The sequence below is a fragment of the Prionailurus viverrinus genome, chromosome X (assembly GCF_022837055.1).
Source record: "Prionailurus viverrinus isolate Anna chromosome X, UM_Priviv_1.0, whole genome shotgun sequence".
NCBI classification, from domain to species: Eukaryota; Metazoa; Chordata; class Mammalia; order Carnivora; family Felidae; genus Prionailurus; species Prionailurus viverrinus.
This window is the reverse complement of record NC_062579.1, coordinates 43,211,364-43,456,471: the sequence shown is the minus strand read 5'-3', so window position 1 is coordinate 43,456,471 and position 245,108 is coordinate 43,211,364. Positions and strand designations below refer to the sequence as shown.

At 39.9% G+C, this 245,108-nt stretch overlaps 1 protein-coding gene and 1 pseudogene across 16 annotated transcripts; one reads left to right on the top strand and one right to left on the bottom strand.

The window, feature by feature from the left end:
• Nucleotides 1-5,234: 5,234 nt before the first annotated feature.
• On the bottom strand, nucleotides 5,235-6,113 carry LOC125156967 (40S ribosomal protein S2-like; annotated as a pseudogene).
• Nucleotides 6,114-16,835: 10,722 nt separating this feature from the next.
• On the top strand, nucleotides 16,836-183,330 carry HUWE1 (HECT, UBA and WWE domain containing E3 ubiquitin protein ligase 1). 16 transcript variants are annotated; one of them, XM_047843222.1, is made up of 85 exons: nucleotides 16,836-16,957; nucleotides 17,160-17,258; nucleotides 22,950-23,089; nucleotides 48,829-48,897; nucleotides 54,923-55,021; nucleotides 55,732-55,938; nucleotides 57,295-57,447; nucleotides 78,378-78,440; nucleotides 80,963-81,040; nucleotides 82,092-82,139; nucleotides 82,222-82,290; nucleotides 82,896-82,995; nucleotides 84,281-84,402; nucleotides 84,697-84,847; nucleotides 84,983-85,110; nucleotides 85,704-85,844; nucleotides 86,055-86,160; nucleotides 87,928-88,062; nucleotides 88,567-88,668; nucleotides 89,157-89,237; nucleotides 98,294-98,400; nucleotides 98,574-98,751; nucleotides 106,594-106,685; nucleotides 107,290-107,501; nucleotides 110,467-110,524; nucleotides 111,566-111,742; nucleotides 114,786-115,031; nucleotides 116,050-116,183; nucleotides 117,029-117,123; nucleotides 126,940-127,131; nucleotides 129,265-129,481; nucleotides 129,890-130,012; nucleotides 131,205-131,442; nucleotides 131,827-132,057; nucleotides 133,340-133,462; nucleotides 133,960-134,055; nucleotides 134,644-134,913; nucleotides 136,809-136,961; nucleotides 138,511-138,638; nucleotides 138,865-138,946; nucleotides 139,602-139,778; nucleotides 140,239-140,398; nucleotides 140,675-141,033; nucleotides 144,147-144,342; nucleotides 145,565-145,732; nucleotides 146,814-146,959; nucleotides 147,372-147,438; nucleotides 148,406-148,620; nucleotides 152,141-152,352; nucleotides 152,802-152,984; nucleotides 155,547-155,719; nucleotides 156,075-156,223; nucleotides 156,982-157,057; nucleotides 157,891-157,989; nucleotides 158,578-158,711; nucleotides 158,899-159,067; nucleotides 160,421-160,649; nucleotides 161,280-161,458; nucleotides 161,743-161,832; nucleotides 161,995-162,149; nucleotides 163,284-163,329; nucleotides 165,276-165,560; nucleotides 166,358-166,649; nucleotides 166,850-166,980; nucleotides 167,508-167,722; nucleotides 167,798-168,086; nucleotides 168,225-168,327; nucleotides 169,077-169,623; nucleotides 170,310-170,913; nucleotides 171,607-171,728; nucleotides 171,841-171,997; nucleotides 173,238-173,370; nucleotides 173,643-173,845; nucleotides 174,448-174,575; nucleotides 175,863-175,959; nucleotides 176,513-176,668; nucleotides 177,321-177,566; nucleotides 177,881-177,998; nucleotides 178,807-178,947; nucleotides 179,889-180,176; nucleotides 180,292-180,397; nucleotides 181,043-181,160; nucleotides 181,461-181,642; nucleotides 181,930-182,120; nucleotides 182,708-183,330. In XM_047843222.1, exons 4-85 carry the CDS (start codon nucleotides 48,853-48,855, stop codon nucleotides 182,808-182,810), a joined length of 13,317 nt encoding a protein of 4,438 aa, XP_047699178.1. In that variant the 5' UTR covers nucleotides 16,836-16,957; nucleotides 17,160-17,258; nucleotides 22,950-23,089; nucleotides 48,829-48,852; the 3' UTR covers nucleotides 182,811-183,330. The 16 variants fall into 16 exon arrangements, with proteins under 16 accessions (XP_047699178.1, XP_047699177.1, XP_047699189.1 ...); XM_047843225.1 differs by lacking the exons at nucleotides 16,836-16,957; nucleotides 17,160-17,258 and adding exons at nucleotides 19,372-19,595; nucleotides 28,193-28,258; XM_047843221.1 differs by lacking the exon at nucleotides 17,160-17,258 and having other exon boundaries at nucleotides 16,843-16,957.
• The last annotated feature ends 61,778 nt before the right edge of the window (nucleotides 183,331-245,108 follow it).

Below are 245,108 nucleotides of genomic sequence, written 5' to 3'. Positions count from 1 at the left end.
GGGCAGAGAGAGAGAGAGAGAGAGACAGAATCTAAAGCAGGCCCCAGGTTCGAGCTGAGCTGTCAGCACAGAGCCCGACGAGGGGCTGGAACCCATGAACCACGAGATCATGACCTGAGTCGAAGTTAATGCTTAACCGACTGAGCCACCCAGGTGCCCCCGATCAGCATGTTTAAAAACAAAACAAATGAATACAATATTTTATAATTTTCTAAATTTTTTTTGCTTAAAAATACTTAAATTCTATTTGTTTGTTTATTTATAATTTACATCCAAGTTAGTTAGCATATAGTGTAATAATAATTTCAGGGGTACATTCCTTAATGCCCCTTACCTATTTAGCCCATCCTCCCTCCCACAACCCCTCCAGTAACCCTCTGTTCTCCATATAAAATGTTTATTTTTGAGAGAGAGAGAGAGAGAGAGAGAGCAAGTGGGGGAGGGGCAGAGAGCAAGGGGGACAGAGGATCTGAAGCAGGCTCTTGGCTGACAGCAGAGAGCCCGATGCGGGGCTCGAACTCAAGAATCGTGAGATCGTGATCTGAGCTGAAGTCCCACGCTTAACTGACTGAGCCACCCAGGCACCCCTAAATACAAAATTTAAACAACAGAGTGCATTACACACAGTAAATACTGTTTTGTGAAACAGTGGTTTCAGATGTCTCTGAGTGTACGTGTGCATGCATGTACTGAATTGTGATGTCAAATATGTTTCTTATTATGTAAATTGAGCACAAAGAAGTTTGAAAGCCTCTGTCACAGGCTACAGTCAGTCACCGTGGCCAGCTGATTGGATGTGCCTCATTTGGCATGTCTAGTGGAGCTTTTTGCTCTTTTGTTTTTGTTGTTGTGAGCAAGAATGGCAGATGTAGGCCAATTATAACCTTCTAAGGAGGACTCTCTGGTATCAGAAAAAATACAGGTTATGTTGGGCCAGCTGGGAAACAGGTTTTGAGGTGTGGCTTCTCAGAAGAAGTGCAACTCCACCTGACTGCTCGAGACTCTACCCACTAGGAGTGGGAGCACTGCAGGTGATTGTGCAGGTGAAACCAAAAGGAGAGCCTGCTCCACAGTAGTGGACCCAAATTATGCTTTTGTCGGGAATTTTCCAGGTTTTTTGCCTCAAATTTTTATTTAAATTCCAGTTAGTTAATATATAGTGTAATATTAGTTTCAGGTATAGAATTTAGTGATTCAATACTTCCATACAACACCCGGTGCTCATCACAAGTCCCCTCCTTAATGTCCATCACCTATTTCACCCATCCCCCACCCACCTCCCTTCTGGTAACCATCAGTTTATTCTCTATAGTTGAGAGTCTGTTTCTTGGTTTTCCTCTCTTCCCCCCACCATGTTCGTTTGTTTTGTTTCTTAAATTCCACATATGAGTGAAACCATATATTTGTCTTTCTCTGACTGATTTCACTTAGCATAATACTCTGTAGCTCCACCCACGTCATTGCAAATGGCAAGATTCCATTCTTTTTTATGGGTGAGTAATATTCCATTGTGTGTGTGTGTGCGTGTGGGTGTGGGTGTGGGTGTGTGTGTGTATTTATGTGTGTGTGTGTGTGTGTGTGTGTGTATATATACATACCACATCTTATTTATCCATTCATCAGTCAATGGACATTTGGGTTCTTTCCATAATTTGGCTACTATAGATAATGCTGTAAACATCAGGGTGCACGTATCCCTTCAAATTAGTATTTTTGCAGTTTTGGGGTAACTACCTAGTAGTGCTATTGCTGGATCACAGAGTAGTTCTATTGTTAACTTTTTGAGGAACCTCCATACTGTTTTCCAGAGTAGCTGTACCAGTTTGCATTCCCACTAACTGTGTAAAAGGGTTCCCCTTTCTCCATATCCTTGCCAACACCTGTTGTTTCCTGTGTTAATTTTAGCCATTCTGAGTGGTGTGAGGTGATATTTCATTGTAGTTTTCATTTGTGTTTCCTTGATGATGAGTGATGTTGAACATCTTTTCACGTGTCTGTTAGCCATCTATATGTCTTCTTTGGAAAAATGTCTATTTATGTCTTCTGCCCATTTTTTGAATGGATTATTTGTTTTTTGGGTGTTGAGTTGTGTAAGTTCTTTATATATTTTGTATTCTAACCCTTTATCAGGTATGTCATTTGCAAATATTTTCTCCCATTCTCTGGGTTGCCTTTTAGTTTTATTGATTGTTTCCTTTGCTGTGCAGAAGCTTTTTATCTTGATGAAGTCCAAATGATTTATTTTTGCTTTTGTTTCCCTTGCCTCCAGAGACAAGAAGTAAGAAGTTGCTAGAAGTAAGAAGTTGCTACAACTGACGTAAAAGAGGTTGCTATGTTCTCTAGAATTCTGATGGTTTCCAATCTCACATTAAGGATTTTCATCCATTTTGAATTTATTTTTCTGTATGGTGTAAGAAAGTGGTCCAGTTTCATTCTTTTGCATATTGCTGTCCAGTTTTCCCAACACCATTTGTTGAAGAGACTTTCTCCCATTGCATATTCTTTTCTACTTTGTTGAAGATTAATTGACCATATAGTTGTGGGTTCATTTCTGGGTTTTTTATTCTGTTCCACTGACCTATGTGTCTGTTTTTGTGCCAGTACCATATAGTCTTGATCACTACAACTTTGTAATATAACTTGAAGTCTGAAATCATGATGCCTCCAGCTTTTCTTTTCTTTTTCAAGATTGCTTCGACTATTCAGGGTCTTTTGTGGTTCCATACAAATGTTAGGACTGTTTGTTTTAGCTCTGTGAAAAATGCTGGTGATTAATAGGGATTACATTAAACGTGTAGATTGCTTTGGGTAATACAGACATTTTAACAATATTCTTTATTTCAATCCATAAGCACGGAATGTCTTTCCATTTCTTTTTGTCAACTTCAATTTCTTTCATCAGTGCTTTATAGTTTTCAGACTACAGGTCTTTCACTTCTTTGATTAGGTTTATTCCAACATATGCTTTGGTTTTTGGTGCAATTGTAAGTGGGACTGATTCCTTAATTTCTCTTTCTGCTAGTTCATTATTGGTGTATAGAAATGCAACAGATTTCTGTACCTTGATTTTGTATTCTGCAACTTTACTGAATTCGTGCATCAGTTTTAGCAATTTTTTGGTGCAGTCTTTGGGGTTTTCTATATAGAGTATCATGTCATCTGTAAGCAGTAAAAGTTTGACCTCTTCCTGTCTGATTTGGATGACTTTCATTTCTTTGTGTTTTCTGCTGTGGTGAGGACTTTCCAGAACCATGTTAAATAACAATGGTGACAGTGGACATCCCTGTCTTGTTCCTAACTTTAGAGGAAAAGCTCTGTTTTCCCCCCACTGAGGATGATATTAGCTGTGCATTTTTCATATATGGCCTTTATAAGGCCTTTCATATATGGCCTTTATTTCATATATGGCCATATATGGCATTATTTCATATATGGCCTTTATGCATATATGAAATATGCATATTTCATATATGGCCATATGGCCATATTATATACGTCCATTTTCATATATGGCCATTATTATTCATATATGGCCTCCCTCTATCACTACTTTGTTGAGGTTTTCTACCATGAGTGAACGTTGTAGTTTTTCAAGTGCTTTTTTGCATCTATTGAGAGGATCATATGGTTCTTATCCTTTCTTTTATTAAGGTGGTGTATCACATTGACTGATTTGTGAATATTGAACTACCCCTGCAGCCCACTTGATCGTGGTGAATGATTCTTTTAATGTACTGTTGGATTTGATTTGCTATTGTTTTGTTGAGAATTTTTGCATCTACGTTCTTCAGGGATATTGGCCTGTAGTTCTCATTTTTAGTGGGATCTTTGTCTGATTTTGGAATCAGGGTAATGCTGGCCTCATAGAATGAGTTTGGAATTTTTCCTTCCTTTTCCATTTTTTGCAATAGTTTGAGAATAGGTATTAACTCTTCTTTAAATGTTTGGTAGAATTTCCCTGTGAAGCCATCTGGCCTTGGACTTTTGTTTTTTGGGAGATTTTTGATTACCAATTCAATTTCTTTGCTGGTTATCAGTCTGTTCAAGTTTTCTATTTCTTCCTGTTTCAGTTTTGGTAGTTTGTATGTGTCTAGGAATTTGTCCATTTCTCACAGGCTGTCTGATTTGTTGGCATATAGAATTTCATAATATTATAACTGTTTGTATTTCTGTGGTGTTAGTTCTTATTTCTCCTCTTTCGTTTGTGATTTTATTTATTTGGGTCCCTTCTTTTTTGTTTTTGATAAGTCTGACTAGGGGTTTATCAATTTTATTAATTTTTTCAAAGACCAGCTCCTCGTTCCATTGATCTGTTCTAACTTTTTTTTAGTTTCGGTATCATTTATTTCTGCTCTTATCTTTATCATTTCCCTTCTTCTGCTGGCTTAGGCTTCATTTGTTGTTCTATTCCTAGCTCCTTTAGATGCAAGATTAGATTATTTATTTGAGATTGTTCTTTCTTCTTGAGGTAGGTCTGTATTGCAATATACTATGGAATTGTCCAGGGTTTTTAGGAGTCACATCATTCGCATCATTGATTTTTCATGTCCCACATTGTTGGTACCCTACCCAATGGCCATCCTTCAGTTTCTCCCTCCCTGATACACCCCCATTTCTGTTGATATTTAGGGAAATCCTAGACTTCACGGGAGCTGGGATCTCAAATGAAGACCCACAAAATGTCAGCCCCCAATTTTTATTACATTCAAAAGACATCACAATTACTTAGCTTGTTATAAAAGTTTCTACATGTGTAATCTCAATTTCTGCACTTAGTTTGTCTTGGACGAGTAACCAACAGTTTGTAGATTAGCACCAGCCCAGGGGCCAGACTATGAGTGGCACTGGTCTGAGCTAACTAATCATGGTAATTCTAATTCCCTCACCAAATGATTGGTTTGGGCATGGACAAAAAACAGGGACAAGAGGGTATGTTTACTGGGGATGCCTAGAAAAATTTCTCTTGGTCTTAATAAGGGACACATGATATTTATAATCTTTCTTCCAGCCTTTTGATGTTAGTGTATGACCATGTGATGCCTGAGTAGCTACAGCTATCCTGGCGTCATAAGGTGAAGGACCAACAGGCAGAGGATAGTGGAACAAGATGGCAAGGATGAAAAATGGTTGAACAAAGCTGCAATTGTGTACTGATTCACCAGACATACCAGGTGTCATTCTAAATCTAGCTTCATTTTTTTGTATTTTAATTTTTTTTCAAGCTTCCATTCACTTTATTTTTCTTGTGAGGTAACCACAGCCAGAGCCTGGGTCCTCTGCACAGAGACTCTGGGTTGGGTCTTTACAAGACCCAGTGAATTCCTGATAGGGAGACTTGGTGAACACAGTCTCTTTCCAAAGGTCAGGCATGAGATAGCTGTAGATCTTGGAAATGGCATCAAAAGTACCCTTGGTGAAGTTGCCCAGGGTGGCAGTGCACCCCCTGGCTGAGGTATAGTAGTCAATACCAGCCAGCAGCAGCAGCTTCTTGGGCACAGGGACTGAGACAATGCCAGTGCCTCGCGGGGGCAGGGATGAGGTGCACCAGCACAGAGCCACAGCAACCTGTCACTTTGCATGGGACAGTGTGGGGCTTGCAGATCTTGTTCCCCCAGTAGCCCCGCCACATGGGAACCATGGAAAGCTTGGACAGGATGATGGCCCCACGGATGGCAGTGGCTACCTCTTTGGAGCACTTAACACCCAGACCAACGTGTCCATTGTAATCTCTGATGGCAACAAATGCCTTGAACCTGGTTCGCTGGCCAGCGTGGGTCTGCTTTGGCAAAGGTATAATCTTTGAAACCTGGTCCTTGAGGGACAACCCCAGGAAAAAGTCAATGATCTCAGATTCCTTGATGGGCAGGGAGAAGATCTCCTCCAGGTATTTGATCTTCGTGTCCTTGACCAGGTGGCCCAGCTTGGTGATGGGGATCCACTCCTCGTTCTCAGCCTTGCCTCCATGAGCTCCGCTGCCCCGGCCCTGGCCTGGGATGCCGCTGCCTGCCGAAGCCTCCGCGGAAGCCGCCAAAGCCTCCCATTCCAGGGCCTCGGGGCCCTCCAGGGCCTCGGGGCCCTCCCGGCCCTCCAGCAGGACCGGCGTCATCTGCCATTTGGTGTTTTCCCAGAGAAGCAACTGTATTTTAATTTTAAATTAATATACAGTAAATTTGATTTTTTGTGTGTACAGTTCCATGAATTTTAATACATACAGAGATTCATGTAACCACCAACATAATCAGGATACCGAATAGTTCCATCATCCCATAAAACTCCATCATGCTATTGCTTTGAAGTCACACCCTCTCTCTACTCCTAACCACTGATCTGTTCTCCATCGCTATATTTTTGTCCTTTCAAAAATGTCATATAAATGGAAGCAAACAGTACATAATATTTTGAAGTCATCTTCTTTCACTCAGTACAATGCTTCTGAGATTCATTCAAGTTCTTGCATATTCATTCCTTTTTATTGATAAGTAGTATTCCATTGGATGGACATATCACAGTTTATCCATTCATCACTTAAAGGGTATTTGGGTTGTTTCCAACTTTTGGTGATTATGAATAGAATACTTCTAAAGATTTTATGTACAGGTTTTGTGTGAACACAGGTTTTTATTTCTCTAGGGCAAATAACTAGGCTTGGCATTGCTGGGTTATACAGTAAGTATATATTTAACTTTATAAGCTGCCTGTTTTCCAGGGTGTCTATAGCATTTTGCATCCTCACCAGCAATATAAGAAAGTTCCAGATGTTTCCCTATATTTTCCTTTAAAAATCTTATAGTTTTATGATTTACATTCAGATCTGTGATCCATTCTGAGGTAATTTTGGTATTAAGTATGAGGTTTTAGTCAAAGTTCATTTCTTATATATGGATGTCCAATTGTTCTAATATCATTTGTTGAAAAGACTGTCATTTCCCCCATTGAATTCTTTGTACCTTTGTCACAAATTAATTGACCATATTTGTGTGGGTCTATTTCTGAATTCCCTATTCTGTTGCATTGTTCTATATGTCTGTCCCTTCACCAACACCACACTGTCTTGATTGCTGTAGCTATTTGGTAAGTCTTAAATTCGGGTGGTGTGACTCCTCCAAGTTTATTAATTTTTTCAAAATCATTTTGGTTATTCTACTTCCTTTACCATTCTAAATGAATTTTAGACTCAACCCAACTCTATTTTACAAAAAATCTTGAGATTTTTATAGGAACTGCATTAAATCTATAGACCAACTTAGGGAGAACTGACATCTTTAATATTTTGAGTGTTCCAGTCCATAAAAATGGTATGTTTCTCCAGTTATTTAGGTCTTTGGAAATTTCTTTCATCAGAATTTTATAGGTTTAAGCATATAGATCCTGTATATGTTTTTTTCTTTTAAAAAATTTTTTTTATTTTTGAGAGAGAGAGACAGAGCACAAGCAGGGGAGGGGCAGAGAGAGAGAGAGGGAGACACGGAATATGAAGCAGGCTACAGGCTCTGAGCTATCAGCACAGAGCCCAATGTGGGGCTTGAACCCACGAGCCATGAGATCATGACCTGAGCCAAAGTCGGATACTTAACCGATTGAGCCACCTAGGCGCCCCAAGATCCTATACATGTTATATTTTTCCCTAAGTATTTCATTTTCTAGAGCTACTATAAATAGTACTGTTTATTGCTAGTATACAGAAATGTGATTGATATCTGTGTGTTGATCTTGTATTCTGCAACCTTGCTAAATTTACTTATTAGTTCTAGGTGTGTGTGTATGTGTGTGTTATTTTGGGTTGTCATCTGTAAATAGGGATGGTTTTATTCATCCCCTCTCCTTTCTTCTCCTCTCCATCCCTAACTGCCTACAGTTGAGCTGCCTAATTCAGATGAAATATAAGAGTGGAGGATAAATAGAGTTGTTATAGGTCATCTGCAAATTATTCAAGTTGCTTTGAAGTCATTCTACAGCAAGGTGACAAAAATATTACATGCAAATGATGTGATCATGTACTATGAAAAATGGTAAAGCAATAATAAAAATTTTACAATAATAAATATTACAAAAATACCAGTACTTATGTGCCAGGGACTGTTCCAATTATTGTACATAAACAAACTTTTGTAATCACAACCCTATGATGTGGGTACTATTATCCCCATCTTACAGATGTGTAAACTATGAATGGCAGAGGTGGGCACAAACCCAGGTAGTCTGGCTCCATTGCTTACACCCTTAATCATTACCCATTGGAACAGAAGTTTCTAGAAATGGACTCTACAATATCTGAGATATTAGTATGATTTCAAATGAGTAAAACATTGACTATTCAACAATTATATAGAAATAACTGGATAGCTATTGGGAAAAATTAAAGTTGGAAACCTACATTTATACTACACATCAAAATAAAACCCATATGGAACATGCATTTAAAGGTGAAAATTAAACCATAAAGGTGCTAAAAGAAAACATAGAGAAAGAATTTTAAAATCTTAAGGTGGGGAAAGGTTTTCAAAGTACAGCACATAAGCCATCTATTATACATGAAATAATCAGGGGTGCCTGGGTGACTCAGTCGGTTAAGTGAACAGCTCAGAGCCTGGAGCCTGCTTCAGATTCTGTGTCTCCCTCTCTCTCTGCCCCTTCCCCACTTGCGTTCTCTCTCTCTCTTAAAAAGAAATAAACATTAAAAAAAGAAATAATCAGTAATTTGATTATATAAAATATTTTAAATTTGTATATTCTAAGAAATTTACAAGTTAAAAGACAAACTGAGGAAAGTATCTGTGACAGGAAGCCAAAGTGTTATTATCCACAATATAAACAGAACTATTCCAAATCAACAAGAAAATACTAAATTCAATAAAAACCTGGGCAAGCAACACAAACAGGCTACATATTTGAAAAAAGAAGAATACAAATGGCTAAGAAACAAATTAAGAGGTGTTCAATTTCACCAAAACATCAAAAACATGAAAATGAAAGCAATGACATATCACCTTGTATCAGATTAGCAATGATAAAATAAGGGAAAATACACAGCTTTGGTAAGGGTATGGGGAAAAAAACATTCTCATACTCTGGTACTAGGAATATAAATGTGTATAATATCTTTGGGAGGGAGAACTGGCAATATCTATCCAGTTGCAAAATGTGCATACCCATTGCAGCAATTTCATTTCCAGGCATTTGTTTTACAGAAGTACATACATGTACAAAGCTATTTACAAGGATGTTCATTTTAGCACTCTATAATGATGAAAGCTCAGTAACAATCCAAAGAAGCATCTACCCTATGCAAATAATTAAAAACCAGTGTATACCTTTAAATATTGACATATTAAGAAACTCATAACTGAGTGTTATCTATTTATTTCTGAGGATTCTCAAGGGATTTCATATAGGGTGACTAAAATGGGCATAATCATAATGCTTGCATTACAGGGTTTTTTATTCATTAAATCTTTCAAAAAATATTTATTGAAAAGATACAATTGTCAGGCACTATGATAGGTGCTGGGGTACAAATATAAACAAAAATGACATGGACCCTGCTCTCAAGGAGATCACTGTTTAGTGTAGGGTGTATGTGGGGTGTGTGTGTGTGTGTGTGTGGGCAGGGAGAAGGAACAGACCTTAATCACACAACTGTACAGTTGTCTTGGGTGCCTAGGAAGGCAAATAGCAGAATATTATGAAAGTATTACAGGGTGCCCTGATCCAGTTTTGGGGGGTCAGGGAAGGCTTCTCTGAAGTGGTATTTGAATTAAAAAGAAAGATAGTGATAGGCCAAGCACTTGTATAAATGCCAGCTCCAGAGATTAGTTTAAAATAATACACACACACGCACACACACACACACACACACACACACTGACATAGAAAGAATGTCAAGAATACACCAAGTCATTCATCAGTCAATGGACATTTGGGCTCCTTCCATAATTTGGCTATTGCTGACAATGCTGCTGTAAACATTGGGGTGCATGTGTCCCTTGGAATTAGTATTTTTGTGATCTTTGGTAACTACCTGGTAGTACAATTGCTGGACCATAGGGTAGTTCTAATTTTAACTTTCTGAGGAAACTCCATACTGTTTTCTAGAGTGACTGCACCAGTTTTCATTCCCACCAACAATGTAACAGAGGGGAGGTAGGTGGGAGGATGGGTTAAATATATAATGGGAATTAAGGAGCGCACTTGTGATGAGCACCAGGTATTGTATGTTAAGTGTTGAATCTCTAAATGTACACCTGAAACTAACATTACACTTTATGTTAACTAACTGGAATTTAAATTAGAACTTAAAAAATACATTAAGTCAATAAAGCAGGTTGTAAAGCATATATGGCATGATTCTCCCCCTTTTTATGGTTTAAAAAGTCCTATATTATAATACACATATGTATCAATATATAGATAGAATACAATCTGGAAGAATATAAACCATACTAACAGTTGTTAACTCTATTTGAATAGTTTATGAGTTTGACATTCTGTAATCAGAAAAACCAATAAAGATATATATGAGGAGTGATAGCATCAACATTAGAAATATTAGTATTCAAGGCAAAATGTTTTAAAAAGGGTAAAGAGAGATACAGATAAAAGAAACTATCTACCAAGAATATCTTCTATCATAAACATACATACTGAACAATATTACATAAAAATATATGAAAACAGAAAATCAGATAAGTTATACCTTATAATGTGTATTTTTTAAACAATGCCTATACAACACTTGCAAAAATTGATCATATACTGAGTCACAAAAGAAAGCACAATACATTTCCAATAGTAGAAACGATAAAAGTCACATTATTGGACCACAGTGCAATACAACTAACTTATAACCACAAAAACAGAAAAAAAAAGTTGAGTCACTTAAAATATCAAATAACACTTCTAAATAACTCATGGTCAAAGAATAAATCAAAACCAAAATTATAGACTAGAAATTAATAAGAATTAAAGCACTACATATTAATGTCAAACACAGAAAAAGGTTATAACTTTAGATGCTTTTAGAAATAAATGACTGAAAATGAATAAACCACATGTTTCATGTAAGCCATTACAAAGAAAGCAGCAAAATACACTTGAGAGAACTAGAGGAATATATTAATAAGTATAAAAGCTGAAAATAATTATTTCTCGAGTAGAGAGTGGGGAAAATGGTAGAATAGGAAAATAAATCCAAGAAATGGTCCTTTGTAAATATCAACAAAGCAGAAAAACCTCTACGGTCTAGTTAAAAGAGAAAGAAAGAAATGCATCAAAAAATAAGACTGTTTAATTCATGGATAGATGATAGCTATGTGATAAAGCAAGTGTATTAAAACATTAATGGTAAAATGTATGTTTGTGGGTATGCAGGTATTTACTATAAGATTCTTTCAACTTTTCTATATGTTTGAAAACATTCATAATAAAATATATGAAAATCTATTATCATCCAGAACATAAGTTTTGGGAACATTGCATTAGAAGTTTCATTAAAACCAGGGAAGAGACAAAGATGCCCACTGTTACCTCTATATTTAACATTTTTCTAGAAATTCAATAAAATGTAATATGTCAAGTCATTGCACATAGGAATTATAACCATGAAACAGAGGGGAAATCATTATTTGCAGATGATATCATGATCTACCTCTAAAACTAAAGAGAGTGAATATAAAAACCATTAGAACTGACAAAGAAGGTAGGTAGGGTGACCAGTTACAAAAAGATGTCCCATTATGCACAAAAAATATAAAGGCTACTTCCAAATAGAAGTTGTAGCGCAAAGAGATGTGTGAAAGGTGTCTTTCATGTTTTGCTCCATGTTCAGTACTTCTGTGATATTTGAATCTTTTATAACCAGAATGATTCACGTAGTTGTTTGAAAAAGGGAAAATAAATCTATGGTAGTCAGAATCCTAAAATGCTCCCTTCCTCAGATTTTCAGACTGTGAATATGATAATACCTGTGATTATGTTATATTACCTGCCAAAAGGGATTTTGCAGATGTAATTAAAGTTCCCCTTAAAATGGGGAAATTATTCTGGATTATCCCAATGGCCTTAATCTAATTGCACAAGCCTTTTAAAAGCAGAAAGTTTTCTCAGGTTAGTGGCAGAAGAGAAAGGCAGAGAGATCCTAAACAAAAGAAGGATTCAGCATGCCACTGCTGGCTTGAAGATGGAAAGAGGTAAGTAAGGAGAAGAAAGTGTGGGTGACCTCTAGAAGGTGGGAGCATGGGGATCTCAGTCCTACAATGGCAAGGAACTAAATATTGACAACAGCTTGAATGGAGTTGGAAATGGATTCTTCCCCAGAGCCTCCAGATAAAACCCAAGTCTGGAGACACCTTGATTTTGGCAATTGTTTGATCCAAAACAAAGAACTCAGACAAGCTCACCAAGACTTCTCACATACAGAACTGTGAGACAATAAGGTATTATTTTAAACTGCTAAATACGTAGTGATTTGTTATGCAAAAATAGAAAACAAATACAAAATACTTTACATGTGCAAAACAATGAAATATGTAGCCTATCAAATTTTCAAAGGTTTAAAACCCTTTAATGACCCAGTCATGCAAGCAGGATGGGGAAATGACTCACCTACATGCCCCAAGGGAATGTAAATTGGTAAAATCTTTCCCAAAGTACACTGGGCCCATAAAATGTGGATATGTTTTACTTTGCTGAAATTTATTGTAGTTGAATAAACATAGTGGTGAGCAAAGATTTTTCTGAATATCCTTTACAGAACTACTTATAACAGTGGACAATTACAAACAACATGAGTGGGGCACCTGGGTGGCTCACTCGATTGAGTGTCTGACTCTTGGTTTTGGCTCAGGTTATAATTTCACGGTTTGTGGGTTCGAGCCCCATGTCAGGCTCTGTGCTGGTCATTCGGAGCCTGCTTGGGATTCCCTGTTCTCCCTCTCTCTCTGCCCCTCTCTCTCTGCCCCTCCCCTGCTCGCTCTCGCTCTCTCTCTCTCTCTCAAAATAAATGAATAAACATTAAAAAAAGAAAAAAAGAAACGGGCACCTGCGTGGGTGGCTCAGTTGGTTAAGTGTTCGACTTCAGCTCAGGTCATGATCTCAAAGGTTGTGGGTTCTAGCCCAGCATTGGGCTCTGTGTTGACAGCTCTGAGCCTGGAGCCTGCCTCAGATTCTGTGTCTCCCTCTCTCTCTGCTCCTCCCCCACTCACACTCTATCTCTCTCTTTCTCAAATATAAATAAACATTAAAAAAAAGAAAATATGATTATACAGCAATAGAAGACTGGTTTGTCAAATGTAATATCCTACAACCATTTGATGAAGTAAACTTATGCAAATAGAAGGCCGATAGGAATTCTTATAGAACTCTACAAGCTAATTTTAGAATTCATCTGGGAAAGAAAATGCACAAGAAAAGTCAAGAAATTCGTGGGAAAAAAAGAGAGGGGCTTGCCCTAGCAGATATGAAATAATAATTTAAAGCTCAAGTGCTTAAAAAATGTGTGGTATTGATGCTCATATGGATTTTAGGACTATTGAACTGATGATTTACATTAAAACCTATGTCTATACTTAGGAGTTTGGTTTTTGATAAGGGGAAAAGAATGATCTGTTCAATAAATGTTTAGGGCCTAATGAAAAATACTAATAAGTAATTAGTATTACAAGGGAATAATAGTTACGTATTAAGCATAATATTGTTAGAATGTTTAATGACTTAGAAAAATGTTTACCAGAAAAATTCCAGATAATTAAAGAGCTAAACATAAAAAAATCTAAAATATTACAAGGAAATACAGAACAATGTTTCTAATCTTGGAGTAGAAAGGCCTTCTTATGCAAGATTCAAAATGCAAAAGCCATAAAAGAAATGACTGATAAATCTGAATACACCAACTTTAAAAACATCTATGCCCAAAAAGACCCCACGAGCAAAGTTTAAAAATAAGCAGAGGTCTGCGAAACATTTCCCACACATGTAACAAAGATTTATATCCAGACTACATAATTCAATAACAAGAAGCCAAATAATGCAACTGGAAAACAGATAAAAGATATGAACAGGCAAGTCAAACCAACACAAGCAAGTAGCCCACCAACATAGGAAACTATCCCTTAACCTCACTAACAATCAGCAAAATGCAAATAATAAGACATTTTTCACCCATCACATTGGCAAAATATTCAAACAATTGGTTAATATTGAGTGTGGATAAAAATTTAGGGGAATGGTTATTCTTATTCACTGCTGGTGGAGGTATAAACTGAGTCATTCTGCATGGCAATTTGGCATTACATATTAAAATTTCAAAATGTGCTGTCTTTGAGCTATCTATTTCACTTTTCCATATTTGTCCTACAGAAATATTTTAGCATATGCACAAAAAATGTACAAGGATTTTCACTGCATCACTGTCAATAGTAAGAAAAAATAACACTCTAATAGTAAAAAATTGAAAACAATATATATTTATTAATGGGTGACTATATCAATAGTTAACTATAGTACACTCACTCAATGGAATACTATGCAGTACATAAAACAATTGAGGTAGATTTATATACACTGACATGGAAAGATCTTCAAGCCACAGAAAGTGAATACAGCAATGAACAGAACAATACATAAAATAGGATGTCATTTATATCTTCAAAAAGGAAAAAACACAAAACAAAGCTATGTATTTCTATATGTGTATATGAATCTAAGAGGAACTTTAAATTTATCTGTGTTAAGTGTTTTGCAATAATGTATTCATTCATGTGTAATTAGGAAAACCTTTGTAAAATGAAAAAAGGACAAAAAGCTAAAGAAAGGAATGTTTCATGTCATTAAAATGATATAAAATAAAATAAAATAAAATAAAATAAAATAAAATGTTATAGACAAATATTTAATTATATGGAAAATACTTACTAGGTTATTAAATAACAGCATGCCATACTTTTGTTTAAAACTATAGGGGCGCCTGGGTGGCTCAGTCGGTTAAACATCCAACTTCAGCCCAGGTCATGATCTCGCAGTCTGTGAGTTCGAGCCCCGCGTCGGGCTCTGTGCTGACAGCTCAGAGCCTGGAGCCTGCTTCTGATTCTGTGTCTCCCTCTCTTTCTGCCCCTCCCCTACTCATGCTCTGTCTCTCTCTGTCTCAGAAATAAATAAACATTTAAAAAAACTATAAATACATATATAATGCATAGTAAAAGGCAAGGAGGACAAAACTAAAGCATTAATAGTGGTCCTCTCTAGGTGGTGAGATTACAAGTTTTTTATCTTTTGGTATTTTCTTTATGCTTTCATATATTTTCTGAATATTCTACAATAAGAAAAATAGAAGTGTGTGTGTGTGTGTGTGTGTATGTGTGTGTGTGTGTAAGGGGATGCTGGTTGGAATTAAGACTATAAAAGGAGTGCAATTGCCAAGAGAACTAAAGGATGCTACAGATTGAAATGATAACGAGGATTGTGGAGGTAAGTGGGATTTTAGAATTAGGAGTTGGAAAACTAGACTTTATGGGGCCTAGGAATTAACAGTAGAAATGTAGGGGTTAGAATTAGGCATGGAGCCCATGGATTATTAGAATTAATGCAGTTGCTGTGAGAGATTGGAATTAGAGTCAAAAGCCTTACTAAATTAAAAGGTTTTTTGAAGACTATAAGCACTATTGATGAGGATATTGGAATATCCAACTAAATTGGAATTCTCACATATTTCTGGTGGGACCGTATATTGTTAAAATTGTTCTGAAAAGCCTGTCATGTGCTTTTGGGAGGAGTGACCTTTTGACCCTATCTATTCCACTTCTACAAATTTCTCCTCGAGAAAAATATTAGAAATATGCACATATTTAGTTATTTCAAAGTTCATGTCTGTATTTCTTTTAATTAAAAAAACCTAAAAATAGAATCCTGGTTAAATAATTAACATTACAATGGAATAACATTCACCCATTAAATATTTAATGGATCAATCTCTCTGAAAAGGGGCCTCCATAAAGCAGAGATCATACACAAAATTTTATGTATAAATATTTATTTGGCAGGCAGTGGATCCATTCATCAGATTCTCAATTCGAGGCATGAACCACTGTTCTGGAGGGCTAGAATTAGAACTGGAAGGTATAATTATAGTTTTTATTTCCTCTATGTCTCAAGAGTACTTTGGATAGTGCGTTTTGTCTTTATGCTTTAAAATACTAAGTTAATACATGCTTTAAAAAAACTCAAACCTTATCGAAGTATTTAAAGTTGCGATTCAAAATTCCCCTCTCTTTTCACCTTCTAATCTCATTCTGCAACCCAGATGAAGCGCGATTAATAGGGGTATCTCCTACCAGATCCTTTTTATTCCTATGCATTCACAGGTGCAGATCCTCTATAAATTCTGCCAATCGCACTACCACCCCAAATAATACCAAGGAGAACAATAAAGAGGATGTTTATTGAGAGCTTACTACGTGCCTGAAGTACGTGTTCTAAGGGTTTGCCGCGGGGGGGGGGGGGGGGGAATTAACTGTGGTCAGCGTCCCCGTCGTCTCCAGCCCTCCACACCGTGTCCCCGCTTGCCCTCTTGCCCCCCATTCTTCACAAGGCGGCCGGAGAGATTGTTAATTTTTAAACGTAAATCAAATCAAATCAAATCACGTCACCCTTCAGCGGCTCACATCGTGCCTCGAATCAGATCCCAATTCCTTAGCGACCCTACTATCCTCTACTGTTGGATATGCTGGACAGGGAATAAATAGCTCAGGCGCAGTCCGCTATAGGGGACTCTACTCTACCGCGGAGGGAGTGCCCTCTAGAGGGGCAGGGGCGGGGCTTCTCAAGCGGGGGGGTGGAGCCTCAGATCGGGTGTGAGGAGAGCCAGAGGGGTAGGTTTTCCGCGGAGGGCGAGCGAAGGGAGCAGGGCCGAAGCAGGGCCGCGGACCGGGCACGCTCTCGCGGGCCCCGCGGAGCTACTGCCACCGAGGTAAGCGTCTTTTCCCCGGGTCGGGGGGGGCGGCCTTTGCTCGCGAGGCCGTCCTCGGCTTCTCGCGGAGGGTTGTTCCCACGGGACCCTGCGCAGAGTCGCGGAGGTGGCGGCCTCGGGGAGCCAGCAGGGGAGGCTGGTGAAGGGGCCCGGCGGCCTGCCCCAGCCCTCCCTCAACCCCGCCTTCTCTCCCCTCCCCCAGGCCTTGGCAAGCGCCAGCCCAAAGCTAGCCGCATCTTCTGGGGCAGCGGGGCAGCGGCAGGCAGCGCAGCGGGAGAGCGGCTGACAGTGGGGATGCGAGGTACCGGCATTAGCTGTGGCCAAGTGGCCCTAGAGAGGGAGTAGAGGCCAGGCCTTCAGCGTTTATCTCACGGGTTCTCGGAAGGCGGCCTCAGAGGAGGGGGAAGGTGAGGGGCCGATAGGCAGGCTTCGCAGGTAACTACTAGGCGTTGTATATGTATGTTTTGGTATCTAAATGGTACTACACACACACACGCAAAAACATTCGGTTAATTGCTTTTTAAAAACTTAATATATCTTGTAGATCTTCATATATCAGGGACTCTAAATTTATCTCATTTATAAACAGCTGCATTGTATGATTGTACTACAGTTTATTTAACCATTTCCCGATTGGTGTACATTAGCTGGTTTTCCTTTGGCGGGGGGAAGGGGGCTATTACAAGCAATGCTATAATGAATGGGTTTGTATATATACGTTTCATGCACATGTATGAGTATTTCCGTAGGAGAAATTCTTAGAAGAGTAATCGCTACTCAGTGTATATGCATTTTGAATTTTGATAGATTTGTCCAAATTGCCTTACCAAAAGGCTATACTGATTTACACTCTTTCAATGTTGTGCAATATTGCCCATTTTTCCACAGTTGTGCCAACATGAATTATTATCAATTTTTGTAATTTGGGCCAATTTGAAGCGCAAAAAAATGGTATGTCATTGTTTTCATTTGCATTTCTCTGATTACCAGTGAAATTGAACATATTTTTTATTTGCCCGATTATAAAAGTAAGTAGGCAAATATAAAATATCTATAAGCAATAAGCATTTCGAAAATTTAATATTAAAAACCCCATTCGCAGTAGCAAGAAAAACGAAAAAAATACCTAGAAGTAAACTACAAAACTTTATTGAGGTATATAATAAAAGAACGTTTGCATACATGGAGAAGGGATACCATGCTTCTCGGTAGGAAGGCTCAATTTTGTAGTGATGGTAATTTTTCCTATGTTGAGTTATACAATTGATGGAATTTCAATAAATATGCCAAGTTTTTGGAACTTAATATGATTCTAAAGTTCATCCAGAAAAAAAGATGGCTAAGAAAAACCGAGAAAATATTTTAAAAGATAAGTAAAGATGGGGGTATTTGTACTACCAGCTATTAAAATGTACTCTAAAGGAACAGTATTTAAATTAGAATGGACAGAACAATGCATTAGAATAGAAAAGCCCACAAATCGAGCCAGATTGGATCCAAGATTTATTGGAGAAACATTGTTGGCTAGACGTGGAAAAACTGCCATATTAAAAACTGCAAGCACGCACCCCCCATCCCCCGCTTGAATTTTCCTTTGAGGGCAGACTCCTTTGTTTGGAGAAAACCACTTTATTGGATCTTTTGGTTATGCCAAGGTAAAGCGTCAGGAGTTAAAAATTAGTGGCTTTAGAGCTAGAACTAAAGATATGAGCCTTTCGTTACATTAAGATGGATTCAGGTTAGCCTGCAGTGCGGCGATGGAAGGAGTGTGGTTATTAGGTCTTAAAATTTTTTCCCCCGATCTAATGGGCAAAAAATGTTATGTCATTGTTTTCATTTGCATTTGTGAGCTTATTGTGAGACTGAACGTCTTTCATGTGTTAGTCCAGGATAATATGTGACTACTGGAGGCAGGTAACAATAGGGGACCCATTGCTCCTCTTCCAGGACGCAGTTTGGTTAATTGGTACAGCTCTGTCCGGGAGCGTGAGAATAAACAGGTTGACTTTTTAAATTTTCCTTAAGCACTAGGCTCTAGACACCTTAGATCGGGGGCGGAGGCAGTTTTCAGGACATGGCCGAGATTTGGCGCTGAGCTGTGTCATCGCGAGGTTTGGCAGCCAGCTCCGCAGTGGGTCGGAAACCTCGTGGTAGGCGAGATCCCTGCAGGACGGGAGGTTCCTCCCTTCCCCCCGAAAAACTCCCAGTCATTTTCGTGAAGCTCCGCCTCTCTCCTTTTTAGGAGCGTGCATTAGGTCTCGCGAGATCTCGTGTTTCCTAAAGGCGAGGCGCGGGCGGCATCCTGCAGTGAATTCGAAGGTCTCGCAGAAACTAACACGTAATATCGCGATAGTTCTCTCGGCGCATGCGGGAGCCGGTGGCAGCGGCAGATTGGCTCCGCCCTTCGGTGCTTAGTGAGGTTGTGCGTCATTTGCTCTTCGCTTCGCGTAGGGTGAGAGCGGAACCGTAAAGACTTCGGCTTTGGTGGGAGGAGGGGTCTGGGAAGGGCTGGGCTCAGGCTTTTCCCGTCCGGTAGGAGGTTCTCGCGGGATCGCGCGGAGGCGGCCGCGGTTAGCGTACGGACTGCAGCAGCCGCGGAGGCGGCGGTAGCGTCTTCGGCTCGTGCTGTTCTTATCCGGTGAGTTCTCGCGCGAGCGGGGTTACGTCCTCGTGGGATCCGTTGGCGGTGGCGGAGGTAGCTTGGGGGAGGGGGGCAGTGACTAGGGTCGGTCCGCTTGCTGTTAAGATGGCGGCGGGAGATGATGTCTGTCCGGCCAGGACCCGAGACTGAAGTGTTGGCTGTCCGCGTTTATGACGCTTCTCAGGCACCCGACGTTAAGGAGGTGAAGGTTGGGGAAACAGTGAGGTGCCGGTAAGCCAAACCTGAGGCGAAAACCACGCCGTCTCTGTTCGGTTGAGGCGACACCATTTCCCGGGCCTCAGTCGCGTGTGGGCCCGCCTTTGCCCCACCAATCGGTTGTCGCCACTGCAGTGGGCGGGTTGGGAAGGGTTGGGGGCGGGAGACCTGGAGTTAGTTAGGGACTGGGGTTGGGGGTTAGATTGGGCGGTGGGGGGAAGGGGACCAACCTACGACGGCTGGTTCCCTTTCCACTACCTTTTTTCGGGCCTGCCTCTGTTCTCCGCCCCTTCAGCGGCCCAGATGAATCCCCTGGTTTTTCTTGAGTTGAGGTGGGTTCTACTTCCCCAACTGCCTTGGTGTTTGAACTAAGATTTAGGGGTCTAGTTTTGGTGTCTCTGACGTACTTCTCCTCCTTTTCCCCTAATTCTGTCCTCATCCACATGGATATTTGAGGATTGTATTTAAGAGGAGCTTTTCCCTGTCACCCCCACCCCAGCCCTATTAAGGAAAAGCTTAGCCAAGTTCTCTAACCTGTCCTGTCTCCCTCTTCCATTGGTCCTCTTGACGCAAGCGTTGAGTAGAGCCTTTCCCCTTTCTTGCATTTACTCCATCTTTGTGGATGGAACTGTACAGTAGCCTTCCGTTTCCTCAGGTCTTCAGATTTGTATGACCCTGATTCGAGTACACGACACTGATTTCTGCAACTTTGCAGGCTGCTCGACCACTTTTAATTCTTAGATGGAACAATGAATGGATTGGTGGTTGGATGATTGCAGATCATCTGTTCTTGGGGCTGTTAGCCTTTCCTTCCTCATTACACTCCCCGACACCCCCGGCCTCCCGCCAGAACCCTAAAGGAAAAGCTGTGGAGGATAATCCTCCAATAAACCAACTTTTTGTCCTTCTCTATCCCCTGCAGTCTTTCTTTGCGAGCTTGGGAACTGCCCCTTTTCCCTGCCTTCCTCTGAGTTCCTGAGTCCTCTTGGTCTGTGCACCTCTATCTTTGCTTCTGATCACCTCCTAACATGCTTCTCAATTCTTTTATACCCCTCCCCGTGTTCTTTTTTCAGGACTTCCATCCCTTAGAGAGAAGATACCCTCCTGTCAGGCTCCACTACATTTTCCCCTCCTCCATGTGCTAGAAAATAAAATAGCTTTGATTATCCTCTGACCCTCAATCATTGCCCTGTTGTACTTTTTTCTTTGCCTTTCCCCCATTCCACCATTACTGTAGACAATTCCCTATCATTTGTTTTCTTTATAGATTACATATTCACCATTGTTTTCTCTTAGGCTCCCTTAGCCTTGCATAGATTGAGGAGACACCAACATTCTCCAGTCAAGGGAGGCACTGGTATGGTGGAAATAACTGTATGCTTTGGATTCACATGGGAGTTTGTGACCTTGGGCATATGACTTCAGATTCTCAGTTTTTTCATCCGTGTAATAGGGATAGTAGCGCTTTATAGGTGCTAGAATTAGTTTGTAAAGTGTCTGGCTTATGATAGACACACAATAAATTGTAGTTAGTTTTTATTGGTGTAAGAATAGATTGGAAGATGTATCTGTGTCATAGGGTAGTTTTATGACCTGAGAAAGAAGAGATTTTTATTCCTCTAAGTTTTTAGTATATTTCTAGGCTTGTCCTATCGTTTTTGTAGTTTTTTCCTCCTTTTGGATCACACTATTTTATCTCCTTTGGTTCATGATGTTTGATTGGAATTCCCACCTGTGTTAACCTACTAGTCTAGGAATTTTAGTGCAAAATCACTATCTTGAAATGACCACTGGCCATGAGAATCCTGTCAAGAACCACATCCAGGTGTTTGCCTTTTAGAAGGGATGCCTCATCCCTTGCCTACTCCCTTCCACTGCTTCAAAGAGAGTCTGTCCTGTTGTTCGCCCAAAGATGAAATTTGTTACCATGCTTTACACAGTAAGCAAGGGAACTTCTGCCAGTTAGTTTTCAAGTGTTCATACTGCTTTTCTCCCACCTCCTTTCTTTGGTTCCTCAGATTAGTGTGGGGATCTGCTATTTGGCTTTACCTGCACAAGGCAATTCCTATCTGAGAGAATTTAGGAAAGTTGTTTGGAATACCAAGATACTTTCCCGTAGTGAGTTACTGCTAGTTTTTTTAATATACTACTTCTTGTTGTATTTTACCGTGTTATATTTTCCAGCATTCTTATTAAATAGAAGTGAATGTATTCAATTTGAAGGTAGTTTTTCCTACTGTTAATATTTTGATTAGACCAATATTAAACTTAACACTTTTACCTATTACCTTGGCCGGGTGATGAGGTTTGAAATAGGAATATGACGATGTGAAAAGTTTACCTAGGAGTAAAGATACCATAGGTAACCATCTGGTAATTAACTACGTGGGCACTAGTTTTGAGCTTTCGGGCTTGCTTTGTTCAGTTTAAAGTGCTTTGGAGGTAATAGAGTTTTCCCCCTATTCATTGGAGGACAGGAGATCACTTTCTGTTTTGTGATATTGCCTTGGTGTTTTTTGTACAGTGGGTCAAGTAATGAATCAGAAATTAAACCTCAATTTGATTCTTGTTCAGAACTAGAATAAATCTGGGAATGATAATCTAGGTGTGACCTAAAAGGTTTAATTTATTCTAGGTAGATCTCAGAGAAGTGAGGAAGGAGTGGCAATACCAGTTAAAAGCTTTGTGTAAGGTTCAGTGGCACAGTTCAACCTGAGTTTCCCAGGTGTTTATCAGTTGTCTCCCAGTATGCCCAAAAAGATGTGTGAAGTTGTAAAGTAGTGTGTGGTTCTTTTCACAAAAAAAAAATAAATTTAACATTGCCTTAGTATCAGTTTACAGTGAGTATATAAAGTTTTCTATAAAGTAATTACTGTCCCCTATAATTTCGTTTGGGTTGAGGACTGAGTTGAATTTTCAGGGGGTGTTGTCTGAATGTCAGAATGGAAGAATTGGCTTGGCTTTTGGTTTTGAATTCTTATTACTGTCTAAAGCAGGTCCTTAAAAATGCAAATTGATATGTGAGGGCTATTAAATAATAATTGAGTATGTTTGAACATTTATATAATGGTTAACTCCCCCACACCCTAATAAATGTGTATCTCTCTCTCCCCACCCTTTTTTTTTTTTTTGTAGGTCCTCCAGTAGTCTGATCTGAGTGGGTTAGCACTCCAGAGGAACCAGCAGACCAAGACCAACTTGGTCAGGAAGGTTCAGGAGGCTGTAGAAGTGTTGGGATTTCCCACCAGGATGAGTATGATTGGCTGTGATTTTAGGTTAGTTTTTGTAGATCTTTGGGTAGTATTTGTATTTTACTTCCTGGAATGGAGGTGGTGGTGGGGAGTGTATGTATTTCCATTTTGTAATTGAGCTACTTTGGTTTTTTTCATTATTTGGATCTGATGTGGCATTGGTTGCATATCATGTTATTGTTTAAATGAATTCTGTGTGCACATGATTTTTAAATCACCCTAAGCACCATTCAGAAAATAAAATTAATTACAAATTTAGTTAATTGAAATAAAATTACAATAACTAATTATGTCTAATTAGTTATTTCTCAAAGAGTTATGAAAAATATCAAACATACAGAAACTGGATAGTGTAATAATCCCCCTGTGTACCCATAACCAGCTTAACAGTTGCCAACTTGTAGCGGTTCTTCTTCATCTGTACTTCTACCTACTATCCCCACCCATTATTTTGAAATAAACCCCTGCTGTCATATTTTTATTTGTAAAATATTTGTATCTCTAAAAGAAAAGGGCTCTTTAAACATAATCTCAAAACCATTATCACAACTCAAAACATTAACAATGATTTTTGAAGATATCAAATATGAAACTAATGTTCAAATTTTAGTTTGTATTAGGGTCCAAAGAAAGTCCATTTGTCACAAAGGTGGATTGATGTTTATTTCTTAAATCTGTTTTAATCTGCAGGTTCCCTCTCTCTTTTTCTGATTTATGTGTTGAAGAAATTGTTCTGCAGTTTCCCTCACATTTGGTGATTACATCCCAGCAGTGGTATCTAGCTCATTCTTACTAAGTTAAAGACCTTGGAGGACCCCCATTATAATGGGACAATGGCAGTAATCTCCTGTATCCCAGTTGGAGTTGATAGTGCTGGCCTAGGCACTATCCTGAAATAACTAGTCATGGATTCCCCTTACTGTGGTAGAGTCTGATTTAATTGATACCTGATCTCAGTTCCATGTCTTGGCCCTGCTTGCTGCTCCACATGAAAAGTAGGCCTCCTTATGGAAGAAGCTAATGTTTTCTAGATAATGACCTGACTGTGCCTTTGGGATTTTTCATGGTTTCAATTTCCTAGGTGGCTTAGTTATTTTCATACTATCTTAAAATGTTGCTTTTTATTCTTTTGATGTTGGTATCTCAGCTGCTCTGACTCATAACTTCTAAGCTATTAAGACTTAGTGGTGAGTTCTTCTGGCTAGAATAAAATTTTTGAAATGGCAATACTAAACAATTTTTGAGAACTTTCACTTTCCTCTTGATTTTCAGCTATTAATATACAACCATGGTTTTTCTGTTGTTATTTTTCATTTTATTTTTTTTGGAAATAATGTTCTACAGCATAAAGTCGTTTAAACTGTTCATTTCTCTCCTTGTGCAGAATTGGTTATCTTGGGATCTACTGTATGTCCCTTCCATGGTCAAACCTGGGAATGGAAGTTGGCACATAAAGGCTCCAGCCAGCCTTTGACTTAAGCACAAATGTGGGCAGAACAAGGCCACTTGTGCCTACTTTTGAAATGAGAGTCATTCCAAGTTGTAGAGGCAGAGAGGATAGAGGTCATGAATGAAAGTTTTTGAGGTACTTAGATGAAATATGATTTTGAATCACCAGTGCTACGGATCAGGAGTTCAGGCTTTTCAGTTCTTCGTTCATTAATGGAGAAATCAGATCACTAGTTGAAAAGTGACCATGTAAAGAGGTAATTTCTTGGGAATTACAGCGAAGTCCATTTATTTGGCAAAAAAATTTTGAGCATGTTGGATGTAGTGGTTAGGTATTTACTCCTGTCTTGAGTTTTCTGTAGTTACTAGGAAGTTTGAACAAGGTCACTTAAACCTTCTAATCCAGAGTTTTGAAACTGGGATAACTAGATTTTTGGAACAGAACTTTACACAGTAGGCATTGCAATGTTTGAATTGTTTCCAGAGTTCTTAACAGCTACAAGTCTTTAATGGAAGAGCTGTTGGTTTTTTCTCTTTCGTTGCGTGTTTTCAACCATGGGTTCAGAGTATTGAAATGCCAAACTTGGTTGCTTTGAAAATATTTGCCCTTCATGTTCCATGTTACCTTTCCTGCAGTTAGATTAAGTTGTTAAAATCTCATGTGTAGCTGTAACCATATTAAGCTGCTTTACAATGATCTCACCATCTATAAGGTTGATAGTCAAAGTACTTGGGCTCTGGGTGTTTGCTGTATTGTTCTCCAACTTGTTTCATCAATGACTGGTTACCAGATGTTTATATGTTAATGTCAGGGATAATTCAGCTCTGAAGATTCTTTGGAAGCCTTCTCATTTGATGTGTCATAGGGGTTGAGTTCCTAAAACTTGATGTACTTGTTGATCAGCTTGGTCTTCTGGTTATAGAAATGTTTTCAAGTAGTGAAAGAGTGGCTCTCTATGAGTAGAACAACTCTGGGTTTCATTTGGACTGTTAATACTGAGCATTTTCACATTTTAGTTCCCTTAAAAAGTTTTTAATTGTTTGGCTTTAAAAATTACAGTGGTGACATGGATTGATCCCAGAATGTGATTTTACAAAAGTTGGAATTTCTTTTAGCTTCTTATGAATATTGAATGGAAATTGGTATTATACATGGATTCAGTCTGGGTTACGCATTGGACTCGAGAAGTGTGAAAGTTCTTTTTCCAACCCTAGATTCTGATTGTATAGTGACTAAAAGGGACAAGGAGTAGGGAGGTTCAAATTACTCTGGAATGATCTTTTAGTATAATCATTTAGATTTTAAAGATTGGTAAATGTGAACATACTGCCATGAATTTATGTACCATCTTTAGCATAACCCAGATTTTAAGTCCTTATAATTAGATATCAGAGATAATTGCTTTGGAAATACTGGGATATATTAACATTTGGTGGCTGCTTATGTTCTGGAATGCTTTTGGAAGATTGCTTTTTTAATGATAACATTATTTGCCTGATGATTTTCTTATTCACCTGTCTTTATAGTGAAGTGTATTTCTCCTGGTCTTTGCATTTTTTTTATCTGCTAATTCTTTATTATTGCATTCTGCCAATTGAGTTCTTATAGGTGGAAAGATCTTTCAGCATAGTGATTAAAAACATGGACTTTGGAGCCAGACTCCCTGGGTTCAAGTTCTGGCTCCATTTTTTACTAGTTGTCATCTTGTGCAAATTATTTTTTTTTATTTTTTTTTAAGGTTTATTCATTTTTGAGACAGAGAGAGAGACAGAGCATGAATAGGGGAAGGTCAGAGAGAGAGGGAGACACAGAATCTGAAACAGGCTCCAGGCTCTGAGCTGTCAGCACAGAGCCCGACGTGGGGCTCGAACTCACGGACCGCGAGATCCTGACCTGAGCCGAAGTCGGACGCCCAACCGACTGAGCCACCCAGGCGCCCCTTGTGCAAATTATTTAACCTCTGTGCCACAGTTCTTAATCTGTAAAATGCTGATAATGTTACCTATTTCATAAGGTTTTGGAAAAGTTTAGCTGAGTTAATGCATTTAAAATGCTTAGAATAGTAGTTTTGAAACTTCAGGGAACATCAGATTCACCTAGAGGGCTTGCTGAAGTAGATGGCTGGGCTCCAACTCCAGAGGTTCTGATCCTGTAGGTCTGGGAGGGGCCTGAGACTTTGCATTTCCAGCAAGTTCCCAGGAGTTGCTGATGTTTATGGTCATGGAATCAAGGGAATAGAACAATGCTTGGCATAGTGCTTTTTTCTGGACTGATTTCTCAGTCCCTGAGTAAAACACTTTACTTTCCAGTGCTGTTTAGTACTGCTTTGAGCTGGAAGCATTTTTAAAATCCTCTGTTGCAGTGGTTCTCAAAATGTGGTCATTCAAAATGTGTGCAACAGCAGCAACATCTGGGAGCTTGTCAGAAATGGAAATTTTTGGGCTCTATCCCAGTCTTTAGTTTAAAAGTGTGTCTTGGCTTAACTGGGGTGTCTTAGACTTTTTTTTAAAACAGTTTTGTTGAGACATAATTCCCATACCATACAACTTGCCCATTTAAAGCGTACGGTGGTCTTCAGTGTTTTCATGGTTGTAGAGCCACTACACACCAATTTTAAAACATTTTAATCCCTAGAGGAAACCCAGTACCACCACTCATTATTTTATGTTTCTATAATTTGCCTAGTCTAGGCATATCATAGAAATAGAATCATATCATATGTAAGCAGCATTAATGTGATTAAAGTGTTTTTCTTTTATTGTAACTAATAATATACAAATAGGAAAAACCACCCCAAAACAAATTTATAGTGTAATAAATTATTTTAGGGCAAACACTTTTGTAACCATAACTCAAGAAATAGAACCTTGCCTGTTACCCTGTTAAGTCCATCCACCTGCCCATCCCAACCACAGAATCCAGAAAGTATCTCTCTGGAAAGTATCTACTGTTCTGAGTTTATAGTAATCACTTGCATTCTGTTCTGTCTTTATTATCCAAGTGTATATCCCTGGACAGTTAATTTGCTTTGTCCATTTATTTAAAACTTGATGTATTTTAAATACTTGTAACTTCCCTTTCTTTCTTTTCCTTATGCTATATCTGTTGAAGAACTCAGGCCATTTGACCTGTGGAGTTTCCCACAGACTGGATTTTGCTTATTGCCTACTCAGTACAGTTCTTACATATTCCTCTGTCCTCTGTATTTCATGCAAATTGACAGTGGATTCAGAGGATTTTATAAATTTAGGTTCATTCCCTTTGGCAAGAATATTGGTGGTGTGTTCACAGCATTCATTAAGTTGTAATGATGTCTTGTGTTTTTTTTTTTATATTAACAGCGATTTCTGAACATTAGTCATTGGGAATGTCAAAATGCTGATGTTCTAACTCTGTCATTTTGTTTTCATATATTAAGTGGAATAATTATAAGGTTACTCAGTGATACAGTTTGTAGGAGAAGGATAGGATTAATGATGAATTAAAAATTTTTTTCTGGCCACATATTAGTTTTGTCATGTTGGACACATTAACGTATCTGTTGCCTCATCTGGGGGAAATACATTATTTGTGGGGTTATTGGGCTTAAATGGGAAAATGTAAGTTGTTAGTACACTCTATGTGGTCAGTAGATGGTTATTTCTTTAACATACTATTTCACTTAACCCCTCCAACAGCTCAGAGATGGGCAGTCACGGTGGTGAAGTGATGGCCAGTTAGCAAAGCCTGTCTGGACCCTTCAGGTCTGTGTTGGGATCATCAGTGGTGGGGAGGAAAGGGTTGTTCTTTGGTCATTTTGGGGCTGACTCTGGCCAGTGATAACTGGGTGTTAACCAGAGTAGTTTTTTCACTTTGCCACGCATTAGGAATCACATTCATATCCTCTGAAGGGTCTTATCCAGTTCTGTGGTGATGTGTAATAATACATTGGTTGTCTTTATCTCCCTATATCTACACAGCCCCCTGTGGCTCAACTTTGTTCTGTTCATGATTCTGCTGTAACCTTAGTAACCCATAATGAGTCTTCGTAATGGTCATCAGTATCACCACTGTTAACATACTTCAGTAGCACCATACACAGATTAGAAAAGAGGTAAATATTATCCCTTTTAACATTTTATATATTCTCTGAAGTACAGCACATGGCATATAGTAAGTGTTCAGTAAATTGGAAGCCATTGTTTTTTAAATTAATGTATGTTTTTTCTTCATGTCTTAACCTCTTTTTAGTTCAGTAAGCATTTACTGAGTGTTTTTAAGTACAAGGATCTAGGGACATAAAATGAATGGTAGTTGTTCTCTTCACTGAAGAAACTCAGTTCATTTAAGGACTGGGATGATGTTTAAAGGTCCTTAGCCTTTTCCTTTATGTTAACATTTTTTCCCTGCTTTGTCCGTGTATGATATAACCTATTATATTTTAAAGCTCTCCTTAACTCTTTATCCCCAGCCTTTGAGACTGCTGATATGTGAGAAAGCCTGCAGTTGTCTTCTATGAATACTGGGTAATACCAAGAAAAACCTTTGGGTTTCAAAATGGCACATGTGATTAACACTGTGATACCAGTTTATAGTCTTCAGGTGGACCTTTAACTGGTTTACAGTCTCCATCCTATTGCTTTGACTGTCTTCTGCGCTCTCCCTCCTCTTACCTCCCCTCCCCCATCATTCCGCAAGATGTTTGCTGCATAAAGGTATCTATTTTTAGAGGTATTGGGTATTGGCTCCTATACCCAATTAGTGATCTATAAAGTATGTAAAGAGACCACTGTGCTTCATATAAACTAGAATTGGAGTGTGCCTCAGGTTTCATTCTCAATTATGAAATGGTAATCAAAAAGCCTGCTTCATAAGTTGCTATGAGCATTAAAGTGAGATGATGTATTATTTCAAATGTTTAAATTGTACAGTATACTACAAAGGTAAGGCCATAGTAATTTATGTAAAATAAATACTTAATAGCTATGTTACTTGGGGCAAATTACTTCATCACTGAAACAGTTTCCTCATCCTTTAAATGAGGGTGATGATATCTCAGTCACTCAACAAATATTTGAGGACATACCCAATAATGCTAGATACTGGGGATATAGAGGCAAGCAACTGGAGGAGGGAGGGCAGCATGGTGTACCAGGGGAGAGAGACTTGTAAATCACAGTCAAAATGATCATTACAATGAGGAGGAGTGAACAAAATGTGCTATAGCAGTTTATGGGAGGGCATCAGAAAATGTCACAAAAAAATTTATTCGAGTTAAACAAGATTTGTGAAAAGTACATCATGAACTCAAATGCTGTACAAAAATGAAGTTAGTTAAATGTATCCCAAATGAATCAGTAGCCACAACCATTATTTGATTTCTTCACAAGAGTTGTGCTTTAGTTGTGTTTATTTCCTTAAGCTGGATTTTATGAGCTCCTCTAGGGTGGTGTTGTGTGCTCCTATAATAGGTATCCTGAAAGTACTAAGTAAAACGTTGGTTTGTGAGCATAATTTGTTCCGGAAACATGCTTGTAATCCAAAGCACTCATATATCAAAGCGAATTTCAAGAACCATTGACTCAGTTGGGATCATGTGACATTTGGTGTCACTTACATTGCAAGACATTGCTTGTTATTAAGTTAAAATTTATTGGAAAGGTGTGCTCGTCTTGCGGAACACTCACAGAAAAAGTTACTCGAAATCCAAGGTTTTACTGTACTTGCATCTAAAAGGATCTTTTTCATTCACTTATATCATTTTCTACTTTCTGTTACTGAATTAATTTAGGAAAAACTAGAAAATGTGTTATTTTGGGGAAAGATTCCTACTCCCACAAAAATATTCAGTCATCATTAACATTTTGTTTGGTGTGTTCCCATCTTAATAAGAGTAACAGTTTAAAAGTAAGAGGAGCAGAAAATTAGGGACAGACTTTACCCAGAATAGGAACTAAAACTGTCTGGTAACAAGAAAAGATACTCAAATACCAGAATTGCAAACTAAAATGAGATACTTTTTAACCATTAGATTGGCAAAAAATAGTTAGATACTACCAGGTCATGGCAAAAATACAGGTGAGAGTATGGTCTTAGAATACTGCCACAAGTGGTATAAATTAATACAGCTATTTATACGGAGATAATTTTGGCAAGTTGCAAGATAGCATGTACTATATGGCGCTATTTATATATTTTTTAAAAACTAGGGTAAACTGATTATTTGGAAGGAGTAGCCAAGGCAAACTTTAGCTTTTTCTGTAATTATTCTGTAATTATTGCATTTCTTTTTCTGAGAAATTCAAAATATACTGAAGAATACAGAGAATAATATAACAAAAACCCTTTCCCTACCCCCCTCTTCTGAGCTGATGATCATCTTTAACATTTATTTTTACTTTAGATCTTTTAATGGGGAGGTTTGATATAAGGGGAAATATTTAAGAACTTTCTCCCAGCATTCCCCTCCCTACTGCTATCTTTACCACGAATTGCTTGAATTATTATATTGTGAGAATGGTATAAATTACTCATGTAAGTAGAAATTTAAAAACTATGTGATGTTCACACTATTACTTATGTAATATTGTTTGCATACTTGTTAAAAGTTTATAAAACCCTTTAATAAGAGTACTTTGGGAATGGGATGTTATTGAGTCATTTGTTCATTTTATTGTAATTCTTGTTTGAAAATGCTTTCCTGACTTTAATGTTCCCCATGATTATAGAAGTATACATGGCTTACTATTGAAATAATACAGATAAGCACAGAAATTTCTTGCCATTCAGATGAATACTATTAGTATGTTGGTACATAATATATTCTTCCAATGCTTTTCTTTATGTTTGAGTAGCACAAGCACACTTTTTTTCAAAAATTTATTCTTTGCAAAAATGTAATTCATAACCTTCGCTCCAACTTTTTATTGTGAAAATTTTCAAACATAAAAATGTTGAAAGACTAGCACAATGAGCATCTATATCACCAACAGTTGTTAAAATTTGCCATATTTGATTTATATGTACACATGGGCATTTAATTTTTCTGAAGCATATGAAGTTAGAGTGACATTTCATCCTTAAATCCTTTGGCAGGCATGTCTTAATCAGGACCTACAATGCCATTTATCACACCTAGGAAATTCGTTCTTTTTGTTAATATTATCTAGTATCCTGTCCATATTTACATTTCCTTGGTTGTCCCCAAATTGTCTTTTTTTTTTTTAGCTGTTCCCCAAACCAATATAGAAATGGTGTTTTGAAATTTGTTGTTCCCACTTAATATATTGATCTCTGTTCTGTCATAATATATACTTCTATAACATTTCTAATGGCTGGATTATATTGTGTACATGATTTATAGTTTATTAACCAACTCCCTATGTTCAAACCTTTTTAAGTCCTAGTCTTCCATGATCTTTAACAATGCTTCCTAGCACACAGTAGTCCATTTGGTAAATAAGTGCTGAGTAAAGGAAAGAAACTCAAGAGCATCCAAATGAGAAGTCTTTGTGACATTATGTTTATTTCCTTAAGAAATTTCTAGAACTGGAATGCAAAACTGTAAGACTTTTGATACTTCTCAAATTGCCCTTCAGAAATATTATCCTGCATTATTCACTGTGGTATGTTTAGCATATAATCCATGTTGACTTAGAGTATGACAGCGCCTCAGGGTAAGCCCTGATACATTAGTATTAGAGAAGAGCATAAATCCAGATAGATTCAGTATCCTTGCTATAGGTGGCTCTTTCCTTACATCTATACCTACTGCCATGTTTTGTGGGGGCTAGCTTGACTCCTCCAGCCTAGAGTACCTTGCAGTCCTTTGACCTAATCTGGGTATCCATTTCCAGGCTCCTCAAATTTCCTAACTGTCTTTGCAAGGCCATCCTTAAGAGGCAGTATAGTCTGGAGAGATGCAGGTATCACTTGACAGCCTTTCACATGGAGCATTTTGGTTTTTTATATTTTTATTTTTTAATTTTAGAGTGGGAGCGGGGATGAGGGGCAGAGAGAGAGAATCTCAAGCAGACTGTGCTCAGTGTGGAGCCTGATGTAGGACTCTGTCTCACAACCGTGAGATCATGACCTGAGCCAAAGTCGGGACGCTTAACCAACTGAGCCACCCAGGTGCCCCACCAGTGACTTTAAAATGGTAGTCTTCTGGGGTGCCTGGGTGGTTCAGTCGGTTAAGTGTCCAACTTCGGCTCGGGTCATGATCTCACAGTTTGTGAGTTTGAGCCCCGTGTCAGGCTCTGTGCTGACAGCTCAGAGCTTGGAGCCTGCTTCGGATTCTGTGTCTCCCTCTCTCTCTGCCCCTCCCCTGCTTATGCTCTGTCTCAAAAATAAATAAAACGTTAAAAAAAAATTAAAAATGGTAGTCTAACAGAAGAGCTGAGAAAGAACCTGTATTTGATATTATCCATATCAAACTCATTTTTTTAAAGTTTATTTAATATTGAGAGAGAGAGAGACAGCACAAGTGGGGGAGGGGCAGAGAGAGAGGGAAACAGAATCCCAAGCAGGCTCTCTCTGCATTGTCAGCACACAGCCTGATGCAGGGCTTGAACTCATGAAACCGTGAGATCATGATCTGAGCCAAAACCAAGAGTAGGATGCTTAACTGACTGGCGCCTCATCAGACTCCTTATTTTTTAGGCTCAGGTTAGGGGAAGTGATTTGTCCAAGATAACAAATGTTGCTGATTAGTGGTGGAGTTGGGTGTCAAACCCAGGTGAACCTATTTTCACTGTGCTCTATCTTTTCTTGAAACTGAACTGAACCAGTTTCTAAATATGCCAGCAGATATCCATAGAAGTGCAGAATAAGTGGCCCCTTCCTATAAGAAAGTTACCCCTCATAATCGGGAAATTTTAGGGAAGTAGAAAGGTAAATGAGAAAAAGCAAAGAAAGCTCAGTTTCTTTGTCCTTTTGACTGCGGTGGCTACTTTTCAACACGGGGATCAATTTTGAGCTCTTTCATGGGACAATTCAATTTGGCTATGTGTGTTACCATGCATATTTATGGATACCATAAGCCTGTAGATAGGACTGGATTTCCTATTTGTAAAATTTTCAAATTAATGTTTTCTAAGCTCATCTTTTTTCCCTTTTCAAACGTTTTAAATTATAAAAGTAACGTGTTTACTGTTAAAAGATTCAAACAAAATATTTTATTTAAAAATTAGTGTCCCTGTCCTTCCCCAAATGATAGTCTTGTTTTATTCATACCACATTTCAAAAATCTTCTGACAATTGGTGTATATTCTTTTATACCTTTTAGCATTTACATACTGTGCTTACCTATTTATGTGCTATGTGTATTTTTATGTCAAAACATACAACTCAACTCCATTCTTTTTAATGGTTGCGTTGAATTTCAAAGCATGGATCTAGTATAATTTAATCACTCCCTACTGTTGAGCCTTAGAAGTAGAATTCATTCTGGGTCAGAGTGGTACCATTTAAATTTTTGATCAGTACTGCCAAAATGACCTCCAGAAAGGCTATACTGAATTACCATTCTGAGCAGCAGTGTCTTTCAGTGCCCTTTTCTCCACATATATCTGCCAAAACAAGATACTGTTGATCTTTTTATTTTTAATTTTAACCAGTCTGATAAGTGAGAAATAGCACCTTCTTGCTTTGGTTAGAATTTTTGTAAGGATTAGGATGAGCAAATGTTACATCCTCTGTAAATTGCAAGTTTTTGCCCTTTTTATCTTATTTTAATGTTTTATGTATTTTGAGAGAGAGCAAGAGTACAAGTGGGGGGGGGGGGCAGAGAAGGGGAGAGAGAATCCCAAGCAGGCTCCACTCTGTCAGCAAAGAGCCTAATGCAGGGCTCCATCCCATGAACCATGAGATCATGACCTGAGCCAAAATCAAGAGTCAGATGCTTAACCATCTGAGCCACCCAGGTGCCCCAAGTTTGTGCCCTTTTACTTTCAGTCAGATTATCTTACTGTGTTTTGGGAGTTCTTTGTATATTAGAAATAAATTTTTTGCCAAGATTAAAAATATTTACATGCATTATCTTTAGCTTTTTGTGTTTAAGTAATAATGTGAAGTAGGTGTGTGCTTTTATTTTTGTCCAAATGGTTAACGGGTAGTTCCTATTTTATCTTGGGAAAGACTATTTGGTTTTTGAATATATGTTCAGCTTAAAACTGAATTATTTGGGAAAGTGTAGTTTGTTAAAACATAAAAGTTGGAACTTGTGCCAAATAGAAAACTGGCTTGGTTACTTTTTGGTCTTTAGTTTTTGAGAATAATTCAAATTGTTCATGTTTAATATTTAACATTTGTCTTGAACTGGAAATAATGCTTTAAGAGATTGTAATTACTTTATTTTCATTTTATATGTTTGAGGCCCAGATTATCCTAAGGTCACAAAGTTAGTTGGTGGCAGGGAATTAGAGTACCTTTGCATATTATTCATTCATTTTCAGCAAACATCTTTCGTGTTATAGACATAAATGTTTTAAAGCAGCAGATTGTTCACATTATTTGGCTTAATTAAAGGACATTGGAAATGAGTGTATGCCAGTCTGTGTGTCATGCCATTAAATTTACTCAGCCAGTTTTGTCTATATGCTGGGATATAATTTTTTTTTCTAAAAGCGTTGTTTTAAGTTTTCTTGTCAATGAACTAATTTCAGCCTCATAAAAATCCTATGAGGTTGGAGTTATTTTATACTGAGAGGAGTTTGCTGCCCTGTTGATAATTGCTCTAATTATTGTTCTTTTAAATCATATAAAAGAATCTTGGTCTCTCTTCCTTCTAAATTCATTTGAACCAGCTCAGAATAGTTGAGATACACTTAAAATCTCTGATTCTTAAGTTGTATGGCCCAGACAGTAGTTAGTAGACTGTTTAATCTTTGGAGAACTTATAACTAACTTGAGAACGAGATCCAGAGCTGCTCGGTCTCATCAAAGTTGAGTTTAATTTTTTGGTTCATGTCAGTACTTTAATATTCTAGAGATTGATATATGCTTAATATTCTCTTTCATATTCAGATAACATGTAGAAAGGTTGAAAAGACCAGCTCTTCCTTGCTTTTGATTCTTTCTGTTTGTAATATCTGTCATAAGATTGTTACCCTTAAGGGCGCCTGGGTGGCTTAGTTGGTTAAGTGCCTGGCTTTGGCTCAGGTCATTATCTCGCAGTTTGTGGGTTCAAGTCCTGCGTCAGGCTCTGTGCTGACAGCTCAGAGCCTGGAGCTTGTTTCAGATTTTGTGTCTCCCTCTCTCTGCCCCTCCCCCGCTTGATCTCTGTCGCTCGCTCTCTCAAAAATAAACATTAAAGAAAAGATTGTTGCCCTGAGATTAATCTGGAACTACAAGAACTAGAACAGGGGCGCCTGGGTGGCTCAGTTGGTTAAGCGTCTGACTCTTGGTTTCAGCTCAGGTCATGATCTCACAGTTTCATGAGTTTGAGCCCTGCATCAGGCACTGTGCTGACAGTGTGCAGCCTGCCTGGGATTCTCTCTCTCCTCTCTCTGCCCCTCCCCTGCTCTCTCTCTCAAAATTTAAAAAATTTTTAAATACAAATAAAAGAACTAGAGCAAAAAATAATATGGCTTATTCATTGCCAGATACAGTCCTTTGAGATGGACTATGTTGTTTATTTTACAGAGGTTACCCATTCATAGAGGTATAGGAACTTGTGGAAGGTCATACAGCTAGTAAATGGAATTTAAGCCCAGTCCCATTCAACTCCCAGGCCTTTGTACTGTGCTGTTGTCCTCTACTTCATTTTGACTTTTCTTCCAGTAGCATTTCTCAATTTCTACCTTTAAACTTAAATAATCCACAATGTACGGTAGCAAGTAAATATGTTACTGAGGTCTCTTCTCTCCCCATACAGATACATCTTTTGTTAGACTATTTTTAGGCATTAAACTTAGCTTTTATTTAGAAATATACTTAATCTAGCCTTTTATTTTTTTAATTTTTTATGTTTATTTATTTTTGAAAGATAGAGACACAGCACAAGCAGGGGTGGGGCAGAGAGAGAGGGGGACACAGAATCTGAAGCAGGCTCCAGGCTCTGAGCTGTCAGCACAGAGCTCGACGTGGGGCTCAAACTCATGAACTGCGATATCGTGACCTGAGCCAAAGTCGGATGCTCAACTGACTGAGCCACCTAATCTAATCTTTTAATCTAGCCTTTTAATAGGTTTGTGCCTCTTCTACCTTTCTTCAGGATATGGGACTAGAGGATTTTATCCAGGAATACAGAATTCCCTCTTACACAGAGGAGGTTTAATCTTGAGAGATGCTGTATATTTCTTTGTAAATCCAGGGATATGAGACAGTTGGAGCTGAATAATGCAAAAGGGTTGGAATTCTATTCTTTGGTTTCCTGTACTTTTTGTATTTGACAGTAGCCTATCGTGGCTTTAGAGGCAAAAAACATATGCCTGTGTTTCATTAAGTGAAAGTGAAAACAATGTAGTCATTAAGCAGGCTATGTCTTGGAGATCTTTTCTGTGGGGTGATGGTTCCTAATGTTTCAGGTCATAGATCTCTTTAAGAAGCCAGTGAAAGCTATAAACTGTGTTCTCAGAAAAATACCAACATATGCAGAAACTTTCCATAGAACGTCAGAATTATTGTGGGGATCCCTTGGTATAGGACAAGAGGAAATGTTTTGATTATGTCCAAATTGCTGTGTTGTTTGTTTTTATATTTTCGTGGTATATGTTGATCCAGATATAAAGCACTATGCCTGCAAAGTGATACTGGGCTAACTGTTTCACTTTTGCCGAAGCTGTACTCTGCTTTACGCAACGTGAATCTCTAAAAACCCAAATTTTTAAAAAATCAAAAGAATTGTGGTTGGTGTTATATAAGGATTTATTTTATGTATTCTGTTGCTCTCTTGTAATTGTGTTTCTGGCTTTGCTTTGGCCACCAGGAAGTTGTAATTTCATTGTGCATTTTCATGTACTTTTTGTTGCTTTTATGTGATCATTGCTTCTAGTTTTCCTTTTTCTCTGATTTACATTTCTGAACGCCTGGCTATCTCCTAGCACCTATTGCAATGCCCTGTGTGTAGTGCATTCATACCTATATGTTGAATAGAATATATGCAGAATAAATGAATTATAAATTGGTTTCCTCAGTTGAAAATTTCACCAAGAGTGTGACTTGGATTTTTAGCTTCCTTAAACATTTACTGGATAGTCCTTCATGTATTATTCTAATAAGTGACGGTTCCTATTCTGGTGACAGTAAAGATAAATAGACACAGTCCCACTCATGCAGAACCTACCCTAGTGGGGAGACTGACATGTAAATAAAGAGGTGTGTTGATTGAGGATATATGCAGTACACAGTGGGGGCACAAAGGAGGGAGTGATCAATTTTACTCTGGGGAAGAGGGTATCTGAAAAGGCTTCATAGAAGTATCATTTAAGCTGAGCTCTAGGGGATATGCAGAGAGCAGCCATTTTAGCAGAAAGCACAATCTGAATCAAGGTATTAAAAGTCTTGAATGTTAGGGGAACTATAAAAAGCCTCGCATGGTTAAAGCACTGGGGAGCCAAGGGCAGTAATATGTAATGTTGTGGCCCTGGTAAGAGAGGTGAGCAGGGACCAGGTCTTGGATGCTGGGTTAGGTAAGGAGTTAGCACTTGATGATGTAGGTAGATTTTGAGTTTGAGGAGATTGCTCTGGTAGTGATGTGGAAGATAGAATGGAGGGACCTGGCAGGATAAAGTCTTAATTTAAATTTAATTTATGAGATTTTCAAACATGTACAAAAGAGAATAACATAATGAACCTGGGTGTACCTGTTACCCAGCTTCAGCAGTTATCAACACATGGCTATTCTTGCTTTATTTATACCCCATTCTTTTAAAGAAAATTCCTAAGTGAGTTACAAATAGGCAAAGCACAATTAATACTATCTAACAAAGCAGCTCTTACATCTGGCTGTGCAACTAGATCACCTATGTAGCTTGAGAAAAAAGTTCCCACCTCCTATTTACTGAGTCAGATACTTGTGTGGCCTGACATTTTTAGTTCTTAAAATGAATCTCAGATGATTTTGTACAGCCAGGGTTGAGAACTCTGGATTTAATTTTTAAGTAAATTGTTTTTAAGATAATTTTTAAGCAGCTTGATTTCTGGCAGATGTTTTTTCTGAACTCAACTGAATGTTGCCTGTGGCCCTTCTGGGTGAAGTTCACCTATTAGAAAGTGGCACGCTTTTTTTACGGTTAAGTTCTTAATATTAGTTTGAATAGAGAGTATTAGTTTAAAGGCTGATGTCTTAATTTTCGGTAGATGTGGGCAAGACTGAAAGAAAACGCATTTGCATCTTTGAAATTGTATATGATGAAAAGGAAATAACTATTGTTACAATTGATCTCTTACACCAAATCCAGCCACAAGTAAGGAAGGGGATGTGAGACAGATCAGTCTTAGAGAGTGTACTAGGATTATTCCAGAGCAGTAGTTGAAAAGGCATAGATAGACAAGGAATCTCTTCCTGTCTTCCTTAATTTACATAATTTTCATGCTGGCATTACTCTTTGGTTTTTTTTGGTCATTGTTGGGAATGCTAAGAAGGGGCTGCTTGGCATGCTGCCATTTCCTTTCTTCTGGCGAAACTGATCTGTGACTTTGGTGAGCCCTGTTTTGTTGCCTGATTTTTCTGATGCCAGTTTGTCTCTATTAAGTAATTGGGAGTAATGACCAAAAGGATAACTCTTAGATCTGCAGCTTCCCAGGGCTGTAGGGTAGAGCAAATGTAGGGGATGCATTCTCAGACACCATTCTTTTCTTTTTAATTTTTTTAAATGTTTACTTATTTTTGAGAGAGACAGAGCATGAATGGGGGAAGGGGCAGAGAGAGAGGGAGACACAGAATCCAAAGCAGGCTCTAGGCTCTGAGCTATCAGCACAGAGCCCAATGCGAGGCTTGAACCCACGAACCATGAGATCATGACCTGAGCTGAAGTCGGACCCTTCACTGACTGAGCCAACCCAGGTGACCCTCTCACACACCATTCTTACCTCCAGAGTCGGTATTGGAGGTTTCAGATTCCTCATCCTTGGTATCCCTGCAAGAGATTTTTTTGAGTATACTGCAGAGCAAAGATATACACTTACTTGAGGTATATAGTGTTTACAGATTTTGAAGGAGAATCAACCAGGGTAATTTCCAGATTTGTCTTGAGTGAATAAAAGCTATTTTTTGGTTGCTTTATTACTACATTTTACTATCAGTGTCCAATAAAATCTAGGTTAGCAATCCTCAGGGTCATGTTTTATTTATATGGCCAACGATAGGGTTATTGGAGTCTATAGGAGGGGTTTGGCAGGATGGACTATGTATATAGACATTTTGTGTACTGTAGAGTTGTGGAGCAGATTTGGTTTTAATCCAGCTCTACCACTTACTGAGTATGTGGCTACTCTTGGCCTTAGTAAACTGGGAACAGTCTTCAAGTTGTTACAGCTTCATATAAGGATTAGAGATAATGCATAGTTAGGTGGTCAGTAAATATTAGCTGATGTTATTATGATGACACATGGGTTCTGTGATTATTTGTTGGATGGATATTAATATAAATAATCAGAAACTAGACTGGATGGAAATGTGCCCCCTTTAAGAAATCAGTTAATGTGCTTTCTGTGCCTTCCTAATCAAACAGTGTATAGCAGGCTGGATTTCAAGATTCACTTCACTGCTTCCTGAGATAATGGATGGTCCAGGCAGTTCTCACCTGAATTTTCTTTCAGAGACTTTTAGAGGCAAAGGCTTTTGCTTTGTGGTACATTGGAGGTTAGGGTTCTCTAAAGCATTTTTTGTTTACAAACGGCCATAATGCTTTTCCATGATTTCAAGGGGAATTTTAGGCTGACTCAGATTCAACCATACTCCCATACATGTTTGAACCATTTCTTAACCTACCAATACTAAATCAATAAATATTGAGTGCTTGCTGTGTGCTAAACTCCAGGATTAAACAGCAGAGTGTATAGGAAAGAAGCTCCAAGAGCAGGCAGCAGCCACTCCAGGGCATTTGTTTAGATGATATTGTTCTTAATTTGATTCATGCCATTTGGAATAGGGGCCACTCTTTTCAACCTTAAGAAAAATTGTACAGGGGCGCCTGGGTGGTGCAGTCGGTTAAGCGTCTGACTTCAGCCAGGTCACGATCTCGCGGTCCGTGAGTTCGAGCCCCGCGTCGGGCTCTGGGCTGATGGCTCAGAGCCTGGAGCCTGCTTCCGATTCTGTGTCTCCCTCTCTCTCTGCCCCTCCCCCGTTCATGCTCTGTCTCTCTCTGTCCCAAAAATAAATAAACGTTGAAAAAAAAAATTTAAAAAAAAAATTGTACAAAAGGAAAATTCTTACTATAAATGGATGCATGATTATAGAAAGGTTGGAAGGACCTGGAAAGCGTGAAGCATAAATAAATAAAAACCGTGTTATCATGCCACCTAGAGGCAACCACTGATAATGTATTTTTTTTTTTATCTTGCTCCCAGGTTTGTGGGGTTTTGTGTGTATGCTTGTTTTAAACTTCCTCACCCTTGTGGCAAACATTTTGTCATTAATAGGGACGTGATAAGTACAGGGTACAATGTAAGCACATACAGAGATAGTCAAGTATTAAGAGATTGGGGAGAGGATTGTCATAATTCTCGTTAGTACTTGTGCTTTCAAAATCCAGATAAGTGTTCATTATGTTAAGGTGAAATAGAGGTTTAAGGGTCCCCTACCCTCAACTTTCTTAGGGATTTTCTTTCTGTTACCTCCTCTTGCCCTCTACCTTTCAGTGACCCCATAATTCTCTGCTTGCATTTACAGTCACCTTTTCAGAAGAGTTTTCTACACGTTCCATCTATATTGCCTCGCTTTCCATTGGTTCCCTGACTCACTCCAGTCTGGCTTCCCTTCCCACCATCCCCCTGAAACTATTGTTGGTCAAGTTATCTCTACCCCCAATTTCAACATACATTTTTCAGGACATACCTCATTTCGACATTGGACACAATAGATCAGTCTGGCCATCTTTTGTCTTTCATGATAGCATAATGAACTAGTTTTGCTTCTACCTCACCAACCTCGCCTTTTCTGGTAGATTGGGGTGCCTGGGTAGCTCAGTCAGTTAAGCGTCTGACTCTTGATCTCGGCTCAGGTTATTATCTTGCCATTCGTGAGATCGAGCCTCGCGCCAGGCTCCACACTTAGAGTGTGGAGCCTGCTTGGGATTCTCTCTCCCTCTCTGCTTTTCCCCTTCCCTGCTTGTACATGAGCTCTCTCTCTCTCTCTCTCAAAATAAACATTAAAAAAAAAACAATGTTGTATCAAGTAGGAACTTAGTTCTGGGCCTCTTTCCTTCCTTCTTTTTAAGTCATCATCTCCAGACCCATGACTTCAAATACTGTCTATATGCTGACAGTCACAGATTTTTATTCTCAGTGTGTACTTCTTTCATGAACTTCATTCTGTAAATATTTGTCTACCTATCATGTGGAAGATGATGTGCTACATGCCAAGAGCTTAATACTGTAGAAAGTCAGACTAGTTATATTGATACTTGCTATGAGAGAAACAAGCAAGGTAGTGTAATTGAAAAATAACAGACCAGCTTTAGGTGGGTTGCCATGGGAAGCCACTTTGGGTCTTAAAGTCACTCCTTAAAGGGAACTAGCTGAGGGAAGAATAGGTGTGTTGGGGCAGAAGCATTCCAGTGGAATAGCAGTTGTAAAGGTCTAGAGGCCAGAAGGAACTTAAAGCATTCTAGAAACTAAATGGAAAGACTAAAGTGGTAGTGCAAAGAGGAGATTGGAGAGAGTTGCAGGAACTAAATCATGCCAGAGCCCTGAGATTCATGGTTAGAGTTGGGATATAATTTTAGGGAAACTGTTGAAAGGTTTTAAGCAAGGAAGTAACATGAGCTGACTTATGTTTTAAGATTATTTTTCCTGCTCTCTGGAGAATGGATTGGATGAAAGTGAGTATGGAAGTGAGATCAGTTATCCCTATTTCACAGTTGAGGAAACAGAAGTGCACAGAGGCTGATTGTCCATGTTCATACAGTGAGTAAGTGATACAGCAGGGATTCTAACCTGGGTTTCCTGATTTTGAGCCTGTTTTCTGATCTGGTGCTTCTCAAACTTTAAATATATTAATCACTTGAAGATCTCAGGGGCGCCTGGGTGGCACAGTCGGTTAAGCGTCCGACTTCAGCCAGGTCACGATCTCGCGGTCCGTGAGTTCGAGCCCCGCGTCGGGCTCTGGGCTGATGGCTCAGAGCCTGGAGCCTGTTTCCGATTCTGTGTCTCCCTCTCTCTCTCTGCCCCTCCCCCGTTCATGCTCTGTCTCTCTCTGTCCCAAAAATAAATAAACGTCAAAAAAAAAAAAAAGATCTCATTAAAATACAGGTTGATTCTTCAGCTCTGGGTGAGATTCTGCATTTTCAATAATTCTCAGATGATGTCAGTGCTGTTGATCCTTCAGCCATACTTTGAATTGTAAGGCTAACCTGCCACTATACTCAGCTGCTATTGAGCCAGCTTGGAAATTACTCCTCTCCCTTTAAGCTAATTCAGTATTGAAAGTCATTCTAAATTTTATCACCTGGAGGTGGTTACACAGAGTGAGTTGCCCTTTAAAGAGTGACTGCTCCTCAGTATATATTAAGTGAACACTCTTGCCTTGATGTAAACAAACCCTGTAAAACCAAGATTAGAAACCTCAAAGGTAAGTGAAGTTTGGGGGAAAGGAGGAAGGGAAAAAAGAAATGGTTAATTAAATAGAAGTGTTAAGTAATGTATAGCTGTGGATGGTGGTTCATAATTCATTAATTTCCTTAAAGTCAATCTTTAAACCTTATTTTAGGAAGAAATCTTTATTACCTGTAAAGATTGCTTGGTGCCCAGAGTTCTGGTCTGAACCAACAAAGGCAATAGGCCATTTCCAGAGATTTGTTTAGTACTAATTTCTTTTTGTTAGAGGCTTTTTTATGTAAAGGATTTTAACTTGTTTAACTTCTAAGCATTAGGTAGAACTCATTCCCTGGTCATTAGTATGATTTGACGGTATTTCAGTTTCTCACATTGTGCCCCAGCTTCCTGTCTTGCAGTAATTTTCTGAATAGGATCTAACAGTGTAGAAGAATCTGTCACAAATACATGTTTTCATCTGCAGGAATTTATTGTAATAAAACTAGTAAAATGGGGCACCTGGGCGGCTCAGTTGGTTAAGTATCCGACTTTGGTTCAGATCATGATCTCACTGTCTGTGAGTTCGAGCCCCGCATTGGGCTCTCCACTGAGCGCTCAGAGCCTGGAGTCTGCTTCGGATTCTGTTTCCTTCTCTCTGCCCCTCCCCTGCTCTCTCTCTTTTAAATAAATAAACATTAAAAAAATAAATCTAAAGCGAACAGCATGTTATTAAAGCATGGACTTGGGAGCCAAAAAGGCCTAGATTTAAATCTTGGTGCCAACTAGCTAGACAAGCCACTTAATTTCTCTGAGCCTTCGTTTTTCTATCTGTAAATGGGACAAAACTTGGTTTGAGTGGTGAGGATTGTATGAAAGACTATTATTATATGAAGACTCTAAGCAGCATGTCTCAAAGTTTGTTCTTTGGGATACTTACATTCATGGACTTCGAGTAGATAACACTTGAAAAAATTGTTCTGTGGCCTAATAAGTTTCCTTTACCCAAGGTTTCTTGGAGCCATTAGTAACGTAAGTCAGCCACCTAACTATTCTAAAGGAAAATTCCTTTTGTACTTCCATTTGTAACATTTCGCAAGTTACTGAAACCTTGTCTTCCTTCATGGAGCAAAATCATCTAAAATGCTTTAGGAAACACCAACCTGAGTATTGTCTGGCTTATAGTGAGTGCTCAAAAAATACTTTCCCTTCCCACTGTGAAACTAGCTTAGAATAACTAGGGGGAAAAAACTTTTGAAATTTTCATAATTGATGTCTCATGGACTGATACCTTTCTTTTTCAAACTATAGGTGTTTCTTGCAACAAAATTATATAAACAGGTTAACATTGCACTTGTTTGAGGGAACATGTGTGTTCATTCATTTGTTTTGGACTGGTTATTTAATTGGGTGCCTATCATCTGAATCTGTTTATGAAAAGTTTGGAGCCCAAACACTGGAAACTGAAAAAATACTTGCTCTCCCTGAACCTTGACAATTATGGCCTGGACTTACCCCTGTACTTTACCAATCAGATGCTCACACTTGGAACTTTTGGTGTCTAGAGCCATTGATGCAAATAACCTGAGACTGTTCAGAAATCATTCTGCCACCAGGGGTAGCTTCTAGGCATCCAGAGTCTGGTGTTGACAGTAGAGGCACCCCCAGCTAAGCTGTGCCTGTGGGAGGTCCCTTGGCTGTAGTCCTAGACTGCATAGCTTCCTTGGTTCCTCCCCATTTTCTGAATGTGGATCAGTAAGCCTTCCTGATGATTCCCTGAGCTGTCTGTTATCCTTCCATTAAATCAGTTTTCTGCTTTAGTTAGCCAGTCTATTCTCAACCCAGGCCCTTGACTGGTACAGAATCCTAAGTCAAAACAGCTGTAGTTAAAGTGAGATGTGTGTGAAGATTTGCCCATGACCTCATCTACATTTTCTTAAGCCATTAAAATACTTGGAGCTAAAAAAAAAAAATAGTTGCAGCTACAAGCTAATCCTGCTTTTGTTTTGGAGGGTTGTTTGGGTTTTTGTTGAATTTTGAGAGTTCTTTGTATATTCTAGATATTATATATAGTTTTGAAAATATTTTTTCCCAGTGAGTTCTATAGTTTAAGTCTGATCTGTTTTTTTACTTTGCAGTCTTAAATTGAGATAATCAACATACAACATTATAATGGTTTCAGGTGTACAACATAGTGATTTGATTGTATATGTATATATAGTGTAATGATCACAGTAAGTCTAGTTATAATTTTTTCTTGCATTGAAAAGTTTTAAGATCTTCTCTCATCAGTTTTCAAATATATAATACAGTATTAACTATAGTCACCATGCTATACATTACATCTTCATGACCTATTTGTTTTGTAACCAGTTGACCACTTTCACTCATTTCACTCACTCCTGCCTCTGGCATCTAACATGTGTTCTCTGTGAGTTTAGTGTTTTGGGAGTTTTTTGTTTTTGATACTCTGCATGTAAGTGAGACCATACCATATTTGTCTCCTCTGACTTATTTCACTTAGCATAATGCCTTCAAGGTCTAGCCATTTGTCACAAATGTCAAGATTTCCTTCTTTTTTATGGCTGAATAATATTCGTGTGTATCCACTCATCCATCAATGGACAGTTAGGTTGTTTCCATGTCTTGGCTGTTGTGAATAATGCAGTAAACATGGGGATGCATATGTCTTTTTAAGTTAGTGTTTTCATTTCCTTTGGCTAAATACTCAAGTGGATTGATGGATATTTTTAATGTTTTGAGGACCCTCCATACTGTTTTCCCATATTGGCTGCACCAGTTTACATTCCCACCAACAGTACACAAGGGTTTGCTTTTCTCCACAATCATCACATGTTTCATTTTGAGTTAATTTTTATGTAAAGTATGTGACTTAGGTCAAAGCTTATCTTTTTGCCTATAGATGGCTACTTGCTCTGGTACCATTTGGTGATGAAACTATCCTTTGATTGAATTGCGTCAAAAATCAGTTGGGCATATTTGTATGAGTCTATTTCTATTCTTACTGGTATATGTGTCTGTCCACCTCCAGTACTACATATATTGTCTTGATTATTACAGGGTGGTATACATATGAATGTCATAAAATCAGAGAGAGGGATTCCTACTTTTTCAAAATTATTTTAGCTATCGTAGTTCCTTTCAGCTATTGTAGTTCCTTTGTCTTTCCATATACATTTTATAATAATCTCAGTTTATTTAAAAAAAAAGAATCTTGCTGGGATTTAGATAGGATCTGTGTTAAACCTGCATGTCAATTTGAGGGGAATTGCCATCTTTAATATGTTGACCCATCTTAATCTATGAGGATGGTATATCTCTCCATATATATAGATCTTCTTTGATTTAAAAAAAATTTTTTTTAACGTTTACTTATTATCAAGAGACAGAGTGTGAGCATGGGAGGGGCAGAGAGAGAGGGAGACACAGAATCCGAAGCAGGCTCCAGGCTCTGAGCTGTCAGCACAGAGCCCGACGTGGGGCTCGAACCCACAAATGGCGAGATCATGGCCTGAGCTGAAGTCAGATGCTCAACCGACTGAGCCACCCAGGCGCCCCCTTCTTTGATTTTTTTTTTAAATCAACATTTTATGGTTTTCAACATACAAGTCCTGTACATGCTTCGTTAGATTTACACCTAAGTATTTCAAGTTTTGTTTTGAGCAATTGTGAGTGGTAGTGTACTTTTAGGTTTGGAGTGTATGTGTCTATTGCCAGTATATAGAAATAGATTGATTTGTGGATGTTTATCTTATATCCTGCAACTTTACTGAGATCATTTATTCTGGGAGAGGTGTTTTTGTAAGTTTGGGGGATTTTATACTTAAATAATCCTTTGTCATCTGCACATAGGGAGTTTTGTTTCCTCCTTTCTGATCTGTGTACCTCTAATTTCCTTTTCTTATTGCAGTGACTAGAACTTCCAACACTGTGTTGAATAAAAGTGGTGAGAATGGACATCTTTACTTTGTTCCTAATTTTGAAGGGAAAGGCATTCAGTGATTTGGGTTGTATGGTGTTGGGGCTGGCTGCTACTTCCTGCAGCAGAGTTAGTCTTATAGCCTCCCAGCAAATGACTGCAGCCACAATAATGTGATAGCCACTTGCTTTAGGTAATGAGTATGAGAAGTTTTGTGAGAAAAATCAAAACTGAGTATAAGTAGCTCACTTAACAGTTTTTACTACATGGATCGGATTGTTGCCAGAATCCTATTGGCCTCGTTTTAGATATTTTGGAAGTTGTTGGCAGCTGGCACTTGGTTCATTTTTTTTTAGATGCTGAGGTAATTTTTTAAAAAGTAATTTGGAATCCCATATCTTAAAATGTGAACCTTAGAGGGAAAACATTTTTTTTCTTCCAGGAATGCATTTTAGAATATACTCTGGATGTTTGATCAGTTCTTCCTGAATGCCCATTGGTTGAAGAGATACCGACCATGTAGGCAAATAACACTTTATTTCCACACTACTGAGTATGTTGGACTAAATCTAGGCCAGAAGCTGCCTGAATTTTATACCTGTGCTTGGTCAGCTTTATATTATGACAGCCTTCTTGGGGAAGGGACACTCACCTTCAGTTACTGCTATGTAGCAAATACATTATTATCAGGAGAATCTTTGGTATATAAAGAGCTTTCAGTTCACCTCTACCTCTGTCCATGTGTCCTGGCTGCTAAGGGGAGAATCCTTTATTTCTTCTTGTGCCTTGGTCAGAGCATCTTGAGGGACCTGTCTACCATGAAAGATCACGTAGGTTTATACTAGGGGTTACCCACTTTTGTGCCTTCCAAACTGAAAGATCTTAGTAAAATGATTGTGTTCTGTGCTCAGGAAATTTCTAGTGGGAGTCTTCTATCTCATTTTCTAATTAAAAATTAAAGTATTATGCTGCCTTTGTTCTTATAACACAACTAATATATTTTTATTGGTTAAAACAGTAAAAGATACAAAGATGCATCTACATAATCCTTTTGGTCAGCAGTGAGTTAACATTTTGATGCATACCCCTTCTAAGTGGTTTAGATAGGTTTATACTATTTGTTTTGTAATTTTTATTTCACCATGAACATCTTTCTGTTATATAATTGGGTGCAGTGTTTATAACAATTGTGAAATATTTCATTTTAAACCAATCCTTTTTGGGCGTGTGTTCTTTTCCAATTTTTCACTATTACATATGGTCATGGAGTATAGGTTTTTATGGTTAAATATTTTGTGCATCCTTATGATTTTCTTTGGCTAAATTCCCAGAAGTAGAATTGCTAAGTTTTCCAGAAAACTGCAAGGATATGGTGAATTTTTCCATCCTGAGGTGTGTTAAAAACATTGTGATCTTTTATTTTCAATTATGAGTTTGAGAGGTTTGTTTTTAAAAAGCGCTTTAATTTTGGCTTAAATTGATTAGTCTTATGCAACATATGGATGTGGGCCAGTTTTATCTGGAGATATTCCTTATCCTTCCCTACCTCATAGCTGTGCCTGTGAGTTTGCGTAGCATCATCATAACTCCAGAGTTTTTGCTTTAAGCATTTTGCATGCTCTTCATTCTATCTTATGTCGAGCATGTAGAGCTCAAGATTGCAACTTTAAATTCTCACTTTTTTGGGGAATTTCTTTTCAGATCATAAAACAGAAAATCGAAAACATGAAAGTAGACAGGACTAAACTGAAAAAGACACCTACTGAGGCTGTAAGTATCCAAAAGTATGGTCTTATTTTTTTCATTTTAGAAAAAGTTCTTGCAGACAGTTCACCATACTGACCTTCCAAATACATCATCACTTATATAAACAAAGTGCAATAAAACAGCAAGTTGTCTTGAAAAAGTCAAATTTGCTTTTGAACTTCCCTTGTTTAAAAAGGCAAATAAGCAAAAGAGAAGGAAATAAACCATTAAAAGACTCTTTATAGAGAATAAACTGAGGATTTATGGAGGGGAGGTGGGTGGGGGATGGGCTATAAATGTGTGATGGGCTTTAAGGAGGGCGATTGGCATGTTGAGCACTGGGTGTTATATGTAAGTAGTGAATCACTAAATTCTACTCCTGAAACCTATATTACACTATGATAACTAACTAGAATTTAAATAAAACTTTGGAAAAAAGTGAATAAGCTAGTCACCAGTGGAAAGTAAGCACTAAATTGTTGTAGCTGTATGTACCTGAAGTAGGCTCTCTGGCTGCTTTTCTTATGCACTGAAAGGCAGTATGGTATAATGGAAAGAGCAGGTGTGGATTCAAATTCTGTCTGTACTTGTGTGGTCTTTCTCAATTTTGTTTTCGAGAAAATTAAAGTAGTAACATGTTTCTTAACTAGATTTCTTGTGGGGCCAGTGGTGTAGCTTTTTTAAATCATGGATTCTTAATCATACAGTTTAGTTTAACCTGTATTAATCTGTGTGTTGGGTGACCATGTCCTAGCAGCAGAAATCCTAGCTTCAGTCCAGTATTCTATCAGCTGTCTTAAACTGCGTTTTGAGGTTAAGAAAGTATTGCCTTGTTACGACTCTCCTGTAGACCCCGTTGTTCAAGGAGCACAAGTTTTGGAATTAGACATGAGTTTGAATCTTACTAGTTTTTGTGGCTAAGCATTTATTTGCTCACCTGGTTTTCACAGTGGTAAAACAGGGTTGATAATTCTTCCCTCCTTGGTATGAGGCAGATGCTTAGCAAAGGATTTGGCACATAATCAGTTTATTTGCTAAATACAGGTCACTTGGTTTTTAAAAACTAACTACCTGGCAAGTATCACTATGGATATCGCTATTAACAGTTTGCTATATTTCTTCTAGTCTTTAAAAGATTATTGCATGGACATTCTCTGCCCTTTTTTGTTAAGTATTACACTGATGAGTGCGAGAAATGCTGTCTTCCCATACCCTCTCTAGCATTACAGATTATCTTTTAAATTTTTGTTAATAAGGGGGGGAAATATTACATGGTTAAAATCTGCATGCCTTAATTAAATATATTTTCAAGTTTATTGACCTTATATTGGTTATCTGTACATGCTATACATTTTTGTGTTTGCCGTTGAAATGTCAGGTTGTTTCTTCTTGAATGCCGTACATAATGAGTATATTCACTTTCATAGCTGTTGCAGATACATTTGATTTTGGTTTTGATGTGTTTTGGCATCTTGGATTTTTAAGTATATTTTTAATGTTTATTTTGAGTGAGAGTGCAAGGAGGAGAGGGACAAAGAGGGAGAAAGAATCCCAAGCAGGGTCCACACTGTCAGCAGAGAGCCCGATGTGGGACTCGAACCCATGAACCACAAGACCATGACCTGAGCCAAAATCAAGTGTTAGATGCTCAACTGACTGAGTCACTCAGGCCCCCCCACTTTTAAATATATATATATATTTTTTTTAATTTTTTTTTCAACGTTTATTTATTTTTTGGGGGACAGAGAGAGACAGAGCATGAACGGGGCAGAGAGAGAGGGAGACGCAGAATCGGAAACAGGCTCCAGGCTCTGAGCCATCAGCCCAGAGCCTGACGTGGGGCTAGAACTCACGGACCGCGAGATCGTGACCTGGCTGATGTCGGACGCTTAACCGACTGCGCCACCCAGGCGCCCCTTAAATATATTTTTTAATGGGCATCTTGAATTTTTGACATTTATGTACTCAAATTATTTTGGAAACTAAAGAGCAAATAGAAACCTTGTCTTAAGAAGTGACACAAATTAAAACAGTAACATCAGTGTAAGAAAATAACCTAGAAAAGGATCCTAGTATTCATGTGCATAAGAACGTAACATATGATAATTTAGGAATTATTGGTTGTTAGGGAAAGGCAATATCAGTCAAGAAATGGTTTCAGGACAATTGTTTTGACTTTTGAGGGGTGGGGACTATTATACTGAAATAAATTCTAGATAAAAGTCAAATATTTTTAAAAGAAATTCACATCTAGATTATAGGTGTAAAATATAGATGGATATTTACCTAGTCTTGGATGGAGATGTCCCTTCCAAGCATTAAAGCAAAGGAGAAAAAATAATGGAAGCATAAAGTAGTATATCCAAAGAAAAAGGCACATGACAAGCTGGGGGAAATATTTGTAACCCAGTATTCAGTTGACCCTTGAGGAACCCGGTTTTGAACTGCATAGGTCTACTGATATGTGGACTTTTTCCAATAAATTCAGTACTGTAAATGTATATTTCTTATGGTTTTCTTAAAAATTACAGCACTTTATTTTTTCTAGCTTTATTGTAGGAATATAGTATATAATATACACACCAAAAGAAATATGTGTTAATTGTGTATGTTATCAGTAAGGCTTCTAGTCAACAGTAGGCTATTGGTGGTTAAGGTTTTGGGGAGTCAAAAGTTACCCGTGGATTTTCTACTGCATGGGGGTTTGTCAGCACCCTTAACTCCCATGTTGTTCAGTGAACTGTAGTTAATATCTTTAGTAGCTACATCAGTAGGAGAGATGAATATTCCAATGACAAAATGGGCATAGATCATTTCAGAAAAGAACAGATTCAGTAAACTTCTAGAATAATTTAACGTAGATAATCAAAGAAATGCAAATTAAAAATTTTTTTTTCTTTTATTACCTAATGGATTGTTAGGGATTTGTTCTTGGGGTGACACCTATATACAAATTTCTGGCTCACAACATTTGATAGCTACTAATTAATTACTTAGGACGAACTCCTGGAATTGGAATGTTTAGATCATAGACCATACATTTTTAAGGCTTAAAGATGCCTAGTTTCCTTGAGCAACATACTCAATTCTCTGTACTGTGGTTAATACTAGATACTATTTTTAAGAAGGATATTTATTTATTTGTGCATGCATGCATGCCATTTGATCCCTTTACCCATTTTCCTCTCCTGGCCACCTCTGGCAACCACCAGTCTATTGAGCTTGGGTTTTTATTTTGTTTTTTTGTTTTTTGAATTCTGTGTATAAGTGAGATCATAGGGTATTTGTCTTTAACTTATTTCACTTAGCTTAATGCCCTCAGGGTCCATCCATGTTGTCACAAATGGCAAGATTCTGTTCTTTTTTATGGATGAATAGTATTCCACTGTATATGTATACTACATCTTCATCCATTCATTTAAGATGGACACTTAGATTGTTTCATATCTTGGCTATTGTAAATAATGTTGCAGTCAACCTGGGGCTGCATATATCCTTTCAAATTATTGTTTTATTTTCTTGAGATAAATACCCAGAAGTGGAACTGCTAGATCTTATGGTAGTTGTATTTTTAATTTTTTTGAGGAATCTTCACACTGTTTTCCATAGTGTCTGCACATGAAAGACATTTATTGATCACTTTGTATATTAGCAGCTGTGCAAAGGATTTTCCCCCTAGATTTGATATCTTTATTGGAGCAAATCAAAGTGAACCTTGGCAATTAGTACACAGCCATTGAATTGGCAAATGCTTTCTTTTGTATTGCCAGAAGGAAAATAATAATCAGTTTGTATTATTGCATTTATGCAGCAGGAACAAGATGGTAAAGATACACTTTTGTCCCTGGTGCATTCTGCAAACTATGGACCTTGATACAGCTGATAAAACAGAACATTGTGCTGACACATTACATTGATGCCATTAGGCTGGCTGAATCTTGTGAGCAGAAAACACAAGTACCTTAGATGCCTTAGGCATTTGTGTACCAGAGAGTGCCCTTTGAAGCTTGAGGGCCTCCCACATCAGGAAAGTTTCTAGGGGTCCAGAAGTCTGGGAAATGTCAAGATTTCCCTTCTAAAGTAGAGATAAATTGCTGCACCTTGTACCATGCACCATGAAGACAGAGGAACAACGTATGAGGTTCTCTTTGGATTTTGGAAACACCATGTATCAAATATGGGCTTGGTGTTTTGATTCATTTGCTGGATAACCACTAAAGTAATAGTGAGGTCTGGATCTAGAAAAGATTCTGCAAAAGGTTCAGGCTATGATGCAAGCTGCCCTACTATGCGGACATCTTGACCTAGTAGATCCAGATGTCTGATTTAGGTGTCAGCCAAAGATGCCTCTGGCAAGCCCTGATAGGGGAAGTGCAGCTAAGATTCCTAGAATTTGGCAATACTATTACCTGCCAACAAGTATTCTGACATTCAGAAAAGCAGTTTCAGGCTTGCTACTGGAACTTGATAAAAACTGAATGCCTGATTATGAGATACCAAGTGACTATAGTATTCAAATGTTCATCATGAATTGGGTGTGATCTAACCCACAAAATCATAAAATTGGTTCTGCATAGCTGCAGATTAGATTTGAAGTGGTATATTTGATACTAAACTTCAGTAGGTTCAGAAGGCACAAGTGAACTACATGAGTAGATGGTTTAGATTCCCATGTTATGTTTATCCTGCTTCATCACCTCTCCCTCAACCTATATGACTTCAAGGAGAGGAGAGAAAAGTGCAGGCCTGGTTTATGGAAGGATTTTATGCCAAGAATTTTACATGCCTTTAATCACCACAAAAATTTGAGGTAGCTCTTAATAACGCTTACTTCAGAGGGAGAAACCCCTGTTATTCCATGTTTGTTTTGGGTACTTAAGGTACCTCTAGTTTAAATCTCATGACGACATTGCTGGGTAAATAGGTGATGTTAGTTTATTTTGCAGAAGAGGATACGGAGATTCAGAGAGGTAGCTTACCAACTGTCTAATTCCAAAGCTCATACTCTTTGAAGTAGTATGCTGTGTCTCAATATTTAAACTCCTATTATGTGAAATAAGTGCTTTATGTATGTTGCAAACATTTGAGCTTCACATTACCAAGGTAGTTATTAAGTGTGTTTTCCTGGTAAGAAAACTGTGGCTGAGAGATTGGAGTAGCTCATGATCAAACAGCTTAGTAAACATCAAGCTAAGAACTGAACCCAGGTTTGTTTGGTTGCAAATCTAGGCCCATTTTCAGGATGCCATGCAAGTGTAGTCATTTCCAGCTGCCATCCATAATAGAAGACTTCTATGTCCCATTCCCTATCCTTCCTCCTCTGCTTTAAGAAACTTTACTATAAACTGTCAATCCACACCTTGTTACCTGACAAACAGGCCTTTCATCAGTTAAAGAGAGCAGGAATGTATGGCAATGGGAACCCCATAAGAATGAAGTCCCGGTGTTCAGAAGCTCTTGGCCCTCCTACAGTTAAGAGGATTTAATAGTTGTAGGAAAATATAGCCACCTTTAACTTCACCTTTAACTGTGAATTCACTAGGGCTTTTCAGTGTTCCTCTGATTTCAAGATTTCTTATCAGGTATTCTAGTTAACTTTCAGACTGTGGTACAGATTCCATTTTTTTTTATGTCTAGCTTGTTTCCTTTATTTCTATTGTACAAGTTTATCCAAGTTAAAAATGCACAGATGGGGACACCTAGGTGGCTCAGTCAGTTAAGCATCTGACTTCAGTTCAGGTCATGATCTCATGGTCTGTGAGTTTGAGCCCCGTGTCATGCTCTGTGCTGACAGCTCAGAGCCTGGAGCCTGCTTCAGATTCTGTCTTCCTTTCTCTCTGCCCCTCCCCCACTCATGCTCTGTATCTCTCTCTCAAAAAAAATAAACATTAAAAAAATGAAAATGAACAGATGGATGGTTTTATTATAAGATTTCCATTTAATCCCAAGTGATTGTCTGGCAAATTTCCAGTTTTCTAAATTGCTGAGTGTGTTGGCTTAAAGATTCCTTTACTCCAAAAAACCTTTTGTGAATACCTGTTTTTCTCAGCCTGCAGACTGCAGAGCCTTAATAGACAAACTCAAAGTTTGTAATGATGAGCAACTACTCTTGGAACTGCAGCAAATCAAAACATGGAACATTGGAAAGGTATGTGAACCCACACTCCCAAAAGGCAGGGCTCCCTGGACTAGTACATCATTTTGTATGTTCTGATATGGAAAGAGAAACCACAGTGAGGTAGCATCATTCATCAATTAGTATCTGATAAGCTGTATGTCTACAGTTATAAGCTGTATTATCTAAGCTGTATGTCTAGTATAGCTCTAGGTCAGTAGCTTTTAGCTTATGAATAGTTACCAAGGAAATTTTGAAAGAAAATGTGAAAGGAAAAGTTTGCTAGCTGAGGGTGAGGAACATTTACACGGGTGGTGATAAAGAATCTCAACCACAGAATTCCTTTAGTTTGACTGACAGTATGAGTTTGAAATAGTTAAAAGAATCTTCTTTAGATAACTCTAAAAGTGAACATTTTTGATAAAATGGATTCTGGCAGGGAGACTCATTGTTTTGTAGACCTCAGAAGGTAGCCAGAATTCTCCCTTTAAAGACCTAGTTAGGGTGTCTACTGGTGTTTGTACATAATGTACTTTGATGGATATAACAATGATCACAGGTTTATGTGGCTCAGAGTATGATCTTTGTCATATGGATTTCTGTACTGGTAGGGGGATTGAAGAGAAGCAAAGGTGGGAAGTGAACTTGTCTAGGTGTCCTGCTCAGCAATCCATTGTAGCAAAGTACCCACATAGTACTTCGACCTTATTCTTACATGTTCCTCTTTCTCTTTCTCTCTCCAGTGTGAGTTATATCACTGGGTGGATCTGTTGGACCGCTTTGATGGAATTCTGGCAGATGCTGGACAAACAGTGGAGAATATGTCATGGATGCTCGTGTGTGATAGGCCGGAGAGAGAACAACTAAAAATGCTTCTCTTGGCTGTGTTGAACTTCACTGCCTTGCTCATTGAGTACAGCTTTTCCCGGCATCTGTACAGTTCCATAGAGGTATGAGAGTTCAAGCCTATGTGATCTGTTCTTAACTAGAATCGCTCATATCTAGAAATAAATTGCTATTTCTCTCTGATAATTCTTTCCTTTTCATTTTGGAGCTCTGGGGTTTGTCAAAGACAATGATAAAATTGAGAATGTAATACATATATTGAAGTATTCCTGGGAATTTGTGGGAATTGATCTTTGTTCCGCATTCATTATTAGAGCAGCCCCAAACCACTTAAACTATTGGAAATAGTTTGATTTCCTTGACACATTACTCATTGCCTAAGTGCCCTGTTGTTAGTGTTAATTTTTCTAATTCTTTGGTAAACAGAATTGAAAGGAAATGGTTTGGGAAAAGAAGTGGAATAACTGAACTAAAGTATAGCACCCAGAGTTTTAAGTGAGGAACAGATAAGCAGTCTGTTAAAGATAAAATACATTAGTTGCAAAAGGAAGACCATGGCCTTCAGGATTATCAGCAACCAGAAATACCTAGGTTTATTGCCATCTAAATGACATACTGATTTTAACACTGACTAGATGCTTAAATATATTGATAGACTTCGATTTTATTAAAAAATCAAAGCAGTCACTCTTGGGTTAATGTTGCATACACTATACTGTAACAGTCATAAGTGCCACCAGCTGTTGTTTTTTTGTTTTTGTTTAATTTTTTTTAATGTTTACTTTTGACAGACAGAGACAGAGACAGAGACAGAGACAGAGCATGAGCGGGGGAGGGGCAGAGAGAGAGGGAGACACAGAATCCGAAGCAGGCTCCAGGCTCTGAGCTGTCAGCACAGAGCCCGATGCAGGTCTCAAACCCACGAACTGCAAGATCATGACCTGAGCTGAAGTCAGACACTCAACCGACTGAGCCACCCAGGTGCCCCATCACCAGCTGTTGTTGATATCTTTAGCTTCCATATGGAGAACCCTACATTTTAATTCATTCTATATCAAAGAATACAGGAGCATAAAATTATCTTTCTTTCACAGTTCTTTTAGTCTAGCTGGAGACTTAATGTTCTTGAGTTCCACTATGTATTAAAATATCACATTTGTCTCTTTTGTAATTTCTTTTTCTTGTGGGGACACCTGTGCAGTTTTGAGCTGCTGCTCATGTGTTTTTGTTTTTGTTTTTGTTTTACTTTTATTGGACTTTGTGGCTTGCTGCCAGATTATAAGTTGCTTGGGAACTAGGTTGCATGTTGTAGGTGCGCAAATATTTATAAATTTTTTTGTATTGTTAAACTTCTTAATAGCTTTGTATATATTGACAAATCTATTACTACATTGGTATTTTAAGTTTTCAAGGCCTAGTGTGCCTAATACCATGAACTTGCCCTTTTTTGTTCCCTGTAGCATTTGACAACTTTATTGGCTTCCTCCGATATGCAAGTGGTGCTGGCAGTCCTTAATCTTCTGTATGTATTTAGCAAAAGATCAAACTATATCACACGCCTTGGATCTGACAAGAGAACCCCACTGCTAACCCGGCTGCAACACTTGGCAGAGGTGAGTCATGGGTAAAGAGTGGAAGGGCACAAAATTGGACCATATAGTTCCTTTCCACAGGTGTTTTTTGCATTGTCAAAATGGATAGTAATCCCTAAGTTTACTGGCCTAATTAAATGGAATTATGGGGGCCCCATTAGCGAAGTTCCCCCTAAACCTAAGAAGTATTCTCAATTGTTATGAAGTAATCGTGAGAGATTTCATGAATCTCTACTCACAAAGTAGAATCTCCCTTTTTTCAAAAATGACAACTTCGTTCTGGAAAGTTTAGAATCAGATTCTACTCACGAGGGAGGTATAGTGCAATGAAAGATCTGGATTGGAGTCTTGTCTTGTCCCTGCTTATTAGCTCTGATACCAGTTTTTTCATTTGGGAATTTAGTATATCTACCTTCAGAGTAGTTTCAGAATAAAATACAAGGTATTTTGCGCTGTGCTCAGTAATTGGCTTGTGATGGTAGTAATTGTAATTGAAGGCAAAAAGAACTCTCATGTAAAAGTTCAACTCCACCAAACTATTGTCCAATGTTTCTAGACACAAGGATGATACGTACTTAGGTTTGAAAGAGGTAGCCATTGCTAGAACGTTTTGTTAGAAGAAATTGGTAAGTCTGACTTTTTAAAAGCCAATTGAATGGTTAACTCAAATAATGTAACTCAAGTTTCAGGCTATTTTTAGGTACGTGATTCCTTAAAAATCATTTTTGTAGGATAGTGAATGCAACATGTATTGTGAAAATTCTAGGACATACAGAAAAGTGTAAAGAGAATATTAATCACCTGTATATAACTTACCCAGATGCAGCTTCCTTCAAAATTTGAGCATATTTTCTTACATTTGCAAATATGCATATAGAGACATGCAACTTGTTTTCTTTAACATAAGTAATTTTCTGTTATTAAAAAAATGTAAAACAGTTCAACATTGGCTACCCAAATAACAGTAAAAGGGAAAAGAAGCCATATCTCAAGTAGATGATGCTTCAAAAGCATTTGATAAAATTCAGCACATTAATAAAAACTAATATAAACTCTTAGAAATAGGAAAACAAACTTTAAATTTATGAATCATCTACCAGAAGTCATAATGGGAAAGCTGAAGCATTTCCATTGAATTCTAAAGTCAGACAAGATGCTACCTACTACTTCTGCCACTGGAATTTGTAGTAGAGGTCCTAACAAATACAAGAGAAAAGAAAGAAATGAACTATACATACTAAAAGAGAAAACTTGTTACTATATGAAGGTGATAGGTTTGAGGCTTTTGGGTTTTTTGGGGAGATAGCATAAAATTACTAGAACTAACAAAAGTACAGTGAGACAACCAAGTCAACAGTCAGTGTATAGAAACAAATATCTCCTCTGTACAGTAGTAATAAACAACTAGATGATTAGAATAAAGACCTCATTCACAGGATCAACAAGTATAGTTAAACTGTATTGGGCAAAACCATACATTTAAGAGAAGATAATGTAGAAGGTTATATTGTGATATACTGGTAGGGAAGGAACTCTTAAAAACTTTAAAGCGTAAATCTTACTGTAAAAATTTGAATTTTATAATACAAAATTAAGACTTCCTTTTCAATGGAAAACATCATAATTCACTGCTATGCTAGCACTTAACTGGAGTGTAAATCAGCACACTGCTTCCTTGAATGAGAAAAACACTAGTTGACCTAAACAGTGCACCTACTGATGTGGCTAACAACATTCTGGTGCCAATTCATTTTGTCATGGACCAATCAATACCACATTCAAACAGTTGGTGGAATAACAGCTGGTCTGTGGACAATATTAAGCAGCACTGCCAAAGATAAAACTTAGTAGTGATAGATTGAGAAGTGTTTAGCCATGTTTTAAAACTGTCAAGGGACTGTCCCTGTAGTATATTTAAGGAACTCCTCCAAATTAACGTGGATAAACAAAAGTATGGATAGATAATTCACAGAAAACTCAGCACATTAATGATGCTCCAGACTCATTAGTAATTAGAGAAATACAACTAAAGCAAGATACAGCCTTTTAAACTGTCAGATCAGCAAAAATTAGAAAACTGTGTAATGGTAAGTGCTAATAGGCATGTGAGGCTATAGGAACCCTTGACTGGTACTCCTGGTATATATCCCAAAGATATCACATTATTCCGTCAGGTAACATGTGGGAGAATATTGCATCATTGTGGCAGTAGATTGGATAAGCAAAATGGAGTTTATGCATATTGTGGACTGTGTAGCAGTTAGAAGCAGGGGACCAAATAATGCACGTAGCAACATCAGTAGCTTTTGAAAATAATGCTGAGTGAGAGGGAGTTAAAAATGTTTATTGGTAGTACCGTTTCTGAAACTTAAAGATGTGCACCCAAAGCAACATACAGTTTTGAAAAAAACAGAAATTAAAGGATATAGGAAGTGGTGAAAAGTGTTGTCTTTGGCAAGGAGAAAGTAATGTGTATGGGCAGTAATTGGATGGACAGATGGTGTATATAAATAAGTAAAAGAAAATAAACCTAACCAGCAGTATTTAAGATCTGTTAGAACAAAACAACCCTTACTTACAGATTTAAAAAATGATCTAAATTTGTTAGCAAAGACAGATGATGCCATTTTTTGCATGAGAAGACTCAATATAGTAGAAGCCCTCTTAGATCAAATTAGGGTTAATAGTTGGTAGGTTAATTATTGTTAAAATGTTGTTAAAGCAGAACTTTTTTAAGTTTATTTATTTTGAGAGAAAACGTGCATGCACACGAGCAGGGGAGTGGCAGGAAAAGAGAGAATCCCAAGTGAGCTCTGCACCAGTAGCATGGTTTGTAAAGGAACTTGAATACAGAATTAGAAATTTCTATAATTTACCCCTGAATCTCTTTCCCCTAACTTGACACTATTTTTATATTTTTTTATTTTATTTTTTTTAATGTTTATTTATTTTTGAGAGACAGCACAAGCAGAGGGGGTGGGCAGAGAGAGAGGTAGACACAGTGCAAAGTAGGCTCCAGGCTCCGAGCTGTCAGCACAGAGCCCAATGCAGGGCATAAACCCACAAACTGCAAGATCATGACCTGAAGTCAGACACTCAACTGAGTCACCCAGGCGCCCTGACACTACTTTTAGCATCTTGCCTTTTAGTCTTTGCCAAGTATTCAGATTAGTTTTTATTTTAAGAAGATAGTTCCTTTTTCAGTTTAAATCATTGTTTTATATGGTATTTTATTTATATAAATATTTTTTGAGAGAGAGCATGCACATGTGCATGAGTGGGGGAGGGGCACAAAAAGAGAGAGAATCTTAAGCAGGCTCCATACTCAGTGCAAAGCCCAACATGGGGTTCTGTCTCATGACTGTGAGATCATGACCTGAGCCAAAATCAAGAGTCACATGCTTAACTGACTGAGCCACCCAGGTGGCCTTGTATTTTTTTTTTAAATGTTTATTTATTTTTGAGACAGAGCATGAACGGGAGAGGGTCAGAGAGAGAGGGAGACACAGAATTGGAAACAGGCTCCAGGCTCTGAGGTGTCAGCAGAGAGCCCGACGCGGGGCTCGAACTCACGGACTGTGAGATCATGACCTGAGCCGAAGTCGGACGCTTAACCAACTGAGCCACCCAGGCGCCCCTAGTATTTTCACATCCTTCTATATTCAGGTTCCTTTAGAAACTAAAATCTTGACACCATTAATTGCTCTACAGACAGCTGACATAAATGAGTTTGAAGACCAACACCTGGCTTGGTACACTTACCGATAACTGGTGGGAGCAAAAGAGTGATTGCAGCAAGATTGCATTAGTCAATATATTTTACAGAAGGCATGGAGAATACAGTTAATCTGTCAAATTGATTAAGTAGAGGCCCTGTTAATAGCATTTACTGGAAAGCAGAAGGCACAAAAATATCTAAGAAAATACTGATAAAGAATCAGGGTCAGTTGCTGTAACAGATAACAAAATATAAAGCCATAGTAGTTTTAATTTTTTTAATTGGCATAGAAATAGACATATCTGCAGAATAAAATAGCCTCATTTATAAAGAAAAGTACAGTTGGCTGTTTGAGGGAAAAATGTGTTGTAGGTCGTTTCTTCACCCTATTCACATAAATCCTAGAAACATATTTAGGAGTAAATATAGGCAACTCTTGAACATCTTTCATGAGGAAGGATTTCCTAAGTCAAGAAACCTATAAGCCCTTTTTTAAAGTTGACAGATTTTATGTGAAAATATTAAAACTTGTGTGTAAGAATTAAAAGGCAGATGACTTCTTAAGCTGGGAAAAAATATTTGTACTGCATACAACAAAGGAATAATGTTATAAAAATAGCATCTATAAATTATTAAAAATGTAGTAAGTAATCCAGTAGAAAAACATGCAAAAGTATATGAACAGACAGTTCACAGAGGAATATTAAATATTTTTAAAGAATTGGTCAAGAAAACATGAAAAGTTTACACTAGGAATAATGGGGAAATGCATATTATGTGAGGTCATTTTTAACCACTAGATTGGCAATAGTATATAGTATTGACTAGGTTGTAGGGAAACAGTACTTACAGGTACATATAAACTATTGGTGTCAAAATGTCCTTTTGTAGGGTTTGGCCACATCTTTCATTTAAAAATGTATACATTTTAGGGGTGCCTGGGTGTCCCAGTTAGTTGAGCGTCCGACTCTTGATTTCAGCTCAGGTCATGAGGCTAGGATTGTAGGATTGAGCTCTCTATTGGTCTCCACTCTGAGTGTGGAGCTTGCTTAAGATTCTCTGTCTCTCTCTCTAAGAAAATAAAAATGTATACATTTTATTTCATCCAATAGTTCTGTTTTAAAGAAATGTTAGAAACATATTCAGATGTGTGCAAAAGTTATATTGAAGTATTCTTATTGCACCATTGTTTGAGAAAAATTTTTGAAATGTCATAATTAACATGGCATCAACCGATGTATGACACTAAAAAAGCTCCTCAATGAAAGGATCTCTTAGCAAGAAAACTTAGTTGAAGATCCCGTCTATGGTTTTTTAGAAGTCCAAAAGTAAAACTGTATTAGTAAAGTCCAGAAAGTTACATATCTAATTGTAAGCTCTGAAAGGGAATTGGGGGGAACGATGGTGGGTGAGTTTCACTTTTTATATTCTCTACTTTGAATGTTTTATAGCCATTGTGTATTATGTATTATTTTTATAATTGAGAATTTGTAATGACTTTGTAGATATATTTTTAATGGCTATTATATTCCATTGTGCTATAGTTGTTAACCTGACTTAGTACCTATTATATGTAATCCTCTTAATACTCTGAAGCTAGGAATTATCCTCATTTTACAGATGAAGAGTATGAGGTGTTAAGCAAGGTGAAGTGATTGCTTATAATTCCCACAACCAGGCGTTTATGGAACTGGGGTTTGAAACCTGATCTATTTGCTTATATGTGCCATCCCCTTTCCAAGAGCTATACTATGTTGAATGGTTTTCAGATTTCAAAACAAGCTTTACATTTAAAGATGGAAGAACATTCTAGTTAATTTGGTATTTTGTGTAGAGCCATAACACACCTACCAGAGTTAATATCTTGCCAGATATTAATTTAGAAAGTAAAAATTAAGATGTATACTGTACTCTTACATGGCACACATATGCAAAGTGTGGAAGTGTAGGATTTTCTTTTTTTCTTTTCTTTTTTTTTTTTTTTTTTTTTTTTGCTGTTGTTTTTGGATAGTTCAGGATTATCAGGTTCATTTCTTCCCTTAGACCATTCTATTACCAGGAAGGATTGCTTAAATGATTGCTATTACAGTGTTCTCCCTGCCTCCTCACCTTATCCATGGGGGATATATTCCAAGACTCGCACTGGATGCCTGAAAATGCAGACAGTACTGACCCCATATATACTGTTTTTTTTCCTGTACATACCTGTGATAAAGCTTAGTTTATAAATTAGGCACAGTAAGAGATTAACAATAACTAATAATAAAATAGAATAATTATAAGAATATACTATAGGGGCGCCTGGGTGGCGCAGTCGGTTAAGCGTCCGACTTCAGCCAGGTCACGATCTCGTGGTCCGTGAGTTCGAGCCCCGCGTCAGGCTCTGGGCTGATGGCTCAGAGCCTGGAGCCTGTTTCCGATTCTGTGTCTCCCTCTCTCTCTGCCCCTCCCCCATTCATGCTCTGTCTCTCTCTGTCCCAAAAATAAATAAACGTTGAAAAAAAAATTAAAAAAAAAAAAGAATATACTATAATAAAAGTTACATGAATATGGTTTCTCTGAAAATAACTTACTGTACTGTATTCAGTCTTCATCTTGTCATGATATGAGATGATAAAATGCCTATGTGATGAGATGAAGTGAGGTGAATGACTAAGCAATGTGACATAGTCATCATAATGTAGCCTTAGGCTACTGTTGACTATCTGACAGTACCTCAGAAGAAGGATCATCTTTCAGATTGCTCTTGTCTGTGGGTACCAAAAACCATGGAGAATGAAACTGCAGATACTGGGGGACTGCTGTATGTTCTTTTGTGTTTTGGACTCCTTTTACCTTTGACAGGTATGCTTCCTTTTTCCTCTGAATTGGGATAACATAGAGACTGTAGATTGAAGGCTGATTTTTAAGTCCCAAACAATTCAGAATCTTGATGGGTGCAATACATTGCAGCTTTTGTTAATACATAGTGTGTGATGCTTTGTTATTACAAATAAGAGAATCTTGCAGGTTTTTGAGGGGTTAGACATAATATGCTAGGTGTTAAGTAATAATAACTATCATTACTTACACTCCCTATTAAAATTTTAAAACTTCATTTTTCTCAAATGTAAAATTCTTTAAAAATGTAACTTGTTGATATGGTTTGCTTTCTCCTACATCTTCCTTTTGAAATGTAACAGTTTTTATAACAGTGGTCTTCATAGACATTTTGGTTCATGTCTCTTCAGTTTTTAGACTGCTTTTTGAATCAATTCTTTTGTTATCCACGCCTGTGCAACAAATACATGTATTCACTTGCATGTGGTTAAGAACCTGGATTTAGAGGACCTAGAGCTCTTAACAGATCAAATTAATCTCAGTTTATGGATCTGTAAATTGGGGATTATGATCATCTACCTCCTAGATTTCAGGTATAAACTAACAGGTCATGAAACATTTAGGTTTAATGCTGATCATGTTGCAAGTACGTAATGGAAGCTATTTTTGAAGATGGTTGTCAGCACATAACTACATGATATTCCCTTTTATATTTGCTTTCTTTTAAGACCATATATACATTATTTTGCACAAACCTATACATACTGTCACACAGTTTTTTTGTGCATTCTTCTTTCTCTTGGGTCATCTTCCTACAGTCTTCCTACAATCCTATATGTATTTTATCTTCATATTATATTGACACATTGGGGGTATTTTTTTAATATGAAATTTATTATCAAATTGGTTTCTATACAACACCCAGTGCTCATCCCAAAAGGTGCCCTCCTCAATACCTATCACCCACCCTCCCCTCCTCCCACCCCCCATCAACCCTCAGTTCTCAGTTTTTAAGAGTCTCTTATGCTTTGGCTCTCTCCCTCTCTAACCTCATAGAGGGTATTTTTAAGGGTACTTTTGTCATTGAATTACAAAGGCAGGACACTTTTGCATCTAAATTTTCTTATTTAATATTTTGTTAAAATTCGCTAAATCGCTGTATAGCTATGTCATTCTTTTAAAGGTTACACAGTATTCCATAGTTTGTATGTTCTGTAATTTATACAACTATTTCCCTATTAATGCATACTCTTTTTTTTTCCTGTTAACAGTGATTGGTACATTAAGCAATCTTGTACTTTTACCCTTACTTACTGATAGTTTTGATTCTGTGAAAGAGTCCCAGTAATAATCCGTGTTACTTTAATTGGCCCTTACTTTATGAGTAGTGAATTTGAGCATCTTTTTTGGGCTATTAGGATTTGCTCTTGTGAATTGTCTGTTCGTTTGCCTATTTTTTTCTTAGTTTAGTGTTTTTCTGCTATAAAAGCTCGTTGGAGATAATAGCCCTTTGTCATCTGTTAATTTTTTTTCCAAATCTTCATGTTGTTTTGTTTATTGTGTTTATGTACATACTTGTTTTCAGAAATGGTTCAGAAAAAGTGTGGAATGGCTTTTAGGAAAAGTGTTGAATATCATGTTTTGGTCTTTATGAAAAATGACTGTGTATGTGGTATCTTTTCTCATGATAGGTTTTTAGTGACTCAGTTAATCCAATGATGTGGGCCAGTTGTAAATATGAACAGTGGCTAGTAAATTGCAAATGTAGGGGAAGTTCTCCAAGAAGGCTTATTGAATTGTTAAAAGCCAGTTGGTTTGGTGAAGGTCTAGTACACTGGTTTTCAAACTTGACCATGTAGCAGAGTCACTTTATTAAAACATAGATTGGTCTCCGTCCCCTGCTCACACTCCTTTACCTCTTTCCCCCTCCAGTTTTTGATTCAGTAGACCTAGGACAGGGCCCGGTAATGTGCATTGTTAACAAATTTCTAGGTGATACTAAGGCTGCTGATCCAGGGACCACACTTTGAAAACCACTGGTCTAGTCTGTCCTATTGTAAAGCTACAAAATCTTACTGAATTCTTACAGTTTCATCTCAAAGAACATCAAGCTTTTTCCTGATGTCTGAATACTTATTCTTTAGCAAATCCCATCTAGTGACGTGGTGTCAAATATGCCTTTATGGCATGGTTGATACAATAGTTATTTATTGGGTGTCTGCTTAATTGCTAGGATCATATGATAACACTATAGGATAGATGAGGATAATGACATTCAGAAGTTATATTATTTTCGGGAAAAGCCTATAGGCTCTTAGTCCCTGATAAAGTGTGAAATGCATTATTTGCTGTTACTGTCTTAGGTGTTTGGGGTTGTTATAGCATGGTTTTTATTCCAAACCTGGGTATCGGCCTGAGACCTGGCTCTTGAATCCACACCCAAACCTTCCAGTTGACACCATTCAAGAAGTATATAACCAGCCTGTGCTGGATAAAACATGTTCTGTTCTTTATAAAGGTCACGTAGTAGTTGAAAAACCAGGTATATGTGTATAATAAAAAGAACAAAGAACTAGTTGCTCTGAGTAGTACTAATAATAAGTACCCTAGAATTTCAAACATTCCATAGATTTACCTTGTTGGCTGCACAAGAAACTTCCTCATAATAAAATATATATGCTTGATATTTTTAAAAAATTCAGAAATCTACAGAAGATAATTTATCATGATCATGTATCCTTAGTATTTTGGTAGATTTTCTTGGACTTTATTTTATACATACTTCTTTACATAGCTGAACACATGGTATATATAATTTTATAACTTCATTTAATATACTAGCATTGGTGTTTTCCCTTGTTAATTTTGCATAATTTTGTAAGAAATGTTTCTTTGTGTTTAATATAATGGTAATATGAATGTTACATTATCACAGACTTTCATGAATCAGATTTGACTTGGCACATGGTCTTTTAAGGATTCCAGCTTATTAGGGCAAGTCATTGGTGCTTGATTTTTATTAATTACAAAACATGGGAAGAAAGATTCTGTGATGACATGAATAGTGGAAGTTAATACTAAAACAATTGTGACAACAGAAGAACAAAAGGAAAATAATTGTGAAGGTGTACAGCTTTTCAAGCTTATTCTGCCTTGCAGAATAATTCCTTCAAGCCAATAATTCCTTGGCTTGAATCTCAGTCTCTTCTATGTGGCATCAAATGAAGATGTATTAAAAAGTGGAGTGTTGAAAGTATGAAGGTAAAAGCATTCAGAGAAAGTATAACTCCATCTTCTTTTGTTGTTTGGGTGGGCAAGGTCTTTTTGGGGATGAAACTAATACCATCAGAGAAAAAATTGATATTAAGGTACGGTTTTATATCTTCTGTAAGTGAATACTTTAAATACTGTGAAGTTATGCCATCATACAATTCTCTGTTTACATAACATTGCTCTTATTTGTTTGGGTTATTTTCAATATTTTTCTATTGTAAATAATGCCACAGTGAATATCTTTAATGCATCAGTATGTGGTAACAGATGCTTTTATTAAGTTCTTAATGTTGGACCTTCTAATTTACACATTCTTGTCTCATTTAATCTTGAGAAAGATGCTACAAGCATCATTTTCTCAATTCTTTTTAACAGGAATGGTTCATTTTTTTACTGTATATTTTAATGTTTATTTTTGAGAGGGGGGAGGGGCAGAGAGAGAGGGAGACAGATGATCTGAAGTGGGCTCTGAGCTGACAGCAGAGAGGCTGATGCAGGACTCAAACTCAAACTGCAAGATCACAACCTCAGCCAAAGTCAGATGCTCAACCAACTGAACCACCCAGGCGTGCTGCATCATTTTCTCAATTTTATACATAGATTAAGGTAAAGATCAGAAAAATCTAGTAACTTGTTCTGACTGTCGAAGATGAACATCATAATAGCCAGCTGCCTTAAATCTTTCCCTTTTCACCGGTACCTGCTATCTATATGTACCTTTGAAAGAGAAAGCAAGAACTTCTATTTTCCGGGGGGTTGAGGGGGGAGGTCAGTCTAGCTAAAGGCATGTCTATTTTTGTTGATTTTTTTTTTCAAAGAACCAAATTTGGTTTACTTATATTTTCTGTTTCATTTATCTCTGCTCTAAGTTTTACTATTCTTTCTGTTTGCTGTGGGTCTCATTCACTCTTTTTTTCCCTAGTTCCTTAAGGTGAAAGGTTAGTAATTTTAGATATTTTTTTTTAATGTAGGCAATTATAGCTGTGAATTTCCTTGTAAGCACTGCTTTCAGTGTATCCTATAAGTTTTAGTATGTCATGTTTTTATTTTCATTCATTTTGGGGAATTTTCTAATTTCTTTCCATTCTGAAGAAGATACCTTTATATGATTTTATTCTTTCTAAATTTCTTGAAGCTTGTTTTGTGGTCTATCTGGGAGAATGTTTTACTTGTACATCAGAAGAAATGTGTGTTCTGTTGTGTGGATTATTATATCTGTTAGGTCTAGTTCGTCTTCTATTTTCTTGTTTATCTTTTGTCTAGTTATAAATGTTTGCTTTGTGGGTTAGACTAACATCTTGATTTTTGAGAAGTTAGTTTGAATTAATACCAACTTAGTTTTGGGGAGCCTGGGTGGTTCAGTCAGTTAAGCGTCTCTTGGTTTTGGCTCAGGTTATGATCTTACTGTCTGAGAGATCGAGCCCAGTGTTGACAGCTTGGAACCTGCTTGGGATCCTCTGTCTCCCGCTCTCTCTGCCCCTTCCCCACTTGCACTCTTTCCCTCAAAATAAACATTTTTTTAAATACTTAGTTTTAATAGCACACAAAAACTTTGCTCCTGTGTAGCTGTTTCCCCCACTTTGTATTGTTGTTGCCACAAATTACATCTATACGTTGTGTGCCTATCAACATAAATGTATAATTACTCTTTTATATAGTTGTCTTTTCAAGCACACGAAACAAGAGGAGTTATAAAACTAAAAATACATCAGTGCTTTTATAATTTGCCTATGTAGTTACCTTACTGGTGTCTTTTATTTCTTCATATGGAGTCAAGTTACTGTCTTACGCCCTTTCATTTCAACCTGAAGGACTCCAGTTAGCATTTCTTGAATCACGTGTGCCAGCAACAAGCTCCCTCAGCTTTTATCTGGGAATGTCTTAATTTCTCCTACATTTTTGAAGGATAATTGTGCCAGGTCCAGAATTCTTGACTGGCAGTTCTACTCTTCTAGGACTTTGACTGTGTCTTCCCACTGTACTCTGACATCCGTGGTTTCTGATGAAAAATTAGCTATTGATCTTATTGAGGATGCCTGGTACTTGACAAGTCCTTATTCTCTTGAATTGGGATTTATAGGTCAAGTCTTTGGTCAAATATGATATGATTTTGGCCATTATTTCTTTAATTTCTCTGCTCCTCTTACTCCTTTCATTCTGGGACTCTCATTATGCATATGTTGGTACACTCGATGGAGTCCCCACATAACTCTTAGACTTTACTTTTAATTTTCTTTGTTTCCACTCTTTCAACTGGGTAATGCAATTGACCTAGCTTCAGATTTATTGATTTTTTTTTCACCTTCCAGAATTTATTTTTCAAATCTATTTGTCTCAGAATGTTTACAAAAGTAATACATGTTTAGTGTTAAAAATTAAGAAAACACAGAAAATTGTAAAGAAGAAAATAACAATCCTCAGTCACCATCATGTAGAAAAAATAACTGATAACGTTGTGTTTCATATGCTGCTTTTCCCCCACATAACCCATGGTATTTTCCCACACGAATTAAATATTCTTTGAAAATGTAATTTTTAAAATAGAACTACCATATGATCCAGTAATCACACTATTGGGTATTTATCAAAAGAATATGAAAACACTTAATTTGAAAGGATATATATACACCTTTATGCTTATTGCAGCATTATTTACAACAGCCTAATGATGAAAGTAGCATGTGTCCATCAATAGATGAATAAATAAAGGGGTGTGTGTGTGTGTGTGTGTGTGTGTAATGGAATAATACTCAGCCGTAAAAAAATGAAATCTTGCCATTTGCAACAACATGGATGGAGCTACAGCGTATAATGCTAAGTGAAATAAATCAGAGAAAGACAAATACCATATGATTTCACTCATTTGGAATTTAAGAAACAAAACAGATGAGCAAAGGGAAAACCAAAGAACAGATGGTTGCTGGGGCGGGGGCGAAGGGATGGGTGGAATAGCTGAAGGAGATTACACTCCTTGATGAGCACAGAGTAATATATGGAATTATTGAATCTGTATTGTGTACTTGAAAGTAATTTAGCAATTATGTATGTCAACTATACTAGAAGTAAAATAAAAATGCATAAATAAAATATGTGTTGGCTTAAAGATTAAAAAAATAATAAAGTTAATTTCATTTCAGTATTTGACTGGACATTAGTCTTGGCTTCTAAACTGCCCTCCTTGTCCTCTTGAGTTTTCCATAACTCCCCTTCTATGTCTGCTTGGCCAGTACCTCCTCCTGTGCTCAGCCTCTGTCACCTGCTGTAGTTACCATTTTTTGTGGTGAGAACATTTAATATTTACTCTCAGCAACTGACAAGTATATTGTCAACTATATTGACAAGTATATTGTCGGTATTGTTAACTATAGTTACCATGCTGTACATTAGATCCCCAGATCTTCTTATCATATATAACTGGAAGTTTATACTCTTTGACCAACATCTTCCCATTTGCCCCAAGCCCCAGCCCCTGGCAACTACCATTCTGTTTCTAGGAGTTCAGCTTTTTTAGATTCCACATATAAGTGATAGGATACAGTAATTATCTTTCTCTGTCTTATTTCAATTACTAAAATACCCTCAAGGTCCATCCATGTTGTCACAAAAGGCAGGATTTCCTTCTTTCTCCTGGCTGAATATTAGTCCTGTGTTTGTCTGTGTGTGTGTGTGACATCTTTATCCATTCATCCATAGATGAACACTTAGTTTGTCACCATAGGTTGGCTGGTGTGAATGTTGCAGTTAATATGAGAGGGAAGATATCTCTTTGATGTCCTAATACCATCTCTTTTGGATATATGCCCAGAATTGGGATTGCTGGATCATATAGTAGTTCTATTTTTAATTTTTTGAGGATAGCATTTCACTAGGAACTGTACCAACAGTGCATGAGGGTCTCCTTTTCTCCAAATCTTAGCCAATACTTATTTCTTAACTGTATTTTGATTCTAACAGGCATGAAGCAGTATTTCATTATGGTTGTGATTTGCATTTCCCTGATGATTAGCAGTATTGAGCACCATTTCAAATACCTGTTGGCCATTTGTATGTCTTCTTTGGGAAAATGTCTATTTAACTCCTGTGCCCATTTTAAAATCTTTTTTGTGTGTGTTACTGAGTTGTATGAATTATTTTAGTGTTGTGTCACTTCATTTTGCTTTTGTTGCTTATGCTTTTTGGTATCCTATCCAAAAAAACTAATAATTATTACCAAGACCAGTGTCAAGGAGCTTTTCCTCTATGTTTTCTTTTTTTTTTCCTAATTTTTTTTTTACATTTTGTTTATTTTTGATATACAGAGAGAGAGAGACAGAGCACAAGTGGGGGAGGGGCAGAGAGAGAGGGAGACACAGAATCTGAACCAGGCTCCAGGCTCTGAGCTGTCCGCACAGAGCCCGATGTGGGGCTCAAACTCATAAACGGTGAGATCATGACCTGAGCCGACGTGAGATGCCTAACTGACTGAGCCACCCAGGCGCCCCTCCTGTATGTTTTCTTTTAGGAGTTTCATGGTTTCAGGTCTCATGTTGAAGTCTTTAATCCATTTCAAGTTCATTTTCTTGAGTGGTAAAAGAAAGGAATCTATTTTCTTTTTTCTGCGTTTTGTTACCCAGTTTTCCCAGCACCACTTATCAAAGAGTCTATTTTTTCCCCATTGATTATTCTTGGCTCCCTTTCAAATATTAGTTGACCATATATGTGAGGGTTTATTTCTGGGCTCTTGATTCTGTTTTGTTGGTGTGTTTGTCTGTGTTTATGTCAATATCATACTGGGTCTTCTTTATTGCTATAGCTTTGTAATAATGTTTGAAATCAGGAAGTATGATACCTCTAGCTTTACAGTTCTTTCTTCCGATTGCTTTAGCTATTTGGGGTCTTTTGTGGTTCCATATAAATTTGAGGATTTTTTTTTCTATTTCTCTGAAAAATGTCATTGGACTTTTGATAGCAATTACATTGAATCTACAGGTGACTTTGGATTGTATGGATGTTTTTTTTTTCAATTATTTTTTTAGTGTTTATTTTTGAGACACAGAGCAAGAGACAGAGTGCAATTGGGGGAGGGGCAGACAGAAGGAGACACAGACTCTGAAGCAAGCTCCAGGCTCTAAGCTATCAGCACAGAGCTTGACATGGGGCTCAAACTCAGGAACCGTGAGATCATGACCTGAGCTAAAAAGTCAAGACGCTTAACCAACTGAGCCACCCAGGCGCCCTGGATTGTATGGATGTTTTAACAGTGTTCTTGGGATTCATGAACACAGAATATCTTTTTATTTGTGTCTTTAATTTCTTTCGTTAGCATTTTAGTTTTCAGTGTACAGTCTTTCATCTTCCTTAAATTTATTTTTTTTAATGTTTATTTTTGAGAGAGAGAGTGAGCGGTGGAGGGGGAGGGGCAGAGAGAGGGGGGCAGAGACACAGAATCCGAAGCCATCTCCAGACTCCAAGCTAGCTGTCCCCACAGAGCCCAACATGGGGCTGGAACTCACTAACCACAAGATCATGACCTGAGCCGAAGTTGGACACCCAACCAACTGAGCCACTCAGACGCCCTCATTAAATCTATTTCTAAATATTTTACTGTTTCTGGTGCTGCCTGTTTTCTTTACTTCTTTTTCATATAGTTCATTAATGTTTAGAAATGTGACTGATTTCTATATGTTTATTTTATATTCTGCAGCTTTACTGAATTCTAACAGTTTTTTGGTGGGATTTTTTGGCTTTTTGTATACATAAGATCACATCATTTGCAAATGGAGACCGTTTTATTTCTTGCTTTCCAAATTGGTTGCCTTTTATTTCTTTAATTGCCTAATTGCTCTGCTAGGACTTTTAGTACTGTATTGAATAGGAGTGTTAAGAGTGGGGATCCTTATCGTGTTCAGGATCTTGGAGAGCTTTCATCCTTCTACCATTTGATTTTGATAGTAGCTATGGGCTTGTCACATATGGCCTTTATTATGTTGAGCTGTGTTCCTTTTATATCCCTTTTGTTTTAGTTTTTATCATGAAAGGGCATTGAATTTTTGTCAAATGTTTTTTTCAGCATCTGTTGACATAATCATATGATTTTTGTCTTTTATTCTGTTATTATGGTGTATCATATTTGTTGGCTTGTTTTTGTTGAACTACCCTTGCATCCCAAGGATAGATCCTACTTGAAAATGGTGTATGATCATTTTGATGTGCTGTGCAATTTGGTTTGCTAGTATTTTGATGACAGTTTTGTGTCTTTGTCCATCAGAGATGGTGGCCTGTAGTTTTCTTCTAGTGTCCTGTTAGGGTAATTCTGGCCTCTTAAAATGAGTTGGAAGTCTGGCCTCTGCAGATTTTTGGTAAGAATTTGAGAAGAATTGGTATTAATTTTTTTAAATGTTTGATGAATGTATTAGGGAAACCCATCTGATCCTAGGCTTTTCTGTGTTTTGATTACTGATTTAATATTCCTGCTCATTATTAGTCTGCTTAGATTTTTTATTTCTTCATTATTTACCCTTGGTAAGTTCTCTGTTTCTAGGAATTTACCCAGTTCTTAGAGGTTATCCAATTTGGCAATGTGTTCATAAGTAGTCTCTATTTTTATTATGTTTTTAAATATTCCAGTATAGTTAACATACAATGTTCTATTAGTTTAATGTGTACAGTATAGTGATTCAACAATTCTTTACGTTCTCCGTGCTCATTATCAGTGTACTCTTAACCCCGACCCCCTATTTCACCCGTCTCCCCACCCACCTCCCCTCTGGTAACATCTGTTCCCTGTAGTGAAGAGTCTGTTGGTTTTTCTCTCTCTTTGTATTTTTCCTTTTCTTCTTTGTTTTGTTTCTTAAATTCCATATATTAGAGAAATCATAGGTAGTCTCTTAATAATCCTTTCTATCTATGTGGTATCCACTGTAATGTGTCTTTCATTTCTGATTTTATTTAAATCTTCACTCTTATTTTCTTAGTCTAGCTAAAGTTTTGTCTATTTTGTTTATCTTCCCCCCACTCCAAAAAACACACCTCTTATTTTTATTGAGCTCATGTATTGTTGGCTCTTTTTTTTGTCTCTATTTCATTTGTATCTGCTGTGATCATTGTTATTTCCTTCCTTCTACTAACTTTGGGCTTAGTTTGTTCTTTTTCTAGTTATAAAGTTAGGTTGTATTTGAGATCTTTCTCGTTTCTTACTGTAGTCATTTATCCCTGTAAATTTCCTCTTATAGCTTTTTTTGGTTCATCCCATAAGTTTTGATAAGTTGTGTTTGCATTTTATTTTTTGTCTCAAGATATTTTTTAATTTCCCTTTTGATTTCTTTTTTTGACTCCTTGATTTTTCAGGAGTGTATTGTTTAATTTCCACATACTGTGAATTTTTCAGTTTTCCTCCTATTGATTTCTAGTTTCGTACCATTGTGGTTAGGAAAGATACTTGGTATAATTTCAGTCTTCTTAAATTTGCTAAGACTTGTTTCGTGACCTGTCATATAATCTATCTGGGAGAATGTTCTATGTGTGTTTGAGAAAAGTGTATATTCTGCTGCTGTTCAGTGAAATGTTCTGTATAGTCCTGGTAGGTCCATTGATCTAAAAAGTATAGTTCACTAACTCAAAGGGATACATGCACCCAATGTTCCCCAATGTTTATAGCAGCATTATTTACAATAGCCAGATTATTGGCAACAATCAAGTGTCCATCAACTGATGAATGAATAAAGATGTACGTGTGTGTGTACACACACACACACACACACACACACACACACACACACAGGAATATTACCCAGCCATATAAAAGAGGAAGTCTTGCCATTTGCAACAACATGGATAGAGCTAGAGAGTATTATGCTAAGCGAAATAAGTCAGAGAAAGACAAATACCATATGATTTCACTTATATGTAGAATTTAAGAAACAAACAAGCAAATGGGAAAAATAGGCAAACCAAGAAACAGACTCCTAACTATAGAGAAAAACTCCCAGAGGGGAGGTGAGTTCGGGGTGGGTTAAATAGGTGATATGGATTAAGGAGTGTACTTGTTGTGATGAGCCACCAGGTGTTGTATGGAAGTGTTGAATCACTATATCATACACCTGAAATTAATATCATACTGTATATTTACTTGAATTTAAATAAAAACTTAAAAAAATGTACAGTTCAAGTCTAACATTTCCTTATATTCTGTCAGGGCAATCTATCCCTCATTGAAAGTAGCGTGTACCATTGTTGAAAGTACCAGTCTACCATTATGTATTGTTATCTGTTTCTCCCTTTAGATGTTAGTATTTGCTTAATATATTTAGGTGTTCGAGTATTGTATGTATATAATTTACAATTGTTATATGCTCTTTGAATTGACCACTTTATAAATAATGACCTTCTTTGTCTCTTGTTACAGGTTTTGAGTAAAAGTCTATTTTGTCTGAAATAAGTATAGCTTACCCATTGTCTCTCCTTTGGTTTCTATTGCATAGAATATCTTTTTCCAGCCCTTCACTTTGAGTCTGCATGTACCCTTAAAGGTGAAGTGAGTCTTTTGGAAGCTGCTGGGTCTTGTTTTTTTTTTATCCATCTAAGTATTCCATCTGTGCCTTTTGATTGGAAAATCAGTACACCTACATTTAGAGTAATTATTAATGGGCAAAGGCAATGCCTTTGTTTTTATTGTTTTTATGTTTTTAATGTTTTCAGGATGTTTTGTATTTTCCTCATCCTTTCTTCCTCTCTTGCTAACTTCCTTTGTGAATTGGTTTTCCATAATAATATCCTTTGATTCTTTCTGTTGATCTTTTTTGTATCTAACTAGGTTTTTGTTTCTGGCTACAATGAGTCTTATGTAAACATCTTATAGATATAAAAGTGTATTTTAAGCTGATAACTTTGATTGTATACAAATATTCCACCCTTTTACTTCCTCCAAATTCATTTTATGTTTTTAATGTTCAGTTTACCTCTTTTTGTAGTGTATATTCTTTAAGAAATTATTTTAGCTTTTAATATTTTTAATACTTTTATCCTTTAACTTTTATCATCTGTGGATGATTCTTTAAGACCGTGTTCTTCTGGGGCTCCTTAGACTGGCTGCAGCTGGTTTACAGGCTACTGCAGGGTCTATAGCTGAGACCAAGGTCTGTAGGTCTATTACCCAACAGGTGGGTGAGACTCCGCCCCCATCCCTTGGCTTATGGGGCTAGGTTTCCCAACTCCAGCAGAGGCATTTATGTCCATGGATGGATGCCAAATTGTTGTTGCATGGTGGCAGTGAGGTCTTATTTGGCCTTATTTGGATGCTGACATCACTGCTCATGTTCATGTTGGTGTAACTTTTTTTTCCCGTTTATGTGTTGCACAGTGTCTCATTTCTTTGCACACCTCATAGTTTTTTTGTTGAATAATGGATATTATTTTTTAATATTTATAATTTTTTATATTTTTAATATATAATTTTTAAAATATTTTTAATATTATATTATTTTTTTAATGTTAATATTTTTAAATTATTTTAATATTTTAAAAATATTTTTAATATTATAATGTGGCTGCTCTGGAAATCAAATTCTCACTCTTTCCTAGGGCTTGTTATGGTTTGTTGTTTAGTTAGACTTTTCTGAAGTGATTTCATAACTGTTTTTGTGTGGTCATTGAAGTCTGTTCTCTTAGTTTAGTGGTCAGCTAGTGGTTTGCCTTAGACTCCTGGAACAAAAAAATACATATTTTTCCCAGTCTTTGTAGGTGGGTTCTGTGTGTACGTTGGTATCTTTAGTGGCAATACTCAATATCTTCAGTACTTAACCAGGATGTTTATAACTCTGCCTTAGCCTTTACTTCTGGCTTGCACAGAGCCTGATGCTCATCCAGAGGTGTGGAACTTAGGGCCTTCTCAGGTATTTTCTACGAGTGTGCTTAGTTGGCCTCAGGCACACACATGGCCTTCTAGATTCCCAGGAATCTGTGGAACTTTTCCAAGTCCTTATTCTCCAAAGCATCTCATTCCCCAGCCTTTTTCCCCAAGCTTTTCACTTTGTCTGTTGTTTTATCCAATTGTATTGTATGCCTTGTCCCAGGAAGTGAGGACTAATGCATTTGCCTTTGAAGGATTTCAATAAATGCTCATTCCACCCTTGATAGCATCCGAATCAGACTAAAATAAAAATGTTTGATATCAAACACATTGAAAATGCAAGCTAGTTTATTAAGCAAGATTATATGGTCAGAGGTTTGGATTTGAAAGCCAATAATGTACAATTTAGTCATTCTCCCCCAGTACCTTAGGGGCTAGTACTTGATGAGTTTTTAGACTTTGTGGAGGCAGAGTATATTTAGAGTAAGCAACATACAGTCTTCTGCTTTGCAACTTGGCAACCATGTCAAAAAGGAACTGTACAGGGGCTCCTGGGTGGCTCAGTAGATTGAGTGCTCGACTCTTGATTTCAGCTCAGGTCATGATCTCATGGTTTGCAAGATCGAGTCCCATCCTGGAGCCTCCTTGGGATTCTCTTTCTGTACCACCGCACCCCCGGCTCAAAATAAATAAACTTTAAAAAAAAAAAAAAAGGAGATATAGAGCATGTGATTCCTCAGTCTAGTGAGGGAGGTGAAAATGTATTTGGAAAGCAGAATACTGAAGGCCTGATGAGATAAGACTTACCTGTCAGCAAGTATGACTGCAAACATGCACAGTTCGATTATTTGCAATAGTTGCTTATGTTCTTCCCAGTCGCTATTTGATCTCATTGGAGAAATTACCTTTAGCCCAGATCATCTTGCCTTGAGTCTTTTTTTTTTAATGTTTGTTTATTTTTGAGAGAAAGAGCACAAGCAGGGGAGGGGCAGAGAGAGAAAGGAGAGACACAGAATCCGAAGCAGGCTCCAGGCTCTGAGCTGTCAGCACAGAGCCCGACGCAGGGCTCAAACTCAGAAACTGAGATTAAGACCTGAGCTAAGGTCAGTCAGACCTTAACCTGACTGAGCCACCCAGGCGCCCCTTGCCTTGAGTCTTTAGTCCTTGCTTCTATTTCTTCCTTCTCTTTGTTGGACTTTCACATTGGCTGTCTCCTTGACGCTGTGTTTCAAGCAGCCACATACTCTTTTTAAGTATTTTATATACAAGGCTACCTTAAACACTATTTTAACACTGTCTTTTTCCTTTGTTAAGAGCTGGGGTGGAAAGGAGAATGGCTTTGGACTTGCAGAATGTTGCAGAGACTTGCATATGATGGTAAGTAATTCTTGGATATGGGTATCTTGGCAGAGCTATTATTTTGAGCCTTACTTTACAATGAATATATGGAATATTAAGTTGCCACTTCAGATCAAGATCTTTGAGGAACCTGACATCAGTTAAGACAGAACACACCTTATCTAGGTGTTTGGGCCCTCATTGTGTTGGCATTTGGAAGAATTTCAGAAACACGGTGTATGTTCATACCCAGGTCTTAAGTAGAATGCTGCATTTGGTGAATCAGTTTGAAAGTCATGAGAAATCCTAGAAAGTGCATTTGCTTGCATTCTTTCACTGTAACTGTTGGAACTCTGGGCAGTGTGGTGCAGTTTTTAAGAATGGATGCTTGAGGGGCGCCTGGATGGCTCAGTCAGGTAAATATCTGACTTCAGCTCAGGTCATGATATCATGGTTTGGAGTCCGAGCCCCGCATCGGGCTGTTTTCAGCATAGAGCCTGCTTTGGATCCTCTGTCCCTCTTTCTCCGCCCCTCCCGTTTGCTTACTTGTGTGTGCTCACACGCTCTCTTGCTCTCTCACTCTCTCTCAAAATAAAATAAACTTTAAAAAATTTTAAACACACAGACAAAAAAAAGAATGGACACTGGGAACAGTTCTGCCATGAGAGTTATTGGGACCTTTACAATGTTACATGTGCTTTCCAAGTTTACCACTCATGCCCTGTCCTACCTTTTTATCTGTGCTTAGATTACAAGCTTAGGCCATCCTCCTTTCTGCTTTGCTATGTTGCTTTGGGATCCCAATTTGGGATCACAATTGGGTGTGTGAAAACCATTCTATGTCAGGAAGCAACTATATTTTTTAGCAGATGTTGCTGCCTTTGTCAGATTGTCGTGTATAGGACAAATAGCTGTGATGAAATGTAGTGATTTTATTTTAGCAAGCCTTTTTCCCCTGGAGGAATGGTTCTTTTTCTGATCAAAGAAAACTACAAATTAGAACAAATTACTTTCCCATCTTAGTTGGTATATTTTCTTTAGTGTGCATTATAGGAATGAATATTGGGTAGTATGGGAAATAAGTGTTACCTAATGAGCAAAGCTACATCTTAAAGAGTATTCAGTTTGGAATTCTAATTCTGAGAAAATAACATTTCATCTTTAAGTTGGTTAATTCTGAGCCTCCATTTGTGTATCAAGTTTGTTCTTTACCCCTTGGGCAAAACAGTATGATATACTCTACTAGGTTTGTATGATGCCTGTTTTGGGCCCAGCCTTTGTTGAGAAATCACACACATCCTTCTATTTATTGATATTTGGTGTATCAGTGAGACTTTGAAAAGTATGATGTATACTTTCAAAGGAATTAACATATATATACATGTTTTAAAAACTTCTAAGAATTATTGTATACAATAATTCTCCATTTCCAGAGACAACCACTGCGATTGTTTGTTTTTTTTAACATTTATTCATGTTTTAAGAGAGCACAAGCAGGGGAGGGGCAGAGAGAGAACAAGACACAGAATCCAAAGCAGGCTCCAGGCTCTGAGCTTTCAGCACAGAGCCTGATGCAGGGTTTGAATTCATGAACTGTAAGATCATGACCTGAGCTAAAGTCAGACGCTTAACCAACTGAGCCACCCAAGTGTCCCATACTGCTACTGGTTTCTTTTAAGGATTCATTCTAATGTACATTCTGTTGTGGTCTTAATTTTGTTTTTGCTTTTTTAGAGTTAAAGAGGATTTGTTGCCAGGGTCTGGTTCATAGTGACTTGGTATTTACCTGTGCAGAAAGCATTTTGATATCATAGGAAGTGGTGTAGAATGATATGAAAGGGACTATTTGAAGAATTAAGAAGGTACACCAGTGAGGCATAGTTTGAATAAAATATTTCCAGAGGTGATGATGTACACTAAAATTTCCAAGAGAATGTTCTTTTCCCTTCTTGAGCTGGTACCTAGACTCTTATATTTGTTCTCCATCCTTTCTTGGATTCTTATTTATTATTGGTTGGTGGACTTGCCTCTCTTTTCCCTCTTAAGAATAGCTGCAGCCAGAATTGATCTCTTGAAAGGGCAACTGATAACTTATAAGTAAGAAATATGAAGGCATTTGGAGCCTTGGGCTTCATCCTCCTGATTGTGTGTGTGTGTGTGTGTGTGTGTGTGTGTGTGTGTGTGTGTGTGTGTGTGTTTAATGTTTATTTATTTATTTTGAGAGAGAGTGTGCACGTGAGCTGTGGGGGGAAGGAAAGAGAGAATCCCAAGCAGTCTTCTTGCTATTAGCATAGAGCCCGATGTGTGGCTCGATCTCACAAACTGAGATCATGACTTGCGCCGAACTCAAGAGTCACTTAACCAGTTGATCCACCCAGGCGCCCCTGATTCTGTGTCTTATAAGACATCTGAATTCTGCTAAGAAAGGAGTAAAGGCAGTGTAGCTGCTGTGACTATACTGCTTATTCTGCTGCTACGATGATTTGGACAAGTGGTTAGGACTTGGAAGGAAGAGTGGGGGAGAAGATGGTATCTAATTCTTTCATGTGCTTTATACACAGAAATACCCACCCAGTGCAACTACACTACACTTTGAATTCTATGCAGACCCTGGGGCCGAGGTCAAAATCGAGAAAAGAGTAAGTCTCATGATAGACTTGTTCTGATAGAGTGTATCATGTACTGTAACTGGGGTTGACTTTTTCTAGGACTCCTCAGTTAAATGAGGGAATGGTTTTGAGCTACATTGCTGCCCTCCCAATTTATATACATCTACCAGTTTCTCAGGAATAAGTGTTATTGTATGCTCTGGTAGGTTTGGATCTTACTTATGTTGGAGCTGGTGAAGGATAGGACTCCTCTATGGTGTGTTGCCATGACGTGCATTTTTCTTCATTTCAGTTGGGAATTCCAACATGCAGTTTAAGTCTGGATAGTTATCACTCAACTTTCTCTACTTAAGCCAGTTTGCAAGAAGTCTATATATTGCTTACAGGGTACTGCTTCAATTATGTGATCATTCCATATTCTTTGAGGAAATACTAAAATTATTTTTGTTTAGAAGTAGCTTAGTGAATAAGATCTTCTTTTTGATCTATAGCATAATGAATAATCCTTATAGATTAATGACTCCTTGAAAACAGTTGTAATGCATATTTGGAGAGTGAAGCCATTTTCATGGATTTTGTCTTTGCTATGAATACATGATCTGTAGGATAAGGAAGAGAAAAAGACAAAAAAAATACAAATACAGAAAACACTGGTGGTTGCCAGAGTGGAGGTGGGTGGAAGGGTAGGTGAAGTAAATAAAGGAGATAAAGAGAACTGTGATCAGCACTAAGTAATGTGTAGAAATGCTAAATCCTTATACTGTACACTTGAAACACTGTATGTAAGTTATACTTCAATTTAAAAGTGACAAACTTTTTTTTAAGGAATGAGGAAGAATATGAAATGTGTCTGTGCATTATATTTTGATAGTATTATCTTCAAAGAAGCTTTCTTGAAAATATTCTGTATATAAAATGGATATTTTGGGGCATTCTAAAGTTGCTTTGACTTTAAGAGCATTCAGTTAGGCTTCAGCCTAGGGTGGCATCTTGGTTTTCAGACGACTCTCTTGCAGTCTTATGGCAGGGCAAGCTGAGGTATTACAGTGACTCCTAATAACTCTCCTATCTTAAATTTCAGACGACTAGTAACACACTACATTATATTCACATAGAACAACTTGACAAGGTAAGAGGAATTTTTTACTATTGGCTAGTTTCCTAACATTCAGTTTACTTTTTGTTCCTAACCATTTTTTTTTCTAATGTAGATTTCAGAAAGCCCTTCTGAAATCATGGAATCTCTTACCAAAATGTACAGCATTCCTAAGGATAAACAGGTATGGTAGGTCCTAATAATTATCTAAAGGGTGTGGTTGTTATCCATATAGATTAATGATGTGTGCTGGGCTGAGAGACAGTATATCAGAAAGGATCATGGGTAAATTAGTTAGCCTCAGTGAGCCTTAGTTTCCTCATCTTTTATGAGGCCGACACCTACTAACTTCCTAGGTCCTTATGAGAGTTTGGGTAAAACATAAGCTGCCTTACCCACCATGTGAATCTAATAAGTGTTAGTAGCTTAACACTTTGCATGCCAAAGAAGAAAACATTTAGTTGTGTTATTTTTTTCTGTTCATTGTTATAGTAATAAAATATTTGATTTGATTAATTACAATCTGAACTCTTGCCAAATGTCTTCAGTTTGTTTCCTGTCAGTATAGTGATAGTTCTTGGCTTATGTTAGGATATTAGGAGTCTCTGAGCCTGTGTTTTGTGGCACTCATTTTGTCAGCTAGCCTCAGAGTGGAATTGTTCTGTTTGACACCTTAACAAATAGCAACTATAAACCATTTAACAAATATCCCAAGAGGTAAGATTTAACCTTCAGAAAGTATAGTCCCCTTTTTCATTGATTGCTAATTTAGGTCTTGTATCTTTACAGATGCTGTTATTTACACACATACGGCTGGCCCATGGTTTTTCTAATCACAGGAAGCGATTACAGGCTGTTCAAGCCAGGTTGCATGCTATATCTATATTAGGTAAGAGAATAGCACTGTAATTAATAGGCCCTGATTTGGCAATTTAGAGATAAATTCCTTTGAGCTTCATCTGTCCTTGATGCTGTGAGGCTTATTGTAGTTACTTTAAGTGGCAAGTTAAATTGTAAAATTGCCAGCATTTCTAATGTTCACCATATTCATCATTCTTCAGCTCCTTAATGTTGTATTAGAAAAAGGATATAATACTTACAGACATAGCACATGGGTTTAGTCTTGATTTTTGTCCTTTTCTTGTTTTGATGGGTGTTCAGGTAGCCCTCGCCCCTGGCCCCTAGTCTTCCTCTTGCCATTTCATCTTCCTCTTCTGTCCCTTCAGTGGTATAATTTTAAGTCAGAAGGTATTTGTTAAGAAGTCAATACTATGCATTTTACTTTTACTGTAGAGTGGTAGAGTGGAAAGGATACTGGTTTTGGAATCAGTCCTGGGCTCTCATCCAGATTCTGCAAATGATTAGCTTATGGGTTATGCTTTTGGCCTCAGTTTCTTCATTTAATACTGGGACAACACTTCCCTTATAGGCTAATATAAGGATTAAATGAAAACCTATAAAGCACCTAGCATGCCAGACACATAGAAGGTATAAAATGATAGCTGCTGTTAATATTACCAGCCTTAGTATGTTATTGTCTGCTCTTTTAAACTATGAGTTCCTTGAAGTGAAATTCCTGCTTTTCACTTTGTATTCAACACCTAGCATAACTTCTGGCACATTGGTGGGTATGTTTTTGGTAAACTAAATGAATTATGTTCTAATCCCATTAGTTTGCACTTTAGGAGACTATGTCTACTGTTACTTCTGTGAGGGATTCTTTGAAAGTGGATTATAGATATTCTCAGCTTTTATTCCACAGTGACATACAAGTTTATGACTTAGTCTATAGTTGTCCAAAATTCTTTTCTTTACAGCCTGTAAAGTGTTGCCAGTGAAAAACAGAAGCACATGAAGAGACTAAAATGGAAGTCTATCTCCAGTGTACAATAGTTGTTATATCAAGTAGTGATGTGCTAAAAAACATTAACTCTTCACATTCTTTTCATACTTCCATTTTCCCAAAATCCTTGCTCATGACAACCGATGCTAATAATAGGAGGATCTTTCACTTTGGAGGGTATTTAGGGCTTATCACTATATTTGATCAGTCCTCTAGAATTCAGTGATTCTGTCCTCCAGTGCTGGTTGGAAGGGAATCTTTTCTTAGAACCAATAGGTGCCAAAAGGTTTGTCATTGGGCAGTGGCTTGACCACTGCCTTCTTGCCTAAAGTGTTTATTTCTCCTTTTGCAGTGTATTCCAATGCCTTGCAGGAGTCCGCAAACAGTATCTTGTATAATGGGTTGATAGAGGAGTTGGTAGATGTCCTTCAGATAACAGATAAGCAGCTTATGGTAAGTATTAATATTCTCCTGTGTGTGTCAGGCTTGTATGTATTTATTTTCCTTTTGGTTTTTCCCAGGGGTTGAGAATGAACCCCAAGAGGGAAGCTTGGCTCTTTTACTTCTTCTTCTTTGGATATTTACCTACAGAGTTAACAAGTGCTGGATATTCAGTGTTCTCAACAGACCTCCATCTCCCCTAAACAGTCAACAGTAGAATGAGTTAAATTTTGGAATATTGTGTATTAGCAACTTGGCTCACATCCAATGTTTAACACATCCCATGTTTGCCTTCTACTTTCTTAGGAGATTAAAGCCGCGTCTTTACGAACATTAACATCAATTGTCCATTTGGAGAGAACTCCCAAACTCAGCAGTATTATTGACTGTACTGGAACTGCCTCTTACCATGGATTTTTGCCTGTACTTGTGCGGAACTGCATCCAGGCCATGATTGGTAAGTTTTGATGATTGTTATTTTAGGCAGCAAGAACTTTACCCTTTTGCTCGTGAGTCTTTGTTTAACATCTTGCCAGCTTAATATCACATTCTCAGCTTGCTCTTTTTCTGTCTCTCCCAACTTCCCTTATAGATCCTTCCATGGATCCATACCCTCACCAGTTTGCCACTGCTCTCTTCTCTTTTTTATACCATCTGGCCAGCTATGATGCAGGTGGTGAAGCCTTGGTCTCCTGTGGAATGATGGAAGCCTTATTGAAGGTGCTCTACTTTTTTTAAAAAATAACATTTGTGGGGAAATGAACTAAGAGCAAGTGTAGACTTACAAGTTTGGAATGGTTCACAGTGAGAGCAAACAGCATAAGAAAGCTTACCCAGAAAACGTTATCCTTAATTTTTCTAGTTTGGCATTCTAGTTATCTGTCTCATTAATAACTTTTAAGAGCAGCCATCTCCATTATTAAGAATTGATCAAAGTCCAGCATGGTGTGATAGTCAGAAGACCCCAGGTACGAGTCAAGACTAGCTACATCTTCTGATGACCTTAGGCTGTCACCCTAAAGAAAATGTATGTAAAGGTACTTTGTAAATTGTGTTATTAAGGTAATAGGCTTTAGTGTGTGCTGGGCACTAGACACCAGCTTTTTTTCTCCCTGAGTATTTTATTTAATCCTGAAAGGTAATTTAGGTCCGCATTATCTCTGAAGGATGAGTCCCAGAAGTGATAGACTTGACGAACACCTGTTTTTTCTCCCACACCTCCCCGAGACCCTAGACTGCATGTTTCTAAAAGTATATTCACAGTTTTGTGTTTTTTTCAGTTGATTAGCTTTGCCTCCTTTTCTCTTCGATAGGTCATAAAGTTTCTTGGCGATGAACAGGATCAGATAACGTTTGTCACCAGAGCTGTCAGAGTGGTTGACCTCATCACCAACCTGGACATGGCAGCTTTTCAATCCCATAGTGGACTTTCTATCTTCATTTATAGACTTGAGGTATTATTATATAAGGAGCACTTAACATAGACCCTACCCAGTAAGATTTGAGCCTAGGAAGTATCCTAATAACCCCCAAAGAGCCATCTTAGCCCTTTTCTGTTTTTAGAAACCAATTTTGTAATCTGCCTTTGACATTCTTTCATTATAATTATTTTTAATCTCTGATATATATGTAGGATTTTCTTACTACTTTTCCCTTGATTGTAGCATGAAGTAGATTTGTGCCGAAAAGAATGTCCATTTGTGATCAAGCCAAAGATCCAGAGACCTAGTACTACACAAGAAGGAGAAGAAATGGAAACAGATATGGATGGTAATGAACACTTATTAAGTCAATATATTTGTGCTTGGCATTTTCCTATCATCCAACCCTAATTTTCATTCTTCCTTCTTATAAATTCTAAAGTGCACAACTGATTTGATTATGTATTTGTATAAATACAAAACAGTATTTTTCTTTTTTTTTCTTTTTTTTTTTTAATTTTTTTTTTTCAACGTTTATTTTTATTTTGGGGACAGAGAGAGACAGAGCATGAACGGGGGAAGGGCAGAGAGAGAGGGAGACACAGAATCGGAAACAGGCTCCCGGCTCTGAGCCATCAGCCCAGAGCCCGACGCGGGGCTCGAACTCACAGACCGCAAGATCGTGACCTGGATGAAGTCGGACGCTTAACCGACTGCGCCACCCAGGCGCCCCAGAACAGTATTTTTCTATATAAGTGATTTGTATGTTGTTTTTCATGAGGATAATTGTAAATGGGGGAGGCACAAGTTGTTGGGAATAGAGATGGAAGATGAAGCAGATGGTAGAGCAGCAGTAGAGCCCCTCTGTTTTATTTCAAGACTTTAATAGGTGTCTTCTAAGTATTGATTCATTATCTTCTTATTCCTGCTAAAATGTAAGTTCCATGAGATCAGGTACTGTTTTGTTCACTGCTCTATTCTTCAGCAGTGCCTGATACATCGTAGGTGTTTAAATATGTGTTTGGGGAAAATAAGGAGAACGTAGACTCTAAAATGGGCTCTTTTGAAACTATCAGGCTATTTTGAGAAGGATGAGGAGAGGTGAAAAATTTGTTGAATAGGGAACATGTTTTAAATCATAAAGTCAAAAAGATAGGTGGCCCAATAGTCTTAATCTTTGGGTTCATCATCATGTGTGTGCTTTTTTTTTTTAAACCTCCCTACCCTCTCCATGCATAGTTAATGATAATAGTAATAAAAACAAAAAACTTCTCCAGAACAGCTTTCTTAGAATTTAAATTGTTATCAACCAATCCAGGTGATTCTGATGTGTTTGTAGAGAAAATTTCCTATTCAACAAAAACGGGTTACAAAATCATGAGTTGTGCTTCCATGTATGTAAGTAGGCACAAATGGGAATGTTTATGTATAAAAAGATTGGAAGAGGGGTGCCTGGGTGGCTCAGTCGGTTAAGCATCCGACTTCAGCTCAGGTCATGATCTCACAGTCCGTGAGTTCCAGCCCCGCATCGGGCTCTGTGCTGACAGCTCAGAGCCTGGAGCCTGCTTCAGATTCTGTGTCTCCCTCTCTCTCTGACCCTCCCCCATTCATGCTCTGTCTCTCTCTGTCTCAAAACTAAATAAATGTTAAAAATTAAAAAAAAAAATAAAAAGATTGGAAGAGTATTTAAAAATGTAAACTGATTTATTGCTAGTGGAGCTTTATTATATTGTACAAGTTGTAAGAAGTAATTTTGTATCATGTACTTCATTAAAATTCCAAAAAGCTCTGCCTGCTGTCTGCTACCCACCAGTAGTATATGAAATTCCATGTTTTACTTACCACTCTTTTTCCTCCCACCACATTTGGTGGGTAAGAAATATTGAAAGGGATTTCTTTTGAAGGATTGTTTTTAATTTGCATATCTTAACCCATGACGTTAAATACTTTTCTATTTGTGAAAAGTTTACATTTTTATTTTGGGTCTCAATATTCTAATCTAGTCTCCATTTTTATATCATTCATCTCACCTTAATGGGAAAAAATTTCTCAAACTATCGTTCTTTTGGTGGTGCCTTTATTCTAACTAGTTTCTTTATCATAACTTTTACTCTAGTTGCAGATGTGACTATGGAAAGTAGTCCGGGCGTATCCATCTCTGTGGAGCACCGGCTAGATGTTGACTTAAGGGCATCAAGTTCCAGCAGCAGCACTAGCATCTCCTCTGGCTCTGGACCTGGCCCCCGTCCTGGTGTGTAGACAAGTAGATACATAGTCTTTCACACTGAATTACTAAACTAGTAAAGAAGGTGCTTTGGGAATAGCTTTAGTGGTATATTTTGAGGATTGCTTCTTAGGACTGTGCATGTTACTGTACCATTCTGGTGTCCATTTTCTTATATTAACATGTATTTCATACTTCTCCAACTGTTCACACATTGATTATTTTATCAAAGCAGCCATATCAGAACACAGATAATATCTAAAACAGGAACTGAGGATCAAAAAGTTAATCTTTTTACTTTGTGGTTTTACTTCAGGCTTTTAATTTTAGCATTAGTTTTGTGTAGGCCTCAGTGATTTACTTTCCCAATTTCAAAGCTTAGTAAGTATTCTTCCCACCATTCAGAGATGTCACTTTGAATGCTAGTGTTGATATAGTGTATATGCGTCTCTTAAAAATTTGTTCTATGTGCCTGTTCAATCTGGTCTCATGGTGAACTCAACATAATCCTCCATCTTTCTCCCTTGCCAGGAGTTCAGTGTATTCCACAAAGAGCAGCACTTCTCAAATCCATGTTAAATTTCCTCAAGAAGGCCATTCAAGACCCTGCTTTCTCAGACGGCATACGACATGGTATTTGATTTTAGATACTTTCTTGAAGGATGTTTGACTTTCTCAGAGATTAGTGATTTTGATACTTTCTGATGTTACTCTTTTTTTGTAAGACAGGCTTAAGAAAAGGCCTGCCATTTTGAATAGCCTTTAGTCATTTAGTGTCACTTTTCCTAGACCTAAGGATTCTAGCCATTTTCATAATGATTCACCTATGTTTTTCCTTTTTCAGCTTTTGACTCTGTGCTCACTTCTGGCCTGCTACTTCACTTTGTCTGTGTCTGTATTCTTTTATTCTTTGATCCACTGTTAAGAGGCTATTTCATGGACAAGGAATAAATAATAGAATGTGAGGAGGAGACAAGTAGAAACCATTAGACTGGAATCAGCACAAGAGTTTGTTTACCACAGTGGTGGTACACATAATATATTGCTCCATCAACCCTACCCATCAAACTACTCCTGGACTAATCATATTCTCCTTGATGTTCACTTTTCTTTTCTCTTAGTGATGGATGGTTCTCTCCCTACCTCCCTGAAGCACATCATCAGCAATGCAGAATACTATGGCCCATCACTCTTCCTCCTAGGTAAGTGGTGTTAATAATTGGTTATACCAAGCTGGAATGACCTGCCAGTTCTCTGTATATTTTACATTCTTGCAGGGTTTTATTGTCCACATTTGTCCACTGTGTGATTATGTATCTTTCTAGTTAGTGATGAAATAAAGATCAGAATTCAGTTTCAAATATCCATTTCTGGAATGCCAAACATACAGTATGTAAGCAATACGTTATAAACCATGTGTGATAAGTACTGTTGTACATTTGTGCCATACTTACTGCTGCAAGTGTGACTTTTTCAATGGTTAGTCCTTAATCTTGGTCCAGAAAATTCAGTCAGCATGGTTTCCATTCTTAGAATTGAATGTCAGACCCCACAAACTACAGTATAGAAAATCATTTCTCACTGTAGAAAATGCAGTTTCAGAAGCTGTGGATACTTTGTATTTGTAAAAACATGTTTGCAATTTTATGTTGGCAATACTTTGAGTATTGCTGTTGTTAAAACCTCATTTTTGTTAACTGGCATTTATTGAGTGCCACATATTTAGGACAGTGTTTGAGATATTTAGCTTCTAGAATTCTTCTTAAAACTAAAGGAATGGGGACGCCTGGGTGCCTCAGTCATGTAAGCATCCGACTCTTGATTTCCACACAGGTCATGACCCCAGGGTCCTGGGAACAAGCCCCATGTCGGGCTCTGTGCTAAGTATGGAGCCCGCTTAGGATTCTCATATTCTCTCTCCCCCCCCCCACCCTCTCACCTCGTCTCTCTCTCTCTCTCTCTCTCTCTCTCTCTCTCTCTCTCTGTCTCCCTGCCTCCCTCCCTCCATCCCCCCCTCCCCCTTTTCCTCCCCCTCCTTTCTCTCCCCTTCTGCCCCTCTCTCCTCATCCGCAGTCTTTCTCTAAAATACAAATGAAAGAAATTAAAGGAATGTAATGGGAAGTGTAGAAATAGAGGAAACCTCCTTGTACCAGTAACACATGTTTTTTTGATACTTTGAGATGTCTGGAGGGAGTAGTTTTGGCTACTTCAACTTGGTACTTACTCCCCTGCTGAAGGAAATTAGGATTTTTAAATTTAAAGTTTATGTCCTATGACCTTGCTAGATTCACTTTGTAGTTTATAGTTGCTTTGTTTTTATTTTTAAAGATTTTTTTCAAGTTTATTTATTTTGAGAAGAGAGCACATGGGTGATTGGGGGAGGGGCAGAGAGAGGGAGGGAGAGAATCCCAAGCAGGCTTCATGCTCAGCACAGAGCCCACACCCTGGGATCATGACTTGAGCTGAAATCAAGAGTTGGACACTTAACCGAGCCACGCAGGCACACCCCCATAATTGCTTTGTTAATTTCTTAAGCTATTCTATACAGTTTTGTCATCTACAAATAGTTCTTTTTTTTAATTTTTTTTTTTGCTTTTTATGTCTTCGTGCATTGGCAAAGATTTCCAATACAGTGCTAAATAGAGGTGGTGAGAATGGGCCTTTTTGCTTTGTTCATGAACTCAAGGGAAAAGCATTCAGTATTTCACCATTAAGTTTGAGGTTAGCAGAAGGTTTTGTTCCTCTTTGTCAGGTTGAGGAAGTGTTTCTTTGTATTATAGCAACTCCATCTTGACATAGACTCCCTCCCAAGGTTAGGTTCATATGACAGAACTCATGACAGCAGCCTTTTGGTAAGATTGAAGATTTGTTAACGCAGGTAGAGAAGTCCCAAGTCAAGATGCAGAGAAGGATGGCTCTTTCTGGAAGGAAACCCCAGAACAGAGAAAAGCCAGGTGCACAGGCATCTTATAAAGAGGAAGTTTAAAGGAGACAGCAAGAGGACACATGTGGGGTGTGGGCGGGGAGCAAGTGAGGCCTCTCAGAATGACGCAGGAAGCCAGAAATGAGACTTAGAACACTAAAGCAAACATTAGTGGAGGGCAGAATTCCTTCTCTAGAGTCCTGATTCATCCCTGATGTTTGAATTAACATAGCAACCTTCCTGGATTCCTATAAATAAACTTGTACTTGAGAGGGACCAGATTTGCAAAGCCAATTTAAAATAATTAGTCCAACAATTACTGTTTTAGCTCCATAAGTGATACTACAGCCTTTCACCCCAGGCAGAAGGAGAGAGCCAGGAAACAAAATTAATGGGGTTTTGAGAATCTCTTGGCACATTTTTATAATATAGTTGGATGTTTAGTTCTTTTATTTTGTTGAAGTATTCTGGATACTTGAACCTGTATATTAGCCCACATGCAGCAGGAAGTCCCATTTAAGGCAAACACCACCTTAAAATAACAGTAGATAGTTAAATGCCAATCTTTTTACCAACTATCATAGCAGCTAGACTCCTTTTTCCCTCATTAAGGGCTTCTAAGGCTTGAGGTGTTTGGTTTATATGGTCAGCCAGTTGTGCCATTGTTGAGATAGTCTCTATAAAAGGTATCTGTGTTACAGAATTAAAAACACCTAAGGTGCAGCTCAATATAATAGATAAAAAGATGGCCCAGTGCTCCCTTTTGTGGCAAAACTCGATGAAAGTGCTAGACATTCTGGTTGAAACTAGGGTACCTGGGTACTAAATGTTCATAGGACACAGGTCATCGTATGGGTTAGAAGGGAGCAGTTGATGGAGTAGAATGTATGACTTTGCTGAACAGGAGTTGTGTCATAGATCCAGTAGCCTAAGGTGGTTGGAGGGTGGAGTTTCTAGTGGCCAAATTATATCAGGGAAGACATGCAAGGGCAAAATAGTCTCAACGTGGTGGAGGGTATCATTGTGTAGACTGGATTGGTGGGGGAACCTGGAAGGGCATGAAGGAAGTCAGTGAGGAAGCATCTAGTGAGGTTGTGAAGTCTTGTTCAACAACTATGTGCTGAAACCAACCAAATAAGGATTCTGACTCCTCCCAAATTCAGCCTCTGGCCCTTTTACCCCACTTTTATACCCAACTGTATCCCTTTTAACTTTTCTAACTGCCTTTTCTTCTCTCTCACCGTCTGTCTTAGTGCTGCCACATTTTAACGTGTTCATGTCTGCTTGTGCTCTATTCCTAGTTTAGCTGATGCCAACACTATGATGGTTATTATGGACTGCTTAACCGTAGAGGGTGGTAGGTAGTCAATATCAATACTGAAAACCTTCAAGGGGACAAGAGTTACTTATATAACTGATTGCCTGGGCTTGGGCACCTGTTAACATTGCTAGAGTTTTAGTGCTCAGGTTACGTTCTCTGTTAATATTACATAAATACTGTCTGTCAGGTTGAGGAAGATGGGAAATGTTGGTACAGTTATGGTGGAGTAATGGAAAGTGAAGTGTGGGACTGTCAGATAATGAGGCTCTTGGAATGGTGACAAGTGATGTGGCCACCCATTACAGGTGCAGTTAATATTTGGGGGTGTCACCACTGAGCCTGGGACTACCAGTTGTACTGAAATCATCATCTAGGATGCTGGGTTGATAGGAGTGCTGGCCTAGCCCAAAACCTTTAACGGAAGGCTTTATACATTTGAGAAATAATTACAAAAGTGACTGAATGTCAGTATGACATTGTGTCTAGGAGTTATAGAGTAATTTCTTACAGGGAACTGTGGACTGATTGAATATCCCCAAATAATTGAGGTCATAGCATGGGCATAGAGGAGACCAAAGAGTGTGGCATTGATTGAGTTGAAATGGTAGATTCCTAGACCCAGGCCATGAGCCAAATCAGGCATTGCCAGGCCAACCAGAACCAGAATGTTCCAAAGTATTTTCAGATCTGTTGTGGTCTATAGGTCTTGGTGTGGTGGAAGTGCCCATTTATTATGGAAGTCACAGGTATTGTTAACCCAGATTCTATAGTGGTTTGCTGTTCGTTATCTCTCTAATAGGGTGGATTAAGAGCTAGTCCTGTTTGAGAAGGTTAGTACTGGGAACTAATCTTAAGATCTTCCTTTCCTCTTTAGAAGCACCATAAAATTATAGGTGTGGGAACAGGCAGGCACCAAGACCTACATTTCCTACCAAGAGGGACCTCCAGTTAACCAACCTTTGAAACTATTATATTGGGAAAGGTCTTCAGCAAAGACCTTCTTTTTGTGGCATACAGAGTAGTCTTAGAGGGTGAAGGCCTTCAGTTTTCAGTGGATTCCTTTGTTACCTAACTCAATACAGGCACCAATCTAGCATAGGTTGCACCAGGATAAAAAAGTCTTTAAGTGAGGAGGGATTGATTCTATTTAGGTATTACAGATTCATAATACATATACATTCATATACAGATTCACAAAAGGGAAATTGTCCCTTTTGTGGCTAGAGAAGGAATAGAGAGGTTCTTGTTGAGGATTTTGTTAGGATGTCCTATGACTTAAAATGTTGACAGTTTAGGATAAGAAAAAAGTAGGCAAATAGAGACCAATTCAGTAGACCGTTGTCCATTTCATAAATTTAAGAGCATGTCTGTAAGTAGATTATTAGGTTTTTGTATTAGGTCTGCTGTCTACAGATGATAAGTTGGAAGTCCCAGGTGGTGCCTTGTTTGTACTGCCCATGCTCAGACTGAATGGATAAAATGTGTACCCACATCAGAGTCAGTGTTATCTGGATGCTAAAAGGAAACTAACATTTAATGCGGCCTATTTAAGTGTTGGTAGTAGCATGGCAGGAAGGGTAAACCAAGAACAGGCTTGTATAACACTGAATCTTTGTGAGGGCATAGTACTTGAACCAGCAGATAGGGACAGTGGCTCGATAAAATGAATTTCCCAGTCAGAGAAGGGGTGTTCACCCCTTTGTATGTATTCCCGTTGACTATGACACCAATGGCAGGACGTTGTGCAAAGATCACATTGGGAGGCTGGAGCTTGGGCCAAGGCCAGTAGCATTGGATGCTGTGGCATTTAGCCCAAATTTTAAACGTTCCGGGACTGCGATGGCTGGAGGTCTCATAGGGCCTGTTGAGCCATGGGCAAGGAACAATATCTGAACTTATTTGAAAAGTATGAAAAAGTCAGTCAGCTATGGCATAAGTATGAGCTTCCTCTGTGGCAGTCTTGGCATGAGTGGAGACATCAGACTTCAATTCTAATATGCAAAGTTTGAGCAGCAATATATTCCCAGTGTAGAAAGCCCTTTGGGCACCATCCTGAATGTGGTAACTTTTGAGCCCATTGACCAAAAAACCAATAAGGCCATTAGCTATCATCCAGGTGTCTATAAAAATGTGAACAATGGTCATACCTTTATTGAGGTGTGTCCTCCAGTACTAGAATGACTGCAGTCAGCTGTCTAGTTGGGCTGACTCTTGAGCCCCATCCTTTATCAGAAGTGACCTGGTCATGAGTTAGAAAGCGACAACTTTTCCAGCAGGCTCCATCACATGTAATTGGTGTTATTGCCATCTGTAACATAAATAGACTCCCTTTCTACTGGATTTCCTACTCAATAAAGGTTATGTCCCTGTGCGTTTAAGACAAAAGCCTGAGGCTGTAAGTTCACACTTTGACTTATTTTGGACCTTTTAACTGTAATTTACTTTGTTTGCTCTTCACATTTTAAAAGATGTTTCAAGTATTCAATCCACCCTTTAGTTGTTTTTGGCAGAATGATTTATTCATACAACTATTGTGCCTTTTTTATCTTGAAGAATTTTATATGTTGTTGATGAATTTTTTGTGACTGCCAGTGTTTTTCTTTTTTCTCAAGTCCTATGTCTTCTGTTAATTTTTTTTTCATATTCTGAGTCTTAATTTTCTTACTCCTTTTTTTGTAATAGTTATTCCTATATTTTATTGACATCTAAACTTTAAAAATTTCTCAGTTTATCTTCTGCCAAGCTGAATAAAATAAGACCTTCAACCTGCCTTCACCCCTTTCTCATCATTTTCTTTGTCTTCTTTTTTTAGTAACTCTTGATTTTTCCTTTCTGATTCATTTTAATTTTGTTGGAGTACATCTTTGGGTAATTTTTAAAGTGTTATACTTCTTTTACTTTCAGAATTTTTTAGGCCTTTCTCCATTGTCTTCTAATGTTACATAGTGTAGATAACCATGATGTTAAACTGGTTCTTGTTCCTTTGTAGGTAACTTCATTTTCTCTATTCTTAGAGTTCACAAATTTCACCAGGATGTATTTCATTCTGTTTCTTTTCAGTATTCTCTCATAGCACTTGGTTAGGCCCTTTATAATATCTGAATATTTTTTTTGCTTCAGGAAAATTCCTGAATTTGGTTCCTCTTACTTACTCTGTCCAGGAAGCCCTATTATACAGCTAGTAAGCCTACCACATTGATCGCATGTCACTTCCTGAGAGAATCTCTCTATAATTTTTCAAGATGCCTACTGAATTATCAAACTTCTTATTTGTTACAAACTTTTAAAATTTCTATTTCCTTATTCTTTTAAATTTTTATAATGTTTATTTTTGAGCGAGAGAACTAGCAGGAGTGGGGAAGGGGCAGAAAGAGAGGGAGACACAGAATCTGAAGCAGGCTCCAGGATCTGAGCTGTCAACACAGAGCCTGACATGGGGCTCAAACCCACGAACCGCAAGATCATGACCTGAGCCAAAGTTGGACACTTTACCAACTGAGCTAGCCAGGCGCCCCTCTGTTTCCTTATTCTTAAGGGACCCTTTGTCTTAACACACCATGGCTGTTTTATGGGTTTTGTAGATTCTAGTTTCAACTTAATCATTAATTTTTTGAGGGTTGTCTTTCATTATTTAACTCTTAGGAGTCAGTTGCTAGGTCCCATATGGAGCCAGTTGGATTTTGGGTGTTTCCTTTTTTAAATTCTAATATTTGGTCATCTGTTAATTTTAAAAGAGGGTTTAAACTATCAGATTGCATTAGTAGCATTATGACATAGCCTTTTAGTTAGACCTCTGGAAAATAAAAATTTGATGTCCTAGTAACCTCTAGTAGAACATTAGTTTTAGTTTATGAATACTAAATTTTAGTGACCCCTTGGAATTAAGACATTTGTAAAAAAAAAAAAAAAAAAAAAAAAAGATCTACGGAAGGGTGTATTATATACCAGTAGGAACCCGCAAAAGGACTTAACTTTTCCATAAGTTTATAGCCCATCACAAATCCCAAAGACCATTGACAGCTGTTGGTCCCCAGTAATTGTCATGTATTTGCCATTTCAATGACATTTGGAATAGATGAGTGGTGCTCTATTCACCATCTTAAACTGATAAAATCCTTTGGTATCATTTAGATCTCAGGTATCAGCATTACAAGTTTGTTTTACACATGGTTTATTAATATTGTATGCGTGTGCACCTCTTTGTCAGGTTTTAAAATAAAAAATTTTAAATCTCGTAAAATGAGCTGGCAAGCCTTGTCTTAATGGCTCTTAGGTTTAATAACACTCCCATCTAAAACTTTTGGTTCAGTGCCTTTCTGTTACTTGGTATTTTTACTTCTAAAAATTCTTGTGGCTATTGGTGTAGTCTCTTTTGCTATCATTTCTTGGGAATCAATTTTTATGACATTTTCTTACAAAAGAAAGCATTGCATTTCACTCGTTATTAACATACAGTTTGTAAAAGAACTTTATTGTTCTGAACCCGGTTAGATCCTTTGTTTCATTGCTGACATATTGCTTGCTTTTCTTAGATTACCCATAAGTCTGTAAGCTTTTTCAGTCTTTTCAAAGGGCTAGATATTGGTTTTAATTATTCATGCTATTTGCTTGCAGTTTCACTAAATTTTGTGGGTTTTTTTTCAATTATTTCTAGCTTCACTTTTGATTACCTTTTAATGTTAAATCTTCTTGAGCATTGATATTAGTCTTTATAGCACTTTTTTTTAACATTTATTTATTTTAAGAGAGACTGAGCACAAGCAAGGGAGGGACAGAGAGACTGTAGGGACAGAGGGTCCATCCAGAGTGGGCCCTGGGCTGACAGCAGAGAGCCCGAGGCCCATGAGACCATGAACCCATGGTCCATGAGCCCAAGGCCCATGAACCATGAGATCATGACCTGAGCCAAAGTTGGACACTTAACTGACTGAGCCACCCAAGTGCCCCGACAGCACATTTAAAATATATTGTCAAAAATTGGTCAGAATAGGGGCACCTGGGTGGCGCAGTCGGTTAAGCGTCCGACTTCAGCCAGGTCACGATCTCGTGGCCCGTGAGTTCGAGCCCCGCATCAGGCTCTGGGCTGATGGCTCAGAGCCTGGAGCCTGTTTCCAATTCTGTGTCTCCCTCTCTCTCTGCCCCTCCTCCGATCATGCTGTCTCTCTCTGTCCCAAAAATAAATAAATGTTGGGAAAAAAAAAATTTAAAAAAAAATTGGTCAGAATAATACCTAAGAACTCTTAATGCTAATGGTATTTTAAAATTGGTGAAAGGCTTTTTAGAAGACATTTTGTCTATTCCATCAGTTACGTTTATAATTACCTCAACCCAGCAAACCCCTCTCCCCAATTTTAGATATTTTTTCTGCTTAAACAAACAAAATAGGATATGCTTTTAGGCTTATCAGTTCTCACAGTTGTGGACTAGTTTATATCCACAGAGGTTCATGTATTTAGGGGAATGGTATGCAGCCAGTCAAATTGAATGAACTACAGTGACTGGGAAAAATAAAGGAGTATGTATGATACGTATTATAATTTAGAAGAAATAGGTTATATAGCAGTATAACCTCATCGTTATAAAAATATGCTCATTAAATCTTAGTGTTTTTGTTTTTCATTTATATATTTAATAAAACTACATACTTTTAAGATGAAGAGCATGATCTGGTGGTATACATAGCAAAGTGATTTCTATAATCAACCTAATTAACAAGACATCCACATAGTTACTTTTTTTTTTTTTTTTAATGTTATGAGAGTACCTGAAATCTCTCTTGGTATATTTTTCAGTATTCAGTATGGTATTCATAATTATTTTTATGCCTGTACATTGCCCATAAAAATCTTGAAGGTTTGTCACCAAATTCTTAAGTGATCTTTTGATGAGCAGTGAAGTTTCGTTTCAGAGACATTTCATTTGTTGTATATATTGAGTTGGTTTTTTTAACCTTTGGAGTTTTGTTAATACCTGTAAAGAATCTCCCACTTTCTCATATTTCTTATCTTTTTTAGCTACTGAAGTGGTGACTGTGTTTGTATTTCAAGAACCATCACTGCTCTCCTCACTCCAGGACAATGGATTAACAGATGTCATGCTTCATGCACTACTTATCAAAGATGTGAGTCCTTTTCTGCTTTTGTGTGAAGATTGCTCTGTACGTACCCCTCCCCACAGAGGATGATACAGAGACATACACCCTACTATCTCTTTGCAGTACCCTGGTCAAAGTTTCCTGGCATCTACATCTGAATTATTTTAGATGTCTTCAAACTCACTTTATCTTCTCTCTAGGTTCCTGCTACCCGTGAAGTCCTTGGCTCCCTCCCAAATGTATTTAGTGCACTCTGCTTGAATGCCCGAGGTCTTCAGTCATTTGTACAGTGTCAGCCTTTTGAACGTCTTTTCAAAGTTCTTCTGTCTCCAGATTACCTCCCAGCCATGCGAAGGAGGAGGAGCTCTGATCCTCTTGGTAAGTCACCAGGATTTATCTCATAATTGGTGCCAATATTTTAATTCTATTTATTTATTTATTTATTTATTTATTTATTTATTTATTTATTTATTGTTAGTTTTTTTAATATATGAAATTTATTGTCAAATTGGTTTCCATACAACACCCAGTGCTCATCCCAAAAGGTGCCCTCTTGAGTACCCATCACCTACCCTCCCCTCCCTCCCACCCCCCATCAACCCTCAGTTTGTTCTTAGTTTTTAAGAGTCTCTTCTGCTTGGGCTCTCTCCCACTCTAACCTCTTTTTTTTTCCTTCCCCTCCCCCATGGGTTTCTGCTAAGTTTTTCAGAATCCACATAAGATTGAAAACATATGGTATCTGTCTTTCTCTGTATGGCTTATTTCACTTAGCATCACACTCTCCAGTTCCATCCACGTTGCTACAAAGGGCCATGTTTCATTCTTTCTCATTGCCACGTAGTATTCCATTGTGTATATAAACCACAATTTCTTTATCCATTCATCAGTTGATGGACATTTAGGCTCTTTCCACAATTTGGCTATTGTTGAGAGTGCTGCTATAAACATTGGGGTACAAGTGCCCCTATGCATCAGTATTCCAGTATCCCTTGGGTAAATTCTTAGCAGTGCTACTGCTGGGTCATAGGGTAGGTCTATTGTTAATTTTTTCAGGAAACTCCACACTGTTTTACAGAGCAGCTGTACCAGTTTGCATTCCCACCAACAGTGCAAGAGGGTTCCCATTTCTCCACATCCCCTCCAGCATCTATAGTCTCCTGATTTGTTCATTTTGGCCACTCTGACTGGCGTGAGGTGGTATCTGAGTGTGGTTTTGATTTGTATTTCCGTGATGAGGAGCGACATTGAGCATCTTTTCATGTGCCTGTTGGCCATCTGGATGTCTTCTTTAGAGTAGTTTCTATTCATGTTTTCTGCTCATTTCTTCACTGGATTATTTGTTTTTCGGGTGTGGAGTTTGGTGAGCTCTTTATAGATTTTGGATACCAGCCCTTTGTCCAATATGTCATTTGCAAATACCTTTTCCCATTCCGTTGGTTGCCTTTTAGTTTTGTGGGTTATTTACTGTGCAGAAGCTTTTTATCTTGATGAGGTCCCAATAGTTCATTTGTGCTTTTAATTCCCTTGCCTTTGGGGATGTGTCAAGTAAGAAATTGCTGCAGCTGAGGTCAGAGAGGTTTTTCCCTGCTTGCTCCTCTAGGGTTCTAGTGGTTTCCTGTCTCACATTCAGGTCCTTTATCCATTTTGAGTTTATTTTTGTGAATGGTGTAAGAAAGTGGTCTAGTTTCATTCTTCTGCATGTTGCTGTCCAGTTCTCCCAACACCATGTGTTAAAGAGACTGTCTTTTTTCCATTGGATCTTCTTTCCTGCTTTGTCAAAGATTAGCTGGCCATACTTTTGTGGGTCTAGTTCTGGGGATTCTGTCCTATTCCATTGGTCTGTGTGTCTGTTTTTGTGCCAATACCATGCTGTCTTGATGATTGCAGCTTTGTGGTAGAGGCTAAATTCTGGGATTGTGATGCCTCCTGCTTTGGTCTTCCTCAAAATTACTTTGGCTATTCGGGCTTTTTGTGGTTCCATATGAACTTTAGGATTGCTTGTTCTAGCTCCGAGAAGAATGCTGGTGCAATTTTGATTGGGATTGCATTGAATGTGTAGATAGCTTTGGGTAGTATTGACATTTTGACAATATTTATTCTTCCAATCCACGAGCAGGGAATGTTTTTCCATTTCTTTATATCTTCAATTTCCTTCATAAGCTTTCTATAGTTTTCAGCATACAGATCTTGTACATTTTGGTTAGATTTATTCCTAGGTATTTTATGCTTCTTGGTGCAATTGTGAATGGGATCAGTTTCTTTGTCTTTCTGTTGCTTCATTATTAGTGTATAAGAATGCAACTGATTTCTGTACATTGATTTTGTATCCTGCAACTTTGCTGAATTCATGTATCAGTTCTAGCAGACGTTTGGTGGAGTCTATTGGATTTTCCATGTATAGTATCATGTCATCTGCAAAAAGTGAGAGCTTGATTTAATCTTGGCCAACTTTGATGCCTTTGATTTCCTTTTGTTGTCTGATTGCTGATGCTAGCACTTCCAACACTATGTGAAACAACAGCGGTGAGAGTGGACATCCCTGTCGTGTTCCTGATCTCAGGGGGAAAGCTCTTAGTTTTTCCCCATTGAGGATGATATTAGCTGTGGGCTTTTCATAAATGGCTTTTTTGATGTTTAAGTATGTTCTTTCTATCCCGAAGTTCATGAGGGTTTTTATTAAGAAAGGATGCTGAGGGGCGCCTGGGTGGCGCAGTCGGTTAAGCGTCCGACTTCAGCCAGGTCGCAATCTCGTGGTCCGTGAGTTCGAGCCCGCGTCAGGCTCTGGGCTGATGGCTCAGAGCCTGGAGCCTGTTTCCAATTCTGTGTCTCCCTCTCTCTCTGCCCCTCCCCCGTTCATGCTCTGTCTCTCTCTGTCCCAAAAATAAATAAACGTTGAAAAAGAAAGGATGCTGAATTTTGTCAAATGCTTTTTCTGCATCGGTTGACAGGATCATATGGTTCTTTTCTTTTATTAATGTGATGTATCACGTTGATTGATTTGCGAATGTTGAACCAGCCCTGCATCCCAGGAATGAATCCCACTTGATCATGGTGAATAATTCGTGTTATGAGCTGTTGAATTCGATTTGCTAGTATCTTACTGAGAATTTTTGCATCCATATTCATCAGGGATAATTGGCCTGTAGTTCTCTTTTTTTACTGGGTCTCTGTCTGGTTTAGAAATCTGAGTAATACTGGCTTCATAGAATGAGTCTGGAAGTTTTCCTTCCCTTCCTATTTTTTGCAATAGGTTGAGTAGGATAGGTATTATCTCTGCTTTAAATGTCGGGTAGAATTCCCCAGGGAAGCCATGTGGTCCTGGACTCTTATTTGTTGGGAGATTTTTGATAACTGATTCAGTTTCTTTGCTGGTTATGGGTCTGTTCAAGCTTTCTATTTCCTCTTGTTTGAGTTATGGAAGTGTGTGGGTATTTAGAAATTTGTCCATTTCTTCCAGGTTGTCCAGTTTGTTGGCATATAATTTTTCATCGTATTCCCTGATAATTGCTTGTATCTCTGAGGGATTGGTTGTAATAATTCCATTTTCATTCATGATTTTATCAATTTGGGTCATCTCCCTTTTGTTTTTGAGAAGCCTGGCTAGAGGTTTATCAATTTTGTTTATTTTTTCAAAAAACCAACTCTTGGTTTCATTGATCTGCTCTACAGTTTTTTTAGATTCTCTATTGTTTGTTTTTGCTCTGATCTTTATTATCTCTCTTCTTCTGCTGAGTTAGGGGTGTCTTTGCTGCTCAGCTTCTATTTCCTTTAGGTGTGCTGTTAGCTTTTGTATTTGGGATTTTTCTTCTTTCTTGAGATAGGCCTGGATTGCAATGTATTTTCCTCTCAGGACTGCCTTCGCTGCATCCCAAAGTGTTTGGATTGTTGTATTTTCATTTTCGTTTGTTTCCATATATCTTTTTAATTTCTCCTCTAATTGCTTGGTTGACCCATTCATTCTTTAGTAGGGTGTTCTTTAACCTCCATGCTTTTGGAGGTTTTCCAGACTTTTTCTTGTGGTTGATTTCAAGCTTCATAGCATTGTGGTCTGAAAGTATGCATGGTATGATCTGAATTCTTTTATACTTATGAAGGGCTGTTTTGTGACCCCGTATGTGATCTATTTTGGAGAATGTTCCATGTGCACTCGAGAAGAAAGTATATTCTGTTGCTTTGGGATGCAGAGTTCTAAATATATCTGTCAAGTCCATCTGATCCAATGTATCATTCAGGGCCCTTGTTTCTTTATTGACCGTGTTGTCTAGATGATCTTTTCATTTTGTAAGTGGAGTGTTAAAGTCCCCTGCAATTACCACATTCTTATCAATAAGGTTGCTTATGTTTGTGAGTAAATCTGTTATATATTTGAGGGCTCCCATATTTGGCGCATAGATATTTATAATTGTTAGCTCTTCCTGATGGATAGTCCCTGGAATTATTATATAATGCCCTTCTTCATCTCTTGTTACAGCCTTTAATTTGAAGTCTAGTTTGTCTGATATAAGTATGGCTACTCCAGCTTTCTCTGAGTTCCAGTAGCATGATAGATAGTTCTCCATCCCCTCACTTTTGATCTGAAGGTGTCCTCAGGTCTAAAATGAGTCTCTTGTAGACAGCAAATAGATGGGTATTGTTTTTTATCCATTCTGACACCCTATGTCTTTTGGTTGGCGCATTTAGTCTATTTACATTCAGTGTTATTATAGAAAGATACGGGTTTAGAGTCATTGTGATGTCTGTATGTTTTATGCTTGTAGCGATGTCTCTGGTACTTTGTCTCACAGGGTCCCCCTTAGGATCTCTTGTAGTGCTGGTTTAGTGGTAACGAATTCCTTCAGTTTTTGTTTGTTTGGGAAGACCTTTATCTCTCCTTCTATTCTAAATGACAGACTTGCTGGATAAAGGATTCTCGGCTGCATATTTTCTCTTCATCACATTGAAGATCTCCTGCCATTCCTTTCTGGCCTACCAAGTTTCAGTAGAGAGATCGGTCACGAGTCTTATAGGTCTCCCTTTATATGTTAGAGCATATTTATCCCTTGCTGCTTTCAGAATTTTCTCTTTATCCTTGTATTGTGCTAGTTTCACTATGATATGTCGTGCAGAAGATCAAGTTACGTCTGAAGGGAGTTTTCTGTGCCTCTTGGATTTCGGTGCCTTTTTACTTCCCCAGATCAGGGAAGTTCTCAGCTATTATTTCTTCAAGTACCCCTTCACACCTTTCCCTCTCTCTTCCTCCTGTGAAATACCTATTATGCGTAGATTATTTCTCTTTAGTGCATCACTTAGTTCTCTCATTTTCCGCTCATATTCCTGGATTTTTTTTATCTCTCTTTTTCTCAGCTTCTTCTTTTTCTATAATTTTATCTTCTAGTTCACCTCTTCTCTCCTCTGCCTCTTCATTCTGAGATGTGTTCATCTCCATTTTATTTTGCAGCACATTAATAGCATTTTTTAACCCTTCTGGCTGTTCGTTAGTCCCTTGATCTCTGTAGCAATAGATTCTCTGCCGTCCTTTATATTGTTTTCAAGCCCAGCGATTAATTTTATGACTATTCTAAATTCACTTTCTGTTATATTGTTTAAATCGTTTTTTATCAGTTCGTTAGTTGTTATTTCCTGGAGGTTTTTTTGAGGGGAATTCTTCCATTTCATCATTTTGGATAGTCCCTGGAGTGGTGCGGAACTGCAGGGCACTTCCTCTGTGTTGTCTTGAATAACTTGCGTTGGTGGGCAGGGCCGCATTCAGACCTGATGCCTGCCCCCAGCCCACCGCTGGGGCCACAGTCAGACTGGTGTGTACCTTCTCTTCCCCTTCTCCTAAGGGCGGGATTCACTGTTGGGTGGTATGGCCCACCCAGGCTACTTGCACACTGCCAGGCTTGTGGTGCTGGGGATCTGGTGTATTAGCTGGGGTGGATTGGCAAGGTGCACAGGGGCGGGAGGGGCAGGCTCAGCTCACTTTTCCTTCGCTTTGGGAGGGGCCCTGTGGCACCAGGAGGGAGTCAGACCCACCGGAGGGATGGATCCGCAGAAGCACAGCGTTGGGTGTTTGCGTGTTGCAAGGAAGTTCCCTGACAGGAACTGGTTCCCTTTGGGATTTTGGCTGGGGGATGGGTGAGGGAGATGGCCCTGGCGAGCGCATTTGTTCCCCACCAAGCTGCGCTCTGTTGTCCGGTGCTCAACAACTCTCCCTCCCGTTGTCCTCCAGCCCTCCCGTTCTCCGAGCAGATCTGTTAACTTATAACCATCCAGATTTTAAGTCCCCCTTGCCGTCAGAGCACACTCCATCCTGCCCCTCCGTTTTTGCAAGCCAGACTCGGGGCCTCTGCTTTGCCGGCAGGCTGCCCCCCGCCCTGGCTCCCTCCCGCCATTCTGTGTAGCGTGCACCGCCTCTCCGCCCTTCCTACCCTCTTCCATGGATCTCTTGTCTATGCTTGGCTCTGGAGAATTCGTTCTGCTAATCTTCTGGCGATTTTCTGGGTTATTTAGACAGGTGTGGGTGGAGTCTAAATGATCCGCAGGACAGGGTGAGCCCAGCATCCTCCTATGTCACCATCTTCCCCTGGTGCCAAGATTTTAGATGTTAGATGGTTATCAAGCCACCACTTGGCAAGGAAGTCCTTTCTTGAACTCATGTCGTTTCTCTGGCTAGATTTGCTAAGCTTAATGGGAATTATCACTGTAATTATCGTTGTATCACTATTTACGTTGTATTGCAGGTAGAAAAGAAGACTTCATCCTTATCCTCTGCTCATATTTTCATGCTTCTCAACAGTTCAGTGTGTGTGTGTGTGTGTGCGTAAGTTCAGGGTTTTAATCTGAATTGGGACAAGTGTTGGGAAAACCAAACTTTGGCCATAGAAACTTTTTCCTTCCTAGGACACCAAGGGGACCAGATCATGTCCCCAGGTGCCCCTGAGTGGCTCCAGATCTCTGGGTGGTGCCTCCAGGCCATATCCTCAAGCTCCAATTGGCTGCAGGGTTTGGGCTGGTCAGAAGCTAAAGTGTAGTAGAGTGACTTGCAAAGACTACACCCCCTCCTCTTGGGTCAGGGCAGGAGAGGCAGTCCCAGATTCCCCTATGGGCTCCCAGGTAGCAAGGCCTATACTGTGCTTCTACCACAATGGGAGAACCTGGGGGAGCAAGAATTATCCAGTGAAGATCCTGGGGGTGAGGTCACTTAGGGCATGGGGTCTGACAGAGGCGGCAAAACAGAGAGAAGGAGGGTCTCCTTGGGAGTCCACATTTCCACCTGTCATCACTCTGTGCCACTGAGACACCTCAGTGACCAGAGCTTGAAAGATGCTGATGACTCTTTTCCGGTCACCTTTTAGATGTCAGCAACAAAGCAGTGGTGTTCCTCAGACTATCAACCATTCGTTATTAAATGTACGGTTATGGTGCTAGTGAGAAATGGGTATTAGGGGCAGTAGATTTCCAGGCCCACCATCTAATCTGTTGCAACAGGAGATATAAAGTCCCAAGGTGTTTGTCTCCGTGATCTTCTATTCTAATGTTCAAATCCCTACGATAGTAAGAAATTAATAGATTTTCTTCTCAGTGTATTTGAGGCCAGATTATTATAGAATAATGAGAAAGTAGGGCTCCAGAATCTAGTTTTCACAAATGTGCTTTGTGCTTTCAGCCACCACTGTAGCATTCTAGCCAATATCGTTCTTAATTGGGGCAGCCAGTGTGTTAATGGTTTTATGCTCCTCTCTCTCCCTCCCTCCTAGTTCAGACCTTGGCATTAGAGATTGCCAGAGTAGAATGTAGAATATGTGGTTATTTTAAAATGTTTTCACTAGGACCACCTGGGTGGCACAGTCGGTTGGATATCCCACTCTTGATCTCAGCTCGGGTCATGATCTCATGGTTTGTGGGTTCAAGCCTCACAATGGGCTCTACACTGATGGTGTGGAACCCGCTTGGGATTCTGTCTCTGTTTCTCTCTGTCCCTTCCCCACTTGTGTGCTCGCTCTGTCTCACAAAATAAGTTAAAAAAAATTTTTTTAATGTTTTCGCTAGACTGATAAAGTTCCTTTTTCCTCCCCAGTGATTTGCTTTCAGAGGTTGGTGTGAATTCATTTGAGAAAGCATGGCATTAGAAAATCACAACAACCTTCTCAGTTTCTTCTTTCCTCCTCATATTGGCAGAGAAAATAGCTCAAGCTCTATTTTCTTCAGTCTTTCTAACAGTTCATTTTTTGCTTTAAGGGGATACCGCATCTAACCTGGGGAGTGCTGTTGATGAGCTCATGAGACATCAGCCCACCCTCAAAACAGATGCAACAACTGCAATCATTAAGGTATGAAGTGATAAGGCTGACCGTGGGCATGAGAGAGCAGTTAAGGGGGAGTTTTTAAGAAAAAGCTTGGCCTACTGGAGGTCATTGTGATTCTTGGCCTATGCCTAGAAGATGATTATGTCTACCTTATTTTCTCCTTATCCTTGGGTTGGTCCTTGCCCCCCCCTCTTACCCCCAGAAAGTCACTTAAGTATTATTTTCTTCTATAGGGTATTAACAAGTTGCCAGGATTTAGCTTCTATTTGTAAAAGCATATTAGTTGTTCTAACCTTTGTTTCTTGGTATTTTTTTTCACATTTAGTAGCCCTGCCAGTTACAGTATAGTATATGCCTGGTGCTTATGAATTAGGACATGGAGTCAGGTTAGTCACTTAACTGCTATGTGATCCTGAACAAGTTACTTAACTTCACGAAACTTCAGTTACCTTGTGTGTAAAATAGGATTGATGACTATATTCCAGGAGTGATGTATGTTATATACATATGTCAAGATAAAGTGTTTTGTGTCAGCACTTCTGTGTACAACACATAGAAAATGCTCCAAAAATGTGTTAGTTGTCCCATTTCTTATTTACTAATAAATAATATTTCCTGTGTCTTTCAGTTACTTGAAGAAATTTGTAACCTTGGAAGAGACCCTAAATACATCTGTCAGAAGCCATCAATCCAGAAGGCAGATGGCACTGCCACTGCTCCTCCTCCAAGGTCTAATCATGCTGCAGAAGAGGCCTCTAGTGAGGATGAGGAGGAGGAAGAAGTACAGGCCATGCAGAGCTTTAATTCTGCCCAACAGAATGAAACTGAGCCTAATCAGCAGTAAGTGTTTGCAAGACAGGTCCCCAGCCTTGTGACCTTGGGCATGTCATTTTCATCCATAAAAGCTAGGGAGTTGGATTAGATCATTATAAGGTTCTTCCAGCCCTAGGAGTCTTGTTTTTCTTTCTTTGACCATTGTGTATCATTTATCCTTTCATATTTAATTGTATTGGTTGCCTTAGGAAGGTGTCCTTCTTACAAAGTTCATGAAATTCAATCAGTTCACTATATCAAGTTGATGGGCTTCTCTCAGAGAACTTATGTTCCCATTGTTGGTATAGTATTCGTATCATTGCTTAATTGTTTGCATAAGTGAGCACATATGAAACATCCTACTTTTGAAGCCTGTCTCCTAAGAAGTCCTTAAGAATTACAGGGATTTGTTGTGGGTCTTTGTTTTTTGTTTGATTACTATCTGTTCATTGCAGATAAATCAGAAGTCTTTGGAATGTACTGTATGGTTGTAACCAGGCACAGTAGATTTTCCTTCTTATTTCTATTTAAGGTTTGTTTTATATTAAAATTGAGTACCTAGATGGTGAAATGGGGATGGGGGTGGGTTTAAAGACTGCTGGCTGATAGTGGCTCTTTGAAGCTTTTATTGTTCACATGCTAGGAATGAAATGTAACTATTGTAGGTATAACTCTTAGGGGTGTGATCCCTCTGGACTGTCATGCATTTATTCATTTAATAAGTGCTCTTTTGGTTTATAAATAACTAGTTCTGAGAAAAGCAGGAATGTTTTAGGTGTGGATATGAATGGGTTTAGGCTAGTGTTGAAGGATTGCTGGGAACTTAAGAGAAAATTATGGTCGAGTAGATAGAAGGAGTGAAGGCCTAGACTCAAATCGGTGCCTTTTTACAACTCTAGGAAGTAATAAGCCTGTTGGTATGAGTTTTTGTTTTCTTTTTGAGGAGAGGCATTAACCACTAAGTACTGTACATTGCTTTGTTGAGCAGATGTCTTACCCTTGTCTGAGAAGGCAACTCTACCTTCATTCTAACAGCATATTCTATTTTGATTAAAATGTTCTCTTTCTGGAAGAGGAGGACACCTGAAAGAAAGCAAGACTTAACATGCAAAGGAGTCAGAATCAGTGCTTCCTTGCCACATCCTTGATTGTCTGCCACCCTGCTGGGATATGATTTCCTTTCCTGGCTACAAAACAAGAGAAGGATTTCTTAAACTTGAGAGGTGGGAGGGTGGTTTTGAGTGAAGCTGGGCATGTTCATGTGCATATAATGTTTTCTCTGCCTGGACATCTTACACCTTAGATCTAACATGCCCAGATTTCAAGCTGTCATAGTAAATTGACATTTTCTCATGGCCTCATGTTTTTTCACTCCATGCTTTTCTTAGGATATGTGTCACCGTGTTATAGCCATATTTATCCCCATCTGCAGATTATCTTATCTCCTTCTTTTCTATCTACCAAATTCCTGCAAAGCTAGCTCAGATGTCTCATTCTTAAAGGAGCTTTTCCTTTTTTTACCTCCAAAGGGGGAGTTGATCATGTTTACTATTCTTGCATGACGTTTTCAGCCTGGAAGCCAAAAGATGAAGATAGTGAAAAAAAGTGGTTACCAGTTTGCTCCTAGATGTGGATTAAGAACCATTATTGGTTTGTTTTCTCTCTCATTCTCCTCCCTAACTTCCATCTAGCAAATGAGGGAAGTACCTGGGTCCCATTTCATAATATTACTTTGGCTCTTTGCCATTACCGTTGTTTTTTTACAAAGGGACAAGTGTTTCATCTGGGCTAGAACCACACCTGCACTCCTTAGCTATAGAGATGGATCTCTAGGTTCTTTCCCAGGAGGTACAGTCAGGCTGGGGTGGATGATTACTGTGAGTAGGAATTGCTGTAGTGGTTGAGGAGGAACTTTATAGTCAAGGAAAAGTTGCAGTCTTCCCATGGAATCATTTCACTCCTGGCTTATAGACACCTCCCCCCACCCCTTTGTAGTAAGTTCTTCCCTGTATTCTTCAAATATCCTTGTCAAACTCTAACTCTAGGTATGTCATCACTGAAGCCACTGTCTAGTCTGCATTTTGATGCCTGGTAAATCTTTATTTACATCTTGAGGACTATTAACTTCTTGCCAGTTTTCTTGCCCTCTCTCTCCCCCCACCTCTCCCGTCTTTTATTTCTGCCCTTTACCCAAATGTCTTCAAGGGCCTATATCCAGAATGCTCCCTATTCGACTGAAGTTTTGACCCTTCCTAGGGTTCATCTTTGAGGTAAATTGTGTTTCATTTTAATAGATATTTTGGGTTTCCCCCCTTTTGTTTCTTGCAAAAGCCAAGATTGGGCTTAAAGGCTTCGTTTCCTGCAGCTATGGCATTACTGCCAGCCGCCTTGTCTGTGGTGCAGCATTTAAGTATTTGAAGCAAAAGACCTGATGACAGGTTTTGGATATTTCAGGGACTGTTGTGATAACAAGTATAAATAGTTAGGGAAGGAGGGCTTGGGTGTTGGCTTCATCTTTGATTAACTGTTCTGAATCGTTTGTCAATCTAAGCATGGAATTTTGAACAAAATTAAATTCCATTTCCTGCCGTCTATTGTAACTTTAAACCTGATGCAAGAACATGGTAAGATGTTGTATTTGTTTCTTTGCCTAGCTCCTATCTTCAAGCAAATGTGTCAGTAGTTTCAGTCGAACTTATTGTTTTCATACCGATGAATTCCTCCTATGATAGTTTGCCTAAGATAGGATAGTTTTTTTTGAGATATGTGCAAATGCTGAGTTTGTTAAGGCCTGGTTTTTTCTTTTGTGCTCTCAACCTAGGCAGGCTAGAAAAGCTAGCTTCAGATTTGATTTCAGTTTTTTCTTTTTCCTTGTGCTGTACTAAAGACTAACTTAAAGAAAGAACCTAGAATTTCGTGCTGTTTCCCTTTCCTTTGTTTTCTTGCACTAATATTGCAAATTTGTGTAACTCACTCTTTTCTCCCTTAACAGGGTTGTTGGTACAGAAGAACGTATTCCTATTCCCCTCATGGATTACATCCTTAATGTGGTAAGATTCATGGTAGGGCAAACTGAGTAAAGGTGTGTGTTATTCTGGAAAACGTGTGGGATTACCAAATAGTCCAGTGATTTTTACATTTATTTTCACTGGAGCCTTTACAGTGCAGAACAGTGGGCAAAGATGTGCAAACCTTGTTCTGTGAGACTGGTTTGCCAAAAATGGACAACACTCTTCCCCTTTTTTAGATACTCCCAATTTTCTGTTCATTGCTACTATTCCCAATTGGAATCCAAGCAGAAGAGTGGGATTTGTTAGGCCAGTCCAGTATTATGTTCTATGAATATGTCCAACATATATTTTTTCCCATTATTTGCTAGATTTCCCATTAATTTCTCTTTTGTATAAAAAAATAGTAATGTGACGTTTCGTTTTAACTTCCCGTGTGTCTCAAGAAAAAAGTAAAGAGTTTGAATTTTCCCAGAATTATTTCTCTATAAGGGGAAGCCCACTTAGCAATTATTCTAGCCCACTAAGCACTTCCAAGACTTTCAGAGATGGTATCTTTGGAAGAGATGTGCCTGTGTGTTTGTTGCCCACATTTTACTTTGTTACCCTTAAAAAATGCTTTGTTTGGTCCAAACCACTCTTCCAGAGTTCTGGGTTTCATTTGTATTATGGGCACATTGAGGGAAAGTATCCATTTTTGCTTCCAGGGGAGAGGTAATGCACTGTCACACTAGGAGCAAATTAAGAGAATTAGATCTGATTTTGCCACTAATTCATGGGTGTGGCTCTGAGCAAGTCATTTATCCTCTCTATGCCCTCAAATTATATAACTTTAGGTAGCCAAAAAGGTAGATTGGGGAGAAGTAATTATTCGTATTTGTGGTGTTTGTTTTTTGTTTTTTGTGGGTGTTTTTGGCAGATGTTTAGGGTCCATATCATCTCTATACTTACTTACCTGAGGTTTTGGTATCTTAGAAAATACTGATTACATGAATACAAGGCTACCCCTGTTCTTACTCCAAGCTGGCCTTTTAGTTCCAGGTGTTAGTCTCTAACATTTTCTTTTTCATTTTCATTACCTAGATGAAATTTGTGGAATCTATTCTGAGCAACAATACAACAGATGACCACTGCCAGGAATTTGTGAATCAGAAAGGACTCTTGCCTTTGGTCACCATTTTGGGTCTTCCCAATCTGCCCATTGATTTTCCTACATCTGCGGCCTGTCAGGCTGTTGCAGGTGTCTGCAAATCCATATTGGTAAGAGCATCTGGCTAAATATTTTCATTTCTTTTTAGAAATCAATTTTGCAGTACTTCTGTATACATGTTTTTATTGTGGTCTCCCTTTACCTACAACCAAAACATAATGAAGAAATTTGTGGTTATGTGCTACAGGTGAATTTTGTTCCTAATAAATAGTGTGTCACATCATTTCTCATTGAAAAATTGAAGTTGTTTATTGTTCCTAGGTTTGGTACATAGTTCTAACATTTGAGTTTATTGGAAGAGAAAGTATATCTTCAAGAATGTTTTGGAGCTGGGTTTTATTATGTCATCCTTTCTCATAGATACTTTTAACACAATCTGGTATTGTTTAGTTAATGTAGTTTTTTTTCCTTTTTCAAGATTGTTCAAGTTTTGCCAAGAAATTAAGTGCTTTATTTTTTTTAAATAGTGGTAAAATACACAGCACATGATATTTACCACTTTAACCATTTTTAACTGTATGGTTCGGTAGTGTTAAGTACATTCACATTGTTGCAAACCAATCTCCAGAAGTTTTTTATCTTGCAAAACTGAAATTCTGTACTCATTAAATTACAACTCTGCATTCCCCTTGCCCTCCCAGCCCATGGTAAATTTGTTCTACTTTCTGTCACTCTGAATTTGACTGTTCTAGGTACCTCATGTAATTCATAAGCTGTTTGTCTTTCTGTGGTTGGCTTATTTTGCATAGCATAATGTCTTCAAGTTTCACCCATGTTGTAGCATATGTCAGAGTTTCCTTTCTTTTTATGGCTCTATTATATGTGTAAGCCACATTTTGTTTATCCATTCATTCACTGATAAACATTTGGGCTACTTCCACCTTTTGGCTATTTTGAATACTGCTGAAATGAACACGGGTGTGCCTGTATTTCTTCAAGACTCTGTGTGTGTGTGTCTGTGTGTGTGTGTGTGTGTGTGTGTGTGTGTGTGTGTGGTGAGAACACTTAAGATCTATTCTCAGCAAATTTCAAGTATATAATATAGTATTAACTATAGACACCATGCTTATATTAAATCTCCAGAACTTACTCATAACTGAAAATTTGCCCTTTGACCAACATCTCCACATTTCCCCCCAGCCCCTGGCAACCATCATTCTGCTCTCTGGTTCTTTGAATTTAACTTGTTTAGATCCCACATAAAAGTGTGATCATACTCAAGACTCCTTTCAGTTCTTTTGGTTATACACTCAGAAGTAGGATTGGTGGACTATATGGTAGTTCAATTTTTAATTTTTCAAGGAACCACCATACTGTTTTTCATAGCTCCACCATTTCACATTCTGACCAACAATGCACAGGGGTTCCAGTTTCTCTGCATCCTCACCAACACTTGTTAATTTTCTTTTTCTTTGTTTTTCCTTGATAGTAGCCAACCTAGTAGGTATAAGTGCAACCTCATGGTTTGTGTGCATCTTTCTAATGATTAGTGATGTTGAGTATCTTTTTATGTGCTTATTGGCCATTTGTGTATCTTTGGAGAGATGTCTACTCAAGTCCTTTGCCCATTTTTTAGTGGGGTTTGATTCTTGTTGTTGAGTTGTAGGAGTTCTTTATATATTCTGGTTACTCCTTATCAGATAAATGATTCGCAATATTTTCTCCCACTCTATGGGTTGCCTTTTACCTCTGTTAATAGTGTACTTTGATGCACAAAAGCTTTCAATTCTGATGAAATCCATTTCATCTTTTTTTCCTGCCATTGCTGTGCTTTTGATGTCAAATCTAAAAAACCATTGCCAAATCCAGTGTCACACAGCTTTTACACTATGGCTCCTTTTAGGTGTTTTTATATTTTTAGCTGCTACCTTCAGGTCTTTGATCTATTTTGAGTAATTTTTTAATATGGTGTAAAGTAAGGCCCAACTTCATTCTTTTGCATGTAGATACCCAGTTTTCCCACCACTATTTGTTGAAAAGCCTGTTCTTTCTCTTGCACCTTTGTCTTGACACCCTTATCAAAAATCATTTGACTGTAGATGTAAGGGTTTATTTTCGGGCGTTATTCTATTCTGTTGGTCTTAAAGTCTGTCTTTATGCCAGAACCACATTTTTATTACTGTAGCTTTGTGATAAGTTTGGAAATCAGGAAGTTTGAGATCTACAACTTTGTTCTTTTTCAAGATAGTTATATCTATTTGGGGTCCCTTGAGATTCTTCTTAAGGATTTTAAGAGAGAGATTTCTATTTCTTACCCCCACCCAAAGGCCATTGACCTTTTCATAGGGACTGCATTAAATCTATGAAGTTCCTTTATTAGCTGTATTGTGCAATGGCAAGTAATTGCTGCTAAAAATCAGTAATCCAGTTGCTTATGGACTTGGAAGGGTCCATAATTGTGACATAGCTGTAATTAATGTTTTATTTTGCTTTACTCTTTGCAATATTTAATTAAGTGCTGTTCATAAGAGAGAGAGGAAAAGGGGCTGTGATCCATCTTTATCCTACCTCTAAGATACTGTGTGAGAATGGATAGATGTGTTTAAAGCCACAGGAAAGACACTTAAGTTCTCCTGTCTTTGGATGACAGAATTTTCTGTGGACTCAAAAAGCAAATTACAAGGGCCATATAATCTTGAGTCGTCTCATAAAAAAGGAGATTGCCTAGCTGATACCTATTCTAGAATCACCTCTTATTTTAGGAAAAGAACAGTTGTAATACCGGTTTACTTCCATGCTTTGGAACCTTGCCTAATATTTCTCCCTATTGAGAAAAATTTGTAATTAATCACATAGTGTGGAGTCCTTCCTGTAACAGTATTTCAGTTTGGCCATCACAAGCTTTTAAATATGATTGGCTTACCACATTTGAAAGCCTCTCATTTGAGAGAAGTAAAATGTTTCTTTAGGAGGCATTTAGGTATGTCCTACCTGCATTCATATTTTGGCTCTGCCATTTACCCAGATGGGAGACCATGGCCAGATTTGAAATTTGTGAGACTTGTCTTGCACTTCTTCCATTGTGACTATTAAAGACATGATGCATATGAAATTCATTGTACATTAATGATTTAATTATTATTCTTGTTTCAGACACTGTCACATGAACCCAAAGTTCTTCAGGAGGGTCTCCTTCAGTTGGACTCCATCCTTTCATCCTTGGAGCCGTTACACCGCCCAATTGAATCCCCTGGGGGCTCAGTGTTATTGCGAGAACTGGCTTGTGCTGGCAATGTTGCTGATGCTACCCTCTCAGCTCAGGCCACACCTCTACTGCATGCACTTACTGCTGCCCACGCCTACATCATGATGTTTGTTCATACTTGCAGAGTTGGACAGGTAAGAACTAGGGGTGAGCAAGTTGGTTTAAAGCTGGTAAAATACCTGTGGCATATACTGGGCATCTTACTGTGCTTAGAAGCAGTTCTACCTGGGCTAGCTACTAAAAGAACAGATTTTTTTTCAGTGAGTAATACAGGTTTATGTATCAGGTTGCTGTCTAGTTTCGCTTTGCCTTAGTATTTTTTTTTTCATTAGAATTTGGGTTACCATATAATTTGTTTTCTGAATTGGACTTTGTTGAGAGGAAAAGAGGTTGCTATAAATAATGGGCAGCTATATAGGCCAACTGGAATATGTAGTCACCTCTTTTAGTAGGCAAGCCTCAATTGGGTGCTTATCTGGCCTTATTGTTTCCCAATCTTTCTACAAATGCATGTAGGCCTAGTAATGGGATGGCAAGAAAGAAATTTGACCACAGAACATTTAAGACAGTGGTAATTAACAGATTAATAAAGATTACTTAAATATCAAACCTTATGCCTGCCATCCGTGTGAGGTTCCTCTTGTGGTTCCAGAAACACAGGGTGTTTTTGTGTGCTCACAGTTTTACAGCCTTTAGTTCTCAAGTATTCAGTTCTAAAGATTAATGATGTAATGTTTCAGCACCCATGTTCTATGCCTTTGAGCAGGAGTATATTCTTTGGATCAAATCAAATGAAAAGCACAGGTATAAACTATTTAGAAAACAATTCAATTGCATTACAAAGCTTAGGGATTTATTTTCATGACTTTTTATTAAATTAAATAAAATTCATGTGAAATGTTCCCTTCAAGAAATTAAATCAAATGTTTATTGAAATTAAGAAATAAGAGGAAAATAACAAGCTCCCTACCACCTAAAAAAATTAGAAGGCTGTCAATGAATCTACAGAACTGTTTCTTTAGAAGGTTGCACATGACTGTTGTCTTTCACTTTCCAAGAAAGCAATGAGAAGAAAATGAGAAGGGATGTTAGACACAGACAAATGTTGAGGAGGGCATCCCAAAGATCAGCTTCTGTTTACTTTGATTGCAGAGTGAAATTCGTTCCATCTCCGTAAACCAGTGGGGTTCTCAGTTGGGTCTGAGTGTTCTGAACAAGCTGAGCCAGTTATACTGTTCCCTGGTGTGGGAAAGCACTGTTCTTCTCTCCCTGTGTACCCCAAACAGGTAAGGGAATGGTCATCTCTTTATTATCTTTGTCTTTCCTAACAGAGAAACTAAGTTCAATTATCCTGGAGGATTGTTTTGGTCAAGGATAGAAGGCTATTAGTAAAGAGTTCAGAGGGTTCCTTATCTGTCTTAGTGCATTCAGGCTGCTGTAACATAATGCCACAGACTGGATCCTTATAAACAGCAGAATTTTATTGTTTGTTCATAGTTCTGGAAACTGGAAGTCTGAGGCTGTGGTGCTGGCATGGTTGAGTGAGGGTCCTTCTCTGGGTTGTAGACTTTTAATTGTTTTTATCTTCACATGGTGGAAGGGACTAGGAATCTTTCTAGAGCGTCTTTTATGCTTGGTCCCATTAATTTTATGCCTATTTATTTATTTATTTATTTATTTATTCATTTTATGCTTAGCCCCATTCATGAGGGTTCTCCCTCAAGATGTAAGAACTTCCCAAAGGCCTTACCGACTAATACCATCACATTGGGCATTAGGATTTTAACTTACGATTTTGAGGGGACACAAATGTTCAGTCCATAGTATTGTCCTTCCCATTTACCAGCCTGGGGGCTTGCTTATAAATGTATTATCTTCTACATCTTTGATCTTATGTCCTTATTATGCAGTGTCAGCATGATAGGTATTTTAAATTTGTTACCCAAATCCAAAGAGTTGATTTCAAAACCTTGTTGAGTGCTACCTCAGGAACTTGATCATTGCAGATACCCTATTAGGTTAACTTACCTGTTACAGGGAGGATAGTGTCAGTCAAGCAGATTAGGAACCAAGCATAACTTTAAAAATGAGCTATGACAGTTCTTTTTGCTCATGGTTTGTCTTGTTGCAGCCTACCATCTGGGTGTGAATTTGGCCAGGCGGACATGCAGAAACTGGTTCCAAAGGATGAGAAGGCAGGTACGACCCAGGGCGGAAAAAGATCAGGTAACCAAGAAACCAAAATCTTAGCCATTAATTCTCCTGAATTCTGTCTCTGTGTCTTTATAGGTGACTCTGTGTGTGTGTGTGTGTGTGTGTGTGTGTGTGTGTGTGTGTGTGTGTGTGTGAAAATTTAGTTAACCTCTGTTTTCCTTAGTCCTCAATTTTTTTTCCTTTCATTTTTATTTTAAAATTATTTTCACTCATTTTCTCTATAAAATGTATATACACATAATGGTAAAAATTATGGGATGTAGTAGAAAGAACAATTACTCATATTTGTATCACAAATAATATTTTGGAAGTATCTACCTGATCTTTCCCCTTGGGGATACATTTTATTAACATAGTTGAGATTATCTTAGAGGTAATATTTTAGATCTCTTTTCACTTGACATTAAGTGCCATGTAAAGAAAGGGTTTGTGAAGTAACCATTCCCTGTTAAGTTTCTAATGTACTATTTTTAAAAATGAGTATCTTTTTATATAGTTTTCTGTAAAGGGAAGATTAATTCCTAGAAGTTACTGTATCAAAGCGTATGGTGGGACTCTAATTTGTGTATGCATACTTATCAGAAGCTTAATTTCCCTGCTTAAAGATGGCAAATGATTGTCTTAAGTGACTGTGGAACACTTTAGAACCACACTGTTCAATATGGTAGCCACTAGCCATATGTGGAATGTTGAACACTCATAAGGTAGCCAGTACAGCTAAAAAATTGAATTTTTTTCTTCCTCTTTTGCTCTCCCTCCCTGTTTTTTTAAATGTTTATTTTTGAAAGAGAGAGCATGAGGGGAGGACAGAGGATCTGAAGCAGGCTCCGCATTGACCACAGGGAGCCTGATGCAGGGCTCAAGCTCAACAAACCATGAGATGTTGACCTGAGCCACCCAGGTGTCCCCCCCCAATCTTTCTTCTTCCCCTTTCTCTCTATCTTCCCTCTTGCTCTTTTTTTTTCTTTATTTCCTCTTACAAGGGGAGGGTATTATGTTTTGAATTGTGTCTCCCCACCCCACCTACACAAAAAAACTATGTTGAAGCACTAAACCCCCAGCACCTCAAAATGTGACTTTATTTGGAAATAAGGTTGCTAAACATGTAGTTGAGATTATATAGATTGGATGGAGAAAACTGAATTCTTAATTTTTGTTAGTTTCAATATAACAACTATTACTGTGTTCAGTTGTTAGAAGGCTTCTAAGTATGTTTAGAACAACTTCGGTATGTGAATGTATTTTTTTTTTTTTCAACTAAATTCTGTGAAATCGGTACCTGGGTGGTTCAGTCAGTTAAGTGTCCGACTCTTGATCTCAGCTCAGCTCTTGATCTCAGGGTCATGACTTTAAGCCCCAGGGTGGGCTCCACGCTGGGCATGCATCCTACGTGTGTGTGTGTGTGTGTGTGTGTGTGTGTGTGTGTGTGTGTGTATACATACACACACACATATATTCATACATGCATAAAATGTATGAAATAAACGTAGATCAGCTATTTCTATGAAAATATAATGTCCAAATTGAGATGTACTCTAAACGTATTTATAGATACCTGGTTTTTAAAAATTACTGAGTATAAAAACTTAACAATTTTTATATATGATTATATGTTGAAAAATAAAAATTGAATAAATTGGGTTAAACAGTATATTAAAAATTATCTGTTTGGGGCGCCTGGATGGCTCAGTCAGTTAAGCATCCGACTTCGGCTCAGGTCATGATCTTAAAATTCGTGAGTTTGAGCCTTGCACTGGGTTCTGTGCTGACAGCTCAGAACCTGGAGCCTGCTTCAGATTCTGTGTCTCCCTCTCTCTCTGCTTTTCTCTCTCTTTCTCTCTCTCTCAAAAATGAATATTAAAAAATTTTTTAATTTTTTTAATGTTTTTATTTATTTTTGAGACCGAGAGAGACAGCATGAGCAGGGGAGGGGCAGAGAGAGAGGGAGACACGGAATCTGAAGCAGGCTCCAGGCTCTGAGCTGTCAACACAGAGCCCGATGCAGTGCTCGAACCCACAGACGGTGAGATCATGACGTGAGCTGAAGGTGGATGCTTAACCGACTGAGCCACCCAGGCGCCCCAACATTAAAAAATTTTTTAAAAATTATGTTTTTAATTTTTAATGTGGCTACTAGAAAATTTTAAATTATATGTGGCTCACACATATATGGACAGGGCTATTTTGTTTTTCTGATTCCATGTTATATATTTAAAATTTTTCTTTTATATTTGTTAAAAGTTTTTATTTTAATTCCAGTAGGTTAACTAACATGAAGTGTTGTATTAGCTTCAGTTCTATAGTATAGTGATTCAACAATTCCATACATCACCTGGACAAGCTCATCAGGACAAGTACACTCCTTAATCCCCATTGCCTATATAACCCCTTCCCCAACCCCTCCCCTCTGGTAATGATCAGTTCTGTATAATTCTTTCTTGGTTTGTCTCACTCTCTTTTTCTCCACTTTTGCTCATTTGTTCTGTTCCTTAAATTCCACATAGGAGTGAAATCATACAGTGTTTGTCTTTGACTTGTTTTGCTTAGCATTATACTAAGTCCATCCACATCCTTGCAAATGGCAAGATTTCATTCTTTTTTATGGTTGAAGAACATTCCATTTTCATATGTGCCACTTTTTCTTTATCCATTTATCAGTCAGTGAACACTTGGTCTGTTTCCATATCTTGGCTATTGTAAATAATGCTAGTTTAAACATAGGGGTGCATGTATCCCTTCGAATTAGTGTTTTTGCATTCTTTGGATAACTACCTAGTAGCGCAATTGCTGAATTGTAGGGTAGTTCTATTTTTAACTTTCTGAGGAACCTCCATACTATTTTCCAAAGTGACTGCACCAATTTCCATTCCCACCAGCAGTGAAAATGGGTTCCTTTTTTTCTACATCCTCACCAGCACCTTTTGTTTCTTGTGGCTTTGATTTTAGCCATTCTGACAGGTGTGAGGTGATAGCTCAATGTAGTTTTGATTTGCATTTCCCTGATGGTGAGTGATGATGAACATCCTGTGTTTTTTTGCCATCTCTATACTTTCTTTGGAAAAATAATCTGTTCGTGTCTTCTGCCCATTTTTTGGTTGGATTACATGTTTTTTGGGTGTTGAGTTGTAGAAGTAAGTTGTTTGTATATTTTGGATAGTAACGTTTTATCGGACACGTCATTTGCAAATACTTTCTCACGTGCTGTAGGCTACTTTTTAATTTTGTTGTTTTCCTTTACTGTGCAGAAGATTTTTATTTTGATGTAGTCCCAATAGTATATTTTTGCTTTTGTTTCCCTTGCCTTAGGAGACATATCTAGAAAATGTTACTATGGCTGATGTCATAAAGGTTACAGCCTGTGTTCTCTTCTAGGGCTTTTATAGATACAGATCTCACATTTAGGTCTTTGACCCATTTTGAATTTATTTTTGTGTATGGTGTAAGAAAGTGGTCCAGTTTCATTCTTTTACATCTTGTCCATTTTTCCTTACAGCATTTGTTGAAGAGACCATCTTATTCCTATTGTATATTCTTTCCTGCTTTGACAAAATGAGTTGACCATATAGTTGTGTCTATTTCTGGGTTTTCTTTTCTGTTCCATTGATCTGTGTGTCTGGTTTTTTTTTTTTTTGCCAGTAGCATACAGTTTTCGATAACTGCAGCTTTATATTATAACTTGAAGTCTGAAAATGTGATGCCTCCCGCTTTGTTTTTTTTTTTTTTTCAAGGTTTCTTTGGCTATTGGGGGTCTTTTGTGTTTCCATACAAATTTTAGGATTGTTTGTTGTGGTTCTGTAAAAATTCCTGCTGGTATTTTGATAGGATTGCATTAAGTGTGTAGGTTGCTTTGGGAAGTATAGACATTTTAACAATATTTGTTCTTCCAATCCATGAGCACGGAATGTCTTTCCATCCATTTCTTTGTGTTCTCTTCAATTTCTTTCATCAGTGTTTTAGAGTACCGCTGTGGTTCAGTTTATTCCTAGAGTATGTTATTTTTGGTGCATGGGATTGTTCTTAATTTCTCTTTCTCTTCATTATTGGTGTATAGAAATGCACCAGATTTCTGTATGTTGATTTTGTGTCCTGTGACTTTACTGAATATGTATATCCGTTCTAGCATTTTTTAGTGGAGTCTTTAGGGTTTTCTATATATAGTATTATGTCATCTAGAAATAGGGAAAATTTCACTTCTTCCTTACTTTTGGATGTCTTTTATTTATTTTTCTTTTCTGATTCCTGTGGCTAGGACTTCGAGTGATGTGATGAATAAAAGTGATAAGAGTGGGCATCCTTGTCTTATTCTTGATCTTAAAAGAAAAGCTCTCAGTTTTCCCCATTCAGGATGATGTGAGCTTTGTTTTTCATATGTGGCCTTTATTATGTTTAGGTATATTTCCTCTAAACCTACTTTGTTGGTTTTTTTTTTTTATCATGAATAGATACTGTTCTTTGTCGTACTTTTTCTGCATCTTCTTGAAATTATCTTATGATTCTTATCCTTTCTCTTACTGATTTGATATATCACACTGATCGATTTGCAAATATTGAACCACCCTTACAACCCGGGAATAAATCCTACTTGATCATGGTGAATGTTTTTTTAATATACTGTTGAATTTGGTTTGCTAGGAGTTTATTGAGGGCTTTTGCATCTGTGTTCATCAGGGATAGTGACCTGTAGTTCTCTCGTTCAGTGGTGTCTTTATCTGGTATTGGTATCAGGGTAATGCTGGCCTCATAAAAAGAATTTAGAAGTTTTCTTTCCCTTTATATTTTTTGGAATAGTTTGAGATGAATAGGAATTAAGTCTTCTTTGATTTAATGTTTGGTAGAATTCGCCTGTGAAGCCATCCAGTCCTGGACTTCTGTTTGCTGGGAGTTTATTGATTACTGACTCCGTTTCTTTGCTGGTTATCAGTCTGTTCAAATTTTCTATTTCCTCCTGTTTCATTTTGGTAGTTTATATGTTTCTAAGTATTTGTCCGTTTCTTCTGGGTTGTCCAGTTTGTTAGCATATGGTTTTTCATAACATTCTCATGATTTTTTGTATTTCTGTGGTGTTGGTTGTTATTTCTCCTTTCTCATTGGTGATTTTATTTTTGTCCTTTCTCTTTACTGAGGATTAAAGAACCAGCTGCAGTTATCATTCATCTGTTCTGTTGTGGTTTTTTTTAGTTCTAGATCATTTCTACTCTAATCTTTATTATTTCCTTCCTTCTGCTGGCTTTAGGTTTTGGTTGTTTTTCCAGCTCTTTTTGGTGTAGGTTGTTTGAGATTTCTTGCTTGTTGAGGTAGGCCTATATTGCTAAATATTTCCCTCTTAGAACTGTCTTTGCTGCATCCCAGAGATTTTGGACCATTGTGTTTTTCATTGGTTTCCATGTACTTTTCAAATTTCTTCTTTGATTTCATGGTTGACCCATTTGTTGTTTAGTAGCATGTTGTTTAACCTCCACGTATTTGTGGTCTTTCCAGATTTTTAAAAAATGTTTACTTATTTTGAGACAGCACATGCAAGTGAGGGAGGGATAGACAGAATCCCAATCAGGCTCCGTGCTGTCAGCACAGATGTGGGGGCTCCATCTCAAAAGCCCTGAGATCATGACCTGAGCTGAAATCAAGAGTTGGACACTTAAACCAACTAACCCACTCAGGCGCCCCTCAGATTTTTTCTTGTGGTTGACTTATGTTGTCATAGCATTGTGGTCAGAAAAGATGCATGGTATGACTTCAATCTTCTTAAATTTGTTGAAGCTAGTTTTCTGGACTAATGTGTGATCTTTTCTGTAGACTGTTCCATGTATAATTGAAAAGAATGTGTATGTGTTATTTTGCTATTTTGTTTCAGGATGGAATGTTTTGAATATATCTGTTAAATCCATGTGGTCCAGTGTGTCATTCAAAGTCCTTGTTACCTTGTTGATTCCCTGTTTAGATGATCAGTCCATTAATGTAAGTGGGTGTGTTAAAGTCCCCTACTATTATTGTATTACTATCAATTAGTTCCTTTATGTTTGTTATCAACTATATTGTGTATTTGGGTGCTCCTTTGTGAGTGCATATTCACAATTGTTACAGTTTTTTGTTGGATTGTCCCTTTTATTATTATATAGTGTCCTCCTTTGTCTCAGTCTTTGTTTTAAAGCCTATTTTGTCCAGTATAAGTGTTGCTATTCTGACTTTCTTTTGACAACCATTTGCATGATAGATGATTCTCCAGCCCCTCGAATTCCACTTGCAGGTGTCTTTAGGTCTAACATGAGTCTCTTTTAGGCAGGATGGGTCTTGCTTTTTTATCCATATTGTCACTGTGTGTCTTTTGATTGCAGTGTTTAGTCCATTTACATTCAAAGTAATTATTGATAGATATGTAATGCCATTTTGTTACTTGTTTTGTGGTTGTTTCTGAAATTTTCTGATCCTTTCTTATCTTTCATGGTTTGCTATTTTCTTTAGTGATCTATTTGGATTTCTTTCTCTTTATTCTTTGAATATTTTTAGTGGTTTTTGATAGATGGTTACCATGATGTTCGTATATAACTTCTTTTGCATATAGCAGTCTATATTAGTTGGTTGTGGTTTAAGTTTGAACCCATTCTTCTGTCCCCATGTTTTAGGTATTTGTTGTTACATTTTATATCCTTTTTTGTGAGTTCCTTGATATTGTCACTTTTTTTAATTAAAAATTTTTTAATGTTTGTTTTTTGAGAGAGAGGGAGACACAGAATCTGATGCAGGCTCCAGGCTCTGAGCTCTCATTGCAAAGCCTAATGCAGGGCTTGAACTCACAAACCACAAGATCATGACCTGAGCCAAAGTCAGACACTTAACTGACTGAGCCACCCAGGCACCCCAATATTGTCACTTTTGATCTCTCCTTTCTACTCAGAGTCCTCTTTACTATTTCTTACAGGGCTGCTTTAGTGTTTGTGAACTCCTTTAGTTTTTGTCTGGGAAACTCTTTATCTCTACTTTTGTTCTGAATTATAACCTTGCTGAATAAACTATTCCTGGCCACAGATTTTTTTCCCATTCAACACTTTGAATATTTCATGCCATGCCCTTCTGGCTTACCAAGTTTCTGCTGAAAAATCTGCTTGCCTTCTGGGTTTTCCCTCATAGGTTACCAACTTTTTTTGTCTTGCTGCTTTTTGATTCTTCTCTTTATCACTATATTTTGCATATTTATTTATTTTTTTCTTCCTGCTTTTCAGTTTTTTCTTTATCATTGTATTTTGCAAAATTAATCACAGTGTCTTTGTGTTCATCTGCTTTTGTTGATTCTGTTGGGGGTTCTCTGTGCCTCATGAATCTGCATATCTGTTTCCTTCCCCAGATTAGGGAAGTTTCCAGCTATTATTTCTTCAAATTTTGTACCCCCCTTTCTCTCTCTTCTGGGTCTCCTTGTAGTAATGAATGCTATGTTTTGTGGACTCAGTGAGTTCGATGGGTCTGTTTTCATGTGCATATTTCCCAGCTCGCATGCGCTAGCTGGGAGAGGGGAAGAGGGAAAGAGAATCTTAAGCAAACTCTTGCTCAGCGAGGAGCCCAATGCAGGGCTCGATCCTATGAGCCTGGGATCATGACCTGAGCTGAAATCAAGAGTTGAACACTCAGCTGACTGAGCCACATTAGGTGCCCACAGCCCCTCTGGTTTTTAAACCCAAACGTTATGGGAATTAATCTCCTCTTCTGAGTTTCCTCGTGCGAGTGCCTGTTTCCCTACCCTCTCTGCACCCTACTCCCTCCCTTCTGTGGGCAGCCTCCCTCGGCCTTTCTGACCTTCCTAACCTCTCAGATGCAGCTGCTTCTCTATATTTAGTTGTGGAGTTTGTTCTGCTGGTCTTCGAATTGCTCTTCAGTTTATTGACTTGGATGTGGATGATATCTAATTGTAAACGTGGGAGTAGATGATTTCAGGGCCGTCCTACTCTGCCATCTTTTAGGCTCCTTTGTACAGTGGTATTTTTATTTAAGTAATCTCTACATCCAGTGTGGGGCTTGAACTCACAACCCCGAGATCAAGAGTTGCATGCACTTCCAACCAAGCCAGCCAACCAAGCACCCCTGTACAATGGTATTTTAGAGAATAGCTTTTATGTTATATCACAATAAAAGTTCCAAATTGCAATAAGCATAAATTATACACAATTTTCAGATTCTAATGCACCAAACCTAAAATTAATAAAACCAACTTTTGGGGCACCTGGATGGCTCAGTTGGTTAAGCATCTGGCTTCAGCTTGGGTCGTGATCTCTCAGTTTGTGGGTTCCAGCCCCGTGTTGAGCTCCGTACTGACAGCTCAGAGCCTGGAACCTGCTTCAGATTCTGTCTCTCCCTCTCTCTGCCCCTCCCCCACTCGTGCTCTGTCTCTCAAAGATCAAGAAACCTTAAAATTTTTTAATTAAAAAAAATAAAGGCAACTTTCTGGAAAGTTTTTTTTTTTAATTTTTTAAATGTTTATTTACTTTTGAGATAGAGACAGAGTGTGAGTTCGTGGAACTCGAACTCATGGACTGCGAGATTATGACCTGAGCTGAAGTCGGACACTTAACCGACTGAGCCACTCAGGTGCCCCTGGAAACTTTTTTCCCCTATATTCTGCAACAGGGAAGAAATTAATTTGGTGGACTATTAAGAAAACAGTGAAGACAGTTCCATATATAAAAACCCATAAGATATGCTTACAAATTGTACTGAGTTTAACTAAACGTAGGGAAAATGCTTAAGGAAGAAAGGCATAACTTAACCAAATAAGGAGTTACACAGTAGCTAGTTATTATGGGGGAGGGGAGAACACTAATAAAATAAGCACAAACCTTTGGCCCATTTAAATTTGGAGAGGGACGCCTGGGTGGCTCAGTAGGTTGAAGCATCCAACTCTTGATTTTGGCTCAGGTCATGATCTCACAGTTAGATTGAGCCCCGCTTTGGGCTCCATGTTGATAATGTTTAGGATAATCTCACTCTCTTTCTGCCCCTCTCCCCTACTCGCTGACTCTCTAAAATAAAAAAATAATAAAGTATTAATAAATTCGGAGAAAGAGGACCAAACCAAAAATTAGAACCTCGAATTTAGTCAAATACACCAAATTTTGACTCAAAGAAACTATAAAATAATTTACTAGGAAGGATATATGAACAAAATTAGACTCTGTCAAAGAATTGCTTCACCTAACAATCTGGATATATTTTTTTTCTAACAATGTCTTTTACATATTTAACAAAGATGACTCCCATTTCCACAGGGTTTCTTAGAACATTACAAAAAAACCTTGGTGATGTGTTTTATTAACGTTTGTCTAAAGCTGATTATTAGATCTAAGAGCACACATATCCCCACCAAAAAAGAAAAAGATTACACCTCACATTCATATGCAAAAATCTTATATGCTAGAAAATGTATTTCTCCAGTGGGAATTTATGATATTTAATTTGAGTTTATTAGCAAGCCATGAAATTCAAACAAGGTATTCACCTTGACAGCATTGGTTGGGGCAGGGAGGGTGCACCACTCATATTGTAGTCTGTGTGAATGGTGCCCCTGTGTCATGCAGTACCTAGTCTTAGAAGGTAGCCCTGTTTTAAGACAGTTCATATGCTCTCACTGGAAAATGTCAGTATTAGCTACTTAGAAGGGCTTCAAGGAGAGGAGCATGTTAGTACAGTTTTGTTTTGTTTTTCTTTTTCTATTTCAGATTTAGGAAGTTATGGAAACTTAAAGTGTAACAAGCACCATGGGTAGCTATTTCTTGTGACTTCAGAACAAGGAACCAGGTAAGTGACAACTCAACATGGTCTTACTGCTTTCCTCTGTGTCTACAGATGGGGAACAGGATGGAACAGCTCCAAGTATGGATGCTTCTACCCAGGGCTTATTAGAAGGCATTGGGCTTGATGGTGATACATTGGCTCCCATGGAGACAGATGAACCTACTGCTTCAGAGTCTAAGGGCAAATCTAAAATCACACCTGCTATGGCTGCCAGAATCAAGCAAATCAAGCCTTTATTGTCAGGTGAGTGATTTTTTTCTTTCTACTCCCTTTTCTGGGTTTCAGAGCTTTAACCAGTTCTCAGACAAATTCAGTTGATATGGCTGCGTTGTTTCCTTTAAGGAACTTTTCAACTTTGGTGACTTATTTTCAGGTGTACTTAATACAATATCTGCTATGTGATAGGCTTTGTACTAAGTGCTAGGGATACAGGCATAAGAGACTCGCTTCTTGAAAGCTATGTCTACCCCTCCTTGTCTTTAATTCTTTCCTACCTATTCATCAACTACTGCAAATGGCTTCTACTCCTGCCATTCCACTGAAATGTCTCATTAGTAACCTATTGCTAAGTCCATTGGATACTCTTCAGCTCCTTTCTCACTTTTTTGCAGGATGATAGTTGGCCCACCACCTCAAAATACTCTTTTCTTGGCTTCTTTGGTATGAAACTGTCCTGTTTTCCTGTTACTTGTGTGGCTACTCCACCCAGTCTCCTTTTCCTTTCTCTGTCCCTTAAACATAGCTGGCAAGTGACATGGTTGATTCATGTTTTAATAATGTAAATTTGGCAGCTCTGTGGAGACCACATTAACATGATACAAGACTGCATTAAAGATGTGCACGGATCTTTGTCTTCTTTTGCCTCTTAATGTCAGTGTTTAAGGAACCTATTTTGTATGTTCCTCAATATTTACCTCTTTCTGACACCTTAATGTAGAGGAAAGTGAAGACATAACTCCTGGGAATCTGGAGCTGTGCCCCAAAACAAGCAGAAAATGGACTTTGGTTATTCTGTTTATTATTTTTAACTCCCTTGAATTTTACATTCTGTTCTAATTTGTTTACTTCTACTCGTTTTAATTTGAAAATCTACCACCACAAACCCCATATTGAAGGTAAATTGACCAAGAAGGTGCTCATGGTTTACCTCTACTTTCTTTGCTAGACCTTTTGGACAACTCTGACCTTAGAAAAATCTGGGGTTTATTTGTGGGCCCGGCCCATGCTTTTAATGTCTATTTATCTGTGGCTACTGGCCTTTTATCTTCTTTTCTTATCCTTGCTAACAACCTTTGAGCCACTTTGCTGTTTGTTCACCTGAAGGTGAAACAAAGTGCAGTCTTAGGTTTGAATGCATTGGTTTTTCAGAGTCTGGGTATACCCAGCATCCAGCCAAGCAGTGCAAGTATCTGTACCGCTTAATATTAGGAAATCCTAATTCGGATGGATTAAGAAGAAGAAAGGCATATTCCTTTTTTCTTAGGCTGTTTAACTCAGCTTACTAAGTTTCGGGTATGATATGTACTGCCAGCTCTAGTAGAGCCTATTTTTCACAGTGCATTGTTGTACACAAGAGATTTTACTTTGACTCAGATCTAACCTTTCTTAACTCTGGATCGTGATGAAATGTTTGTTTTAGAAATTCTATAGCAGTATTTTCATTTATGATTTTGAGTAATATTGTAGAACAAAAATACAGAGAAATGGTTTAAGAAAAGCAAAGAAACACCCAAATAGAATATGTTTGGCCATGTTTCATTTCCCTTTTTCTATTTTCAAACATGAGTTTGGATTCTACTCTTTGGTTCAACAACGTATACCAAAAAGCATCCTACAAGGATGAAAATTTGAAATACTTACAATCTACCTAACACCTTAAGAAAGGCATTTATAAAATTGTTAAGCTTTTCATAGCAATCTTTTTTCCTTTGGGGATCATACATTTAATGTTGTGATCAGACAATATATAGTATATCTGATGTTCTTTCCTTGTCCAAATTGTTAACGGTTTTGCTATGTTTAAAGTTCTGCAGGCATTTTAAGTGATTCCATAACCCAGTAGATGTATTCATTTACTTAACTGGTTCATATTGCTGTTGCTTTTTCTACAAAGACGGTTTCCATTAATATGTACTTTAACAATGTGTTTATCTTGTCTTTCACATATATAATGAGTGCCAACATATTTCTCTGTTGCCTTCAAAAGAGGCATTTATTCTCTGGAACTTCCTTTTTGGATTGTCAGATGTAGAAACAAATCCAGGTGTTTGTGTGGGAGGAAGTGGTCGATCATAAAAATATATCGTCAGTAATGTCAGTTATAATGAAACCATTCTGAGAGTACTCTCATGCCTTATTTTGACTTTTGGGTTCCAGCTTCCTCCAGATTAGGCCGAGCACTTGCTGAACTATTTGGACTCCTTGTTAAACTTTGCGTGGGGTCTCCTGTCCGCCAGAGAAGGAGCCATCATGCTGCCAGCACCACCACAGCACCGACACCTGCTGCTCGATCCACAGCTTCAGCCCTCACTAAGCTCCTCACAAAGGGCTTATCTTGGCAACCTCCACCATATACACCTACTCCCCGCTTCAGGTGAGATTCTGCTTGAGATACAGAATCAAATTCATTGCTTTTCTACTTAAATGGAGAGTGAACCACTGAACTAGAGGACTTGAAAGGTCCCCTGTTAACTATAGATGCGTAGCCTACATGCAGTTTAATGTACTGTCTTGGTTTTTCTTAGTCTAGAATATAGAGATTTTTCAAGTATTTATAATCAAACTATATTTCAGTAACCTTGTATTTTTTCCTAGGTGTAAAAATCATCACCTTTTTTGCTTTAGAAATTTTAACAACCAGACTAGCCACCCACCTGAATTCCAGTCAGTCTCTCAGTCACTTCAGTACAATGTTAAATTGTACTCTAGGCTTCTACATGAATTTTCCTACTGCTTCTGTGAATGCTTCAGAGAAGTCTAAAATTTTTTTCCCCTCTTTCAGGCTGACATTCTTCATCTGTTCCGTTGGTTTTACATCTCCAATGCTGTTTGATGAGAGGAAATATCCTTACCATCTCATGCTGCAGAAATTTCTCTGCTCTGGAGGCCACAATGCTCTTTTTGAGTAAGAATCGAGTTGTTTCACAGAGAAGCATTTTTTGGAGTTTGGTCTTTCTGTGTGCCTTAGCACACAACTTTCTACATCACCTGTCCTGTGACCATGAGATACATAGAGACAGCCATTAGTTACACCCTTTTACATTCTGGGAACTAGACATATTTGTCTGTCTTCTTGGAGGTTGGGATTCACCCTGTCTTAGAGGTGTTCATAAGGGTCTCTGCTTTTTCTCATTTGGTTTTTAGTGCTTGGTACATATTTTTCTAATAGACTTGTCTTTTTCTATTGTTTCTCTGACTGATAATTTTTCTCCTTCTCTTAGTCTGAAGATTCTAAGCTGAATTTCACTTTTTTATCGAAGTATAGTTGACATATAGTTTTCTGTTTGTTTCAGGTGTACAACATTATGATTTGACGGTTTTGTGCATTATGCAGTTTTCATCCCAATAAGTGTAGTTACCATCTGTCACCATACAAAGTTATTATAATGTTATTAGCTTCATTCCCTATGCCGCAGTTTTCATTTCTGTGAAGTGCTTGTGTTTTATAACTAAGTTTGTACTTCTTTTTTTTTTTTTTTTTAATTTTTTTTTTCAAACGTTTTATTTATTTTTGGGACAGAGAGAGACGGAGCATGAGCGGGGGAGGGTCAGAGAGAGAGGGAGACACAGAATTGGAAACAGGCTCCAGGCTCTGAGCCATCAGCCCAGAGCCTGACGCGGGGCTCGAACTCACGGACCGCGAGATCGTGACCTGGCTGAAGTCGGACACTTAACCGACTGCGCCACCCAGGCGCCCCGTCTAAGTTTGTACTTCTTAATCCCCTTCACCTATTTTACCCATTCCCCTACTCCCTTCCCTTCTGGTAACCACTTTTGTTTTTTTGTTTGTTCAGTTTGGCTTTGAAAAGTAAAGCTAAAAGTGGTAATCATTTTGCAGTCTGTATGTGTATCAAATCATCACATTGTATACCTTGAACTTACATATGTTATATGTCAGTAATACCCCAATAAATCTGGAGTAAACCCTCCTCCCCAAAAAGATAAAGCTAATAAATATTGGATAGATTAGCAGCTGTAGCTCTAAGAGGAGGGACGTGTAGTGCCAGTGTAGATACTGGGAACCTTCTGAATGCACCCCCCCCCGCCATCTACAATACTAATATTCTCTGTATATACTTTTTCTTTTTTGAATTTAGAACTTTCAACTGGGCTCTGTCCATGGGAGGCAAAGTTCCTGTTGCTGAGGGATTAGAACATTCAGATTTACCTGATGGCACAGGAGAATTCCTAGATGCCTGGCTAATGCTAGTGGAGAAGATGGTGAATCCCACCACGGTGCTTGAATCTCCACATTCACTGCCTGCCAAATTGCCTGGAGGCGTCCAGAACTTTCCACAATTCAGTGCCCTCCGCTTCCTTGTGGTAACTCAGAAAGTAAGTATTGAGCATTCTGAAACCAAGACAAATTTCTCATGCTGATTAGGTAGCTCTCCTTCTTTTTGGTCCTTAATGAAATAACTTGATTGTTGGAGAACCATTGGATCCTACTCCCAGATAAGGGCTGCCTTACAGAAGAGGGGGATAGAGACCATTGGAGAATATGCTGTGGTGTAAATATTTGAACTGTAAACTTGAGATTGGTTCTTTAGATTGGGTTCAATGCTTCTTCTGTGTGCTTCTTCATGCCCCTCAGGATCAAGGATTTTGTTGTTGGCACTGACCTTTTGTGGAGAGACTTTCCCGTAAGTCCTTGACTTACTCCTCCAGTAGCTTTGAATTGAGATAGAATGATCACGCAGCTTTTCAAATGATTTCTAGGCAGCCTTTACTTGCATCAAGAACCTTTGGAACCGGAAACCCCTGAAGGTATATGGTGGGCGAATGGCTGAGTCCATGCTGGCCATCCTATGCCACATTCTCCGAGGAGAACCTGTGATTCGAGAGAGACTAAGCAAAGAGAAGGAGGGGTCTCGAGGAGAAGAGGACACAGGGCAAGAAGAAGGTGGCTCTCGCCGGGAACCTCAAGTCAACCAGCAGCAACTGCAACAGGTAGGGTCCTAGCCTCCCACTCCAGGGCCTAGGCTTTGCACCTGATAGAGTATACTGCTTGTGGGTTTTCTAAGTTTACATGCCACTGAGTGCCTGGTCCTCTTAGATAGGAGATACGTTTAAATTTGTTCCCTCTTAGCATTTCTTTTTTCTCCTGAGAAAGCTGGAGTGTAATTTTCATGCTCCTAACAGGTAAAAGATTTGTGTCCTCCCAAGCATGTTGTTAAGTATTAAAACTTTTTTACAGTATTCTCAATAGGCTGTGGCTGCCATGTTCTTTGGACACAAACTGTTCTCAGCTACTTTCTCATTAATCTGTAGAGGGAAAGGGTAGGGGTATCGTGACCCAAATTTATTCTCCAACAGAGCTCTCTGAAACCTTATCTACAAAACTTTTGTTTGTTGTCTTTAAGTAAATATATAAACCACATTTTGAAAATTGGAGGCTAGAAGCAGACTGAGGAGGCTCTACAATCCTGACAATTCAGTATCACAGAGCATTTAGCATATTCCTCTGGGAATTTATGTGTGTATGTGTGCTCTCTTTATGTCTAGAGTCCTTTTTAAATACAAATATGTCTTTTAAATATACATATATAACTATTAAATGCTCACTTTAAGAAAATTTGGAAATATAACAAAATATTTTTAAAGGCATTCATAATGTCAGCAGAAAAGATGGGTTTTCATCACTTGATTTTATGTCCAATTAACATCATACAGTATGTAGAATTGTACTGCTGTCATTAAGAAAATGGGTGATTTTTTAGCTTCCTGTCATTCTTTTATTACTGGATGTTAATCCTCTTATTTGATGTTGTAAATCAGTGGTGTATAGTTTCTTTTTGTACATATCTTTCTGTACATCTCATGATTATTTCCTAGTAATAAAATATCTGGGTCAGTTTCTCAGGCTCTTGTTCTGTTGCCAGTTTGTTTTCCAGAAGAGTGGGGATCCATTTTTGCTTCTGTGTATGAATCTCAATCTGTGAATTAGAGTGATCCTGTTCATGGTGATAAACATCTAGCCCCGTTTTCTTAGAGGATAGAATTGAGAATCACCTTGGCTCCCTGCCCCAATGTGTAGCTCTGATGTTTGAATGCTGTGGAAGCACCAAATGGAAAGGATTGTTTATTTACTTAACTGCCTTAGCTTATTACTGTTCTCAGTTCATATGAAGTTAGAAAACCTTGTTTTCATCTTGGAACGGTTTCTACCTTTTAAAAATGTATTTGAATTTCTCTTTTATTGTGGTTCTGAGATCCTGCATTCTTTTTGTAGCTCATGGACATGGGCTTCACAAGGGAACATGCCATGGAGGCCCTCTTGAACACCAGCACCATGGAGCAGGCCACAGAGTACCTTCTAACCCACCCTCCCCCAATCATGGGAGGAGTTGTTCGAGTAAGTTGGCTTAGCAGTTGTAATTTTCTAGGGCATTGGTTTGGCTGCTGCTATCTTTTTTATTCTGTTGTGTTTCCATCATTGGTCTTCCCTTCTATAAACTACTTGTCATTTTCAGACTTCTGCATGCCAGTATTTTTGTTTTGTGATAACACTGTTCTAGAATGTAATAAGCAGAAGCTTCCTATCTCCCAGCCATGCAAATTACTGGACTTTTTTTGCAGAAGAACTCTTAGTATCCACAGTCAGGAAGCAATAGAAGAAATGCTTTTCTGAAATGCAGACTAGGTAGTCACATTGAAGTCCCCTTCCTATGCTTAATTTCATTGTGATTTCCCCTCTTTGTTTTTGTAGCAACCAGGTAAGCCTAGGATTTGAACTTAGAGAGCAGCATTCAGGGCACCTTCTCTTTTTCTCTAAAGCTTGAGCACAGGATGTCTGATTTCTTGTGAGTTGTTATGTGTTTTGTTGCTGGATTTTCTGTTGCTTCTCTGTAGGATCTGAGTATGTCGGAAGAGGACCAGATGATGAGAGCAATTGCCATGTCTCTAGGACAGGATATCCCAATGGATCAAAGAGCGGAATCACCTGAGGTAACTAGGACATAGGACATCCAAAAGGGTCTGACAACATTAATCTTTACTGTTTTTATGGACATTCTGCTACTACTGCAATGTAATTGGTGGAATTAATGTCTAAAGAAAAGTCATGAGAGTATTCATTCATCCCAACCTTGCCATCACTGATCTACATTGTACTGACCTGAAGCTAAGTGAGGCAGATGAAATGTTAACCTTTATTGTCAAATAAGAGACCCAAAATATACCTGGTAATTAGGCCAATCTTGGCTTGTCTGTTCTTAAATAACAATTGCTTCAGTTTACTTAGACTGGCAGAGAATGCAGGACCATTTCTCCAGGTGATTTTCTTGGGAGGGTGTGATACAGGATGCTGCAAATAAATTTGCAATACTTTGGGAGTTAGAAGTGTCTTTCTCTGCTTTTCCTGTCTTGCCTTAGCCTTTGTGGCTGCCCTCATGAATAATTGCCACACCTAAGAACATATCTCCTGCTTGAGGAGAAAGGTAGTAGGTATTCAGTATGGTAGGGCCAGTACATTTTTAGAGTATTCTCTGTCTTCGCCTCTCCCATATGCTATCATTCTTCCTTCCCCGCCTCCAGGAAGTTGCTTGTCGGAAGGAGGAGGAGGAACGGAAAGCTCGGGAAAAGCAGGAGGAGGAAGAAGCTAAATGTCTAGAGAAGTTCCAGGATGCTGATCCACTGGAACAAGATGAGCTCCACACTTTCACAGATACCATGTTGCCAGGCTGCTTTCACCTTCTTGATGAGCTGCCGGACACAGTATACCGGGTGTGTGATCTGATCATGACCGCAATCAAACGTAATGGAGCTGACTATCGAGACATGATTCTGAAGCAAGTAGTCAATCAGGTGAGCTCTCCAGGAGCCAGAAGAAAGGATTGTGTGAAGTGGTTTTTCTGCCATCCATCAAAATCTGATTTATTATTATTTTTTTAAATAAAACTGTTGGCTTGGGGCTTGGAGGGTTTTGTTTTGTTTTTGCATTTTGCCTGATATGGATATATTCTCTTTGAATTCTTTAGATCTGGTAATCTTGCTCTTTCTTGAGTGTTCCCTGCAAAAAGTGAATAAACTACTTAACAAAAAATACCTTTTCAAGGAAAAAACAAAGCTTTCTTTTTCTAGGCATCTCCTCTGAAATTCATCCAAAACGTTCCAAATGTGTCTTACTCTTGAGCCAAGTTAGTCCCCTTGGACTATCCATGAATAAATGTTTTATTTTCCCTCTCCTATGCAACTTTGCAAGTCCCCATCCTGATTAATAGTTGTGACCTGATATTTGTCTTCTTTTAAAGTGTTTTTCTTTATTATGAAATTAACGTGTACTAGTTACATGAAAAGGATAAGAAATAACCCTGAATCCCCACACAAAAAGATAGTTAATATTTTAGTCCTATTTACCTTTTTTTTTAACTGTTCATGTTTTTAAATCATTGGAATCTTCTTTTGTATATTTTTTTAAGTCAAGAGAGCAGAGGAAGAAATCAAAAAGTGATTCATGTGGGGTGCCTGGGTGGCTCAGTCAGTTAGGCATCTGATTTCAACTCAGGTCATGATCTCATGGTGTGTGGGTTCAAGCCCCGTGTCGGGCTCTGTGCTGACAGCTCAGAGCCTGTAGCCTGCTTCAGATTCTGTGTCTCCCTCTCTCTCTGTCCCTCCCCGCCTCATGTTCTGTCTCTCTCTGTCTCTGAAAAATGAATAAACCTTAAAAAAAATTTTTTAAGTGATATATGTAAACATAATAATTTAGTGTGTGGAGATAGCACAAAAGTAAAAGGAGAACTGGGTAAACCTTTTTTTCTCAAGATAGGATCTAGGTTTAGTTATCTTTTATATTAAGAGCTTATAGAAATGGTTTTAAGAAAACTAAAACCTAGAAAACAATTATGTCAAATTTATAAGAAATTGAACATGCAGACTAAATACCAACATTTCTAACATTCTGGTTTATTTTTGTTTTTAATGGTAATTCTGTGGCAATTGTAGTAAAAGATTGTTGATGGAAATGTATGTTGGAGAACCTTTGGGGTTGACTTACATGCACTAGAAATTAAAAATGTTTTTAATTTTTTTTGTTTATTTTTGAGAGAGGGACTATGCCTGAGTGGGGAAGGACAGAGAGGGAGGGAGACACAGAATCCAAAGCAGGCTCCAGGCTTCAGGCTCCACGCTGTCAATGCAAAGCCCAACACGGGACTCGAATTCAGTGAACCATGAGATCAGGACCTGAGCTGAAGTCAGATGCTTAACCAACTGAGTCACCCAGGCACCCCTAGATTTTTTTTTAATGTTTATTTTTGAGAGAGACAGAGTGCGAGCGGGGAAGGGGCAGAGAGAGAGAGGGAGACAAAGAATCTGAAACAGGCTCCAGGCTCTGAGATATTCACACAGAGCCTGACGCAGGGCTCTAACTCAGGGACCATGAGATCATGACTTGAGCCAAAGTTGGACACTTAGTGAGCCACCCAGGCACCCAGAAATTTTTTAAATATTCATTTCCTTTAAGTTAAAATTGAGGCTTCTTGTAATCTAGCCTAAGAAACTCCTCTTTTTAGAGGCATTCCTTTCGTAGCATGCATCTTTTGATACACTAAATCCCTTTAGTTAATGTTTTATTATTCACTCATCCTTCAGCAAATGTGTTGGGAGTGGAGGGAGTGTTTTATAAGGTTAAGGATGTTTTGACAAACCTTATCATACTCTATCTACAGTTACCTGACTTGGCCACTTCTCTGCTTTTCTAGGTGTGGGAAGCTGCTGATGTGTTGATCAAAGCTGCTCTTCCCCTGACAACGAGTGACACAAAAACTGTGTCAGAGTGGATCAGTCAGATGGCCACCCTGCCCCAAGCCTCCAATTTAGCTACTAGAATCTTGCTTTTAACACTGCTTTTTGAGGTAAGATTTAGATCTTTTGGTTCCTGTAATTCATCATTAAAGAACTATAAAACACCTACCATTTGAGACCTTCAAGAAGGTAGAATTGTAAGACATGATCTCTTCATTTCATGAGCCCACAGTGTCCGATAGGCTCTAAGACATATAATTAAGTACAGTATGCAGTGTTCTGTGCCACATGAATAGTATAAAGAATTTTCTCTGAGTTCAGGAGGAGGGCAAATGTATCACTTCTGGCTAATGAGGGAAGAGCTTCTCAGAACAAGTGTTAATTAATTGAATCATGTCTTAGAGGATTTGGGGGGTGGTAGTTATAAGGTTTTTAGAATGACTATCCCAGTACAGTTGTGGGATAGTTTGGCCTCTCTGAGGAAACCTAACTGGTAGACAAAAGGTGGAGTCAGATGTGGAAATTGGATGATGGGCATCAGATAGAATCTGATTCTTCCTTCATACTTGGTCAATCAACAGATTATTTTAAGCAAGAGAATGGCCAGGACATGTTCTTGTTTCATCCTACATAGGAATTAGGAGACAACTGACTTTGAACAAGTGACTCTTCATTTGTAGGTCAGGCTTAACAGTAAAACCTGAACTTAACAGAGTAAACCCTTTACAAGAACTCAGGAGATTAAGTCCAGTGTATGTGTCAAATTGTGTGTTTACAGTCTTGGGGTTTTCCTTTTTTGATGGAAGTGGTAATTCTTATTATAGCACTTGTGAATAAATAACTTTTGGGAAGGATTGCAAAGTACTGAATGCAGGGTCCCCAATAACATTATAATACAGATGTAAATCACTCATGAATCTCCCCCCCCCTTTTAAAAATCACAAGTAACAGTCTTTAATTTTTTTCTAGTCCTTTTTTATGCATTTAAAATAATTAGGATCAGACCATTTTAAAAAAGAAAATTTTGTATTTTGTTCTCTCAGTATTATGAATATTTTCCATGTCATGTATACATTCCATCTTTTGGATGTCCCCTAGTTTAAGTAATTGCCTATTGGACATTTAAATTACTTCCAGTGCAGCCCCTATAAAGGTGTGTGTAGCACCTGTAGGGGAACTACTAACTAACTGTTGCTATGTTTAATTATTCCATCTTCCTGGAAAGAATATAAAGGTTCTCTGTAAATCAGAAGCTTTTCAATTTCAACATAATTAAGATTATATTTCCTAGATGGTAATCCTTAATGATAATGATATTAATGATCCTAATAACAGCTTCTGTATAAGTACATACTAATGTGCCAGGCAATGCGTTGGGCATTAGAGTGAACGAGTATACACACACACACACACACACACTTCATTTAATCCCCACAATTAACATTCGAAGTAGAAATTATTACTTCCTATGACCCCTGAGGGTCTAAACACTGAAGGCCTAGAGAATTTAAGTAACTCAGATCACACAGCTAGTAGGTGGTAGAGGTGGAATTTTAATTCAGCAGTTCTCTTAGTGTTCAGCTTTGTGTTTTCCTATACTGTGCCAATCCTTAATGGTGAATAGAAGTTGTATTTATTTATTTTTCTTTGGCCAATTAGGAGTTGAAGCTACCTTGTGCCTGGGTCGTTGAATCTAGTGGCATCCTTAATGTCCTAATCAAACTCTTGGAAGTGGTTCAACCCTGCCTACAGGCCGCCAAGGAGCAAAAAGAGGTCCAGACCCCTAAGTGAGTGATCTTGTATCTCACCTGGTTTCATTTCTGTTCCTCTCAGACTTGGGCCCTATAGCTCAGGCCCTAAATCAAGCACTTTTCTAGAGCATGTATGGGGCAAATCTTGTGTACCTTTTGTGGTTTGAAAATAGATGAGGTGCCTCATAAAATCACGTTAAGTTTTCCCATATTGTACAGGTTTTCTGGCTTGCCCAAAGTAAATCATTTCTTTCTTTTTTAGGTGGATCACCCCCGTGTTGCTCCTGATAGATTTCTATGAGAAGACAGCCATCTCTTCAAAAAGGAGAGCCCAAATGACTAAGGTATATAATACATAGTTGACAAAACTGCTTAGCCTCTTGAGGTAAGAATAGACCAGAAGAGAATATGGTAGAGTAGTAAAGAATGAATGGAAAGCTGCCTGATCAAGACCTAAATCTCTTGAGGGATCTCAGTAGCTATATTTTTCTTCTGAATGGCGAGTTAGAATTATTTTTTTATGGAGCTTCTGGGTGAAGGACCCTAGAACTTACCTGGAAGAAAATGTTAAAGGAGTGTGCTATCTCCAGAGGAGAGAGTGGCTTCTATATGAAGGACTGAGTGTGCAGCAATTCCTACAAAAGCCAAGTGCTTTTTATACAAAAATTATATAGGCCACATTATCTCAGTGCCTTCTCAGAAACAGAAATTTGGTTCCTGCACATTTGAACTAATGTTTCCCATTTGTGGAAAACAGTTGGAAACAAAAGAAAAGCAGAGGATTGCAGGACAAGGGTGTAGAGGTCTTCATGCTTACGGAAGGGATCAGGAATGTGAGAATTAATGTATACAAAAAACTTCTCTTGGTTCTCAAAATTCTACTAAATGTTCACAGTATTCTTTCTTTTTCCTGGTTAGCTTTAGTAGTGAACAGTTACTGTTTCTTCTAACAACCAAACTTGTAGAAAATACAAAGAAATTTTTTGTTTTTGTATTTAGTATCTACAGTCCAACAACAACAACTGGCGCTGGTTTGATGACCGCTCTGGGCGTTGGTGTAGTTACAGTGCAAGCAACAACAGCACTATTGATTCTGCCTGGAAATCTGGAGAGACGAGTGTGCGTTTCACTGCAGGCCGAAGAAGATACACTGTCCAGTTCACTACAATGGTGCAGGTACGTGCTCACTCAGTGCTGTAAACTTCTTTGAAAAGAGGGAAGATGCTGAGTATGCCTTTTGGTTTGCTTCTTCCTGAACCAGACGTCCTGACATGTGTTATAAGAAGCGCTATTACCACTACTAAATTCGGTATAGCTGACAGAGAATGGAGTCTTCCTAAAGTCATTAGTTAGACCGTGAGTCTCTTGTTCATGGCAATTTGATACTGTTCCAACCAGAAATGATTTTAAGTGTTAGGGATGGTATATACTCTATTGGAAAGTTTCCAGTTTGTTATAGGGCCTTGTGTATGCTGCTTTACTTTTGGGGACCTTCAGGCTTTCTCTCTGTAGGTGATAAGGATGGGAAAAGTTGCCAGGGTTCCTTCCTATTGCAGCATTTTACCTGGGAGTTGCAGCCCCTCTTATAGTTTCCTTTTTTTTTGTAGAGCTGTTCTTTGTCTTCTTGAATTTCTAGGTTAATGAGGAAACAGGAAATCGGCGCCCTGTGATGCTGACTCTCCTGAGGGTACCACGGCTGAATAAAAACTCAAAAAATAGCAATGGACAGGAACTAGAGAAGACGCTGGAAGAAAGCAAAGAAATGGATATCAAACGTAAAGAAAATAAACCCAGTGGTATGGACCTTCAGTTTTGAATCTTTCAAGGAGTGTTACATAAAGCTTCATGTGCCTTTATGGCTTAAGTTTTGGCCAATTTTATCATGAGTGATTTCTTACCCATCATATTGCTTGGTGACTTAAAGATACACAGTCCCTTTTATCTGGTCCTAAAATTGGTGTTTGGTATATTTTTTAATAGAAACAAACCCAAGTGCTTGACCTAGCTATGCGGGAGAGATATGGAAAGAAATGTCAAATTAAACTTCTGAACTCTTACTTTCTCATTTGTAGATACTCCTTTGGCCCTAGAGAGTACAAATACTGAAAAGGAGACGAGCCTGGAAGAAACAAAAATTGGGGAGATCCTGATCCAGGGCCTGACAGAGGATATGGTGACTGTTTTAATCCGGGCCTGTGTGAGCATGCTAGGAGTCCCTGTAGACCCAGACACTTTGCATGCCACCCTTCGTCTCTGCCTGAGGCTCACCCGAGACCACAAATACGCCATGATGTTTGCAGAGCTAAAGAGTACCCGCATGATCTTGAATTTGACCCAGAGCTCAGGCTTCAATGGGTTTACCCCCCTGGTCACCCTTCTTTTAAGACATATCATTGAGGATCCCTGCACCCTCCGTCATACCATGGAAAAGGTGAGTCTTTTTGATGTCAGAAGCTGGTTTAGCTTTATATCATACCTTTGTTCTCCTTGATCTCAGATACACTTCTGGTTTTTCATAGGGTATATAACGAGGTACACAGACTATATGTTTTGTCCAGCAAACTTTCCCAGCTGTGTGCTCAAGTGCTTGCTTACATATGAAAGATTGTCCCATTGAATGATTTTTTTTTAACTAGAAAATAACATTTTCTGTCCTTAACATTTACTACAGTAATAAATCTTACCTATAAAGTCCTCTTTGGCAGTATAGGTTTTTTGAACCAAAAACTGTTAATGAGGAACTGGGATACCTTTCACCAAGTATATGTCTTAAAGTTGATTCCCTTATAGGAGTATTTCTCATGTATTCACCTGTGAGCACATTTTCCAAACATTGTATTTTGGAGTTGTAAAAGTAGTAAAGTTTTGGGAATATTATAATAGGCCAGACACTTTAATAAGCATTTGCAGATACCCGTTGTGCAGATTGGAAAATTAAGACGTTTATATGTTTATTTTAGGAAACACAAAGCAGTGGAAAAAATGACAAAGTAATTAGAAAAGAGAAAAATGTTTATGGGGCACATGGGTGGCTCAGGTCATGATCTCGCAGTTCATAAGTTCCAGCCCTGCATCAGGCTGCCTGCTGTCAGCACAGAGCCTGCTTCACATCCTCTGTCCCCTTTTCTCTCTTCCCCTTCCCCACTCACGCACATTCTCTCTCAAAAATAAATTTTTAAAAACATGAAAAAAATTTTGTAACATCAACATAAGACCTCAAAGGGGAGAAGTAAGGAGGACAAATGTCTTATTTCCTCCTATTAATTCTTTGTCAACAGTCATCATGTGAATGTTATTGGACTTCCATTTTCCTCTCTTGGGACACTGTTTCCTACATTTATAATTAGTGTTGCAATTTGCATTTTTGTGCATGGTTTTGTCACATTTAAGATTTGTTTTTCTCAGAGATTCCTAGAAATTGGATGAAAACGTATGAGTATTTTTTAACTTGCTTGCCAAAAAGGTGGAACCACTTTATACTTCTGTGTGTATGAGTATACATCTCGCATTCATTCACCCAGCCTATTTGATTTCATCTGACAGGAGCAAAATCAAAAGAAGGAGCACTATTAAAAACAGCATATAGGGGCGCCTGGGTGGCGCAGTCGGTTAAGCGTCCGACTTCAGCCAGGTCACGATCTCGCGGTCCGTGAGTTCGAGCCCCGCGTCGGGCTCTGGGCTGATGGCTCAGAGCCTGGAGCCTGTTTCCGATTCTGTGTCTCCCTCTCTCTCTGCCCCTCCCCCGTTCATGCTCTGTCTCTCTCTGTCTCAAAAATAAATAAACGTTAAAAAAAAAAATTTAAAAAAAAAAAAAAAAAACAGCATATATACTGATCCAGGGCAAGAGACAGCCCAGCAGGGAAGAAACAGCTACATACAGATAGAATTCTGACTTAAAAACAAAATACTTAAAACGTTTAACGTTTATACAACTTAAAAAATGCTAGGAAGGGGCACTGGGGTTGGCTCGCATCTGACTCTTGATTTCCGCTCAGGTCATGATCTTATGGTTTGTGATTTAAAGCCCTGCATTGGGCTCTGTGCTGACTGTGGAGCTTGCTTGGGGTTCTCTCTTTCTCCCTCTCTTTGCCCCTCCCTTGCTCAGTCTCTCTCTCTCAAAATAAATAAAACTTCAATTTTTTTTAAATGCTAAGGGGGCGCCTAGGTGACTAAGTCGGTTAAGCGTCTAACTCTTGATTTCAGCGCAGGTCATGATCTCATGGTTTGTGGGTTTAGGCGCCACGTCAGGCTCTGTGCTAGCAGCTGTGGAGCCTGCTTGGGATTCTGTCTGTCTGTCTCTCTCTCTCTGCCCCTCCCCTGCTCACTCGCTCTCGCAATAAATTAATAAACATTTAAAAAAAATTTAATGCCTGGAAAATACAGGTTCTTGTTGGATAAGAGCTTTCTAAGCCTAATTGTATTTAGGATTATGAGGAGCAAAGGAAGATCAGTGGCAGTTTTAATGTATCAAGTTGGCAAAATGTAAATGCTTGATAATATCCATTGAAGGTATGGGTATGGACAACCAGGCATACTCTTACTTTTTTGGTAGGAGTGGAAATTGGTGCAGCCACATTGGAGGGCAATTTGGTACTGTCAGTTTGAGATATTCTTTGACCTAGAAATTCTATGACTAGGAATTTATTTGATAATTAAAGTCAAGTATGCCAAGGTACATATACAAGAATGTTCACTATAGAAGAAACTGGAGATCTAATGTCCAGCAGAGGACTGGATAACTAAATTACAGCACATTCTTTATAGTGAAATTAGACTTTTCAGTATTTAAAAAATGAGAGTTTAGGATTATAGCTTTACAGGTAAGATATTGGGGTTAATATGTTCAACTAAAGAGATGACTGATTTGGTAAGGAAAGCATTAAGGTTCCAAAAGATGTTTGTGAACATAGTTCACAAAGGAATGATAATGGAAAATACGGTAGTTATTGTCTTTATACCTTCTTGTATTTTCTATTGATTAATGAGTCCTTTTGTGAAGACCAAAAGCATAATGTGTAAGCCCTATAGTTTCAGAGCAAGCCATCTGTAAATAGTTCAGTATTTCCTGTGTCTAAGACTGATGATTGACTTTGAGGCATAAAGAAACGTTTAATTTCGTTCTTAAACACTGAGTGGATATTGGTATTGCATATTTTTAGAGTTTGAACCATTCTGGTTTAAAATTGGGACAGCATTTGGGAAGGCTAGGAGCTGGCACTTACATGTGAGGGCTATAATTTAGATGATCAGTGGTCTAGATACATTTCCCAATTTCTATAAAGCTAACATGCCATCTGTTATAATAATTGATAGTTTTGGGATGTGCTGAATCCTGTAACTTTTTATAAGCCACATATTTTGAATCAGGAAGGAATGGGACTTAAAAGACCCAAGTGCATCTTTTCCCAAAAACCTAAAACTATCATCCAGTGTCTTGAGGCAGAGTTTGGATAGTATTTTAGTCCTTGGTAACTCTTCCTTGAATGCAATTGGAGTTTTAGAAAGTGGTCATTAATCCACATTGCTTCTTCCTTTCTTTACTAGGTGGTTCGCTCAGCAGCTACAAGTGGAGCTGGTAGCACTACCTCTGGTGTTGTATCTGGCAGCCTTGGTTCTCGGGAGATCAATTATATCCTTCGTGTCCTGGGGCCAGCTGCATGCCGCAATCCAGACATTTTCACTGAAGTAGCCAACTGCTGTATCCGCATTGCCCTTCCAGCCCCTCGAGGCTCAGGAACTGGTGAGTTTCTCCCCTTCTCCTGGCCTTTGAGACATTGAAGTCTATGGCCTAGTATAACCCCAGAGATAACTTGGAAAGCTTCCTTAAGCAAGTGTTGGGACATGTGGGCCAGTTCAGAGGTACTTCAATATTTCTTATGTCTATCTGTCTATCTTACTTGCCCTGTGGTAATCCCTGCCAGAGACACCAAGGACTCATTTGGTCTAGTCCTTGCCCTCAAAGAATTTGTCTTAGTGTGACAACAGAGTGTGAATGGTTTACAGATAAAGTGGTAATTGAGGGACAAGTGGACATGTGACTCACATGGTACAGTAGGAAGTACACTGTATCATCAGTGTGTTCTTGCCCAAAATGTTTGGCCCATATTTAATTATGAGGAAGCAATTAAATGCAAATTTTGAGACATTCTGTAAGACAGCTCACCTGCACTCTACAAAAATATTAATGTCATAAAGGGAAAAAAATGCAAGGTTCTCCTAGATGATGAAACTAGAAAGAACTACCAACCATGATGGGACTCTGGACCCAGGTAAAGAGATTTGGAAAAATTTGAATACTGTATATTAGATGATTATATCTGTGATTTTAAATGCCTTGGGTGTTAATGATGGTATTATGGTTATGTAGAAAAATATCTTTGATCTTAGCATCTAGATGAAAAGCATATGGGTGCTTTACTAACCTTTCAACTTTTCTGTAGGGTTGTGGAGGGAGAGTTGTGTTTTGTTTTGTTTTTTAATAAAATGTTGGGAAGGGAACTAATTATTTTTGGAAGCCCCCAGATATGTGCCTGACCTCCTGTGCTGGGCATGTCTCCTGTATGATCTCATTTAATCCTCAAATTTTAGGAATGAAAAAAGAATAATTTTAGGAGTGAGAAAATTAAGGTTTGTTGAAGTAATCTGGCCAGTGATCCTGTAAACAGAACTGGATTTCAAAACCAAGTCTCCCCCAACTGCAAAGCCTATACTCTTTTTACTATTTGGTACTGCTGTAATAAATTCTGTGGGATTTAGGGAAAGTAAAAGCTAGATTTCCTAGTAGGCTATTTGAACGTTGTTTGGAAATGGCCTTTTGTCCCAAGCATGTGTGTTTATACAAACCCCCTTCTGAGTCTTTATTAGTAATCAAGTATAGGTACTGGTTATGAGTCTTTATCAGTAATCAAGTATAGGTACTGGTTCACTGTTGACTGATTTTTCTCTGTCTGACTTTGGCTTAGCTTCAGATGATGAATTTGAGAATCTTAGAATTAAAGGTCCTAATGCTGTACAGCTAGTGAAGACGACCCCTTTGAAGCCCTCACCTCTGCCTGTCATTCCTGATACCATCAAGGAAGTGATCTATGATATGCTGAATGCCCTGGCTGCATACCATGCTCCAGAGGAAGGTATGTATCTAGTCTACCTCAGGAGGCCGGGCACTTTGCCTGGATCTCTCAACCAACTTATGGCATAGTGAGCACTCCTTGTGTGCCCATGTGCTCTTCTCTGAAAAAACCAATGGTCATACATTATGAAAGATGGCAAGGTAGTGGTGAGTCTTAAAGCAAGGCATCTGACCTTGTGGGGGTGACCTATAGGAAGGTTTCTTAGAACAAGTGGTTTCTGAAATAAGTCTTGAATGATAAGAATGAGAATGCTGACATATGAGAGTATCCCATACAGAGGGAAGAATGAACAAAGATTAAAGAGGAGATAATGGCATCTTGTGGGCAGGAAAATTTATACCAAAAAGTCTCTAATGTTTTCATTCTCTCTGTTGCTAAAACATCTTTGTTTCCAAAAAAACTGGGATCAGTATTAGAAGGTGTGATTAGGCTTCCTGACCTTTGAGACCACCATCCCAATCTACCTTTATTCCTAGTTAAGGTGCTGCTTGTAAGTACTGGTAAAGTCATGAGTGAATTAATTGGAACTTAAGATTGCATTCCAGTCATATCCTTCAGGATTTTATTTAGGACATACTTAATTGATAGGGCCCACAGAATTGCCAAAAATTGGTGAATATAATCTTTAATTAAGTCAAAATATGAGTCTTTGGTGCTTTTCATCTATTGAGCACTTTGATCCATATAGAGCTTCTTGCTTCTACAACCATAGAACCTTTATTCTACCTCACATATCAGCCCCACCCCCCAAAATAATTTAGCTTATATAGCTAGGGTAACCATTTATTGATCTCTCTTGCACTAGGTATAATACCAAGTATGTTCATTTAAGCTTAGTTGTGAAGCTGAGGAAAGTGAGAAAAATAAGTAAATTGCTTGTGGTCACAAAACTAGTTAGTAAAAGAATGAGGCTTTCAACCATGCTCTCTTGGTCATAACTACGTTTCTCCTCTTAAGTGAAAGTCTAGCCACATCACTATGTAAATAGTCATAGTAAGTGAAGTGAAATTGACCAAGCTGCCAAATAGGCATTAGCATTGCATAGTTATTAATGAGTTTTGTTTTGTTTTTGTTTTTCTAGCAGAGAAATCTGATCCTAAACCTGGGGGTATGACCCAAGAGGTTGGCCAGCTCCTGCAAGACATGGGTGATGATGTATACCAGCAGTACCGGTCACTTACTCGTCAGGGCAGTGACTTTGATGCACAGTCAGGTTTTTCCATTAATGTAAGTCAATTCCAACCTCCTGTCTTCTTTCTCGCTTTCTGATACCTATGTGTTCTCCATATTTAAGGTTATGCCAGGGAAAATTCAAAGGTATTAATTTTGATGTATCTGTAAATTATCTGTTGCCTAAGAATGAAGATAAATTTGGGGTATCCCTGGGATTTTTCTCTCTTTGGATTGGAAATACTCATTTTTCATTCTCATTGTCCCTTGTACGTGCCCCCAATCTTCCAGTCACTGTTTATAATGATAACTTCCCACAGATTATAGTATGTACGGAGTGAAGATGGTTAAAAGATCAGCCAAAGAGAGTCTGTAGCATTCGTAATGAGTACCCTGGGAAGGGTTCCTACCATTTAGAGACAGCTGTCTCTGAAATTAATAATGGCTCAGGGGTATTCTTCCTCCGTAGAGTCAGGTCTTTGCTGCAGATGGTACCTCCACTGAGACTTCCACATCTGGGACATCCCAAGGAGAAGGTAATGGTTTACTTTTCTCCTTTTGTTGTTACTTTCTTGAGAGAACAAAGAAACTGTGGGTGTCCTGGGCAGGGGATATGGGAATACAGGCATAATTGTCACATTTACTTGTCTAAGTGAACTTTTCTCAAGGGTGAGCTCCATGTTCTATAAGTAAAGGATTTCTCTATGCTAAAATTAGTAGAACTGTGACTTACCTAACAAAGTAATGGTTGCTGTGGTGATATCTTTTAGATCTACTCTTTAAACCACCACATATATTTCTTATGGTGGGTTTTATGCTGGCGTATAGAGCTTTGGTGCCAGTGACACAATTCTAGCCATAAACCTTGCATGGTGGATTCTAGCAGTGTTACCAGAGCCCGTTGGCTACTTAGTCAACAATTAGAGAAATGTCACATGGAAACAATTCTAAGGATACCTTCCAAGAGCTGCTGCTTCTTGGATAGGAAAGATCTTTGAGATCTAACCAAGGAGATACCATACTTGATATAACTGCTGGAATGGAGGCATGCTGGGATAAGGTACAGTGGGCACATGTACCCACTATGTCTCTGTATTCCTGGATGAGACAGGAAAGTATTTATGGAGGAGATCAGAATTTGAATTAAGTTAGATAAGTAAATGTGTGCCAGGGAGACGTGGGAAGGAAAGGTAAAAGGGGGTACATAAGGCGTCTTTGGAGAACTCTAAGTACAGTATTTCTGGAGTGCAAAATTTTGTATAAAAGGAGGGAAATGGCAGAAGATATGTGAACAGTTGGGCAAAGCCTCCCTGCTGCACCATATCCATAAATTATATCTGAGACCTGTCATCCTATGTGTCCTTCCACTGCATTATGAGGAGGACATTCCTTGTATCAGTGACCTAAAGTGGAATAGAAGTAGTATTCTCTTTCCACATAAGGCTTGATGTTTGCCAGTATTTCAGTGTGAAATTGAACCAGTGTTTGACTCTTTCTCAACAGCATCAACTCCAGAAGAGTCTCGTGATGGGAAGAAAGATAAAGAAGGGGACCGAGCCTCTGAGGAAGGCAAGCAGAAGGGCAAGGGCAGCAAACCTTTAATGCCCACCTCCACTATTCTTCGTCTTCTGGCAGAGTTGGTGAGGTCCTATGTTGGTATCGCTACTCTGATTGCCAACTACAGCTACACTGTGGGCCAGTCTGAGCTGATTAAAGAGGTAATATTTCTAGTCTGTTTAAGATTTGATACTGTCATCATTTGGATACAAATGTGTCAGACAGTTTGCTAGGAACCTGCACATGTTAGCCCAATGTTGAGAGGCAGAGGCCTCTTAGACACGTTAAAGAAGCTAGGCTTTTCCCCATGATGCAGAGCTATCGGGCTCATTACAGGAAGTGAGTTTGTGCCATTTGTTAATTTGTTTGCAGAAAATCACTTGTTCTGCAGTGTAAAGACTGCAAAACGCAAGATTTGGAGTCAGACCAATTAGGAATCTGATGTAGATAGCAATCTAGGTAATACAGGATCTTGGTGAAGTTGTTGGGGAAAAAAAATGGGTGAGTTGAAGAGATGTTTTAAAGGTAGAAATGGATCTTTGGAAAATAAAAACAAAATCAAGGATTCCGATGTTTCTTGTTTTATGTTTTTCTATTCCTTTTATGTTAGAAGAAATGGCTTGAAGAGAAAATGTGTAATTTGAAAGGTATCTGTGGTTTGTCTACATAAGGGTGTCTGGGGGACAGTAGAATAAGCCAAATAGACAAAATGGCTGTTTATCTTCCAGATATACTCACACCTGTGCAAAGACACCTGATATGGTAATAGTATTGGTAACATAGAACATAAGGAAAGCCTAAATGTTTATCAGAGCTGTGGGAAAGAAATGTCTTGATATGGAATTGATCATGTTCCCATATACATAAAAGGGGTTCCCAAGGAGATTTTTTTCAAAAAGGGAACCTTGTTTGGGAGGCTATATTTTAATTTCATGGTTAGTAAGCAGTAAATGGTCTGAGAGTAGAGTTAGGGGCATTAATGTTGCAGGCAAAGAATATGAAATCAGCTGCCATTTTTAAGCTAGTTTTACTTTAATCTGAGTTTTTTAAAATACATACAAAAATATGCAATTCCTGAATGAGTCGTTAGTTTTTCTTGGATGACTATTACCCAAATTAAAACATTAAAAACTCCACAAAAGCTTACCCCTTCATGCCTTTCTGCAGCTCCCCCTCCCTTTTAAACTTCCATAATGTCAACCATTATCTTGAGTTCTGTTGTCATAGATTGGTTTTGCACTTTATATAAATAGAATCATACAGTGTATATTCCTTTGTTTGCAATATCCATTTTTGTGTGTGGTAGTAGTTTATTTGCTGTATAGGATTCCATTGTGTGAATGTAACACAGTCTTGTCCATTCTAGTGCTAATAGACAATTGGGTAGTTTTCCATTTTACAGGTATTGAAAGTAGTGTTGCTACAGTCCATTCTTATATATGTCTTGGTGAACGTATACAGTTGACTCTCGAACAACGCAGGGATATTAAGGGTGCTGACACCTCCTTCCCCTCTCCTCACGTATGTAGTTGAAAATCTGCATAAACTGTTGACTCCCCCAAATATTTTACTAATATCCTCCTGTTGACCAGAAACTTTACCAATATCATAAACACTCCATTAACACATATTTTGTATGGTTACATATATTAGAGGGAGAAAAATGTTATTACCCCTGAGAAAAAATAAAATTGTAATTTCTGCTTGGATCACTAATTCTTAGATTGTTGCAACTTTGAGCTGAAACTCTTAAATACAAATTTGCTTGTTCACAATTTTTTTTAATTAAATAGAAAAAAACAATTTAACCGAAACTATTTAATTTCAAATTGAAAAGGCAGTAAGGGAAATAAAGACTTGCTAATGGTTTCAGTAAAAAAAAATTGTAAGGTAGAGAAAATGTATTTACAGTATGGCACCAATATATTGAAAAAAAATCTGCATATAAGTGGACCCACACAGTTCAAATCCGTGTTATTCAAGGATAAACTGGATTAAGTGTTTCTATTAGGTGTTAACATGCCTAAGGAGTAGAATTGCTGGTCTCTTCAGCTTTAGCAAATGGCACCAAAAGTTTTTCAGAGTGGTTGTGTCCATTTATATTATTACCAAGCACAGCATATGGTATGCTTGCCATACCTCCTTGCCAACACTTGGTATTTTCTTATTTTTCGTTTTAGCTGTTCTAGTGGATTACTACAAATCCACTAGATTTTGCATTATGGTTAAAATATCCTTTTCTGTATTGGCTATTTGGATATTCTCCTGTGAGGTGTCCAAGTCTTATATTCTTGTTCTCTACTGAATTTTTTACATATTCTAGATACAAGTCCTTTGTGGAGTTATGTATACTAAATATACATTAGGCTTTTATTTCAAAGCTTTTACTCATTATGCCAGTTGTAGTTAATATAAGCATTCCTTGTGGAATAAGACATTTAATTGCAAATTTATTAAGTATCTATTATGTGTCACATGACCTTGTGGTACTGGGTACTCCTAGGTGATTTACAAATACTGTTGATTAATCCTTACCTCAGCACTAGAAGGTTGTTGGTATTGCTCCCCTTAATAGAGAAGTAGAGAAGGCTCAGAAAGGTTAGTAACTTGTTCAAGGCCAAACTGCAGAGTAACAGGATTAGAATTGGAATCCAGGTCTCTGGTTATAAATCCAAGTCTTTTACTACATCACCCTGCTTTCCCAAATTGCAAAGCTTTTTTTCCAGTTTTTACTAATAATGTTACATAACATATTTACACAATTTTGTATTTTATTCAGTACTGGGGAATTTTTATTTCTAATAATCCCATCTTAACCTAGCCACCGTATCTAATTTTCCAGACTCTAGAATTCTTCAATGCAGTTTTTATTGAGGCAAAATTTACATAAAATCAAGCATTTTAAAGTGTACCATTGAGTGGCATTTGGTACATTCAGTGTTATACAGCCATCCTTTCTAATTAACTCCAAAATTTTGATCCAATATCTGCTTAAATGACAATAGAACTAAGTTTCTTTCTAATATAAAGAATTCCGGACAGAAGTCCTTGTTAGAAGGAACAAGTCTCACGTAATTTCTTTCCCTTGTTGGGCCTTTTTTTGCTATTTACTTTGCATTAAATATTTTTGCATATCTATCTGTGGCTGTGCTGTTTCTCTTTTAAATGCCTATTTTTAGCCTAGGGTCCTTAGCACATTATAGGTATCAATAAACATTACAACTTAATTGAATACGTGAAGGCATTATAGCACTTAATTATGAACAAGATTTGAATCCTTGCCATTGGTTAAGTTCTTTGCACAGGCCCTGTTTCTTTGGGCCTCATATTACCCATCTGTCAGAATGGGAAAATACTGAACTTGCCTTAACTGTTCTATAGGTTTACTGTGAACAGTTCTTTTAAATACCACACATAAAAATGTTTTGAGAAATATCAAGTAACCTATAAATGAAAATGTGTAAACTAGTGAGAAATGAGTGGAGTTTAAAAGCATAAAATCTGGATTTGCTCACTTAGTTTGTACTTTCAAACCTTGGTTTTCTCATCTGTAAAGTGGACCTGATAATCACTGACTGGGTGACTTGAAGGATCAACTTTGTGTATGTGTACCTTGTTGATGTGCAAACAATATGGCATAATTATGCTTGTGAGTAAATGTTATAATTAATGATTTTTCAGGACTGCAGTGTGCTAGCCTTTGTTCTGGACCACCTCCTCCCACATACCCAGAATGCAGAAGACAAGGACACACCTGCCCTGGCCCGCCTATTCCTTGCAAGCCTAGCTGCTGCAGGGAGTGGCACAGATGCCCAAGTAGCCCTTGTGAATGAAGTAAAAGCAGCTCTGGGACGGGCACTGGCTATGGCTGAGAGTACAGAGAAACATGCCAGGTAAAACCCATCCATGCCTGACCTAGTGCTGATAATCAGTGGCATCACCTTACTCCATTCTTGGCCTGTGGGATTCCTAGCACTTGAACAAGAGTTCTGGTCACACTGGCACTGTATATTCTCTGGTCCTCTCAAATAGTTCTAGTGCCTCAAAATACCTAGAGAACTGATTACATTTGGAGGAGGGTAAACAGCTTAGAACAAAGGGATGTTGTCATTATAGTTCTGATATCTTCAAGAAATTGAGCAGATTATTCAGTCTTATTTTTTTAATTATGTGTAAAGAAAATTAAGAATGCTACCACTCAGGGAGTGAGCTCTCACCTGTTTAAATGTTAACTTCCAGAAGGAAACACAGGGCACCAGGAGGGTTATCTGAGGCCGGTTAGTTTAAGACTCCTAAGAATGGGCAGTATTCATATGATAGAGGTGTCAAACTTCTCTCCCAGGCTTCAAGCAGTGATGTGTATCATCAGTACTATCATGGAGTCCTGCCCCTCAACGTCCAGCTTCTACAGCAGTGCCACAGCCAAGACCCAGCACAATGGCATGAACAACATTATTCGACTCTTCCTGAAGAAAGGACTGGTTAATGACCTGGCAAGAGTGCCTCATAGCCTGGACCTGTCCAGGTAAAATTATTCCTGAACTCCAGCTGCAGGCTTTTGCCCTCTCTTTAATCATGCTGCTTTTATTTCTTCATTTGCTTGTGTTTCATGTATCCTCACCAGAATCAGTAGTGAGCCACTGGTGTGATAGGAAAAGTTTGGGTATAGGTGGGAACCTGAGTTCTTAGTATTGTGGTTTTTAAGCAAGGCACTTGCCTTTCTTTAGACCTTAGTTTTCTCATTTGCTTCATACTCAAGAGTTGGACTGTATCAGTAATTTTTTCCCCAAGATTCCCCCATCTTAATTAAAAGTAACCTTTTATTATAAGATTATATGTATATCATGAAAAATGCAGATGAGTAAAAGTAAATACTGGGTTTCTACCACCAGATATCACTGTTACTTTACTACATTCTTTGATGGTTTTTTCATATACATACAAAATGTATTTTTTACTAAAATGATATATATGCTGTAACCTAGGTTGGATTAGGGTTTTTTGTTTTTCCAGTTATAAATCTCTACCTTGCTTTTGTAAGTAAATTTTCATCATATATAACACCCAAATCCATATTCAGGAATTTTTGTCTGAACCAGAATCTAGTTACAGACCTTGCATTACATCTAGCTATATCCTCTGAATCTGTTATTCTAACACAGAATATTAATTAATTTTTTAATTTTCATTTTATTTCTGCTAATGACACTAACTTGTTAAGGTGACCAGGCCTGCTGTCATGCTGAATGTTTTGCCTTCTAGATTTGGTCCATTTGGTTCCTTGCAGTGTCATTTAACTTGTTCCTTTACTCCCTGTTTTCTGTTAACTTCTAATTAGAGCTAGAGGCTTAATGGAGCAATTTGAAATTATTGGTTAGGATATATCATAAATGAGGTGTATCTCATATTCCATCATGGGGAGACACATCTCTTTGAACTGTCATTAATAATCATGATAAAATTGACTTACTCTAGAGTAGAGTACTGTTAAATTTCCCCCCTTCTTATTAGAAAGTAGCCTATATTACTGTTTTGGTGCTATATAAATGTCTGGTTTCCTATCAGCCGTATACCTAATTAATGATCTTAACACCAACTGATAATCCTTTCCTGTGTCAGTTTTTTTTGGGGATTATCAATGACTTTTCTAATTTCTGTCATTCCTTCGACATTATTAGCTGGCATTTTTCTGTGACAGCCCCAGTTCAAGGGGGAGAGTCTGGTTACCCTGAAATACAGTTCCTACTTAAGAGGCAGGATAAAAACTTAATTTTTTTTCTTAAGTCGCTAATTTTTAGAGTAAAGTCAAAATAGATTTAATCACCACCTCAAATGCAACTTTTCTCTGGTTTTTCTATTTTTATTGATTTTTTTTTAAGCCTGTGATTGAATTATTTGGATCTCTGCAGTCATTATTCTTTTCCATTACACCTTTGGCCCATGGGGCCTCTTCAAGTTGATTTTTGTCCTCTTGATACAAGCTCATTAATTTTTTAAAAACATTTAAAAATTTTAGACTCACAGTGTAATGAGCACCATATGTTTCATGTAGATTAACCAGTGGTTATCATTCTGTCCTATTTGCATTAGTTCCTCCTCTCCTTCCCTCTTTTAGGAGCAGAGTCATTGCAGACAACATGATGCTTAACCTCTGAATACTTTAGCATGTGTCTCCTAAGAATAAACATTCTTATACGTGGCTAGGATATCGTCACATCTAAGAAATTTTACCATTGATATAATAGGATTCAACATGTAGTTCATATTCCAATATCCCCAGTTATTCCAAGTATGTCTTTATAGCTTGGGAGAGAGCGTTTTAATCCAGCATCCAGTGAGCATCACTAATTGCATCTGATGTCATGTGTATCTTGTTTTTTTATGACATTTGACTATTTTGAAGAATCTGGAAGGCGCCAAATGTCTCAGAATATTCCATAACCTGAATTTGTCTAATTGCTTCCTTATGGCTAGGTTCAGGTTAAACTTCTGGCATGAATACTACATGGGTGATATTTGCCCTTGGTGCATCACATCAGGAGACACATAATGCTAATTTGTCCCATTATTGGTGATGCTAAGTTTGATCACATAAACATTAGCTTTCCCTTTTGTACTTAATAAATGTTTTATGGGTGATGCTTTGAGTTCATATGAAGATTATATGAATATCTTATGCCCTGAAGATTTTTAACTCAGTAGGTTAGCATTTATTGGTGATCCCTGCCTGGATCGCTTACATTGCTGTTCAAAAAGTGAGGATTTCTGATTTTCTCATTCCTATTTATTAGCAGGCATTCTTTTATAATGAAGATTTCCTTCTGCTTATGTTTGTATCCCTGTGGCTGCAGTTTCTTTTTATATTTAATATGGTATAATCCACTACCGTCATTATTTTTTATTCTCAGATTTGGCCTGTGGTAATGACCCCATCAATTTTTTAAAGCCTTCGGGCACAACAAGATGTTCCAGGCTCACCTTGTACCCTCCATGCCCCATCCCCTGGAATCAGTTGTTACTCTAATGAGCCTTGGTTCCTTTTAGTGCAGGTTTCTGTGCTAAGTTCGTCTCTGTATCTTTACCTCAGTCCAAACATGGCCAACACAGTCAATGCTGCTTTGAAGCCTTTGGAAACACTTTCCCGGATTGTAAACCAGCCTAGTAGCCTTTTTGGCAGCAAGAGTGCTTCTAGCAAGAGCAAGTCTGAGCAGGATGCCCAAGGAGCTGCTCAGGACTCCAATAGCAACCAGCAGGACCCAGGTAGGGAATTAGAGCCAATGGACTGGAGAGCAGGCTGGGTGGGCATAGTTACTTTATGGGCATGGCATCACAACTCTTCTGGCTTGGTATTGTTTCCCTGGGAAATTGCTGGCCTTATAGAGATCTGTCATAGTGGCGTGGGAATCTGCCCCACAAAGAATTCCTTAAAATTGCAGCCTTATTTGGCTATCCTCACACGTAGCCTTGTCTTTTCCTTTGTCACCCATTCATTTTTTCTCTGAGAACTTGTAAACTTGCCCAGGGAAGGGACCTTATTGTCTTCCATGCTTGCCTCATGGTGCCCTGAATATATAGGCACCCTTTGATTATTTTGCTGGTTGGTTGATTGTTTCAGGCGAGCCTGGGGAAGCAGAAGTGCAGGAGGAGGATCATGATGTCACTCAGACAGAGGTGGCAGATGGGGATATCATGGATGGGGAGGCTGAAACCGACTCAGTGGTGATTGCTGGGCAGCCTGAGGTGCTCAGTTCACAAGAGATGCAGGTAGGGAGGCAGATCACCCAGCATACCCCTTTTGCGGCGCTAAACAGAATCCCCAAGTGGTGTGGGTGGGTGAGTACCTTAGATCCTTGCCTCAGTGCTGTCTGCTTTGCACAGGAGCACAGATGATATGCTTAGTAGATGTTCAGTAAATGTGTTTGAATTGTATTAAATGAGAGGTGGGGATAAGGCCAGGATGCCATCCATGTACTATGAAATGGAATGGATCCCAGCAGGAATCCCAGACTTAGGCACAGGTGAAATGTGGATGTAGAAAACTGGCCTGAGCCCTTTGGGCCCAAGGTCTTTGATTTATTTGGCGCTGGTCATTAATGGAAACTCCTTAATATCACTGTTGTGCCTATAGCACCAGGTCTCACTGGAGCCATTCAAACAACTATTTTCTAAAGACCCTAAAGAAAGCATTGTGATTTCTGGAGCTGGTAGCAGTTGTAAGAAATGGGGCGTACAGTCCTAAGCTGCTAGCTCTGAGGAGATCTGCATGTATTTCTGGATAGTATAAAGACTCGCCTGGTCTTGAGATAACTGGGATGAACCCATTTGAAGGACAGTCTGAGTGTGGATTGACAGCACATGGTAGTTTCTGTGCTCTTAGCACCAAATGCGTGGTGTTTATGCAACATTCTCTGTCACACGTTATCCTGGAAATATGTACTCCCTTGCTGGCTTTTTTTAGGGTTTCCATGCTAGCGCAATGATAGACTTGTGTGCATCCATATATATGTTCTATTTCTCTCCAGGTTGAGAATGAGCTGGAGGACCTGATAGATGAGTTGCTTGAGAGGGATGGCGGATCTGGGAACAGTACAATTATAGGTGAGAGCCCCAGAACTGAGTATAGCCTTTACCTTTGCCTCAGTCTCTCTTGGGAGGACCCTTTTTCTCATCATCTGCTTGCTCAGCTCTGCCTAAGGGCTCATAGCCAGCCTAGATTGCTGCTTGTCTTGATGTTGACGATCTTACAGATGAGAAATTCACAAACCATCTACAGACCTGTGGCGGATCTGAAGTGTTGCCTATGTGGGGGAGGTGGAGGGGGTGGCCATCAGTATAAATGATACATCAGGCACATCAAGAGTGTTTTTTATTCATGGAATCCTAGAGGAGGCTGTAGAGCCTGTAGGGTGAGAAAGTGCTTTCCTTGCAGTTCTTTAGCAAAATCCAGGGGCTTTCCGCCTCTGAGTCTCAGTAGTGTAAAAAGTGTGATGATTCCCTAAGGGTGGCCCGTTTTTACAACTCAAACGGAAAACGGCAAAGGTACCCTACTGTCACCTGGCTCCAAGGGTCTATGTGTTACTTGTTTTTATTTTATTGATGAAGGAAATCAAAGGATAAACGGAAGTAGACATGTATTCTTAAATTTGACAAGACTTTTCACACCCATTATCCTCTGTGGTTTCACAATTAGTGGGATTGGCAGAGCAGATGTGATCATCCCATTTTACAGATGAGGAAACTGAGACTCAGACAGGTAAAGTGACTGGCCAAGCTCACCTAGCTAGTCGACAGCAGAGAACCTAGGTCTTCTCCCTCATCCAAAAAAAAAAAAAGTGGATATCTGCTGGGTGTACATAGCTACTTTAGACGCACCCAATCTGGAAAGGGAAGTCCTCTGTTGTTCAGTGAAGGCTCTGCTCTGTAACCTTCAGTGAGCAGAAGTGGAGAGGATGAATCACAAGAGGACGTGCTGATGGATGAAGCTCCTTCCAACCTCAGCCAAGCTTCCACCTTGCAGGCCAACCGAGAAGGTGAGAGTGCCGAGGCCAGAAAGGCCTCCCTTCTTGCCCTGCACGTCTGACAGACACTACACTAGGGTTTTCCTGGAGGCAGCTGCCCACATGTGCAGAATAAGGAAGCATCTGTCTGCATGCGCTGACATATATCATCCACTTTATACTCAGCCAGTTTTTCAAATAACATGTTACTACTGCTTACCCAAAAGTTTGTCACTTCTTACTTGGTTCGCTTTCTTCTCACCCACCTGCTATCATCGCTCCAGATTCCCTCTTACCAACAGGATGCAGTCAGTAGCAAAGTAGAGCTGGAAAGGCAAGGGGGCACCAGCAGACTTGGCCAAGTCCTAGACCATGGCTCCTGAAGCACCACCCTATAGCCAGCCTCCACATTCAGCCACCCTGCTCAGCGTGTTGATGCATTGATTGGCACTCTCAGGAAATCAGGGCTGGCTCACTAAGTCTGTACATCACCCCAGATCTGGTTCTTCCTCTCCTAGAGTCAGATACCCCATCGCCTTCCCACTCAATCTGCCGGCCTGCCACAGTAGCCTGTTTGCTAGCTGCTCAGTATAGTCCTCCAATGTGCTCCCTTTGTTTTAGATTCCATGAATATCCTGGACCCTGAGGATGAGGAGGAGCACACTCAGGAAGAGGACAGCAGTGGCAGTAACGAGGATGAGGATGATAGTCAGGATGAAGAGGAGGAGGAGGAGGAAGATGAGGAAGATGATCAGGTGAGGGGGGACTGTGTTTGGGTTGGTTCAGACAACCTCTTCCATGGGAACACAGAGCTGGAGAAAACCAACAGTCTGGGTTGCTAGCCTCAGCGCCTCCCTCCCTCATGTGCAAATGTGGCCATGACATCAGACTTCAGAAAACCCTTACCTCCAGCAATTCTCCATCTCCTATTTTCCCCTTAAGGAGGATGATGAAGGTGAAGAGGGAGATGAAGACGATGACGACGATGGCTCTGAAATGGAATTGGATGAGGATTACCCTGATATGAACGCTTCTCCCTTGGTCCGATTTGAGCGCTTTGACCGGGAGGATGATCTCATCATTGAGTTTGACAACATGTTCTCCAGTGCTAGTAAGATACAGGGGCTCAGCTGGGTTTTATCTCTTGATTCTTATACCCTTCTTTAGGGTAAACCAAGCAGTGAACCAGAGCAGCTATCAATCTGATACAGACAGCACTTCTTTTCCTATGCTGACTTCCTGGGGCAAGGGATATCTGAATCCATCTCTCTCAATAAATGTATACTTAGAAGAAAGAATTGTGAGAGGCTGCTTTTTGTTCTCTCCACCTCAGTAAACAGGCAGCCATTTTAGAGCCTGGACAACTTGATGATTTGCTTGAATTTTTTTTTTTAAGTGAGACCAAGGCTGACTGCATCACGCACCCAGGTGCACACTACAGTGACAGGGCAATCAATTCTTTTGTCTGTAACACTGGATCTTGAGAGTTTGAATGAACACCTTTGAGCTTGGCATTGGGGAGTAGATTTGAGCACATTCACTCTGTTCATCAAGGACGCATCTTTTCGGAGGAGAGAGTGAATCTCTTTCCTTCTCCTCTATCAACGTCAAAGTTCACTTTTAGCATCTAGTTCTTAAAATCAAGCTGTCTTGAGAAGGCAGGTCTTGACCCCAAATCACAAGCATGGTATAGCAGAAAATACTGAACTGTGCTGGTCTGTTGTCTTGGCCAAGTAGTCTCTTACCTCTTTGAGCCTCAGTTTGTCACCTGTAAATGAAAAGGTTTTTTTTTTTGAAAATGGGTTGTATTACATAATTTTCAAGGTGCCTTCTATTCTGTGATTTTTTTTTTTTACATTTTTGTAATTTCTGTCAGTCTTCCTTACGTTGAGCCTCCCTTCATTTAGTAAATCAAATTGAACAAATGTTTGAGGATGCCTACTATTTCCTAGGTACTAAGAATACAGCAGTGAAAAAGAAAACGGTCCCTTTCCCTCAAAGGAGCTTATGGTCTGTTAGGAATCATAAGTAAGCAGGCATTACACTGTAGTATGGTAAGAAAGCCCAGAGTAAAGGGTTATTAAGCCAATCTGTAGAATCTGAGCAAGTGACATCTGGGCCAAAAACAAAAGAGCAAGTATAAAGAAGGGGGAGAGGATTGGAGTCTTCAAGGTGGAGGGAGTAGCATGTTTCTGAGGGGTCTAAAAGCATCACTGTGGCTGTAGTGTGGAAAATGGATTGGGAGAAGGTACTAGTTAGGAGACTGTTGCAATATCTAGGTAAGAGATGGTGGCATAAGCTATGGTAGTGTCAGTGATTATACATGAGGCATGGGAATGAGGGAGAAAGGACAAAGCTCAGGTTTCCGTGTGAGGAAGTAAGGCCCAGGAGACATGGCTCTGGTTGAACAACCTTGGAAGAAATTTCTTTTTGACACTGACCCCTTTACATATTGTCCTTGCAGCAGACATCCCCCCATCCCCAGGAAATATCCCTACCACTCACCCACTGATGGTACGCCATGCAGACCACAGTTCTCTGACGCTGGGCAGTGGCTCCTCCACAACACGTCTCACCCAGGGCATCGGGCGCAGTCAGAGAACCCTAAGGCAGCTGACAGCCAATACAGGCCACACCATTCATGTTCATTACCCTGGGAATCGCCAGCCCAACCCTCCTCTTATACTCCAGAGGTGAGTTACGTTTGTCCCATTTCTTTTTGGGTTATATGTGCAGCCTTCTGGAGAATACCAGATTGTATCTTTTTGCTTCAGTGTCCTATGTATACATTCAACAGTCAGTGAATCATTTCATATGCCAAGCACTTAACACTTTAAATATAGACATGATGGGATTTCTGCCTTCAGGCTTAGAGTGTAGTGAGAAGAAAGGACATAATAATCCATGTACAGGCAACAGTGGGTATACAAGAGAGATATTATATCCTAACGCAATTCCTGGAGTTATCAGTGACACTCACTGTACAAGGAACTATGGAATAATATGTGACCTCAACCCAAATAAAGTTCACAGACAGATGGAATGGTTAGAAAGATAACTAAGATTTATGCTTAGTGGGGCACCTGGCTGGCTCAGGCGGAGGAGCATTCGACTCTTGATCTCAGGGTCTTGAGTTAGAGCCCTGCATTGGGTGTGGAGATTTACCTAAATAAATAAGACTTTAAAAAAAAAAGATTTATGCTTAAGTATGATCAAGTCTATAAGCATTAAGCATTTCCTAGAGGTTACAGAAAGGATCACAACAACAGTTGCAAGACCCCTATGGATTACAGTGACCATGGCACTCCACCATCACCCTACAGGTTGCTTGGTCCTTCTGCTGCTGCTGACATCCTTCAGCTGAGCAGCAGCCTTCCCCTACAAAGCCGAGGCCGAGCCCGCCTCCTCGTGGGCAACGATGATGTCCACATTATTGCCAGATCTGATGATGAGCTGCTGGATGACTTTTTCCATGACCAGAGCACAGCTACCAGTCAAGCAGGCAAGTTTGGTGAAAAGGGAGGATACATAGAGTTTTTCGCCTTCTACTTTTTCCCTGCTGAGGGAAAGGAGAACATTATCTGCCCTGCCTAGAGAAACCATATATTATAGGGGCAGAACCACTTGATAATTTAGCCAAGTTCAAAACTTTTACTATCTCTGGATACCTGTGATGTGCCAAACCTTGTGATAAGACATTGGGTCTTGTTAGAAAAATATGGCAATCTTTGCATCAGATGACATGTGACCAGGCCAGGAATCTCATTCTCTTTTGTTCCCTCACAGGGACCCTGTCCAGCATCCCCACAGCCCTAACCCGCTGGACAGAGGAATGCAAAGTTCTTGATGCTGAGAGCATGCATGACTGTGTTTCAGGTATGTGGTAGCTTGGTTATCTGAGCAGTAGTGAGCCTTCCACAGCTAGGATGAGTGCATGGGAGAATGTTGCCCTCATTCTCTGGCCACAAGCTCTGCCTCTTGGCTTCCTTCCTCACCTCCCCTGAGCAACCTCTTCTGATCTTTGTTTCTGTGATCCAGTTGTTAAAGTGCCCATTGTCAATCACCTGGAATTCCTGAGGGATGAGGAGCTGGAAGAAAGGCGGGAGAAACGGAGGAAACAGTTGGCTGAGGAAGAAACAAAGATAACTGACAAAGGCAAAGAAGATAAGGAGAACAGAGATCAGAGTGCACAGGTGATTTGCAAGGGCTGGGAGGATTCATCTTTGGCTATGTCTGCCTTTACTTTCATGTGGTTTTGGCATACACATAGCACCAGTCATTGAAGAATCCTGGGATGTTCACATTGAACTTGAGAAATGATTCATTCCAAATTCACCATACATTCACATGTTTTTTAGGAAAAAGAATTCAAACCCAGAGGGAAAATTATTTCTCCATTGTCTCTCACTGGGGAAAACTGGAGAAAGAACCAGAGTGGCTCCTGACTTACCAGTCACACTGTGTAATCTCTACCTTCAGTGACTGCAGCTAGATTAGAAGAATGAATTTGATTATGCCCATGCTCTTGGGGGTTCAATTCCACTTCACTCTCTGAGGATTGACTTAACAAGTGTGGGGGCAACCTTACCAAGATGGCCCCATGTCCATCATTTAAATAAGTTAGGCTTAGGTTTCGGCTTCAGATAAGGAAATGTTCCTTCCCTGAACCCCATAACCACATGTCATTTCTAAGGCTTGATTTTTCATTTTGATTTAGAAAGCTACTGGTTTAGAAGTTTTGGGGACTTTAAACAATATTAGCTTTAAAATATATGAAGTAAAAGCTAACAGAAATACAAAGAAATTAAAAGACTTGAGTTGAAAGACTGTTATGTCCCATTCAGCAGTTAAGGTATTAGGTTAAGGATATTAACAAGCTTGACCTAACAAATAACTTTGTATGGAAGTTTTGCTTGATATAAACAATGACATTGTTTCAAACATGTGAAAAGGGATAGAAAATCAGTAAGCCTGGTATATGATTTAAGAAGCTGGAGTAGACAAAATGAGCCCAAGGAAGGGAAATAAAGAGAGGTGAAACTTTAAGAAATTCTTGCTGGCCTCACAATTGTGTTTAGGTCATGTCCTATGCCAAGCCCAGCTCACTCTTCAGTCAGCCCTCTGGAAGTCCCCCCTGTCCCCAAGCCATCCTTGAACACAAGTATGTATTAGAGAAATTGGAGATACATTTGCTCACTAAAGTGCTCATCTTCATCCAGGTCATTGAACTCCTAGGTGGCTTATGTTGGAACTGGTGGCTATTATAGTTGACCCCTATCTTAATGTGCTTGCAAAGTCCCACATGGGTCTGTCTCTTCTCTTTCCAGTGTACTGCATCTAAGACCAGTGACTCCACCGAACAGAACCTCTCAGGTAACTCTACCCGCCTTTTTACCTTCTTGCTAATTGGTTGGCTCTTTTTCCTGACCCAAGTAGCTGGCCCAGGTGGGCTGAAGATGAATGAACACTGGTGCTCTGTGGGATGAGGTAGTAGATTGTATAGTTTTAGGGTCATACCCCATCTTGGAGATAACTATACAGTCTACTGTCTTTCCCACGGCGGTACACTTCCCCTCCGACGTGCTCTGTTCAGGTTCTCGCTCTGATCTTGCTGTGCTGCATTCTGGCATGTATAGCAAGGCCATGTGTCCTGCCCCCTTTGTGACCACCATGGTGTGGTGCTTCATGAGAATACCTGATGGGCGGTAGTTCCCAAATGCCAGTCCTTAGTGGAAATGAACAAAGTAAAGAGGGATCGGGGCACCTCAGTCGGTTAAGTGTCCAACTTCTGCTCAGGTCGTGATCTCATGGTCTGCGGGTTCGAGCCCTGTGTCGGGCTCTGTGCTGATAGCCTGGAGCGTGCTTCGGATTCTGTGTCTCCCTCTCTCTTTGATCCTCCCTTAACTCATGCTCTCTTTTTCTCTCTCTCAAAAATAAACATTAAAAAAAATTTTAGGGGTGCCTACGTGGCTCAGTCAGTTAAGCGTCTGACTTTGGCTCAGGTCATGATCTTGCAGTTCACGAGTTCAAGCCATACATCAGGCTCTGTGCTGACAGCTCAGAGCCTGGAGCCAGCTTCCAATTCTTTCTCTCTCTCTCTCTCTCTCTCTGCCCCTTCCCTGCTCGCTTTCTGTCTCTCTCTGTCTCAAAAATAAATAAACATTTAAAAAATTTTTTTTTAATTTAAAAAGTAAGGAAGCTTTATTAAAAAAAAACTAAAGAGGGATTAATGAGTTTTTCAGAAAGCTAAATTTATTCGATTTAAAGAAATTATGTCCTTTCTAGGTCTTTGGTATCAAAATATTTTTATTAAGTGATATTGATGGGATTCTTTTTTATTTGGCTAAACTAAAAGTTGGTAATCCTATGTTAGTCTCTTCTTATTTTTTCCTTTTTGTATAAACTTTGTGGGTCTGGAATCTAAAAGTCTAATATAGATATTATCTTGAGCAATCTGCTTTTGGGAAGGTAGCTCTGTGGGTTAAATGGTATTACTGCTGTAAGTTTCGTATTCCTCCTTCTAATCTTAATGTCAGTAGCTATTTCATGATTTTAGTAACTGGTCCGTGTGGTATTAGGTCTCTCCCCCACCCCATCTCCTCAGAATTTTCCTCTGCTTTCCTATACCTTCTGTCTCCTTTGGCATTTGAGTTGCAAAATGATTATACTAAAGACTATTGTATTTTTTTTAAAGCAGTGAAAGTGGGTGGTAGGTGTCCTGGTCCCTTTAATGAAAGAAAGGTCTTTGAAAAGGTCTGTCATCAGGAAAAATGGCCTTTTGCCTGCTGCCCTTGCTAGAGGATTCTGCTCATGCCGGGGTGAGGTAGTAAGTTGTATTGTTGTGGGGTAGGGATTTTAGGCCCCAATTAGAAGATAACTATACAACTTACTACTTTCCCTGGTGTGTGGCATATTCATACTTAGTCTTGGCACTGTTGCCTCCATCAGAGTTGTAGATATTCCTTGGATAATCAGGACCGGGGGAAAAAAAGGGAGGTGGAAGGGAATAGGTGATATTTAGGGTGAGGCAAATATCATTATAAAGTGACTTGAACTCTTTCCCCTTCCACCCAGGAAACAGAAAGATTTAATTCTTAGGATCTACAAAGATTCAGATCTCCATTTCTTGAGACTAAGATAGCACTGTGCCTTAGCCCTCATCCTGGGTATACCAGACCAGCCACAAGCTGTTCCTAGGAACGGTCATAGCCCGGGGGTGGGCAGGGGTACTTGTCAGGCCACTTGTGCTGATTAAGTGGTTCCCTGGGTTCTTGGCTGATTGCCCCTTAACACCCCCATTGTCATTCTTTCCGAGAAAGATGGGACTCCTATGCCTGACAGCTACCCAACAACCCCATCTTCTACTGATGCAGCAACATCTGAGTCCAAGGAGACCCTTGTCGCTCTGCAGCCCTCACAACAACAAACACTCCCACCCCCACCAGCCTTGGGAGACATTCCTCAAGAGCTGCAGTCCCCAGCTGGTGAAGGGGCAAGCTCTACACAGCTATTGATGCCCGTAGAGCCAGAGGAACTAGGTCCCACAAGGCCAAGTGGAGAAGCAGAAACGACTCAGATGGAGTTGTCCCCAGCTCCCACTATAAGTGAGTAGAATTTCAAGGTTTTGCCGGGGGGGGGGGGGGGGCAGGAGGGTATAGGGGTGGAGAATGGACATCTTTGTAGTTTCTCTTTACTTTTCTTAGAGAAATAATAGAAGCTCAAATTCTCAAAGAGTATGTTCTCACCTTGCACATTAGCTTTCCTAAAGTTGAGGTTTCTTCTCTGTGTCTTCAAGTGATAATATATCTGAGTGTCTAATGATATAAGTGATGATGCCAGCAGTTTATTGAGGTAATCAAACAACCCTCCTGGGACACCTGGATGGCTCAGTCAGAAGAGCATGCAGAAACAACCCTCTAAAGTAGGCAGTGTTATCTCCATGAATAAACTGAAACTCACATGAAATATTAGCCCAAGATCACTCAGTAAGTGGTTGAGCTGAGATTAAAATCCAGATCTGGGTGATTTTAAAGCTTGCTCTGCTTCAGTATCCTTCAGGGATGGCAAGCATCTGACCCCACACACATAGAGCTCTCCCATCCTGGCAGACACCATTTATATCATGGCACTGTTTCCCACTGGTTTAAAATGGGGCCTCAAAATTCTTCTCAGCAGTGTTCCAGCAGGATGAATTGAAACCTAATTGCTATTCCTGCTGTATACCATGCTGCCTATGATGTGCTCTGGAAAAGTCTTAAGGTGTAGGAGTTTTTTCCTTCAAGGAACATTGTTTATTTAGATAAACAGTACCAACACGCATGTATAAATGTTGCCTGCAGGGAATCTGAAAGTGACAGGCTCCCTTAATCTGGCTGCATCTTAATTCAGCCCCCTCTTCTAGGCAGAGATCTAACCTCTCCATGTGACTTCCTCCTAGCCTCTCTTTCCCCAGAGAGAGCTGAAGATTCTGATGCACTGACAGCTGTCAGCAGTCAACTGGAAGGCTCTCCCATGGACACCAGTAGCCTGGCTTCCTGTACCCTAGAGGAAGCTGTGGGTGACACCTCAGCAGCTGGCAGTTCTGAGCAGCCCACAGTAGGCAGCTCCACTCCTGGGGATGCCCCACCAGTTGTCACAGAAGTGCAAGGCAGGGGTGATGGGTCAGGGGAACCTGCCCCACCCCCTGAGGACAGGTAAGTACTGTGTACAGAGCAAGAAGAGGGCAGGATGTGATGGCGGGTCTTTCAAGCCACATGTAGACTTGTTAGCTACTGCATACACTTGGTGCATTAGGGAGGTCAACATAGCTTCTATGAGAAAGGGATATTGTAGGAGTGTTTTCTAAATAGGAAAGCATTAATACAAAAAACAACCTGAAATTTATTTTTTTCAGCTCTCCCCCTGCATCCTCTGAGAGTTCTTCCACCAGAGATTCTGCTGTGGCCATTTCTGGAGCAGATTCCCGGGGAATCCTAGAAGAGCCACTGCCTTCAACAAGCAGTGAAGAAGAAGATCCCCTTGCAGGTGAGCTCCATGTGTGCTCAGGCCACCCAGGGGTTGTTTAGGCTTCTTTTAGCCTTTGGCATGGAAATGGCCCTCCAGTCAAACGGTTCCATTTGGAAGGCGGCATACACATGGGAGGAGGACTTAGCGGTAAGGGTGTGTTAATGCTGCATGACAGGATGAGCCCAGGCTTTGGAGTTAAACAGATCTTAGCTCAGGTTCCTCCCTCTGCAGCGACCTACCTTCAGAACCTGGGGGCATCACTTAACTTCTCTGATTCTCATTAATAATGAGGCAGTAATAATAGTTACATTGTAGGGTCTTTATAAAGATTAAGTGACAGTGTACACACAGAATCTGGCATATAACAAGTGCTATTCTGAGCCTAGGGAAGGTGAGTGGGCCTTCTGTGTGTCCTCTGTCTTTTGTGTGCAGTGAGGACAAACAAAGCTCATTTCCCACAAGCAAGGCCCTGAGTTTCTTTACTCAAGTACATCTTAAGCATCGGTAAAGGTGCGAGTTCCTTCACATCTTGCACCTCCCCTCAGGTATCAGTCTACCCGAAGGTGTGGACCCCTCTTTCCTGGCTGCTCTGCCTGATGACATTCGCCGGGAAGTCCTGCAGAACCAGCTGGGCATTCGTCCACCAACTCGGACTGCCCCTTCAGCAAATAACTCAGCTCCTGCAGTGGTGGGGAATCCTGGTGTGACTGAAGTGAGCCCTGAGTTCTTGGCTGCCCTGCCTCCAGCTATCCAAGAGGAAGTATGTGAGCAGGGAGCTGGTGGGACCAGGCTGCCTGGTTCTGGGTGTGCCCCATTGACATCTTCTGCTCTATAGGTGCTGGCGCAGCAAAGAGCTGAGCAACAGCGACGGGAACTGGCACAGAATGCTAGCTCAGACACCCCCATGGACCCTGTGACCTTCATCCAGACCCTACCCTCAGACCTGCGCCGTAGTGTCCTAGAGGACATGGAGGATAGCGTGTTGGCTGTGATGCCACCTGACATTGCAGCTGAGGCTCAAGCCCTGAGGCGAGAACAAGAAGCCCGGCAGCGACAACTCATGCATGAGCGGCTCTTTGGCCACAGTAGCACCTCTGCACTCTCTGCCATTCTCCGAAGCCCGGGTACAGAGGGAGGCAAGTGGGAGGGCTCTGAAATGTTTGAATTTGTATACACAAGGCTCTGTTGTTGCCCTTTGTGTTACTCAGACCTGGCATACTACCCGCCTCCCTAGTTTCAGTTTCCTATTTCTTTTCTTCCAGCTTTCACCAGTCGCCTCAGTGGCAACCGTGGAGTTCAGTACACTCGCCTTGCTGTGCAGAGGGGCGGCACCTTTCAAATGGGGGGTAGCAGCAGCCATAACAGGTACCTTTGTCTTTTTTCACCTTGCCATATCATCTCTCCCATATACTGCCAGTCCAACGTCCTTAATTTACAGGTAGAGAGACTCAGTGACCTCTCTAGCTGTTGCCTTGAATGAGTGGGGAGCCAAATCTTTGGACTCGCCTTCAGAAAGCCACACTTTGGGGTTGGTGTAGCTACTGTAAACCATAATCACAAAGTAAGGCAGGCTGGCAGCAGGTTGTGGTATAAGGAAAGCCATTTGCCTAGAGATTGTAATATCTAGGCCACAGAAGAAGAGGAGTTCATTACTACCCAGGCTGAAGCAGACTGTACCCAACATGCCAAAATGCAAAGGGAGTGATCAGTCTCTATGAGGTAGGCAGGCAACCCCCTAGTAGTCTAGAGAAGGCAGAAATAAACATTATTTTTAAGACTTCAAGTGCAATCCAATTTTACCAATTGATGATACAGACATCGTGTGATGTAAGGCAAGTCACTTAACCTATTTGAGCCTCTTGTTCATCACCTCAAAAATGGGCAATTCTTTAGTCTTCTGAGCAGCCCCGTACCAGCTGGTATGGACATTGTAGAGTGCTTGGTACCCAGTGGGCACACAAGAGGGCAGCTCTTATTATTAAGAGCCCTTAGACTTAGGCACTTCTCCTTCTTATGCCTCCTTGGAGGTATGCAGCTCATCCCCCTTACCCAGGCCTTTTACCTAATCCCAGCATTCTAGCTACGTGTTATCCAGAAACTATGCTCTGTTCCAGGCCTTCTGGCAGTAATGTAGACACTCTCCTCCGCCTCCGAGGACGACTCCTCCTGGACCACGAAGCCCTATCCTGTCTCCTGGTCCTACTTTTCGTGGATGAGCCAAAGCTTAATACAAGCCGTCTACACCGAGTACTGAGAAATCTCTGCTACCATGCCCAGACTCGCCACTGGGTCATCCGCAGCCTGCTGTCCATTTTGCAGCGTAGCAGTGAGAGTGAGCTGTGCATTGAAACACCCAAGCTCTCCTCAAGTGAGGAGAAGGGCAAAAAGTCAAGCAAGAGCTGTGGGTCAAGCAGCCATGAACACCGGCCCCTGGACCTCCTACACAAGATGGAGTCTAAGAGCTCCAACCAGCTTTCCTGGCTCTCAGTATCTATGGACGCAGCCCTAGGCTGCAGGACTAATATATTCCAGATTCAACGTTCAGGGGGTCGCAAACATACCGAGAAACATGCAAGCAGTGGCTCCACTGTCCACATCCACCCCCAGGCTGCTCCTGTTGTCTGCAGACATGTTCTGGACACGCTCATTCAGTTGGCCAAGGTGAGGAGCTTGAACCCAACCAACTCTTGGGGAAGAGGGATGGCAGTCACAGCCTAGATGAAATCTGAACTCTGAGAGAGCAAGTAGGTCTTTCTTCACCGTTAGTGCTGAGGCCTGTATTGTTTCTGAGAGTTGTCAAGTGAATAATTTTGTGGGGTTCTTTTTACTTTTTGCAATTTTTGTGCATTATTTCGTTATCAAAACAACTTTCGGTAATCTGTATGATTGCTATTTTACACATGAAGAAGCTGGGGTACAGAAATTTTTAGTGGCTTTGTCACGTGGCTAGTAAGTGATGGAGCTGGACCTAGAACTTAGTTCAGTTTTCTTTTTAATAATCATTGATGCCATTTGTTGAAGGCCTGCCTTGTGCCAGGCACTGTGCAGAAATACATTATCTCCTTTTATCTCAACAATTTTTCAATGCAGCATAGGTGTGCTCCCCATTTCATAAATACACAGACTGATGCTCAGAAGTTAGCTAATCATCTCCCTTCAAAGCCCTTGTTTGTTTCTCTGGGCCACTTCACCATCCGTTAGATAAAACTCCTGTGTGACATCTCTCCCATGTCACCAAAGCTATCCAAAGGAGTAGAGAGTCTAGGAACCAGTTGTCTTTCCTTGTCAAGAAGACATATTTTCTCTGTGCACCCCCTAGATCAAGCATGTCCTTCTCTTGCCGGCAGGTATTTCCCAGCCACTTTACACAGCAGCGGACCAAAGAAACAAACTGTGAGAGCGATCGGGAGAGGGGCAGTAAGCAGGCCTGCAGCCCATGCTCTTCACAGTCCACCAGCAGTGGCATTTGCACAGACTTCTGGGACTTATTGGTAAAACTGGACAACATGAATGTCAGCCGGAAAGGCAAGAACTCCGTGAAGTCAGTGCCAGTGAGCGCTGGTGGTGAGGGGGAAACCTCCCCATACAGCCTCGAGGCCTCTCCGCTGGGGCAGCTCATGAACATGTTGTCACACCCAGTCATCCGCCGGAGCTCTCTCTTAACTGAGAAACTCCTCAGACTCCTTTCTCTCATCTCAATTGCTCTCCCAGAAAACAAAGTATCGGAAGCACAGGCTAATTCTGGCAGCAGTGCTTCCTCCACCACTGTTGCCACCTCAACCACATCTACCACCACTACCACTGCCGCCTCCAGCACGCCCACTCCCCCTGCTGCAACCACCCCTGTCACTTCTGCTCCAGCTCTGGTTATTGCCACGGCTATATCCACCATTGCCGTAGCTGCTTCGACCACGGTGACTACCCCCACGACTGCTACCACTACTGTTTCAAGTAAGTGTGGATGTAGGCTGGAAGCCTGGAGTGTGTACACCCACCTCACCCCTCACTCCCCCATCCAGGTATTACTCCCTAAATGATAGCAGTCAGCTTGGTTTGTGTTTGTGAGAGCCAGAGGCATTCATTCTTGACCTCATCAGTCCCAATTCACTCTCTCCATCCTTTTCCTCCCCACACCCATCCATCCATCCACCCACACAGACACTCATAAAGACCAGCAGGCATTCACTGAATGTGGCTTCCCTAGGCTAAGCACCAAAAGGAGGGTAGAGAGAGAAAGTCCCTATTTTCAAAGAACTCCCAACCTTTCCATCCTGGTTGAAGGAGCCAGTTCTCAGGAAAGAGTTCAAGAACAGGCAGGACACCATGTGAATCAGGGTAGACTAGCCAAGCTGTCCTAGGAAGTAAAGGGAATGAGCCCTACAGCAGACTAGTAAGAATTATTTGAAGAAGATTTTGAGGAAGGGGCTCAATGGTAGGGAAACAGTTGAGAAATGTTTGGGATTATCACTTTAGAAGGTACAGTCCTGAGACTCCTTGACAAACTGAGTCATTGGGATTTGGCTTTGGTGGGTGGCTTTTCTTTTTCACTACTTTCCCGTATTGAAGCCTTGGATGATTTAGTGATTTCTTGGTTCTGGCCTGTGAGTTTTAGAGGCTTACAGTATTTCATCTGTTTCCTCAAAGCTTCTACAACTACTAAGGCCAGCAAATCTCCGGCAAAGGTGGGTGATGGGGGCAGCAGCAGTGCAGACTTTAAGATGGTATCCTCTGGCCTCACGGAAAACCAGCTACAGCTCTCTGTGGAGGTGAGTCCAGGCTCTTCTGAATTCCCAAGACTGGGGGAGAAAAGGTAAATGGGAGTAGATAAAGTTTTAATTCTTAAGTTGAGGCTCACCCCTTCTCTTTTCTTTTTCCCAGGTGTTGACATCACACTCTTGTTCTGAAGAAGGTCTGGAAGATGCAGCAAATGTGTTACTACAGCTCTCTCGGGGGGACCCTGCAACCCGGGACACTGTTCTCAAGCTGCTACTGAATGGAGCTCGCCATCTGGGCTATACTCTTTGTAAACAGATAGGTAATAACAGGAGTAAAACGTCTTGTCTTTCTGAAACCTTCCACTGAGGTATCCCCTCTTTATGGAAGCCTTCCCCGAATCCCCAGGTTGAATCAAACTCCTTCCGCTTGTGTAGCATAGCCCCCTGTACTCTTTGTCTATTGCAACACTGATAATACTGGGTTGTCATCTGTTTTCCTCTGCTCAGTTGTTCATGGAGAGCAAGGCTGGGCTTTTCTCTATATTGCCAGTGCCCGGCATGTGGCATGTAATCCATGCTTATTAGTAAAGGAAAACAATCATGTATAGGACCAGCAGTGCTCTTTCTTCCACTTCTACATTCTGGGCCCTTGTAGGAGTCCTATGATGAACCTGCCTAGGCAACTTCACCACCTCAGAGATGCACCTGCACTTAGGTTAGGCTCAAGAATTGAGAGTCCAAATGGTACCCTCTGCCTTTGTGTACTTGTGAGGGTACAAAAGTTCTAAGAACACTTGGAAATTGTCTCGTTTCAATCTTCCTTCCTGTTACCAAGAGAAAACTAAAACCCAGGTTGATGAAGCAGTTGAATTGACGAGTAGAGCCAGGTTTTCTTTCAGCATAGAGAGCCTGTTTGCTCTCTCCCACTCCTATCCCAATCATGGCTCTCCCTAGATTTTGGTTACCTGGTTAGTTCTCTCCTCACAAATGTGCCTGGGGCTTAGGTGATATGGATGTTAATTAAACTGTTATGACCCAGGACGTTATGTTCTTTGCTACATGAGAACTATATGGTTCTTTCGGGAGGAATTTGGCTACAGTCTGACCTTTCTTGACTGCTACCATTCAACACCCATGGGCCAGGCAGTGTCCTAGGCACTCTCCTGCAGTTCTTTCCTTATCCTCAAAATAGCCTTGTGAGATTAGTCTCATTATTAAGATGGATAAGTAAACTGGGAGAAGGAGCTAAGCAGTTTGCCTGAGATCACCACAAAAACCTCAGAAGTTCAAAATGTATACAGGCTCCCAAACCAATACTTTTTGTTCTCTGTACTGATCTGCATTTCATGTAGATTGTACAGATTCTTGAGGCAGGGTAAATCGGTAGTCTCTGGATGGTTGATCCATGAACACACATAGGTGAACAGCAAAATTCTGCTCACTCCAGATTCTCTGCAGCTGAGCAAAGACAATAGCCTGGTAGGTTTCTTGCAAAGGTTTGGCTTTCAGCTGCTTCACTAGGGAAGTCTGAACACTTGCTGGCTCCTCTACTTGACCCAGGTACCCTTCTGGCTGAGTTACGGGAATATAACCTAGAACAGCAACGGCGAGCCCAGTGTGAGACCCTCTCTCCTGATGGCCTACCTGAGGAGCAGCCACAGACCACCAAGCTGAAAGGCAAAATGCAGAGCAGGTGGGTGGTAGCCACTCATTTGGCTATGGGGCCAAAATCTGGGATATTCTAAAAGGTGGCTCTTGCTGGTTTCCTGGTTTGTTTGGTTTTTTTCTCCCCCCTCTCTGGGCAGATTTATCTGTCCTATACATACCTGACCCTATTTTTTTCCCACTGTGGGATTTCCTTTGGAGATTCTTTAACCCTCTAGTCAACACCAAAAAGCCCTGCTCACTCTGGATGTTTGTGCTTTGATGCTGTCAATATACGCAAGCCACCTCTACACTGTCCAGGTTTGACATGGCTGAGAATGTGGTAATTGTGGCATCTCAGAAGCGACCTCTGGGTGGCCGGGAGCTCCAGCTGCCTTCTATGTCCATGTTGACATCCAAGACATCTACCCAGAAGTTCTTCTTGAGGGTACTACAGGTCATCATCCAGCTCCGGGACGACACACGCCGAGCTAACAAGAAAGCCAAGCAGACAGGCAGGCTAGGTATGGAACTGGAGTGTCCAGTTGAGGGTCAGGGTTGGTGGTGGTGAACTCAGAGTCCCTGGAGGGCAGGACCTAATGTCATGTCTCCATCCTGCTTGAACTTTCCAAAAAAGGAAATGATGATACTTTGCTAGAATGTTGATGGCTGCATTCTGTATCTCACTCAAGCTGTCTGCATAGGAAATTCATTAGGGCAAGTGAGAATTAAAGGGGAGTGGAAATCTGGCAAAGAAATTGGGGGCAGATCTTTCGCTGAATAAGGTTTAAGTCACCGTGTCTCCGTTCTGCTTCTTGGCTCACTCCTGACTAAAACTTTGCAGCCATGTTGCCTCAGCCATGGCCTGCCAAATCCTACCTTTCTTCCTGTCCCACAGAACCTTCTCTACCTGCTACTATCCATCTGTGTACCACCATGTCCCCTGCCCTTACTTGTAATGGTAGCTCTTAGTGCCTGGTGATGAGCACTGTGTAGCTGCCTGAGCTAAATAAAGCTCAGAGACTTCAGCAGGATGCCCTGTGGCAGCCCAGGTGATGGGAGAGAGAATATTGGGCATTCTCTCTTTCTACATTTTATATCTTGCCTTTCTTTTTCTTTCTCCCAGGTTCCTCCGGTTTAGGCTCAGCTAGCAGCATCCAGGCAGCTGTTCGGCAGCTGGAGGCTGAGGCTGATGCCATTATACAAATGGTACGTGAGGGTCAAAGGGCGCGGAGACAGCAACAAGCAGCAACGGTTAGCATGATGCCTGTGGCCCCTCATTCATTTGTCTCTCTCCCCTCCCCACCACATCGTCAGTGGGGTTTCACTGCCCTTACCTTGTATGCTTTTGCATTAAGTTTGCTGTATGAATGCTTCTGGACAACAGGGTTACTTTCTGTTGGTGTTTTCTCTACTGTTTGTTCATTGTTTTGTTGGTTTGGTTTGGATTGATATGATTTAAAGCTTGGCCATCATACCCCACTCCCAGCTATCCAGTCAATAGTGGCGCTTTTGCATACTGCATAATGCTAAGTGTCTGGGTTCTGAGGGGCTGTGGAATAAAGATTTTTCAGTCTCCTGGAATAATGCAAATACATCAGGAATCCAGCCCTTGAAATTCTCCCAAGCTTGGTCTACGTCCCACAGCCTCTTCTAGGCTATGGCTGGTCCATCTACCCTGGCCTCTGCTTCTGTTTTCCATACTCTCTTGGTACCTTGGCACCTAGGCACTCAGTCACTTTTAGGAAGAAACCCTCAGGTTTCTAGATAGCCAACTCATTGTTGGGATCCCAGCACAGAGTGGCTGCGGGAAAAGCCTGGCATCATGTATGTATGCTGTGGCACTCTCATTGTTTTCCTGTTCTTGAAACATGCAAGTCACCTTCCCAAGATCCAGGAAATAAAGGTATCCTGAGGCTTGGTTTTTCTTTACGTATAATTACTATTCTACAGTATGATTTCATTGAGCATGCTGGGAACGTCCTAGAATTTGCAGGCTATGACTCCCAACAAGGGAGAAAGGGAAAACAGCTATTATTATGAAGTACTTTTTTCTGCCCCGTCTTTCCCACACCTGATAGGGTAGATGTTGGCTTTGTGAATAATGCCACCCATCAAAGGCTTTCCCTTATTATTTCCCCTTTTCTGAGCAAACAGAAACAGAGAGCCAAACCTACAGTCTGTTCACTTGAGTTTTATATATAGATGCGCATATATGTAATCTGTCCCCAGAAGAAGTCTTCCAAGTCTGTATCCAGAAGGCTGGTGTCTGACTAGATATAGGTCAAGAGTAGAGTGGAGGCAATGCAGGAATCTAAGGAGCTTTTCGGAAAAGCTTGCTAGCTCAGGGTGGAGGACAGCAAAGGAGGTGGGAAGGCCATTCTTTTCTGGAAAGCCACAGGGTTTTCTGACCAAATATATAGGAAAGCTCTTTCCAAACTTAGTATGTGTGAGAATGGGTAGAAACAGCCTCTAGCCTCTCCCTGAGGAAAGCAGAGTTGCATTGCACCCTTTATGTGACTTTGTCTCCCTTTTATCCAGTCGGAGTCAAGCCAGTCAGAGGCCTCTGTCCGGAGGGAGGAGTCACCCATGGATGTGGACCAGCCATCTCCCAGTGCTCAGGATACTCCGTCCATCGGTCAGTACTACTTCCTGTTTCCAGTGCACCAAAAGAGCCAGTCTTCATGAAGTGTCTGCTGGGTCCGCTGCTCTCTACATATATAAGCTCTGTTTTCCAGTTCCACTGAACGCTGGTTTTTGTAAACGTTAATAAGCTTTTACCAACGAAGATCAATATCACCATCTCACGCCCTTATTAGAGATTCGTAGCATACACTACAATTCCTGGAGTTAAGAAACTGTGATGTGATGTTAGATGTGGAGACAGCACGTGTTTCAGTTGTGGCTCCCCCATTTAGTGACTGGTACCTGAAGCAAATCTCTCTTGGCTTCAGTTTCCTTGAATGTGGCTCTTGCAAGTGAGAAACCAAATTTTTTATTGTATTAATTTTATTTAAATTTAAATTTCATCCAGTGTAGGATTAGAGCTTACTTCCAGATGTCACTCAGTATTACTTAGTAGCCGGTGAGCCAGTCTACTTGATCTAATGGCCTGCACAGCTGGTCTGGGAAAAAGCTAAATGGAGGAAATACCTCAAAGGTTTTCTGTCTCTCTTCTGTGTGGCCTATAGGCTCAGATGGAACCTCACAAGGGGAGAAGGAGAAGGAGGAGAGGCCACCTGAGTTACCCCTGCTCAGTGAGCAGCTGAGCTTGGACGAGCTATGGGACATGCTGGGAGAGTGTCTAAAGGAACTGGAGGAATCCCATGACCAGCATGCGGTGCTAGGTGAGTTGTGGCCTTTGGGCCAAGGTCCCAACCCACTGATCTGCTCTGGGCCCTTTCTGCCAGCTTAACTTTCTTCCTTCTAGATCACCCCCTCACTGTCTCTGAAATGAGAATTCAAAGGAGAATTCAAATTCTGTCACTTTAGTATCAGAAAAAAAAGATTTGCCTTCTCTTTTAGTAGCTGGTACCTTTCACTTTTTAGACCAGGGGAATCTTTATAACTGGTAGCCTATTCCATTTTTATTTATTTATTTTTTAATTTTTTTTTAACGTTTATTTATTTTTGAGACAGAGACACAGCACAAACAGGGGAGGGTCAGAGAGAGAGGGAGACACAGAATCTGTAACAGGCTCCAGGCTCTGAGCTGTCAGCACAGAGCCCGACGCGGGGCTCGAACTCACGGACCGCGAGATCATGACCTGAGCTGAAGTCGGACACGTAACCAACTGAGCCACCCAGGCGCCCCTCCATTTTTCTTTAGTTTCAAGGAGGCTCAGACTTCCTCTGTGGCTTCATTTTTCTTTGTTACCATTGTATTTCTCCTGCAGGTTTTCAGTATTTCTTCCATACTGTACTTCTGTAATTTGATCATGAAGGAAAAGAGGTTTGTATGTTGAAGTTTCAAAACTTCCCTATCATTCCTACCCCCAGTGCTACAGCCAGCCGTCGAGGCCTTCTTCCTGGTCCATGCCACAGAGCGAGAGAGCAAGCCTCCTGTCCGAGACACCCGTGAGAGCCAGCTGGCACACATCAAGGACGAGCCTCCTCCACTCTCCCCTGCCCCCTTAACCCCAGCCACTCCTTCCTCCCTTGACCCATTCTTCTCCAGGGAGCCCTCGTCTATGCACATCTCCTCAAGCCTGCCCCCTGACACGCAGAAGTTCCTTCGCTTTGCAGGTACAGGGAACTCTTAGGCCTCCAGCGTAGAAGGATTCATTTTTTTTACAGGGTCATTTCATACATTTTATTCTTAGCTGTTTCATGGGGGAAAGGGATGGGACTGAGAGAGAGAGAGAGAGAGTGTGGGAGGGGGTGGCTGGGTGGGTAGGGGGAGAAAGAGAATGAAGCTAGTGAGGGTAGGGACCGGATCTGAAAGCCCTTTTGTGCCACACTTTTTTCTCTGAAATAAGAAAGTTGCTGGTTGGTTGGCTATCATGTAGTCTTCTGGGAACCAGGACGTGCTGATTCCTGCTGTCCCTTTCTCCCCACAGAGACTCACCGCACTGTGTTAAACCAGATCCTACGGCAGTCCACCACCCACCTCGCTGATGGACCTTTTGCTGTCCTGGTAGACTACATTCGTGTCCTCGACTTTGATGTCAAGCGCAAGTATGTGCCCTGGAGGCTGTGGGGATGGGAACTTTTCAAATGCTATCTTCTCTCCGAGAAAGGAGCCAAAATTCCTCCCGAAGGAGTGTTTTCAGAGAAAGAAGTTTCCATTGGTGGCAGCCCTTGGAAATGGTGCTGGGTGGGAGGGAAGAGATTCATCTGTGTCTCTGACAGTCATTATACCTAAATACTCCCTGGTCTTCTCCATCCTTCCTCAGAGAAGTGCAAAACCTTTATTTAATCACATGACTCCTAAAGTTCCATTCCATCCTTTGGGGTAATACAGGAGGTGCAGGTAGCCATAGTATACTTACAGCATGGCTCAGCAGAAATTCTCTGCCACAGACTCTGTGGGCCTTTATTCGGTGAAGATGGGAAAAATTTAGAGTTGGTAATGAATAACCTGCCTCTCCAAACTACTGGGCACTTCCCCAGGGGAACATGTGGGGAGCAAGGATCAAAGTGTTGGGAGGATGGGAGGACCATCACTGTGGGTCTTCATCCTAATCAAGATCAAGCAAACAGGGGGCGCCTGGGTGGCTCAGTCAGTTGAGCATCGGACTTTGGCTCAGGTCAAGATCTCGTGGTTTGTGAGTTCAAGCCCCGCGTGGGGTCTGTGCTGACAGCTCGGAGCCTGGAGCCTGCTTTGGGTTCTGTGTCTCCCTCTCTCTCTGCCCCTCCCCTGCTCATGCTCTCTTTCTCTTTCTCTCACTCTTGAAAATAAATAAACATTAAAAAAAAAAAAAGATCAAGCAAACAGAAGTTTGCTCTGCCACCCCAATCCTATTTTCCTTTTCTACCTCCCAAGATATTTCCGCCAAGAGCTAGAACGTTTGGATGAGGGGCTTCGGAAAGAAGACATGGCTGTGCACGTCCGCCGTGATCATGTGTTTGAAGATTCCTATCGTGAACTGCACCGGAAATCCCCTGAAGAAATGAAGAATCGATTGTAAGAGCCCATAAGAGAGAAAAGAGGATGGGAGGGTGGAGCAATTTCCTACATGGTAGTGAAGGCTTACTTAAGCACCAGATGTGCCCAGGAACTGAGGGAGGTGCTGCCCTCCCCAGCAGGAATTCCAAATAGGAATCTGGTATAGATAGTCTCACTGAGCTGTCTTCTGTCTTCTTGGTCTGGTCTCAGAAGACTGGTCTAATGCTGGCTAGGCTGGCCTTTGGGATGAGCTATGCAACAAATCCCAGAGCGAAGAGTCTTTGTCATTTATAAGGATAAACCTGATGGCTTCACAGAGAGCTTTCTCTGTTGTTACATTAGGAATGGGAAGACTGCTGAGCAGATGGTATCCTGGCTTCAGGGAGACCACACTTGCATGAGTGGCTCCTCACCAAATTGGTAATTGTTCACTGGTGATTCTGAAGCCACCTAGAAGAGATCAGCAGTTTAATGCCAGCGAGATGAAAGACCTGTTGGGAGTAGTTTGACGCTCCTGAGCTCAGGAACTTGATTCCTCCTCTCCCTCGTGGCATGGGTTCCCCATCCATGTAATCATATAGGAAGTCAGAGACACTTCTGAGACAGACTGGGCCCTGCTCCTCCACCACCAAATCCTTAACAGATATCAGCCTGATCAGCCCTCTCTGACACCGCTGGATTCCTCCTCTCCCTGCTTTCCCTAAGTGAGGCCCTCATTTAAGCCTCTATACCTTTCCTGTTGATGAACCTTTACTGATAATTCAGGACTTCTTTTCTGTCGATGCATTTTTTTTTGTCCCAGATCCCTACCCTTGGGCTTTCCTGGCACTCTGTATTCACTTCTGTTCTCTGATCCTGTACTCCCCAGCCATTGCTTCACTCACTCACTCGGGTCATACTACATAATGAATGGATTTGTCCTGGGCTTTCTGCACATCTGTTTCTGGTCTCTTATGCAGGTATATAGTGTTTGAAGGAGAAGAAGGGCAGGATGCTGGAGGGCTCCTACGGGAGTGGTATATGATCATCTCTCGGGAGATGTTTAATCCTATGTATGCCTTGTTCCGTACCTCACCCGGTGACCGGGTCACCTACACCATCAACCCATCTTCCCACTGCAACCCCAACCACCTCAGCTACTTCAAGTTTGTTGGACGCATTGTGGCCAAAGCTGTATATGACAACCGCCTCCTGGAGTGCTATTTTACTCGGTCCTTCTACAAACACATCTTGGGCAAGTCTGTCAGGTGAGGATGTGGCAAAGGATCCACATTCTCTTTTGACAGGTTCTTTTCTTGTGTCCCACCCCCATGCTTCTCTCCTGCACCCTAACCCATGGTGACCCTGATCATGTTTTTCTAGATATACGGATATGGAGAGTGAAGATTACCACTTCTACCAGGGCCTGGTTTATCTGCTGGAAAATGATGTCTCCACACTAGGTTATGACCTCACCTTCAGCACTGAGGTAGGTCAAGAAATTGTCACCACAGCACATTCTAGCTAGTCCAGGAAACCCATTATGGGGCCACCCTTGAACTGGGATTGGATAATCTCTTATGCTTCTAAGGAAGCATCTCAACTTTGAAGTCCCATGCTCCATTCCCCATCCAGCAGTGAGCAGTGCAGTGAGCAGTGGGTATTTATATGAGACATCACAAACAGAAAAACCAGGATTTGTAAAACAATTCAAGTTCCTAGTTTCCTCTTTATTTATATACATATGTATATATGTATTTAAAGCCTCCAATTCCATATGCTTCATTTCCAGTAGTTCATTGTAGAAAAATTGTATAAATAAATATCAAAGTTAGTCTTCCTCCAAATTGTTTTTCATACAGATTGTACCGTATCATATTACACATGTTAATCATGCCTTTTCCCTTTTACCATTGACAATTTCCTTATTTTCAGCCTCTATGTGTTTTGAGGCCAAACCCTTGGCTTTTCTCTATTACAAAGTTATGAGCTCCTGAGAAAAGATACTTTTTTATGACCTTGCTTCATCTCTCTGCCCAGGACATGGCAAAGATTTTACATATTCCCAGGTAGCTGTATAAATCCCATCCTGGACCAAGCCTGGTATGAATGATTGGTGTTTTGGGTGTTCCAGGTCCAAGAGTTTGGAGTCTGTGAAGTTCGTGACCTCAAACCTAATGGGGCCAACATCTTGGTAACAGAAGAGAATAAGAAGGAGTATGTACACCTGGTGTGCCAGATGAGAATGACAGGTAGGGGAAATGTCCCTTATACTCCTTGTTGCTCATATGGGAAGAGGTCAGGCCTCACTCATTTCACAGATATTGTTTTTTCTCTTCCCCTGTGCCAGCCACAAATCCCAGCCAGAGTCCAAACACCTGACCAAAAAATATTTCCCTTAATTCACCCTATACAGGGGCCCAGAAACAGTGTTAGGTGAGGCAGGTATGCCATTCACAATCCTAGTTGCAGCTGGAGCCAGATTGAGGACCTCTGACCTCTAACAGTTGTGTGAGTTTAGATGCCGCATGGCTTGTTGGTTCTCTCCCCAGGAGCCATCCGTAAACAGCTGGCAGCTTTCTTAGAAGGCTTCTATGAGATCATTCCAAAGCGCCTCATTTCTATCTTCACTGAGCAGGAGTTAGAGCTACTCATATCAGGACTGCCCACAATTGACATTGATGATTTGAAATCCAACACTGAATACCACAAGTACCAGTCCAACTCTATTCAGGTGAGCTGCTACTGGCATCTTTCTCCTATCCCTAAGCAGTGCTAGTTTGTATGACACCACATAAACCAGTACTCTTTGGGGGCATGAAGGGGGTATAGGTGACAGCTTACTTACACCTAACTCTTCATCCTTCTAGAACATGTTTTAGGTGATGTTTTTGCTCATCTTATGAATGGAGGAACTGAAGCCCATTTCACGGAAGGGACTTGCCTAAGATTTCAAATCCTATCCCCCCTCTTTCCAAGAGCTCTCTACCTAACACTGGCTTCTTGTGTCCTTTCCCACAGATCCAGTGGTTCTGGAGAGCATTGCGTTCTTTCGACCAAGCTGACCGTGCCAAGTTCCTCCAGTTTGTCACGGGTACTTCCAAAGTGCCCTTGCAAGGCTTTGCTGCCCTTGAAGGTATGAATGGCATTCAGAAGTTTCAGATCCATCGAGATGACAGGTCCACAGATCGCCTGCCTTCAGCTCACACATGGTAAGAGGAAGGATTTGTTCCCTGTTTTAAGCATTCATGATTGAGCTTGCATATTTGCTGCTTCTAGGCCCCTACCCAAGGGCAGGAACCCAAATCTGGCCCCAGCAATGCTAGACCTTGGGGTAGCTCACAGTTTGGTAGTTTTGTGGAAAAGGTGATGTTTGAGATGAGAAGCTGGCCCAGATTCACAGTAGGTTGGGGAGACATTGCAGGTCAACACTGCCACATGAGAGCACAGTGTACTCCAGGGCTCAGTTGGAGCAAGAGGTTGCAGGCAACAGAAGGCTGAATAACTCAGCAGAGGTTGGATCACCAGTGACCCCAAAGGCATCCTTGGAGCTTGCACATTAGCCCATAGGCAAGGCTGTGGTGTTTAAGGAGTGACAGGGTCAGATTTACATTTTAGGTGCCTCATGGCCAGTATTGGGGCCAGATTAGAAAAGGGCAGAGCAGGCTAGGATAAGACTGCAAGTCTTCAAGAAGTGAGGAGTAGGTTCCCTTAGGGAGGACATGTCAGTGGGCACCATGGGAACACAGGGATTTGGTTATAATCTTTTGTCACAAACTGATTTTTCTTCTTTCCCTAGTTTTAATCAGCTGGACCTGCCTGCCTATGAGAGCTTTGAGAAGCTCCGCCACATGCTACTATTGGCCATCCAGGAGTGCTCTGAAGGCTTTGGGCTGGCCTAATAAGGCTCTGCCCACCACTGTGGGGTTTTTCTATCATTGTTGGACCTGGGAATGGGGGGAAATGAAAACAAAAAAGAACCCGAAAGAAAATGTCAAAAACCAATAAATGAAATCCATCAACTCACCATGTGTGTGTCAGCTTCCCCAGCGCATACCCATTGCCCCTCTCCTGCTCATTTTCTCTCCCTCTCCCTTTTCCTCACCTCCTCCTCCCTGTTCCATGCCGTCCATGATCCCCAGCCCATGTGTTAAAAAGGCATTAGCCTTTGCAGGGACCTGTTTGTCCCAACTGTTTGAACAGTGTGCTCCTCAGATTCTGTGTTCAGAAGGATTTGCTGCATTGAGACTTGAAACCTTTGGATAGGGGAAAAAATTATATATATATATATTTTTTTGTTCTGTTTGCATTTCTTAATTTGTGCTTGGAATGTGTTGATGTGCACAGCTAATGATTCAATGCGAGACAAGATTGGCGTCTGTGTTGTGGAGGTTTCAAATAAAGAGCACTCTTCATAACTCACTTTTCACAATGGAGTTTTTTTCAAACTTAAAAGAAACAACTCTTGAGCACATGCTAGACATCTGGAGAAAAGATGCAAATGGACTCCAGAAAACCATCTCTGCCACCACTACTGGTGCATCTTCCTTCTTCAAAGGCGGTTTCCCAGTTATCAGGAGAGATCAGCAGCCACCAGGAATTGAGGGAAGCATGTTTTTTAGAATGGGACCTGCACTTGAGGGCAGTGATGGTGTTACAGATTGCAGCCAAGGACAAAGCATCACCTTGCTTGAGGGGAACAAACCAGGTTTTAAGAAACATTCTGAGAACTCAACCCAACCGACAGTTCTGTTTGGTGAGCCTTTATAACAGCCTCAAGTCTAGAGCTCAGTTTAAAATTTTGATTTCATTTAGTATTTTAGTTTATTTCTAACAAATTTCAATAAGCAAGTAATTTGACTAGCTTTCCAGAAGAACAGTCTTCCCATCCTTTTTGGTTTTGTTTCGTCATCTGCCAGTCTGTTCACAGATCACCCAATAGTCTCTTGTGGTTTTTACTCCATCCAGCAGTTACAGCTGATCGAAGGACTTTGGTTCCAGCCTTCAAAGAAAAAAAATAATAAAGGTTTAGTTAGAAAAACAACCCCAAGTAATGCTTGCTTTGTGTGGTTTTTCTCATTTTCTGGAGGTCCTATTTCATAAAGATTTTCCCCTTAAGCTGATCCCCCTTGGCCCTGATGCAAATGGCTGCTAGATATTTTCTCCCTTTTTTAAATTGACACTTAACCTTTGCCTCATCTGGCTGACACCTGAGAAGACAGATGAATTGGCCCTGTTCCTGCTACTGAGATTCTAGTCCAAGGAGAAGGAGACTGAGTAGTTCTGTGACAGATGTAGGAAGGGGTCCCCAGGTTCCCAGAGAAGTACCTGACCTAGCCTGGAAGATCAGGGAAGGCTTTCCATTGTCAGCCACTCGACTTGAATCCCAAGGCTGGGAGTCAAGATTAAGAAGGCGAGATTAATCTAGGTCAAGGCAGTAGGAGTCCAATTGACACAACTTAAGCAAAGGATGGTGGTGGCCTAAGATGAGGCTGGGAGTCCAGCAGGGCTTTGAAATGAAAAGAATAAGCAGAAATATGGTAGAATTGATAAATAAGCTTAAGAACGGATTCTTGGAGCACCTGGGTGGCTCAGTTTAAGTGTCCGACTTCAGCTCAGGTCATGATCTCACAGTTCTTGAGTTCGAGCCCTGTGCCAGGCTCTGTGCCGATAGCTTGGAGCCTGGAGCTGCTTCGGATTCTGTGTCTCCCTCTCTCTCTGCCACACCCCCACTCTCACTCTGTCTCTCTCAAAAATAAACATTAAAAATTTTTGTTAAAAACTGATTCTTGGAAAAAAAGAATAAACCTCTAACATTTAAATTGGAGAGGTACAAGGTTTGGGAGTTGGGTATGGAGGCTGGGAGTACAGATGGAATAACCCTGAAAAACAAAAGCATCTAATTAAGTGGCATACTACAGAAACCTAATGGGACCCCAAGTATGATTTGCCTTTGGGATATGTGTGTGGTGTAATATTTATCACCTCAATGTCAGTCAAATAAAAAAATCCTGTCAATTGATGCAAGGCATTTGCTAAAAATTATTACTGGTAACTTAAAAGTAAAGACAGTACCTTGATGAGGTTGCCTTAGACCAACAGCCAACATCACGCTGGAAGCATAATGTGGCCAATCACCACTATCAACACTTAACACCAGTTCTAACCAGTTCAATAAAGCAGAAAATGAGGTATAACTGTTGAGAAACTTCACTAAACAAAGAGAACCACAAGTTGTTAGAACTTAAAATTGACTCCCAACAAGAGGACTACTTAACAATGAACAAAGCATTCACCCGTGTAAACATTTATTGTCCAACACGCATGAGTAGGTAGTAAATTCATACAGTGGAATTCTGTGTAGCAGTAAAAATATCCATTGAATTTATCAACATGCACAATCTTGACAAGTATGAGACCTGTTTAAAAGTCACAAAACTACTACATGGCATACATACCAAGAGCGTGAAAAACTACGTCTGTATATGTAAAGAGTATGAAAATCCATGCAGAAGTATGACAAAGTACTGCACAGTGTTCAGGATAAGTTATGGGGGACAAGGAGATGCAGTTTGGGACGGATAATTACACAGCCTCAACTATGTTGGTGATGTTTTATTTCTTAGGCTGGGTGGTGCTAGACAACGTGGGTGTTCCTTACAATGCTATCTGTTATAATACTTTATAACATCTGAAATATTTCGTAGTTTTTTGAGATAGACAATTTATTATATTTCACGATGAATTTGAGTTAGGCAGCAGGGGAGTCTGTAACAGGCCTAATTCTACATGAAGGCTAATTAATAGCTGCTTTCTTGATACGATTAAACAGGTCTCTTTTTGCCCCCTAGTAATTCCCACTGATCTGCCTGTGCATTATGATTACCATGGGTTGTTTCCTTATTAAAATAGTCCTCTTTTAATTATAGGGTGACCATGTATTTTGTCATCCAAAGTTAGACAATTTTAAGAATAAAAAGGATGCTATCAATAATTATGCTGGGCCACAGGCGCAAACCAGATAAACTGGAACATACGGTTCTATGTTTAGGATGTGTATCTGCCTTGGCTGGGGAGAGAATTATTACCCATAATAAACATAAAATATTATTGAGCACTTACCATGTGCTGACAATACTGAGAAGGCCGTGCTTTCCAAAAACTTACTGAAGGGAAGGAGGCAGGTGTTAGGAAAGTACAGGGGGCAGTGGGCACACAGAGACTTAACAGGCAGGGGTAGCAAGATTAAACATTTTCTCAAGTACAAGCAATAACCAGAGAACATAACAAGAAATAGATTATCTTCACAATGATAACAAAATACCCAAGAATAACCTTAAGAAGGAGTGTTTAGGACTCATGAAAAAAAATGGCAAAACTCACAAGCATAAAAAGGCAAATGAAGACTATCAGTTTGCATAAAAATGCAAGTATAGCTGGCTTTGAGACTTTGGGGGACAAACTGACATGCTAAGCAAGATGGGAGTTGAAATAGACCTGGCAGAATGGCTTCAGCCATGAATATTCAGCATGCTGTGGGCTGTAAAAAAAAAAAAAAGAAGAAGAAGAAGAAGTGCCAAGAGCCAGTTACAGAGGAATAGCTTTGTCAAGGTTAGGAAACTTGCCTAAGTACTGGGAAGGTAAAAGATAAAATTTTGCCTTTTAGTTCTGTTGTTTGTTTCCTTCACTGTGCAGAAGCTTTTTATCTTGATGAGGTCCCAATAGTTCAGGTTTGCTTTTGTTTCCCTTGCCTTCAGTGACATGGCTAGTAAGAAGTTGCCATGGCCAAGGTCAAAGAGGTTGCTGCCTGTGTTCTCTGGGATTCTGACATCCAAAGACCAAACAACTCAGGTAAGAAATGGGAAAAAGACATGATAGACACTTCCAAAGAAGACATCCAGATGGCTAACAGACACATGAAAAGATGCTCAACATCACTCATAATCAGGGAAATACAAATCAAACCCACAGTGAGAAACCACCTCAATGGTTAACATTAACAACAAGAAACAACAGGTGTTGGCGAGGATGCAGAGAAAGAGGAACCTTCTTGCACTGTTGGTGGGAATGCAAACTGGTGCAGCCACTCTGGAGAAGAGTATGGAGGTTCCTCAAGAAACTAAAAATAGAACTACCCTATGACCCAGCAATTATACTATTAGGTATTTACCCAAAGGATACAAAAATACATATTCAAAGGGGTAGATGCACTCCGAAGTTTATAGCAGCATTATCAACAATAGCCAAAACTATGGAGAGAGCCCAAATGTCCATCGATTGATGAATGGATAAAGAAGATAGGGTGTGTGTGTGTGTGCACATATATATACATATACATACATATAATGGAATATTAGCCATCAAAAAGAATGAAATCTTGCCATTTGCAATGACATGGATGGAGCTAGAATGTGTTATGCTAAGCAAAATAAGTCAATCAGAGAAAGACAAATACCATATGATTTCACTCATGTGGAATTTAAGAAACAAAACAGATGAGCACATGGGAAGGGGGGTGAAGAGAAGAGACGGAAACAAACCACAAGAGACTTTTGATGATAGAGAACAAACTGAGGGTTGATGGAGGGAGGTGGGTGGGGATGAGCCAGATGGGCAATGGATATTAAAAAGAACACTTGTGATGAGCACTGGGTGTTGTATGTAAGTGATGAATCATTGAATTCTACTCCTGAAACCAGTATTTCACAGTATGTTAACTTAAATTTAAATTTTAAAAAATACAAATTTTGCTCTACACTTCACATAAATAAGTTCCAAATGGAAGAGTCAAGCATGAAAAATATGAACTTATTCTTTAAAGCACACAATGAAAATATGAGCAAATAACCGATAGGGATATGGAAAATCTAAGGCTAAAATCTATAAGAGACATCATAATGGAAAAGACTGATATATTTGACTACTAAAATGTTGGCAACACTGTGAACAGAATTAAAAAGCAATAACAATTTATGGGGCGCCTGGGTGGCTCAGTCAGTTGAGTGTCTGACTCTTGATCTCAGCTTAGGTCACTATCTCATGGTTCGTGAGTTCAAGCCCCACATTGGGCTCTGCACTGGCATTGCAGAGCCTGCTTGGGATTCTCTCTGCCCCTCCCCTGCCCTCTCTTTCTCTCTCTCAAAAAATAAACTAAAAAAAATTTAAAAAAAGCAATGACTGGGGCGCCTGGGTGGCGCAGTCGGTTAAGCGTCCGACTTCAGCCAGGTCATGATCTCGCGGTCCGGGAGTTCGAGCCCCGCGTCAGGCTCTGGGCTGATGGCTCAGAGCCTGGAGCCTGTTTCCGATTCTGTGTCTCCCTCTCTCTCTGCCCCTCCCCCGTTCATGCTCTGTCTCTCTCTGTCCCAAAAATAAATAAAAAACGTTGAAAAAAAAAATTAAAAAAAAAAAAAAAGCAATGACAATCTAGGAAAAAATATGTCTCTAACAGACAATGGGTTAATCATATATATATATATATATATATATATATATATAGTGTGTGTGTGTGTGTATATAGTGTATTATGTGTTTATATATTTAAATATATTAAAATATATATATTATGGGGTACCTGGGTGGCTCAGTTGGTTGAGCATCCAACTTTGGCTCGGGTCATGATCTCGTGGTTTGTGAGCCTGCTTCAGATTCTGTGTCTCCCTCTCTCTCTGCCCCTCCCTCTGCTCATTCTGTCTCTCCTCTCTCTCTCTCAAAAATAAACATAAAAAAGTTAAAAATATATATATATATACATATATATATACATATATATATGTATATATATATATGTATATATATATGTATATATAAAACTTACAAATCACTAAGAAACAAACTCCCCAACAGAAACACATACAAGTACATGAAAGGTGATTCACAAAAGAAGAAATATAAATGAGCAATAAGCATATAAAAATGCTTACCTCTGTGATAATTATTACCACTTCTGTAATAATCAAAGATCCATTAAAAGCGCAATGGAAACCACTTACCAAATTAAAATATAAGATGGTTACCAGAAGGGATGTGGGGTTGGGGTGGGGCACGGCAGGGCGGGGGTGGGGTGCGCACGTGGAATGAGTTAAGCAGGTGATGGAAATTAAGGAGTGCAAGTTCATGATGAGCACCAGATGTTGTATGGAAGTGTTGAATCACTATATTGTACACCTGAAACTAATGTAACATTGTATATAACACACATATACACACACACACTCATATAAAGTTTTTACGTTAATTCCAGTTAACACAGGTGGGAGAGAATGTGAAGAAACGGGTACTGTTGTATAGTACAGAGAAACTGGCACCACCTTTCTGATGTGTAGTTTTGTAATGTCTATCGAGAAAGAGAAAAGCAGCCCCTGACTTCTGGGAGCAGTCTGGCCTGATTGACATTCACGGTTAGGCTTTAATGTTTTCCCATTGAACATAAACAATTTCACAGAATATCAACATCAGAGAAGGCCATTCTGTAACCATTGGATTAAGACAAAATTGAGGGGCGCCTGAGTGGTTCAGTCGGTTGAGCATCCAACTCTTGATTTCAGCTCAGGTCATGACCTCACTGTTCATGAGTTCGAGCCCCACATTGAGCTGTGCACTGACAGTGCAGAGCCTGCTTTGGATTCTCTCTCTCTCTCTCTCTCTCTGTCCCTCTTCTGCTTGCTCTCTCTCTCTCAAAATAAATAAAAATAGGGGCGCCTGGGTGGCGCAGTCGGTTAAGCCTCCGACTTCAGCCAGGTCACGATCTCGCGGTCCGGGAGTTCGAGCCCCGCGTCGGGCTCTGGGCTGATGGCTCAGAGCCTGGAGCCTGTTTCCGATTCTGTGTCTCCCTCTCTCTCTGCCCCTCCCCCGTTCATGCTCTGTCTCTCTCTGTCCCAAAAATAAATAAACGTTGAAAAAAAATTTTTTTTTAAAAAAATAAATAAAAATAAACTTAAAAAAAAAAGACAAAATTGAAACCACTTCAAAATCATGTCTGAACACAGACAAAACGTCAGAGACATTGTCTAAACCACAGAAATCACCCAACATCCCCTATCCTGATTAATGAGTGGCTGCTTTTTTTTTAGCCAATTACAGTTTTAGCCTCTTTCTAGTCCTCTCTATAGAGAAGATGTAGTAGCATACCCAATCATAAAATTACCCCCACTTCTGGATACTATTCAATCTGGACCAAATTTTCACTTTTTTGAATTGTCCCCAAATCACCTGCCCAAATCCTATGATACATCTTTCCTCTGAGATACCCCACAGACCCCATGTTGTGTGTTCTCCCTCACTACCAACTTTCTTGACTCAGGGCAGGTTCATGCTCCTGCACTTTAGCTACAGGGGCACTGACACAATGAAGAACTTCAAAATATGCACAATAAGGTGCCAAATGATATGTATCCTATACTCCTGTTAATGCTTTTTAATATTTATAAATTCAAATGGAAATTGGCAGCCCAAACTCTTTGGCTTGCCGACAACATGGTGAGTGTGTGCGTGGGGGGGTGGGGGTGGAGGGGGGGATGTGAATGGTTTGGGTGGACCACAACATTGAGGCCCCACAGCCTCCACCACTCATTACACTTCTATCCTCCTGCTTTGTTCATTGAACAAACATTTATTGAGCATGTGCTGTGTGTCAGGCTAGGGATGCAAGCAGTGAACACTTGAGACATAAATTCGTGCTAACATGAAGCTGACATTCTAATGGGGAAGGCAGACAATAAACACATATATCAGGGAGTGAGTGACGTATTTTCTTTTCTGAAGACAAATACAGATGTAAAAAGAGAGTTGAGGGGGGAGGCTATTTTAGCTGAGGTGGTCAGAGGAAGGCGTCTCTGAAGAGATGATATTTAAGCTCAGAAGACCTGCCTGAAAGGAGCAAGAGTATAAGCCATCGGAGTATCTCAAGGAATAGTGTTCCAGGCAGAGGGAACAGCCAGTGTAAATGCTCCGAAGTGGGAATTTGCATGGCATCTAGAAGGAAGACCAGTGGGGTTCTAGAGAGGTGAGTGATGGGAAGTGTCCTAAGAGTTGAGGTCAGAGAGACAGGGGCCAAATCCCAGGCTTTAACTCTGAGTTAGGTGGGAACTACCAAATGGGAATATATTGCATAGAAGAGATGTGACGCAGACCTCTCTACTGCAGGTGAAGAGTAGGTGGGAGGGGCCAGCGTGGAGGCCGGGGAAGTCTGAGGAGGCTGCTGCTGCCCTCTTCCAGGCGGGACACAAGTCACCGGCGAGGACTCTGAAAAAGTCATTAATAGGCTTACGCAGGCTTAGGTGAAACAAAGCATTGTTAATGGGAAAGGAGACTGAGGGCCTAAGGTAAGCCAGAGCCACCTCTGAATAATGATGATGGTGATGATGATGATGATGATTTCCTTGTCTATTTTTCACGTGAGCATGTGTTTCTACAATTGAAAATAAATAGCCTAGTTCCAGTGGGCACGCCCTGCCCACTCCCCTCTCAGACGAAATCTCTAGGATCTAGAAGCGCCCCACCCAGCCTTGCGCGCCACTGCAGGAAAGTCTCGCCCAACTCTTCTGAGTTTGCCGGGGGCTTGCCTGGTTTAAACACTGAAAATCCCACCTCCCGGGCGAACCAGGACAGTTGTTCACCCTCTCCAAGCAAACTTGCTCCTCGGCCACTGAGGACGGAAGCCGGGCGTCAAGCCCCGCCCCAGCGCGACCTCCAGCCAATGGCGGAGCGGGATGTGGAGCCCAGGCGCTCTCTGCCCGGCAACCCCAGCGCCTACCAGAAGCAGCTCAGCCGGAGGCCCCACGCCTAGACCGCCTTCCCCTAGGCCCTCCTCCTGGAAAATTAGTGGGTGTGACTCTGGGTTTGTGTAACAGGAAGACTTAGGGGAGGGGACATTGTTACTGTGTTGGGGAGATTGCATGTGGTCTAACTGCAAGTGATCGTGTGACACTGCGTATGCACTGCTGTAACCGAATGGGCTCGTGGGGGCTAACTGTGCACTGTCGTTCCAAAAGTGGATGTGTGACGGTGTGACCGCGCGTGGCCCTGGTTTGGTGCCTTGAGTTGTGGTGCTTGGGTTGTTAAATAACAAAAATTTAACCGAGTAAATTTTAATGATCTAATTGTCTTTATTAATCCATTCATGAATCGGGCAGCATCCCATCTAACCAAGTAGAGGGAAGCTCCAAAGGCTTACAGAAAGAGAAAGGTTTTTAAAGGCAGGACAAGGAAGTCATAAACAGAAAAAAGGATTATTTGGGATGAAGTCCACTTCCTTTGGGGGAAAAGGGGTCTTATTAGGTGGATGACCTCATTTTCCTTTTGGAGACTGAGAAGGAAGTCCCATGTGGCAGATTACTTTTTTGGTGCTGACCAGAAAATTCCTGAGTGGTTGGTTAAGACTACATGTCTGGGGCGGGGGCGCCTGGGTGGCTCAGTCGGTTAAGCTTCTGACCTCGGCTCAGGTCATGACCTCACGGGTCCGTGAGTTCCAGCCCCCAGTCGGGCTCTGTGCTGACAGCTCAGAGCCTGGAGCCTGCTTCGCTGTGTCTCCCTCTCTCTCTGACCCTCCTCCGTTCATGCTCTGTCTCTCTCTGTCTCAAAAATAAATAAATGTTAAAAAAGATTTTTAAAAGACTACATGTCTGGGGGAGGTTGAAACTACAATTAGGTTAGGTATTAAGCCCCAATTTGGTGACTTGGCCTAGCATAAATGACTCCATTTGGGGCCTGTGGTTTCCTTTTTAATAGTTTCCCCCGTTTGATCAGACTGTCAGCTTAATTTAGAGATGTGATCAAAATTTAAGGAATTAGAACTACTCCCAGCTTTCACTCTGAAGTTCTTGCAGTTGTTTCTCCTTTTGTGTGGTATCCACAGGTCTTAACCTTTGTGATGTTCACAAGTCATGGTTTTGGGGTCACAGTCTTTAAGTTGGTCATTCTCTTAGTCCCTTTTCTGACACCCCAGTCTCAGGAAGATAATTTGCTTGGCATGAGCAGCTTACAAACACGCATTTCAAGCTCTTGAGAGAATACAATGCAATGGGGAGATTATTATGATTATAACGAGCAGGAGAATTTCCAGTGTTTGGAATGCACTTTGGAGTGATGGTCCCCAAGACCCAAACCACTCAAAATTAAATAAGTGAAAGAAAGACCCTGCTGAAGGAATCCCCTTTATAAGCCAAGTGGCTTGCTCCAGGATCTTATGCAATTGTTTCAACTTCCCCAGGGACACCTGGGTGGCTCAGTTGGTTAAGTGTCCCACTGGTGACTTTGGCTCAGGTCTTAATCTCACGGTTCATGAGTAAGCCCCACCCCCGGCTCTGCGCTGACAGAGAGGAACCTGCTCAGGATTCTCTCTCTCTCCTCCTCTCTCTCTCTGCCCCTCCCCCACTTGCTCTCTCTCTTTCTCTTGAAATAAATAAGTAAACATTAAGAAAAAAAAAGAAGCGTTAATCCAAATTCAGCAGGTGGTGTTGGCCACAGCACAGACACTTCCTTACTCAGCTAAAAGATAGTCAAGGGCTATCCTTATTATCAAGAACTACTTTGGCTAGAGAGTCTAAGGATCTTTTTAGGGCAACTATTGTCTTAGCAACAGAATCTACAATATCTTCAAGAGTTAAGGAAGGGGTCCTGATCATAGCCTCATTTACATTTGTTCCTAGCCAGAGAAGTAGGGCCCTGGTTCAGTGAATTCTGAGTCATTGAAAACCTCCTGGTAAGTCCTTTCTAACTCAATGATGTAAATACAGGAGAGTTGACCAATGATGTGTCTTAGTTCAGTTGTGGAAAGTTAGGGGCACAGTTAGAAAACCTAAAAGGCATTGATAGGTTACATGCCAGCCATCTAGGCATTCATAAACCCATAGAGAATGACAGACAAAGACAAACCCTGTCTTTGCACAGAGCATTCCCATTAGGGTGATACTGTTAACAAACTCACCCACAGGGATTCCTGCATTTACTCACTCAAGCCAGCGGTCAGTCAGGTTTTCAGTTCTTATGGGGAAGAGAATCCCTGAGCCTGAAATAGTCGTTCTAAATGCTTTGCAAAGATGGGCGCTGCTGGGGAGATCTCAGTGAGTGGGGAGTAGAGTAGGTCTGATCTAGATAATCATGGGAATGTGGGGGTGTAAGTGTACTAAGATTTATGGAGGTAGTTGTGTGTGTACATTTATAATTAGAGAAAGGTAAAAACAAGGCACTGGATGTTCTGGCCATAAAAGGGGCTCCTGGGTGGTTCAGTTGGTTAAGTGTTCAACTTCGGCTCAGGTCATGATCTCGCAGTTTGTAAGTTCGAGCCCCGCATCAGGCTCTGCGCTGACAGCTTGGAGCCTGGAGCCTGCGTCGAATTCTGTGTCTCCCTCTTTCTCAAAAATAAATAAGGGTTGATGGGGGGTGGGGGAGAGGGGAAAGTGGGTGATGGGCATGGAGGAGGGCACTTGTTGGGATGAGCACTGGGTGTTTTATGGAAACCAATTTGACAATAAATTATATTTTAAAATATAATAAAATAAATAAATAAACATTAAAAAAATTTTTTAGAAGTTGAGCTCAGTAAAAGACTTCTAAGGGTGGGGTGTGGTTGACTGTAGTTTGAAGTGACATAGGAATAGAAATTGGCCACAGGGAGGACCAGGGGGTCTCTAGCATTATGGGTAGACTGCTATCTTGGATGACAAATCCAGCAATCTGAAAGGTTACTGCTCCTCTTAGCAATGACCTAGGAAATACAGATGAGGGCATTATGTTTCCTGGCCAATGCTAGTAAAGGAAAGGGAAAAAAGGAGAAAGGGCTTCATGTTTAAAGTAGGAAGTCTTGGGGTGCCTGGGTGGCGCAGTCGGTTAAGCATCCGACTTCAGCCAGGTCACGATCTCACGGTCCGGGAGTTCGAGCCCCGCGTCAGGTTCTGGGCTGATGGCTCAGAGCCTGGAGCCTGTTTCTGATTCTGTGTCTCCCTCTCTCTCTGCCCCTCCCCCGTTCATGCTCTGTCTCTCTCTGTCCCAAAAATAAATAAATGTTGAAAAAAAAATTAAAAAAAATAAAGTAGGAAGTCTTGATTTGATGTCTTTTTTCTTTTTTTTCTTTCTTTTTTTTTTTTTTTTTTTTTTTGCTTGTTTGTTTGCTTGTTTTTCCTTACTTTTTGGTCTGATGTCTTGAGCAGAAGCAGTCTACCCCAATGTCAGTTACTTCTCTTCCTTGTCAGTTTGTGGGGGGTTTTTTGTTTTTTGTTTTTTCTTCCTTGACAATTTGCTTTGGAGGCCTCCAGACTGCACAGGATCAGCTTTCAGGTGAAACCTTCTTTAGTGTGAGGTGTGTATGTACCCCAGGCTCAATGCCTTCTAGTTCTGCAGTAATATCAGTGGTCAGGAGCACTTGGTAAGGCCCCTCCCAATGGGGCTGGAGGGCTGTCTTCCTCTGATGATATTTCCAGAATACCCAATCACCAGGCTCTAGGCTGGGACCTTTGAATTGGGATATGGGAAAACTTCTTTAACCTGTTGATAGGCTTGAGCATAAGACATTAAGGACTTACAGTAGCTGGCCATACTAGCTTGAGATAAGGGATCAGCAGAAGGTTTATGGCAATAAACACTGGTCTGCTAGTGACTATCTTGTATGGAGTGAGATTATGATTTCCAAAGGGGGTGCTACAAATAGTCAGCAAGACCAAAGACGGTACCTTAGGCCAAGGGAGTCTGGTAGTTTCCACAAATTTAGATATTTTAAGTTTGAGGATCTCTTTAGTTCGCTTGACCTTGCCTGATGACTGAGGGTGATAGGACAGTGATAATTCCAAGAAGTTTGCAAGGTTTTTTGTTAAAGCTTGTATGATTTGCCCAATGAAGTGGGTTCCTCCATCCCTGGAGATCATGGAAGGTATAACCCAAGTGGAAAACTCATTTAACAGTGTCTTTGCCACTGTTAGGGGATCAGCCCTGTGGCAGGGGAATGCTTCAATCCATCCAGTAAAACATACATACAGTAACAAGAACATATTGATACCTTCATGTTAAGTGGCTGCTGAATGAAGTACAACTGCAGGTGTTCAAAGGGTCCAGAGGAAGGTCTGAGGCCTCAGGGAACAAAAACTCTTTTTCCAAGACGATAGACCTAACAAGTCAGACATTGGTGGTAAACTGTTTTTGCAGTTTTATAGAAGTCTCCCCACCAATGTCTATTTCCAATTTAAGTCATCTTAAATGCACCAGAGTAGGTGAAGGAATGTAAAAACCGAAAAACGGGGTTTGCCAGGGAGCTGGGAGGAACTAAGTAGCCATCTGGGGTTTCCCATAGCCCTGACCATTTAATTCACATTGTTTGCCCATCTTAATTTCTCTGATTCTGACTGTGGCCATGTTGTAAGGACATCAGGATGGCAAAATTCTGGCATTGAGGGCATCCCAGTAAAAGTCTAGCAGAAGCAGAATGGACTTCATCTACTTGTGCCACAACCTTTACAGATTCTGTTGTGGCTGACTTTGCATGAGAGTCAGCCAGGGCATTTCCCTGATACTCAGGTTCAGTCCTTTCAGTGTGAGCCTCAATTTTATTTTTTTTAAGTTTATTTATTTATTTATTTTTAAAGAGGGAGAGAGAGAGAGAGAGAGAGAGAGAGAGAGAGAGAGAATCCCAAGCAGGCTCCGCGCTGTCAGTGCAGAACGCAATGTGGGGTTTGATCCCACGAACCATGAGATCACAACCTGAGCCAAAACCAAGAGTCATATGTTTAACCGACTCAGCCACCCAGGTGCCCTGAGCCTCAAGTTTAATGACAGCAATTACAGAAGGTAGAGAATAGCAGTGAGAAGGCCATTTACTTGCCCACTTTTCATTGGGCTCCCAGAGGATGTAAGAAAACTCCTTTGTTTCCATAACATCCCCAAATCATGGATAACCCCAAAGACATGCTGGTTATCAGTATAAATATTAACAGTTTGTCCTGATAACTGGCATGCTCTGGTAAGGGCACAGAGCTCTGCTCGTTGGGCTGATTTAGCTTGGGGAAGTTTCCCTTTTTGAGTAGCTCATATCGAATAGTAATAGTATAACCAGCCTGGAAATTCCCTTTTTCATGTCTACAGTATGACCTGTCCACAAACAAGATTAAATCAGGATGAGTTAAAAGGGTGTCTCATAAATCAGGATGCAATGCAATGAAATGGGATGTTATCACCTCGCAGTCACGGGGCTTGTCTTCATTGGGCAGGCGTAGTAGTGTAGCAGGATTAAGGGTGTTGCAATGTTTAAGATGTAGATGAGGTGGTAGAAGCAGGAGGATCCCATAGGAGGTTAATCTGCTTGTAGAGAAAATGGTTTAGTCAATTCAGAATTAAGAAAACTTTGTACAGAATGAGGAGTTTGTAAATAGACATGATTTTTTAGAGTTAGATCCTCTGAGGCTTCTATTAACTTCACATCTGTGTCTATAGCCTTAAGACTGCTGGAACAGGTGCAAACAAGTGAAGCGAGTTGTGTGCTATAATAGGCAATAGGCATATGTTCATTACCCAGTTCTTGCATGAGCATTTCCAAGGGCTTCACTATCCCTTTCTTGCACAAATAAGGTGAAAGGTTTTGAGTAGGTCAGGTAGCCCTAAGACAAACAGTTCTTGTAGCACTTGTTTTAGGCTCTTGAAGGCCTGCTCATGTTTATCTTCCCAAGGAAGGGGCTCAAGGACTGAAATTTGAGTAAGTTCATACAGTGGAGAAGCTAACAGAGAAAAATTAGGAGCCATAATCTGCAATTGCCAGTCAAGCCCAGAAACCCATGAAATTTTTGCTTGTGGGCCTAGGAAATCCCTGCATTAGTTTAATTCTTTTTGGAAATAGCTGACTTCCTTCAGCGCTTAGATTATGACCTAGGTAATGAACAGAACTTAAAGACAATTTGCAATTTTTCCTTAGAGACTTTATGTCCCTTTTCAGCTAACTGTTGTAGCAAGTAAATGGAATCCTTTATGGATGCTTCTTTGGTAATTGAGCACAGCAAGAAATCATCTACATATTGTAAAAGGCTCAATTTCCTGGGGAATTGGAGGGTACTTAAATCTTGGTGTAGCACTTGGGAGAAATAAGAAGGGGCCTCAGTGAGCCCTTGAGGCATAACTGTCCAGGTATATTGTCAATCGTCCCAAGTAAAGGCAAACAGATATTGGCTGTTGAGGTCTACAGGGAAGCTAACAGATGCTGAACAAAGGTCTACAGCAATGAACCATTTGAGTCTAGTGGGACTTGTAACAGAAAGGTGTTCAGGTTTGGGACAACTGGGAAATGGGGAATAACTATCTTGTTAATAGCTCTCAAATCCTGGACAAATCACCATCCCCACCCATTAGGTTTAGGACCTATGGGTGTGTTACAGAGGCTAGTACAGAGAATGATTAGCCCCTGGGGGATCAGGTCTTACACTATGGGTGTGAAGTTTGGCCTCGGACTTTAATGGATGTTGAGGTGATTTAGAAAGAGGTTTAGTTATGTCTATTTGAATTTTTATAGGCTCTGCACTTTTTATTCTTTCAGTGTCTGTATTAGAAGTAGCCCACAGATTTGGGGGCACTTCGATTAAAATCAGGGTACTTTTGTTAGCAGTCTTCCTCTTCTATGTCAAGGACAAATTGTAAGAAATATAAAGGATCGGGCTTGCAGGTGACTGGATGGCTGAACTGGTTAAGCATCCAATTCTTTATTTCAGCTCAGGTCATGATCTCACAGTTCGTGAGATCGAGTCCCACGTCGGGCTCTGCACTGATGGTGTGGAGCCTGCTTGGGATTCTCTCTCTCCCTCTCTCTCTCTCTCTGTCCCTCCCCTCCCCTTCTCACACACACACACTCTCTCCTTCAAAATAAATAAATAAACATTTTTTAAAAAAGATCGGCTTGAGTTGGTGAGTAAATTCCAAGAGGAGGTCTCCATTGGAGGCAAAACATATTAGCCCTTTTAATTTACAGAGATCTCTACCTAATAGGTTGACTAAGGCTGCATCTCAGCAAAAAAGAATGTTTCTCAGTGAAGTGTCCCAGAGTTATTTGTATTGGTTGAGATATAAACTCTCTCTGAATTTTATTAGATACCCTCACTATGGAAACCTCCTTATTACTCCAAGGGATTTGTCCTGTGATCGTGGAGTTTAAGGTAGAAAAGCATAACTCTGCTATCAACTAGAATTTGGCACAATTTCCCATTAATTTTAATTTTAGTTTCCTCTTGGCTGTTTAAGGGAATTATTGTTAATACTTTACCAGAGAACCCCTCGAAGTCCCATCAGCTGTGGGAGGCCACCATGTGGGGGCCCTCCTTTGGAGGTACATATAAGGGCCTTCAGGAAAAATTTGCATAGGACCTTTGATGACAATCTCTTTTCCAGTGTCCCAGGTGATTACAGCTGAGACATGGATCCTTGAGCCAGTGTCTTGATGCTGTACCCCTAGGAGGGTGCAATTTGAGAGGCCCACATGTTATTTTATGTCTCTGGCCTTGGGGCCGCTGTAACTATAAGGCTAATAGCTTGGCAGATTATTGTTTGTGGTCTTGCTCCAGGGCTCTTCTAAAATGCTCAGCTATGGTCATGAGTTCAGTCAGGCCAGTGGCCTCCCATCCTGTTTTCTGTCTTTTTACCAATCCACTAATTTCAGGAGATAATCCACTTACAAATAGAGCAGGCTGGGTGACCTTATTTATTGTATGGAACCCCAAATGCTGTAGAAAGAAGGCTTCTAAACAGGCTTTAAAGTCTGCCACTGATTCACCTTCTTTTTGTTTGCAAGTTTGTATAATAACTGATCAGTGTGGGCAAGGAAGACCCTAGGAATGGCTTGTAAGGGTTCAGGTGCCATTTTGCGAGATTTTTCCAGTCTCTGAGATGTTGAAGGTCCAGGATATTGAATATCATCCTCGGGGTTTTACCATCTTGCTTCCTGCATCCATTTCTGGGCTTTACCAGGTCCTACCAGCATGTGTACAAGCTGATGAAGAGCTGGCAGCCTGTGTTTTGTTTTACATAACCCCTTGTGTCTTTAATTTTTCATTAGCCTTCTGTGATGAATCTCTTAATGAAGCTATTTTGGAATATTGAAGTCTTTTGGAGACTTCTGCATACCAGTTAAAACAGGTATCTCATTCTGTTTGTTTAATTTGGGATCTCTTGCCTTCAAGTGCACTTTGTATATGAACAATCTTGTCTAATTGGAACATTCCCTGTAATTCCCATTGTAATTCTAGGTTGCTTTTAGAAAGATTTTGCCATTTTACTAGATATCTGCCGCTTCAGGGACTATAGTTTTTAGACATAAGCAGGTGTGCCTGAAGGTAGCACACTCAACTCTCAAAATTTAAAGGATCTCACTTCAATTAGCTAGACCTTTGGGTTTCTCAGAGCCAAACCAATGCCTAAGAAGGACATGACATGAGGTTTGGAATTGTGGGGTGTTTTACAGTGTACCTTGTTGCAAAGAAGTTTTCTTAAGGTTGGTGAGTATCACTCTAACCCATTCTGTGACTAACTTATCCTATCAGGGCAGTTTACTTGAGGTGCCAAGTGCTTAAACAACCTTTAAATGTTTGACCCATGCCCACCAATGTTTGAGACTTTTTTTTTTAATTCCAAGATTCCCGTTAGCAACTAGGCTTTATTTAAAATACAATTTTACTGACCTGAGGCCTTGTACTGTACCCAGCCCAGCTTAAATCAGACCCAGTCTGATCCTGGACCCCATCTAGTTTTTAAGCCAGACCCAGTCCAACTCAGTCCAGTAACCTACAACAGTTCCGAATGTGGAATCTGGGGACTGGGGACAGGATTGAGGTTTTTCAGTCAAAATAGGGAACTGTGGAAAGCAAATTAATATTGGGAGCTCAACATAAAGAAAATGGAGCTCAGAACTGAAAGAAACTTACCAAAGGCCCTTGGAAACAGGGAGAAACAGAGAACTCAAGAGCTCACAGGCACCACACCTATGTTTCTCATTGTCCCCAAATGCTGTCAGAAGTTCACTTTGGATCCTGATGCTGCCACCAAATCTGTTCAATAACAAAAACTCAATCAAGTAAACTTTAAAGATCTAATTGGCCATATTAATCCATTCATGAATCATATAGCATCTCATCTAGCAAGTAGAGGGGAGCTCCAAAGGGCCACAGAAAGGGAAAGGTTTTTAAAGGCAAGACAAGGAAGTCAGAAACAGAAAAGGGGATTGTTTGGGGTGCGGTGACCTCCTTTGGGGGAAAAGGGGTTGTATTAGGTAGATTACCTCATTTTCCTTTTGGGGATAGAGAAGGCCCATGTGACAGGTTACCTTATCGGGGCTGACCAGAAAACTCCTGGCTGACTGGTTAAGACTACATGTCTGGGAGAGGTTGAAACTACAACTAGGTTAGGTATTAAGCCCCAGTTTGGTGACTTGGCCTAGCGTAAGTGACTCCATTTTGCGCCTGTGGTTTCCTTTTTAACAGTGTGAGTGTCAGTCAGTATTTGACATGAAAGAGTGGCCATCAGTGAGTGTGTTTGTGTTTCTGTGTGTGTGTGTGTGTGTGAGAGAGAGAGAGAGAGAGAGAGAGAGAGAGAGAGAGAGACTGTGTGAGCACATGTCTGCATGGAATTGCCTCTGAGTTTGGAACTAGCTTTCTTATAGCCAAAAATATTCTCTTTGTATCCCTGGGTCTCTCTGGGCTTGTATGTACTTGCATAGTAGTCAAGCCATAGGTTCTGGAATTAGACCAACTAGCCTGGGTACAGATCCTGGCTCTGAAACTGGCTAAGTAACCTTGAACAAAGTATTGAACCTCCCTGTTCCTCAGTTTCCTCATCTGCAAAACACGAATCCTAATCATTTCTATTTGGTGGAGCATAAGATGAAACAATACTTATCTGGTGCTCAACACAGTGCCTGGCCCATAAGAAGCATTGGGTAAACATTTGCTCATATTAACATGTGACTGTACCTGCAGGAGTGTGCACTTGTGATTCTGCCGGCATTTCAGAGATCATGCATTTATGCATGACTCTTATGGGTTTCATCAGTTTAAGAAATATTAATTTGGCACCTCCTAGATACCAGGCACTAGACACTGCATATGCAGTTATGAAAAAAAAAAAACAGCCATAAGCCCCTGCCTTCAGTCAACTACCACCTTCGGGATCTGACCACACTGACCACTTTTAACACTACAGATACACTTACTTATTGATGTACAAAATTGCGTGGGCACAAATATATTGCAGGAAAGATTATCTAAATCAGTGGTGACTAGTTACACCTATTGTAGTCTATCCTCATGATGCTATTTAGGCCTCTTCTATTTCTTGACTCTATTCTGTTCCATTGATCTATTTGTCTATCTTGATTCCAATACCATGCTGTTTTGATTACTGTAACTTTATTTTATTTTTTTTAAGTAGGCTCCACACCCAATGTGGGGCTTGAACTCATGACCCTAAGATCAAGAGTCGTATGCTCTGGTAATGAGGAGTTCCAACATGGCAGAGAAATAGGGGGATCCTTACGTCCCACGTCTCTCAAACAAAGAAGTGTAGAAGCCAAAGGGCTTTGAACACAAGAGCCTGGGAGGAAAAGAGACTGAATCTACTAGGAAGAAAATGAGAAAGCTGGAAAAAAGATAGGTAGGTAACTGCGAACTGGGGGAGATAAAAAAAAAAAGGCCACATGGGCACAGAGGGGAGGGACCCCCTTCTGCGGAGAGACAAAGGGAAGAGAAAGAGCGGCTAGGGAAGTGCAGAACCATATCTAGACATGTAAAAGACTTCGGACTAAGAGTCCGCTCTACTGACTGAGCTACCCAGGCACCCCTGACTGCTGTAACTTTGTAAGAAGCCTTGAAATCAGGTAGTGTTAGGCCCTCCAATTTTGTTCCTCTCTTATAATGTTGTTTTGGCTATTCTAGATACTTTGCATAGGAATTTTATAAAAAGCTTGTCAATTTTTACCCACCCCTCCAAAAAACATCTCCTGGTATTTTGATTAGGATGTCATTGTATCTATAGATTAATTTGTGGAGAACTGACATTGCAGCAATATTGAGTATTTCAGTCCATGAACATGGTATATCTCTCCATCTATGTTGCTCTTCTTTAATTTCCAGTGCTTCCCAGTGTAAAGCATTTGCAAGTCTTTTGCTAAATTTTCCCCCAAGTATTTCACCTTTTTATGGTATTGTATTTTGTACTTCAATTTCTGACCATTCATTGATAGTATATAGAAGTACAATTTTTTTTTCTATTAAACACGTATCCTGCAATCTAGCTAAACTCACTTATTAGTTCCAGTAGGTTTTTTTTTTGTAGATTCTACAGGATTTTCTGCATAGGTAATCATGTTGTGTGCAAGTAAAAACAGTTTTACTTCTTTTCCAGTTAGTCTGACTTTTATTTATTTTTCTTGCTTTATTGCCCTGGCTAGACCCTCCAGCACAATGTTAAACAGAAATGGTGGGAGTAGGCATCCTTCCTTGACTTTTTCTTTTTTCTTTTAATGTTTATTTATTTCTGAGGCAGAGACAGAGCATGAGTGGGAGAGGGGCAGAGAGAGAGGGAGACACAGAATCTGAAGCAGGCTCCAGGCTCTGAGCTGTCAGCACAGAGCTTGATGCGGGGCTCAAACTCACAAACGGTGAGATCATGACCTAAGTCAAAGTCGGACGCTCAATAGACTGAGCCACCCAGGCGCCCCATTCCTTGACTTTTTCTGATCTTAGGGTGAAAACACTCTACTTTTTACCTTTAAGAATGAAGTTAGATTTAAAAGAAGAATGAAATTAGACATAGGTTGTATGTAGATACTCTGTATCAGGTTGAAGAAACCCCCAAACTCCTAATTTTGTAAGAGATTGGTTTTTGTTTCTTCTTTTTTTAAGTCACAGATGGATGTTAGGTTTTGTCAATGTTTTTACTTGTGTCAGTTGAGATGATCATATATTTTTGCTTTATTAGTCCATTAATATGATGAGTTACACTGATTGGATTTCAATTGTTAAACCAACCTTGTATTCTTAGGATTAAACCCTACTTGGTCATGATATGCGATCCTTTTTATATATTATGTTGGATTTGATTTACTCAAATTTTGTTTAAAACTTGCATATCTAGGGGCGCCTGGGTGGCGCAGTCGGTTGAGCGTCCGACTTCGGCCAGGTCACGATCTCGCGGTCCGTGAGTTCGAGCCCCGCGTCGGGCTCTGTGCTGACAGCTCGGAGCCTGGAGCCTGTTTCCGATTCTGTGTCTCCCTCTCTCTCTGCCCCTCCCCCGTTCATGCTCTGTCTCTCTCTGTCCCAAAAATAAATTAAAAAACGTTGAAAAAAAAATTTAAAAAAAAAAAAAAAAACTTGCATATCTATGTTTACGAGGGATATTTGATCTGTAGCTTTATTTTCTCATAATATCCTTTTTGTAACAAAGATTTTACTTTTACAGCAGTTTTATTTATTTATGTTTTTATTTTAGAGAGAAAGAGTACCCAAGCAGGGGAGAGGGGCAGAGGAAGAAAGAGAGAGAATCCTAAGCAGGCTCCACACTCAGCATGGAGCCCAATGTGGGGCTCGATCCCACAACTGCAAGATCATGACCTGAGTCAAAATCAAGAGTCAGACGCTCAACCAACTGAGCCACCAGGCTCCCTTACCAGTTTTAGACTCATAGCAAAATTGAGGAGAAAGTATGGATATTTCCCATATAACCTTCCACCCCTACACATGAATAGATTCCCTCATTATCAAAATCTTGTACTAGGTGGTATATTTGTTATAACTGATGAACCTACATTAACACATCTTAATCACCCAAAGTCCATAGTTTACATTAGAGTTTACTTGTGGTGTTGTATATTCTATAGGTTTGAAAAATATGTAATGACATATATCCATTATAATGGATAGTTTCACTACCCTAAAAATCCTCTGTTCTCTGCCTATTCTTTCCTCCCTCCCTTTCCCTAACCCCTGGCAACCACTGATCTCCAGTTTTGTCTGCCTCCAGTTTTGTCTTTTCCAGAATGTCATATAGTTGGAACCATATAATATACAGCCTTTTCAAATCAGCTGCTTTTACTTAGTCATATGTATTTAAGGTTCTTCCATGTCTTTTCATGGCTTGATAGCTCTTTTCTACTTAGCATTGAATTCTATTCCATTGTCTGGATGTACCACAGTTTGTTTATCCATTCACCTACTGAAGGACATCTTCGTTGCTTTCAAGTTTGGGCAATTATAAATAAAGCTGCTACAAATATCCATGTGCAGATTTTTAAAAAAATTTTTTTTATGTTTTATTTTATTTTTGAGAGAGACAAAGGCAGAGTGTGAGTGAGGGAGGGGCACAGAAAGAGGGAGACACAGAATGTGAAGCAGGCTCCAGGCTTCAAGCCTGCAGCAGAGGGCCCAACGTGGGGCTCGAACTCACGAACCATGAGATCATGACCTAAGTCAAAGTCGGACGCTTAACCAACTGAGCCACCCAGGCGCCCCTCCATGTGCAGATTTTTGTGTGGACACAGTTTTCAAATTCCTTTAGGTAAACATACCAAGGAACATGACTGCTGGATGATATGGTGAGAGTATGTTTAGTTTTGTAAGAAACTGCCAAACTTTCAAAGTGGCTGTACCATTTTGCATTCCCACTAGCAATGCACGAAAATTCCTTTTGCTTTGTATCCTAACCAGCATTTGGTGGTGTCAGCATTCAGAATTTTGGCCACTCTGATAGGTATGTAGTAGTATCTCCTTGTTGTTTACATTTGTATTTCTCTAATGACATAGGATATGGAGCATCTTTTCATATGCTCATTTGCCACCTGATATCTTTTTTGGTGAGGTGCCTGTTGAGGTTTTTGGCCCATTTTTATATTGAGTTGTTACTTTTCTTACTATGGAGTTTTAAGAATTCTTTTTTTAAGTACATTTTTTAATGTTTTTATTTATTTTTGAGAGAGAGAGAGAGAACGCGAGCAGGGGTGGGGGCACAGAGAAAGGGGGACAGAGTATCTGAAGCAGGCTTTGCCCTGATAGCAGTGAGCCTGATGTGGGGTCCAAACTCGTGAACCTTGAGATCATGACCTGAGCTGAAGTCGGACACTCAACTGAGCCACCCAGGTACCCTGAGTTTTAAGAATTCTTTATATATTTTGGATAACAGTCCTCTATCAGCTAGGTCGTTTCAAATATTTTCTCTCAGTTTGTGGCTGATCTTTTCATTCTCCTGTCTTCTACAGAACAGAAATTTTTAAATTTTATCAAAGTCCAGCTTATCAATTCTTCCTTTCATGGATCATGTCTTTGGCATTATATCTAAAGAGTTATTGCCAATCCCAAGATTATCTTGATTTTCTCCTGTGGTATCTTTTAGGAGATTTATAGTTTTGCATTTTATGTTTGGGATTGTGATCCATTTTGAATTAATATTTGTGAAGGGTATAAGGTTGGTATCTGGATTCCTTTTTTGGCATGTGGGTGTCAAGTTGTTCCAGCACCATTTTTTTGGTAGTAATAACACTTAATATGAGATCTACCCTGTTAACAAATTTTTAAAAGTACAATGCATTATTGTTGACTATATAGGTACAGCATTGTACAGCAGCTCTCTAGAGCTTATCCATCTTATTTGACTGAATCTTTATGCCAATTGATCAGTAACTCCCCATTTCCCTCTTACTCCAACCCTTGACAACTACCATTCCATTCTGTGATTCTATGAATTTGACTATTTTGGATACCTCATATGAGTAGAATCATGTAGTATTTGTCTTTCTGTGACTGACTTATTTCATTTAGCATATTGTCATCAAGTTTCATCCATGTTGTTGCATATTGCATATTTTCCTTCTTTTTTAAGGCTGAATAAATAGTATTCCATTGTATATATTTACATTTTCTTTACCTATTCATTAATTAATGGATGCTTATGTTGTTTCTGTATCTTGGCTATTGTGAATACTGCTGCAATTAACACAGGGGTGCTTATATCCCTTTGAGATCCTGATTTCAATTTTTTTGGAGATATAACCAGAAGTGGAATTGCTGGATCATATGATAATTCTATTTTTCATTTTTTGAGGAACCCCAATACTGTTCCATAGTGGCTACACCATTTTGTATTCCCACCATCAGTGTGCAAGGGTTCTAATTTCTCCATATCTTTGCCAATACTTTGTTTGTTTGTTTGTTTGTTTGTTTTTAAAGTAATCTCCACACTCAATATGGGGCTTGAACTCATGGCCCTGAGATCAAGAGTCACATGCTCCGCCAACTGAGCTCGCCAGGTGCCCTCCCCCTTTTTAAATAATAGCTATCCTGACAGGTGCCAGCACCTGTTGAAAGATTATCTTTGCCCCCTTGTATTACATTTGCTCCTTTGTCAAAGATCAGTTGATTATGTTTATGTGGATCTATTTCTGAGCTCTCTCTTCTATTCCATTGATCTAGGTCTATTCTTTTGGTAATACCATGCTGGCTTATATACTGTAGCTTTATAGTAAGTCTTAAAGTTGGGTAGTATCAGTCCTCCTACTCTGTTCTCCTTCAATCAATATTGAATGTTGGCCATTGTGGTCTTTTGTCTCTCTATTATACATTTTACAATCAGTGTGTTGATATCCATGAAATAACTTGCTGGGATTTCTTTGTCTGATTAGGTATCACGATTAGAATAATGCTGAACTCATAGAATATGTTGGGAAGTGTTCCCACCCTGTGTTAGGCAAATTTCTATGATGGCCCCCAAGATTCCCAGTCTCTGGTATACACATACCTTCTCCTAGTTATTTAGTTAAACATGAATCTAGTTACTGCTGTTAAGGGAGTTTGAAGATGTAACTGTCCAAAATCAAAAGCACTAGAAACATTTGACACACTGTTGCTGGCTCGAAGACCTGGGGGTGGGGGTCACATGGCAAAGAATACAGTGGCCTCTGGGAGAAAAGAATAGCCTCAGCTGATTGCCCACAAGAAAGTGGGATCCTCCATCCTACAACTGCAAGGAACTCAATTTTGCCAGCAAGAATGAGCTTGGAAGCATTTTTCCCCAGAGCCTCCAGACAAGAATTTAGTGTGGCCAGCATCTTGATTGTAGCCTAGTTATACCCTGAGCAGAGAGCCCAGTCATGTTGTGCTGGGATTCTGACCTACAGAAACCGAGATAATAAATGAATATTGATTGAAGCCATTAAGTTTATAGTAGTCTGTTATGCAGCAATAGAAAATTAATATATTTCTTTTCTATATCCTTGAACTGTTTGTATACAACTACTATTATTTCTTCCTTAATTGTTTGGTCAAATAGAATGCCCAGTGAGGCTATCTGGCATGGGATTTTATTTATGGAAACGTCTTTAACTATGAAATAAATTTCTTTAAAGACATATGGCTATTCAGGTTGTATTTTTTCTGGAGTGAGCTTGGTAGCTTGTGTCTTTTAAGGAATGTGTCTATTTTATCTAAATTGTCAAATTTGTGAGTATAAAACTCTTTATAACATCCCTTTCTCAATTTCTGTAGGATTTATAGTGTTGTCCCATATCTTACTCCTGATATTAGTTATTTGGGTCTTCTCTCTCTTTTCCCTCCTCATTCTGGCTAGAGGTTTGTAAATTTTATTAATCTTCCCAAAAAGCCAGCTATTGGTTTCTTTGATTTTCTCTATTGTTTTTCTGTTTTCTACTTGTGATTCCTGCTCTTATCTTTGTTATTTCCTTTTTCTGCTTATTTTGGGTTTAATTTCCTCTTTTTATCATAATTTCTTGAGCTGAGGTCATTGGTTTGAGACTATTCTTTTTTAATATAAGCGTTTAATGCTACAAATTTCTTTCTAAGCACTGATTTTGCTGGATTCCATAAATTTTGATAAATTATATTTTAATTTTAATTCCATTCAGAATACTTTCTAATTTTCCTTATGATTTCTTCTTTGACCCCTGGTGTGTTATTTGTCAATTTATTGCCTCTCAACTTCAAATTCACCCTTTCTGCCTGCTCTGTGATAATGGAGCATATTTTACCTATTTTTCCTTTGCCAGCTAGCACTGAAGGTTTCTCAGTACAGGGTGCTAGAGAGATATTGCAAGAGAAAAAGAGGTTTCCTTCCTGATTCCTGTGTGCTTGCTTGGCAGTCTCCTTCTACATCACGTTTTCTAGCATCAGACTCCTGCAATGCTCACAACTTTTCTAGTGCCTGGTCCTCACAGTACATGATGGCCAGTAGCACCCAGTGATCAGCAGCTTTTTGCTCCCCCTAGCACTTAACTCTCAGGCATTTTGGTAGCAAGCTGAGTGCTTCTGGATTCTGCAGCTTCCCCAGGGCCTGGCTCCTTAGGTGCACAGAGGCCAGCAGCACTCCGTGAATCCCATGGCAGGCAGATTTATGGCAAGTTCCAGAGGATAGATTTCCAGCAAGTTCCACCAGTGCAGCACCACAGTGACTTCTCTGCCATTCAATGAGCTATAGTCATGCCTCTCCAACAAAATCTGGATCTCAGTCCCAGGGCATTGTACTTCACCCTAGAGGTAGTGATTATTTGTTTTTTTGAGGGGGGAGAAGGCAAGCTGGGGAGAGGGGCAGAGGGAGAGAGAGAGAGAATCTTTAGCAGGCTCACACTGAGCGTGGAGCCCAATGTGGGGCTTAATCCCATGACTCTGGGATCATGACATGAATTGAAATCAAGAGTTGGACACTCAACAGACTGAGCCACCCAGGCGCCCTAGTGACTACTTCTTATATCTGCTATTCCTGTATTCCTTAGAGTTCTCTTTACATCCTCCTAGCCAACCTCTCATTATTCTTATCCCTGTTATAGGTAATTCCTTATATTAACTTACCCTGTTCAAATTACTGTGTCATTCCTCTTTACAGATAGGACTCAAGCTGATACCAATAGTGTCTGTCTGTCACCAAGAGTGGTCCCAGGAAACAGACCTGCAGAGATGAGACTTTGGGTTTGGTTTGTTCACACCTCTGGGCTTGAGCACAGTGCCTACCAATGAGAAATGGATGCTAGTAATCCATGGCATACAGTAGCATCATGATTAATCAATCTATGGTTAATTATGATGAAATGTCAACTGAAGCACATCCTTGGAAGCCTAAATGGCTGCTGCATTTGACCATTATGGCAATAATAATGGCTGGCAATAAAGACTCAGATGTGGGATGGATTATTCTGAGTGCACTGAGCACTTACAAAGAGAAATGACAAGCTTAGGCCCATTAATTTCTCAGCTCAAGCCACAGTCTAAGAACCAGAGAGCTTTCATGATGCCTAAAAAGATGCTTTTAGTTATTGTAGCTACAGGGCTAATATTGCTGAAAATAAAATACAATATTTAACTGTAGGGGTTGTTGAATTGCAATGACAATTGAATTCACAGTCTCGGCAAGCTTCTCATGTGAAAGTTAGGGCACTGACTGGCAAAAAATGGGATCCTGAAATTGGAATGGTAACATCAGTTTGGTTCCAGATGACACTGACAATCTTGAACTACCAAGTTATTCTGAGCCTCCCTTACTAATGGAAGTAGCTTGCCCTTCAGTGTCTGAGCCTAGCCTTTCTCTCCTTGAAAATACTGTAAAAAACTTGGTCCAAATGCCTTGAAAGGGGATGATGATTCTCCTCAAGACCAATAACAACCACCCCCTATTGCTGATAGAACCATAACTAAGGTCAGCACGTTCCAGGGGAACAAGTGCATGCTATGACCAAGGAGAAAACAGCTTATATACCAAAAGAATTGTAAGACTTTGATGGTGTATATTGGCCAAAGCCTGGGATATCAGTGCAGAAGCAGATTCTAAAGGATGTTAGGTGAATGAGGGCATAATTCATTGATATTGGTACACTTACTAGAGATTCTGGATTTAATGTGTCAGCACATGCAGCTGAAGGTGGCTCTAAGAGCTTACTTCGTTGATTAACTGAAACTGGGACTCTTTGTGGCCCACATTAATGAGGTTGAGATGCCAGAGGTGCCCTGGCATGATATACAGGAGGGAACCCACAAGCTTAGGGTGATAGGAATATTGGACAGAATTTATCATGGATGGCCTGCATACAACCCCTATGTTCCATGAAGAGGCTCAGAAGACACCTCATTCACTAAGACATTAAGCAATCCATTAATGGGGCCTGTAGGTGGCTTAGTCAGTTGAGTGTCAGGTTCTTGATTTCAGCTCAGATCATGATCTTGGGGTCATGAAATTGAGCCCTGCCTTGGGCTCTGCACTGGGCATGGAGCCTGCTTGAGATTCATTCATTCTCTCTCTCTCTCTCTCTCTCTCCCTCCCCTACCTCACTCCCTCCCCCTCTCTCTGCCCCTCCCCTGCTCATGCTCTCTCTCTCTAAAGAAAAAAAAAATCCATTAGTGAGAGGAACACCTGCATCCTTGGAAGCTCTGTGGTTGTCTTCCTTGCATGCCAGGTATGACTTCAGGGAAGAACGACCCTGATTGCAATCCAGAGATCATCAGGGCTGCCTGTCCAGTCATAGGCCCAGAGTACAAGGGCTCTGTGGACAGAACGGTTTCAAAGGAGGAGGTGTTGGCATATTGCCCAACACTGCCTCACATGGTGGTGGGTTCTGTTCCTGCACTCAATACCAAGCTCGCCAGCTACCTCAGGTGCAGCTCCGGCAGCCCAAGATGGCATGGGCTGCACCATGGGGACATGGTGTCTCCACCTAGATTTCAAAGGATCAGGCCTCCAGGCAGAGCTGCAAGCTGAGGACCCCAGCCAGGTGAACCATGGGGCCCTAGCAGAGAACTGCCTGGGGGCCAGATGCCCAAAGCCTTAGGGGCCCAACTCATGCCCAGCAAAGCTGTGGAGTAAACCTGCCACCATGTGCCTCTCTCCAGTGTGTCTGGAAGGTAGGACCTCCACCCCAATGGGCGTGGAGAGCAGAGCATCCAGCCAAAGAGGAATATTCTTTTTTAAAAAAACTTTTGTTGAGAGTCCAGGGAAATTTACTTTTTAAAAATGTTTATTTTTTGCACCAAGAAGCATAAAATACATAAAAATAAACTCAACCAAAGATGTAACAGATCTGTATGCTGAAAACTATAGAAAGCTTATGAAGGAAATTGAAGAAGATATAAAGAAATGGAAAGACATTCCCTGCTCATGGATTGGAAAAATAAATATTGTCAAAATGTCAATACTACCCAAAGCTATCTACACATTCAATGCAATCCCAATCAAAATTGCACCAGCATTCTTCTCGGAGCTAGAACAAGCAATCCTAAAATTCATATGGAACCACAAAAGGCCCCGAATAGCCAAAGGAATTTTGAAGAAGAAGACCAAAGCAGGAGGCAGCACAATCCCAGACTTTAGCCTCTACTACAAAGCTGTCATCATCAAGACAGCATGGTATTGGCACAAAAACAGACACATAGGCCAATGGAATAGAATAGAAACCCCAGAACTAGACCCACAAACGTATGGCCAACTCATCTTTGACAAAGCAGGAAAGAACATCCAATGGAAAAAAGACAGCCTCTTTAACAAATGGTGCTGGGAGAACTGGACAGCAACATGCAGAAGGTTGAAACTAGACCACTTTCTCACACCATTCACAAAAATAAACTCAAAATGGATAAAGGACCTGAATGTGAGACAGGAAACCATCAAAACCCTAGAGGAGAAAGCAGGAAAAGACCTCTCTGACCTCAGCCGTAGCAATCTCTTACTCGACACATCCCCAAAGGCAAGGGAATTAAAAGCAAAAATGAATTACTGGGACCTTATGAAGATAAAAAGCTTCTGCACAGCGAAGGAAACAACCAACAAAACTAAAAGGCAACCAACGGAATGGGAAAAGATATTTGCAAATGACATATCGGACAAAGGGCTAGTATCCAAATCTATAAAGAGCTCACCAAACTCCATACCCAAAAGACAAATAACTCAGTGAAGAAATGGGCAGAAAACATGAATAGATACTTCTCTAAAGAAGACATCTGGATGGCCAACAGGCACACAAAAAGATGCTCAACGTCGTTCCTTATCAGGGAAATACAAATCAAAACCACACTCAGATATCACCTCACGCCAGAGTGGCCAAAATGAACAAATCAGGAGACTATAGATGCTGGAGAGGATGTGGAGAAACGGGAACCCTCTTGCACTGTTGGTGGGAATGCAAATTGGTGCAGCCACTCTGGAAAGCAGTGTGGAGGTTCCTCAGAAAATTAAAAATAGTTCTACCCTATGACCCAGCAATAGCACTGCTAGGAATTTACCCAAGGGATACAGGAGTACTGATGCATAGGAGCACTTGTACCCCAATGTTTATAGCAGCACTCTCAACAATAGCCAAATTATGGAAAGAGCCTAAATGTCCAACAACTGATGAATGGATAAAGAAATTGTGGTTTATATACACAATGGAGTACTACATGGCAATGAGAAAGAACGAAATATGGCCCTTTGTAGCAACGTGGATGGAACTGGAGAGTGTGATGCTAAGTGAAATAAGCCATACAGAGAAAGACAGATACCATATGTTTTCACTCTTATGTGGATCCTGAGAAACTTAACAGAAACCCATGGGGAAGGGGAAGGAAAAAAAAAAGAGGTTAGAGTGGGAGAGAGCCAAAGCATAAGAGACTGTTAAAAACTGAGAACAAACTGAGGGTTGATGGGGGGTGGGAGGGAGGGGAGGGTGGGTGATGGGTATTAAGGAGGGCATCTTTTGGGATGAGCACTGGGTGTTGTATGGAAACCAATTTAACAATAAATTTCATATATTGGAAAAAAAAGAAAAGAAAAAAATAAAAATATTTATTTTTGAGAGAGAGGGAAAGCACAAGGGTGGAAGAGGCAGAGAAAGAGATGGGGATACACAGAATCTGAAGCAGGCTCCAGTCTCTGAGTTGTCATCCCAGAGCCTGACATGGGGCTCAAACCCACAAACCTTGAGATCATGACCTGAGCTGAAGTCAGACACTTAACCAACTGAGCCACTCAGGCACCCCTAAAGAGGAATATTTTTGAGCCTTAAGGTCTAACAGAATTTGCCCGTTGAATTTTGGACTTGCGCAGACCATGTCACTCCTTCCTTTTCTCCCATTTCTCCCTTTTGGAATGGCAATGTCTATCCTGTGCTTGTGCCAAAACTAAATTTTGGAAGCACATGACTTGCTGGGTTCACAGTTGGAGAGCAATTTGCCTCAGGATGAATCGTACCTTGAATCTCATTCGTATCTGATTTAGATAATATTTTGATGAGGCTTTTAGATTTTACAGTTGATGCTGAGATGAGTCAAGACTTTTGGGATTATTGGGTTGGAATGAGTGTATTTTGCATGTTAAATGGACATGAATTTGGGGGGGGGCCAGAGGGAGAATGCTATACCCTTAATGTACCTCCCCAATTCATATGTTGAAACCTAACCCCCAGTGTGATGGTATTAGGAGGTGGAGCCTTTGGGGGGTGATTAGGTCATGAGGGTGGAGCCCTCAAGAATGGAATTAATGCCCTTTAAAAAAACTCCAGAGAGATCCCTTCTACCATGTGAGGACACAGTAAGAAGACAGCCATCTATGAACCAGGAAGCATGTCTCAACAGACACTGAATCTGCAAGTGCCTTATTGGACTTCCCAGCCTCCAGAGCTGTGAGAAGTAAATGTTGTTTCTAACCTACTCAATCTATTATATTCTGTTCGAACTGCCTGAATACACTAAGACAAGCTCTCTGGTTTCAACGGGGATGATGGCTTCCCAGAAAAGTAGAGGCCAAGTGGCAACACTTAACTGCCAAAGACAAGGTAGGAACATCTACCATAAAGGGCAGCATGAATGTATAGGCAAACTGATCATGATGTCCCTAGGAATGAAACAGATGAATGGCCTACTAGAATATTGCTAATTTATATAAGTTCTAGATCTAGTAGCCAGAAATCTGACTCAAGTCACCACAGTGGAGAGTCAGCCTCTTGCTGTTTTCAGTCTGAAGTCAATTCACAGACCCAGAGCCCTTTAACTGAAGGGAAGGGCAGGTTCCCTTGAGGAAGGAACATGCACCATTGCTGTAAGAACATACCACAAATCTTCCTCCAAGCCTTCCCCCAAGGGACCTGTGGCCAGTTAATAGAGTGAATGTGCATTGAGGAAAATGAAATACCCAGATTTTATGAGGATTCCTAGGCACTGGCTCTGAATTGACACTAATTCCTAGGGACCCAAAATGCCACTGTGGCCCAAGAAAGTGGGGGCTTCACTTTTACTTTACAAAGTGATGGTCAGGTGATAGAATTTTACCTCAATTCCCCTTGAGCCCAGTTGGTCTAGTAACCCACCTTGTGGTTATTTCCCTGGTTCCTAAATTTATTATTAGAATAAACATACTTAGAAACTGGCATAATCCCCACATCAGTTTGCTGTTAATAATGAGGGCCATTATGGTAAGAAGGGACTAAGTGAAAGTGAACTTCCTCTCCCTTTAACGTTAGTAAACCAATCATAACGCATCCCCAGGAGAATGCAGAGATTAGTATCACCATAAAAGACTTTAAAAAGTAGATGTGGTGATACTTATCCTGTCTCCATTTAACTCACCGGTTTGGCCTGTGTAGAAGTCAGCTGAATCTTGGATAATGACTACAGACTATCATAAATTTAATTGGGTGGTGGGATGCCAGGGTGACTCAGTGGGTTCAGGGTCTGACTCTTGATTTCAGCTCAGGTCGTGATCTCGTGGTTCATGAGATTGGGCCTCATATCGGGCTCTGTGCTGACAACTGAAGCCTGCTTGGGATTCTCTCTCTCCCTCTCTCTCTGCCCCTCCCTTGCTTGCATGTGCGTGTGCACTTTCAAAACAAATAAATAAACTTAAAAAAATTAACCAGGTGGTGACTCCAATTGTAGCTGCTATTCCAAATACAGTGTATTTACTGGAATTGTTCAATATAACTCCTGGAACTTGGTATGCAGGTATTGGCTTGGCTAATGACTTTTTCTCCATACTAAATTTCAAGGACTACCAGAAACCATTTGCTTTAACTGCCGAGAACAACAGTATAACCTGGGGGCATCTGGCTGGCTCAGCTGGTAGAGCATACAACTCTTTTTTAAAAATGTTTATTTATTTTTGAGAGCCAGAGAGAGGGGGACACAGAGGATCCAATGCGGACTCTGCGCTGACAGCAGAGAGCCCAATGTGGGGCTTGAGCTCATGAACCATGAGCTCATGACCTGAGCTGAAGTTGGATGGTTAACCAACTGAGCCACCCAGGCACCCCAAGCATGTGACTCTTGATCTCAGGGTTGTGAGTTTAAGCCCCAGGTTGGGCATGGAGTTACTGAAAGAAAGAAAGAAAGAAAGAAAGAAAGAAAGAAAGAAAAGAAAAAAACAGCAGTTTGTCTCAGGGATACATCAAGTTTCCTGGTGTCTGCCATAATATAGTCTGCAGAAATCTTAATCATCTTGACACTCAACAAAACATCACACTGGGCTGCTACATTGATGAAATGCTGATTGGATCTGGTGAAAAGGAAGTATCAAGTACCTTAGATGCCTTAATAAGAATGAAAAGGTTGGTGTGATAGTTAATTTTATAACATTGACTTGGCTGGGCTTGTGCCCACATATTTGGTCAAATATTGTTCTAAGATGTTCTGTGAAGGTGTTTTTTGGATAAGATTAACATTTAGATTGGTGGACTTTGAGTAAAGCAGATCATCCTCTAACGTGGGTGGGCCTCATATAACCAGTCGAAGGACTGACTAGACCAAAGACTGACTTCCCCTGAGCAAGAAGTAATTCTGCCAGCAGATGGCCTTCAAACTTGAACTTCAACACTGGCTCTTCCCTGAGTCTCCAGCCTGCCAGCTCACCCTGCAGATTGTAGACTTGCTAGCCTCCATAATAATGTGCGTCAGTTCCTTAAAATAAATCTCTCTCCAATATATACGCATCCTATTCATTCTCTTTCATTGGAGAACACTGACAAATATAGTTGGGTATAAACCCCACAAAAATTCAGGGACCTACCACCTCGGTGAAGTTTCTAGGGGTTAAATGGTCTGGAGTATGTTGAAAAGTTCCCTCTGAGGTGAAACACAAGTTGCTACACTTCATACCTCCTACCATAAATAAAGAGGTATAACCCTTGTGCTTTGTCTGAATGTTTATGTCCCCCGAAATTCACATGTTGAAATCCTAATGCCCAATGTGAAGGTATTAGGAGGTGCTTTGAATGTGCTTAGGTCATGAAGGTGGGGCCCTCATAAATGGGATTAGTGCTCTTATGAAAGAGACCCCACAGAGTTCCCTCTCACCTTCTCACCTCTCATTTTCTCACCTCTCACCTTCTACATGTGACGTTACAGTGAGAAGTGAGCTATCAGCAAAGAAGCAGGCCCTTACCACACATCAAATCTGCTAGTGCCATGATCTTGGACTTCCAGCCTTCAGAATTGGGAGACAGAAATGTTTGTGGCTTATAAGTCACCCAGCCTGTGATATTTTGTTATAGAAGCCCAAATGGATTTAGATGCCTTGGTAGGCTTCTTTAGATTTTGGAAGCAACATTTCAGTATGCTACTTTGAACCCATCTACAGAGTTGCCCACACAGTTTCCAGTTTCGAATGGGACCAGAGCAAGCTAAAGCTCTGCAGCTTCAGTACAAGCTCCTCTTCAGTTGAAACCTTATGATCCAGCAGATCCATTGGCACTCGAAGTGTCTGTGACAAATAAGAATGCCGTATGACAAGCTGGCAAGGAAAAAGTCAAACTTTCAATCTTTGCAGATGATATGATACTCTATGTAGAAAACCTGAAAGACTCCACCAAAAACCTGCCAGAACTGACATACAAATTCAACAAAGTCATAGGATATGAAATCAACATACAGAAATTGGTTGCACTTCTATACACCAATAATGAAGCAGCAGAAAGAGAAATCAAGGAATTGATCCTGTTTACAACTGCACCAAAAACTATAAGATATGTATGAATAAACCTAACCAAAGAGGTAAAAGATCTGTACACTGAAAACTATAGAAAACTTATGAAAGAAATTGAAGGAGGGGCGCCTGGGTGGCTCAGTTGGTTAAGCATCCAACTTCGGCTCAGGTCATGAGCTCACGGTTTGTGGGTTTGAGACCTGTGTCGGGCTCTGTGCTGACAGCTCAGAGCCTGGAGCCTGCTTTGGATTCTGTATCTCTCTCTGTCTCTGTTCCTCCCCTGCTCTCACTCAGTCTCTCTCTCTCTCTCTCTCAAAAATAAATAAAAGATTTTTTAAAAATTAAAAAAAACTGAAGGAGACGCACAAAAAATAGAAAAACATTGCATGCTCATGGATTAGAAGAACAAATATTGTTAAAATGTCAATACTGCCCAAAACAATCTACACATCAATGCAACCCCTATCAACATAACACCAGCATTCTTCACAGAGCTACAACAAACAATTCAAAAATTGGTATGGAACCAGAAAAGACCCCAAATAGCCAAAGTCATGTTGAAAAAGAAAACCAAAGCTGGAGGCATCCCAATCCTGGAATTCAAGCTGTATTACAAAGCTGTAATCATCAAGACAGTATGGTACTGGCATAAAAATAGACACATGGATTAATGTAACAGAATAGAACCCAGAAATGGATCCACAAATGTATGTGGCCAACTAATCTTCAACAAAGCAGGAAAGATTATCCAATGGAAAAAAGACAGTCTCTTCAGCAAATGGTGTTGGGAAAACTGGACAGTGACATGCACAAGAATGAAACTGGACCACTTTCTTACACCATAAACAAAAATAAATTCAAAATGGATGAAGGACCTAAATGTGAGATAGGAGACCATCAAAATCCTAGAGGAGAAAACAGGCAACAACCTCTTTGACTAGTCTCATTAGGCTGTCATAACAACAAAACACCATAGACTGGGTCACTTAAACAACAGAAATGTATTTCTCACAGTTCTGGAGGCTAAGAAGTTCCAAAATTTGAGTGCAGGCTGATTTAGTTCCTGCTAAGATCTCTCTCCATGGCTTGCAAACAGCCATCTTCTTGCTCATGTAACAGAGAGAAAGGCTCTTTTTACAAGGGCACTAATCCTATCATGAGGACTCCACCCTCATGACCTAATTGTCTTCCAAAGGCCTCATCTCTAAATACCATCACACTGTGGGTTAGGGTTTCAACATATAAATTTTGGAGGACACAATTCAGTCCATAGAAGCCCATGAACAAAGTGGTGAGGGTGGGAACTATGCCTGGGCTCAACAATATGGGCTTCTCCATACTGAGGATGGTATGGTTAATGCTATTGCTGAGTACCTAATCGGCCATCAAACAGAGATGAAAACTGAGTCCCTGGAATGGCACTATTCCTTTTGGGAACCAACCTGGTGGCAGGTTGATTATTTTGGACCTCCTCCATCATGGAAGGAGACAGAGATTCATCTTCACAGGAATAGACACATTTTCTAGATATGCTTTTCCCTTTCCCACCCGTAATGCTTGTGCCAACACCACCATCTGCGGACTCTTTTGCACAGCATTGTATCTGATCCAGAAACTCATTTCACAGCAAAGGAAATGTAGAAATGGGTTCATGTCTATGGAATTAACTGGTCTTACCACATACTATACCATCTGGAAGTAGCTGGCTTAATTGAAAGGTGGAATGGCTTTGAAGATTCAGTTATGATGCTAGTTAAAAAACAACACCTTGAAAGGATAAGATTCTGTTTTATAGGACAGAGTATGCACTTTGAATCAGAGACCATTACATGGTGCCATCTCCCCCATGACCAGTATAAATGGGTCCTGAAATCAAGGGGTAAGAGTAGGAATGGCCCCTCTCACTATTGTATCTAATAACCCACGCATAGAATTTTTGCTTCCCATCATAGCAACTTTGAGCTCTGCTAGTTTGGAAGTCTAAGCCCCTGTGGTGGTTAATTTTATGTGTCAACTTGACTGAGGCATGGGATACCCAGATAACTGACTAAATATTATTCTAGGTGCGCCTATGAGAATATTTCTGAATGAGATTAACATTTGAATTGGTATACTGAGTAAAGTTGATTGCCTCCCCAATGTGAGTGGGCCTCATCCAGTCCACTGAAGGCCTGAAAACAACAAAAGGGCTGAGTAACAGAGAATTCACTCTTTCTTTGCCTGACTGGCTGTCTTTCAGCTAGGACATCAGTCTTCTTCTGTCTTCAGACTCGGACTGGAACTACACCATTGGCTCTCCTGGTTCTCAGACATTTGGACTGGGACTGGAACTATACCATTAGCTCTATATACTACATACTATGTACTATATACTACACCATCTCTGCTGGCTGCAGATCTTGAGCCTTCTCACCCTCCATAATCTCATGAGCCAATTCCTTGTAATACATCTCTTTATATATAAATATATCCTGTTGGTTCTGTTTCTCTGAAGAACACTGACTAATACAGATTTTGGTGCCAGGAGTGGGGTTAGATGAACAGAGTGTTAAGGATGAGTTTTCTAAATTGGGTCTGGAGTTTCTGGAGTTGGCTCTCTAATCTGATTAAATTTAAAGATGCTACTGACTCAATTTCCAGTATAAAGAGAGCACTGATGAAATCTCTTTCATCCAGTATAAAGAGAGCACTGATGGATCCCCTAATCAACCGCTTATAAGAAAGAGCTGAGTGATAGTGTATATGAGACTTTGAAACATTTTTTGAAAACTAACAAAAATAATTAGATTGGCCGGTTGCTCCTAATATTGCTGGACAAAGTAGAGGAAGAAAAGGATGAGCTCAGAGATTTGAATTCTCAGCTTAAGCACCATATAAATGACCTAAGATCTAGGTGTGCCCTGAAGGAGACCCTTATCTCCTATAGCTGGAGAGCTAAGATTATTGAAAATCAAATGCAGACTCTCACCCTGCAATTGGCTGAATTACAATGCAAACTGAATTTGTAGTCTTGCAGGGTGTCTACTGTTAAAGTGAGGGCATTGATGGGGAAGGATGAGGGTCCTGTAAATTGGAATGGGTATGGGTGGGAAGACCCTAATGAAGCTGGAGACATTGTCCTCTACATTTTGGTGATTCTTTGCCAGTGGAAGAAGCCTCCACTAGGGGGCACAACAACAGCTCCACTGAATTGGAAGCTGAGCTATTTTGGGCTCCTATGCCAATGAAACTACAGGCAAATAAAAGTGGGAAGGGTAGAGTTAATTCACTGGTTGTAGTGACTGATTTTCATTACCAAGGGGAAATCAGGTTGCTGTTACACAATGGAGGCAAGGAAGACTATGCCTGCAACTCAGGATTATCTGGGATGCCTCTTAGTACTACCATGCCCAATAGTAAAAGTTAATGGAGAACTAAAGTAATTCACAACAGACAGGATGATGGAGGACTCAGACACTTTAGAAATGAAAGTTTGAGTCATTCCATTAGGTTAAAAAAAAAAGAGTACCTGAGTTGCTGGAGGAAGGCAGGGGAAATACAGAATTGATAGTGGAAGAAGAAAGCCACAGATGACAATTACAGCTTCATGATCAATTACAGAAATGAGTACTATTGTAGCTTTGCCTATTTTCTTTTTGCTTGTTATATTTATGTGTTTATGTATATGCTAGCAATTTAGGCTATTTTATTTTTCTCTCTCTTTCCCATTTTTATTTTATATACAAATAGTTGTTGGAAGTTAATCTTAAAATTTAGTCTTTCAATATTAGAGTATCAGTGGACTGTGACTAAATTTGAGGAATAATTAACACAGGCAACAATGGATACAATTACTCTTGAGACTACGTGTCTTATTTTGGGGAGTGACAACTTCCTCTTTTATGAGAAGGAGAGCTATACATTGTTTTGTTGTATAAGAATTCAATTATGTGTAGAGGGGTGCACACATAAGCTGAATAGTCAAAGGGGTAGACTGTGCCAGTTGCTGATTTTTCCTCTTGGCTTCAAATTCACTCTTTATGCTTGCTCTGTGAAAATGGATCTGGCCCATTTAAATTCTACTCCCAAAGCCAATATTTCACTGAATGTTAACTAGCTAAAATTTAAATAAATAAAAAAATTTTTGAAAAAAAATTTTTTCTTTTGCCAGCTGGCCCTGAAGCTTTGCCAGTAGAGGGCACTGGAGAGACATTGCAAGAAGGAAAACGGTTTTTCTTCCTGGCTCTGTTGTGCCCACTCAGCAGGTTCCCGCACCATACACAGCTTTCTCCAGCACCAGGGTCCTAAAGCACTCTCAGATTCTCCAGTGCCTGGCTCCTGCAGTACATGGTGACCACCAGCACCCAATGGCCATCAGATTCTCTCTGAAATCCCCCTTCATATGGGTTAGTAGTGATTTGCTTCTGGTATTTGAAATACTCACAGTTTCATTTTCCAGTTCCTGTGATGCACAGCAAGCAGCAGTGCCCAGTGGCCAGCAACCTCTCCTGGCACCTTCCCTCAGGTAGTTTTGTAGCAGAGTGCCTCTGATGACATAGCTCCCCATGAACAGCCTTCTTTGGCCTCCTAGAGCGTGGATTTCTGGCAAGTTCCAAAAAGCAGATTTTGAGCAAGTTCCACCATTCAATGAGCCACAACCATATTCTCTCTAGCAAGTACTGGATCTCGGCTCTGAGTTTTGGGGGATGCAGCAGGGTCTTCTTTGGGTGTGGTATTTCAGCCATGCTCATTCTTTCCTTTACCTTCTTGAATATATGGATTATATTTACAAAAGCTGCTTTAATGTTTTTTGTCTATTGGTTCTCTCATCTGGGTCATTTTCTATAGATTATTTTTCTTCTCCTTATGGGTTGTATTTTCCTGCTTCTTTGCATGACTGATAATCTATTATTGGATGCCAAACATTGTAAATTTTACCTTGTTGAGTGCTGAATTTGGGGGGGTATTTAAACACGGTGGGGGGTTGTTCTGGGACACATTTAATCAATGTGATCCTTTTGAAGCATGCTTTTAGGTTTTTAAAGCTGGACCTAAACCGTCTTTAGTTCAGAGCTAATTTGATAGTCTAGAGCTAACTTGGTACTGAGGCAATACCCTTCTGAGTCCTTTATTCAATGCTTCATAAGAGGTTTTTCCACTCAAACTGGTTTGGAGATGAACTACCTCTGAGGACTGTTCCTCTGATCCTCTTCAGTAGACTTTTCCTGGCCTCAGGCAGTATCTTCACATACATTTGCTGATCAGTATTTGGTTGAAGACTTGAAGGGAACCCTCTGTAGATCTCCAAAGGAGGTTTCTCTCTCTGTGAAGCTTCCTCCTCCATAGTACTCTGCCCAGTTCTGTGAATTCTAGCTGTTGTTAACCTCCACAAACTCTTACTATGTCTTCTAAACTCAAGAAGATCACCAGGCTCTTCTTGAGTCCCTCCCACACCCCACATGGCACCTGAAAATTCTCTCCAGGGAGTCATATGGTTCAACTATCTGTTTACCTTCTCTCAGGAATCACGGTCCCATGTATCCTGTTGTCTAATCTCTAGAAACCACTGTTCCATATATCTTATCTGGTTTTTCAGTTGTTTAAAGGAGAAGAGTGAATCTAATCCCGTTTACTTTACCATGGCTGGAAACAGCGATCCCAAAACCCTCTTTTCTGACCCATCTGAGACACTAGAACTCACATTTGATTATCACCAGAATCCCTACATCCTCAGCCTCCTCACTGAAGGTTGAATTTACCTTCTTGCTCCCATGGGAACCTGAATCTTGCTGGACAATACTGCAGCTCTCTCAAGCAGTAAATTCTCTCCCATAGCTCTCATACCATTGATCCAGGAGGCACAGGTGTTCTCCTTGAACTTCATGCACAACCCCAAACCATGTTCCTTCCCTCCTCAGAAAGTCCCCCAGCTCCTTTGAGACACAAACATCAGGTTATATGGCCCTCTGTGCATCTTTGTTCGTCATCTGCTGAGCCCCTCATCACTCCCCTTTGGGTTTTGAGGACATTTTCCTGGCTCACTGTGACACTCTCCAATACCTCTCTTGTCCAGAATCTTGGTGGTTTCAAAACCCAAACTGACGGTGGATTCGAAATACACATTCCAACCACCTAGTAATTCTCTGTGAAATCAGTTGGGTGTCCTACAATTCAATTCAATTCTAATACTATCTGCCTACAGATAGAGTCAGATCCCACAGGTTAAGGGCTCAGTCCTATAAGACTGCCCCACCCCCAAATCCAGATGCCAGTCACAAGTCCAGGTTGTCACCTGGAAGAGATGCATAGGGAAAGGTAGGTGGGAAGAGACACTGAGTTTCCATGTCCTTTCTGGGCACACCACTCTCTCAACACCTCCACACCTTGTTCATCAACCCCAAAGCTCTATAGACCTTCTACTTTGAGGATTTTATGGAGGATTCATCATGTAGGCACAATCAATCATTAACTCCATTTTTATCCCTTTTCCCTTCTCAAGAAAATGGAGGGATGGGGCTGAAAATTCCAAGTTTCTAATCATGGTTTAGTTTTGCCAATGACCAGCCCTCATCCAGGAGCCATCCAGGAGCCCACCCAGAATCACTTCATTAGAACAAAAGACACTCCTTCTATCACACAGGAAATTACAAGGGTTTCAGGAGGCTTGCATCAGGAACCAGGGATAGAGACTAATATATATTTTCTACTATCTCACAGACTTCAACATATATATTTTGAGGGACACAAAAAATTCAGCCTATAGCACAAAACAAGGAGGAAATACTCACAATTACAGTCCTTGGTTCTGTAACTGGTCATATGCTTGTAGCTGGTATTTACAACCACCTTCTTCCACTACCTATTCTGTATTCCTTCCCTTTGCTCTCAGCAAGCACCTCAGCTGGTTGTGATTCTTTATTGGTTGGGTAACCTGAACCTTCATTCCTGAAGGGTCTGGGCCATTAGCACTCCTACTTGGATTGGGTTGTTGTAGTTTTTCATTGTAATCACAGAGCACTGTAACACTAATAGACACCTTAAGGAATCCCCTGTATTCCATACGTACTCTTCCTTTTTGTTTTTCAAGTTAGTTAGTTTAAGTAATCTCGACACCCAATGTGGGGACTCAAACTCACAACCCCTGAGATCAAGAGTCACATGCTCTTTTGACTAAGCCAGCCAGGCTTCCGCAGACATACTCTTCCTTGTCTCTATCGTGGAGCAGCAGTCCAATTTCCCCTGAGTAGTCAGGATCAGTCACCCCAGCAAGCACAGTAACTCCCTTCTTTACTTGTTGATTCAGAGGTATGAGGAGCCCAAAGTGTCCAGGTGACACCAGTTCAGTGTAGTCATTGTTGTGTCTCCTGGTGGAAGCATTCCTCCTTTTGGAAACAAGACCTCTAGGCCCTCAGAGCATAAGGTCATGGGAACAGGAAGCACCCTGTGGCCAAGTCAAATTGACATATAAAATTAACCATCACATCCTTCAACCCCATTAGCACCTAGAATCTATTGACTCTATTACCTTTTCACTGTTCCATACCTCTTTCATGTCCCCACTTCCTAACCTACCCAGCTTAAATTCTATGGTCCATAATTGTGATTTATCTGTTTAATTGTCCCTCTCTCACTTCATTTAATTCACTCAAGCCTAGCTCCTAATGAAATCATGGGTCCAGGCAGTGATCACTAATGGTTGCTACATCCCAAAAAGAGACACACTGGATATCATTGGTTGTGCATGATGATATCCTTTTCTGTGTGCCTGTCTCTGACAATGTGTTTTAAGAAAATTTCTATGGCTTGTTATAGGTATGTGCGATTCCAGTCTGCATGCTCCTTTGTTCCTCAGTCAGTATCTTTGTGAGTGTGTACCTGTGTGACTGTGTCTGCACAGGTCTGGTTTGGTATCACCGTATGTTAGCTTGTGTGGGCTCTGCCTCTGTCTGTACTCATGGGCTTTGTCTATGCATGCATAGGTCTCTATGTGGCTTGTATCTCTTTGTGAGTGACTGAAAATCACTATACTCAGTGTCTCTGGGTGATTCTGTCTGTATGTGTCTCTGTTTGCTGTTGCCATATGTCAGAATATGTGTGCCTATATCTGTGTTTGTGCTGTGTGTCTGTGTGTGTGTAAGTCATGCATGGTCACTGTATGTGGATGTCTCTGGGTGACCCAGGGGCTGTGCATGTGCTGGCCCCTTCTTATGTGTCTGTGCCTCTGACTAAAAAAGGGGGTGGAGGGGGATGAAAAGGGAGTGGGAGCAAAAAGACTCTGATTTAAAATCTCCCCTCCCACTCTCATAGGCCAAGGCCATCATGCAGTCTCAGGCATACACCTATAGGGGTCAGGTCTTCTGCTGGGTGGGAAGCACCTGCCATCTGCAACCAAGGCTCTCCCCAGATGCAGGAGGGGCCTCCCCTGGGGAGGAAGAAAAGAAAAGAAAGGGGCAGGAAGGTGAGGCGGTCCCTTGGTACCCTTCAAAGTGTCCAGGAATACTCCACCTCCCTGTCCACATCCCCTCCCTTCCCCCCACCCATTCTAACCCTGACTTACCCTCAATTCTTAATTTTATGCCAGCCCTACCCCCAGCAGAGTCATTGAAATGCCATACACCTATACCTACCTTCTGGGCCCATGACCCTTTCCACCACCATCTGCACTTGCCCCACTCCAAAAGAACCTTTTCCCTCACTTCTCCCTCTGTGCTACCAGACAGCCATGCTGGAACGTGTGCCTGGCAAAAACACAAGCATTTCTGCCCTTATTGGATCCTTGTCACTAGCAAAGCTTATTTCCAAATCAGGACCTGTATTGTGTTGTGTTGTGTTGTATTTAATATTTACCATTACTTATTTTATTTTATTTTATTTTATTTTATTTTAGTAGGATGCATGCCCAGTGCACAGCCAATGAGGGGCTTGAACTCACGACCCTGAGATCAAGACCTAAGCTGAGATCAAGAGTCAGACACTTAACCAATTAAGCCAGCCACCCCCAACTCAGGATCTTTACACTGTCTTCTGCCTGGAACACCCATTCTCCCATATCAATGTACAACTGGCTCCTTCAGGTCATCATTCCAGTCTCAGGTCCTGTGTCACCGCAGAAAGGCTTTCCCTGATCACCACTGGTAAGTACTAGCCCTGCTTCATTTCCTTCAGGGCATTCATCACCTCCTGACATAATGTACTGATTTGTTTGTTAACTGTTTGCTGTCTCTGCCAGAATGGCAGTTTCCCTGGGGCAGGAGTTCATGTCTGTTTTGCTCACCAAGGTTTCCCTAGCACCTAGAACAGTATAGGTGCTCAATAAGGAATTGGTTGGATGAATAAAAAATATCCTGGTGTTAGATATGGGCCCTAATCTCCCCTACCCCCTACTGTGGGCCTGGGTGCTAATGGCTCTAACAGAGGGCAGGATGAAGCAGGCTGAAGGTGAAGTCACAGAACCAGTTAGGTCAAGGGCATTCAGCTAACCTGCACCTGGCAGTTCTCATGCTGGGCACACTCCCTGCACCCAGCCTTGGTTCCTAGGGATCTCACACCTGGAGGGCTGGGTAGGGCCTTTGCCCTAACTATGCCACCTCAGATCAGCAACATGGAAATTTTGTCCATCTGAAAAACCTCTGGTGGCCTGGGGTGGGGAGCAGACCTACAGTCCTTCTTGGGGGGGGGTCTCTCTGCTCTCTACCCCTTCCCCTGGCCCTGAAAGTGTCAGAAATGGCGGGCTTCTCAGAGTGCCCAGATTCCCACCCTGGCTCTGAGGTGAATAGTTGCATTCATTTATAGTTTATCCTTCCTGGGTTTCTTTCTTTCCAAAAATGAGCAGATATATGTCTATATTCTTATTTCTTCTTCTTTATTATAAAAAAGATAACACTTTCTTTTTAGAACCCAATAGAAAATTTCCTACCCAAAGCAATCTACACATTTAACACAATCCCTATCAAAATACCACCAGCATTTTTTTCCAGAGTTAGAACAAATAATCCTAAAATTTGTATGGAACCACAAAAGACCCTGAATAGCCAAAGAAATACTGGAAAAGAAAAACAAAACTGGAGGCATCATGATTCCAAATTTCAAGCTATATTACAAAGCTGTAGTCATCAAAACAGTATGGTATAGGCACAAAAACAGACACATTGATCAATGGGACAGAATAGAGAACCCAGAAATGAACCCACAATTATATGGTCAACAAATCTTTGACAAAGCAGGAAAGAATATCCAATGGAAAAAAGACAGTCTCTTCATTAAATGGTGTTGGGAAAACTGGACAGCAACATGCACAAGAATGAAACTGGACCACTTTTTTATAGCATACACAAAATAAATTCAAAATGAATGGAAGACCTAAATGTGAGACAGAAGACCATCAAAATCCTAGAGGAGAAAACAGGTATCAACCTCTTTGACCTCAGCCTCAGCAACTTCTTACTAGACATGTTTCCAGAGGCAAGGGAAACAAAAGCAAAAATGAACTACTGGGACCTCATCAAGATAAAAAAAACTTGTGCACAGTGAAGGAAAAAATCAACAAAAGTAAAAGGCAACTGACAGAATGGGAGAAGATATTTGCAGATGACATATCTGATAAAGGGTTAGTATCCAAAATCTATAAAGAACTTATCAAACTCAACACCCAAAAAACAAATATCCTTCCATGGGGGCCCAGAGCTGGGATGGAGCAGGAGTTAAAAAGTGAAGATGAAAGGTAGTAAGGTCCATCTCAAAGTCGAGCTTTTCTAGATACTGAGAGTCTTAAGCTGAGCCTCACCCAGGAAGAGGCTCTAGTAATACAGAAAACAAAAGACAAAATAAACTGGATTTCATCAAAATTGAAAACTTTTGTGCATCAAAGGACATCGTCAAGAAAATGAAAAGACAACCTACAGGAGAAAATATTTGTAAACTATGTATCTGATATATATTCAGAATATGTAAAGAACTCTTACAATTCAACAACAAAAAGAAAAACATTTTTTAAATGGGCAAAGGGTTTAAATATTTCTCCAAAGATATACAAATGGCCAGGAAGCACACAAAAAGATACTTAACACCATTCATCACTAGGAAAATACAAATCAAACCCACAGTGAGATATCATCCCCACTAGGATGGCTATAATACAAACAAACAAACAAACAAGTGTAGACAAGAATGTGGAAAAATTGGAGCCCTTGTGCACTGCTGGTAGAAATGAAAAATGGTTCAGCCACTGTGGAAACAGTTTGGAAGTTCCTCAAAAAGCTAAACAGAATTAACCACAATTCCAGTAATTCCACTGCTAGGTAGACACCCAAAAGAACTGAAAACTGGTACTCAACAAATACATGTACACACATCTTCATGGCATTACTATTCACAATAGCCAAAAGGTGGAAGCAGCCGCCCATAGGTCCATCAACAGATGAATGGATAAACAAAATGTGTTTTTTCCATATATACAATGGAATATTATTCAGTCATAAGAAGGTATGAAGTACATGATACATACTACAGGGTGGATTAATCTTGAAAACATTATGTGAAAGAAGCCACACACAAAAGGTCACATATCGTAATAGGTAAATCCATTGACATAGAACACAGATTGGTGGTTGTCAGAGGCTGGGAGGGGCAAGGGGGTAGAATGGGGAGAAACTGCCTCACGGGTACAGGGTTTCCCTTTGGGGGTGATGGAAACGTTTTGGAGCTAGACAGAGGTGGTGACTGTACAATATTATGAATATACTAACTGCCACTGAATTTCTCGCTTTATGATAATTATAGTAACATTTTAAAAAGCAAAAAAGAAGAAACAGGAGAAGAAGAAAAAAGGGAAAGATGGTGTGATCCAACTCTCTGATGGGGCCTGAGAGAGTGAGTTTTCCTTCAGACATTTTTTCCAGCTTTATTGAGGTATAATTGACATATAACACACTGTATAAGTCTAAGGGGTACAATGTGTTGATTTGATATGCATATATATTGTGACATGCTTATCACAAAAAGGTTAATGTGCCTCCTTTACCTCACATAATTACCATCTTGTTGTTGTTGCTGTTGTGTATTGTTATGATGAGAACATTAAAGCTCTATTCTCATAGCAACTTTCAAGTGTACAATGCAGTGTTGTCACCACATTGTACATTAGATCCCTGGAATTTATTCATTTTATAACTGCAAGTTTGTACCCTTTGGCCTTTAAACGTTTTTATCACAGTAATTCATGAGCCTGGGAATAAGTCCCACAGTCCCATGAGGCTTTTGGTGAAAAGCAGATTTCTGTCTGCCCCTCCCACCCCCATATTGCAGCCCCAAAGACAACTATTTTTACCTCTTCAACTTCATTTTGGTTTTAGTTCTTCCAGTGATTTCTGCCATAACTCTAGACCAGCACTGTCCAATAAAACATTCTGATTGATGGAAATGTTCTATATTTCCACTGTCCAATACAGTAGCCACTAGACACATATGGCTATTGAGCACTTAAGATGTGGCAAGTATAGGGGTGCCTGGGTGGCTCTGTAGGTTGAGTGTCTGACTCTTGATATCGGCTGGGGTCTTGATTCCAGGTCATGAGATCAAACCCCATGTCAGGCTCTATGCTGAGCATGGAGCCTGCTTGCGATTCTCTCTCTCTCTCTCTCTCTCTCTCTCTCTTTCTCTCTACCTCTCTCTCTCTCTCCCTCCCTACCTCTGCCCCTCCCTCCCTCTGCCCCTCCCCTGCACGGTCTCTCTCTAAAATAAAACAATTTTTTAAAAATTAAAAATTAAAAAAATGTGGCAAGAGTAACTGAAAAACTGAAGTTTTATTTTTTATTGTGGTAAAATACATAAAATAATAACAAAATAACATGAAATTTATCACCTTAACCATTTTTAAACATACAGCTCAGTAGTATTAAGTACATTGCATTGCTCTGCAACCATCACCACCATGTATCTCCAGAACACTTTTCCTCTCTCTTGCAAAACTAAAACTCTGCAATTAATCATTCCTCAGCCCATGGCAACCACCATTCTACTTTATGTCTCTATTAGACTACTCCAGGTACTTCATGTAAGTGGAATCATACAGTATTTGTCCTATTGTGACTGGTTTATTTCACTTAGTATAATGTCCGCAAGATTCATCCATGTTATAGCACGTATCAGATACTTTATTTAATTTTAATTAAGTTAAATGTAAGTACACACATACACCTAGTAGCCAGCATATTGAAGAGTACAGCTCTAGATAATATGCTTCTGTCACTTTGTCTCAATTTATCAACTGCTATTGCTATTAACTGCTCTAGAGTAAAGAAAAAAGAAATTCGCCAACTGACTTCTTGTGACTCAAGTAACTCTATGTACCAGGAATTTATCTAGAGAATGTTGACAGGATTTTATACTTCAGTTTCCCTCACTCCAGGAAAAGAGAAACAGAAGTCATATTTATTATATATAAGACTGAGGGAGTATATTTTGAAACAAAATGTGCAATAGCCTTTGAAGATGACCTGTAAGCCCCACTTCTGCCTTAATGTCCTGGGGGCAAGGGGAAGGGTTTGGAAATAAGGAGCCTACCTGCTTCTGATGGACAGAAAGCAGATGGGAGAATTATCATGAGGGCTGATATGGGCTGGGACTACTGCTCTGATGCTCTGCCAGATCCATTCACTCATGAATGCATTTACTACACAGATGTTTATGTATTGCTTAAATCAGTACCAGGCCATGTTCTAGCTGCTGGGGACAGAGCAACACAACAACCAAAGCCCCTGCCTTCATGAATGCCACTTTCTTGCAGGACAGAGACAAATAATAAACAAGTAATAAAAATTTAAAACTCAAATGATACTAAGTGCAAAGCAGAGCAAAGGGAGGAGTGCCAGGTGGTTTGGGATAAAGGAGGGAGTGCTATTTTATATAAGATGGTCAGGGCAGACCTCACTGAAGAGGTGACATTCAAGTAGAAACTTGAAGAAAGTTTTCAATATCGGGCTGATTGCGTCTCATGGTCTTGTTCAACATGTGCCTTTGTTGCCTAGATATCTATAAACTGGGAGTTGTCCCTACAGGTTGATCTGGTATAGGTTCAATCTTTGGGCAAGAATCCATCATAGGTGGTACTGTGAGTTCTTCCATCAGGAGGCATGTATGTCTGGCCCTCTCTCCTGACTTTCTGGCACTAGATAGGCATTGCTTGGATCCATTATTTCATTAGATATTTGCAACATGATGAGAGTCAATTGTTCTTTCTTCAAAATGAGAGTTCTTTTTAAATCCTTGGCATACAGGGGTGCTTGGGTTGCTCAGTCAGTTAAGCGTCCGAATTCACCTCAGGTCATGATCTCACAGCTCATGAGTTCGAGCCCTGCATTCAGCTCTGTGCTAACAGCTCGGAGCCTAGAGCCTGCTTCAAATTCCGTCTCCCTCTCTCTCTGCTCCTCCCCCACTCACGCTCTGTCTCTCTCTCCTTCAAAAATAAATAAAAACATTAAAAAATTTAAATCCTTGGCGTACAGAGGATACATTCAAACATTCTCCCTCTCTTCTTCCCAAAACCCCTTAGTTTTTAAATTTTAATTCCATTATCGTTAATATAGTGTTGTATTAATTTAAGGTGTACAGTATGGTGATTCCAGAAGTCCGTACATTACTCAGCGATCATCAAGATAAGTACTCTTTAATCCTCCTCACCCATTTCACCCAACCCCTCACCCACCTCCCCTCTGGTAACCATCAGTTTGTTCTCTATAGTTAAGAGTCTGTTTCTTGGTTTCTCTCTCTCTCTCTCTTTTTTCCTTTGCTCTTTTGTTTCTTAAATTCCACATATGAGTGAAATCATGTGGTATTTCTTCCTGACTTATTTCACTTAGTATTATACCCTCTGGATCCATCCATGTTGTTGCAAATGGCAAGATTTCATTCTTTTTTATGGCTGAATAATGTGTTCCATTGTATATGCATACCACTTCTTTATCCATTCATCTATCGATGGACACTGGGGCTGCTTCCATATTTGGCCATTGTAAATAATGCTGCTATAAACATAGAAGTACATGTATCCTTTTGAATTAGTGTTTTTGTATTCTTCGGGTTTGCATTTCCACCAACAATGCATAGGGGTTCCTTGTTCTCTGCATCCTTGCCAATACCTGTTGTTTCTTGTGGTTTTGATTTTAGCCATTCTGACAGCTGTGAGGTGATAGCTCATTGTAGTTTTGATTTGCATTTCCCTGATGATGAGTGATGTTGAGCATCTTTTCATATGTCTGTTGGCCACCTGGATGTCTTCTTTGGAGAAACGTCTGTTCATGTCCTGTGCCCATTTCTTAGTTGGATTGTTTGTGTTTTTTTTGGTGTTGAGTTGTATAAGTTTTCCATATTTTTTGGATACTAACCCTTTATTGGACTTGTCATTTGCAAATATCTTCTCCCATTCAGTAGGATGTCTTTTAGTTTTGTTGATTGTTTCCTTTGTTGTGCAGAAGTTTTTCATTTTGATGTAATCACAATAGTTTATTTTTGTTTTTATTTCCCTTGCCTCAGGAGACATGTCTAGTAAGAAGTTTCTATGCTCAATGTCAAAGAGGTTACTGCCTGTGTTCTCCTCTAGGATTTTTATGATTTCAAGTCTCCCGTTTAGGCCTTTAACACATTTTGAATTTATTTTTGTGTATGGTGTAAGAAAGTGGTCCAGTTTCATTCTTTTGCATGTAGCTGCCCAGTTTTCCCAACACCATTTATTGAAGAGACCGTCTTTTTCCCATTGCATATTCTTGCCTCCTGTGTCAAAGATTAATGGACCAAATAATTGTATGTTTATTTATGGGTTTTCAATTCTGTTCTATTGATCTTTGTGTCTGTTTTTGTGCCAGTACCATATTGTTTTGATTTCTACAGCTTTGTATATAACTTGAAGTCTGCAATTGTGATGCCTCCAGCTTTGCTTTGCTTTTTCAAGATTGCTTTGGCTATCGGGGGGGGGGGGTGTCTTTTGAGTTTCCATACAAATTTTAGGATTATTTGTTTTGGTTCTGTAAAAAAAAAATGCTGTTGGTATTTTGATAGGGATTGCATTAAATCTGTAGATTGCTTTGGATAGTATGGGCATTTTAACAATGTTTGGTCTTCCAAGCCATGGGCATGGAATGTCTTTCCATTTCTTTGTGTCGCCTTCAGGTTCTTTCATCAACATTTTATAGTTTTCAGAATACAGGTCTTTCACCTCTTTGGTTAAGTTTATTCCGAGGTGTTTTATTATTTTTGGTGTAATTTTCAATGGGATTGTTTTCTTAATATTTCTTTCTGCTGCTTCATTATTATTGTGTAGAAATGCAACAGATTTCTGTGCATTGATTTTGTATCTTATGACTTTACTGAATTCATTGATCAGTTCTAGTAGTTTTTGATGGATTCTTTAGGGTTTTATGAATTGAATATCATGTCATCTGCAAATAGTATTTTTTCAAAGGTCTTCCAGGTGATCCTACTATGTAGCTGGGCTTGAGAACTATAAAGGAGCTGTTCAGTATACGGATGGAAAGATAGGCTAGAGCCAGATAACAGAGATGATAAATTAGCTAATGTTTATTGAAAGTTAACTATGTGCTAGACACTTTATGTGTAGTAATCCATTTAATCCTCACAATCCTATGAGTATAGGTACTATTATCATTATGTTACAGATGAGGAAACAGTAAATTGACCAAAGTCTTATACACCAAAAGAGTGTCAGGCAGTCTGGCTTCAAAGCATATCCTAAAAACACTTGTATTCCAGGCCAAAAAACTTGGGTTTTCTTCTGTAACCATCTTTATTAGTTTAGTGTATATCCATCCAGAATTTCTTTATGCATATACAAGCAAGTGCAAATGTATATTCCCCCTCTCTTACACAAAAGGTAGCACACTAGATATACTAATCTGCATCTTGCTTTATTAACAAAATATCCTAGAAATCTTTACATATCACTACACAGAGAGCATCCTCATTCTTTTTTTTTTTTTTTTTTTGCGGCTCCTTAGAATTTGTTTGTGTTCACGTACCATAATTTATTTAATCTTGGGTTGTTTTCAGTGTCTATCAAAATGCTGTGATAAATAATCATGTATATGGATCACTTTGCATAGCCACAGAAATGGAATTACTGAGTTAAGGAGTATATGTGCACTTGTAATTTCAATAGATATTGCCAAATTATCCTCCACAGGTCTTGTACTATTTTGTATTCCTACCTGCAGTATATGACATATGTTGGCACTTTTTTTATGAAATAACTTTTATTAATCATTTCAAAGGTCAATAAATAGGAAAAGTCCTAGAAAGACTGATCAAGGGGGTAAAAGTGAGAATTCAAATTACTAACGTCAGGAGTAGAAATTAGGAGTTAAAGGAAAAAGGAGGTCCAGGTAATAGTGAGGGAGAACAGAAGCCCATGATCTCCAAAAGTTTTAAGCTCTTCACAAAAACAGAAGAGGGAGCTATAGAGCCATGAAGTGAGAAAAGCAATCTTGAACCATGCTGCCCTTCTAAACATTCAAGAAAATTAATTCCATATAAAAGAATGGAGGTCAAATCCCATATAAAGTTATCGTAAGAAGAAAGAGGGTAAGGAGCAGAATAAACTCTCTATAAGCAATGAGAGAATTCCAGAAAGACACGCTTATAAAACAAATGAAAACTCCATCCTAGTGTTTTCAAATGAGCTAAGAGATAAGAAATGATTCAAGATATGAAAGAGGAGCATAAATCAGAATGAGAAAAGTTCAGAAATGAGGTAATAGAATTCAAGAAAGAATTGGAAATGAAACAAAACCATTTCAGAAATGACTAAACTAGAAGGAACACCAGAGCAAAGAAACACAACAGATAATGGCCTAAGAGAAACACATGAAAAAGAGGAAAGTTTTTTTTTTTTTTCATTTTATTTTTAGGGGTGCTTGGGTGGCTCAGTCGGTTAAGTGTCTGACTTCGCTTAGGTCATGATCTCACGGTTGGTGGGTTCAAGCCCCGCGTCGGGCTCTGTGCTGACAGCTCAGAGCCTGGAGCCTGCTTCAGATTCTGTGTCTTCCTTTCTCTCTGCCCCTCCCCCACTCGCACTCTGTCTCTCTCTCTCTCAAAAATGAATAAACGTTAAAAAATTAAAAAATTAAAAATTTTATTTTTATGTCATCTCTACGCCCAACATGGGGCTCGAACTCACAACCCTAAGATCAAAAGTTGCACACTAAACCGACTGAATCAGCCAGGCACCCCGCCTTTTTTTTTTTTTTTAATTGAAAAGGAGGAAAATTTTTAAAATAAAAAATAAATGAAAAGATTTTTGGTTTCAACTTGGACGTGTAAAGAACTGCAGAAAAGACACTCCCATCGTTACAAGAAAGGGCACAAAGTGATGACTCTGTAAACTCATCAGAGAACTGAGATCACAGGACAGATGGCCATCTTGAAATCTGGAGAGAAGGAAGTTGCCTGCAGGGAGACACAGGACCGGAGCATTTGCTCACCTGGGTAGGAAGCCACTGGATGCTATATGAGCCAAGAGGAACATTAAACTAGAAATGTTCACAAATTGCTGGAGGCCAATTGGAAGGAGAGTGTGAAGCTTGTAGAGAGTGCAGGTTTTTACTCCAGGAGATCCACTAGGCTCTCACAGGAAGAATAACAGAGAATCCAGACAAAGCTCCCTCCCTGCCACCATAGCTAGAGGAGGGAGACAACCACAAGGCCAGACCACCTAAACTGTGTTCCTTATCTTCAGGGGGCAGTGTGAGGCTTCTAGGCTATTTAAGAGACCATGTACCAGGTATGAGAGATTGTAGTTCTTTGGGGATCTGTGTCCTAGAGTTTGGGGGTCTGTGGACTGTTTGGGGTTCTGCTTCCCAATGTGTGAAGACTTCAAGTACTTTGGGTCTATGTTTCCAGGGTATGAGCCCTCTGAGATATTTGGGGGTTACTGATCCATGGTTTGAGGTATGGAGGTGTTTGGGAGTCTGTGTCACAAATGTAAGGTCATTGAGATGTTTGTGCTTCTCTGCCCCTGGCTTTGAATGCCTGGGGATGTTTGAGGGTCTGAGTTTTAGAATGTGAGGTCTCTAGGCTGTAGCTCAGGCTATGAAGCTTCTGAAACATTTGGGGGTTCTCCTTCTCAATGTGTGACATCTCACACTTCCTAGTATGTGCAATCTCTGAGCTGGTTTACTTTTGGCTGTGGCATGAGTTCTCTGAAGTCTTTGTGAGTCTATTTTTCATTGTTTTGAAGTATTTGATATTTTGAGGGTCAGCATCCCTCACTGTAAACATCTCTGAATTTCTGAGGTTCTCTCCTTGAATTTAAGGCCATGTTGCTATTCCAAGCTGTGTTTAGCCTTGTGAGAGGTTTCTGAGCTGTTTTAGCATATATGTCCAAAATGTGAGGTCATTGAACTTTTTAGTGTCTCCTTGCAGGATGTTAAAGGTACAAGTACTTTTAGGAATCTTTGTTCCAAGTTGTGAAATCTCAAATGCTGATGGAGGCATTTTATCATATGGTGATAGTTGTTTGGGTGTTCCGTGTACCAGGTTATGAAGTGTCTGAGCTGCGTGGGACTTTGTCCAAGGTTTGGTATCTTTATAGTTTAATCTGTAGAGTATCTATACCATGGTGTGTGGTATCTGAGTTATTTGAGTCTTTGTTCCATGGGGTGAGTCTCTGAGCTCTTCTGTGGGCTATGTTCCAGGTGTGAGGTCTCTGAGTTGTTTGGTGCCCTGTTTTCTAGGTTGTGAAATCTTCAAGTTGACTTGTTTATTTTCTGCCTGTGTATGAGACCTCTGAGCTCTTTGTGTTTCTGCTATCCAGGGTGTGGGGACTCTCAACCTTTGTGAGACTCTCCCTGATGGTGAGGATTTAACATTCTGCAGGCCTGTGTTCCTGAGTGTGGAGGCTCTGGCATTTTAAGTTTTTCATTCCTAGTTATTGTTTGGAGTATGTTTCAGGTCTCTGAGCTGATTTCATACCTACATCCAGAATGTGAGGTCACTCAACTGTCTAGGTTTCTGTCTGAGATGATAGCACCCAAACAGTTTGTGGGTCTGGATATCTACATGCATGGTATCAAAGGTTGCTTGGGTGATTTCATCTTATAATGAAATGTCTCCCCTCTTGGATATTTTCCAGGATGTGTGGTCTCTGAACTCTTTGTAGGGTGGCATCTCTGAGTGTTAAATTCTCTATGATGTCTTTGTGGAGATGGTCCATGTAATGATGATCTTTGAGCTGATTTAAAGTTTCTTGTTCTAGGATCTGATGTTTGCATTCTTTCAGGGTTTCTGTGTCCCAAGGTGTATAGCCTCAAATTTGTTTGGAATTCTGTGTCCATGGCATGAGATGTATAGGCTTTGGGGGTCTGTGCCCACCATATGTGGGTTATGAGTTTTGGGGGGGTCTGTGTTTCAGGGTGTGTAGTTTTTAAGGTACTTGGGACCTGGTGTGTGGTGCCTCTGAGCTCTCTGAGTATTTGTGTCTGGTGTATGAGGTGTCTAAGGAGACTGGGGAAACCATTTCTAGGTTTTGGGCTCTCTGAGGTTTGGACAGGTTTGTGTCAGGGTTTGAGGTCTCAGAACTTTTAGGTGGTATCTAATGTCTGAAGTATCTAAGTAGTTTGCAGATATGTTACAGAGGATGAGATCTGTGCTACTGTGGGGTCTGTGTCCTAGGTTGTGAAATCCCTGTACTTTTTTTTTGGGGGGGGGTTGGTATGTGTCCCAGGGTAGTGAAGTCTCTGGTCTTTTTGGAGATTTGTGTCCAGTCTGAGACATACTTGAGTTTTGGTAGTTCTGTCCATGGTGGGAGGTTTCTGAGATTTTCACATATCTGTGTTAGAATTTGAAGTCAGAACGATTTGGGGTGATGTTTCCATGGCAAGTTGTCTCTCATATGCCTAGGTATCTGTGCCATGTGTGTGAAGTCTCTAGGATATTTCAATGTCTGTTTCTTAGGGTGTGATAATTATTATAGTTGGGGCACCAGAGAGAATGAGCTGAAATAACAGGAAGAATTTGAGAATGGGATACATAAACTTAATATTATACTTGTTCCAGTTTGGGTGATGATGTCAAGGTTATTTCTGTGGATGTGAGTGGCTGCGGAGACCACTGTAGGAAAGGAGGTCAAGAAAGTGAAAGGCCAGGTATGTATGTGAAGATGGAAGAGTCATTTAAAGAGAAATGAAATCACCAAGGTTCAAAGGAGAGGTGGTATTAGAGACAGTGATAGTAATCTAGGAGCTAAAATTCTACAGAAATTAGCATTGGTAGATGACTTTGATACTCAGGACCCTCATAACACGTGCATTAAAACTGAGGGGTTTTGTGAGAGCTTATCCGCCAAGGTCAGAAACAAGACAAGGATGTCCATTCTCTTCACTTCTATTCAGCATAGTACTGGAAGTCCTAACCACAACAATCAAACAAGAATAAGGAATAAAACACATCCAAATTGTAAGGAAGAACTAAAACTTACACTATATGCAAATGACATGATACTATATAGAGAAAACCCTAAAGACTCCACCAAAAAAAACCTGCTAGAACTGATAAATGAATTCAGTAAAGTCACAGGATACAAAATCAATGCACAGATATCTGTTGCATTTCTTTTTTTTAATTTTTTTTACTTTATTTATGTTGTTTTTTTTAAATATAATTCATTGCCAAGTTAACTAACATACATTGTATACAGTGTGCTCTTGGTTTCAGGGGTAGATTCCCATGATTCATCGCTTACGTACAACACCCAGTGCTCATCCCAACAAGTGCCCTCCTCAGTGCCCATCACCCATTTTCCCCTCCCACCACCACCACCCCCCATTAACCGTCAGTTTGTTCTCTGTATTTAAGAGTCTCTTATGGGTTTCCCTCCCTCTCTGACACTATTTTTTCCCCTTCCCTTCCCCCCTGCTCTTCTTTTAAGTTTCTCAAGCTCCACAGATGAGTGAAAACATTTGATACCTGTCTTTCTCTGACTGACTTATTTCACTTAGCATAATACCCTCCAGTTCCACCCACATTGTTGCAAATGACAGGATTTCATTCTTTCTCATTGCTGAGTAGTATTCCTTGTATATATAAACCACATCTTCTTTATCCATTCATCAGTTGATGGACATTTGGGCTCTTTCCATGATTTGGTTATTGTTGAAGGCACTGCTAGAAACATTGGGGTACATGTGCCCCTATGAATCAGCACTCCTGAATCCTTTGGATGAATTCCTCGTAATGCTGTTGCTGGGTCATAGGGTAGTTCTAGTTTTAATTTTTTGAGGAAACGCCACAGTGTTTTCCAGAGTGGCTGCACCAGTTTGCATTCCCACCAACAGTGCAAGAGGTTTCCCGTTTCTCCACTTCCTCACCAACATCTGTTGTTTCCTGAGTTGTTAATTCTATCCACTCTGACCGGAGTGAGGTGGTATTTCAGTGTGGTTTTGATTTGTATTTCCCTGATGATGAGTGATTTTGGACATCTTTTCATGTGTCTGTAAGCCATCTGGATGTCTTCTTTGGAAAAACATCTGTTCATATCTTCGGCCCATTTGTCACTGGATTGTTTTTCAGGTGTTGAATTTGGCAAGTCCTTTATAAGTTTTGGATACTAACCCTTTATCCAATATGTCATTTGAAAATATCTTCTCCTATTCCATCGGATGCTTGTTAGTTTTGTTGATTGTTTCCTTTGCAGTGCAGAAGCTTTTTATCTTTATGAGGTCTGGAGGGTTCATTCTTGCTTTTATTTCCCTTGCTTTCGGAGAGGTGTTGAGTAAGAAGTTGCTGTGGCTGAGGTCAAAGAGGTTGTCGCCTGTTTTCTCCTCTAGAGTTTTGATGGTCTTCTGTCTCACATTTAGGTCTTTCATCCATTCTGAGTTTATTTTTGTGTATGGTGTAAAAAAGTGGTCCAGTTCCATTCTTCTGCATGTTGCTGTCCAGTTCTTCCAGCACCATTTGCTAAAGAGACTGTCTTTTTTCCATTGGGTACTCTTTTCCTGCTTTGTCAAAGATTAGTTGGCCATACATTTGGGGTCCAATTCTGAGTTCTGTATTCTTTTCCATTGGTCTATGATCTGTTTTTGTGCCAGATATCTGTTGCATTTCTACATACTAATAATGAAGCAGCAGAAAAAAAAATAAGGAGCTCCTACATGGCTCAGTCAGTAGAGCATGTGACTTTTGATTTAAGGATTGTGAGTCTGAGCCCCATATGTAGAAATGTGTAGAGTTACTTTAAACTGTGTAGAAATTGCTTTAAAATAAAAAATCCCGGGATGCCTGGGTGGCTCAGTTGGTTGAGCGTCCAACTTCAACTCAGGTCATGATCTCGCTGTCCATGAGCTCAAGCCCCATGTTGGGCTCTGTGCTGACAGCTTAGAGCCTGGAACCTGTTTCAGATTCTGTGTCTCCCTCTCTCTCTGCCCTTCCCTCACTCATGCTCTGTCTCTCTCTGTGTGTCAAAAATAAACATTAAAATTTTTTTTAAATAAAAAATTCTTAAAAAGAGAAATTAAGAAAAAATCCCACTGACAATTACACCAAAAATAATAAAACACCTCGGAATAAACTTAACCAAAGAGGAAAATGTTGATGAAGGAAACTGAAGGCGACACAAAGAAATGGAAAGACATTCCATGCCCATGGCTTGGAAGACCAAACATTGTTAAAATGCCCATACTATCCAAAGCAATCTACAGATTTAATGCAATCCCTATCAAAATACCAACAGCATTTTTTTTTTACAGAACCAAAACAAATAATCCTAAAATTTGTATGGAAACTCAAAAGACACCCCCCCCCGATAGCCAAAGCAATCTTGAAAAAGCAAAGCAAAGCTGGAGGCATCACAATTGCAGACTTCAAGTTATATACAAAGCTGTAGAAATCAAAACAATATGGTACTGGCACAAAAACAGACACAAAGATCAATAGAACAGAATTGAAAACCCATAAATAAACATACAATTATTTGGTCCATTAATCTTTGACACAGGAGGCAAGAATATGCAATGGGAAAAAGACGGTCTCTTCAATAAATGGTGTTGGGAAAACTGGGCAGCTACATGCAAAAGAATGAAACTGGACCACTTTCTTACACCATACACAAAAATAAATTCAAAATGTGTTAAAGGCCTAAACGGGAGACTTGAAATCATAAAAATCCTAGAGGAGAACACAGGCAGTAACCTCTTTGACATTGAGCATAGAAACTTCTTACTAGACATGTCTCCTGAGGCAAGGGAAATAAAAACAAAAATAAACTATTGTGATTACATCAAAATGAAAAACTTCTGCACAACAAAGGAAACAATCAACAAAACTAAAAGACATCCTACTGAATGGGAGAAGATATTTGCAAATGACAAGTCCAATAAAGGGTTAGTATCCAAAAAATATGGAAAACTTATACAACTCAACACCAAAAAAAACACAAACAATCCAACTAAGAAATGGGCACAGGACATGAACAGACGTTTCTCCAAAGAAGACATCCAGGTGGCCAACAGACATATGAAAAGATGCTCAACATCACTCATCATCAGGGAAATGCAAATCAAAACTACAATGAGCTATCACCTCACAGCTGTCAGAATGGCTAAAATCAAAACCACAAGAAACAACAGGTATTGGCAAGGATGCAGAGAACAAGGAACCCCTATGCATTGTTGGTGGAAATGCAAACCCGAAGAATACAAAAACACTAATTCAAAAGGATACATGTACTTCTATGTTTATAGCAGCATTATTTACAATGGCCAAATATGGAAGCAGCCCCAGTGTCCATCGATAGATGAATGGATAAAGAAGTGGTATGCATATACAATGGAACACATTATTCAGCCATAAAAAAGAATGAAATCTTGCCATTTGCAACAACATGGATGGATCCAGAGGGTATAATACTAAGTGAAATAAGTCAGGAAGAAATACCACATGATTTCACTCATATGTGGAATTTAAGAAACAAAAGAGCAAAGGAAAAAAGAGAGAGAGAGAGAGAAACCAAGAAACAGACTCTTAACTATAGAGAACAAACTGATGGTTACCAGAGGGGAGGTGGGTGAGGGGTTGGGTGAAATGAGTGACGAGGATTAATGAGTAACTTACCTTGATGAGCACTGAGTAATGTATAGAATTCTGGAATCACTATATTGTACACCTGAAACTAATATAACACTGTATGTTGACTATACTGGAATTAAAATTTAAAACTTAAAAAAAAAGAAAGGGGGATGATCTACTGGCTCACACAACTAGTGTATTGATCAGCCATTTCTGTGTAAATCTTAAAAAAAAAAAATTGATGACTGGGCCCCACCCCCAGACTATGTAAATCAGAATCTCTGGGGAAAGGGGTAGTGGAGCCCAGGCATGGATATTTTTAAAAAGTGCCCCAGATGTTTTGATCATTCCTATCAGACTACTGGTCCCCTTGCTGCACTAACATACATCAGGCTCATTCCTGCCTCCACACTTCCCCCTACCCCTGCTTGGGAAGCCTTCTTCTCCATCCCACATCCCTGCCTCTTGAGTTTCTACTCATTTCTAAGCCCTAATTTAGATGCTGTCTCCTTCATAAGGACCTCGCTGCTCTCCCCCCACACCTTTTGATAATTCCCTGATGCCTACAGGGCAAAACTGGAAAAGGCCCACCTTTCCAGCCTCATCACCTGCTTCTGTTCCACCACATATTTCTTCCCTGTGCTTCTCCCATACCAATTTGCCCTTCTGCAGCCGCACTTATGCCTGAGCCTTGCACATGCTCTTCCCAGCCCCCAGCCTCAACAGTGCCCTTAGCTAACTCCTACTCATCCTTCAAGACTCAGTTCAGGCAGCACTCAAGTGAAGCCAACTCTGAGCCCCTCTGCCGGTCTCCCGAGACTCCTCTCTCTGCCCTCTATCCCCTAACACTTTTGATTTATCACTGGCATTCAGCACATTGTGTTAATTGTCTTGTATTTGTCTGGGATGCAGTTAGTCTGAACTTCTTGAGAGCAAGGATTGTAATGTTTCCATCTCTCTCACTTTCCTGCAGCACAAACCTTGCATAAAGGAAGTATTTAGAGAACGTTTGCTAAGTTCTATTACTCCACTGGTATTCATTGTGAAAATTGCTGCTCTCTCCTGCAAGTTAAAGCCTGGTAACCGAACACAGTAGTCTAAAACTAGTATGAACAGCACTGAGGAAACTGGATTATCACCTCTTTCATTTTAGTCCATTTCTGTCCTTAGAATCTAGGGCTAAGATCTCAATAACTTATTTACATTGCATTATCAAGCCAGGCTTTGAGGTGTAAGATCTTATTAATGTTAATAAGCGAGTCTTTGAGTACCACCCCCTCAATCAATTCACCGCCTGATAAATTGCTTTGCTTAGTCAATGGTTCGCAGCCTTGGCTATACATTCAAAACCAGCTGGGCAGCTTTTCATCATCCTACTGCTCAGGCCACCCTGCAGGCCAATTACATTAGAATTTCTGGGGGTGGGTCCCAGCCATCGGTGTTTTTTGAGGCTCCCAGCCGATGCCAAAGTGTAGCCAACATTGAGAATCACTGGTGCTCTCTCCGTTGGCTCTGCCCTTTTATTTTTTCCTCCCTTGTCTACCCTTCCTTCCTACCCTCATCTCCACACTCCTCTCCTCTCCCTCTCACTTTGCCTGCTCTCAGGTCGCTCACACTTATCTTGATGACACAACTCACCTTATGTCCCAGATGTCAACTGAGTAGTGGAAACTGCACTGAGCTAGGAGTTAGTAAGCCTGGACCTCTGCCCTGTTGTGCTCCTGGGGCAAGTCCCTTCACTCTCTGTATCTTCGTTTCTTCTTGGGTCAAATGGGGATCATAGCACTTGTTCTGACTCCTTAGGAGGCCTATGTGAGAATCACTGGAAATAATGGACCCTAAAGTCCTTTGGGTGCTGAAGAGCACCATGTAAATATACAGAATTTTAGAGCTTCGCTTACCAACACAGGGGCCATATAGTGTTAACATCGCTTGCGCAAAATAAGACTATATCATGTTTACAAAATACTACAAAACATTTATGGATGCATTCATATAAAGTTGGAGAACAAACCATGCATGGTCATGATGAACTCCAAATTCAGGACAATGGTAACTGGGGGAGGAAATGGGGTGCCCCTGAGGGAACAGCTGAGGGGGATTCAACTGCTTTGTTAATGCTCTCTTTTTAAAAAATCAAATCTGAAGGGACGTCTGGGTGGCTCAGTCGGTTAAGCATCCAACTTCGGCTCAGGTCATGAACTTGTGGTTCATGAGTTAGAGCCCCACGTTGGGCTCTGTGCTGACAGCTCAGAGCCCAGAACCTGCTTCGGATT

Bases quoted from the DNA above. Each gene is read 5' to 3' on its own strand.
- HUWE1 (XM_047843222.1), top strand. From the start codon at position 48,853: ATGAAAGTAGACAGGACTAAACTGAAAAAGACACCTACTGAGGCT. The intron at 129,482-129,889 runs GTGAGATTCTGC...CCCCTCTTTCAG, and splicing joins ACACCTACTCCCCGCTTCAG to GCTGACATTCTTCATCTGTT. The intron at 181,161-181,460 runs GTAGGGGAAATG...TTCTCTCCCCAG, and splicing joins GTGCCAGATGAGAATGACAG to GAGCCATCCGTAAACAGCTG.